General features: G+C 44.0%; 1 protein-coding gene and 1 pseudogene across 1 annotated transcript; one reads left to right on the top strand and one right to left on the bottom strand.

Annotated features, from left to right (window-relative positions):
* Positions 1-49,797: 49,797 nt before the first annotated feature.
* Positions 49,798-283,777, bottom strand: LAPTM4B (lysosomal protein transmembrane 4 beta). Its single transcript, XM_077493076.1, has 7 exons — positions 283,468-283,777; positions 155,605-155,716; positions 137,470-137,543; positions 133,755-133,877; positions 88,886-88,984; positions 79,361-79,456; positions 49,798-55,510 (listed from the first exon to the last, which is right to left on the bottom strand). The coding sequence occupies exons 1-7, from the start codon at positions 283,564-283,566 to the stop codon at positions 55,436-55,438; spliced, it is 678 nt and encodes a 225-aa protein (XP_077349202.1). The 5' UTR covers positions 283,567-283,777; the 3' UTR covers positions 49,798-55,435.
* Positions 149,621-149,712, top strand: LOC143999769 (U2 spliceosomal RNA; annotated as a pseudogene).
* Positions 283,778-288,358: the final 4,581 nt, after the last annotated feature.

The raw sequence follows: 288,358 nt of genomic DNA, 5'->3' as shown, positions 1-288,358 counted from the left end.
GATGCATGAGACTTGTAGGGTGGCTGCTACTGAGTGACCTACTTACAGATTAAGCGTGAGCAACATCCTTCCCTGTTCAAATATACGATTATTCCATACGCATTTTCAATTATTTATTCATTGGCACATGTTTTTTTCATGGTCATGGGCTTTTGACCTTATATGACTTTATTATTGGCCCTTGATACATAACATCTTGATCAGATCCTGGGCACTGCCTTCTATCACATACTTTATCAACTCTAGATGGACTTTGTGACAGACCCCCGTACTCAATAGTAGTATGCCCGTCGTATAGGCATCCCTTGCACATAGGGGGGGGGCCGGAGGAGCTGGACATGAGTTTCCAGAGCTCTCTAAGGTAAGTTGAGTTCCATAAGCCCAAACTAACTCCCGTCACAGACATTTTATACTCACATAAAATTGTCTATGGGTAAGTATATATCAATTTATTAAACTTTTACTATTATTTTATTACCTTTGAACTACTATTGACTATTATTACAACTAAATTAGGATTAATTTTGTGACCACTTGCAGTCCCCCACCCGATGCTTAGAACATTTTTTGCCTAGAGTGATATACAGTATGTTGTTGTTATACTATTTTGTGTTATATGTACACACAGAAAATATGTTTTGTAGAAATAATAGAGATTAATACCTAAAGGCGATGTAAAATCTGATATAACCAATTTGTATTGTATAATTATGATATCTTTTACCTCCCTTCCTTCTGATGAAGTAGACTTTTTGTCTAAGAAATACATTTAAAAATGGATACCTTATTGTTTGAAGTTTGAATACACCATTATTGAATGTTGTATATATTTGCAAACATTATTATACATATATTTGAAATTACCGTAATACTAGATATAACTTATATTAGGAGGTTGTTCAGATAATGTGATGTACATCATTCTTTCATAACTAATTTTAATTGATATTTTTAAATAAACTTTTTAGTTTTTTTAATCAAAACCAATTACCGTATTTATCATCATATAACATGTACAGGCGTACGACACGCACCTTCATTTTAGGAGGGAAGTTTCAGAAAAAAAACTTAAATTTTAAGTAAAGACCTTTGAAGCAAAATAAGGGTCAGTGCCCATCAATGCAGCCTCACTATTGCTCATCTGCAACCTTATCAATGCCTCACAATTGCCTATCAATGTAGCCTGATCAATGCCCATCTACAGTATCACAATTGCCCATCAATGCAGCTTGATCAATGCCCATATGCAGCCTCACGATTGCCATGAATGCAGCCTGATTGGTGCCCATCTGCAGCTTCACCTCAGATTACTGCTGCCTCGGAGGGGACAGGGAGGGGGGCGGGACGAGCGCTGTCAGATTACATACAGCAAGAATCTCCTATTTACTCGGCGGCCTCTTTAATACAAAGTTATATGATAGACAGAACAGTGGTCAGCCAGGAGATGGGACTTACTATTACAGAGGCCGCTGAGTAAACAGGAGATTCTCGCTGTATGTAATCTGATGGCTCTCGTCCCGCCCCCCTCCCCATTCCTTCCTAGGCAGCCCAATTGTAGTATCAACGTATAACACGCACAAACTATTTTCACCCGATTTTCAGGTAGTAGGGTGTAAAAAGTCCTATCGTTCCTTATAAATGATTTATAGTCTCCTTGGGATGTTGATACAATTAATATAGTGATTTGTTAATTCCATATACTATTACTTATATTTTAAAGGTTTTATGTTAACATTTCCTTAGCATGTTGATAAGGGAGAGAGGAAACAAATAAGCCATTCCGCTCTAAAGCCCAATCCAAGCAAGATAAGGGAGCCACGGCCAGTGTTTAACCCCTTCCTGACCCCCCTCAACCTTATTGTAAATGAACGTCCCCCTGTTCAGTTCCCCACAATGGGAGGATGATAATTTAAGTCAGAAGATATTCAACTCAAGAGAATCAGTGCAGATTGTCAAAAAACACATAGGGTGTCACAGACCCAAACCCTGCCTTCACAGTATAATTATGTTGAGATTGTCAATGCCACTCTTTGAATCACTAAGGAGGACCCACCTCTGTAATTAGATCCCAAGTGGATGCTTTGCTTCATGTAATAAGGCTGAAGATTTTAGAACAAGGTAAGTTTAAAAAAAAAAAAAAGAAGCAAAAAATACAGCAGGGGCTTCTAGGTGAAACTGTGGGGGTGGGGCGGCTAAATCCAGTGTTGAGATTTAAAGTAAAATGTCAATAACTTTGCCATCCTTATTACCAGAAGCATTGTTTTAATGTCAACATAAATGGGACAAATTACCGAAAAAAAATAAACACTTGAGATTCATGAGAAAAAAATCTGCATTCCCTTGTATTTTATACAATTAAATGGAGGCTTGTGGTCAGATTTCTGAGCTCTCTGTAGTACTGATTTTTCGAGAGGTGCATACTAATTTAGATGACTCGAAGTTTACATTGGGCACTGGAAACTTTTTCCAGCTCTAATGAAAGAATATGAGATACAGAGTAAAGAGAGCGCCCACTTTTTCCCACATTAGCTTGTTCTACTAACACTGCATTAAAACAAATATCAAAATGCATTTTTTAGAAATAATTATTGTTTTGAGATACTTGCATGGAAAGAGCCTGCAGGTTGACACAAAATCAAGGATATATAACTCTTCTCATGTTACTTAGATCCACCTCCTAGTTCCCTCAGGGCCATCCATATTTGATGTAAACTTTGGGTGAGGATGGTCATCGTATGTCCTCCCCACATCCACAAGCTAAGTATGGCACCCCATCCTCATCCAGTTCTAACACAGTTGGATTATGTAAGAAGTTCCTTCTTTAGTACTCATCTGTGTTCATATAGAGAGGGGCGCTGCCAGAATTTTTTTTTTGCGGGCAATTTATCAGGGAAATGGCTGGTGTTGGCGCTTCAATTATCCCGGCACCATGGTTGATATGGTGTCAGGATGATTGAAGTGCATTATTTCTATCATTACATTGTCACTTGCCACATCATCTGCCACACGTTGTGGATTGTCACTTGCCACGTCGCCTGCCACACCTTGCGGATTGTCACCTGTCACACCTTGCGGATTGTCACTTGCCATGTCACCTGCCACACCTTGCGGATTGTCACTTGCCATGTCACCTGTCACACCTTGCGGATTGTCACTTGCCACGTCACCTGCCACACCTTGCAGATTGTCACTTGCCAGGTCACCATGGGGAGGCAGTAAATGCCTGAAAACTGCCTCAGTGGTGTGAAAGGGGTCTGAGAGAAATAACAAGCCTCTGAGGTGAGTCAAGCAACAGCCATATGAAGCTACAAATCAGCACACATTTCATATTTTCACTTGAATGGTGCGTATACCCTTCTACATAGCAGCTCAGAGACAGAGTTCAGTCACAGTCCCACTTTTCCCCCACCAAGCCCTGACAGCACGACCGTTCTCCTCTCTCGTTCACAGACATGCACTCCTTCCAGCATGTGGGACGCGCAAACTCCATCCCAGGGCGTTCTTGCCCATGCCCCTCCCCTCACACACTGCTCAGAGGGCGAAGGGGACCCAGAATTACTCACTGCTTTGCACTGCATGGTGGGCTCATTAGTATTATGGGTCCAGCGTTACATGCTTCTATTGGAGTGTCACTTACCATCACGTCGGTTCTGAGTCTAATGTGACTGACTTAATATCGTCACTCGTTGCTAGACTGCAGGTGGCCCAGGCACTAGCAACGAGTGCAGGGTTGCCATGCCAGCTGCACAGTTTCACCCACCTCCAGGCTTTTCCTGGTCCCGGTGCCGCTTAATTAAACACTAGAGTCTCTCTCTCTCTGTGCTGCTGATCGGCTGATGAGAGTGAGAGAGAGACTCGGGCAGTGCAGCGCTGCAGCCTGCAAGTGACTGTGCCCGGGCGGCGTGACAATCATGTCATTGTGATATTTTTGGGGGGGGGGCAATTGCCCTGTTGCCCCCCCCCCCCCGATCCGCTCCTGCCAAGTGCTACATGCACTTTATCCACTGGCATATACATTTCTGGTAATACTTCTCCTTTAACACCTTACCATTCCTTTAACTGGGCCTTTATGCCGAGGGTGGGGGTGGGAAGGTCTGACTGGCTGTCACAGTAGTCTCTCCAGCTTTTGACCATTACTAGAGCTGGAAGCTGTCCATGACAGCTCAGTCAGTATGCTCTCAGAACAGAAGCCACAGCTCTCTATGGATACATATGTGCGGGATCTGGATGTTTACCACCTGTCAAACTTGTCAAACTCTACCACATCAATGGGTCTGTGCCACAACCCAAAGCAAAATACTGTAGTACTGTATAGTGCAGTCCGTGTAGTATATATAATACAGTTCAGAGTATATAGTGCAGTCCGTGTAGTATATATAATACAGTTCAGATTATATAGTGCAGTCCCTGCAGTATATATAATACAGTTCAGAGTATATAGTGCAGTCCGTGCAGTATATATAATACTGTTCAGTATATATAGTGCAGTCCGTGTAGTATATATAATACAGAGGAGAGTATATAGTGCCATCAGTGTAGTAAATATAATACATTGCAGAGTATATAGTGCAGTCAGTGTAGTATATATAATACAGTGGAGAATATCTAGTGCAGTCAGTGTAGTATATATAATACAGTTCAGAGTACATAGTGCAGTCTGTGTAGTATATATATAATACATACGGGTCCCCATACACTTTTTATGGCAATAACTTGCATAAAAGCCTTTAAAATTAGCACTCCTGATTTTTCATGTTCATGTCCCATAGACTTTATCCTCTTGCCTACCAGGCACTAACCTTCCTGCTCAAGCCATTTTTCAGCTTTCATCGCTGTCACACTTTGAATGACAATTGCACGGTCATGCTACACTGTACCCAAACATTTTTTTTATTATTTTCTTCACACAAATAGAGCTTTCTTTTGGTGGTATTTAATCACTGCTGTTTTATTTTATTTTTTACAAAAAAAAATAAAACATTTTGGCAAAAAAACATTTTTTAACTTTTTTCCTGTCAGTAAATTTTGTAACTAAGTCATTTTTGCCTTCACTGATGTGCGCTGATGAGATGGCACCGATGGGCACTGATAAGCTGAACTGGTGGGCATTGATGAGGTGGCACGTATGGGCACTGATAAGTTGGCACTGATGAGGAGGCACTAATATGCCACACTTATGGGCAGTGATAGGTGGCACTGATATGTGGCACCGATGAGCACTGGTGGGCACTGTTAAGTGGCACTGATGGGCACTAATAGACAGCACTGGTGGGCACTGATAGGTGGCAGTTGTGGCCACTGATAGGCGGCACTGGTGGGCACAGATAGGCGGAATGGATAAGCAAACAGATGGGCACTGATGGGCATTGATGGGTGGCACTGATAGGCGACACTGATTGGCATTGATGGACAGCAGTGATGGGCATTGATGGGCAGCACTGATAGGCGGCACTGATTGCCAGCACTGACTGGAATAGCTAATGGGCACTGATTTGTGGCACTTGTGGGCAGTGGTGGGCACTGATTTATGCCACTGGTGGGCACTGTATGCTGGCATTGGTGGGCACTGTATTGTTATACTTTATTTGTTTATTGTAATCAGGGCACTGATTACATCCCTAGATGTCCTCCTGTGAGGAGATGCCGCTGATCGACTCTCCTCTTCTCACACTCTGTCATGTTTACATGTGACCGGCTGTGATTGGACACAGCTGATCACATGGTTAAAGAGCCGCGGACTAGGCTCTTTACACAGACTGGCATCACGCAGTATCCTAGCAACACGGCACAGCCGCGATCAGTGTGCGAGAGCGCCTGTTCTGGGCCTCCATCATATGACGGTATCCCGGAACAAGAGCTGCACTGCCCCGCCGTCATTTGACAGTGGGCAGACGGCAAGCAGTTAGTTAGATTTGCTCAAACTTTTTGCCTGTTTGCATGTTCCGGTGGGAACCGAACTGGGGGTGTTCGGCTCATCCCTAGTCAAGACTCATCAGTTTTCCTTCACCATGGGGAAAAGGGACATTATTTTAAGTACAGTGAGGTGCAGATTTTGGACAGAAAGGACAACTCATTTACAGAAGACGTGAAAGAGACCATCTACGTCAAACTGGAATAATCATCATTGAACAGGGATGGGGGCCTTTAACATCATCTGTTTTCACATATAATGTCATTTTAACATCTTCATTGCGGAGTTAGTGTTTTGACATCATTTCACACCCATCCTTGTTCTGGGACAATAACATCTACACATTCCATGGTGATTGGATTAAGGTGTCAAAAAAAGGATATGTCACAAGAATACCTTGTGTGGTCAATGGTGGATTTTAAAGGCAACAATCATTTTATTTAAAAGATAATTTTTTTTTAACACATGTTAAAAACTAGTCTATTAAAAGACTTAAAAGATAGCCAGCAAAACAGGGAACATCCCCTGCATATTACTCTCTCATAGAAAAAACAGGACATAAATGACCATAAACATCAGATAGTATATTGTTAATCCAGATCATCCAAGTGGTCTTGTGTAGTTCTGAGCGGTCAATGTGTTTCGTTTAATTTGTAGCTTCTTTAGGACTGTGTATTTTGAGGGAACAACACTATTATCATCAAAAAAAATAAACAAAAATTAAGTATGTATTTTTCTTAGCATAATCATCTGTTGCTAAGTATAAGAAAACTGCACAGCTCACATTGATGGTGGTGGATGGTAAAATTCGAAAAAACAGTCTGGGAGGCGGACAAAGGGGACCTTGGTGTAACAAACCCAATGGGATTGTGTATTGGATGTGGCACTTTCTAGAAAGCTAGAAAGCCCCATCAGTGCCACCTATCAGTGCCCATTAGTGCAGCCAATCAGTGGCCATCAGTAAAACCTCATCATAGCCCATCAGTAAAGGAGAAAAATTACTTTTTTGCTAAATTGTATAACAAACTATGAAATTTCTTTTTTTTTTTTTTTTTTAAATGTTTGGTCTTTTTTTGTTTAGCAAAAAAAGAAAAACAGTGGTGATTAACCACTTGCCAACCACAGTTATACTCACGTCCCAGTGAGCTTTTCCGCCATACAGTTAGGACACACAGTGAGGGAACACAATTAACCCAATTAATATTCCCGATGTTAACCCCTTCCCTGCCAGTGTCAATAACAGTGCATATTTTTAGCATTGACTACTGTAGTAATGTCACTGGTTCCCCAAAAAGGTGTCAAAAATCTGTTAGGTGTCCGAACTGTCCACCGCAATGTCATGTGAAAAAAATATTTCATATTTTCAAAGTGATGCATGACCGCGCAAAGTGTGAAAGCGCTAAAAGCTGAAAATTGGCCTGGTCAGGAAGGAGTTAAAAGGGGTTAAAAGTACTCAGTATTGAAGTGGTTAGGTAACTTCAGTTAGAGGGGTTTTTAAACTAGGCGATGGGGAGAGGGTCAAGAGGTAGAGATAGTCAGCATAGAAAATATTCCAGAGGGTAGTATTGGGGGCATTAGTGGTAGGTTGACCAAAGCACATAAACCCAAGGTAAGTATAGTAGCAAGGTGCAATCTCGGAACACCCAATAAGAGGATAACATGCGACTGGTTGGGGCATGTTCACCAATGCCAGGAGCCTGGCAGACAAGATGGATGAACTAGAAATACTGTTGTATGAGGAGGATTTGGATTTTGTGGGAATTTCAGAGACCTGGTTCAACAGCTCTCATGAATGGCTAGCAACCATTTAAGAGTATACCCTTTGTCGCAAGGATAGAGAGAGTAAAAAGGGGGAGCGGTATGCCTATATGTCAAGAATAATGTACAAGTGAATGTGAGAGATGACATCACTAAGGGAGCTAGGGAGGAGGTGGAATCCTTATGGGTAGAGCTCCAAAGGGATGAAGCTAAGAGGAAAATAATACTGGGAGTATGTTATAGGCCCCCTAGCCTGAGGGAGGAAGGGGAGACAGATCTCCTATCACAATTTGGATTAGCAGCAAGGAAGTGTTATCATAATGGGGGATTTTAATTATCCAGACATAGACTGGGTGGATTAATCTAAGGCTTGCCAGTTCCTAAATGTCTTGCAGGACAATTTTATGGGTCAAATGGTAGACGCACCAACTAGAAATAAAGAGTTACTGGATCTACTGAGTACCAACAATTAAGGATGAGCCTTATGTCCGGTTCGAACATGAGTTCGACTCGAACATTGGGTGTTCGCCGTTCGTCGAAAAACTAACATTATAGAGCGTTCACACCAAGTTATAACGCCCCATAATGCACTGCGGGAGCACAGTGCATTGCTGTATGATGATTGGCCAAAGCATGCACTATGACCTGCATGATTTGGCCAATCCCAGTGCCCTCAGCTAAGAAAGCCATAATTTTCCTTTGGCCAATCATGGCTCAGGGGGACTAAGTCCACGGCCCACACTATATAAGGCTGCCTGCACGTCGGCCCCCGTGTAGTGTGTTGTTGGCATGGATGGAGAGAGAGTGTCATTTAGATTGAGCAGGCAGGTTATTCAGTTAGCTGCAGTGTATTTAATATATGTATACAGTTAGTCTTGTGTATATACTGTATATATATATATACAGTCAGTCTCGTGTATGAATATATATATATATATATATATATATATATATATATATATATACACTGCATCGAGTTTAGCTATATCTGACAGGCAGGTCATTCAGTTGGCTGCTGTCACGATCGACCTACTGTCCCGATCGTACATAGGAGACTCACCCGCAGGCGTCCTCAGACGCAGGTTGGCGCGAACGAACGCATGCGTGTGCGTGTAGATCCTAACAGGCGCACGCGGGTGCGCGTTGACACGAGCGAGCGCACACGGGCGCGCGACCAAGCGAACGGGCGTACGCGGGGACACGAACGGGAGCACGGTTACCCGCGGGGGCACGCAAACTCACCGTGTGACCGTTCTTGGCGCCCAATAGGTTATTTAAGGGATCAGCTCCTGTTCTCCCGTGCTGTCCTGTCTACAGCGTTCCCGTGACTTCTGCTTCTTGCTCCTGCCTGTTCCTGATACTGAACCCAGCCTGTTTGACCTTGTTGATTGCTGCCTGCCTCCGACCCTTTGCCTACCTGACTACGCTTCTGCCTTCTGCCTTGTACCTCTGCTGCCCGATAGATACCGACCCGGCTCGTTCCTGACCACGCCTGCTGCACCCACCTGAACGCCAGTACCAGCTGCTCCTGCTGTTCCTGCCTGCCTGCCAGTACCAGCTGCTCCTGCTGTTCCTGCCTGCCTGCCAGTACCAGCTGCTCCTGCTGTTCCTGCTTGTCTGCCAGTACCAGCTGCTCCTGTGGTGCCCGCTGTCTACCACCTCCCGTTCCAGTCTGACCTCCTGTGCCAGTCGGTGGTAGATCTCCGTTGCTGCAACCCGGCCTGGCTCTTGTGCCCTCCGAACTCTTGAATCCCTGTCTCCACCTCCAGGGGCTCTCGAGCCGGAGGCTTACGAGGCGCCGCTCCCTGCTTTCTGGGCTCTCCTACCAGGTAACGTGACAGTACAGGACAGCCATGTCTGAGCCCACACAGGGAGCCTCCCCAATGGACGAGCTCTGCCACCATCTAGCCGGTCTTACCCAGGCGGTGAAGAACTTGCAGGAAGGCTACGGTCGTCTGGAAGAACAGGTCCAGGCCCTATCTGCCTCATCATCTGCTGTTCCCGGACCCCCAGCTCCACCTTTAGTGGTGATGATGCCGCCCGAACCAAGGGTCCCCACTCCAGATCGTTTCTCCGGCAACCGAAACAAGTTCAGGGCCTTTCGCAACTCCTGCGAGCTCTTCTTCGCTTTACAGCCCCGGACTTTCTCCCTCGAGGCGACTAAAGTGGGGTTCGTCATTTCGCTACTGACAGACGAGCCCCAGGCCTGGGCGCATCGTCTTTTGGAACGGAAGGATCCCTCTCTGGACACTTTAAATACCTTCTTCCAAGCGATGTCTCGTCTGTATGAGGATCCCCAGCTGGCGGCCACCGCAGAAGCAGCCCTGCATGCGCTCCAACAGGGTCGCAGGCTGGTGGAGGATTACGTGTCTGAGTTCAGACGCTGGAGCTCCGACACAGACTGGAATAACTCGGCCCTCCGCTACCAGTTCCGGATGGGCCTCTCTGAATCGTTAAAAGACGAACTGGCTCACGTGGGTATCCCTGAAACCCTAGAAGCACTCATTGACCTCTCTGTCCAGATTGATAGGCGCCTAAGAGAACGTCGCCTGGAGCGCTCTTCTTCTACCTCTCGCCCTGTCTGGATGCTACCACGGGTTCCAAGTTCCAACTCTCTGGTTCCCTCCGCTCCTGTTCTACCCTCTCCAGATGCTCCAGAGCCCATGCAGCTGGGACTCCTTCGCCCATCTTTGACACCTGAGGAGCGCCAACTTCGAAGAGCCGGCAATCTGTGTCTCTACTGTGGAGAACCGGGACATTATGTTCGCACTTGCCCTGCCAAATTGCGTAAGTGCCTCCTCCTTCCTCCCGCTTCTTCTTCTGCCTTGCTTAGTAACACCTCTCATCTGGCTGTGCCTCTTCTCTTGCAGCTCTCAGGAAGGACTATCAAAACCAACGCGATTATTGACTCTGGGGCTTGCAGCGGCTTTATGGACTTGTCCTTTGCCTTAAGAAATAACATCCCGCTTCGGCCTAGGGTAAAAGGACTTTCAATTTATTTGGCCGACGGTTCCACCCTTAAGTCCGGACCAGTGACCCAGGAGACGTCTCCTCTTTTTGCCATCATCGCCGGAACCCACCAGGAGCTCCTGTGTCTGGACATCATTAAGTCTCCACTTTTTCCCGTTATTCTCGGCATGCCCTGGTTGAAGGCCCATAACCCCCTCATCAATTGGTCCACCGGGGGAATTGAGTTCCCGTCTGCCTACTGCAGTCAGCACTGTCTCCCAGTTGTTAACACGGACCTTTCTTCCCTGCTTTGCTTAGAAACGGACACCGAGATCCGACAGGCTGTGCCCAAGGTTTACCACAACTTCTTGGATGTGTTTAGCAAGAAGGGCGCCGAGACTTTACCCCCTCACAGGCCATATGACTGCCCTATCGAGTTGCTCCCGGGGGCAGAGATTCCCTTCGGAAGAATTTTCCCCTTATCCGAAACCGAACTGGGAACCCTGAAAACCTACCTGGACGAGAACTTGGAGAAGGGTTTTATTCGACCGTCCACCTCCCCGGCAGGTGCAGGGATTTTCTTAGTGGAGAAAAAAGACCATTCCCTGCGCCCATGTGTGGACTATCGGGCACTTAACAAGGTCACAATAAAGAACCGCTATCCCCTACCGTTAGTGCCCGAACTATTTCAGAGACTGGGGTCGGCCGAAGTATTCTCTAAACTAGACCTTCGGGGTGCCTACAACCTTGTCCGCATTCGCAAAGGCGATGAATGGAAGACCGCCTTCCGTACTCGTTTCGGGCACTTCGAATACTTAGTTATGCCCTTCGGACTATGTAATGCTCCTGCTACATTCCAACATTTCGTAAATGATATCTTCAGAGATTACCTTGATTTGTTTGTTATAGTGTATCTAGATGATATCTTAATCTTTTCTTCCTCCTTAGCCGAGCACCGGGAACATGTGAAGAATGTCCTAGGCCGACTCCGTCTCCATGGCCTGTACGCCAAGCCCGAGAAGTGTGTCTTCGAACAGCAAAGTATTCAATTCCTTGGTCTAATTATTTCAGTGAAAGGAATAGAGATGGACCCCCAGAAGATCTCAGCCATCCTAGACTGGCCCGCTCCCTCCGACAAGAAAGGGGTCCAACGATTCGTAGGATTTGCTAATTTCTACAGGAAATTCATCAAGGGATTTTCCTCCATCATCTCCCCCATCACCGAGCTGACCAAACAGGGTCAAAAGTTTCAATGGACCTCTAGGGCACAAGAGGCTTTCAAAACCCTAAAGGACTTGTTCGTATCGGCCTCAATCCTAAGACACCCTGACTCAACCCTGCCTTATATCCTGAAGGTGGATGCCTCGGAAGTTGCGGTCGGTGCGGTGCTCTCCCAGAGACAGGGGCCTAAGTCACTCTTGCATCCGGTCGCCTTCTTTTCCCGCAAGCTTTCGGAGGCTGAACGTAATTACGATGTCGGTGACCGAGAACTGCTGGCGATCAAGGCGGCACTCGAGGAGTGGCGCTACCTTCTCGAGGGCGCTTCCCACCCGATCCTGGTCTATACTGATCATAAAAATCTAGAATATCTTAAGTCGGCCAAGAGACTGAAGCCAAGACAGGCCAGGTGGGCACTCTTCTTCTCTAGATTCGTGTTTCACATTACGTATCGCCCGGGATCTAAGAATGTCAAATCCGATGCTCTCTCTCGCATGTACAGTGAACCAGTGGAGCTCTCTACTCCTGATACTATCCTCTCCTCAGGGAACTTTCTCCTGCTTCAGGAGGACCTACTCATCCAAATTAAGCAAGCTTCCAGCGATCCGGTCCTCCCACCTGACATTCCATTAACTTCTAGAGATGGTCTTCTTTGGCATCAGGACAAGATCTACGTTCCCCAAGAAGCACGTGTTGCAGTCCTCAGCTCCTGCCACGACCACCTGCTGGCCGGCCACTTTGGGGTGCTCAAGACCACGGACTTGCTTCAGCGCACCTTCTGGTGGCCACAGATGAAGAAGCACTGCAGGGAATATGTGGAGGCATGCTCCACATGTATTCGGAATAAAGGTAGCAAATCAAAAGCTTGGGGGCTGCTGAGACCACTGCCCGTTCCGGATAGACCTTGGAGGATGATATCCATGGACTTCATCGTGGAGTTGCCTCTTTCCGAGGATTTTTCCACAATCTTTGTGGTAGTAGACCGACTCACTAAAATGGCCCACTTTTTGCCTATGAAGGGGACCCCTTCGGCCGCAGAGACGGCTAAGACTTTTATTAGAGAAGTGGTGAGGCTTCATGGCATCCCTGCCAACATTACTTCAGATAGGGGGGTGCAGTTCACGTCCAGGTTTTGGAAAGCACTCTGTGGGGCCCTGAAAATTGAGCTTTGTCTTTCCTCTGCCTATCACCCTCAGACCAACGGCCAGACCGAGAGAACCAACCAAACACTGGAGCAATATCTGCGTTGCTTCTCTTCCTTCTCCCAGGATGACTGGGCATCGCTCTTACCACTAGCAGAATTTGCTTACAACAATTCTATCCATTCTGCCACCAGTCTCCATTTTTTGCAAATTTTGGCTTCCACCCGCTTTTTCTGTCCAGTAATCTTCCTGAATGTTCAGTACCGGCGGTACAGGAAGACCTCAATTTCTTCGAGACCAACAATAAACTCCTACAAGAGACTCTGGCTAAAACACAGGAACACAACAAGGAGGTCTTCGATAAGAAGAGAAGGGGGGAGCTCAACCTCAAGGTCGGGGACCAGGTCTGGTTGTCCACTCTAAACCTGAAATTGGCCTGCCCATCCAAGAAGCTGGGCCCGAAGTTTGTGGGCCCATTCCCTATTGTGAGGAAGCTGAATGACGTGGCTTTTGAATTGAAGCTCCCGGAGTCGTTTTGGATCCACCCAGTCTTTCACGCCTCATTGCTTAAACCCACTGTTCCGGACCCCTTTCCCAATCGGAATGCCAACCCCCCGGTACCTGTGATGATTGATGGAGAATTGGAATACGAGGTCGAGTCCATCCTGGACTGCAGGAGAAGACAGAATCGGACTCAGTTTCTGGTCAAATGGAAGGGGTATGGCCCCGAGGAAAACTCCTGGGAACCGGAATCCAACCTGCATGCGAAGAGGCTAATCCTTGCCTTCAAGAGGTCTCATCCAGATAAGATGGCACGGTTGGGCACCCGGAGGCTGCCCCTTGGGGGGGGCAATGTCACGATCGACCTACTGTCCCGATCGTACATAGGAGACTCACCCGCAGGCGTCCTCAGACGCAGGTTGGCGCGAACGAATGCACGCGTGTGCGTGTAGATCCTAACAGGCGCACGCGGGTGCGCGTTGACACAAGCGAGCGCACACGGGCGCGCGACCAAGTGAACGGGCGTACGCGGGGACGCGGGGTCACGAACGGGAGCACGGTTACCCGCGGGGGCACGCAAACTCACCGTGCAACCGTTCTTGGCGCCCAATAGGTTATTTAAGGGATCAGCTCCTGTTCTCCCGTGCTGTCCTGTCTACAGCGTTCCCGTGACTTCTGCTTCTTGCTCCTGCCTGTTCCTGATACTGAACCCAGCCTGTTTGACCTTGTTGATTGCTGCCTGCCTCCGACCCTTTGCCTACCTGACTACGCTTCTGCCTTCTGCCTTGTACCTCTGCTGCCCGATAGATACCGACCCGGCTCGTTCCTGACCACGCCTGCTGCACCCACCTGAACGCCAGTACCAGCTGCTCCTGCTGTTCCTGCCTGCCTGCCAGTACCAGCTGCTCCTGCTGTTCCTGCCTGCCTGCCAGTACCAGCTGCTCCTGCTGTTCCTGCTTGTCTGCCAGTACCAGCTGCTCCTGTGGTGCCCGCTGTCTACCACCTCCCATTCCAGTCTGACCTCCTGTGCCAGTCGGTGGTAGATCTCCGTTGCTGCAACCCGGCCTGGCTCTTGTGCCCTCCGAACTCTTGAATCCCTGTCTCCACCTCCAGGGGCTCTCGAGCCGGAGGCTTACGAGGTGCCGCTCCCTGCTTTCTGGGCTCTCCTACCAGGTAACGTGACAGCTGCAGTGTATTTAATATATGTATACAGTCAGTCTTGTGTATATATTGTAACCTGGGGGACAGGTAGCAGGTATAAAGCTCCCTGGGATGAGCAGTTTCTCAGGCACAGATACCAAATCCAGAGATGAAGTGACAAACAGTGCTGTGTTTATTTGTGTTATATACAAGTCCATATACAGGTGCTGTACAGTGTTCCAGAAAACAAAATAAAGGACAAAATAGCAAAACAGAAATCCTAGCCGTGTCCCGGCTCTAACTATACAATCTGCAGGCCCTCACTACCAGGCTGAACAAGCCTAGCGCTTGTCAGTCTCTACAAAAACTGTTTAACAGCTTTTACCAACCTTACTCTCTAAACAGGCCAACTGTGTGTATGTCCCAGGCAGAGAGCAAAGGCTGTCTGTCCAGGTGAGCTTAAATTAGCCTGGGGAAGAGGACCAAGACCCGAACTGGTTAATGGATCACAGATTTCTAAATGTGTACGAGAGGAGCCTGGGAGACGTATAAACCCCGAACAGGACTTTTCCTGGCTCTCTCTGGGATGCTCTGCTACAATATATATATATATGTAGGAAGGCCAGTATGGTGGCCTGAATTTATGGGAGGAGCCCGGAGGGTATTTAACCAGCCCGCTCGCCTGTGGTCTTTGTCGGTTTCCGGTGCGCGGCACGACGTCACTAGGGCGACTCTTCGAAACTCGTTAGCGTCCGTGAGTTACCGCTTCGTAGTTGTTCGAGGTCCTCGTTCCCGTTCGTAATTCACGTACTAACGCGTCGATTCGGCTGTCGCAGGTAGGGTTTTTCGGTTGACTTGTCATTTCATACATTATAAAGGTCTCGTCACTAAACCTCGGTATCATACTTACGAGTTATTCGTAAAGCCCTACACACAGCCGCAACGTCTGTCTACTACTCGTAACGTTATCATACTAAACTTTTCTTTCGTGTTGTGTTCCTCACACCGACGCAAAGACAGCTTCATTTAGGCGTGTCTCACTGTTTTTTGCTCCACAGACTAATCGATATTTTTCGTGGATTTGATGGACACCGGTCAGTGCCATGTCAAGGCCGAACCATGTCAACCATTTCAAACCATTTCAGATCATTTCAAATCATTTCACTCTCACCTACCGCGCTCCGATTCGAATCCAGTCGCATCCACGATGCACCGATTCGTCCCGGTGTGCCCCAGTTGCTTTTCGGCCTCATTTAAGTACATGCTCCAGAGTCCCATTTGTCGAGTCACCGACTCATGCCTCTGTCATGGTAAATCATTTCACTGTCACGTATCACGTTCCGATACAAATCCAGTCGCATCTACGATGCACCAATTCGTCCCGGCGTGCCCCAGGTATTTTTCGCCCTCATTTCAGTACATGCTCCAGAGTCCCGTTCGTTGTCAGTCGCAGGTTGCAGCGCACCGATTCGTGCCTCTGTCATGGGAAATCATTTCACTGTCATGTATCACGTTCCGATACGAATCCGGTCGCATCTACGATGCACCAATTCGTCCCGGCGTGCCCCAGGTATTTTTCGGCCTCATTTCAGTACATGCTCCAGAGTCCCGTTCGTTGTCAGTCGCAATCGCGGCACGACTGATTCGGGCCTCTGTCATGGCAAACTTTTGTCACTCATTTCACTGTCATTTACCGCGCTCCGATTCGAATCTAGTCGCATCCGTGATGCACCGATTTGTTTTGATGTGCCCCAGTTGGTTACGGCCTCATTTCTGTACATGCTCCAGAGTCCCGTTCGTTGTCAGTCGCAATCGCGGCACGACCGATTCGGGTCTCTGTCATGGCAAATTTTTGTCACTCATTTCACTGTCACTTACCGCGCTCCGATTCGAATCTAATCGCATCCGTGATGCACCGATTCGTTTCGATGTGCCCCAGTTGGTTACGGCCTCATTTCAGTACATGCTCCAGAGTCAGGATTCATTATCAGTTGCAGGTTTCGGTTCTCTGATTCATGACTCTGTCATGGGAAATCATTGTCACTGTCACGTATCACGCTCCGATACGAATCCAGTCGCATCGTGCACTAATTCGTCTCGGCGCGCCCCAGGTATTTCAGACACGTTTCAGTACATGCTTCAGAGTCAGAGCCACGGTGCATACACAGGCACAGACTTCTGGCAATCGTTGCAAGCACGCATTCAAGCATGGACGTCTTGCAGTCGTTACAAGTATGCATCCAAGCATAGACTTCTTGCAATCGTTGCAAGCACGCATCCAAGCACAGACTTCTTGCAAATCGTTGCAAGCATGCATTCAAGCATGGACGTCTTGCTGTCGTTGCAAGTACGCATTCAAGGGTAGACTTCTTGCAACAGTTGCAAGCACACATTGAAGCATGGACGCCTTGCAGTCGTTGCAAGTACGCATACAAGCGTAGACTTCTTGCAATCATTGCAAACACGCATCCAAGCGTAGACTTCTTGCAATCGTTGCAAGCACGCAGTCAAGCATGGACGTCATGCAGTCGGTGCAAGTACGCGTACAAGCGTAGACTTCTTGCAATCGTTGCAAACACGCATCCAAGCATAGACTTCTTGCAATTGTTGCGAACACGCATCCAAGCGTAGACTTCTTGCAGTCATTGCAAGCACGCATCCAAGCGTAGACTTCTTGCAAGCATTGCAAGCACGCATCCAAACATAGACTTCTTGCAATCGTTGCAAGCACGCATTCAAGTGTAGACTTCTTGCAATCGTTGCAAGCACGCATTCAAGCATGGACGTCTTACAGTCGTTGCAAGTACGCATCCAAACATAGACTTCTTGCAATCGTTGCACACACGCATCCAAGCGTAGACTTCTTGCAATCGTTGCAAGCACGAATCCAAGCATAGACTTCTTGCAATTGTTGCGAACACGCATCCAAGCGTAGACTTCTTGCAATCGTTGCAAGCACGCATTCAAGTGTAGACTTCTTGCAATCGTTGCAAGCACGCATTCAAGCATGGACGTCTTACAGTCGTTGCAAGTACGCATCCAAACATAGACTTCTTGCAATCGTTGCACACACGCATCCAAGCGTAGACTTCTTGCAATCGTTGCAAGCACGAATCCAAGCATAGACTTCTTGCAAATCGTTGCAAGTACGCATTAAGCATAGACTTCTTGCAATTGTTGCAAGCACGCAGCCAAACATAGACTTCTCGCAATCGTTGCAAGCACACATTCAGGCATAGACCTCTTGCAATCATTGCAAGCACGCATTCGAGCATAAGACCTCTTGCAATCATTGCAAGCAGGCAGTTCTCGCTGGCTCAATAGATTGCTTTAGGAAAAGCCTGGATACTTTCCTAAATGTACATTATATAACGGGGTACTTATATTTATAGGTAAAGTTGATCCAGGGAAAATCCGATTGCCTCTCGAGGGATCAGGAAGGAATTTTTCCCCTGCTGTAACAAATTGGGCTATGCTTTTTTGCCTTCCTCTGGATCAGCTGTGGGTGTAGAATTGGGTGTGTCGGGTTGTGTGATATTTTATTTGTTCGATTTATGGTTAAGACTGGATGGACTTCTGTCTTTTCCGACCTGGCTACCCATGTATCCTACCATAACTCCTTGCAATCGTTGCAGGCACGCATCCTGGCATAACTCCTTGCAATCGTTGCAGGCACGCATCCTGGCATAACTTCTTGCGATCGTTGCAGGCACGCATCCTAGCATAACCTCCTGCAATCATGGCAAGCACGCATCCTGGTGAAACTCCTTGCAATCGTTGCAGGCACGCATCCTAGCATAACATCTTGCGATCGTTGCAAGCACGCATCTTGGCATAACATCTTGCAATCGTTGCAAGCACGCATCTTGGCATAACATCTTGCAATCGTTGCAAGCACGCATCCAAACACACGTTCAAGCACAACTCCTGCAGTCTTTGCAAAGCACATGCGGTAACACGAATTTCTCAGAGTCACCACGAACACATCTCCAGTGACAAACTCCCGTGCAATTGTCGCAAGCACACGTTTAAACACAACTTTTGCAATCATGCCAAGGCTTGCGACTTAGCATAACCTCTGGCAATCATTCTTGTGCTTGCACATTCTCAGTGGCACACAAACTGGCTACACGTCGTTTTCAGCATCACTTAATTGGCCACTTCCTATCTCCTATCTGTCTGTCTCTCCCTTAGGACAGTTGAGTTCAACTTCCGTCCTGCACCAGGATCGGGTTGACACACGCAACTGGCTTCTTCCTGTAACACGCTCAGGCTATACCTAGCCAGCGTTCAGCATTTCTTATCCTTACAGGGCCCGGAGAGCCATCTGTCTTTACGGCCCATACAGTAAGATCCCCACTACGAGGCATCCAGAGGCATCAGCCCATAGCCAACGGCAAACGCTCGCCCATCACAACTGCCATCTTTAGGGACACAAAAATCCTCGCACATTCCCCAGTCTAGTCATCCAAGTGGCCATCTACCTGGCCCTTTATGGTTAGCACCGCCTAGCCAATTTATCGTTAGTAGTACTGGCAGCCGGGTTCGACACAGACACCACCTGACGAATGATCAAATCTGCAATACGGGCCATTCCCCAGGGTCAATCTTTAGGTCGTGCCTCCTGGTCTTCCTCTCACGGACGCAGGACCCCTCTCAGGTCCTTGGTTTAGATACTGTGGCATTAACAGACCTATCAATGTCGGAAGGTTCCTTTCTGCATGGATTGGTATAGCGATCTTTATACCATCTACGATGCCCCTGTCACCCCTGGTAGTGACAGATGCCGCAGCCTCCACAGGCTTCGCTGCAATTTTTGGCCACCACTGGCTTACAGGACCATGGCATCAGGGATACTCCTGAACCCCGGGTTTACCTGGACTTCCTCCCTCTTCAAGCTATACCCAGTCATGACAGCCTCTCGACTCTGGGGTCATGTCAGGACAGGACAGGTCGTGGCTTTCACCACCGGCAACTGGGCCGAGGTTCATCTTGTTGATAAAGCCAGGTCTGGACCGCTCTCGGTTGTGTCCTTCCTGCGCAGACTGCTCCAGTTATCTTGGCGGCACCAGTTAATGTCCATTGTATGTTCATTCCAGGCCTTCAGCAATCCCGCAGGCCAAGTTCTGCATAGTCGTCACTTGGCTCGCTACCAACACCATTTCATCCTCCACCTTGCAGTGTCTAAAAACCCAGCAATCTGGCTGCAGGATAGACGTCCATTTCTATAGAACAAGCAGTGCTTGGTCTCGAGTAACCATACTCGACTAACTACTGTCACTCCTACCGGAACGCGTAATTTATAGTCCCCTATTGCCTTTTCGTGCTAACACTTGTGTACCTGCCAGTTTCCCAAACACATGGGGTTCTTCTACGCAGCCTACACCTCGACCCCGGTCCATACCGTGGTCACTCTTTAGTATTTGAGCAACCTTGGCAGCATGTTGGTATGGGTCCCAAGTCACGTCATTGAGAGACTAAGCAGTTGGAACCCTGCCTACCTTCACCGTTACATCCCCAATCCTCGGGTGGAAGTGGCACTAGCATTCACCAAACTTGCTCAACTAATTAAGCTAAAACTAATAAAACTACACCCCTACCTGAATGTTTTTGCCCCCTTATTTTGGTATACCGACCATCAGACCAGGGCACACTTCAGGTCCATTTCATGTTGTTAATCTTATGGTAAGTCTATTTGTTCATATCCGTATCAGCCATAGGGCTTCGACCATAAGTAGGAAGGCCAGTATGGTGGCCTGAATTTATGGGAGGAGCCCGGAGGGTATTTAACCAGCCCGCTCGCCTGTGGTCTTTGTCGGATTCCGGTGCGCGGCACCCACCCTCCCATCCCCTTTTCAGGGCATTTCTCAAATTCATTTCTCTTCACAAAATATTAAATTCTAATCTAGGGTATGCCCCCTTATTTTGGTATACCGACCATCAGACCAGGGCACACTTCAGGTCCATTTCATGTTGTTAATCTTATGGTAAGTCTATTTGTTCATATCCGTATCAGCCATAGGGCTTCGACCATAAATATATATATATATATATATATATATATATATACACTGTATCCGGTGTAGCCAAGCCTATATCTGACTGCAGGCCATTCATGGTGTACTTTTTCTAACATACTTCAGGCAGTGTACACAGTACACAGTACCGTGCACCCATAGTACAGTTGCTACTACTTTTCTGGTGGTGTACACAATACAGTACATCCATAGTTGTTATTACACTTCTGTTGTTGTACACAGTACTGTGCACCCCTAGTGCAGTTGCTACTACTTTTCTGGTGGTGTACACAGTACACAATATATACAGTGTACCCATAGTTGCTATTAGACTTCTGGTGGTGTACACAATACCATGCACCCCTAGTGCAGTTGCTACTACTTTGCTGGTGGTGTACACAAACAATATATACAGTGCACTCATAGTTGTTATTACACTTCTGTTGGTGTACACAGTACCGTGCACCCATAGTGCAGTTGCTGCTACTTTTCTGGTGGTGTACACAGTACACAATACATACAGTGCACCCATAGTTGCTATTAGACTTCTGGTGATGTACACAATACCGTGCACCGCTAGTGCAGTTGCTACTACTTTTCTGGTGGTGTACACAATAAATATAGTGCACCTATAGTTGTTATTACACTTCTGTTAGTGTACACAGTACTGTGCACCCATAATGCAGTTGCTACTACTTTTCTGGTGGTGTACACAGTACATAATACATACAGTGCAGCCATAGTTGCTCTAATGCCGCGTACACACGATCAGACCGTCCGGCGGGACAAACCGCCGGACTTTGAAGCGGAGGTACGCCGGACTTTCCGAACGAGCGGAGGTCATTACAGCCAGAGACAGCGTCGAGTCAACATCTCAAGGAAGAAGAAGAGAAGGCGGCGAGGCAGCGACAGAAGACCAGGCCACCGCTAGTAAAAGATCTAAAGGAAGAAAGCGGAGGCCCGGCAAGAAGAACAGAAGAGGGAGACAAGACCCCCCAAGAGGTGGGCAAGACCCCCGAAGTCGGAAGAAGACCCCCAGGTTGTGACGAAGAAGAAAGCCGTGCTCCTCCACTAGTAAAAGAGCTAGCAAAAGAGCAGAAGATAGCGGAGGAGTCCGGCGAGAAGACCCCCAAGACGGAAGAAGACCCCCCAGAGCTGTGCAATAAATGATTTTGAAACCTTGTGTTGTGTTTTATTTACATTTTTTTCACAGGTGAATGCGTAGGGATACATTGTACCCCATACTCATTCACATAGGGTGGGGGGCCAGTATCTGGGGAGCCCCTTATTAAAGGGGGCTCCCGGATTATGATAAGCCCCCCGCCCGCAGACCCCGACAACCAACGACCAGGGTTGTCGGGAAGAGGCTCTTGTTCTCATCAACATGGGGACAGGGTGCTTTGGGATGGGGGGCCGCACGGCCCCCCTTCCCCAAAGCCCCCGCCCATGTTGAGGGCACGTGGCCTGGTACGACTCAGGAGGGGGGGCGCTCGCTCGTCCCCACCCCCTTTCCTGACTGGCCGGGCTGCATGCTCGGATAAGGGTCTTATATGGACCTGGGGGGACCCCCACGCCGTTTTTTCAGTTTAGGGCTTCCCCTTTAAGTCCACACCAGGTGACGGGGCCAGCGACGTGTCAATCTCGCCACCGAAGGTGGCGAAGTTGACCTCCTGTGCTAGTCCCGGCTACCTGGAGCCATGTTCAAAATGAACGGTCTTTTCTCCGTGTGCGGGAAAGTCCGTTAATTTTCAAAAGTCCGGCAGACTAGCACACACATGGCCGGATTTTTGAGTCAAAACTACTTTCTAAGTCGCCTGACTTTTTGGGGAAAAAAAGTCAGCCGGAGCCCACACACGGGCGGATTGTCCAGCGGACTTGGTCTCCAACCCCACTATACCTCCAGTCCTTTCAGAAACCTGCACTAAGAGGAATGAAGGTATAGAAATAGGTGTCCCAAGTACTTTCGGCCTATCTGCTAGTGGTACACCAACATCCAATTTTAGCAGACAAATTTTCCTACTCCAGTTGCTAAACTGTTGAAATAAATTTGGTCCCCGCCATCCACATGCTCAGCGTCTGAATGCTAGCTTGGCCAAATTGCTAGCACTGCAACTGCTGCCTTTTCAGCTGGTAGACTGCTGTACTTCAGAGGCAGGTTCCCAAATGCCATTTCTTTTCACGGAAGGCCATTCTGGCTCTCTACCAGCATGTGGAAGGCAATGTCTTGGCCTCGTTGGACAGGGCAGTCTGCAGTAAGGTGCATATTACCGCTGACTCATGCTCCAGCAGGCATGGACAGGGACATTACATTTCTTTCATGGCACACTGGGTAACTCTGCTGGCATCTTTCCCAGCTGCCAGCAGAGTTACCATGTGTGCTGTGAAAGAAATGTCAGTATTGTTGGAGCTTGTTCTGCCACCATGCCTCCAAAATGCTAGTAGTGGTGATTCTGCCACAGCTCTTTCCTCCACCCCCTCCTCTTCTTCTTCCTCTATGGCCTCTTCCTCTGCAGATTTGTCTTTTGAACCAGCGGTGCTCTGTAGGCGTTCAAGGGGCTACGCAAGCACTCAGGTAAAAAGATGCCATGCGGTGCTTGAGTTGGTCTGCTTAAGGGATAGGAGCCACACTGGGGCAGAGATTCTATCAGCTCTGCAGGGGCAGGCTCAGAGGTGGTTGACGCCATGCCAGCTTCAGCCAGGAATGATTGTATGTGGTAGAACGGGGAGATGCTGTGTTTACATCGGCACCCACCTGTTCTTCAGCTCCATGACATGATCGTGGGTATCCCAGCGCACATTGCGGGTCCTGCGAGGGCGGTCACGGAGCTTGCTGCCATTGTCACTGCTAGTTCTCCCCAGAGAGTCCCCCAGAAGTAAGGGGGGCTCTCTGGGGACCCTGATGTAAGGAAGCGTCTCTCTGGGGACCCTGATGTGAGGAGGGGCTCTCTGGGGACCCCGATAAAAAGGGGAGGCTCTCTGGGGAACCTGATGTAAGGGGGCTGTCTGTGGACCCTGATGTAAAGGAGGGACTCTCCAGGGACCCTGATCTAAGGAGGGGGCTCTCTGGGGACCCTGATGTAAAGGGGAGGCTCTCTGGGGACCCTGATATAAGGGGGGACTCTTTTGGGACCCTGTTGTAAGGAGGGCTCTCTGAGAACCCTGATGTAAGGGGAGGCTCTCTGGGGACACTGATGTAAGAGGGGACTCTCTGGGGACCCTGATGTAATGAGGGGGGGTTTGGGGATTCTAATGTAAGTAGGGAGGCTCTCTGAGGAACCTGATGTAATAAAGGGGCTCTGGGAACCCTGATGTAAGGGGGATCCGCACTCAGATATGTAATGATATTTATATATATATATAGATATATATACATAGATATAAATGATAAATACATAAATACACACACATGTATATTATATACATGTGTATGCCTTCCTTGCTATGGGCTCTAGTCCAAGATTTTTGTTAGACCTAGCAACGCCCCTGGTGGGGGCCCTTCATGGTTTCTTGCATCGGGGCCCTGAAGATTCTAGTTAGGCCTCTGGCCTATGACTATGATATTATTAGTTCCTTGTAGAGAAGAGATAGCAACAAAGTAGGATGATTCTTTGTTTTCAGTCCAGCATTCTGGGGTGATGACTTAAATCTGGGACAGAAAGAGAAATTCACTGAAAGTGTAATAATTCCGAAGTAAGGGCCAGCAGCCATTTTCTTCTTCAGGAAATTAAAACGTCATATCGGCACATGTTCAATGGATACATTTCAGAAAAAAAATTCTGGGTATAGCTAAAACTTGTCATCATCCTGCAAAAAATATACTGTGTGCAAATGCCAACATAAAAATGGACACGCTTTTGAATGTTAAAATATTAGAAATATTAAAATCCTAAGTGAAAGCAGACCATATTAATATATAATGTGTATTAGTGGTGCAGAAGTAACATAAAAGTGAGAAGGGGGAAGGTGGAGAAGGTAGGTGTTGTATCTGGTTCGTCTGCTAATGGCAATTTAAATATGTATAAGAGGTCACGTTTGTCTTTTAGAGCAAAGCGACCTAGTGTGCACAAAGCATTATCTAAACTGGACTGCACTGGTTCTTCCAAGAAAGATCTTTGCAAACGTTGACAGTTTGGATGACAGAACCTAATTTTCTGTACCAGATGATCTTACTGTTTTGTATGGAGGGGCTGTGTCATAAGCCTTGCAAGAGAACAACACATTCTGTCCAACTTACATATATCAGGTTATTATTGTTTTGTATTATGCAGCCATCTAGTGGTGATTTTGGGACACTACAACTTTACTATGTGGTTTGGTTTATCCCTCTGTCCTTCCCTCCTGTTTACTGCTAGTTAGTCCAGTCCTAGTCAGACCCTCCCTATTTCCTCCAGGTTCCTTCACAAATTGGCACCTTTGAAGGCAGAGTGGGGTATAAAAAGATGTCACAAACAGCATTCATGTTCCAAGATAGGAGGGGGAGAAGATACCTTGGTGACCCTTTGGTGGCAGGTATTTGAGCAACCTTGTAGGCAATATTCATCTTGGTTTATTCCTTGGTCATAGGGATATTTACATTGATGTGGCTATTTCTTGTGGATTCCAAAGGTGGCCTTCGGTGAATTGGAGTTTTACCATTTATACACCCCTTTTTTCCATCCCCTACCCTTGAGGGTTTCGTTCATTCACCTGAGATGGATTTATATACTGAGAGTCTGGTAATTATACTATATCTGGAATTTGTCACCAAACGTGCCAGCCTGTATTGTTTTTAATAGCTTTATTTGTATCCTAGTGACATTGATTATCCATTATCTTCCCCATAGATGGATCATTAACTGGCATCTATTCATATATACATCTCTTTATGGTACACCAATTGATCCAAATTGGTTCACCACTATGTCTCTGGAGCCTTTGTAATCCTTTTAGATTTACTCATTGAACATACAAGTAATTAATTGACCCAGGCTGGCTGTCCGATCTCGCCTAATCAAGGAATTACATTTTTTTATGTATTTTTACATTTTATATTGTTGCTGTATGTAAAACTGCAGTGTTTCCTAAAAAATCTTTTCTATTTTTTGATTCTTTAGTGATCATATGTACAGTGCCTGATAACAATTCTCCTGAAGAAGCCAATGGTTTGGCGAAACATGTAGAGATCGAATCAGTCTGCGCCTGTGGATGTATTGTATGATCATATCAGACATGTTCTCTATGTCTTCAAATGTTTTTAATATTTTTCAAATAAAATTGTATATTTTTTCCAGTTTTGTTGTACTTTTGCACCTTTAAAATCCCCATAACTCCTGATCTTTATGCTATGTACAGACATTGTTTACCCCGAAGACTGCACCATTCACCAAGACCATATGGTGGTTTGACGAGCATGCATACGAAGTCTCGCTCCTTCCCTGGGCACCGATGTCTCCGGACCTCAATATCATAGAGCCACTATGGTCAATGTTGGTTTGGGCTAGTTTTTAGCCTCTGGCATCTCTGCAAGAACTGGAATGGTTTGTGTATGAAGAGTGGTATCAGGTTCCATTATTCACCATCCAAGATTTATATTTGTTATTTCCCAGGAGAATTCAAGCTTGGATGTTTGAATTAAAAGGTACCAAATCATGACTCAAATGCTCAATAAACTTTAAATTCTAAATTGAAGGGGGCAGAGACAATTTCCCAAATTAGACTCCGCTAAGAAAGAAAGGACTATCTCAGTACCAATGGGACAATGTACAAATTATAAGTAAAAATTGTGTTTTATTATAGATCTAAAAAGAGACAAAACATCACTTTCTAATAATCAAGACAACACAGTATATAAAATCAAGAGGTGTCAATACAGTTGTGTAGATACTTAATGTACTCCGAAATTGCCAGTATAGTAGGTCCTCACGGGACATGTGGTCCTCTACATGTTTCACGGTCTATAACCACTTCATCAGGAGGATGATATCTACAATACAAATATCAAATTTTACAAAGCAATTAAAATTACAAAGAAGGAAAGTCATTTTATATACAGTATCTCACAAAAGTGAGCAAACCCCTCACATATTTGTAAATATTTTATTATATCTTTTCATGTGACAGCACTGAAGAAATTACACTTTGAGCCGAATTTGGACATTTTCACTTAGGAGTGTACTCACTTTTGTTACCAGCGGTTTAGACATTAATGGCTGTGTGTTGAGTTATTTTGAGGGGACAGAAAATTTATACTGTTATACAAGATGTACACTCAATACTTTACATTGTAGTGAAGTGTAATTTCTTCAGTGTTGTCACATGAAAAGGTATCCTAAAATATATACTACAATGTGAGGGATGTACTCACTTTTGTGAGATACTGTACATGTAGTCAACCACATACATATACATGTGGATGCGAAATACATTTAATAACATGGGGAGGGGAACAAGAGGATGGGTGCACCACTGCTTACTCGGGGTTCAATCGCAAATGCATTGCCAGAACACCACAGGGTAGGGGTAAAAGAATCTTGGGTTCAATGGTAGTCCAGTTATTACTATATAAAAACGATAAATCCACCTGAGATGGCGGAAGAAATAAAAATGTCCGAGGGGGAAAAAAAGGGAAAGTAATGCCGCGTACACACGTAGCAGACTATCCGGCGTAGTTAGTCTGGCGGACTTTCCGCGGAACTGTCAGCCGGACTTTCCGAATGAGCTATTTGCCCACACACGGCACTTTTTCAGCGGACTAATACGGCGTACTAAGTCCGCTAGACTATCCGCCGTACTTTTGAAATGAACAGACTTGCCCACACACGCGGAGGAAAGTCCGCTCATTTTGAGCGCATCTCCAGGTAGCCGGGGCCAGCGAAGGAGGTGTCGCTGGCCCCATCACCTGGTATGGAGTTAAAGGGGAATCCCTACGCCAAAAAATCGCCGTGGGGTCCCCCCAAGTCCATTTCAGACCCTTATCCGAGCACGCTACCCGGCCGGCCAGGAAAGGGGGTGAGGACGAGCGAGCGCCCCCCCTCAACATGGGGGTTGCCTTGGGGAAGGGGGGGCCGCGCGGCCCCCCCACCCCAAAGCACCTTGACCCCATGTTGATGAGGACAAGGGCCTCTTCCCGACAACCCTGGCCGTTGGTTGTCAGGTCTGCGGGCGGGGGGCTTATCGGAATCCGGGAGCCCCTTTAATAAGGGGGCCCCCGGATACCGGCCCCTCACCCTATGTGAATGAGTATGGGGTACAATGTACCCCTACCCATTCACCTGTGAAAAAAAGTAAAAAAAAAACACACAAGGGTTAAAATTGTTTATTGCACAGCTCCGTGGGTCTTCTTCCGTCTTCGGGGGTCTTCTCGCCGGACTCCTCCGCTATCTTCTTCTCTTTTGCTAGCTCTTTCACTAGCGGAGGAGCCTGGCTTTCTTCTTCGCCGCCGCCCTCTTCTGCCAACTTCAGGGGTCTTGTCCCCCTCTTCGGGTTCTTCTTGCCGGGCCACCGCTCCTTCTTCTAGCTCTTTTACAAGCGGTGGCCCGGTCTTCTGTCGCCGGTGTCGCCGCTGTTGCCGCTGTCTTCTGTTCTTCTGTTCTTCTCTTCTGGAGATGTTGCCTCGTCGCTGCCTCCGGTCACAATGGCAGGGACGCAGCGCGCGGCGACTTATATAGGGACATCACCCGATGATGTCCCCGCCCATTATGATGTCACAGTCCCAGAGGATGCTGGGACTGTGACATCATAATGGGCGGGGACATCATCCGGTGATGTCCCTATATAAGTCGCCGCGCGCCCCGTCCCTGCCATTGTGACCGGAGGCAGAGACGAGGCAACATCTCCAGAAGAGAAGAACAGAAGAAAAGAAGAACAGAAGACGGCGACAGCGGCGACAGTGGTGACAGAAGACTGGGCCACCGCTTGTAAAAGGACTTTTCCACCGGATTGTTTGATCGTGTGTACGAGGCATAAGAGAGCCAAACTTATACAATTGGTTCAAGATATGAGCAGGTCCCCTCAACAATCCAAGGAGGAGAACAAAAAAATATTTCACCATTAGGTAATGAGGTAGGAGGCTCTTCGAAAGACCAGTTTAGGGGTGGTTCTAACATGTTTTCCAAGAATGTGATGATTAGTGAGCAAATGCCATTGGTCAAAAGTATTTTCCGGAGTTGGTGATCATGAGCCAAATATTTGATAATGACCCTAACCGTATCAGTAGATTGTGGTTTAGATTGTGGTTTAGGGGGGTCATAGAGTAATGAGGTTTTCAAGCGAGACAAGACTCGATTGAAAGCCTTCCTGAGATTGGTCCGTGAATAGCCCCTAAGCCCTTGTACACACGGTCGGACATTCCGACAACAAAATCCGTCGGATTTTGTCCGAAACTTGTGTTGCATACACACGGTCAGAAAAAGTTGTCGGAAAATCCGATCGTACGTAGCCAATAGCTTTGGTCTAGGAATTTGATCTGAGCATGCGTGGCTCTTTGTCCGATCGGAATTCTCTACACACAATCGGACAAAGTGCGATCGGATCATGTCATCGGAAAGTTTAATAGCCCAGCTCTAAAACTTTGTCCGTCAGAAACAGCACAATGGAGACCACACACAGTCGGATTATCCGACAATACGGTCTGATCGGACATTTTCCATCGGAATGTCCGACCGTGTGTACAAGGGCTAAGTAAGAGGTAATCACGTAGCAAGTCAGTTTGCACAGTTTTTGCGTAAAAGCAGGTACTGTGCATATGGAATACAAGGGGCTTGGGGTGTGCACTGGAGGTGTGCAGCAAGATGTTACCAGCTGTAGGTTTACGGTACAGGTCTGTTCCCATAGTTCCATCCAGCTGTTTGATGATAGTTGAAGCTAATGTTGCACTTACCCCCGAAGGAGCTGCTGGTTATTTTTGGGCTTACCGTTACCTTCCGTTCTCCTTGTTGCATGTCTAGGGGATGTCCCGTGGTAGATGGCCCAGTAACTTGAGACTGACAATAGATCCACTTGAATGGATTTTATTTGCAAAACTCAGACAATTGAACAGTCTTTCAACTTGGGATCAGAGGGTTGGAAAGGAAATTCAGGTACTCTTATGCCGTGTACACACGATTGAATTGTCCGGCGGACTTGGTCCGGCAAACAATCTGGCAAACAATCTGCCGGACTTTATAACGAATGGACTTGGCCACACACGGACACTCCGAAAGTCCGGTGATTTCTAACGCGATGACGTACAGCACGTACGACGGGACTAGAAAGAGGAAGTTCAATAGCCAGTAGCAAATAGCTTCCTTCTCCTACTTGCTTCAGAGCATGCGTCATTCTTAGTCCGCCGGACTAGCACACTGATGAACAGATTGTCCGCTGAAAGCCAAGACTCTTTGCAGCTCCTTCTCCTCGTTTTTGTTCAGTAGATGTGAGAAACAATGAAAACTTCCCTTCACTGGAACTAGAAAACCAAGCCCAATCCCTGAAAAACAACCCCACACCATAATTCCCCTCCATCAAATGATTTGGACCAGTGCACAAAACAAGGTCCTGACCTCAACCCAATAGAACACCTTTGGAATGAATTAGAGTGGAGATTGCGAGCCAGGCCTTTCCGTACAACATTAGCGCCTGACCTCACAAAAGTGCTTCTGTAAGAATGGTCATACATTCCCATAGACACACTCCTAAACCTTGTGGACAGCCTTTCCAGAAGAGTTTAAGCTGTTATTACTGCAAAGGGAGGGCCAACTCAATATTGAACCCTACAGACTAAGCCCTTGTACACATGGTCGGACATTCCGACAACCAAATCCATAGGATTTTGTCAGACGGATTTTGTCCGAAACTGGTGTTGCGTACACACGGTCGGACAAAGTTGTTGGAAAATCTGATCGTTCAGAACGTGATGACGTTATTTCGTTACGACGGGACTACGTTCAGGCTAGTAGCCAATAGCTTTGGTCTAGGAATTTGATCTGAGCATGCGTTGCACTTTGTCCGATCGGAATTCTCTACAAACGATCAGACAAAGTCTGATTGGATCATGTTGTCGGAAAATTTTACAGCCCAGCTCTAAAACTTTGTCGGTCGGATATTCGGACGGAAACAGTCCGATGGAGCCCACACACAGTCGGATTACCCGACAACACGGTCCGATCGGACATTTTCCATCGGAATGTCCGACCGTGTGTACAAGGGCTAAGACTGGGATGTGTGTAAAGGCAGGCATCCCAATACTTTTGGAAATATAGTGTATAAGAATGTTTTACTTGAATGATTATTTGTTAGGGATTTGTGCACTATTGATATCGATTGATAGCGCTACAAGTTTTTCAGCTGAAAATAAAGAGCCATTTATCCAACCTATGTAAATTTTCCGCGACTACATGCTATGTGTTTGTGCATTAGTATTAGGTGATGTCAGTTAAAGTGGTTGTATACCCTTATACACCACTGTTCTCTACAGGTAGGCCTATAATAAGGCTTACCTGTAGGTACTGGAAATATCTCCTAAACCGTGCAGGTTTTACCATATACGCTTGCGCCGACGTCATTGGCGCATGCGCACAGAAGAAAGGGCATAACCGTGCCTTTTGTAAAGGGCCCGCACCCTGACCATTACATGTGCGGAGTGACGTCAGGTGACTCCGGACAGTCACAGAGCCGGAGTCCATAGCCCCAGAAGAAAGAGGCGTTAAGATGGACGTGGCCACCAGAGGGGACCTCTGGGACATCACGGCTTTATTTGCAGGTAAGGCCGCGTACACACGGGCGGACTGTTCGCCCAACTTTGTCCGCTGAACAGTGTTTGGGCGGACAGTCCGCTCGTGTGTGGGCTTTCAGCGGACAGTTTCAGCGGACAGTTGGACGGACAAGGTTTTTCGGAAATTCCGAAAAACTGTCCGCTGAAACCTTGTTTGAGCGAACAGTCCGCCCGTGTGTAGGCCTGTTCGTCAAACAAAGTTGCGCGCATGCTCAGAAAGGATTTTCACGCCGAAAGCTATAATGCAGTGTATAGGACGTCGTATTTTTCGTCCCGTCGTACGTGCCGTTCACGTCATCGCGCACGGTTTCAGCAAACTGTTCGTTCGTCGTGTGTGGGCATGTCCGTCCATGCTAAGTTTGAGCGGACTGTTTGCCGAAACTGTTGGACGGACAAAGTTGGGCGAACAGTCCGCGCGTGTGTACGCGGCCTAAGTGAAACATAATGGGTTAGTATGCGATGCATACTAGCCCAACATGCTTTTACTTTGCAGTGGAAAAAAGAAGACGTAAAACCCATTAGGCTTTACTTCCTCTTTAAATACCCACTGCTTTAAGAAGGAAATGTTGTAAAATTGTATCCCTATTTTTGTAATGATGCTGTGTACAATATCCATCCTCATTGCTTTAATAGGATTGTTTTAGATTAGCTTGTCCCACACTTTCTCAAGCCCTTGTGCCATCTACATCAGAGAATGGATATTAGTTGCAGATATAATTTCTACGTGAACCTGTGTACTTTCAGAAGTAGCCATTCAGTTTTATTACACTTCCCCTGTAAAGGTTTTAATGCACTCTATGACCTTTGTTTGGATTGTTTGTATCATTTACCTGTATCTGTTACACGCCTCTGACTGGCTGTGGCTGGAGATTGAGTTACATAAGACGCATGGTGCTATGTTTCATGGACCTCCACACTTTCACACTAAAACTAAACCTAAAACAGATGACACTGGCACATTGAAGTCGGATGAAGGATCCCTTAAATTTCATGTGTACATGGCATACCCATCCTTTATTTTCCTACCACAAGTTCTCTTATTGGGCCTCTGGTCCTAAAGCAATTGACATCATCATAAAGGCTCCAACACATTCCTATCATACTATGTCATATTACTTTTTACTTGTTTTCAAATCCTCTGCATGTGATTTTCAAATGCCAAATAACCTCTGCTTATCGTAGGATCATTACACACTCACCAGCCACTTTCTTAGGTACACCTGTTCAATTGCTTGGTAACACAAAGTGCTAATCAGCCAATCACATGGCAGCAACTTGATGCATTTAGGCATCTAAACCTGGTGAAGGTGACTTGCTGAAGTTCAAACCGAGAATCAGAATGGTGAAGAAAGGGGATTTAAGTGACTTTGAACGTGGCATGGTTGTTGGTGCCAAAGGGGCTGGTCACAGAGAATGGTCATAAAAAGAGAAAATATCCAGTGAGTGGAAGTTGTGTGGATGAAGATGCCTTATTGATGTCAGAAGTCAGAGGAGAATGGGCAGACTGGTTTGAGATGATAGAAAGGCAACAGTCACTCAAATAACCACTCGTTACAACCAAGGTATGCAGAAAACTTTAGGCCCCTTAGTACCAATTGAGCATCGTTTAAATGCCACGGTCTACCTGAGTATTGTTGACCATTGTTGTGGAAAATTTTATGAAGATGTATTTTAATGTATTGTTATAAGAGTCTCCCAGTGTTAGCACTCCCACGGGCCGCTGTAAAGAGCTGGCTGGGGCAGACTGACGCTGGTTGAGATCCGTTAGGTAGTGGAAAACTTCCTGGGATTGGAGAGAGGTGTTTGCAGAGTGGGGGCATGTTCGCCAGCAAAAGGGCCCCTTGTGCACTGCACAGACAATGGTCTGAGGGGATATGTTTGCTCTGCAAGGATCGGTTATGGGCCGATGTATGCTCATTGTCTGCTGTGTCTGATCAGCACATGTCGAGATTCGCAGCGTGCACCTGCGGCTAGTTTCTATCTACAAGGAAGGGTAGCATAATCCAGGTATGCATTGTTCTCTGGAACAATGCATAATAAGGATTTCTATCAGCGGAATTGTAGTCATCATTCATTGGTTATTGCATAAATTTATTTATTCCGTGTCATGTCTTTATTTGATCATGTCCTTATATGGTCATTCACATCCTGTGTTGTTCATTTCCTGTGAGGTCACAATCTGTGTAGGAGGCTATTGGCTGCTGGAGCCAATCCCTCCTCTTTGTCATTTCTTTTGTTGTCTGTGAATAAAAGAAATTAGGGACTGCTGAGAGGCAGCCACGCTGAGATGAGGACGTAAGACTGTGGTAATGTCTGTTTACTGGGGAATGGGGAACCAGGGGAGACATACAATCAAAAGGTACATTATATCATTAGATTGAATGGTGCTTAATAACCATTTCAGCCCCGGAAGAATTTACTCCCTTCCTGACCAGAGCACTTTTTGAGATTCGGCACTGCGTCACTTTAACTGACAATTGCTCGGTCGTGCGACAATGTACCCAAACAAAATTGATGTCCTTTTTTTCCCACAAATAGAGCTTTCTTTTGGGGGTATTTGATCACCTCTGTGGTTTTTATTTTTTGTGCTATAAACAAAAAAAGAGCGACAATTGTGAAATTTAAAAAAAAAAAATTTCCTCAGTTTAGGCCGATACGTATTCTTCTGCATATTTTTGGTAAAAAATTTTGCAATAAGCGATTATTGATTGGTTTGCGCAAAAGTTATAGCGTTTACACAATAGGGGATAGTTTTATGGCATTTTTATACAAAAGATTTTTAAATGGCGGTGATCAGCGATTTTTATTGTGACTTCCACATTATGGCGGACACATCGCCATTTTTGACACATTTTTGGGACCATTGTCATTTATACAGCAATCAGTGCTATACAAATGCCCTGATTCCTGTGTAAATGACACTGGCAGTGAAAGGGTTAAGAACTAGGTGGCAGTGTAGGGGTTGTGTTTCCTAGGGGCGTGTTGCTAACTGTGGGGGGCATGGCTATGTTTCACTGATCTCTGCTCCAATCACAGGGAGCAGAGATTAGTGTCAGTTGTTGCTAGGTAGAACGGGGAGATGTTGTTTACAACGGCATCTCCCCGTTCTTCCTCTCCGTCAGGCAATCGTGGGTATCCCTGTGGCGATCGAGTCTGCGGGACCCGCGACCAGGCTCACGGAGCTTACCGTGAGCATTCCTCCGCCGCCTCTAAGGGCAATGTACAGGTACGTGATTTTGCCTGTACGTGCCCTTCTGCCGACGTATATCAGCATGAGGCGGTCGGGAAGCGGTTAAGGCAAGAGTGTGGTGGAATATCCATGACACAATGTCCATCCCTTTATGACTACAGTGTGCTCATCTTCTGATGTCTACTTCCAGCAGGATAATATACCATGTCAAAAAGCTCAAATCATCTCACCACTGGTTTCTCGAACATAACAATGAGGTCACTGTACTCCAATTGTCTCCACAGTCACCAGATCTCATCCAAAAAGCACGTTTGGTATGTGGGCGAACAGGAGATTCACATCATTGATGTGCAGCCGACAAATCTGGAGCAACTGTGTGATGCTATCATGTCACCGTGGACCAAAATCTCTGAGGAATGTTTCCATCACCTTGTTGAATTACGGTAGTTCTGAAGGCAAAAAGGGATCCAACCTGGTACTAGATAGGTGTACCTAATAAAGTGGAAAGTGTGTGTATATCTAAGTTTACTGCAGCCTTTTTCACGCAGGGAGTCCAGGCACTCTGGGGAGCTTCCAGGTTTCTTCAGAGGTGCCTTGGCAATATGCCTACAAATCGCCCAAATATTATATACGAGCCAGTGGGTGGATCATGCCTGCCTTTGAGTTACACAAAGCTACAGGTTTTCATTGTACATCATTACAATCTTTTAGCTGTCGTACTTGTAACAACCAACTACATCATTGGTTGATGAGGAGGATTTTAGGCGCCTGCACAGCATCTTTGTTTGCCCCTCCCTTGGCCCTCTCCATCAGCACTGGGGTCATATTAGCTGATTAAGGGCTTTAACCACTTCCCGCCCAAGGTACGTCCAGGGACGTCCTTGACTTTCTGGGGGTATATCTGAATGATGCCTGAGGCCACAGACATCATTCAGTTATCTGCGTTTTCAGCCGGCGATTCCCTGCACCATAAGAACGATCATAGCGGCTGTTCCGCCGCTTGATCGTTCTTACGGGAGGCCTCCGGTGCTTCTACCGACTCACCGCTTCCATCGGTGAGTCGGTCGCAGGTTCCGCCAGCCCCCGGATAATACCATAGAGATTTACGGTGGACCAGATCGTCCCCAGAGTCTCTATGATCGTTTGGAGGCCGGGCGCGATGTTATGACGTCACGCCCGGCCTCTGCATTCAAAAAAACTGCACCAATTTGGCTAGGAAGCCAGGATCGTTTTTTTTTTTTTTTTATTATTATTTTAGGCTTCCCAGCCTAGAGGTGAGATATGGGGTCTTATTGACCCCATATCTCACTGTAAATAGGTCCGATCGTGCCATATTCCTATTACAAGGGATGTTTACATTCCATGTAATAGGAATAAAAGTAATCAATTTATTTATTTATTTTAAGTGTCAATTTAAAAAAATTAAAGGAAAATTAACAAACAAAAAACAAAACAATTAAAGCGCCCCTGTCCCCATGAGCTCGTACGCAGAAGCGAACACATACGCATGTCCCGCCCACATATGAAAACGGTGTGCAAACCACACATGTGACGTATCGCCGCGAACGTTAGAGCGAGAGCAATAATTCTAGCACTAGACCTCCTCTGTAACGCAAAACATATAACCAGTAAAAATTTTTAAAGCGTCGCCTATGGGGATTTTTAAATACCAACGTTTGGCGCCATTCCACAAGCGTGTGCAATTTTGAAGCGTGACATGTTGGGTATCTATTTACTCGGCGTATCTTCATCTATCACATTATGCAAAATTGGGCTAACTTTGCTGTTTGTTTTTTTTTTTTTTAAGCATGAAACTGTTTTTTTTTCTGAAAAAAACGCGTTAAAAAAATTGCTGCGCAAATACCGTGCGAGATAAAAAGTTGCAACAACGCCATTGTATTCTCTAGGGTCTTTGCTAAAAAAACATATATAATGTTTGGGGGTTCTATGTAACTTTCTAGCAAAAAAAATGATGAATTTTACATGTAGGAGAGAAATGTCAGAATTGGCCTGGATGGGAAGTGGTTAAACTGGGGGAGGAGAGAAACACTGGAATACTAGTCAGTATCAGTATGCAAAGGTGTATTTGCTTTGGAAGAATAAATCACCACTAACTTTGGGTGTCCTACGCATGTGAATGTTGCTACATTATGTTAAACTATTGTTTACATTTTTTGAATTTTAGAATAGGATGCCTCAAGATTGTGCATAATTTTGTGCAAAAGGTTGCCTTGATGAAAAAAAGGTTGAGAAACACTGGTTTACTGTACACATTAGTTGTTCAAAATTCCTACCATGGAAATAGTTTGGATATAGGTGTATGCTTGGCTCTTCCAAACACCAGGTGATTAGTAACCTTTTTTTAAATCATGCTCTAGTTTTTACTATGCCATGGGCAATGTCCTCTTATTCTGGGACACCATCCCTCAATGCTTTTTCTGCAAACTGCAATATTTAATTGATCTTGGTAAGTCAGGTGCCAGTATTATGTCTTTGCATGTCAATCTGTTTATTTAAAATTCCCACGAAAGTTATCTCAGTATACCAGAACTGGAATAAATTTTAACTGAGACAAACAGATACTTATTTACGAAAAGGTAAATTCACTTTGCACTGCAAGTGCACTTGGAAGTGCAGTCGCTCTAAATCTAAGGGGTAGATCTGAAATGTGTGGAAGCTCTGCTGATTTTCTCATCCAATCATGTGCAAGCTAAAATGCTGTTTTATATTTTCCTTGCGTGTCTCCCTCGGATCTACAGCGACTTTACTTCCAAGTGCACTTTCAAGTGTACTTGCAGTGCAAAGTGGATTTGCCTTTAGTAAATAAACCCCAATATATCATTACCAGCATAATCACTCATTTTCACATTATTATCTTGCACATCATAGCCATATCCATTTTCAAGGCACAAGAATATACAGAAGAACTTGATCACATCAAATCTTAAATAGAAGCAATCCAGGACATGAGAAAACATGCCAGATTTTACTGCATAAAGAAGGCTTCAAGTAAAAGAAGACATGAAAAGATATTCCTTCTGAGCATCAGCAATCCTAGGGAAAAAAAAATGAATCCACGGGTCTCAAGTTTTCCCAAATTTCTTTTGAATGTTTGGAAACGTGAACGTGAGTTTGTCTTTAATCATCATCCAGTTTAATTTATGTTCCATCGTTGAACTGTATTGTTTTTTATAACATTTTGCTATAGTTATTCTAGCTGCCAGAAGAAGGTTCAAGATTATTTGTGTAGAGAATCTTGAAAGAGCTGGAAACACTTGTATGTGTATGTAAATCATTTTAAAAATTCTGATCCAAAATGCTTTAACCTTGGGATATTGTCACCATACATGGTGCATATTTTGCAGCTGAGCACAACCCCTGAAATGCAATTGAGAGGCATGTGGGGTAAATTTGGCAATTCAACTTGGGGCCATATACCATCTCACGAAAAAATCAGAGACATACTGTATTTACAGAGGTCTAGGGCAAGTTATCTGCCATTCCCATCTGCCAAGACATTCCCATTGTAGCATATATTGACATTTGTGAGTTGGTGTGACTAATGCCATAACAATAACAGATAGCCAAGGTTTTACTGCCTTCTTGGAGCTACATATAGCTAATGTCTACAGTGGATGTGAGCTTGGTCCTCAGAAAAAGGCTATTTGCAAGTAACAAAATATTGCCAAAAAGGGTATTTTATATTCTTTCTAAAGAAAGTTAAAGTCAATATCTCGTCCCTCTTCTAAAAGGTCAACTATGTAAAGTAGACCTTTATTGGTTGCCAGTTTTCTCAGATTTGAATTTCTAACTATAATGATGTCATCATTATAACATTTGCCAATTGCTGTCATCGTTTTGCAAGTGCTAAAGATGCAATTCCCATTAGAGTGTATTCTGTATACAACAGCTAATGGATCCCATTACCAGATGCTGCATTGCTATGGATCCTGCAAACTTACAGCATAACTGACTGTTAAATGAATGAAGCATTCAGAACAACCTGAACCATAAATCAGCTTGTAAATTCATTCAAATGCTGTATGTGGGTGGAAGATAAAACCATCTTGGCTAAATAACAATTAGCACACAGTACACATAATATGAATACATCCATTGAGCCATGTTCTGAGTTCATTTTATTACCATTATGGAAACTATCTTCTTGGAAATAAAGATTTTCCCATCGTCTCTGTGCAGTGGAAGTTCACTATGATGCATTGCTGGACAACAGGCTTTCTGTGCTGAAGGTCTATATGCACTATGTTAATGCACATCCATCTATTGGTGTATTTGTAAGGAACTTCCCAGAGACATACTTACATGTGATGGGGCTTTATAACACATTTATTATTAGGCTTCTGGCTTGTCAACTTTAATCTTAAAGGCATTCACACGACTGTTACTTTTATAATTTCCCCAAACCTAAAAATACTTTATACATATTTTGAAACTGAATTTTAATCTACTTTTATTATATTTTCCTTACCCAATGGTATTTTTTATTTCTCTGTGCTTCTCTAAGCAATGCAGGCAGATTGTGGCAGGTGGGAGGGGCCAGCAGCATGCTGTACATAGCTTGCTGTAAACTTCACAGCATCCTGCCTCAGTACTCCTCTCTACAGTAGACAAGAAAAAAGAACCGCCGTTCCAGGTGTATGTTGAGAGCCTGAAATGGAGTATCTCATAGAGTGGCAGCCCCGGCCCGCCTCCGTTGGAAACTTGTAAGAAAAGGAAGAAACAGCTGTACATCCAGAGATCCCGATTGCCTTTTATTGTTCAAAGTGATAACACCAAAGACACCAACATGAGGTCACGTAGACGCATTTCACACATACATCCTGTGCTTAATCATGAACCCAAGATGTATGTGTGAAACATGTCTACGTCACCTCATGTTGGTGTCTTTGGTGTTATCACTGTCGGGTTCTCTGGATGTGCAGACATTTCTTTCTTCATCTTACTCCTCTCAACAGCCCTTGGCCCTAATACAAGCAGTGGGCTGGCATTTGGGAGGAGGTACACAAATATCAAAGTGCCTTAATGAGTGGATGTCTGTCCGGAGGAGTGAGAATTTCTAGGTAAACTGCATTTGCTTGCAGACCTCTCCAGATAATGCCGCGTACACACGACCGGACTTTCCGGCAGAAAAGGTCCGACAGAATCATTTCATCGGATATTCCGATCATGTGTGGGCTTCATCTGACTTTTTCTTTCGAAAATTCTGACAGACCTAGAAATAGAACATGGTTTAAATCTTTCCGATGGTATCAATTCCTAGCGGGAAAACCATTCTTCTGTATGCTATTCCGACGGACAAAAATGGTGCAAGGGCAGCTATTGGCTACTTGCTATTTAACTTCCTTTTTCTAGTCCCGTCGTAGATGTTGTACGTCACCACGTTCTAAATGATTGGACTTTGGTGTGATTGTGTGTCAAGTCCGTTTCAGTGGAACTCCGTCAGAAAAACCGTCAAAGTTTATTCTGATGGAAAAACCGATCGTGTGTACACGGCATAACACTTAGGTGTGATGCTAAGCCTGAAATCCACTAAATGAAACAAATTGGCCAGAGACAGTACGGCTGGACAGAAAGAGCTGGATAATGCAGGGTGCCCTCCAGAAAGGCAATGAGGTGGGTGTACCTGAATAGTGATATCAATCAGTTCAGGAGAGCAGCTTGTACAACTGTTCAAGACTGAAGGTAAGGCATGAGCTTAGCTTTAAATCCAGTTGTCTTCAGGCTGGTCACATGACAAGCAAGATCTTTATTCTTCTTCTTCGCTAATGAGCATTCCCAAATGCCGCAGAGAGAGTTCTGTGCAAAACTCAACTGTGAGCTCATGTAATGACACAAGGCCAGCCTGGGCTCACAGGAGGAAGATTGAATGAGGCTGGTGAGTATGCTGCATATTATATTTTAACAGAGGAAATTCCTTTTTTTTTTTTTAAATCTCTTCATTATTTTTCAATAAAATTATATATTACAACATATACTTTTCACTTCTATATTCCACTCTCGCATGAGCTTCTACATAGGAGGAAATACGTGTTTAAATATATTTAAAAAAGCTGAGATATAGAGATATATTAGAATATTAAAAGCGTTGAAACATCCTACATGGAGATGACTTTCAGGATTGTAGACTAGAGATTCACCCTCATCCTTCCTTTTTTCCTTTTCCTACACTTTATTTTCTCACTCTTTCATTCTTTTCTCTTCTTCTTTACCTTCCACTCTAGTCCTTTTTATGTGTCCCCACCCCACCTCTTTTTCTCCCCCTCCTCATTTATAGTAATTTCGTAACCCCAAAAAATTACTGAGGATGGTCGACATTGGATATGATTTTGATATTTCATATTTAAGTTAAATGTTTTATTATTTTACAGACCACCTTATAGATTCTAAGTATTATTGGTGCCTTAGCCCTTGTACACACGGTCGGACATTCCGATAGACAATGTCCAATAGGACCGTGTTGTCGGATAATCCGACAGTGTGTGGGCTCCATCGGACTGTTTCCGTCAGAGTATCCGACGGACCAAGTTTTCCAGCTGGGCTATAAAATTTTCCCACAACATGATCCAATCGGACTTTGTCCGATCATGTGTAGAGAATTCCGATCGGACAAAGTGCTGCGCATGCTCAGATCAAATTCCTAGACCAAAGCTATTGGCTACTAGCCTGAACATAGTCCCGTCCTAACGAAATAACGTCATCACGTTAGTACGATCGGATTTTCTGACAACTTTGTCCGACTGTGTGTATCTGTCAGACAAAATCCATCGGATGTTGTTGTCGGAATGTCTGACCGTGTGTACAAGGGCTAAGGCCTCATGGTCTGTTAAGCTATCTTTCTGGATGGTCCTCTTCTATTTTCCATCATTTTTCTACAAGTTTGGTCTTCCTGTTTGTATTCAGCCACACTGGACCTCCTGGATAGTTGATCACTGTTGTTAGGATCCCTTTTATTCCCCTTTTTGTGTGCCTATTATATTGTGTACACAGAGCTATAAAAGAATTGTTTAATGCTTCGCTTTGCATTGTTCCTCCTTTTTTCTCATTTGAACAAGAACATTTTAATAAAAACGATAGAAACAGAAAAGTTTAAACATCCTTCCTGGAGAACATATTACTCCAAGCTCCCTCCACTGTTGGACCTGTGAAAAAAAGCTTTGACATATTGTTCTGCAACTTTGTTGAAGGTGAAGATCTCAAAACAGGTCTTATCTGGCAGGGCTTGGATACGTTTTGGGGTAACTTGACCACTGCTGTGTCCTGTATCTCTGGAGGACACTGCTTCCTCCCATACTCAGAGCAAGGCAGATCTAAGCATTACTGTGAAGTTATTGATGACTAGATCTTAGAATGCTGAAAACAGACTCCATCATAACAATGTGAGCATACTCGGCCTACCAGAAGGGGCAGAGGGTTCCCATCATATCAACGTTGCGGAATCCCTCATTAGACAACTTCTGGATTTACAGCAAGTGTCTCCATCACCATGATGTGGTTTTCCCTTAGCTCCATTTAATATAAAATTAGTTTGAGATGTTTAAAGTTTTTCATTTTTTTCATGAGGGAGCTGGACACTGCCCTACGGGCATACACACCAAGTGTATCCATTTTATTGCACAAAAACTGCTATGTTCTGCTTGTCAGGTATTTTCTGATTATGAGGGGAAAGATGTGGCAATTGAAACCAATTCACAGTTACTGGCTTTGCTTTATGTGTATGCCCCCTTTCATAGTAACCTCCTCTAAACGATTCTACAAAAGTTGGCTGCTCTTATGCCTACTAAAATACTTATTAATGGGGACATTAATAATGCGTTAGACTTCTCCTTACCGACACTCCTAGACCTTAAGTCATGGGTGGGCTCCACTATGCTTATGGAACTTTAAAGGTGGAAGCACCCCACTGCAAGAAGATATTCTTATCTGTCTCATTTCATTCTCTCCTCCTCTAGAATAGATATAGCGTTTGCTAATTCAGCCCTACTTCCTGTGGTAATGGACACCACGTATCTCTCTGGGGGTATATCAGATCACACACCCCACCAAGTTATTCTGCAATTGATAAATACTAGGTGTCCCTGTCTTTGGCACCTAAATCCTGGCATGGTGGCAGAGCCAACTATTAAACCTGTGGTGTTAGCTCAGTTCGACATCTTTTGGTCTTTTAATAGGGACTCCTCTGCTCCCCAGGTTCTGTGGGATTCCTTTATGGAGGTTACAAGGGGAGAATATATTTCTGCCACTAAGGCAACACAATGGCTTTGTGGGAGAGATTCCCCCATCAGCACAGTCTGTGTTGATGGGGGTAATCTAGTGATTCCCTTTCCTGCGACCCATGGTTGTCTATGGCTGGCTTAAGAGAGATCTCTCAATACAGTACCAAAACCTAATGCAATGTATTAGAAAATAAACTGCTAAAGACCTTTATGAAAAGAGCGATAAGAATGGCAAGCTGTTGGCTCTGTTAACAGCTGATTGTAGAACTCACACCTCCCTTGTATTTACTCCTCTGATGGTACACTCCTGATCTCTAAAGAGGAGATTCCCCAGACATTGTTTGGTTTTACAGTAAATTGTATTCTCCTACATCCCCATTTGCTGATTGCCACCTTCATTCCTTCTTAGGCCACGTACACTCGACCGGAGTTTCCAGCAGAAATTTTTCTGATCATGTATGGGCTTCATCTGACTTTTTTTTCCCCAAAATTCTGATGGACCTAGAAATAGAACGTTTTAAATCTTTCCGACGGAATCAATTCCTATCGAGAAAACCGTTCATCTGTATGCTATTCCGACAGACCAAAAACGACGCAAGGACAGCTATTGGCTACTGGCTATTGAACTTCCTTTTTCTTGTCCCGCCGTACGTGTTGTACGTCACCGTGTTCAAAACGAAAGGACTTTGGTGCGATTGTGTGTAGGCAAGTCTGTTTCAGTGGACCTCCATCGGAAAGACCATCAGAGTTTATTTTGATGGAAAAACCGGCCGTGTGTATGTGGCATTAGACAACCTTCCTATACCCACTTTGCCTGATAGTGCTAGGAGTCTTTTGAGGATCGATTACATAGATTACAGTTGCTCAATCTGGAGAAGAGGTGGTTAGGAGAGGATATGATTACAATGTACAATTATATCAAATGTGACACCAGTAACTGTAATAAAAGGTCCATGTAGAGGCCATGGTTTGGCCCCTTTCACACATGCTGACTGCTCGTTTGATTAGTTCAGTCACGTTTTTTCAAATCAAAAACAGATGAAGTTTACATCAGTTTTTCACTTCTGGTAGCTACTAGCTAGAGTCCCAGGACCTGCATTTACTATATCTGTCTCCCACAGTACACAGAACATGGAAATGCAATTGATTTAGTAAATATAAACTGCTAAATACCGTATTTATCGACGTATAACACGCATCGGCGTATAACACGCACCCCAAGTTTAGGAGGGAATTTTAAGGAAAAAAACTTTTAGGAGGGAAGTTTAAGGAAAAAAAACCTTACATTTAAATGCCCATCAATGCAGCCTTATCATTGTCCATCTGCAGCCTTGTCAGTGTCATATGCAGCCTTGTCAGTGTCATATGCAGCCTTGTCCACCATTGCAGCCTTGTCAGTGTAATTTGCAGCTTTGTCATGCAGCCTTGTCATGCAGCCTTGTCCACCACTGCAGCCTTGTCCACCACTGCAGCCTTGTCCACCACTGCAGCCTTGTCATGCAGCCTTGTCCACCATTGCAGCTTTGTCAGTTTTATTTGCCTCTTTTTTTTTTTTTAATGCCGCCACCGAGATACAGAGCCGGATGTCCTGTGTATCTCAGCCGCACACAGTAGTTCTCGGCCGCCTTCGGCTCTTCTCGCCAGCTTTCGGCTGCCTTCAGCCGTTCTCGGCAGCTGTCGGCTGCGTTCGGCCGCTCTCGGCAGCTTTCGGCCAGAAGCTGCCAAAAACGGCTGAAGGCAGCTGGAAGCCACCGAGAAGAGCCGAGGGTGGCCGAAAGCTGCAGAGAATGGCTGAAGGTGGCCGAAAGCCACCGAGAATGGCAGAAAGCCGCTGAGAAGAGGCTCAGAACTGCAGGGGACCGGCATATAACACGCACCCGCGATTTCCCCCTGCTTTTAAGGAAAAAAAGTGCGTGTTATACGCCAATAAATATGGTACATTTTCTTGTCAGCAGTATATATCAGTGTCTGGTTAAAGCTTGTAGGAGGAGTTTTCATTCTGCTCTGATTGTCCTATCAGGCTGTAGGACGCCTGACCCTCAATCTGGACAATGCTGATTGGCTCTGTGCTGATGCACATGCACTCTCCCAAGGAAAAAAACCTCTCAAGCAATACACACCAAATTGTGCATGTGCAGCTTGTCCCCTAACCTCTATTCTAGCAGCAGATGGTTTGGGGACCGTGGAAGAAGGGGAGGAATAGAGAAGACGGGATCAAACAGTCTTTTAACACAATAGAGAATTAACCCTTTAGGTTCCACAGTGAGTATAACAAGCATGCTTTACTGCATATACAGACTGATTTTAATGTTGTGGGTTTAGTAACACTTTAACCACTTGAGCCCTGGAGCCATTTTTTCATGCAAAAACAGACCGTTTGTCCGTTTACATCTTTTTGTCCATTTACATCTGATTTTCATCCGATCTTTTCTTTTAACGGAAGAAAAAAAGGGATTTGATCCATGTTGTGAGCAAGCACGATGTACCCATGTACCCAAAAAATTATTACTGATAAATCACTTGGTGCCAAGACATAAAAGTGTATATAACAATATGTGACCAAAATCCAATAAATCCAAGTGAAAAGTGAGTGAAAATCCTTGATAAACAGACACCACCTGATGTGATCCACCACTACATGAATAACACGCTTACTAAAGGGCAAGCTTGGATAAGCCTGTATGATGAATTAACATCCAGACACCAAACCAGCAGCGTCACCTCTCTGTAGTCAGCACCAAGGGTAAGCCAGGAATTCGGCAGGTACACGGAGCACACACCAATCAAAGGCTCATAGGGATGGAAGAAGGCCAACCATAGTGTGAATCCACACTAAAATCTAGCAGAACCAATTGCCTTCAGAAGTCACCTAATTAGTAAATAGAGTCCACCTGTGTGTAATTTTATCTATAAAAAATATATAAATAAAATAAATACAGCTGTTCTGTGAAGCCCTCAGAGGTTTGTTAAAAAACTTTAGTGAACAAACAGCATCATGGAGGAACACACCAGACAGGTCAAGGATAAAGTTGTGGAGAAGTTTAAAGCTGGGTTATGGTATAAAAAAATATCCCAAGCTTTGAACATCTCACGGAGCACTATTCAATCCGTCATCCAAAAATGGAAAGAGTATGGCACAACTGCAAACCTACCAAGACATGGCCATCAACGTAAACTGACAGGCTGGGCAAGGAGAGCATTAATTAGAGATGCAGCCAAGAGGTCCATGGTAACTCTGGAGGAGCTACAGAGATCCACAACTCAGGTGGGAGAATCTGTCCACAGGACAATTATTAGTCGTTCACACCACAAATCTGGCCTTTATGGAAGAGTGGCAAGAAGAAAGCCATTGTTGAAAGGAAGCCATGTGGGGGACGCAGCAAACATGTGGATGAAGGTGCTCTGGTTAGATGGAATCAGAATTTAACTTTTTGGCCTAAAAGCAAAATGCTATGTGTGGCAGAAAACTAGCACTGCACATCACCCTGAACACACCATCCCCACCATGAAACATGGTGGTGGCAGCATCATGTTGTGGGGATGCTTTTCTTCAGCAGGAACAAGGAAGCTGGTCAGAGTTGATGAGAAGATGGATGCAGCCAAATAATGGACAATCTTAGAAGAAAACCTGTTAGAGTTTGTAAAAGATGTAAGACTGGGGCGGAGGGTCACCTTCCAGCAGGACAATCCCAAACACGCAGCCAGAGCTACAATGGAATGGTTTAGATCAAAGCATATTCATGTGTTAGAATGGCCCAGTCAAAGTTCAGACCTAAATTCAATTGAGAATCTGTGGCAAGACTGGAAAATTATTGTTCTGAGATTCTCTCCATCAAATCTCACAGAGCTTAAAGAGGAGTTCCCCTTAAAAAAATATTTAAAAGTCAGCAGCTACAAATACTGCAGCTGCTGACTTTTAATAATCGGACACTTACCTGTCCCAGGGTCCAGCGATGCAGGGGAACAAAGCCCCGCTTGTTCCCCCTCCGCTCGGTGGCGCCGGCATTCTAACTGTGGGCACCCGGCTGTGGCTTCACAGCCGGGCACCCACTGCGCATGTGCAAGCGGTGCCGCATGCTGTGATTGGCCATGCAGTCATCTGGGTCCTGTCACGTGTCCCAGGTGACTGACGGGGGGAGGGGGCAGAGCTGAGCCCTTCCTGCGCTGAGGGGAAGTGATGTCACCAGCCCAGGCACTGAAGGAGGCAGACTACGAGGGACTCCCTAGCAACAGGCATTTAGAGGTGAGTTTAAAAAAAAAATCGAAATGTTTTCTTTTTTCGGTTTTTAGGAATTTTAACTTTAAGCTATTTTTCAAGGAAGACTGGGCAAAAATGTCACTCTCTAGATGTGCAGAGCTGGTGGAGACATACCCAAAAAGACTTGTAGCTGTAATTGCTGGGAAAGGTGATTGTACAAAGTATTGACTCAGGGGGATCAATACAAATTCACGTCACTTTGCATTTTCCTTCCACTTCACAATTATCTGCCACTTTGTGTTGGTCTATCACATAAAATCCCAATAAAATACATTTATGTTTTTGGTTGTAACATGACAAAATGTGGAATATGTCAAGGGGTATGAATACTTTTTCAAGGCACTGTACACACATATGGTGAACTGGATGCACCTGTATCTTTTTTAACGTTATAAACTTTGTAACTACACTATCTCAGAAAAGTGAGTACAATCCTCAAATTTTTTAAAATATTTTCTTATATCTTTTCATGTGACAACACTGAAGAAATGACACTTTGCTACAATGTAAAGTAGTGAGTGTACAGCTTGTATAACTGTAAATTTGCTGTCCACTCAAAATATCTGAACACACAGCCAATAATGCCCAAACCGCTGGCAACAAAAGTAAGTACACCCCTAAATGAAAATGTCCAAATTGGGCCCATTTAGCCCTTTTCCCTCCCCGATGTCATGAGACTTGTTGGTGTTACAAGGTCTCAAGTGTGAATGGGGAGCATGTGTATTAAATTTGGTGTTTTCGCTCTCACTTTCTCATACTGGTCACTGGAAGTTCAAAATGGCACAACAACTCTCTGAGGATCTGAAAAAAAGAATTGTTGCTCTACATAAAGATGAAAAAAAGAGTGGGTTGCGCTAAAAAAATTAAATAAAATAAAGTACAATGAATGTGGTGTCACCAAAATTGAATAAGTGAAGTGTCACCGATTTTAGATAGTGAATTATGTATATCAATCCTATGCAGAAAAAATGTGCAAGAAATATGCAAAAAATTACAGTGAAAATAACAAAAACTAATCCTCAGTACTAATAAAAACACTGAGAATAATAGTTAACTGATCATGTGACCGCAAAAACGGTTATTAAACTGTGTAGGTATTATAAGAAATACACATAAAAAATTCATTTATATTAATAAATTAATAAAAAGAAACATGATTATAGACAGTAAGAAAAACCCTTTGATAGAGGTAATTTTAAAACGTCCATATAAAAGTCCTTAATTGAAGAAAAATGATAGTGACTCCGCAGTGATGAGGTGATGATAGACCATCCAAAATATTGTGAGTAGTGAGCACCTCCACCACAATTAACACTGCCGCTTACCAGAAGTGTATGGTTCTTTGTTATAGAGAACCATAAAACACGAATGACTGATTCCCCCAGTCCAGGGTATTCCCAGGTGGATACAGGAAAAAAGACACTTCTCTCAGCTTCCAAATAATTCCTCTCATCAACGACCATAAAGGAAATATAAGGCTCACAATAGTGTAAAACCCAAAACACTTTAATATAATAGATAAAAAAGCCAATTGCGCACTTACAAAATGTCAGTAAACAGATCGCATGTCAAATTCGAGCCGGCCGGTCTCGATATACAGCGCCCAATACTTCCGGGACATACACGTGAAAACGGTGACGTCAGGACGTCGCTCCTCCTCCCTACGCGTTTCGTCACTACAGGACGTGGTCACGGGGTCTGTTTACTGACATTTTGTAAGTTCATTGAGGGAACCATGAATGCCAACATATACTGTACCATACTGAAGCAGAGCATGATCCCCTCCCTTTGGGGACTGGGTTGCAGGGCAGTATTCCAACATGAAACACACCTCCAAGAAGACCACTGCCTTGCTAAAGATGCTAAGGGTAAAGGTGATGGACTGGCCAAGCATGTCTCCAGACCTAAGCCCTATTGAGCATCTGTATGGCATCCTCAAATGGAAGGTGGAGGAGCGCAAGGTCTTTAACATCAACCAGCTCCGTGATGTCCTCATGGAGGAGTGGAAGAGGACTCCAGTGGCAACCTATGAAGTGCTGGGGAACTCCATGCCCAAGAGGTAAAAGGCAGTGCTAGAAAATAATGGTGGTCACACAAAATATTGACACTTTGGGCCCAATTTGGACATTTTCACAGGGGTGTACTCAATTTTGTAAGATACTGTACAATAATAGAGTTGTTGTTAATGCTGCATACTGATACAATTACAGGGTAAGTGCAGTTTATGTTTTTTATTTTTTCCTTTTCTCTTGATGCATGTTGTTTTTATTTGTCTAATTATAATATACAGCATATAGGTGTGTATTTGTAAGCTCTATCTGTGTTGGATACCGGGTTGAGAGTATTTAACTTGATTTAAATGGTCTGAAAGAAAGCTATGTTTCAGGCGTCACTGGCTGAAATGCGTCTTTGTCATGACTGGATTTTAGGCGTTCGATAATAAATTTTCGATGAAGGATCAGCTACTGGGTGCCAGCAGAAGTTAAGCTATTGGGTGGAGGAGGTTTGGGCACTGTTCTGTGCTGTCTGATTTAATGTTAACACATGTAGAATATCATTCTTTACACTGCATAGATGTTATTGCATCAGTCAGGCAAAGTCAAGCACTTTCCAAGGTCACCCTAACTTCTGTCACCTGTAAATGTAAGCAGTTCAGATGCAAAAATAACTTATCAAGTTATACCGTGTGACTACAAATGCAAGAAGTGACAGCACTTATATGGATGCAACAAAGCATATCAAGACCCCGAATATTTCATAATGAGAAACCAGTGTCTACTTTATTAATATAGATTGTATGACAGATGCTTGATATTACAAGAAACCTCAGTCACAACAGAGAGCAACAATAGCAGGTACACAAGAAATGCTCAGGTGATGTCTTGTTTTCATTACTATTAAAAGTTAAGATTTTCGAGACAAAGGATTTTGACTATAGGGTGTAAAACCCTTCCTCCCTTTTCCCTGCCTTTTCCTGTTTTATTCATTTTTTTAAAATTTCTGTTATAAAATAATAGCTAGATCAAGCAAAAAAGTTATGTGTAACCAAGACTCCAGCCAATCATTCTTTGTGGAATAGTGAAAATATCAGGTTGGAAATATATGCTATGAAAAGTATTTTCTCCTATGATGAGACTGGTATCTGGTTATCTGCTCATGTTGACAACATAAGCAAGTTCAGGTGGTCTCTTGAAAGTGTGATCTAACAACAGTTGGACTATTCCTGGCTGTGGTAGAGCTAAGAGGGATCTGCCTCCACTTACAGGTCCACCACAGCCGGAGAGTCTAAAGTTACCAACCTTTGTAATATACTTTTCCATCAAGATCAATGATGCAACTATCAATCCCTCCCCTCACACCAGAGTACTAGGTGTAATCCTAGACTCTGACCTGTCCTTTCAGCCCCAAATCCAATCGCTATCAAAAGCTTGTAGACTTCACCTCTGTAACATCTCTAAAATGTTCCCCTTTTTTCCTAATGAAACCACCAAGCTATTAATTCACTTTCTTGTTATCTCTCACCTAAACTATTGCAACTCCCTTCTCGTAGGCCTACCTCTGCAAAGGCTATCCCCTCTTCAGTCCATCAGGAATACTGCTGCCAGACTCATTTACCTTACCAACTGCTCAGTCTCTGCCACATCTTTCTGCCAATCCTTCCACTGACTTCCAATTGCCAGTGAATTAAATTCTAAATATTAACAACAACATACACAGCCATTTAGAGAAAAAGGAAAGATGCCGATTCAGGTCAGTAATCAATCAACTTACAGCTTCACATGTGGGTGCAAGCCCCGGCTCGCCTCTGAAAACAGATGACACACAACAGATGACAGAGACAACAAGAGGTTGATGTGTTTCACACAAATAGGATGTGCTTATTCAACTTATTTAATAAGCAAATCATATTTGTGTGAAACGTATCAACCTTCTGTTTTCTCTGTCACCTGGTGTGTGCCATACAGTTACTTCAATAAATTGACAGACTCCAGCCTGATGTACAGCCATTCCTTTCTTACACAGCCATTCACCACTCTTCCCCAAGTTACATCACCAATCTTGTCTCTAAATATCACCCAAACCATCCTCTGCGGTCCACTCAAGACCTCCTGCTCTCAAGCCCCCTTGTCTCCTCGTCCCATGCTCATCTCCAGGACTTCTCCAGAGCCTCTGGAACTCCCTACCTCTGTCTGTCCAGCTACCTCCTACTTTGGCTGCCTATCGGCCATCCATGAAAACTCATCACTTCAGGGAAGTCTATCACACCTTCAACTAAATGAACTTTTGTCACTTCCATCAGCTCATTACCCACAGTTATAACCTTTTGTACCACTTGCTCCACCTTATTAGATTGCAAGCTCTTATGAACTGGGCCCTCTTAACCCTATTGTATTTTATTGTATTGTAATTGTACTGTCTCCATTGATATTGTAAAGCACAGCGCTAACTGTTGGCGCTATATAAATCCTGTATAATAATAACAATACTGTTGACCCATAGTGCCCAGCCTGGGGCCTTTTGGTACTTGTTTCTTAATTCCTGTGTTAAAGTCAGGCATTAATGCTAGTACCAGTATGATCTGGCTGCTGCTGGCTGTGCAGCTATTCTAGTAACACTATTTCTTCTGCTGTCCGCTCTATATGGTAATCTCCTCTCCCCAAAAATAACGATTTTCTGACTCTGATAAATTGGGACTTATATCTGCTCAGCTATCTTTGTTACTCCGGTGCCGCCCAGGGAGAATTTTTGCGTAGGCATTTCCATGCATCTGGGCCAGTGAGACCTGTCTCTATACCCCCCTTGCGTGTGTCCTGAAGAAGCAAACCAGCAAAATGCATAGACACACAGAGGCTTACGTATTTGTGATCAGTAAACGTCCTCTGGGTATTTGTGACTCTTCATTGGGGTCACTTTACAACACTGGCCGTGTTTTAGGTTAACTATAAATATATATGCTTTTTTTTAGCATTTAATATATTATGAACATTTGCATATGTGTTTTTTTTTTTATTTTCACATGTAAATAAAAAAATGTACTTTTTAAACTAATTTTGCTGGTCCAATCTGCCTTCAAAGTCCGACCTAGTGGTTTTCTCTTTCTTTTGTTTGGGATGGATATAGTAACCTCAAATATTCACTTCTAATTCAGTAACATACACAATTTCAATATTATAAATTCCATTAGAGTGCCTTTAAAGTGGCAAATAAAGTTTTGCTAGATCATGTCATGGTGGCTCCTTCTGCAGGTATAGCTATGTAAAACATTATAAATAAGTGCCTATACTGTTCAAAATTCAGTAATACACTGTCTCACCCTGCTCTGCACATGCTTAGTTGCTTTCTATTTTTTGGCACTGTGCCAAACATCAGAGCCACTAAAGGCTGATCTGCTGAGCCTAAAGATTTACTGCTCAGGGGCTCTCGGCTTCAGTACAATGGCAGCCTCCAGCAAGAAAAAACAGGAGCAATGCTGGAGGAAATTTACAAAACACGCTCATTTTGGTAGCATAATTATTATGTTCAATGTATGTTCCTTGCTAAAGAACATTATTTTTTATCAAGTTGTTGTAGGTAAAGTTCCACTTTAAGAAATCGTTTCTCTAAAGTGGAACATGGACAACTGGTGGGTCTCACCCTTACTGTAAGTAGTACAATATAGGGCTCAGAGTTTTTTGTGTAAACATGCTTTGTTGAAGAATAGACTATTTTGTTAGCTATCAGTGCACAGGTAGAATATATGTTTTCCAGTGGACGTTTTGGAGAAGGCGATGTCCAAACTGGATGCTGGCAGTGGAGCTAGGTGGGACACATAGTCATCTTTTATTGTACAAGTGGCACTCAGACACTTTGAAGGTTGTCATGGTGGTGTAAACTTTGGGAAACACTGCCTGAAAATAGTCTGGGGGTTTGGTCATCCACTGCAGAACCAGTGGCTGTAATATACTGAGAACCTTCTCAAAGGAGCTTGACTAAGGTGCCACCACAGATACTAGATTAGTGCAAATATGTGTAATAAAATTATATTTTTTCTAATTTATAATAAGTTATTGAATGTAAATAATATCTATAAATAAATCTGAAATACATTAGTGGCAGGCTTACATTATGACGTGACCTACTGCCCAAACAGAGTGCTTGAACAGTAACAGAAATGCACAATTCATTGCTAGTTTGATACTCTCAAAACATTCACATTTTGGGCATAAACAGCATTTTAAATAGCCACAACTGACTTTTTATAAAATAAATACATACAGTATAAACTTTTAAAACAGGACTCAGGACAGTATCAAAAAAGTAATCAAGATATGCATTAGGCTTAAACACTACATTTACATCTTTTGTAATGTTCAGAAAAAAAATATATATATAAAATTAAAAAGAAACACTCATTTTGGTTAAAGCCAAATTGAACCTTCAGTTTAAAATGGCTAAATACATTCAAACAGCCGTCTCCTACCAGCATGTGTATGGAATCAGTAGTCTCTCTGCAGAAATCTTGCTAAATCAGGCCTACAGCTCTGCAATCATCAAAGCTCAAGCTCCTTGCTGATTGAAGAGAGCTAGCTTTCACTAAGCAGGATGTCTCGGATGTCTGCAGAGAGACCGCTGCATCTACGCTGAGAACAATGATTTGGCAGGGGACAGGCTTTTCTAGTCAGGAGATAGCCATTTTCGAAGAAAATGAATTGTAAGACTTTGAACACCTTTTGCTTTAATGAACCTGGAATGTACTGATTTAAACTAAAAGTTTATTGGGGCTGTAAAACCCTAAATCAGTGATGGCAAACCTTGGCACCCCAGGAACTACATTTCCCATGATGCTCATGCACTCTGCAGTGTAGGTGAGCATCATGGGAATTAAAGTTCCAAAACATCTGGGGTGCCAAGGTTCACCATCACTGCCCTAGATGATACAAATACCATTGTTCTATTGGCTTCTTAAAATGAGAACAAATAGCATTATTTATAAAGACCATGGGTAATATTTAGGTTTTATCATGCATCAGTGGCCTTAGACTGGCATGAGCATGTGAATAATAAATTACACTTTAAATTTTAAACATTATTCATAACAAAAATATTGACAACACAAAAAAAGTCAGTGAGTAAAAGACACAACTAAGAGATGTCTATATATTTTAGCCAATATTGCATTTTCATTCGAAGGGTTAAGAGTTAGTAATGCTTAGCACTTGCATTCTGCCATTCAAAATGCCTAAATATATATCGACTCCAAATGCTTTGCCACACTGTATCAAAATAAAATTCTAATTTTAAGACAATTGAGTATTCATCAATCTGACTGAACGTAGTAAAGCAACAGCAAATTGCAAACTATATCATCTTTAGAATGGATAATGTCTTAACTCCTCAAAGTACACTAAAGTCAGCCTTTAATCCAAACAAAATACAGTAAATATATATATATACAAATGTATAATTCTTTACATATGCATTTCCCATTTACAGAGAGCGCTATATGATAACCTGCCTAAATTCACCTGCATTCATTCATGTTCCATAAAAAGTCATGAAGGTTTATACGAAATCATCAAAAAAAGGAACTTTTTATTTTTACTATTATATATTAAATTGGGTTCACCTTAATCTTTGGACATGCAAAGAGTTACTTAGTTTGGTCATGCAGTCTTAATTTCACTTTGTAATGAAATTACATAGCAAACGCCATATATTCTGTAAGCTGAAAAAAATAATATTATTTGGACCAGAGTGTATTAGGTTTACAAAGATCAAAGTGAAGTCATGCAGCTTAAATATTGGTTATGATTTTGATATACAATGTTCCATACCTAATCTACAATGTTCTACAGCTATACATTGTCTATATGTTGTTTATTAGAAGACTTTGTTAAAGTAATACACAAAAAGTACGGAAAGAGCAAAAGTAACGGAATGAAGACGCTATGGATAAGCAGTCCACGCAAATTTGCAAGTACTCTTAAAATCAGTATATACAATATCAACATGAATTCATTACATCGCTACTCTATTAAAAGCAATGGGACCGGGTAAGTGCGTTTTTTAGGATAAGGAAACAGTATGTATGTTGTACAGAACACTTTGCACAAAGATTTCAAAGATGTCACATTACAAAGCCAAAAGGGAAACACCATAGGGGATGCACTAAGGCCCTCTGTTCAGTCTTCCACAATAACTCGAAAATCCAAGTCATTGACATGACTAGGCTATTTTCTAGTTGTCAGTGGAACATAGTGCATCTAATTCATGGTATGCTTATTGACAAGATATTTGGTAGTGCTGCTGTTCAGTAGAATATAACCAGTGGATGAAATGTATTATTGCCCCAATGCCTCGGACATTTATAAAGCTGCTGATTCTTTCTGATGTTGGGTTTTCAGCTTTTCTTCAGGCTGACATGTAGGGTGGAGGAGGCTCCTTAGATGTTCCACTAGCACTGTCCTCATATTGAGGTAAAAGGACCTGCAAAGTAAAAAAAAAAGGAGAAAACAGGTACTTTAATGGTAAATATTGAAATATTCAACATGACTTTACTTTTAGTTTTCAGGGAATAAAATGTAAAATGTTCTAAGAATATACTATAATCTTTTGTACAGTTTTGCAGGCATGTTCTTCTCTTGAGAATGAGGCCTTCAAGAGCATTCGGTCTTCAATACAAAGTAATAGAGATAAGTGTAAAAAAAAGTCAGCATTTCACCAACTGAAATCCATGGATGGTCATACTCGTGCAAGTAACACCTTCCTAGTAACAAGTACACTTACGTGTTGTACATGCTAATTACTGCTTGCGTTTTTTCCAACATCTTAGATCATTTTTGTACACAGTTCAGGATTTTTTATTTTTCTACATCATGCGCATTCTATAGTGGAAGCACAGTCTTGGTCAGCATAAGCAGATCTCTCATGGCTGATCCCTTGGCAGCCTATCAATGATGAGTAACAAGCAAGCCAATAGTGTTTGAGGATCAGGTGTTCTTAGGTTTCAAGTGCTCAGACATTCTGCTATTATTTGAGTTAGCAATACACTCCATATAAAAATAATAACATAACATATTCTATTCTTACACAAGAAGCCATCTATACCATTTGATATAGTATTTATTACGATATTTCTTCTTTAACAGGGAAAGTCACCACAATTGTGAATGCTATTAGTGCTATTTAGTGCTAAGGAACTTAAGAAGTGAAGATTTGCTATGTTGTACCCTGAAAAAGTTACCCTTTGAAATTCCTCCAGAAAAATAACAGTGCATTTGCTCATGTGTGAGTGTACCTAGGAACTCCTGTACCTACAGCCCACATCTGCAGTGTGAGATATACAGCACTGATGCCTATGTTAGTGACAGGAAAATTGGAACGAGATTTGGTGATGTCAGCATTGTGCTGCTCACTGTTCCCGTTGTTGGATGCTCTGACATGAGGAAACAAAGCCCTACCAAGGGTTGTTGCTAGACCCTTGCACCCAGAGCATATGCTCCGGGTCTTCTACTGAGTGCCCAGGGTCTCATTTGGGTCTCATTTGAGATATGGAGATATACCTTCCATGCATTATAGGGTTTTTAAAACATACAGAGTTTTAAAACATTGTATAAGGCAGGGGTAGGCAACCTTTTTATAACAGTGTGCCGAAAAGTGTTTTCAAAGAAATTGAGCGTGCCAACCTCACACTCTCAATCACGAAAAGGATTTTTATAAAGTAAATGCTGTGAACTACTTTAGTAGTGAGAAATTAACATCCTGCACTCTCACGCCTCAGATCAGCCCCAATTCCTGCAACTCTACACCTCAGATCACTGTACCCCCTGCAAATCTGTTTCACCACTATACCCCTCTGTACATCTGCCCCACCACTGTAGCACATCTGCCCCATCACTGTACTACCCTGCACATCTGCCCCACCACTGTACTACCCGGCACATCTGCCCCACCACTGTAACACCCTGTACATCTGCCCCACCAATGTACCCCCTTTCTCATATGCCCCACCACTGTAACCCCCTGAACATCTGCCCCACCTCTGTACCCCCCTGCTCATCCGTCCTACCACTGTAATCCCCTGTACATCTGCCCCACCACTGTACCACCCTGTTCTTCTCTCCCACCACTGTAACCCCCTGCTCACCTGAACTTATCTGCTCATCTGCCCCACCACTGTAACGCCCTTTCTCATCTGCCCCAGCGCTGTACCTCCTGCACCTCTGTCCCACCACAGTACCCCCTGCTCTTCTGCCCCACCACTGTAACCCCGTGCTCATGTGTTCCGCTGATGTACCTCCTTTCTCCTCTGCACATCTACCCCACCTCTGTACCCCCCTGCTCCTCTGCCCCACTGCTGTAACCCCCTGCTCATCTTTACGACCACTGTAACCCTCTTCTCATCTGGCCCGACGCTGAACCCCCCTTATCTGTCCCACCACTGTAACCCCCTGCTCATCTGCCCCATCACTGTACCCCACTGTTTTTTGGTGCTACTGCTGAACCCCCTTCTCATCCCTCCCACCACTGTACCTCCTGCACATCTGCACCACCACTGTACCCCCATGCTCTTCTTTCCCACCACTGTAACCTCCCTGCTCATCTGCCCCATCAATGTACCCCTTTCTCTCATCTGCCCCACCACTGTACCTCCCTGCACATCTGCTCCACTGTCACATCCCCATGCTCTTCTGTCTCACTACTGAATCTCCTTCTCATCTGTCCTAACACTGAACCCATATGCTCATCTGCCCCACCACTGTAACCCGCTTTCTCATCTGCCCCACCAATGTACCTCCTGCACATCTGTCTCACCTCCATCCCCCCCTGCTCTTCTGCCCCACCTCTGTCTCCCCTGATCTTCTGCCACCACTGTAACTCCCTGCTCCTCTGTCCCACCAATACACCTCTTTGCACATCTGCCCCACAAATCTACCCCCCTGCTTTTCTGTCCCACCACTGAACCCTCTTCTCATTTGCCCCAACACTGAACCCCCCTGCTCATCTGCCCCAACACTGAACCCCCCTGCTCATCTGCTCCAACACCATCCCCTTCTCATCTCTTCCACCACTATACCTCCCTGCACATCTGCCGCACCACTGTACCCGCCTGCCCTTCTGTCCCACCTCTGAACCCCTCCTGCTCATTTTCTCCAATGCTGTACCCTTTTCTCATCTATGATATGCAGAGTGGTGAAAGGAAGCAGAGATGAGACACATCTACTTGTCCTGGCACACTTATCCAGCTGATCCAACTCCCGCATCCAGCCCACATGCTTTAATGTAATTTATGTGATGTATGTAATGTATGTGATGTCATGTACAAGCATCTGAAATGGATGCGCAATGATGAGCTCTGGTCAGGGGCATTTTCTGAAAGCAGTGGGCCTCTGTGCAGGATCATAAGTTGGGCCCCCGCAGCTGAGAAAAAGTGCGGCGCTCTGCGACACAGGAAAAGTTGGGTGTGATTTTAATTGCGCTGAATACTGGCTGTGGTTTAAAGGGACACAGAGTGCTGGGGTTCAGTAGTAAGTGACACAAAGGTTCAAGAATAATTTCAACAAAGTTCCCAGAAGCTCAACAGCAATTCCACAAACTGTCACCTGATTGTGGTTTTCTCAATCGCAGGAAAATCCCTTCTTTCTGAGATCTGTAGTGGCAACCAAGCGAGTCATCTTCCTCCAGATGGTGGATGGGGCTAGCAGGACTGTGATTGGCTTTAGCAGTGGCCAATGACAGTCATCCTCCTCCTAGAAACAGCCCCACCCAGCAGACATTCCCCCCAATCTCTTCCCCATCACAAAAGCTGACGATCGCAACTGCAGCAAAGTTAGAAAACCAAACAATGTTTTCCATCTTTTATAATGTGTGGGGGTGCAGTGCCTCCCCCTCAGTGCAGGTGTGGCGTGGGAAATTCTGAGATTGGAATGCATTAGTACCTCACTGACACTTCCCTGCACTGCTCTGCTGATAGGGAGAGAGTCCAGTGTCGGCAAAAGAGGCTTTGTGTGCCGGGGGTTCCTACCCCTTGTATAATGTATATACTTTCAATCTATCTATTCATTATTCTGTCATGATAATGTGACATTACAGTTTTTAGATCAACTCATTATTGTTCAGATCATAAGATGATATTAGTCTTATATTTGATCCAAAGTGGCGATCATAGTATCCTACCAGCCCTCGGTCTATTAGAACACAAGAAACGCCCTTGGCCTTGCCTGCACTGAGATGGAGACCTTCACATTGGGACACAGTGCAGAACAAGGCATGGGTAAAAGATCAGCTAAATGAAGTCCTGAGACAATACTGGGGACTATATTACTTAGCCCTCTACCCATTTTTTTTTGGATATAGCTTTGAGAGTTCAGTTCCTTTTTAAGGAAAGTAACGAGAGGTGGATTTACCTCTCAGGAGCTCAGGAGTCAGTCAATGCCAAAATGCCTAACTGGGACACAAAGGGAAGAAGCTTCCTGCTAACACTGGGGACCTGTCAGGAAGATCCTCCTCACGGACGTCCGAGCGGCGTAAGTCGCAGAAGATCTTTTGCGCAATTTCGGGAGCGTTACCGCGATCAGCGGTGCGCGCGTGCGCGCACACGCGGGTGCGCGCGCAGCCGTTTGACGCAAATTGGCGCCAATAGCGCTATTTAAACTGGATCCATGCTTCACTGCCTTGCTGCCTGATCAACAGCGTTCCCGTGCTTCCTGGTAACCTGCATCTGAACCTGAACCTGCATCCGTATCCTGATCCGTATTGAACCCGGCTTGTTCCCGACTCTGCTGTTTGCTGCCTGCCCCCCGACTTTGGCTTTGTACCCGACTACTCTTCTGGATTCCGTTTCTGTACCTGATCTGCCCGCCTGTGCCTGACCTGGACTGTTACACCATCCGTCAACTGTAAGTTGCTTGTTCACCGCTGTTGTACTACAGGACACCTCCCAGTCTTCCACCATACCCAGCTGCTACTCCCTCTGCGTTTGTAGCCTTCTACCTCTTGCTGCAGACTACTAGACTCTTCCCACTTCCGCAGTATTCTGTTTGCACCTGCATCCGCTGTCGGACTACAGTACCCCTCCGTTGTTCGCTGTTCCCTGCAATCACTTGCATCCCGTTACTGGACTACAGGAATCCTTCTGCTATCTGCTGAACCCTACCTCACCTTTGCCTGCATTCCGATACTGGACTACAATACACCTCCACCATCAACGGTCTGCTGCTGCTTACACCTACCATCCAGTCAGGCACTTGTGCCCCTCTGTGCTCCTGAGCCCCTGTCATCACTACCAGGGTCTCTTGAGTCAGAGGTCTACGAGTAGCCACTCCCTGCACTCCGGGCTCTGCCTTAAAGGTACGTGACAGGACCCTAGACCTAAGCCTACTGAGTCTTATGTTATTTCTGGTCCTGGTAATATAGAATCCATTTATGTTGGTTTTATTATGATGAAACAAATATTTATTTTCTATTTCACTGTTAGGACTACTAATGCTTGTTTGAAATGCGGACAAACCCATTCTAATGTGGAAAGTTCAAGGAAAGACACAGCTGCAGCGGCTACATTCAAAATCTTGTTACTATTGCTGAGATTTTCCAGAAATGTTTTCCCATTATCAGTTTAAATGAAGCCTCTGATGAGCAGGTTCATCTGCTACAAGCCAAGAATGCGTCGAGAAATAGATGTAGGACTTATATGGAGCATAAATCACTTCTATTACTCTGACTGTAGACTTGAATCACATTACTTTTTCCTGGGTCTCTGGAAGTGTGCTACAAAAATGTGCAAATAGGAAAACTTTATTAGCTGCTTAATTAAAAGTCTGTGTAAGAAAATTCTCCCGAGATGCTGAGTCATTAACACTAAAAGTTTAAATCTTTGAAATAACTGGAAAATGTAGTTTTAATTGTTAGCTAAGGAAAAATGTCTGAAGCCCCATACACACTATCACTTTTTCTGCTGAGTTTTTCCCTCAGATTTACCAAAACCATATAATATGAGGTCAAACCTTAGGAGTTCCAATGTGTATGCAATCAGACAGGCCCTTCTACTACATGGTTTTGGTAAATCTGAAGGAAAAACTAAGCAGAAAAACTTATAGTGTGTATGAGGCTTTAAGCCTCATACACACGTTTGGACTTTATACAAACTTTCCCGTTTCCCATTTTTGTACAAAGGGCGTCGGCCGAGAACTTGTATTGCATACACACGGTAGGACTTTTTCAGCCAACTTTCACCAAATCACGTGGTTTTCTGCTCTTTACCGCCACCTTTGGTCAACTTCTGTATTGTTGTCTGATTTATTGCATTGGTTCTGAGCATGCGTGTTTGTACTTTGTACAAAAGTCCTATGGTTTTCTGTACACACAATCAGACTTTTGTTGCCAGAAAGTTTGTCTGTTCGCACAGCCAACAAAAGTCAGATGAAAACTGAAAAAGTTTGTCTGATGGAGCGTACACACGGTCGGATGTTGCTCCAAAACAGCTAATTTTCATGTTTGTTGTCAAAAAGTCAGATCGTGTGTATGGGCCTTTAGAGTATAAGATCTTAGCATTCTGAAACTAAAAACAGATGGTATTAGCCCCTTAGTAGCGGGATAACATCATCCCTTCATACTAAACATGCAAAAAATAAAATGAGCTAGTTTTATTAGAAATATGAAACAAAGATAAAGGGCCAGCATGGTACCTTGTTACATACATCCCTTTATCACCCCTTAATACCATAGATTGTATTTTCAATATTGTACACACCAGATGTATTGAGTCAGTGCTAAAGTAGAATAAGGCAAGATAAGACAAACACCAAAAAACAATCTGTAAAACAACATAAAGTGCAGCACCTAGACATAAATAGGATATCAAAGTGATATAATGTAAAAAAAAATACAATTAGTGATTACGATATTGAAAAAAGTGAGTAACAAAAATATACAGTATATCTCAAATAGGTAAAAACAGTCCATGCAAAAAGTTAAATGAATCAATCCGTGAATAGTATCATCGTCTGAAATATCCACCACTTGTGAATGAGGACAATACCACACTTACTACATTTCCAGATGCTAATGCAGCCTACAGTGTATTTTCATCAAACATGCCCTCTCCTGTATGAACCTCCAACTCCACATTCATGGGTTATCTTGTTAACCCATGAATGTGGTAACAGTACACGTCCCTTAAGGATACTGAACCACATGCACCACCACTAAGTAGGAGAGAGCGCTCACCGCAAGGAGACAGACATCAAAAGGGTCATATACAGTGTGTTTTTTTTTTTTTTAAATATGGACAAGTCTTAAAAATAAAAACATGCATCCAGATGCTCAAGAAGTAAAAACAAATCACAGTTCACTTACAGAAATGGCCGCCAGAGCGCAGCTCTGCCCTGATGCGTTGTGTACAAATGTACATCTTAGGTGATGCTAGTATCCCATGTTTTCAATATATAACATAGGCTTTTACTGTTGCCTGTTGAAGGTATTGGGCTTGACGCGTTTCATGAGTACTTCTTCAGGAAATAGGGGTGTGTAATCTACAGTTATACAAATACTGTTAGCATATCACATATTATCATCAATAATTAGACCCTTGCTATTTATAGTGATGCATATTAGGCTGAGAAATTGTGGACCAGGTTATTATGACCTTGTATTTATTTTTATAGACCATACCTAAGCAGTGAGATACTCTAGGTCTTTTGCGGTTCCATCAGTCTCCTCAAACATAAAAGGCAATGAACTATATGGTTTTATCATTGGTTCGATTATTATCTGTTACTGAGTAAGTTTTAAGGGCTTGGTTACATTGGCAATGACTGTAGTTATTGATGGAAATCTGTGATATGCATAACAACATTTGCATAATTGTAGATAGGAGACACTCTGCATCTCCCGAAGAAGTACTCATGAAACATGTTGAGCTCAACCCCCTCACCAAGTAACAGTGAAAGCCTATGTTACATATTGTTGAAAACATGACCTATGGTGTTATTGAGGTGATGGAGGGATGTATGTAACAAGGTGCTCTTCTGGAACTACGTCAGCCCGTTATTTTTAGGGATATTTCAATATGTTTCTATCAAAACATGGATTTTTATTGAGATATATATATATATATATACTGTAGTTGACCTCTATTTAACACTTTAAAACTCATAAGTAGTCCAGTTATGGGATTTTCGCAACTTCCATTACAGATCGTTACCTGCATCTCTTTTGTCGATAATGTATGGACCCTCGAGCCTTGAAAGGTGAAAGGATCTCGTGAGTGTTAGAGGCATGGAATATGTTTAGTTCTGCTGTGGTACCTATGTTTCCTAAATTGTGCGAGGGGGTAAAAGCTAATCCCTCCCTCCAGAAAAACCTACGCTTAATTTATCCACTGCTATATGTTCTCCAACTTGGAGATTCTCATAACTGTAAAGTTGGGTCCGCAGTAAACAGAGGAGCCTTGGCATAGGCACTGTGGCTTCCACATACTGTATATTTGCAAATGTGTACAAAGAAGTCCTCAGTGTTTAACATGACGGCAGGCTATCTGGTAAACATGCTTGGAATTTGTCTGTTTATAAAAGCTAATTGGCTAGCTACACTAGAAGAGACAAGTCAAGAGATGGGGACATGGACATTTAATCAAAATAAGTCACACTTACAGGATCTTCAGCCAGCTGTCAGATGTGTCTCTTCATTCCTGACAATTTCCCACCCTCCCATCCCAACCTTTATGGCGATTGTAACAGTTTAATTAGCAGGACTTACAGTACCATGCCAGTATTGAATTGGCCATAATTTTTGCCCTCAGTAGGTTATCTAATCCAATATCTGTCTTGAATTGATGGTTAGAGTGAGGCGAGTCCTGCTGTCTGCGTCAATGAACACAGTGCCCCCCTGGGAATTGGCTTTCCATGGGGGCACTGGACAGAGAGGAGGGGCCAGGAGCGCCGACGTGGGACCTGAGAAGAGGGGGTTCAGGGTCACTCTGTGCATTTCCACTGCATACAGCAACTAAGTATTGATATGTTTGTTTATTTCTTTCCTTTATAATGACTTTAAATATAGATTTGAAGATTAGCCACTAGGTGGGACACTTTGTTAAACTGCACCTAGATCAGGCACACAGAGAGTGCATTGTCTTTTAAAGGCAACCAACTCAAAGACTTACATTGTCAGATGGAGCAGTAAAGCACATCAACTTTTCAGCATGTCGCTTTGCCCTGTGGCCACTAGGGGGCGTGCGCGCTGCCGGAGCCACGCCCGCACGACCACTGCTCGCCCCCGGGCCATTTCTAGTGCCCGGCGGGCGGAATGACCACCGGGCTCCTGTGATCGCTCGTGACACACCAAGAACCGGGATCTGTGTGTGTAAACACACAGATTCTGGTTCTCTGAGGGGAGAAGAGACTGATTGTCTGTTCATAGAAAGTATGAACAGCGATCTGTCATCTCCCCTAAATAGTCCCATCCCCCCTTCAGTTAGAACACAGAGAGAGAGAACACAGTTAACCCCTTTCCTTGCCAGTGACATTTTTACAGTAATCAATGCATTTTTATAGCACTGATCGTTGTATAAATGCCAATGGTACCAAAAATGTGTCAAAAGTGTCTGATGTGTCCGCCATAATGTCGCAGTCCTGATAAAAATCACAGATCCCCGCCATTACTAGTAAAAAAAAAATAATAATAAAAATGCTATAAAGCTATCCCCTATTTTGTAGACGCTATAACTTTTGCGCAAACCAATCAATATAAGCTTATTGAGATTTTTATTACCAAAAATATGTAGAAGAATACATATCGGCCTAAACTGAGAAAAAAAATTAGCTTTTTTTTTTAAAAAAAAAGAGGGACATTTATTATAGCAAAAAGTACAAAATGTTGTTTTTTTTCAAAATTGTCACTCTTTTTTGGTTTATAGCATAAAAAATAAAAACCGCAGAGGTGATCCAATACCACCATAAGAAATCTCTATTTGTGGTGAAAAAAGGACATCAATTTTGTTTGGGTGCAACGTCACACGACCACGCACTTGTCAGTTAAATGGCCTGGTCATTCAGCAGCCAAATCTTCCGGGGGTGAAGCGGTTAAGGAATTGTGTACAATTTTATCATGTATTTGTTTAAGGAACATATCAATATGACAGTGTGGATATCATTTTAGGACAGCGAGGTTGATCGCTGCCCTTTGGCGATAGGAAGGTATTAGTCGCTGCCTAGTATAGCTGGAAGAATGAAAATAAGGTCTTCCTAATGATGCTGTCTGCCGTCCTTGGTCAGTGTGGCGGGATCGGCAGCAGGAATGTCGGGCAGTAATTGAATCACAACTCTTGAAGCGCTGTGTGTTAATCAAGGGTGATATTTTCATAGGGAGCCAGGGCCACACAGGTCAGAGTGACTCACATGTCATGATTGCATTAGACTTCTCAACTAGTTACCAAACCTATTACTGTGCCTGACAGTCCCCTGATAATTAGACTCAGAAAGTTGGAAAGTTTACTTATTTATAGAAGTCATTTTCTGACAGAGCAAAAACTGCGCAGAGTGTCCTAATTGTTTTCAAACCTAACGTTTCATTAATTATTTAAGGAAGAACTCCACGTAACCTCAGTGTAATATCAGAAAACCGATCTTTTCTTGAGAAACTCTTCTTCCAAGCTCTCAATGGTTTCTCACGTTCCGAATATTAATGATGAGATGTAGATGTAAAATTGTGGGAGTTTGGTATGGCAAAATCTTTTTTATCGGCAAATCCCAGCGGAGTGCAGATCAGCTCTCACCCTTCCATGCACAAAGGTCTAATAATTCCAGAGTCCTCCTACCACAATAATAGTGTCATTGATCCTTCTCCTGAATAATGCATCTGTGCTCAGTGGAAAATACGCACCGTTTCATTTGCAGGTAAAGCATGACAAGTCAATTGATTAGATATGTTTGATTGGAGCTTTCTCACTGGAAACTTTCCTAGTGAGGTCATTTTCCTGTAAAATTAGACTTGTTTTATTCTACTCCATTTGTCAATTACAAGTACCCTCGGGGATGTAGCTTTAATCAGGCGGGCCCAAAAATGGAAACTTTCATTCCACAAGCCCCCTTTATTATTTATTACCATACTGCACACGTAAGAACCTTAAAAGATATTAAAGTGGTAATATTATTATTATTTCAGGTATTTATATAGCGCTATCAATTTACGCAGCGCTTTACATATACATTGTACATTCACATCAGTCCCTACCCTCAAGGAGCTTACAATCTAAGATTCCTAACTCACATTCATACATACTAAGGCCAATTTAGACATAAGCCAATTAATCTACCAGCACATGTCTTTGGAGTGTGGGAGGAAACTGGAATACCCAGAGGAAACCCACGCAGGCACAGGGAGAACATGCAAACTCCAGGCAGGTAGTGTTGTGGTTGGGATTCGAACCAGTTATCCTTTTTACATAGTTACATAGTTAATCAGGTTGAAAAAGACACAAGTCCATCCAGTTCAACCACAAAAAAATGAAATAAAAAAATAATATCATACAATAAAAAAAAATAATAATATATAATAATATCATACAATCCCATATACCCAATTCTATACCCACAGTTGATCCAGAGGACGGCAAAAAAAAACAGCAGAGCATGATCCAATTTGCTAAAGCAGGGGAAAAAATTCCTTCCTGATCCCCCGAGAGGCAATCGGATTTTCCCCGGATCAACTTTACCTGTAAATGTTAGTACCCAGTTATATTATGTACACTTAGGAAATAATCCAGGCCCTTCTTAAAGCAATCCACTGAGCTGGCCAGAACCACCTCTGCAGGGAGTCTATTCCACATTTTCACAGCTCTTACTGTGAAGAAACCTTTCCGTATTTGGAGAGGAAATCTCTTTTCCTCTAGACGTAAAGAGTGCCCCCTTGTCCTCTTTGTTGACTGTAAAGTGAATAACTCTACACCAAGTTCACTATATGGACCCCTTATATATTTGTACATGTTTATCATATGGGGATTAATCTCCTCTTATCAAGAGTGAATAAATTCAGTTCCTCTAATCTTTCCTCATAGCTGAGTTCCTCCATGCTTATCAGTTTGGTGGCCCTTCTCTGCACTTTCTCCAGTTCCCCGATATCCTTTTTGAGAACTGGTGCCCAAAACTGAACTGCATATTCCAGGTGAGGTCTTACTAATGATTTGAACAGGGGCAAAATTATATCCCTCTCTCTGGAGTCCGTACCTCTCTTAATACAGGAAAGGACTTTGCTGGATTTGGAAACCGCAGCTTGACATTGCATGCTATTATTGAGCTTATGATCTACCAAAACCCCCAGATCCTTCTCCACTATGGATCCCCCCAGTTGTACCCCCCCTAGTATGTATAATGCATGCATATTCTTAGCCCCCAAGTGCATAACTTTACATTTCTAAATATTAAACCTCATCGGCCACATAGTCGCCCAATTAGACAGAGCATTGAGGTCGGCTTGTAAATTGGAGACATCCTGTAAGGACGTTATTCCACTGCATAGCTTGGTGTCATTTGCAAAGATGGAAATGTTACTTTTGATCCCAGACCCAATATCATTTATAAAGATATTAAAAAGTAAGGGTCCCAGCACTGAACCTTGGGGTACACCACTGATAACCTTAGACCATTCACAGTAAGAATCATTAACCACTACTCTCTGAATTCTGTCTTTTAGCCAGTTTTCTATCCATTTACAAACTGATATTTCTAAACCTGTAGACTTTATCTTGCACATGAGCCGTGTGTGCGGAACTGTTTCAAACGCTTTTGCAAAATCCAAGTATACCACCTCCACCGCCACCCCTCTGTCCAAGGTCTTACTTACCACCTCATAAAAAGAAATCAGGTTTGTCTGACAACTTCCGTCTTTCATGAATCCATGCTGTCTGTTGCTTAACCACTTGCTTACTGGGCACTTAAACCCCCCTCCTGCCCAGACCAATTTTCAGCTTTCAGCGCTGATGCACTTTGAATGACAATTGCGCGGGCATACAACACTGTACCCAAATGAAATTTTTATCATTTTTTTCCCACAAATAGAGCTTTCTTTTGGTGGTATTTAATTACAGCTGGGAGTTTTATTTTTTGCTAAACAAACAAAAAACGATGCAAAAAAAAAAAAAGAAAAAAATTCTTAGTTTGTTATAAAATTTTGCAAACCAGTAATTTTTCTCCTTCATTGAAATGTGCTAATGAGGCGGCACTGGTGGGCACTGATAGGCTGCACTGGTGGGCACTGATAGGCTGCACTGGTGGGCACTGATAGGCACAGTTAAGACGGCACTAATAGGCACAGATAAGGTGGCACCGATAGGCACAGATAAGGCAGTACTGATGGGCACAGATAAGGCGGCACTGGTGGGCAAAGATGGGCACTGATGGGCAAAGATGGGCACTGATGGGTGGCACGGATGGGTGGCACTAATAGGTACCACTGATAGATGGGACTGATGGGCACTGAGAGGTGGCACTGATAGGTGGCTCTGATAGGTGGCACTGCTGGGCACTGATGGGTACCGGTAGATGACACTGATGGGCACGGATATGTGGCACTGGGGTGCAGCACTGTTGTTGAGGCAGATTTTGGGCACTGATAGGTGGCACTGTGGGCACTGATAGGTGGCACCATGGGCACTGATGGGAGGCACTTTTTTATTAGGTGGCACTGCCAGGGGGCAGGTGGGCACTGATAAGCTGGCTGTGGTCGGGACTGATGGTGATCGGGACTGATGTCCCGATCACGGCCGCCGGTGATCGGCTCTTTTTTTTTCTCCTCGCACTGTCAGCGCGAGGAGGAAAAATAGCCGATAACGGGCTCTGTTTTGTCACATGATCAGCTGTCATTGGCTGACAGCTGATCACGTGGTAAGGGGTCGGGATCGACCCCTTGCTCCGATCCGTGATCAGGCGAGTCTCATAGACTCGCTGATCACAGAGCGTGCCGCGCGCACCCCTCAAAGCAAAGCAAGTCCGCGCTGTAGCCGTCATTCGGCTATAGCGCGGATCTCTAGTGGTTAAAATATTTTTTTCCTGCAAGAACTCGCCTATGTGGTCTTTTATAATTCCCTTCAGTATCTTCACAACTATAGAAGTTAAACTAACAGGTCTATAGTTACTTGGTAAAGACTTTGTTCCCTTTTTAAATATAGGCACCACATTGGCCCTGCGCCAATCCAGTGGTACTATTCCTGTCATTAATGAGTCCCTAAATTCTTTTAGGATCCGTGGCTGGATGCCATCAGGTCCAGGTGCTTTATCCACCTTTATTCTGTCCAAATATTTCTGAACCATATCACTTTTGAGCCATTGTGGATTTGGGGCTGTGTCACTACCACCCCCATTAAGGACATGAGCTCCCCCATGCTCCTTTGTATACACAGAGCTGAAGAAAGTATTTAATAAGTTAGCCTTCTCTTTGTCCCCAATCACCCACTCTAGATTATTTTGTAAAGGGCCTACATTCTCAGACTTGACCTTTTTACTATTAATATATTTGAAGAATTTTTGGGGGTTTGTCCTACTATCTTTTGCAATCTGTCTTTCATTTTGAATTTTTGCATCCTTGATTTCCTTTCCTTTTACTGCTAGGCAAGAGTGCTACCCACAACACCACTGTATTAAACCCAAAACCCAAAAATCAAATATATTCCAGCTTACCAATCATTAAATGTGGTGGCTGTATTATTGTTTTTTTTAGACTTTTTTCCTTCTGTTTTCTCCTGGACATCTGGTCATATTATACAGACACCACCCTGGATGAAGGAGCACAGGGGGCAGATTTGGATAGCAGCATTGTCAGTCTGGGGGGGGGGGGGAGTGTTAGATGTATTAGCAGATCTAAATACACTAATAAATTGAAGCCAAACTCCAGCTCATACTTTATAAGCAGTTACAGCAAAAAGAAAATTCCCTTTTGGAATAAAGGTTTTACATAAATATATAAAAGCTGATCATTTTATGCACCACTATCATTGTTAAATGGTTTGTCTCATCCCTGTAACTGCTAGAGAGTGACTGACTGACTGATTTTGTTATTCAAACCTAAAATTATTTAATAATCCATCATTATATTTTGATTACTATATTTTCTTTTTTTATTGAAATAAATATCAGTATACAATCCAACAGTACAGGTTCCATCTGACATATTATCACATTCCACAAGTATGAATGAAAATGCGTATGCAGTACGATTACTATATTTTCACTCTTATTATACCTGCAAATTCTTTTTTTCATCTTGATTTTATGCTTATAATAACACAGTTCTAATTATAAACTGTCACTGTACTGTGTTCATTTATTACAATGAATTCTAAAAGAACATGTAGCGCTGGTTCCTGAAGAGCATGCACTATGTTTTTGAAAATTAATATACCTGAAACCACAGTTGGGTTTTTGGGTTAATTTTACCAAATTATGATTTCAGTATCAGTCCAGCTGGGTTGCACTTGGTTCTCCTTGGCCACAGGTGTAGCTGTCGCTGCCGGCAAGTGGTAGAATGCAGTTTAGCTGGGTGTATTGAGTGCCATGTTTTCTCGGAACCGGCCCAGTGGGAGTGTTCTTCTGCTGTGCATTTTGGGAGGTGGTATTTAAGGTGCTGACATCACGTGTTAGGGGGTTCCGTGCCAGAAGATTTTCTGTCTGTTTGGTTCTGGTCCTCCTGACCAGCCCCCATGGCCCTCCTGGCCTGGGGTGTGGTTCCATGCATTTCCAAGTCTCGGGGCTGGATAGCCTGAGGCAAAGCAACTGCAGGGACAGGCTTGAATGGATGTCGAGACCTGGTGATTCAAGGGTGGTCCGGTGCCGTCTCATCTAAGGAGAGGCCCAGCAACCGGAGAAGCATCCAGGGGAGGACTCTTCTGGAGAAGGCTGTGCACAGGGCTGGCTTCTCTGAAGGAGCCTGGAGGATCAGTTGAAGGACACTTCATGGATCCACACTCATTCGGTATCGCCGGACCGGCTGAGAGATACTGGTACCGTATGATAGCTCTATAAGTTTCTCTATGTCCCTCAGTTCCGCTCAAGTCTGTGGCAGAGACTTTTCCTGAAGTATTCTACGCTCAAGTCTGTGGCAGAGACTTTTCCTCAAGTATTCTACGCTCAAGTCTGTGGCAGAGACTTTACTTTACTTGACACCCTATAGGCTGCTAGGCCTAGTGAGAGGAGGTCTATCCAGGGGTTGTGAAAATTCAGCTGTAAAACAGTTATTCTCTGAATTCCTTCTATAAAGACTTTCCATTTTTGACAGTCCAAAGTACCTGAACTTCCTCCTAACCCTCTACCCTAAACTGAGAGATCTTGTTCCTATTCCAAATAAATAACCCAAAAGAAGATCCAGTGTCAGTTTATGCATTTCTTTGGGCAATCTACCACGTGAAACCCTAGATGGAGACAAGGTCAAGAAGGTAACGGTAAGCCCAATAAAACCAGCAGCTCCTTTGGGGGTCAGTGCTACAAAAATATACAGTAGCTGGTCTGTAGACAGTTTAAAAAACACAATTTAACTGAGTTATTGGTATTAATTAATTAATTACAATTAATTAAAAATCATTAAAGTATAGTTACATGAACTATTATAAATACTTGCTGCACAACAGGCTTTAGATCTGGAGAAGGATCAGCACTCTGAATCAATAGGACTTCGTTCATTGCTGTAATCTTCCTTTCCTGACCCACCTCACATCAGTACAGGACATTGTGTGCCAACGTGAGGATGGGCCAGGAAAGGAAAATTACGGCAAGTATTTAACCACTTCAGCCCCGGAAGATTTGGCTGCTGAATGACCGTACCATTTTTTGCGATTCAGAACTGTGTCGCTTTAACTGACAATTGCGTGGTCGTGCGACACTGCACCCAAACAAAATTGATGTGCTTTTTTTCCCCACAAAAAGAGCTTTCTTTTGGTGTTATTTGATCGCCTCTGCAGTTTTTATTTTTTGCGCACAATATTTTGTACTTTTTGCTATAATAAAAATCCACTTTTTCTCACTTTAGGCCAATATGTATTCTTCTACACATTTTTGGTGAAAAAATTGCAATAAGAGTATATTGATTGGTTTGCGCAAAAGTTATAGCGTCTACAAAATAGGGGATAGATTTATAGCATTTTTATTATGATTATTTTTTTTACTAGTAATGGTGGTGATCTGCGACATTATGGTGGACACATTGGGCACTTCTGACACATTTTTGGGACCACTGGCATTTATACAGCGATCAGTGCTTTAAAAATGCATTGATTACTGTAAAAATGTCACTGGCAGCGAAGGGGGTAACACTAGGGGACGCACAAGGGGTTAACTGTGTTCCCTGGGAGGTGATTCTAACTGAAGGGGGAGGGGAATGATTAGAGGAAGTGACGGATCGTGGTTCCTATCTAATAGGAACACATGATCTGTCACTCCTCTCCTCAAAGAACAGGGAAGTGTGTGTTTACACACATTCGTCCCTGTTCTGTCTCTCATGCTCGCGATCGATCGTGGCTGGCGGTCAGTGTGACCATTGGCCATGAGCATCGGCACCCCCGCTGTTCAGCGGGCGTGCGCCTACTATCCCGAGAGCCGATGTATAGCCACGACAGTTCACGGGATTGTGCCGACCTACCGCTGGAAAATGACGGCGGCTGGATGGCAAGCGGTTAACAACAATTGTCTGGTTTCCTGGCCCACCTCACGTCAGCACACAATGTCCTGTGCTGATGGGCCAGGAAAGGAAAATTACGGTAAGTATTTGATAACAATTTTCCATTTTCTGGAAGAGTAGAGCAGAATGATGATCTCATGCGTCAGTTTCCTCTTCTTATGTATTCCAATCCAAGGCTGTGGTTGGTTACTGATCCAGCAGTACTGCTTATAGTTGAAATACTTTTTCCTTGCAATGGGCCATCCCCCATACTGCAAAGGTTAACGACTTGGTTTGCATACAAGATGCTTTGTTGTCAAGCGGTCGCAGCTATCTGACTTTAATCCTGTATTTTCTGAGGTTGCCAGGGGCCCACTCACAAGACAGGAACCCGAAGTGCTGGTTAACGGGAGTGGGCATAAGGTAAGTATAATACCATATTCATCATTCCTTAGGAAAAAAATGTGCAGTTATGTTTTTTATATTTTCAGGAATATAGCTTTAATGGCAGTAAAAAAAAAAAGTGATGTCACTATACTAGCTGTGCTGTCTGGCGAAAATGCTTAGATCACAGTATTGGCTATCTAGAATTACAAATCTGTCAATTTCTCTTTTAAAACTGTGGAGGGTTCCAGCCAATAATTGTACTGTAGAGAGGCTTTGTTTCTATAAAAGAATATGAACAGTATCTATTATGTGCACTAAGCGTTATCTTGTACAATCTTGCTTTGTAATCATAACAGGATGTATATTTTGTAATTACATTCAAACCTTTCATTCTGACCTTATAGCTTGACTGTGCAAAATTCTAATGGAAAAGAGTGCTTATGATTTAAAATATGGACTGCTTTGCTCTGCTTCCCGCAATAGAAAGAATAAAACTGAAAATAACAGTGGAAGAGACATTAGACCATGAAGTGCGTAGTGTAGAAAATTTAAATAGTGCTATATGTATATAATTAGATATATTATATTATATTGTATTATATTAATATATATATCTATATATATATATATATATATATATATATATATATATATATATATATATATATATATATATAAATATATATTATATTGTATTATATTAATATATATATTAATATACCCATGTGTTCGGGGTTCCAGAGTTGTTCGAGAGACCCGTGTGGTCTGGTCTGGTTCCAGGACCGGGGTAGCCCCATGAGGGTTCGACACCCCGCAACAGTAAAGTTTTGAGAAAGCTTGCAGAAAGAAAAGGAGAAGAGTTTCCTTGTGTCTTTTAATTCTTCAGTGTTTCTGCAATCCACAAAAACTTTGGGGTAGTTAGACAGGTGGTTCTACAGAGAAATGCACGCCAAGTTCTTCAGGCTTTTTGCCCAACGTGTTTATTTGTTAAAAGACTTGCAGTTGCAGCGGCTCTGACCACTAGGTGGCGTGAGTCGGTGGAAATTAGTGGTAGTGCGCAGAGACTTTTGTTTTCACCAGTGTTTAGAGTGTGTTAGGATAGATATTTCACATGCTATTGAAGGAGGAAATTCCATTGTGAAAATACCGGAATTTTGTTCTTCAAAATTTAGGATGTATAGTGTACAGTATTGCCTTTTTGTATTATGTTTCTTTTTCAGGATGCATCGAGATCAGCTATCAAGGTCATCGGAGGATTCTGGGTGGGCTTAGATAGTTAGTTGGGTGGTATGCATACAGCATTGATGTGACATTGTGATAAGTGTTGATGTTTAAACATGTTTCCCTTTCTTTCCCTTCCCCAGCACCAAAAACAAGAACTCAGACACTGTATCGTTTTTTTTGTTATTGTATAGGATTTTTGCCTTGGCTGTTACCTGGACGATGGGGACATTTGTCTAAATGGCTGGGGGGGGGGGGGGGGGATGTGTAGCGGATGACATTTGGGATCAAATGTCACAAGCCTGTAAATATAGTTTTTGGCTTCAGAACAGTAAAGGTTCTGAGGGTTAATTGTGTAGGTAGGCCTTAGCACCAGTCTGGCCAGGCTGTGTTTGGAAGTTCTGCCTGGTCATGTAGACGGTGAGGTGCACATGACAGGCTAGAACTAAGTCTGGTTGGGTGTTTGGGTATCGGCCTTCTCGGAGCCAATCAGTGGGAGTGCCGGGGGCCCGCTGAGGAGTCTGGGAAGGGGTACTTAAACGTGTATGAGTCACGTGTTCGGGGTTCCGGAGTTGTTCGAGAGACCCGTGTGGTCTGGTCTGGTTCCAGGACCGGGGTAGCCCAGTGAGGGGTCCCGGTCACGTGGTGTTCGACACCCTGCAACATGTTCCTGTCAGTGGCCCCTGATAGACCCGCCTGGTCTGGGGTAGGGATCCGCCCGTTCCCGAGTCTCGGAACCTGTTGGTCCGAGGCGCAGTAACCGAGGGAGGATTCATGGTGTCTGGGTGTGCTTTCGGGTTGAAGGGACACCACAGCTCGTGGAAGTGACCAGAGGACTCTTCGGAGGAGGGCTGGCAAGTGGCATCCTAAGAAGTGCCTGGTTACTGAGTTGACAAGGACATTGACGAATTCACACTTTTCCAGTACCATAAAGGAGACGGGAAACGTTCCAGGTACGGAGGAAATAGGTTCCTGGTTGCCCATAGTTATTTGTTCAAGTTTGAGTCAACGTACTGACTGCCATGATCTCTGGCTAGAGATCTGTTCAGCCTTGAAGTACCCAGCGGCGAGTGGCTACTCTCTGGGTGGAAATAGAGACTTTGCTAGACCTGCAGTTCAAGGTGCCTAAGTTCTTCACCCGTGCCCTCTGTTCCCTAAGAGACTGTGTTAATTGAAAGTTCTACTGCAGAATAAAACCTTTTTAAAAGGACTTCATCTGTGTCAGTGTGCAAGTCGTTGGGTATCAACCCTGGGAACCCCTAGAAGTGGAAAAGCAGGCCAAGAGAAGGTAACCGGTAAGCCCATTAAAGAGGGAGTCTGCCGGGAGTCCGCGTTTTTTTTTTTTTTTAAAGCCAGCAGCTACAAATACTGCAGCTGCTGACTTTTAAAATAGTGACACTTACCTGTCCAGCGTGCCCGCGATGTCGGAACCCGAAGCCGATCTCTTGATCATCTCTCGGGTGCTGCCGCCGCCATCTTGGGTATGGGAATCAGGAAGTGGAGCCTTTCGGCTTCATTTCCCGGTTCCCTATTGCGCATGCGCGAGTCGCGCTGCGCAATAAGGATGGACCCGCTGCCTCTGGGATCTGTGTGTTTCCCAGCAGGCAGCGGGGGACTTTCAGAAAGGGGCGTAATCTACGCCCCTTTCCGCAGAGAGCTATCCCGGAAGTGGGTGCAGATACCTGTACTGTACAGGTACCTGCACCCTCCTCCCCCCTGAAAGGTGCCAATTGTGGCGCCGGAGGGGGGGAGGATTACAATGAGCGGAAGGTCCACTTTAGGGTGGACCTCCGCTTTAAGTCAAGGACGCCCTGCAACAGGTTATATAGATAGAGATATAGATATATAGAGATACATATTACATATATATATATATATATATATATATATATATATATATATATATATATATATATATATATCTCCCAGACTTCTCTTGTTAGCTTCATGTTGGCCCATTGCTCAAAATCCACTGTCAGGGTCAATGACATGCCAGGAGTAGTATAATCATTTAAGTACCAGGATTTATTTAAACATCTAAAGCCAGTGACAGTTTCCTCAATGAACAGTGATATTTAACACCTGTATACCACTACAGTACCATAAAATAAACAGCGGTTAAATGAAATCTAGTCTGCATAATTAACTTTGTATGCAGTTGAAGCAACCTTGTCAGGTTTAAAAAAAAAATGCAAATTCAATTCTGAATCAGGAGCTATCTCCAGTTCCGGGTTTCTTCTACATTGACCATGTCAGGCCCCTAAAGAATTCCCAGTGGCAGACCCCTGTAATAGAGGAAATATTATACTCTCCTCTCTGGGAGCCTGTATGTTTTATCCAGCACTGAAACCTCTGTAAGTCTCTACATCTACAGCATTCCACATGTTGGAGGTGTTGGATTCCTGTGTCCCCCAACAATGTGCCATGTTTCAATCCTCAGATCCCCAACATCACTACAGGACACAACAATGACATAAGGATTTGGAGGATGGAACCACCAACTTCCGCTGTAAACACTTCTCTATTACAGGGATCTTAACTTTCGAATGCTTTTATACCTGGAAGGATCACTTTAACCGCTTCAGCCACGGAAGATTTTACCCTCTTCCTGACCAGAATACTTTTTACAATTTGGCACTGCGTCGCTTTAACTGACAATTTCGCGGTCATGCAATGCTGTACCCAAACAAAATTTGCATCCTTTTTTCCCACAAATAAAGTTTTATTTTGGTGGCATTTGATCACCTCTGCGGTTTTTATTTTTTGTACTATAGACAAAAAAAGAGCGACAATTTTGAAAAAAAATCACAATATTTTTTACTTTTTGCTATAATAAATACCCCCAAAAATGTTTTTTTTTTTTTATTTCTTCATCAGTTTAGGCCAATATATATTTTTCTACATATTTTTGATTTAAAAAACAAATCACAATAAGGGTATATTGATTGGTTTGCGCAAAAGTTATAGCGTCTACAAACTATGGGAAAGATTTATGGCATTTTTTTTTTTTTACTAGTAATGGCGGTGATCTGCAATTTTTAGTGGTACTGCGACATTGTGGAGGACAGATCGGGCACTTTTGACACATTTTTGGGACTACTGACATTTATACAGTGATCAGAGCTAAAAATAGCCACTGATTACTGTATAAATGTCACTGGCAGGGAAGGAGTTAACACTAGGGGGGAGAACAAGGGGTTAACTGTGTTCCCTAGTTAGTGTTTCTAACTGTATGGGGATAGGACTGACTGGGGGAGGAGACAAATCACTGTTCCTACTTACTAGGAACAAACGATATGTCTCCTCTCCCCTGACAGAACAGGGATTCTGTCAGCATGCGCCCCCTGGTGGCTCTTAAAGGGTACAACGTACCCAATGCAAGGTTTTGCCCAGCAGAGCCATTCTGCCATTGTATATCGGTGTGAGCCGGTCAGCAAGTGGTTAAAAGAGACCCTACCACCAACTAAAAAAAATGCAGGTAAAAACTCAGATAAATCAAGTATTTAAATTGCTTACTTCCAGCATTTTACATTTCCATAAATTATTTTAAAGGCTTGTATATATACAATGGCAAGGCGGCTCTCCTGTGCAAAATCACAAACCTGTACGTAATTATGCATTTCCGGGTCTGGGGCGCATGAGCTGCCGGTGACCCGCTCCTGCTGTAATTGGACACAGCAGGAGCCAATCAATGGGTCTGACAGACCGATGTCCGCCGGGATCTGCTGATCATTCCAGAGAGAGACAGAACGGCGGTCTACCAATGTAAACAGGCAGATCAAGGCAGAAGGGGAAGTAGAGCTCCTGTGTTTTTGCTAAGCAGGAACACGGATCTCTGCATTCTCATAGTAAAAGCACACCCCCCACAGTTAATACTCACTCCCAAAAAACACATTTAACCATTTGCCCCTAATGTTAACCCCTTCCCTGCCAGTGTCATTAGTACAGCGACAGTGAATATTTTTAGTACTGATCACGGTATTGGTGTCACTGGTCCCCGAAAAAGTGTCAGTTAGTATCCAATATGTCCACCTCAATGTTGCATTTCCATTCCATTCCATTTATAAGTCGCTGATTGCCGCCATTACTAGTAAGAAAAAAAATGACTCTGTAAATCTATCCCATAGTTTGTAGACGCTATAACTTTTTGCGCAAACCAATCAATAAACGCTTATTGGGATTTTTTTTACCAAAAATATGTAGCAGAGTACATATTGGCCTAATTGATAAAGAAATTACATTTTTTTTATATTTTTTTATTAGATGTTTTATAGTACAAAGTAAAAAATATTGTTTTCTTTTTCAAAATTGGCTTTTATTTTGTTTATAGTGCAAAAAAAAAAAAATGAAAAGATCAAATACCACCAAAAGAAAGCTCTATTTGTGGAGAAAGAAGGACAGAAATGTTATTTGGGTATAGCTTCAGACAACCAAGCAATTGTCAGTTAAAGTAACAGTGCCGTATCGCAAAAAATGGCCTGATCATGAAGGGGGGTAGACCTTCCAGAGCTCAAGTAGTTAATATAATTATAATTAATAATAATAAATTGAGTGGCTGACAACTACTACTACTACTGTCTACTTAGCAGATTCCCAGATAGCAGGCAATTGTGCTTTAAGTTTGAAAATGACTTGCTAAGCTAACGCTAGACTTGCCAGGCTTCACACGTTTGTGGCACAATTGCAGCAAGTCCGCATTGCATGACTCCAGATCAACTTTCTTTGCAAATATTCTGCAAGTCTACTGCAAGCTCTGGTTCAGTTATGTTGTGCAATAGTCATCCCACCACAGGGGTCACTGTGGCTGAATGTTAATGCTGTAGACTTGCAGAGCTCTTTCTGTAAACTCACCACTGCAACTTTGCACCTTGCTAGAGACTTGCCACGCAAATGTGCTACACATTGGAAGTTGTGCTTCAAGTGCTCTGCAAGTGTACAACTTGCCCGTGAAAATGTGCAGCAAGTTAACAGACTTACAATTCAACACTGCCACAAACTTATGTCAAGGTATCCTTGTTATCTGGGATTGTTCTCTAGCATTCATATTCTTTCCCCTTTCATTTGCAAAAACATTGTTAAAAGTAACAAACTCACTGTTGTGTCATTGGTGGTTACATAGACCAACACATCTGATGAATTACGGCTGTTGATATATCGATAACAGTTCCACACGCAGCTGATTAGGTAAGCCTGGAAAAAAACACAAAGAATTCATTGAATTAAAATTGACACCACCTATAAATACTGATCATCTTAATATGATTAAATAACAGTTTCCAGAGCCACCATATGGTCTATATATAAGTGCATTTTTCTGTGTAAACTGCATTCTGGATATGCCATAAGTACATACCCATAGACTTTACAGACAATGCGTCTTTCCTGGCTGCCCTTACTGCCTCTGAAATCTTGTGAGAGTTCAAACAAACAATATAACTAGTTGAGAAAGACAGAGGTTGCTGACATCACATGGCCAGCATACAGGTAATCGGGGTAACAGTTCAACATTGTTCACATGCCACAGCGAAATAAGGTGTTTGGGGTCAGACTCAACACCATACATTAACATAGACAATCTTCTTACACATTTTTATTACTTACAATTACAATTATAATTACAATAACAACTTTTCATGAAAGAGCAGTTTAACCATTTGTCTTCAGGAGCAATTTTTTATTTCTTCGCACGCATTAAAATCAGCATTTTTTGCTAGAGATTACTTTAAACCTTCAAAAAATGTTATATATATTTTTTTGCAAAGATCCTGGAGAATAAAATGGTGGCAGTTGCAATGTTTAATGTAGCACAATGTTTGTGCAGCTATTTATCAAGTGCTTATTATTAACATAAAATGCACTAAAATGAGTTTTAGCACAAACAAATTATACCCAATTTTCGAATAAAATATAAGAGAGGTGGTTGCATTGAATACCGTATATACTCGAGTATAGGCCGACCCGAATATAAGCCGAGGCCCCCAATTTACCCCCAAAAAAACTGGCAAACTTAAAACTTATTGACTCGTGTATAAGCCGAGGGTGAGACATGCCTGTCCATCCCTGTGTGTGTGTCCGTCCATCCCTGTGTGTCCGTCCATCCCTGTGTGTCCGTCCATCCCTGTGTGTGTGTGTGTCCATCCATCCATCCATCCCTGTGTGTGTGTGTGTCCATCCATCCATCCATCCCTGTGTGTGTGTGTGTCCATCCATCCATCCATCCCTGTGTGTGTGTGTCTCCATCCATCCATCCCTGTGTGTGTGTGTCTCCATCCATCCATCCCTGTGTGTGTGTGTCTCCATCCATCCATCCCTGTGTGTGTGTGTATCCATCCATCCCTGTGTGTGTGTGTCTCCATCCATCCATCCCTGTGTGTGTGTGTCCATGTGTGTGTGTGTGTGTGTGTGTGTGTGTGTGTGTCCAGCCTACCTGTGTCCCGAGCCTGTGTCCCGAGCCTCCGTCCCGTGCCTTGCCTCCTTGCCTCCGTCCCGTGCCTTGCCTCCTTGCCTCCGTCCCGTGCCGTGCCTTGCCTCCTTGCCTCCGTCCCGTGTCGTGCCTTGCCTCCGTCCCGTCCCGTGCCGTGCCTTGCCTTGCCTCCGTCCCGTGCCTTGCCAGGATCGCCGCTCTTCGTCGGCGCCTCGGCGGCCATTCTAAAATTCAAAAGCCGCGCCTCCGCCTTCGCCTGTGATAGGCGGAACACTGAATTTCCCAGCAGCCTGTGTTCCGCCTATCACGGACATCGTCTCATCCTCGTCCGTAGTACGAGGATGAGCGGATGTCCGTGATAGGCGGAACACTGACTGCTGGGAAATTGAGTGTTCCGCCTATCACAGGCGGAGGCGCGGCTTTCGAATTGTAGTATGTCCGCCGTCTGTCTGCTCGATACGCTGATCGAGCAGTCAGACGGCGATGACTCGAGTATAAGCCGAGGGGGGCACTTTCAGCCTCAAAAAAGAGGCTGAAAATCTCGGCTTATACTCGAGTATATACGGTAAATCAATACCAAACATGTAAAGCCTTAAAATTGCATGCGCTCATAAAACCCCCCAAAAAAACATTGGTACACAAAATTCTCCATAATCGATGCTTTAAAAGACTTTATTAGGTTAGACTTAACCATGAATGTTGGTCCTAGAATTGTTGCGCTCACTCCATTGGTCATGGAGATACTGTGCAGGTGTGGCGCAATTTATGTTTGCATGCATACATTTGCATATCCTACGCTGTGAATTTGCATTGAGGTGTGTAAGGGGGTGCTTAGTTTTGTATATTAATTTTATCACAATTTTTTTTTACACTTTTTTTTTCATTATTCAACTTTATTGCTATCACAAGCCACCCCTGTGATAGCATTGGGCAGGTGTGACATGTCCTCCTTCTGGAGATATCAGATGTCTATTAGATCCTCAATGTCTCCCTTGCCCTCCATTGCAGCTAATCAAGCCCACATTGTGTTTAGTAGCTACAGTGGCCAGGGAATAACAAGTGTGAGTCTGGAAATGATGTAATACATATTACTTCCAGGTGTATTAGTCACGGTAGGGGGACAGATGTTCCCTGTTCTCCTCCTGCTCTCAAAGCTTTGACAGTGTACTGGAGTCCTAGGCTCTCCACAGGAGTGGGAGAACTTGGAAACCACTGTGGGTGCCACTGGCCTGGAGTGGGGGGGGGGGGGGGGAGGTGGATGAAGCTTTGAAGCACCAGGAAAGTGATTGGATGGCTCTAGAGCTACCCGGATCACTGTTACCTGAAAGCCAATACCAATTTTATGTCAAGGGACTGAAGTGCTTTTTTTTACTTTTACTATTTTTCCAAATTTTTTTTAGACTTTTGATGTTCCTTCACTTTCACCTCCAGTGACAGCGGTCACCAGGACAAATTACAAAGAGGGCATCTTGGGCTGTAATAAAAAACCTGGCAGAGGCTTTACTCTATCCAAAACTAAGAAAAACTTCTGTCTTCAGATACTCTTTAATTAAACTTTATCATTACAATTTATTATGGCCAGTGCAATCCTTAAAATATGGCAAAAACTATAAAAAAAAAAAAATATATATATATATAAATAATCTGCATTCTTTTCTATGTTTATTTACAAATGTAGACTGATTGCACTGAATATGCATAAAGCTAGTGAAGAATAAGCAATGTTAAGGCTTGTGGCGTAAGGACCACATGTAAGTGATTATTTGGAGTAGAGAAGTACAGATGTTAAATTTAGATGGATTTATAATAATCTGGGCCAAATTCCTGGACTCATGCATTGTGAAATTACTTTTGTGAAAACATTTTTAGGTACATGAACAGTATTAACTCTATGTACATTTTACTGATATAATACTGTAGTTGACATGCATACTTTCATCATTTTCTCACTTTGCCCTCAAATTGACTTGCCAAGCCACTTTTTTTTTTGCCTGTGATATATCAACTTTGCAAACGCAGGTATCTTCCATATTTGTTCTCTTAGTTTGGATACATTTGCTCGTCTCTAACTGTAACAGAGCACAAGCACACTTGACAGTTACTTTGTTTTGTATATGAACATTAATTACATGCCAAAGATTTCCATAGCACTATGGATTATCTAAAGGGAGTTTAGCCGTAGATGCCTGATTTCAGGTTTGCTTTGTCTGCCTGAAACTCAGATGAAGCCACCAGATAAGGTATGAGTCGCTGCTTTGTTTCACTTGTACATGTCAGCTTGAGCTAAAGAGTTTTGTAAACAATTGGCTTATTATAGCAGATGGTACATTTATATCATTTCATGACATCATTTGCTGCCCTGTAATCACAGCCTATAGTAGAGTAAAGCTTCACATTTCCGTGTCAGCGGTTCCTGTTTGTGCTGACTCAATGCCGCATGGTACTGTACAGGTTAACACATGACCTTTGCAGTGTGAGACCTGACATTTCCTGTGAATGAACTTCATATCCCGCAATCCCTGCTCTAGTGATAATTTGGTGAAACTACTATTGGTTATTACTGTATTTCTGAAATGGCATATTCTAGTTTACCTGCATGTTGGGGCTGCTTGGTTAAGTTCTTAGATAGACCCCTTTCTTCTTCCTCATGCTTCCTCAGTTAGTTACCAGCCTTCATAGTGGTAAAAGGCTTAGAAGATCATTGTCTCTTTACACTTTAATTTGACAAATGAACATCCCGTGTATTGCATTTTAACAAGCAGAACTACATTGGATTAAGCTGCCATGTCTTACTGGAGAGTTGAGCTGTCTGTGGACAGTACAGTAAAACCTTGGTTTGAGAGTAACTTGATTTGAGAGCGTTTTGCTAGACAAGCAACATCTTTAAATAAATTTTGGCTTGATATTCAAGCGATGTCTTGATATACAAGTATCATCACATCACAACTGAGTATAAAAGAGAAGAGAGGCACCTCTGAGTGTAGCAATATGGTTACATTTAATTAAGGTACAACATTTAGCTACACATGGTTAATGATTAAAAGAGGCACATCTAAGTATGCAGGCATCCGGGCAAAGCTGTCCACACAGACTGTCCTCACTGCCATCGACATTGTCCCTTCCACACTGCACTCCACAATCCCTCTACTGCAGGGTAGTCCTCCCGGTCACGATTCCAGACTGACAGTGGTGAGAGCTGGAGGTGTGGGGGGTGGTCTATGTGGGCAGATTTACCCCGAATGCCTCTATACTTAGATGTGCCTCTTTTAATGATCAACCATGTTGCTAAATGTTGTACCTTCATTAAATGTAACTATATTTCTATACTTAGAGGTGCCACTCTTCTCTTTTATACTCTGTAGCTCCTGCTGGATTTTTTCTTCTAATCCCCTTGTGGAGGCTTCCATTTGTGGATGGACATTTTATGGTTATATAATCACATTGCTATAATCTTTTTATATTGACTTTAAACTGAAGGACTTATGAATAAATGGTTGTGGAATGAATCATTTGAGTTTTCATTATTTCTTATGGGGAAATTCACTTTAATATACAAGTGCTTTGGATTACGAGCATGTTTCTGGGACGAATTATGCTCGCAGTCCAAGGTTTTACTGTATATCAATGCATAAAGCAGTGCATGAAACAGAACAAATTAGGTCTCACACAGATACAAGCAGGCAGAGCATTCATAGACATGCATTTGTAATGCAACACAGAAGGGATGACGAGGTATGCATTGGATGCTGTGTGACCAGGAACAGGTCTGTCCCATTGGTCTGTCCCAAGTTGTCTTGTCCCATTGGCGCATAGAGACAAGGATGCTAAAACAATACAGGGATCAATCAGCCATGACACTAAAAACTGCAGTCACAATATATAAACCAATTACAAGATAAGGCATACATATGGCGGAGTAACTATAGTTACATAAATAGCTAGTTAAAACAATGAAAACCTTTGAATGAGTACAATACCTTTAAAATGCTGAATTTACAAATTTTATTTATAATAATAGGTAAAATAAAAAACAGAAAATTGAACCACTATATAGTCCCTAAAATGAGTGCTTTATATAGTGTTTATTTATTTATTTTTTGATAGACCTGCTGTAAATATTCTCTTTAAAACAGACCTTTATGAAGTTAACGTATTTGCTTATATTACTCCTTCATGATCAATAAGAATTCTTTATTGTGCCATCTAACCAGCAACGCTATTGTCTTTATTTCTCTCCTCTCCTCTGTGAGTGCTTTTGTAGAGCATTCTCTACAATAAGTATGGCAGTAAAATGCCCCTGCAATGTATCTTTTACACAACTGTTACATTTAAAAAAAAAAAAAAATTTTTAATGAAAATTTATTTAAAAGTGGCTATAAATGAATTTTTTTTTCTAAAATAAAAAGGAAGTTATACTTTTCTGCTCTGCACAATGGTATTGCACAGAGCATTCGACCGGTACTCTCTGCTCCTCCTCTTCTGTGAGTGCCCCCCATAGCAAGTCTGCTGATATGGGGCCACACAAGTGGGCAGGCTCCCGAGCTGGGCTGTGTGCATCTATAGACTGCCATTTCCTGCTACTGCCTTTGTGTTCTGTGAGGGGATGAGCAACACAACTACTGGGACATTTATTACTTTAATGGATTGAATGCAATAAAGTAAAAAATATTTTGACTTTAGAACCATTTTAATGTATATCCATTTAGCTATAAAAGCATCATGAATGTACACTCAGAGTTGAATAAAGACGACCCTGTAGAAAATGGGAAAACAATACATTTGGATTCCACTGCATAGATTTTATTACTTCATGTACACTGTGAACCTTTCTTTGAATTGCAGAATTATCATGGGAATTGCTTTTCCAAAGATACATGATATAATAACTATTAGAGCAATAATGCAGTGAGATGAGTGTGAGTCTCATAGTGACAAAGCCAAGCCGAAAACTCTGCCATGACTATGTTTATTCAAGTGTTTAAGTTTCCTGAACAGATGTATAACTTCAGGGCTGCTTCCAAACTTTCTTATAAAATCAGAAAACATTGAAATGTACTGTATTTGGGAACAGCGATTGTACAAATAGGTGAACATGTTTTCCTCACTCTAGCTATTGCAGCATTATCATGGGAATGATCATGCTGCCATTGCTTTTCAGTCTATGGGCCAGTTTTTAAAATAATGCCCCACAATCATTTATTGGGGTCCCCAGAAGACAATGATATTCAGCTGATACTTGGGGCCTCAGTATTAAAGCAATTATAGGTTAAAACTATGTAAAAAAGTGCACCTTGCAATAGAACTGGGTTACACTCACCCGTCCCGCCACCCCTTCCATTGAGTTTCACTCTCTCTGGAGAATAATGGCCTCTTCACATCCAATACACGTCCAGGTATGTCAGATGCCTGGTTCTGCTCTGTGCTCTGTGGTTCCTTCTGCTGCCCCCTGTGTCACTACAGGAGGAAGGAACCATAGCGTATGGCAGTGGAAGCAAGCATCTGACATCCCCATTTCAAATGTGAATTTTTTGTTGTTGTTGTGGGTAAGTGGCAACAACACCGTTCATAAATAAATGGGGTTTTGATTGCAGTATATTTTTCTGTAAGTTTTACGAATGGATATAATTTCTTAAATATTGGTACCAAAATAACTATGTCCAATTCACAGCAAGCCAGGTGGGGAGACACCTGACCAGAAACACTCACATGATATAACAGAAATGTGTAGCAGAGCAGGTCTCGAGTGTGCCGACAGCATCTGCCTTGAGGGCAGAATGTGGACTGGCTGGTCTATGCCCAAATGGGAAGACTTCCAGGAAGGATGGTGCCTATCCCTATGTCCCTATGATTTCCATACTCCTCTGAAATCTCTCCCTACTGCTGTTCACTGTCCCTGACAGACAAATGACCTGTTCCTACACTACCAACATGTTAAAGCTCACCAAGCCTGGGGGCCAGGGTCTTAAATAGACTCTGTGTTACCCAAGATGGCCATTAGAGTCACATGGGGTGGCAGCTTCCAACTGGATAGTTTGACCCTGGGAACCATAGAGGCACCATATTCCTCTTGACTTCCTCTCCCTCTTGGACTCTGCTACAGTTGAGTTCCACCTGCCATGGAGACAATAGACTGCATCTGCCTACACACTGATGAGACTGAATTTTCAAAGCATACCAGGGTTCTTGAATACAAAGACCTACTTGTTTGCTTACTAGCAGCCTGAGTAACACTGACGATCTCTGTGTAGCATCGGCTCCTGAAGAGAACGCGCTGTGTGTTTTGTCATTTAACTTTACCCTTGAACCGCAGTTTGGTTTTGGGTTAAATTATCCTAAATTTAGACCTCAGCACCAGTCTAGCTGGACTGCCTGGTGTTCTGCCTGGCCATAGGTGGCGCTGTCATCATGGCAGGGTGCAAAACGCAGTCTAGTTGGGTGCATTAATGTTACTCTCTCTCAAAACCAGCCCAGTGAGAGTGTCATTCTTGCTGTGCCTTCTGGGAGAGGGTACTTAAGATGTGGATGTCACGTGTTTCGGGGTTTCTGGTCCAGAAGTGCTTTCTGACTGTTTGTTCCTGGTCCTCCTGACCAGCTGCCAGGACTGCCATGGCCTGGGGTGCGGATCCACCCGACTTCAAACCTTGGAGCTGGCTAGCCCGAGGTAAAGAAACTGTGAAGGTTTCAAGGGGAGGACTCTTTGGGAGAAGGCTACGCAAGGGTTGGCTTCTCAACAAGAGCCTGGACCAGTTGGAAGACCTCAAGTGAATCCAATCTCGTGTGGTATCGCTGGACCAGCTGCAAGATACTGGTACCATACGAGGGATCTACAAGTTGTCTACAACCTTTCCGTTTTTTACTAAAGTGTTCTACACCAAGTCTGTTGCAGAGACTTGTATCTGATTTAAACACCTTGTTGGCTGCTAGACCTGGTGAGAGAAGGACTCTCCAACACGAGTGAGGATCCAGTTGTGAATGGCCGTGCTCTGGATTTCCTGATAGGAGAGGTGTGTTTTTTTCCATACTGGATTAACACTCAGAGTAGCTGGACTTTTTCCCTAACTAAACCCTCTAACCCCATGTTGAGAGACTATGTTCGTTAATTATCTTTTGCAAATAAAAATCCCTTTGAGTGGATCTGGTGTCAGTCTCTGCAGTTCTTGGGCCATCTACCTCAGGAAACCCCTAGACACGCATGAGGTGAAGAAGGTAACGGTAAGCCCAATTAATTTGCTCCTTCAGGGGTCAGTGCTACATCTGCAAGCAGTAAGAAAAATAAGGTGTGTCCCTCATCTAAAACTGCCCAACCATGGACCAAAATTAGGCCAATTCAGCAGGGACCAGCCGAATTTCCATCCATGTATGGCCACTCTGGTTGAACAGAAGTTGATCTTCCAATCAACTTCTTTTCAACAGCCCTGTTCAGCGATGTAGGCTATCGACTGTAGTGCTGATCAGTGTATTCTGACTGCAGGGAAGTCTCCCCTCTGTTATGATACAAAGACACAGTTGGGAGGTCTCCACCATCCACATCAAATGTGTGTGTGGGGTAATCGGGTCAGTTTTTTCATCTAACTTGCTGGCTGAAGGAAAATAATTGACTAACGTATGAGCAGTTTAATGCTGGCCATACATTATACAAATTTCTTCTATAGATTTCCTTTAGATTTCCCAAAACCATATAATATGAGGTCAAATCTAAACACTTTCAATTTGTGTGCAATCAGACAGGCCCTTGTACCACACAGTTGAAGGTAAATCTAAAGGAAATTGAATAAGAAAATTGTATGGTGGATGGCCAGCTTAAGACTTGTAGCATGTGTAATCTGATCTCCCTCCTATTCAGTCCTATTTTATAGAACAACTTTTATCTGGATCCTGCAGGAAGCTCGTAATCGAAAGCTTTGGACCTGCTGTATTCATATATACTTGAACATATGTATTAAATATTGGAAAACAAAGAAATATACAAAACTTCTTGCAATGGCAGGTGGTATAAACAGAAAAATTACTTTTAATTTATTCCTTTAACTTTCCTACAGCATTTCGCCCCTTCAGTAGAACAGAATTTTACATTATAGATGTTCTTTATACTGATAGATGGTCTTGTCTCGATAAAATGTAAAAAAATGCCTCCACCATTAGAAGAACCTTATTTTCTCATCTAGAAGACGAAGCATGGCCATCACAGCACTTACCTTAAAAGCCAGGATGACACTTATGAAGAATAGAATGATCACAACAAGACATGTGGGATTCACGGACAGAATCTCTTCCTTGTATGGGAAACTGGACGGCTGCAAGAGAGATAGATTGTTGTTATAATGGATTCTATTAGAAAACACAGGATAATAAATTACTGGTGTCATTTCTGCTGGATGGAAAGAGTCTCCAGCTGTGATCCCACTCTGGGCATATGTAACGATGTGAAGGGCTATTACTGCCTGGCGTTATGTCAGGAAAACAAACACAATTAGGTGACATGACAGATTTAATCTCTTATTCTTATTATTCCTTCTACTCTTATTAGAAATAAAAGCTTTCAGAGTACATTGGGACAGCTTTATGGAGATATGTGGATCTCAAAGAAATGTTGTAACACCCGTGGACTTAATTAAGCAGCATGAGGAACATTACTTACTCTGAGTTTCTGAACTTTGTGTGTCTAGGGGAGACTTTTTTTTAAAGTTTTTTAAATAGAGTAGGTAATGATTAGCAACACTGCCAAGGTTTTACCATTGTGTGTGTCCCTAATGGGCAGATTCACTCTCTCTATTTGCCCGGATGAGCATTGTCACCAGGTATGAAAGTAGAGGACGATCCAGAATTTTGAGCTCACAGCAGAACAAAAATAAATGAAAAGTCTTCCAATGAGGACACTTTGTGGTAAAATCAAGAGTAAAGTTTCCCCACTATTCATGTCTACGGAACATGATGTGAAGTAAAATCTCTCCAATGGAAAAGAGATGGCTGAAAAAAACCTGATGGATGTGTATCTTAACCTACTCTATCCAAAACTAAACAAAAATCTTGGGCTTTAGTTTAGAGTCCCTCAAACTTCCAGGATCTGGCAGTCCAGGAAGAATGGAGATGATAGTACCAGCAGGCTGGCCCATGGGTGCCTGTGCTGCCATCTCTTGCTAGCTTTGGGTTGAGGGACTCGCAGGTGTAAAACCAGAAGTGGTCTTTTTCCTGGCTGAACAGCTCTTAGCTGATTGTGGGGAACAAAGAGCCTCTTTCATATTCAGCTAGAATAGTGACAATTAGACATGTGCATTCGTCTTCGTCCGAATTTCGTGTATTTTCTTTATCGTTTTAACAAACGATAATGAACCTGCAGAATCCAAAAACCAAAAGATCCAACATAAACAAATGCTTTATTTTCGTTTTCGTTGTGGCAGCAGTTCGATATAGATAGGATATTCGACATGATGCTGACAATAGCAATCTGTGTCCATCGAACCTGTGGTTGAATGTGCCTAACCTTAGCTATATTAGTCCAAGATTATTCTACATAGAGAGAAAAGATTTGACATTATAGAGACAATAGCAAAAAAAAGTTTGAATGTGCCTAACCTAACTCTACTAGTCCAAGATTATTCGACATAGAGAGAAAAGATTCAACATGAAGATTCGACGAAGCAGTCACCGCAAGTGGACATTTATGGTCAAATGCTCTGCCCATAGGCTATAGAAGAATTCTAATGTTGGTTGACTAGTGATACTAATTAATAAATATAATTCCTACTAGTGTCATACAACATTAGAATTCTACTATAGCTTGAACATTCAATCGGAAATGTACAATTGCAGCGTCGTACAGTTTAGCTGCTCCGTCACATCTTCTTAGAACATTCGACAGACACCATAAGCCTTCGATGATAGATTCAACCTTAATTATTTCAGATTTTTGGACAAATGCATTTTTTAATGAAACAAAATAAAGAAAAACAAATTCCGGAAGTAACAAAATAAATGTATTTTTCGGACGAAAACTAAATTTCGAAACAAAATATTTCAGTGTCCACATGTCTAGTGACAATAGAAAACTTTGATCTGAGGAGAGAAGTTTTGGAAAATTTAAATGAGGACTAATGATAGTCCAAAGCCCCCAAAATGGGTTCTTCCACCAACACCATATAAAAGTCTCGTTAACAGTTATTAACTGCTACCGAATACCTTTTTACTCTTGGGGTCCCTAAAAGTAAACCATTAATAAAAGAAATCTGAGGTTGCCCATTGCTGACCTCCGTCTGAAAAAGTTAGTTGATTTGCTGCACTGCTGACCTTATTTTTATACTTTTTGAGTCTATGGTGTGGAACAAACATGTTGTTTGGGAAAGTCAGAGTGGAGTCATAACTGATATACATATTGACATATTGACCTGTTCTCAGTGAGGCATTCAAGTCATTTAATCAACATAAATATACAAGGAGAAAAGAACCAGAATTATATAGAATAGGTTTGAATTTTTTTTTGAAATGTGATAAGGAGACAATGCATTTATGGAGTATCAAGGGGCTCTCTTCATCAAAACATTGAAAATGCTGGATGGGGCTGTTGCAAAATGGAGCAAACTTAGTGGGTGTTTTAGACTGTTCTCAGATAAAGCATCCCTTGGAAAAATTCATCCATACCATCCAGATCATGCTGCATCCAGCATTTCCAGGGAAGTGGGCCTCATGGAACCTCCATAACGAGCTGATTTCTTTCTGAACAGTGTTTCTTTTTTATATAAAATGTATACTGGACACAAGCAATCATTCTGTTGCTCCCTCCTTGTATCATTATGCTGATGAAATTACCGTAAAGCCGCGTACACGCGGGCGGACTGTCTGGCCAACTTAGTCCGTCAGACAATCCGACGGACAGTCCGTCATACTTTCGAATGAACGGACTTGACCACACACACCACTTTTTGAGCGGACTAATACGGCGTACTAAGTCCGCCATACTATCCGCCCTACTTTTGAAAAGAACGGACTCGTCCACACACGCGGAGAAAAGTCCGCTCATTTCGAGCGGGTATCCAGGTAGGCGGGGCCCACGAAGGAGACGTCGCTGGCCCCGCCGCCTGGTATGGACTTAAAGGGGAACCCCAACGCCGAAAAAAATCGGCGTGGGGGTCCCCCCCAAGTCCACAACAGACCCTTGTCCGAGCACGCTACCCGGCCGGCCAGGAAAGGGGGGCGAGCGAGCGCCCCCCCCCCTCCTAAACCGTACCAGGCCGCGTGCCCTCAACATGGGGGGGTGCCTTGGGGAAGGGGGGGCCGCGCGGCCCCCCCACCCCAAAGCACCTTGTCCCCATGTTGATGAGGACAAGGGCCTCTTCCCGACAACCCTGGCCGTTGGTTGTCGGGGTCTGCGGGCGGGGGGCTTATCGGAATCCGGGAGCCCCCTTTAATAAGGGGGCCCCCGGATACCGGCCCCCCACCCTATGTGAATGAGTATGGGGTACAATGTACCCCTACCCATTCACCTGTAAAATAAAAGTACCAAAAAAAACACAACACACGAGATAAAATACTTTATTGCACAGCTCCGGGGGTCTTCCGTCTTCGGGGGTCTTCTCGCCGGACTCCTCCGCTATCTTCTTGTAGCTCTTTTGCTAGCGGAGGAGTCCGGCTTTCTTCCTCGCCGCCGGCCTCTTCTCCCGACTTCGGGGGTCTTGTCCCCCTCTTCGGTTCTTCTGCCGGGCCACCGCGCCTTCTTATAGCTCTTTTACAGGCGGTGGCCCGGTCTTCTGTCGCTGCCGTCGCCGCCGCCGCCTTCCGTTCTTCTTCTTCTTCTTCTTCTTCTTCTTCTTCTCCAGGAGATGTTGCCTCGACGATCTCTCCGGCTGGAATGCCAGGGACGCACTGCGCGGCCACTTATATAGGGACAAGGGGCGGTGTCACATGGCTTTATGTCACATGGGTTGGTCACATGGGTTGATGTCACATGGGGACTATGACATCGTAAGGGAGCGGGGTCACCATGTGACACCAACCCATGTGACATAAAGCCATGTGACACCGCCCCTTATCCCTATATAAGTGGCCGCGCAGTGCATCCCTGGCATTCCGGCCGGAGAGATCGTCGAGGCAACATCTCCTGGAGAAGAAGAAGAAGAAGAAGAAGAACGGAAGGCGGCGGCGACAGAAGACCGGGCCACCGCCTGTAAAAGAGCTACCCCCCCATGTTGAGGGCACGCGGCCTGGTACGGTTTAGGAGGGGGGGCGCTCGCTCGCCCCCCTTTCCTGGCCGGCCGGGTAGCGTGCTCGGACAAGGGTCTGTTGTGGACTTGGGGGGACCCCCACGCCGATTTTTTTCGGCGTTGGGGTTCCCCTTTAAGTCCATACCAGGCGGCGGGGCCAGCGACGTCTCCTTCGCGGGCCCCGCCTACCTGGATACCCGCTCGAAATGAGCGGACTTTTCTCCGGGCGGGAAAAGTCCGCTCATTTCAAAAGTACGGCGGACTGGCATACACACGGGCGGATTGTCCGCCGAAATGCGAGTCCGACGGACAGTATTACGGAAATTCCGAAATACTTAGTCCGCCAGACTGCACGCTGAAAAAGTCCGCTGAAGCCCACACACGAGCGGACTGTCCGCTGAAATGTGTTTAGACGGACTAAGTTGGCCAGACAGTCCGCCCGTGTGTACGCGGCTTAATTCTTACCAAGTCTCTCGCTTTTAGCTGGGTTCCTCTAGTTTTCTGCACAGAGCCAGCCTTGTTCAATGTTTTTTATTATGGAGAAACACATGAAATAACTCTCAGAACCTCTGCTAATAAGTACTATATCTACTGATATAAGTAAACAGAATAATGTAAATGAGCCCCCTTACATTGACGGTCAGAGGGAGAAGGGCCCTTTGCACTGGTGGCCAGTGGATAATATCTCTGTTCTAATGGTGGTCTGTGGAAGAATGGCCCATTACATTGGTGGTCAGTGGAAAAATGTTTCCCACATTGGTGGTGAGCAGGAAAAATGCTCCTTACATCAGTGGAAGAACTCCTAGCATCTTGTGAAACAATCCTAGCATTTTATGGAACCCTGGTTGAGGAAGGCTGAGCTCAACTAAGAGAAGATGAGGTCAATCTGGAAGCCAATCTAGTTTCACCACATTGCGCATAGAGCTGGTTGATAGTGTAGGAGGGCTGGAGGTTGATCTGAGCAGTGTGTTACTGATATTTCACTATCCAATAACCAGGCTGGGGCAGTCTTTGACCAACCTACTTTGCTTTAAGTGTAGTAGAGGAAAGTGAGGTCAGAACCTGGCTATGCTGCCTGAGAGGGATCTATAGATTAGAACATTGGCTAAAATTAATTACAACTTTGATAGGTAAGATAGTTCATGCTTACACCTCCACAATCAATGAATTACAATCAGATGGGTACATGTGCACTTACCTAATCCAATAGTGCAAATGACACATGGCTATTTTAGCATCTCACCAGATAGATACAATATCCATGTGCTACAAAACACTTTTTCTAGAAATTGATTTGTTAAGCGGTATTAAAAATCAAAACCAAAATGTAATATTTTGCAGCTTACCGATCATTAGATGTGTTCGCTGAATTTGTTTTATTTTTTTAGGCTTTTCCCCTCTGTTTTCACCTGGTGATCTGGCCAGTAAGAGGTTAGAATTAAGCTTTAGCGCTAGAACCCTATGTATGTGCATCTAAGTGCGTACAAATAAGTTTCTTAAGATTATTAGAAAAACTATACGTGTTTAGCAATTATATATCCAATGTCGGTGTTGGTTTGCTCATTTCTTATTACTTGTGTGTGTGTTTAACAGAAAATGTATTACTTATAAATCCAGTGTAGATACTGGTATTTCTTATTACATGCTATATATCAGTGTGGGTGCTGGTTTGCCGTATATATAACTGTGTGATGCTGTCTATATGTTTTCTGATGAAATACACACAGGTACCTGATAAACAAAGATAAACAACAAAAGATTATTTTACAATTATGCACAAAAATGCTGATTAATAATCTTAAACAAGTGTCATGCAACTACTAGTGCAAAAAATGGTAGTGCAAAATAATCGTGCAAAATGCAAGAAAAAAGTCCTTCAATATGCAAAGAAATTTTCAAAATCGCATCCTTAGGTTGCTAGAAAATCGCATGCTGCTGTATCTCTAGAGCGGATAGTGGAGTAAGGTGACTAGTGCAGGAAGACTAAGGACATTCCTCCCCGGTGCGCCACTCAGTGTTGTAAAGATGTATTTGCGCTCACCAGATAAAACACCCTCAGAAGGGTTAGCCGAGCCTTCACAGTATAAGCCACTTTGCTGCTTTTTGGACTCTGCTACTGATGTACTGAGGGAATGTTCGCCCTTCACTTCCAAATGTGTTCCATAATTAGATGCATGAAGGAGGAGAAAAATAACATAAGGGATGTGCCAGTAGATATAGCGAGGAATTGATACAAAAACACGGAATTCCTTAGTAGAAATGGCACGAGTCCTCTGCGCATGTGCAGTATAATACGGAACTCAAGCGTAGTTATAGTTAAGCTAGGGAACCTCACTTAAAATAGCGCATATGATCTGCGCTTGCGCAGCATATGAGGCAATGCTGCATGTAACGAATACAACACAGCTGAACATAAGCCAGGGCATTCCCACATCTAAAATGGCGCGGACTATTCGCGCAAGCGCAGTGGAGCACTGCACCCTATATAAACGTCAAGGTGCACCAATATGGCCGCTCCAGATGACGTCGCTCTGACGAAACGCATAGGGCGTGGCCAAAGACGTGCACCTTTACACTGTCAGCAGCAGCAGCGGCTGGCGGAGCTGTTGTACACGCGATCGAATTTTAACTGCATTGTGAGTAATTTTCTTTTATACGAAATAAAAAGGTTATAAAATGGTTTTGCACTATGGATATACTTTTTTCTCCTCCTTCATGCATCTAATTATGGAACACATTTGGAAGTGAAGGGCGAACATTCCCCCAGTACATCAGTAGCAGAGTCCAAAAAGCAGCACAGTGGCTTATACTGTGAAGGATCGGCTAACCCTTCTGAGGGTGTTTTATCTGGTGAGCGCAAATACATCTTTACAACACTGAGTGGCGCACCGGGGAGGAATGTCCTTAGTCTTCCTGCACTAGTCACCTTACTCCACTATCCGCTCTAGAGATACAGCAGCATGCAATTTTCTAGCAACCTAAGGATGCGATTTTGAAAATTTCTTTGCATATTGAAGGACTTTTTTCTTGCTTTTTGCACGATTATTTTGCACTACCATTTTTTGCACTAGTAGTTGCATGACACTTGTTTAAGATTATTAATCAGCATTTTTGTGCACAATTGTAAAATAATCTTTTGTTGTTTATCTTTGTTTATCGGGTACCTGTGTGTATTTCATCAGAAAACATATAGACAGCATCACACAGTTATATATACGGCAAACCAGCACCCACACTGATATATAGCATGTAATAAGAAATACCAGTATCTACACTGGATTTATAAGTAATACATTTTCTGTTAAACAAGCACACAAGTAATAAGAAATAAGCAAACCAACACCGACATTGGATATATAATTGCTAAACACGTATAGTTTTTCTAATAATCTTAAGACACTTATTTGTACGCACTTAGATGCACATACATAGGGTTCTAGCGCCAAAGCTTAATTCTAACCTCCTACTTTTTGCCCCCTCCTTTATGTAAAGGAGGAGGATCTAGGCATAGGCAGCTTTAACCCTTTGAGATTTTGTTCAGGTTTTTTTCTTTTTTCTGTTTGTAATAGTTACAGAATTAGTCCGTAGCGCAATCTTATAGATTTATTTACGATCTGGCCAGTAACACAACCCAATTCTGGATGAAGGAGCACATTGGGGCACCTTTGGACAGCAGCATTGTCAGTCTGGGGGGAGGGGAGTATTAGATGAACTAAAGTGATATTAAGCCTTTGTTTTTTCTTAAACTAAAATAACAAGTTTTATACTTATCTGCTCTGTGCAATAGTTTTGCACAGAGCAGCCCTGAGCCTTCTTTTCTGGGGTCCCCCCTGCCGCCACTCCAGGCCCCTCCTCTTCAGCAAGTGTCCCCAAGGAAAGTGGCTTTTCCTTGCAGGTCTGCCCTGACCTCTAGTCAAACCTTTCTTTGTAATGGATGCCAAAGAGACTGAGACAGACAATATCTGGAACACAGAAGACATATTTCTTTGCAATAGAAGCAGACTGGGAGGTTCGCTCCCAGGCACCCAGTCTGTGTCTATTGTGACTGTGATTCTGTGACCCCCCCCCCCCCCTCGTCACAGCATTTGGTTGATAGCCTCAGGAGCCAATGGCTGTGATGAGAGCTGGTGCGTTGAGGTAAATGCATTAAAGTAAAAAATTAAATACGCTGACAAATGGTAGCCAAACTCCAGCTAATAATTTATACACAGCTACAGCAAACAGTTTTTTTCTTCTGGGATAAAGACTTTATAAAAATAAATAAAGTCTGATCTTTGTAAGCACCCCTGCTAGTGTTACGTGGTTTATTTCATCTCTGTAACTGATACATTCTTCTGGAGAGCATGTTCTTTTGAAAAGCAAGAGACTTACTGGCTGGACAGGGGCGGACTGACAACTCATGGGGCCCCCGGGCAATAGGAGATTATGGGGCCCCGTGCAATAGAAGATTATGGGGCCACACAGTATACACACACACACACACACATACAGTATACACACACAGACACATACTGTCCCTGGTTTTATTGAGGCTCTCAACCCTGATGGGGCCCCCTAGTGGCATGGGGCCCTCGGGCAGTGCCCGAGTGCTCCAATGGTCAGTCTGCCCCTGTGGCTGGATCACTAGGTGAAAATAAAGTAAAGAAAGCCTAAACCAGAAAATGAATGTGGCCATCACATCTATGAATTGGTAAGCTGCAATATAATAAATGCTTGCTTTTGGGTTTAATACTGCTTTAATTTGTAATGAAAATCCCAGTGCAGAATACAGTGTTGTGATAACTAATTCATTGTGTACCGCACTCCCACAGGAAATGATGTCATCCCACTGGCCTATGTTCAAGGCAAACCAAGCCAAACAGACACTGAATGAAATGTCTCATACAAATACACATCTCAGTTTTCAAACAGACATGCTCTATGATATCATTCAGCAATTAAAGTCTACAATTGCTTAAATGGCAAAATACATGCCAAGTACAGAAATTATAACAATATAACTGACAACAGTAAAACACAAAACTGCTTATTATCTCGATTTATAATTTTTCTTGCTACATGACTGCATGGCTGCTGGCTTTGTGTCAACTTTCTGATATTGGATCATGAAAAAATTACTTTAAAGGGAAACAGTAAATAGATATTTTGAGTTATTATAAGATTTAGCAGGAAGAAATATTTTACAATTTACATGTTACATATGGCAATTATATCTTTATACATACTTGTTGCTTGCCTCTCAAGCGCTTATCTGAATATCAGATAGTAGAATCTGCTAATTTGCTAAACATCTGCTTACTGCTTATACACAGTACATATACACAGAGAATGCATTGTTTATAAGCAGATCCAACTTACCTATAGACTTGCCCTGAGATAAATGAATCAGTAAATCAAAAACACTGCTTAAGCTACTGAGCTCCGTTGACAATGGGTTACAGTATATCTTAACAGACGGTAATGAGAAACACAAAATAAGCATGAAATGAGCCAACAGCTTCAGTCATTGACTGCCTGTGAAGATCTAAAACAGGGGTAGGTAACCTGGGGCCCTCGGCTGTTGCAGAACCACAAGTCCCATCATGCCTCTGGGAGTAATTGTAACTGCCAGTCTTGCAATGCCTCATGGGAAATGTAGTTCCACAAAAGCTGGAGGGCCCCGGGTTTCATACACCTGATCTAAAATATTAATCTTTACTTATAACAGTTTGATAACAATTAGGGTTTGATTTACTAAAACTAGAGAGAAAATCTGGTGCAGCTGTGCATAGTAGCCAATCGGCTTCTAACTTGTTCAATTACGTTTTGGCAATAAAACCTGTAAGCTGGTTTCTATGCAGAGCTGTACTACATTTAGCACACTCCAGTTTTAGTAAATCAACCCCTTAATGTTCTTAAAAGAGCATACATTCTACATGAACAATTATGCCACCAAAATTAGTGTGTATGTATATTGTTTGTATCATTGTTCCTGTTTCTTCTTGCTGGAGGCCCCAATTTTATTGAAGCCCAGAGCATAGTTACATGGTAGGTAAGGTTGAATAAAGACAATAGTCAATCCAGTTCAATCTGTGTAGGTGTGGATGTGTCAGTGTCTATAATTATTTCCCATATCTCTGTATGTTGTGTTCTTTAAGATGCACATCCAGGAGTCTTTTTAAAATATCCATATTCCTCGCTGCCAACACCAATTGTGGAAGAGAGTTCCACTCCCTTATTGGAAACTCACCCCCTTGGTCTCAAAAACTATATGTCACTCTCTGTAAATAAAATATGTACAGTACTTTCCAGCCTTGATTGTATTTTCTTGGCTTAGTTAGACAGAAAGACTGACAGAAGCTTCAAGACTTCATTTTCTGACTAACGTGCCACTATTTTTATTTATCTGACAAAAAAAGAGAAAATATTTTTAAAACAATTGGGCTGACTTACTAAAGGTTTGCAATGTACTATATGTTCAAAGAAAAAAACTCTGCTGGTAAACAACAAGCAAAAAGAAGCTGCAACTCAAAAGTGAAATAAATACACACCAAACAGATAATAAATAAAAAAGGAGCTGCGCTAATATTGAGTGAAATATGGAAATAAATGTGATCCGATAAGCAGATAATGATATTGATTGGATAGACACATAAACAAAACAAAACCTGCAAAATGGACTAATAAGTGTCCAAAAAATTAATGAAATTGAATAAAATCCAAGCAAACAAGAGCGCCTAACTGCGTCAGAGGCAGTGTGGTCCCGTCTATGCACAAAAGCCTACTGAGCTTTTAAATATACAACTATGTGTCAAAAAAAATATATATAGAACTGGAGGGGACTCTAATTGTGCCTCCGAAAAAATAGACAATTTTATTTACTATAAAAACAGTTGAAAAAAGTACATTACAGTTTATATACCCCAATGAGTTGAAAATTTAACTGTATTTGTTTGTGCAATGCTTTACAAATATTTTCATTTTATTGATAAATATTTATGATAACATGCTATTAATATATACTTATGTAAAGACTCATGCATTAATGTCTATATACATTGTGCATTCGATTTGTATTGATTTTTATCTATGTAATTATATAATCTATACAGTACTAATTGATGTTTCATCTATAGAATTCACACAACGCCATGTTGTGCTACCTTCAAGGCCCTGACGAAGCGACACTGTCCACGAAACGTGCAGGCCACATTTCTATTAATTGTTGGGTATCTACACACCCTGAATTCAAACCTAATCGTATAAACTGTAATGTGCTTTTTTCAACTGTTTTTATAGTAAATAAAATTGTGTATTTTTTCATAAGTTTATTATTGTATGTCATTTGTTTATACTCCTCAGAGGCACAATTAGAGTCCCATCCAGTTCTATATATTTTTTTGACACATAGTTGCATATCTTCCTGGGATGGTGCCTGTGTAGAAGTATTAGTATTCCATGCTCACCCCACCCCTACATATCGGCTTTTAAATAGAAAAACCTCAAGTGTCTCCAGGTGTGCAGCATCAATGTAAATCACGCCATCACTTCCGTCTGTAAGACTGCATCTGTAATATATCCCTGGAGTGTCCACATGCAATTCAATCAAAGTTGGGCAGATGACAGCTTGAATTGCATCTGGACACTCCAGGGATATATTACAGATGCTCCCTCTTGTGGAGATCAATGAGATTGCGATATATATTTGTGCCTGAACTGTCCACTATACCCCGTGTCTACATCCTGGTATGCAGAATGATAAAGCTTCAGCAGTTGTTTATACACTTCTGGGTTCACCCGGAAGTGATGACGTGATTTACATCAATGATGCACACTTGGAGACACTTGAGGTTTTGCTATTTAAAAGCTCAGTGGGCTTTTATGCATAGATGGGACCACATTGCCTCTGACTCAGCCAGCCGTGACCGGCAAAACCGGTTATGCTCTCTTGTTTCCTTGTCCACCTTGGCCCTGTGACTGGAGGATATGAACACTTGCTTATACCTGATGGGCCTCATTGGAACTCGGCTATGGTACTGGAACTAAAGATTTGTTTTTCCATCACCACCTGATAAATATCCATTTACTCTTTTTCTACTTTGGACTATATGCTTTGATCCAAGTATGGTCCCCGATGGACCAGGACTGTCAACCTGCATGCACACTCTGGATATCAAATTATGGTTTCTAACAGTGAGGGGGAGGTTACAGGACATTGTTTTGCATTCAAATCTCTGGCGTTTCATGCCACATACATACTATGACTATAACTTTCAATTCCATATACCTCCTCTAGACCACTGTTAACCCAGGGTTTCGTCCGTCCCTTCCCCTTTTCATATCTCAGCAATTCCCCCCCTTCTGGATACATCAAGGTATTAACAATACTCACCACAATATGTAAGCGTGCCTCCTTCCCAGGATCCAGGTCTGATCTTCCTAGGATCCATTTCCCATTGGGAGCTAACTTGGCTCCACATCCTATTCACAGGCATGCAATTTCTATGTTTAAGTTAAGTAATTATTGCTACTCAGGATTAAAGATATTGTACTTTCACATTCCTCGCTATATATATATATATATATATATATATATATATATATATATATATATATATTCTGTAACTGGATAGGGTCATTTAGTTTTTATCACAATATGATTGACACGTTGTTAATGATTCCATTTTTATCATTGGTTATTCCATTTATGTGTTTTTTATATAATACTTTTTGACTTTTTACACCCACACAGTGGGCTGTGTATTTCCTTTTCCTTTTTCCCTACTCCCTTTATGTCATTGAAGTTGGTTGAGCCCAAACAGGGCTTTTATTATGAGTTTTTAATTTACAGTGCTTCTCCTCTCCCCTAGATGCAAATGAACAGTTAACCCTTGCAGTGTGGGAGCATCCCCATCAGAAGAGATAATATTTAAGTTTTCTGGAGTTGGGCTTTAAAACGTTTTTATTATCATAAACATAAATGATGGTGCTAATCAGTAACAAAATAGTTTGAGGCACTTATTAGTTTTATAGAGGCATCCTATCTAGGTTTGACATCTATATTTATTGATAGAGATAGATTCACCCTTGTAGATTCTGGTATTCAAAATTATATACACAGTGTCCCTTGTGGAGAAAAGTGGTACTGTCACTGTGGTCAAAAATTTATATTTCTTTAATACGGACCTACTTTTTTTAAGTATTCATTGTTGCTTATTTGGAAGACCTTTGTAGCTCTCACCTAATGCAAAGAAATAGGTCTTCTGTGCTCCACACATTGCCTGTCTCAGTCTCTTTGGCATCCATTACAATGAAAGGTTTGACTAGAGGTCAGGGCAGATCTGCAAGGGAAACTGAAATAAAAAAAAAATACAGAAGGTGCATTTGTGACTCCCTGATCCAGGCTCTTCAGTGCTTTCTAAAGCTGGCCATAGATAGTGCGATTTTCTTTCCTGTAACCATGGCTTGCAGGAAAGAAAATCACTTGATTTCCCCATCAACACAGTCAGCGATGGGGAAATGCCTGATGAGGAGCTATTGTGTTCTCCCAGGGGTAGCGGCGCAAGGAGCAGTCCATTCTGGGAGAACACAGTAATTATTGATGTTGGCTACAGCATGCAATATCTGACAGGCTGATTGTACCCAAGTTGATTGATCAATCAACTTGGGTACAATCAGCCTGCCCATACATACTTCTAATCTCGGCCGGTACTTGTGGTCTATGGCAAAAGACTGCTGACCAGGAATTCTGACTTTAATCTGCATGCTTGTTCCAGGTCAGTGACACAGAAAGTACTGAATCCAGAGACAGCCTGGCAACTAGTATTTTTAGAACAATTGTAGGCTTTGTATTTTTCTCAGTACAAAAGATTTTGTGTATGTATAGGCAAAAAATATTTTTTTATTTTGGATTATTATTTCTTTTCTATGTGTGTCCAATTGGTGAGATTTCCCTTAACTTCCTGCCCCAGAGACACAACAGGAAGGAAGAGGAAATCTCTACAAAGTGAGGAGAATTTCATTCTTAGACACTAGAACATGTCTCCCCATTTTAAGACTTCCCCACTCAGCGATGACTCAAGCCAACATCAAAAAATTAAAAATCAAAAAAAAATTGGCGACATACTTCTTAAAGCGGAGGTCCACCCTAAAGTAGACCTTCCGCTCATTGGAACCCTCCCCCCCCTCCGGCGCCACAATTGGCACCTTTCAGGGGGGAGGGGGGTGCAGGTACCTGTACAGTACAGGTATCTGCACCCACTTCCGGGATGGCTCTCTGCGGAAAGGGGCGTAGATTACGCCCCTTTCCGAAAGTCCCCCCGCTGCCTGCTGGGAAACACACAGATCCCAGAGGCAGCGGGGACCATCCTTATTGCGCAGCGCGACTCGTGCATGCGCAGTAGGGAACCGGGAAATGAAGCCGAAAGGCTCCACTTCCTGATTCCCATACCCAAGATGGCGGCGGCAGCACCCGAGAGACGATCGAGAGATCGGCTTCGGGTGCCGACATCGCGGGCGCGCTGGACAGGTAAGTGTCACTATTTTAAAAGTCAGCAGCTGCAGTATTTGTAGCTGCTGGCTTTAAAAAAAAAAAAAAAAAACGCGGAGTCCCGGCTGACTCCCGCTTTAAGGTCCTTTAATGCCTGAAAATTGTGGCGCTAAATGATAACCCACACATTCTATAAATGTGATACAAACCAAATAACAACTTCTCTAGATATAAAAAGTATGGCCTCACTATGGTAGTTCAACATGCAAAATCAGTAGTAAAAGAGTCTTAAAAACTTGTCAGTTTCTTTTTTGCCACCTGTTTCAGGGACATTTTCCTTCACTTTCTGTCCTATAGCCACATCAGGAAGTGAGAGGAAAGCCCCCCAAAATAAGAAAATCACCAGGGTCAGCAGACTTATAGTCCCCATTGGAAGATTTTGTGTCTTTTCCTGTTCTGGTGGCAACCCAAAATCTGGGTCTCTTACTTTCACTCTCTGAGAAAACATTAAATAGTACAAATAAAGAGGGTGAATCTCCCTAACGGGGGCGCAGACAGCAGTAAAAACCTGATGGGTCCACTAATCCCTCTCCACTTTATTCAAAAAGAAACAAAAAACTGTCTTTAGTTATACTTTTGTAGAACACTGGAGGTTAGGCAGGGTTGCTCCTCACAAATTTACTTGCCAGGAATAGTTATCCTGGTTGATAGAGATCTATTGCTGTCTCCCCAAGTTTGGCCTTGTAGCACTTTTCTCTTCTACCACTAGGTGGCCGGGCACTTAGTGGCCCTAGATATGAGAACGCAAGGTCAGTTTATGGGTATATGGGGTATCTCAGCCAATGAGCAGGGGTTCTCTTAAGTCCCCACGGACATTGATACCTGCAATCGTTTCATGGAGAGGAAGAATGGGGAAATGCTGATGTAAATCAGCATTTCCCTGTTCTGCCTACTGACACTGGCACTGATCACAGTTCCCTGTAATCGGGAGCGGTGATCAGTATCATGCCACACACAGCCCCTCCCCCCACAGTTAGAATCACTCCCTAGGACACACTTAACCCATCCAGCACCACCTGGTTAACCCCTTCACTGCTAGTCACATTTACACAGTAATCAGTGCATTTTGTTATTTCCCTGATCGCTGTATAAATGTTAATTGTCCCAAAATCACGCCAAAAGTGTCCGATCTGTCTGTCATAATGATGCAGTCACGATAAAAATCACTGATTGCCGCCATTACTAGTAAAAAAATAAAAATAGTAATAAAAATGACATAAAACTATCCCCTATTTTGTAGAGGCTATAACTTTTGCGCAAACCAATCAATAAACGCTGTTTTTCGCTGATGCGTTTTTTTTTAACGAAAATATGTAGAAGAATATGTATCGGCCTAAACTGAGGAAAAAAAATAATATATTTTTTGGGGATATTTATTATAGCAAAAAGTAAAAAATAATGTGTTTATTCCCACGCATACCACAGACGTCTCAGTAACCTTACTCATATAAGGTGTTACCAAGAAGGCCACAGAATAGCTGAAGCCATGCTAGTGATTTAATGGAGAAGGTATTTCTCAAAAAAAATTCCACGAATTAAAGTTGATGGGCCAAGCTGAAACCCACAAACTCAAAGAAATTGGCAACCAGAGAACTACATGTCTACAACAGAATGAGAAGGAACATCAGAAAAACAAACAAAAAGAAGGACAGTGCTGGGCAGGATAATACCAGCCTGTGGGCAGGGCCGACTCGCCCCGGAACGTGGGGATACCTTTTCACATGGAGCACACTCATGAATGCTCATAACCAGGCAGGGGCTGCATTTATGTGACTATCAAACATTATGGCACTTAGCTGGCTTAGAGATGAGCCATACATGGTGTGCAGTAGAACATGTACAGAGTCCCTTTGTAAAGTGCTTTGCATGTCACTGCACACATTTCTCTTGCTGTATACTCCACTACTCCACTAGTTCAGCGTACCTTTGCCACCTCACTGCCAGTGACAGAATGGTGTCCTGCTGTGCACTAGCACTTACCTTATGCGTGCACTTGTTAACTCCTTCTTTCCCGTACCATGGGGCCAGGCACAGAAGGTCTCCATATCATGGGATCGGTCCCGGTTAGTTTGGGAAACTTACCACTAGGGGAGAGCCAGATCAACGACCCCTCCACTACCGGAGGACTTGCCTCTTACACCAGGCTTCACGACTGGCTGCAATGTACCTTGCGCTACTTCTAGTTACCCATAGCAACTGCTTTCTGCCTCTGACTAGTCCTTGCAGGGTTAACCTTCCATAGTGACTTACTTCATTCCCAACATGTGCTTTACTAACCCTGTTCACTCATACACCAGAAATCATCATGCTCCCCTTAGAATGACTTTAGGCAAGGGTTTAAATAGTTGATGCAACTTTACTTGAACATTTGTAAGAAAGTCCAACAGGTACATTTCCAGTGCAACATGTTCCTTTCTAACTGAACTAGACTGCCCAAGCGTACCTCAACAAGGTGTTAGTCCATTGCTGGAATTCCCCCAGAGCTTGGCAATTCTCCAGACTCCCGGTGTCCTCTGATGGGCTTCTGGGCGCAGCAGTCTCCCTTAATGTTGCATAGGGATCGTGTCATCTCCTAGAGTGGGTCGACTGACCGACGTAACTCCCGGAACCTGCACCCCCCCCCCCTATATTTATGTCACAGGTGAGAAAGGCAGGGCCCAAAAAGCCTGGAAACAGAGGTGCAAAATGTTAACCCCTTCCACAGCCTGGACCAGCCAATTACCTAACTAACATACTGTAGGCAACCTGCCTACAAGCCCATCTGTGAAACTTATGTGTGGACAAACACCACCACAGTAAAAAGGTATTTTACAATGGTAGTGGTTCTTTTTAATAACTTATGCTGTGTACACATGATCGGAATTTTGTTTAGAAAAAGGTCTGATGTTTTTCCCGACGGAATTCAGATGGATTTGCGCTCAAGCTGTCTTGCCTACACACGGCCACACCAAATTCCGACCGCCAAGAACGTGGTGACATACAACACGTACAACGGGACTAGAAAAATTAAGATTAATAGCCAATAGCTTCCATCTCCTAGTTGAATCTGAGCATGTGTGAGTTTTTGCGCATCGGAATTGCATACACACGATCATAATTTCCAAAAAAAACAACACAGAGCTGGCAAGTGTTTTTTAATGCACTGCAAATGCATAAAAAAATGTGCCGTTCACACAGCTTAATGTATTATGTGCATTAATAGGTGCTCAAATTTCTTTGCATTTCTAAATGAGCCCTAAGGAAGGGTTACAAGTTATAAACCCTGATAGTTTTTTTTGCCCATTGCTGAAATTTATCTTCACTTCTTGTCCTATAGTCAAAACAGGAAGTAGGAGGAAACTGAGGGAAAATGAGGGACTCCTGGGCTGTCACCGGAACTGGCGTCCCCTAGGAAGATTTTCCCTCTATTCCTGTTTTGGGTATAAGTCAAAATTTGCGATTTAATTCACTTTAACTCTCAGTGGTAAAGGTAAACATGACATATAGAGAGGGTGAATATCCTTAACAGGAAGCACAGACAGCAAAAAAAAAAACCTGACAAGCGTTCTAATCCCTCTCTACTCTATCCAAAACTAAAAAATAAAGTTTTGCCTTCAGTTATAAGATTATATGATTTAGCATTTGATGCTGCATGCACTCCAAGACTGTAATGTTATAGGATGGTGGCTGTATTCTGTAGAAGCTCTATACAGGTAATCAGACTATACTGCAGCCACCAGAAAAGAAGATATGAGGAGTTTGTCATTTATTGAGGTTCATCATTACCTTCTGATTCCTTTTACACATTCCATCTACTTTTATCTTTGGGTAATGCTCTCTGCTAGCACAAGAACACTGGAACAATTATGCCCCATACAGATGTGCTAGGTTTGATTAGTAATTAATGCCAAGCAGATAATGCAGAAGGAAAGTAGGAACTTCCGTCCTGGAAGTCTTCTAACTGCCCATTCACTCCGATGCGTTACAATAACACACAGGAAAATGCATGTCTTATTACAAAGTACTATAACACACATTAACAAATGAATTTGAAGTGCCAACCCAATGCACTACGACATTAGTGGGCAACTCACCCACTTTACAATGCTCCACAATACACATGTAAGTGCAGTGCAGCGTGGGGCACTGTTGTACTTGTTTTGAAATAGCACAGTTCACCACAAACCCAGCGGGAAGGCTGCCTGACTGGGTGTACTCATGGTTTCAAGTTCTGTGAAAAGTCAGCTCAGCACCTATGCATGATGTTTACCAGGGGTCAAGTCCTGGGGGAAAAAGTGTGGGAACTCCCACCCAAGATCCACTCCCCCCACCAAAATAAAATAAAAAATGATATGCTCATATGCACAAACGTTTCAAAAGTGGTATTTTTCATCCAATTTTCGTATTGTGTGTATGAAGCTTAACTGTTAGTACATAAAAAAAAAACAATTCTCAATAAACATAAATACGGTAATTCTCTGAATAATCAGCATTCATTCAATTGTGCTTCCATGCAAATGTGAACATCATGTTCTGATCTTTATTGGGGAATGTTATTTTGTATATAGAGTGTTTATGTGGTCAGTTTACACTTTTCATTGAACAGAGTTTGGATAACACAGGGTTAAACAGGAAGGTGATAAATGAACTGCACATTATCTGGACAGAATGCTTGGGGAGATACTGATGTGTTCCTGCTTAGGAGATGTATGTTAGCTTGGGGGGCTGCAAACTCTGCAGGGCTCCAACACACACTCGCTGCTATTCCAACCCTTCACATATTTCCACATAAACTTCCCTCCTGGCATTAAACTTTGCCAGGTATTGTGCTCAGCTTACCACCCCAAACTGATGTTCCTCCCTCAGCTCACCTCTCTCCCTGCATGTCCTGTAAACAGAATAGCTGTGCTCCTCCTCTGGGTTCTCTCATCATATGGCACTGAAGATAGAAGAGGGGGAGATTCAGCGGGACACACAGAGCAAGTATGCAGGACAAGGGGGGGGGGAGGATGAGGAGACAGAAAAGCAGGAGGGGCCAGCGGGGAGGAGTGCATCACGAGAGGTCTGACTAAATACAATCTCTTAGCAGCAGGGACCTGATCTACCCGTCAGCTAGCTGTGATTGACAGGTAGATCGAAGAGGAAGCTGTCATGGGGCCCCCTACTGGCAATGCCTGAATGGTCAGGTGTGCGGCACTTACTATTGCGAGCTGTGTCGGCGGCTGCTGGTGTAGCACCTGCCACACAGCTCGCATACTTCAAAGTCTTGCAGGACATGGCTGCTAATGGGAACTGAGTTCCTGTTGTGGAAAAAGTACAGGAACTCCGTTCCCGTGAGTTCCCGCAGGACTTGAGCCCTGCATCTACCCCAATGTAATATTGGCTGTGCATGGATGAGTATGGCTGGGTATTGGCAGAGGAAGTATTGGCAGGGTAAGTATTGGCAGGGTATTGCAGAATATTGGCAGGGTATTGCAGATTATTACTGGGTATGGCAGATTATTGGCAGGGTATGTATTGCAGAGTATTGGCAGGGTATTGCAGAGTATTGGCAGGGTATGTATTTCAGAGTATTGGCAGGGTATGTATTGCAGAGTATTGGCAGGGTATGTATTGCAGAGTATTGGCAGGGAATGTATTGCAGAGTATTGGCAGGGTATGTATTACAGAGTATTGGCAGGGTATTGCATTGCAGAGTATTGGCAGGGTATTGCAAAGTATTGGCAGGGTATTGCAGAATTTTGGCAGGGCATGCATTGCAGAGTATTGGCAGGGTATTGCAGAGTATTGCAGAGTATTGGCAGGGTATTGCAGAGTATTGGCAGGGTATGTATTGGCAGAGTATTGCAGAGTATTGGCAGGGTATTGCAGAGTATTGATAGGGTATTGCAGAGTATTGGCAGGGTATTGCAGAGTATTGGCAGGGTATGTATTGGCAGAGTATTGCAGAGTATTGATAGGGTATTCCAGAGTATTGGCAGGGTATGTATTGGCAGAGCATTGGCAGGGTATTGCAGAGTATTGCAGAGTATTGGCAGGGTATGTATTGGCAGGGTATGTATTGGCAGAGTATTGGCAGGGTATTGCAGAGTATTGGCAGGGAATGTATTGGCAGAGTATTGCAGAGTATTGGCAGAGTATTGCAGAGTATTGGCAGGGTATTACAGAGTATTGGCAGAGTATTGGCACAGTATTGCAGAGTATTGATAGGGTATTGCAGAGTATTGGCAGGGTATTGCAGAGTATTGGCAGGGAATGTATTGCAGAGTATTGGCAGAGTATTGTAGAGTATTGTAGAGTATTGGCAGGGTATTGCAGAGTATTGGCAGGGTATTGCAGAGTATTGGCAGGGTATGTATTGCAGAGTATTGGCAGAGTATTGGCAGGGTATTGCAGAGTATTGGCAGGGTATGTATTGGCAGAGTATTGCAGAGTATTGGCAGGGTATTGCAGAGTATTGGCAGAGTATTGCAGAGTATTGGCAGAGTATTGCAGAGTATTGGCACAGTATTGGCACAGTATTGCAGAGTATTGATAGGGTATTGCAGAGTATTGGCAGGGTATTGCAGAGTATTGGCAGGGTATGCATTGCAGAGTATTGCAGAGTATTGATAGGGTATTGCAGAGTATTGGCAGGGTATTGCAGAGTATTGATAGGGTATTGCAGAGTATTGGCAGGGTATTGCAGAGTGCAACTTACACACTAGTGACTAACCTGGTATCCTCTTCCCTTCTGTTCTCGGGGGAGAAGTAAACTGGAAGCAGTGCAACGGCTGTGGCCCCAGGAGGCCAGGACTGTCTGGCACTGGGTAGAGGGGAGGGAGTGGACAGTCCGGATCCAAGCAGGCGCGCAGCGTGTGTCACACTGCCCACTGACTCATGCTAGTACGTGCCCACGTGTACGGCCGACGCCATGTGACCGGTTGCTAGACGCGGAGCGGCCCCTACCTAGCAACCAGTCACTCGGGCGGCCGAGGAGCGGCGGCAGACTACGCGCTGCATAGCCTCAGCCCTCAGGCGGCTAATGGGAACGGCGTTCCCGCTGTGGAAATAGTACGGGAACGCCGTTCCCATGCATTCCCGCAGGACTCGAGCCCTGATGTTTACACATATATTTATATATTTCTTTTTATGAGGGCTCTTTGTGTCAGCTGATGTGAACTTGTTACAACCACACATACTTCACAATACACATATCTTTATAGTCACATCCTTGCTGCGCATAGTCTTCATCTCTATCTTCATCATTTATGTACACATTTTACATTTGGTATTATTGCCTTATAAACATTGAGATTTAATTGTCATCACTACATATTTGTAGTCCAGACATTTAGCTAGCGACATCTGATTCATGCGTATTGATGTAATTGTTTAGGATAACATTTATTCCTCTCTATATATCTGCTTATCAACTTTTTACACAGACTATTTTGTGCTTAACAATTTCCAGGCAGTTTTTTCACACAGTTTTAGAGGTTTCATCGAATGGGGATCTATTTGCCACCTTGATTTTGTTATATTAATTGTCATCCAACGATATGGAGTTTGTTTGTTGTAGGTGTTTTGTGGATATATTTTTTTATTTTTATTTTTTTATTATTATTTTTTTTTGTGGCTTTTTAATGATAGCGCTTTGATCCCTTATGTGTAAACATGTCTCTATGGGTACCACACACTTTCGATGTTTATTGTTTAGTTTTCCGATGTTACAGATGCTACATGTTTATTAATTTTTTACGTAAATACTGCACTATGGGAGGAATATCTCTTTATGAGGATACATCCGGGCAAATCCTGCATATTCCCTTACCAAGTATATGACCGGTGTGGAGTGTCTCTGGGGCATATCAACAGCTGAAGGAGGCAGATAAGGTGTCACTGCTGTGAGAACGGACCAGCTCTCAGGAACCCTATAGCTGTCATATACTCCTATTACCCCTGTAGGGGTACGGGGAGTCGGTGAGTGGGGACCCTGGAGGGGAAGCACAAGAGTCACCTGTATTTTTTGAGCACAAAAAGTTACCAATTATCGCAATTTTTGCTGTGAATTATTGTCTGGGACACACCTTGGAATTTTTGATTATTTTTGAGTTTCACTATATCTATATATATTATATATATATATATATATATATATATATATATATATATATATATATATATACACACACACACAAACACATTTTTATGAACTTGATTATTTATATATAATCTTTGGACTTTAATCACATATTTTTGGACTTTCGGATATGTTTTGGTCTCGTATGGCCCATTAATTATTTATTTATGAATTTATTGATTAATTGAGGGGTCATTTATTTATTTATTTATTTATTTACTTGCTTAATATGTTTTTTAGTCTGGTTCACATAGTATTTTTGGTTTGGTTCACATAGTATTCTGATAATATGTGTGCACTATAGGAATACTTGGGCACTTTTGGTAGTGTGATTATTTACATTTTCCATCTTTGAAGGAAGCGCCACACAACCCACACGTTTTATTTATTCTGGATACATTCAGGCTTACAATGGTACAGTAATCAAAGTCAAGACAGTATCCACTAATCCTAAGGTTATCTGTAGTGCAATATGTTTAACTTCAAGAAATAACTAATCTAACAGAAGAGAATCTCTTTGAGTAGCCCATCTGTCTCTCCATTAGAAGTTAGTCTATGAAGAATTATATGGCTACATCTATAGATAATAACCATGGCGTAAACCTGATCTCCCCCATCCAGGAGAAAGGAGGGGCAAATCCACTTCCCCTGCTGGAGTGTGCATCACGCCAGCTTTATGGAACAAAATTTCTCCTACATCACACTGCGCAACACCTGTCAGCTTAAATACGATGTAGTACGTGCAATGGAGCACCAACAAAAGAAAAGCGAACAGTTGAAGAGAATGGAAAGAAGAAGTGGAAAAACAGGTAAAGAAAAGAGGAAAAGAAGTGCACCCTCTACTGCCAGTACACAGATTTCGCTCTCTCTCAAGAAGAATCCGAAGATATTTTATCCAGGGATCTTTTTCGAAGAAGGCCAATCTGTCATGTAGAATCGCCGATCATGATTCATGTCAACTTGGCATTCAAGAGATCTAACGCATTATGTGTATTTGTATGTGTATTTTTCTTAAAGAACTTATTTTAAAAAATACTGCATTATGTCCACTAGATGGAGCTGATGATCATAGGAAATAATCATATTACAAACAATGTGGTATATACAGTATGCCTAAGTTATCGGCACAGTGAATGTTTCATACATAGAACCCTAAGTGTATATGGGCAGCTCAGTGTATTTAGGTTTTGTGCTGCCCTAGGCCTGACTAAACTCATGTACCCCCTAATTTAAATATGGCCCACCCCTTCCTGTCAAGGCCACACCCCCTGCTGTTTGAGACCCTGACATTTTTGAGTGGGGACACTCTGAGGGCCTGGTGTGGGGGGGGGGGGGGCAATGGATTTCTTTAATTTGCATAGATTTCCTCTCACTTCCTGTTTGGCTATGGGGCAGGAAGTGAAGGACTATCTCTGCAATGGGATAGGGATAGTAAAAAATAAACTGACAGGGGCTATAACCCCCTCGCTTACTCTATCCAAAATGCCTATAGTTCTACTTTAAGCACACATTTATAGATATAACCATGCCAATGGTGTAGCAGAAAACATATAGCACAGTGAGGAAGGTTTGTGGTCCAGGATGATGAGACAGTCAAAATTAAAAGCGCCCCCCCACCGTTGCGGAATGCTGGCCGCCCGCATACTGGAGGAAGTGCGGTCGCTTTATAGGGGGCGCTAGACTAATTTGCCTCTCAGCCCAGTCCGCCCCATAAGACTGGTGCTATGCTAACAGTGTAGCGCAAGCCGGCGGGGACTCTTTCTGTGCTGCCCTCCTGCAAAGTGCTGCCCTAGGCCTGGGCACTAACATTAACTGGGCACTACAGCCTGAAAAATCCCTAGCTTTCACTGTGTGCTTGACTACAAATCAGAGAACCTACACTGTGTGAAATGTTTTTATTAAGTCTATAGTGTTTCCTCTGTGACTCTGCAGGCTAAGCAGTAATATTCCCCCTACAATTATGTTATTAGAGCACGGAATGGTGCCAGCACTTGTGTAGAGGGACAGCCAAGACTATCCAGTTGCTTCACCGGCATAAACCGTCTATTAAAACCATTACTTCATAGTGCCCAACAAAGTGCAAGCTGCAGATGCTCTTTCTAAGATTTTGGAGGGCAATTCATTAGCTAAGTGGGAACGGGATTAGAGAGGGACAGCTGGTGGGACAAACAAAATCAGGTTCATCTAGAATTTCTAAACTTCACTGAAGCACATAAAAAACACCCAGTTCAATGTCTGCAAGAGGAAAAAACTGGCAATGTTTTTTTATAGTGTAAAGGGGCCCAAAAAAATATTTTATTCTGCCAAGTACAGTATGTCTGAGACACACCCTGGAGCTCCCTGTATAGTCATATGACCCAATTATGTCACTGCACTATAAATTGTAGCAAAAATGGGACACTCGAGTCAAAAATAAAAAAAAAGTACTAAGCCTATGTTTATTTTTATTTTTTTTAATCAGCAATAGGCTTGGTAGTTACATTTAAAGTAGTTGTAAACCCTCCTTCCTGACTTTTAACTATAGGTAAGCCTAGAAAAACCTATAGGTAGTGGAAATATTTCCTAAACGTGCGCCATTTACGAGATATTTTACTTGTAGTGCGCCGATGATGTAATCTACGCATGCGCTGTGAAGAAACGGACCTTCGTCCCATTTTTCCCCCAGCGTGTGCCATTACTGACGGCTCCCGCGTGAGGGAATGTAATCACGCGGCCCTGACCAGTCACAGAGTTGGAGTCCCCATCCCCCAGAAGGAAGACGAGCGAAGATGGATGCAGCCTGCACAAGGCATAGCGATGGATTTGTTTGCAGGTAACTCTCACATAATGGGCTAGTATGTGATGCATACTAGCCGATTATGCTTTTAATTTACAGGCTTTGCAGGGAGCAAAAGAGGAAGTAAAACCCATCAGGGTTTACTTCATCTTTAATGGGATGCCCCCTGTGCTGGCTCTCTTCTGCCCCCTATACCCCCCCAGCGCTAATGTTTTGGTGCTACAGGCCTAAAACAGCCGCTGGATCTCTCATAGGCACTCATCAATATGCCCGCCCTTTATGCCCTGCCCCCCTCCATTTATAGAAGCTGTACTATTGCTTCCATCAATGAAAAATGCTCTATAAATGGAGAAAGTGGATCTTTCAACCATACGCCCGTCCTCCATTCATATGATCAATGATGAAAGCTTTAATACAGCTTCTATGAATGGGTGGGGGGGCAGAAGGGCGACTATTTAAGAATGCCTATGATAGGCCCTGAGGCTGCATTAAGCCCCACATCACCAGAAGAGAACCCTCAAAGGACAGAAGATTCAAAACAACATTCATATACAAAGGATGCCCATGGGACTTTAGGAGAGCTACACCAAAAAACAAAACTACTACAGTATTTAAAAGTCAACATTTTTCTTGACGCGTTTTGTGAAGCAACGTTCACTTCTTCAGGAGATAATAATATTTATAAGGATATCTAGAGGGAAACCATGTCATTAATATAATATAGTCAACAGCATGCACCCAAAGAAGGATATATGCAAGGATATATCTCCTGAAGAATTGAACGTTGTCCAGAGCTAGGATATTACCTGTTAATCCTTATATGTACATATATTGCTACATCAGATTTTCTGTATGCAAAGTGTACACCAATTATTTCTGGATATACTTTAAAAAAAAAAAATTATATTAAATGTGAATAAAAAATTGGACTTTTTAATACTGTAGTAGTAGAGACGGTGTAAAAAAAATATATTTTTAGATAAAAATATGTGCAAATGTAAACACATACAAACATCCCACACACATATGTAAACAGTTATTGCACCACACATGTGAGTTATCTTTGCAAACATCAGAGCAAGAGCAATAATTCTAGTGCCAGACCTTCTCTGTAACTCTAAGGCCGCGTACACACGTGGCGGACTGTCTGGCCAACTTAGTCCGTCAGACAATCCGACGGACAGTCCGTCATACTTTCGAATGAATGGACTTGCCCACACACGGCACTTTTTGAGCGGATTAATACTAAGTCCGCCATACTATCCGCCCTACTTTTGAAATGAACGGACTCGCCCACACACGCGGAGGAAAGTCCGCTCATTTCGAGCGCGTCTCCAGGTAGGCGGGGCCCGCGACAGAGACGTCGCTGGCCCCGCCGCCTGGTATGGACTTAAAGGGGAACCCCAACGCCGAAAAAAAAATCGGCGTGGGGGTCCCCCCAAAGTCCACAACAGACCCTTGTCCGAGCACGCTACCTGGCCGGCCAGGAAAGGGGGGCGAGCGAGCGCCCCCCCTCCTGAGCCGTACCAGGCCGCGTGCCCTCAACATGGGGGGGTGCCTTGGGGAAGGGGGGGCCGAGGACCCCCGAAGTCGGGAGAAGAGGCCGGGGGCGAGGAAGAAAGCCGGACTCCTCCGCTAGCAAAAGAGCTACAAGAAGATAGCGGAGGAGTCCGGCGAGAAGACCCCCGAAGACGGAAGACCCCCGGAGCTGTGCAATAAAATATTTTATCTCGTGTGTTGTGTTTTTTTTTGGTACTTTTATTTTACAGGTGAATGGGTAGGGGTACATTGTACCCCATACTCATTCACATAGGGTGGGGGGCCGGTATCCCGGGGCCCCCTTATTAAAGGGGGCTCCTGGATTCCGATAAGCCCCCCGCCCGCAGACCCCGACAAGGAGATGTTGCCTCGACGATCTCTCCGGCCACAATGCCAGAGCCGCGCTGCGCGGCCACTTATATAGGGACAATGGGGCGGTGTCACATGGCTTTATGTCACATGGGTTGGTCACATGGTGACCCCGCCCCCTTACGATGTCATAGTCCCCATGTGACATCAACCCATGTGACCAACCCATGTGACATAAAGCCATGTGACACCGCCCCATTGTCCCTATATAAGTGGCAGCGGAGCGCGTCCCTGGCATTGTGGCCGGAGAGAGCGTCGAGGCAACATCTCCTGGAGAAGAAGAAGAGGAAGAAGAAGAAGAACGGAAGGCGGCGGCGACAGCGGCGACAGAAGACCAGGCCACCGCCTGCAAAAGAGCTATATGAAGGCGCGGTGGCCCGGCAGAAGAACCGAAGAGGGGGACAAGACCCCCGAAGTCGGGAGAAGAGGCCGGCGGCGAGGAAGAAAGCTGGACTCCTCCGCTAGCAAAAGAGCTACAAGAAGATAGCGGAGGAGTCCGGCGAGAAGACCCCCGAAGACGGAAGACCCCCGGAGCTGTGCAATAAAATATTTTATCTCGTGTGTTGTGTTTTTTTTTGGTACTTTTATTTTACAGGTGAATGGGTAGGGGTACATTGTACCCCATACTCATTCACATAGGGTGGGGGGCCGGTATCCGGGGGCCCCCTTATTAAAGGGGGCTCCCGGATTCCGATAAGTCCCCCGCCCGCAGACCCCGACAACCAATGGCCAGGGTTGTCGGGAAGAGGCCCTTGTCCTCATCAACATGGGGACAAGGTGCTTTGGGGTGGGGGGGCCGCGCGGCCCCCCCTTCCCCAAGGCACCCCCCCATGTTGAGGGCACGCGGCCTGGTACGGCTCAGGAGGGGGGGCACTCGCTCGCCCCCCTTTCCTGGCCGGCCAGGTAGCGTGCTCGGACAAGGGTCTGTTGTGGACTTGGGGGGAACCCCACGCCGATTTTTTTCGGCGTTGGGGTTCCCCTTTAAGTCCATACCAGGCGGCGGGGTCAGCGACGTCTCCGTCGCGGGCCTCGCCTACCTGGATACCCGCTCGAAATGAGCAGACTTTTCTCCGGGCGGGAAAAGTCCGCTCATTTCAAAAGTACGGCGGACTGGCATACACACGGGCGGATTGTCCGCCGAAATGCGAGTCCAGCGGACAGTCTTTCCAACATTCCGAAAGACTTAGTCCGCCAGACTGTCCGCTGAAAAAGTCCGCTGAAGCCCACACACAAGCGGACTGTCCGCTGAAATGTGTTTCAGCGGACTAAGTTGGACAGACAGTCCGCCCGTGTGTACACGGCCTAAGCTGGTAACCTGTAAAAATTTTTTAAATGTTACCAAAGGAGAATTTTAAGTACCGTAGTTTGGCATCCTTCCATGGCCATATGTAATTTTAAAACGTGACATTTTAGGTATCTATTTACTCAGCATAGCATCGTCTTTTACATTTTATCAAAAAATGTTGTATTATATTCTGTTTGTGTGCAATAAAGTTCATTGAAATTGATCTTTCAAAAAAAATTGGGCTTAAAAAACCCCTGCGCAAATACCGCGTGACATAAAAAATTGCAAAACCTTTTTATTCTCTAGAGCAGGGGTAGAGTATCTATGTCATCTCCCCCACTGTAATATCCACATCTCCCCCCCACTGTAATATCCACATCTCCCCCACTGTAATATTCACATCTCCCCCACTGTTATAGCCACATCTCCCCACATCCTCCCCACTGTAATATCCACATCTCCCCCAGTGTAATATCCATATCTACCCCCACTGTGATATCCACATCTCCCCCACTGTAATATCCACCTCTCCCCCCACTGTAATATTCACATCTCCCCCACTGTAATATTCACATCTCCCCCACTGTTATAGCCACATCTCCCCACATCCTCCCCACTGTAATAGCCACATCTCCCCCACTGTAATATTCACATCTCCCCCACTGTAATATTCACATCTCCCCCACTCTAATATTCACATCTCCCTCACTGTAATATTCACATCTCCCCCACTCTAATATTCACATCTCCCTCACTGTAATAGCCACATCTCCCCACAACTCCCCCACTGTAATATCCACATCTTCCCCATTGTAATATCCACATCTCCTCCCCACTGTAATATCCACATCTCCCCCCACTGTGATATCCACATCTCCCCCACTGTAATATCCACCTCTCCCCCCACTGTAATATCCACATCTCCCCAAGTGTAATATCCACATCTCCCCCAGTGTAATATCCACATCTCCCCCCACTGTGATATCCACATCTCCCCCCCACTGTAATATCCACATCTCCCCCCACTGTAATATCCACATCTCCCCCCACTGTGATATCCACATCTCCCCCACTGTAATATCCATCTCTCCCCCCACTGTAATATTCACATTTCCCCACTGTAATATTCACATCTGCCCCCACTGTAATATCCACATCTCCCCCACTGTATTATCCACATCTCCCCCACTGTATTATCCACATCTCCCCTACGATTGACTGCTTGCTTACCACTAAACAAGCAGGCAGATCCACGAGCAGTTGAGGCGGGTGATGATGACGTCAGCGTGATGCTCTCCGAGGCTAGTCTGAAGCCGCTGCCTTTCCTATGGGCTCAATCCGTGGATCGGCACACCACGCGATCTGCGGATTGAGAGGCGAGAGCCAGATGCGGCCATCAAAAGAGCCACATCTGGCTTGAGAGTCATAGGTTCCCAACTCCTGCTCTAGAGCTTCTGCTAAGAGATTATATATATATATATATATATATATATATATATATATATATATATATATATATATATATGCGCACAGACACTGGAGATCAAAATTAGAGAACCACCCACAATTTCCTAAATTTCAAGGTCACTGCTTAGTCCTATTTAAAATGACCTAAACAGGAGTGAAAGAGCATTTTTTTTATGCATATTTCATGAGTTACAGATATTTGAAGCACAGAATAAAAAACTTCAATGAGATTTAAAAAAGAACATTGATCAAATTTAGAGAACACTTTTAACATCCCAGTTATTGGTGTTAAATTGGCACCTTGTGCTAATTTCTTTAATTATCTGACAAACCCTATTTAACTGGCAAAACGTTTCCCTGACTTTGCAAGATGGTGAGCCGTTCTAAAGTGACTGAGACCCTCCGGTAACAGGTTGTCCAGATGAAGGCCAAAGGGATGACCCTTCAGCCATAGCAAGAGAAGTTTATTGTTCCAAGCCTGTGATTTCTAAAATATTGCATCTTTACAATGTCACAAACTCATTCAAGTCCCCCAAGGTGGCTGGTCATCCATGAAAGACAAATGCAAGAGAGGACAGGACAATGCAAGGATCTCAATCGCAATTGGTTCAACATTGCAGCTGCAATTGCTCACTAGTAGGGATGAGCCGAACACCCCCCGGTTCGGTTCACGGCAGAACATGCAAACAGGCAAAAAATTTGTTTGAACACCGTTAAAGTCTATGGGACTCAAATGTGAAAAATCAAAAAAGTGCTAATTGTAAAGGCTAATATGCAAGTTATTGTCATAAAAAGTGTTTGGGGACCCGGGTCCTGCCCCAGTAGACGTGTATCAATGCAAATTTTTTTTTTAAAACGGATGGTTTTCAGGAGCAGTGATTTTAATAATGCTTAAAGTGAAACCATAAAAGAGAAATATTCCTTTAAATATCATGCCTGGGGGGGTGACTATAGTATGCCTGTAAAGTGTCACATTTTTCCCATGTTTAAAACAGTCCCTGTACAAAATTAAATTTCTAAAGGAATAAAATCATTTAAAACTGCTTGCAGCTGTAATGTAATGTTGGGTCCCAGCAATATAGATGAAAATCATTCAGAAAAATGGCATGGGTCCACCCCCCAGTCCATTACTAGGCCCTTTGGCTCTGGTATGGATATTAAGGGGAACCCCGCACCCAAATAAAAAAAAAAGGCGTAGGGCCCCCGGCGCCCTATATACTCTGAACAACAGTATACAGGCAGTCCCCGGGTTACAAACAAGATAGGAACTGTAGGTTTGTTCTTAAGTTGAATCTGTTTGTAATTTGGAACACGTACATTTTTTAAGTGTAGCTCCAGCCAAAAAAAACAATTTTTAAGCTTTTTGGATAACATAGGGAAGGGTTATCACCCCTGTAACATTTGTTTTGCTGTCTGTGCCCCTGTTCACAAGATTTCACCTCACTTTGTGTCCCAATGACAATTGGATTTTGAAAATTTGGGGTTATTAGGGAAACTAGGATTGGTGATAAAGCATCAGTGGAGACACCTTTTTCCCAAATTAACTCTTACAGGAGAAAATTTTCCCTTCCTTCCTAGGGGTAGATTTCCTCTCACTTTCTGTTGTCTCCCTCCGTTTGTAATTAGGAGTTGTTTAAAAGTCGGATGTTTGAAAATAGGGGACAGTCTGTATATACTATACGGCCTGCCCTATACACTCTGTGGAAAATTGGGCCTTAGGTGTTGGTGGTATCAGAACACTGTAAGCCCTAACAGTTACTCTTGGTGGGCGCTGGAGCGAGATGGATCAAGAAGGGTTGGAGGCCATTAATGATCCCTCTCCTTGATACCACGAATCCTAGGGTCCTTTTGCAGGCTTTGTAGGATCAGGGAGGCCATGCAGAGGCATTTGATCCTCTGGGTCACTAAGAATCACATGATCCTCAACCACCTCCTCCCAGCCACGTACAACTCCATGGGGTTCTGGGGACTGAATCCATTGACGGCTGCTGCTGCTGCTGAGTGTTATCCTCCACCTCCATGCTGACACAATCCCCCTCCTCCTCCTCCTCTTCATCTTCCTGTGTGATCAGTGGGCCCGCAGGAATACTATCTGGATAAAGGGAGCCTTGAGAGGTAAGGAAGTCCTCCTCTTCCTCCCGCTGTTCTGCCTCAAGTGCCCTGTCCATTATTCCACAAAGCTTGTGCTCCAACAGGAAGAAAGGAGGGACAGTATCACTGATGCATGCACTATCACTGCTCACCATACTCAAATTCTTCTCAAATGGTGACAGGAAAGTGCATGCATCCTTGATCATTAGCTGCTGGCGTGGTGAAAAATAGCCAAGCTCACCAACCCTGTCCTGCTGCCATACTCACACAGGTACTTATTGATGGCCTTCTGCTGCATGTGCAGCCACTGCAGCATTGCCAACGTTGAGTTCCACCTGGTGGGCATGTCACAAATGAGGTGGTTCTTGGGCAGGTTGCATTCTGTTTGAATGTCAGTCAGCCAAGCACTGGCATTATATGACCTGCGGAATTGACCACCGACTTTCTTGGCCTGCCTCAGGAGATCCTGTACGCCTGGGTACCTGCTCAAGAACCGCTGCACCACCAAATTCAGGACGTGAGCCAAACAGGGACAATGGGTAAAGTGTCCCTGACGGAGGGCGGAGAGGAGGTTGGTGCCATTGTCGCATACACCCATTCCTGGCTGAATCTGGCATGGCGTCAACCACCTCTGAGCCTGCCCCTGCAGAGCTGCCATAATCTCTGCCCCAATGTGGCTCCTGTCCCCTTAGCAGACCAACTCAAGCATGGCATCTTTTTGCCTGAATGTAGCCCATTGAATGCCTATGGAGCTTTGCTGGAAGAGGCCATAGAGGAAGAAGAAGAGGAGGGGTGGAGGAAAGAGCTGTGGCAGAATCACCACTACTAGCATTTTGGAGGCATGGTGGCGGAACAAGCTCCAACAATACTGAACCCTGTCCTGCATCCTTCCCAGCTGCCAGCCGTAACCCAGTGCACCGTGAAAGAAAGGTAACGTCCCTGTCCATGCCTGCTGGACCATGAGTCAGCGGTAATATGCAGCTTACTGCTGACCGCCCTGTCCAATGAGGCCAAGACATTGCCTTCCACATGCTGGTAGAGAGCCGGAATAGCTTTCCGTGAAAAGAAATGGCATTTGGGAACCTGTCACTGAGGTAGTGCACATTCCACAAATTAACGGAGGGGGGCAGAATCTACCAGTTGAAAAGGCAGCAGTTGCAGTGCTAGCAATCTGGCCAAGCTAGCATTCAGACGCTGAGCATGTGGATGGCTGGGAACGAATTTCTTTTGTTTAACTGGAGTAGGGAAATTTGTCTGCTAAAATTGGATGTTGGTGTACCGCTAGCAGATTGGCCGCAAGTACTTGGGACACCTATTTCTATACCTTCATTCCCCTCAGTGCAGGTTTCTGAGAGGACTGGAATTATAGTGGAGTTGGAGATCCCAGCTGATAAGAAGCTAGGAGAGGATCACCTTGTTCTTTGATGTGGGTCTTTTAAGTGCTGTTGCCAATGGACTGCATGGGAGGTCGTCATATGTCCAGTCAAGCATGTGGTGCCCAAGCGGCTGCTGTTTTGGCCACGCTTGATACGCTTCAGACATATGTTGCAAACAGCAATGGTTCAATCTGCTGCACACACGTCAAAAAAGCCCCACACCAAAGAACTTTTTAAAATATGCGGGGAGCCAGCAGCGCTCTGCATCTGCTTAGCTCTGCAGTGTGATGCAATAGGGTGGCTGCCCTTAAGCTGCCCCCTGGAGGGCATCCTGGCTTGTTGGAGATGTGCCTCCTCCTCCTCCTCTTCTATTAGGCACCCAAGTAGAGTCAGTGACCTCATCATCCCCTCCCTCCTTGTCACTGGAGCAAACTTGGCAGTATGCTGCAGTTGGGGGGAAACATGACTGCCAGTTTCTTTACCTTCTTGGGCACCCCTTCTCTCTAGGCTCATGTTACTCCCTTCCTCAACCCAGGTACCATTATTGGAGACTTCAAATCACTGCGCATTCTACTGCAGCATGTACCCAACACTGTGGTTGAATATTTCAGGGGACTCCTCCGTGCATGATGGTGGGGCTAGGGAAGGAGTGACTGTTGACATGGAGCCGATGGAATAGGCCACTTTGGCAGCTGCATTGGAAGGCAAACTACTCTGAGCCTGGGTGACAGAGGATGAGGAGGATGAGGACGGCTTTTTTATCCATTCCACCAACTCTTCTGTATGTTGTGGCTCAATAACACAGCCTGATGCATAAAAAAGAACAAGCGCGCCCCACGGCCACGTGCTGAGGATGCACCATGTCCATGACCAGCACTGTGGACTGTAGACACCGAGCCTGCTTGCCCTCTTTTAGTGGCTTGTGAGCGTCTGCCTCTCCTTGCTGGCCTTCCTGACATGCTGTAAATTTTGTTAAGCAAAACCACACTACACTGTACTGTACTAGTAGCAACTGCACTATGGGTGCACGGTACTGTGTATACCAACATAAGTGTAAACTATGGGTGCACTGTATGTATTGTGTACACCATCAGAAAAGTAGTTGCAACTGCACTAGGGGTGAACTATAGTGTACATCACCAGAAGTCTAATAGCAACTATGGGTGCACTGTATGTATTGTGTATGGTGTACATCACCAGAAAAGTAGTAGCAACTGCACTAGGGGGTGAACAGTATTGTGTCCACCACCAGAAGTCTAATAGCAACTATGGGTGCACTGTATGTATTGTGTACACCACCAGAAAAGTAGTAGCAACTGCACTAGGGGTGCATGGTATTGTTTACACCACCAGAAATCTAATAGCAACTATGGGTGAACTGTATGTATTGTGTACTGTGTACACCACCAGAAAAGTAGTAGCAACTGTACTATGGGTGCACGGTACTGTGTACACCAACAGAAGTGTAATAACAACTATGGGTGTACTGTATTGTGTACACCACCAGAAAAGTAGTAGCAACTGCACTATGGGTGCACGGTACTGTGTACAACGCCTGAAGTATATTAGAAAAAGTACACCAGGAATGGCCTGCAGTCAGATATAGGCTTGGCTACACTGGATGCAGTGTGTGTGTATATATATATATATATATATATATATATATATATATATATGAAACTGACTGTATATACTGTATATATATAAATATAAATATATATATATATATATATATATATATATATATATATATATATATATATATATATATATATATATTTTATATATATACAGTATACAGTATATACAGTCAGTTTCATATATATACATATATATATATATATATATATATTAAATACACTGCAGCTAACTGAATAACCTGCCAGCCTGCTCAATCTAAATTACACTCATTCTCCATCTACGCCAACAACACATTGACGTGCAGGCAGCCTTATATAGTGTGGGGCGTGGACATAGTCCCTTGAGCCATGATTGGCCAAAGGCACCCTGCCTTTGGCCAATTATGGCTCTCTTACCTGAGGGCACTGGGATTGGCCAAAGCATACAGGTCATGGTGCATACTTTGGCCAATCATCATACAGCAATGCACTGCACTCCCACAGTGCATTATGGGGCATTATGCGGCACTCTAATTTAGCACCAACGCCCCATAATGTTTGGTTTTCAATGAGCAGGCAAACAGCCAATGTTCGAGTCGATCTCATGTTCGACCCGAACATAAAGCTCATTCCTACTCTCTAGTTCATCGCTGAACAGAGTAAGGATCTGTCTCATCATACAGTGTCTCACCGTTGAAAAGAATTTGGACTGAAAGCCCACCCTGCAGTAACCAATCCTTTCATTAGCAGAAAGAATAAAAAGGCTAGACTAACCTTTGCTGAGGAACAAGTTGTGTGGACAGAGGAGCACTGGTCAAAAGTTTTCATTAGTGATGAAAGCAAATTTAATTTATTTGGGTCCAATGGGAAACATTATGTTCATTGTCAAACTGGGGAAAAACTGAACCCAAAGTGTGTAAAGAAGTTAGTGAAAGGTGGAGGGGGAAGCTGCATGGTTTGGAGGATGTTTTCAGCAGCAGGAGTTGGGCCTCTTACCCAGCTATATGGCTATATGAGTGAATGCAAATGTTTATCAGAACTTTCTTTGACAACATGCGGTTCCTTCCCTGCGTTCATCACCCAATCAGCCAGCAATTTTCATGCACGACAATGCCCCCTATCACACAGCAAAATGGGTAAAGCAGTTCCATGATGCTGAAAACAATAGAAAACCTCTGGCAAATCCCTGGCAAAAAAGTTATGGCCAAGAAACCCACTACAGTCACCGAACTATGGAAGAGAATGTAAGAAGAGTGGAACAAAATCACACTAGAGGTCATTCAAAGCAAAGGCCTGTACTCTCCCTACTTATTGTTGATTGATGTAACCTTCAGAAATTTTAGTTGTAATCTTTCAGTTTTTTGTTGAAGTGCTCTCTTTTTTGTTGAAGTGCCTTGGTTATTTTGAAAAACACTGTTCTATTAGCATGGTATCGCCACAACAAAAATGTAATCAAATGTTGAGCAATCTGAATGTCTACGATTGTCCCTATCCCTGCACATTGCACACTCTCATTGGTCCCTACCCTCAAGGAGCCCACAATCCAAGGTGCTCATTCATATACTAGGGCCAATTTTGGACAGAAGCCAATTAACCTACCTGCATGTCTTTGGATTTTAGAATCCTTTGTTGATTTTAAGCCTCATGCACACGAGACGCAGTTAAACGCGCGTTCAGATGCAGTTGGACAGTTTTTTCAACTGCACCTGAACTCATTCAATGTTATCCTATGTGTCCATGCACACAGTCTCGTTTTTTTCCGTTTATATGCAGTTGCGTTTAATCTCGTTTTTCCAGAAGCAAAAAAATGCGTTCAGAAACAAAAATTTCTGCGTTTCAGACGCAAAACGCGGCAAAACGCGGTAAAACGCGGCAAAACGCCGCTACCGCGTTTAGCCGCGTTTGCGTTTATATGCGTTTTTAAAGGTGACCTTTTTTTTTACATTAAAAATCTCAAAAATGATTGCAAATGATGAAAAACCATTAGAAAAATATTTTAAACAATTGCAATTGCAAGTGGACAATCCACAACTTGTGGCAAGTGACGTGGCAAGTGGACAATCCACAATTTGTGGCAAGTGACATGGCAGGTGGCAAGTGATGTGGCAAGTGGACAATCCACAACTTGTGGCAAGTGACGTGGCAGGTGAAGTGGCAAGTGACGTGGAAAGTGGACACTAGACAACTTGTGGCAGGTGACGTGGCAAGTGACCTGGCAGGTGACGCGGCAAGTGACTTGGCAGGTGACGTGGCAAGTGGAAAATCAACAACTTGTGGCAGATGACTGGCATGTGACGTGGCAAGTGGACAATAGACAACTTGTGGCAGGTGACGTGGCAAGTGACCTGGCAGGTGACGCGGCAAGTGACTTGGCAGGTGACGTGGCAAGTGGAAAATCAACAACTTGTGGCAGGTGACGTGGCAAGTGACGTGGCAAGTGGACAATCCACTTGTGGCAGGGGACGTGGCAAGTGACGTGGCAAGTGGACAATCCACTTGTGGAAGGTGATGTGGCAAGTGACGTGGCGAGTGGACAATCCACAACTTGTGTCAGGTGACGTGGCAAGTGGACAATCCACAACTTGTGGCAGGTGATGGGGCAAGTGATGTGGCAAGTGGACAATCCACTTGTGGCAGGGGATGTGGCAAGTGACGTGGCGAGTGGACAATCCACAACTTGTGTCAGGTGACGTGGCAAGTGGACAATCCACAACTTGTGGCAGGTGATGTGGCAAGTGATGTGGCAAGTGGACAATCCACTTGTGGCAGGTGACGTGGCAGGGGACGTGGCAAGGGACGTGGCAAGTGGACAATCCACAACTTGTGGCAGGTGATGTGGCTGGTGACGTGGCAAGTGGACAATCCACATCTTGTGGCAGGTGACGTGGCAGGTGACGTGGAAAGTGGTGTGGCAAGTGGACAATCCACAACTTGTGGCAGGTGATGTGGCTGGTGACGTGGTAAGTGGACAATCCACAACTTGTGGCAGATGGCATGGCAGGTGATGTGGAAAGTGGACAATCCACATCTTGTGGCAAGTGACGTGGCAGGTGATGTGGCAAGTGACGTGGCAAGTGGACAATCCACAACTTGTGGCAGGTGATGTGGCAAGTGATGTGGCAGGTGATGTGACAAGTGGACAATCCACATCTTGTGGCAAGTGACGTGGCAGCTGACGTGGCAAGTGACGTGGCAGGTGACATGGCAAGTGGACAATCCACATCTCGTGGCAAGTGACGTGGCAGGTGATGTGGCAAGTGACGTGGCAAGTGGACAATCCACAACTTGTGGCAGGTGATGTGGCAAGTGATGTGGCAGGTGATGTGACAAGTGGACAATCCACATCTTGTGGCAAGTGACGTGGCAGCTGACGTGGCAAGTGACGTGGCAGGTGACGTGGCAAGTGACATGGCAAGTGGACAATCCACATCTCGTGGCAAGTGACGTGGCAGGTGATGTGGCAAGTGACGTGGCAAGTGGACAATCCACAACTTGTGGCAGGTGACGTGGCAGGTGATGTGGCAAGTGACGTGGCGGCTGACGTGGCAAGTGGACAATCCAAAACTTGTGGCAGGTGACGTGGCAAGTGACGTGGCAAGTGATGTGGCAAGTGGACAATCCACAGCATGTGGCAAGTGACGTGGCAAGTGGACAATCCACAACTTGTGGCAGGTGACGTGGCAGGTGACGTGGCAAGTGAACAATCCACAACTTGTGGCAGGTGACGTGGCAAGTGACGTGGCAGGTGAAGTGGCAAGTGACGCGGCAAGTAGACAATCCACAACTTGTGGCAGGTGATGTGGCAAGTGACGTGGCAGGTGATGTGGCAAGTCACGTGGCAAGTGGACAATCCACAACTTGTGGCAGGTGATGTGGCTGGTGACGTGTCAAGTGGACAATCCACAGCTTGTGGCAGGTGGCATGGCAGATGACGTGGAAAGTGGACAATCCACATCTCGTGGCAAGTGACGTGGCAGCTGACGTGGCAAGTGGACAATCCAAAACTTGTGGCAGGTGACGTGGCAAGTGATGTGGCAGGTGACGTGGCAAGTGATGTGGCAAGTGGACAATCCACAGCTTGTGGCAAGTGACGTGGCAAGTGGACAATCCACAACTTGTGGCAGGTGACGTGGCAAGTGAACAATCCACAACTTGTGGCAGGTGACGTGGCAAGTGACGTGGCAGGTGATGTGGCAAGTGACGCGGCAAGTAGACAATCCACAACTTGTGGCAGGTGATGTGGCTGGTGACGTGGAAAGTGGACAATCCACAGCTTGTGGCAGGTGGCATGGCAGATGACGTGGAAAGTGGACAATCCACATCTCGTGGCAAGTGACGTGGCAGGTGATGTGGCAAGTGACGTGGCAAGTGGACAATCCACAATTTGTGGCAGGTGACGTGGCAGGTGATGTGGCAAGTGGACAATCCCCAACTTGTGGCAAGTGACGTGGCAAGTGGACAATCCACAACTTGTGGCAGGTGCCGTGGCAAGTGACACGGCAAATGCAAGTGTACAACTGCTCTCTATGCTGCTGCTGCTCACTCTGATCAAAATAGCAGAAATAGTTAAAAAAAATGCTTTGAGAGCTTGGGGAGGGTCTACATGATGTTATCTTTATAAACGCGTCTAAACGCAAACGCGTCTAAACGCGACATGCAAACGCGGCAAAACGCGTGTTTCTAAACGCGCGTTTCAGTTTTTTTTTAACAGAGGTTTCATCTGCGTCTCGTGTGCATGAGGCCTTAGAATCAGTCAAATGACTCCTGCTGAAACAGAGGAACTATGTTCTGGCATTCTCTTATTAGCCACATATGTCCATAAGTTCCTTCACCGTGTGACTAATACCTAGATACTTGTTCCATGTTGGTACCAAAGGGTGGAACAATTCAAGGATATGTTTTTGATGTACCTGTAGCATTTTGAATGATTTAAAGTTTTATACAGCCAACATAGGTCTGCTTTATTCCTCCCTTTACTAAACTTCAGCAACAAATCCTTAAACTTTTTCATTTGCTTGCAAATTTTGAACCATGTATGGCCACTTAGTTGGTCATAATCGAAAAACAGAGACATTTTATATATAGCCAAAACATTTTTTTTTTATATTTTGAAACTGACAGCATGCAGCATTATTAATTATACTAGTCAGTTTGCTGTAATTTTTATTGTATAGGTGCACTATCCTGACTACCAAAGTAGGAGAGCACTAAATTGGCCTGCAATGTAATGTGGCACTAGACCACCAATGTAAGGGGACACTTCACCACAGAACAGCAATGTAAGGGGGTGATTCTCCAATGATCACATCATGTAAGGGTGCATTTCTTCACTGACTCCCACTGTAAGGGTGAACTTCTCCATTTACTACCATCATAATGGGGCAATTCTCCACTGATCACCAATATAAGGGTATACTTCTCCACTGACCACCAGTGTAAAGGTACACTTCCCCATGGACTACAAGTGTATAGGTGTACTCACACCAATGTTATAAGGTGAGTCTCCACTGACAGCTGATGAAAGAGTACACCTCTTCACTGACCACCAATGTAATGGCGCACCACTCTACTCGTTACCAATGTAATGGGGCAATTCTCAACTCGTCACCATTGTAATGGGGCAATTCTCAACTCATCAACATTGTAATGGGACAATTCTCTACTGGTCATCAATGCAAGGGGATCATTTTCTATTGACTACCAATGCAAGGGCAATGTCACTTCACTGCCCAATCTAAGAAGACATTTCCCCACTGACAATTAATGTAAGGAACACTTCTCTCAGGACTACCAATGTAAGTGAGCATTATACTGGCCACCATTGTTAGAGGAGACATTCTCCACTGTCTGCAAATGTAATGGTAAGATTTTCCAATTACCACTAATGTAAGGGTACACTTCTCCACTTATCACTAATGTGAGGATACACTTCTTCTCTTACCACCAAAACAAAGGGGAACTTCTCTAAGTAAACACCAATGCAATGGGGTGACTTTCTACTGACCATCAATATAAGGGAATGCTCCTCTACTGACAATCAATATAAGGGGCAATTTTCCACCACCAATGTAACGGAGCAACTCTTCACTAACCACCAATAAATTGGGGTATTTCTTTCCGACCCCTGAAGTAAAGGGCACTTCTTCAATGACTGCCAATGTAGGGAAACACCATTGACATACCTGTAAATTAAATTATCAACATTCTCATTCTAGAGGAGGAGATTGGTATCAGGTGCAAAACCGTGCACAAAAATGTTGCACGTTTACAGATGCACCCATTGAAGTCTATGGGTGCAAAAAAAATGCTTGAATACACTCAAAAGGAAAGCTTATGTACTTTTTTTGAGCCCTACGTATAGAGCATAGGTGGTAAAACGTAAAACGACCGAGTATAATTTGCTGCAGTGAATTTGATTCATGGTCTCAATAAATCTCATCTGATATACCGGGCCAAGAATTGTATTTCATTCATGACAACAAGCACATAGGAACATAGACATTACCTACATTTTAGATGGTTTGAGTACAAAGTATATATTTGTACCTAAGCTCAAAACAAGCTTATTGATTATAAACATTGTTCTTAAGTAAATAGAATTGTTGCAATTTATATATTTTCAGAGATTCTTATCACATGTTCTTATTTATCCAGAATATCTACCTAAGCTCCTGAGGAAGCAAATTTTTGTGAAACATGTTGAGCTGTAGCAGACTATTCTGACCAAAGCCAATATCCCCTGGACTACACTACTTTTCAAGCAAATGTTTGCTGGTGTTGCATTTTTGCCACGGGATTGGTCTGGGTCATTCGGGTATACTATAAGATTTAATCTGATCATCTATTCTTATTCACGCCCCTCCTCCTCTTTGGATCTGATGTATTCTATGTACACAGACAGGAGGAGGAGCCGGGGTGGAGGAGGCGGCGTGAATAAAAATAGATGATACACACACTATAGATGACACGGGGGGGGGGGGGGGGGGGGTTATACATATTAATAATAAAAAATAAATTTTTTTTGCTTCAAAGTTCTTTATTCAAAATATAAGGTTTTTTTCCAGAAACTTTCCTCTTAACATTAAGGTGTGTGTTACATGCCGATAAATATAGGTACTTATTTTAATCAACTGGTGCTGACAAAGTCCATGTGTTCCACATACTTTTTCTCTATGAACCAATAGTCAGACTATGAATTTACAAGGAACGAAGGATGGTGGCAAAGCAAAAAGGCATGGTAATCTAAAGCCCAAGGTAAGAATCCTGTCTCAAGGACACATCCATAAGGCAACCTTTGTCAATTCAGTTAACCTATATTTGGGCAAACTAAGTCCATTGGTGTAGAAAAATAAGAGGAACCTTAATAAAAAGACGCTGATCATAAACTACCTTGAAATAAGGTTTGGATTACACACACGCATGGCTGTCAAACTGGGAGCAGCGGCTGTTTCTGTGCAGCCGCTGCTTCCCAAAGGACATGAATGGGCTGCCTGCATGTAGATGCATAGAACACCTGTGCATTCCATGCGGGCAAACATGTATGCTTAAATCGGTAGTAAACCACACCAAAAAAAAAAAAAGGCCCTCAGGCGGTTTAAGTGCATCGCATACTAGCACATTATGACAGACTTACCTGAAAACTAAGCCCTCCACTGCCACACTGTCACGGGTCCTGACACTTCTATCTTCACTCGGCCTTTGTTCGAACTATTTGACCTTATGAATGGCCCAGCCACGATGACATCACTCCTGAGCATGCGTGAGGGAGTCACAGCCGTGGCACAGAGTTGAACAGAATGAAAGGCACAATCCATTCAGAGCTCAGTGCGCATGTGCCGGTGACATCACTAGATGCTGCTAAAGTAAATATCTCCTAAATGGTACACGTTTAGGAGATATTTACTGTACCTATAGGTGAGCCTTATTATAGGCTTACCTATAGGAAAAAAAAATCAACATTGTGACTTTACTACCACTTTAACCACTTGACATCCGCGCTATGGCCGAATGACTGCCACAGCGCGGATGTGAATTCATTTGACGGCCTCCCCTGGGCACGCTCCCTGTAGGGTGCGGGCGCAGAGCACACTGTGATCTCTTAGTCACTGATACGGTGGCCCCTTACCATGTGATCAGCTGTCAGCCAATGACAGCTGATCACACCATCAAAACAAAGTTTGGTGATCGCTTTATTTTTCTCCTCCCACTGACAGCGGAGGAGAAAAAAAAGCCGATCACTGGCTCATCTTAAATGGACATTGGTCCCAAAAGGGAAGAGGCAATTATGCCTCATTTATGCCATCTGAAAGTGCCCACAAGTGCCACCTATCGATTCCCACACGTGCCACCTATCAATGCCCACCAGTGGTGCCAATCAGTGCCACCTAGAAGTGCTGCCTATCAGTGTAACCGACCAGTGCCCATCACTGCCACCCATCAGTGCCCATAACTGCCACCTATCGTGCCCATCAGTGCCGCCTCATCAGCGTACATTAATGATGGACAAAAATTACCCATTTAAATTTTTTATAGCAAAATAAAAAAAATATTTTTATCTTTTATTTTTTTTTTAATTCGGTCTTTTTACATTTTTTTTGCAAAAAATAAAAATCGCACAGGCGATCAAATACCACCAAAAGAAAGCTCTATTTTGGGGAAATAAATAATAAAAAATTAATTTGGGTGCAGTGTTGTATGACCGCACAATTGTGCTTCAAAGTGCGTCAGCGCTGAAAGCTGAAAATTGGTCTGGATAAGATAGGGGTTTAATTGCCCAGTAAGCAAGTGGTTAAGTATGCCCGTGTGAACGAGGCCTTATGCCCTGTACACACGATCTTTTTTTCGAAGGATGTTGTCTCCAACTTGTCTTGCATACACACAGTCACACAAATGTTGGCCAACAATTACGAACGTAGTGACGTATAAGACGTATGTGATATCTTCATTATGAACGCTAGTTATATCTTCGGCTCGTACTTGATTCCGAGCATGCGTGGACTGTTGTCCGACGGACTTGTGTACACACGATCAGAAAGTCTGACAACAAACAATTGTTGGCGGAAAATTTGGGAACCTGCTAGCAAACATTTGTTGGTGGAAAGTCAGACAACAAATGTTCGATGGAGCATACACACACGGTCGGACTTTCCGCCAACAAGCTCACATACTACATTTGTTGCCGGAAAATCTGATCCTGTGTATGGGGCATTAAGCCACATACACACTATCAGATTTTCTGCTGATTTTTGTCTTCAGTTTTACCAAAACCATGTAGTGCAAGGGCCTGCCTGATTGCATACAAATTGAAACTCCTAAGGTTTGACCTCATATTATATGGTTTTGGTAAATCTGAAGGAAAAAATCAGCAGAAAATCTGATAGTGTGTATGGGGCTTTATACTGCATTCACATTCTTGTATGTTGCAATTTTTAGGTGTTTGGTTACAACGTAGGTCAGTTGGTGGCGCAACACAACAAACAGAGCTTAACGGCATCTATGTAAAGGAGTTTTGTATCAGAGTGGGCTTGTGATAAGACTGGATGGGTAGCATCTAGACCACAGGAAATTCCACTATTGGCAGTTGGCACCAAGACCCATTGGAACATTTCTCCTCACCCCCCTGTACAATATTTGCTCACTCACTAGTACCCCACAGATCACCCCTACAGTATGTAATAATATATGGAGCTATGATCAAAGTTTTTTTTTTTTTTGCTTACCAGCTGCTGCAGATAGTCCTGAATTGTGTTGGGATAGACAAGCACACTGACAGCAACCAGGGAGTTCAGAGCAAAATCAAAAATCTGGTAGCAAAAAAATGGGATAATCCAAGCAGCATGTTGCTAAGGAGAGAGAAACAAAAGAAAGTTAGAAAGGTACAAAAAGTGTAAAAAATGAACTATTCTGCATCTGATGGCAGTTTGTATTATCAAGTGCAAAACTGCAGATGACTAAGCAATATTGGAAATCAAATATACTTTAACATAAATAAAGCTAAACTCCAGGCAAGCATGTAAATACAAAAATTGAATATATACGGTATGGGAGCCGTTTTACCTGCCACCGCCATTTTTATTTTATTATTATTTATTCCTAATGCCGCGTACACACGAGCGGACTTTTCAACGTCCAAAGTCCGACGGACTGAGTCCGTCAGACTATTCGATCGTGTGTGGGCTGCAACGGACTTTTGACTCGCCAAAGTCCGAAGGACTTTAGAATATGGAACATGCTTCAAATTTTTCCGACGGAACTCCGCCGGACCCGGGTCCCTTCGAAAACTCCGCTCGTGTGTGTGCTATTCCGACGGTCTAAAACCGACGCTAGGGCAGCTATTGGCTACTGGCTATGAACTTCCGTATTCGAATCCAGTCGTACGTCATCACGTTCGAATCCGTCGGAGTTTAGTGTGATTGTGTGTGGCCAAGTCCGCTCCGCCAAAAAGTCCATCAGAACTCCGTCGGAACTCCGGCAGAACTCCGACGGAACTCCTTCGGAAGTCTGTCAGACATAAGTCCTCTCGTGTGTATGGGGCTTTAGAGTTACACAGCACAGCTGGGTGCATGGCACCACTTTCTTTTTTACAGGATTAGACTGTAAGCCAAATTCAGTGGTGTCCACACTTCACCCCAACCTGCTAACTGGACAGTGAAAAAACAGCAAGACTGATGAAGTCACCTCTCTGTTCACTTTGCTTTTTCCCCCTATTAAAAAGTACCTTGTCAGCACATGTATATCTGCCTGGAATTCAGATTTACCTTTATCCAGCATAAAAGAAACCAATACTGAGAAAACAAGTATGCTGCTCTACTTTGAAAATGTTTCATTTTATGTTATAATCCATAGATCTTGATAAAAAAAAAAAAAAAAATATGATTTCTTCATCAATTTAAGCCAATAGGTATTCTTCTATATATTTTTGGTAAAAAAAAATCCCAATAAGTGTATATTGATTGATTTGCGCAAAATGAGTTAAAAATTGAGTCAACATTTAAAAATGCATGGGGGTCCCCTCCCAAGATCAGTCTGGTATGGATTTTGAAGAGAAACCCCACGCCAAAAAAAAAACAAAAAAAACAAATAAAATGGTGTGGAGTCCCCCCCCCCCCCTAAAATCCATACCATTAATAAAGGACTTGTCAAAAACAGTCTCTTGTTTTTTTTTGCAACACTACAATGCTTTTTGTTGGGGCTGAATGGGTAATGCTCTTTCACAAAGGGGGGGTTGCCAGGGGGGCTTCCGGATTCCAATAAGCCCCCTACCTGCAGACCCCCACAAACACCGGTTGTCGGGAAGAGGCCCTTGTCCCTATCAACATGGGGACAAGGTGCTTTGGGGTGGGGCCCCTCTGCCCCAAAACACCAACCCCCTATGTTGAGGGCTTGTGGCCTGGTATGGTCCATGAGAAGGGGGCGCTTGCTCGTCTGCCCCCTTTCTTGACCTGCAGGGCTGTATGCTCTGATAAGGGGTCTGGTATAATCTTTCGGGGGCACCCCACTCCATTTTTTTTTTTTTATTATGGCGTGGGGTTTCCTTTCAAGATCCATACCAGACTCAAAGACCTGGTATGGATTTAGGGGGGGGGGACGCCATGCCTTTCTTGTTTAACTTTTGGGCTGGGGTTCCCCTTCAAAATCCTCAGAGCACAAGTCGCATGCCACAAGTCAGATCATGATGATCCAACTTGGATGCGACTTCCATTCAAATCAATGGGCTGAAAGTCGGATGAGTTAAGACAGCTCTCATAGGGAACCATTGATTTTGACATGTCATGTGACTTGTGCTCTGTAGTAATTGGATTCGGGAGTGGAAATAGAAGAGGCAGAGAAACGCTGCCAAACGCACATTGACGGCAATGCATAAAGCTTCTAAAAGCGCATTTTTAGAGAAAAATTTTCCTTGCATCAGTACTGGCTTTGCAGCTTATTTTTTTGTGCCCTGTGTGCATGAGGCCTAATGGCGGTGATCAGAGACTTATAACAGGACTGAGATATTCCGGTGGACAATTTGGACACTAACTGACACGTTTGACACTTTTAGGGGACCAGTGACATTATTACAGTGATCAGTGCTAAAAATATGCACTGTCACTGTACTAATGACACTAGCTGGGAAGGGGTTAACATCAGGGGCAATCAAAGGGTTAAAAGTGTACCTAGCCAGTGCTTGTGTAAGGGTGGTGCTTTTACTAAAGGAAAGCAAAGATCCGTGTCCCTGCTTTGCTGCTTTGGAGGAACACAGGATCAATGCCTTCCCTACTGGCAGAACGCAGATCTGCCTTGTTTACATAGGCAGATCGCTGTTCTGCCTATGTACCAAACAATTGCCGGGTGCTGGCGGACATCGAGTCTGTGGTACCCACCGTTTAGGTCCCGCTGCGTGTGATCACGTCGGTGGTGGCAAAAAAAAAAGCAGCAGTGTAAAAAAAAAAAAAAAATTGAAAAAAAAGTTTAACATGTGCTTCGGTCATGCATGCACAGAAACAGTGATTGTCCCACACATGTGAGATATCTGGCGGTAAAACTCCGCTAAAAATAGCGTTGTTTTACCGCCCACGCTATTAGCGGTGTGGTGTGAAAGGGGTCTAAAGGCTTTTAAAGAAACGCCTATGGATAGTAAAATTTATGTCATTTGTCGCCGTTGCACGGGAGCGCACAAGTTTAAAGCGTGACATATTTGGTCTCTATTTACTTGGTATAACATCATCTTTCATGTTTTACATAAACATTGGGTTATGCATTGTGTTTTTTTTTTGCGTTAAAATTCAAAGTATTCAATATTTTTTCCGAAAAATTGTGTTTGAAAAAACGCTGCACAAATACCATGTGTCATAAAAAATTGCAAATCCCACCACTTTATTCTCTAGGGCCTCTGCTTTAAAATAAATAAATAAATATATATATATATAATGTTTGTGGGTTCTAAGTCATTTCTAATAAATAAAAAAATTGATTGTTACATGGTTTTCAAATGGTTACGGAAGATAGCTAGGAAGGAAGATAATATTTGGTGCAGCTAACAGGAAGTGATAAGGAGATTGCATTTCTGGCAAGATCAACAGGTATTTTCTATATTTGCTGAGAACTTTTATATTAAAAAAAAAACAAAAAACAAAAACAAATGCAGCCATTGCACCAGTACTGTACAGTGCAATATGCAGTGAAAAGAAAAAGTTTACACATCCCTGCAAAAATTGTAGGTTTTTGAGATGTAAAAAAATCAGTCAAAGATATATTTCGGTATTTTTTCCATAAACACAAAAGATTCATATTAAAAGCCAAATCAAAATTGTTTCCGAAATATTTAACTCATTATATGTAAATATCAAGCTGAATTGTAATAATATGGATTAAACTCAAAACTTAAAATAAGCCATTAGTTTATAACACATTTTGCATTCCCTCAAACTAGTATGAAAAATTTGCAATGTTTACCTTGTAGGCACCGTATGTCGCCATTGCACAGATTAAAATCATTAGGAGTGATACTGAAGTAGCAATGCACATGTCTAAATAAAAAAAGGAAAAAACACAAAGTTAGGCAGATGACAACAAGGACCCAGTGCGGATAAAAAAAAAACAACTGCCTAGATGACTTTATTTGTATGAAAATCAAGTTTTCTGGCATTATAAAAAATAGGCATTGGGTAAGTCATGCCATACCTTGTCCCTCTGCATATCTCTTCTACTAGGAGATGATAGGAAAAAAGATTTTATCATACAAAATTTATATAGTGCCAACAGTTTACGCAGTGCTTTACAATGTAAAGCAGGGGTAGGCAACTTTAAAGAGATAGAGATCTACTTGAACAATATGAGAAAAGTCAATGATCACGGGGTACACCTCCTCTTACCTGATTTAAGCCTCAAATTGCTGTACTACCTTGTCACAATCGAGTGTGTGGCACCCTCCTAGGTAGGTGGTAGAAGACTAGTTCTTGATCTTTCTGCTTACAGGTAGATGATCGGGTAAAACTTAGAGTGCTCTCTGCCTACCAGGGAGCAGGATCTATTGGTTAGGTCTGCTCATTGTGCTCAAGTGCAGCTCTGCTTGTTCTGACTGTCCCTCACTGGTCCAATAGGGAGGCATATTGGAGAGTGGGAGGGGACCTGACAAGTGAGTGCACAGGCTTTGTTACAGTCCTGGCAATACTGTAAAGCTAGAGTAAATGTGCTCAGAATTAGTTGAGCCGGGGAACAGAGTCCAGGATGGAGGGGACAGCTGCCAACTCCTCCGCGGAGGTGGTCGTGCAGACCTGAGTGGTCGACACAGGGGCCTAGAGAGAGAAAAGCTGAACCCAGAGGTCCTGCAGAGCTGACTGCAATGGAGACACCAGGAAGGATCTGATTCTGCCTACTGTGTGTAGAGATCTGTGTTTTTGGGGCCTGTCGAGTGAGGGCCGCCCCCTTCAGCTAGAAGAGTCAGTGCACAGTAGTGATGGCCGAACGGTTCGCCCGGCGGTCGTTTCGCGGCGAATTTCCGACTTTCGCCGTCCGCGGGTTCGAACGCCTTTTTCCGTCGTTCGCCCCGGCGGACTTACGTGTTTAATGTATACAAGAACTTTAACCTTTCGTGACACGTTTATCATGTGTTACAGGACAACCAATTGAGACATGACAGCTCATGGACACTTGGACATTCCCCCTAACCTATAAATACACCCGATCCGGTGGCCATTTTACATTCTTTCTTCTGTCACTGTAGGGAAAGGATCCTGTGTGGAGTAGGGACAGAGAAAACGCTAGCTATTTGGTACACAAAAGTTCTTTTCAGGACTGGTATAGGTGTTAGGTCAGCAGCCTGAGTTTCTTTTGTCAGTTTAGATAAAGGGACAGAGCGCTGTATGCTGCTATTTTAGGGACAGCTCAGCCAGATTAGTCTTTCTTCATCATCATCATCATCATCATCATTAGCTGTTACTATCAGGTCCACAAAAGAGCTGTTCCAGCTAATCGTTCCAGCCTACTCTTTTTTGCCAATTTGTATAGGGACAGGCAGGAAGCAGTGTGTCAGGCAGTGAGGATAATTTTAAAGACTTGCTGTTACTATTAGTTCCACAAAGGTTCTTTTCAGGACTGGTATCAGTGGTACGGTAATAGGCTTGTACACGTATAATATTCTTTCTTCCAAATATAGAAAGAATATTATACTTGACTGCTGCCCTTCTGCTGCAGTCTGCTAATCATTCACAACTCACTTGTTCCACAAAGCTCTTTATCAGGACTGGTAACTTGGTCTGTCTAGGGTGCTACGGTACATAGGCTTGGGTGCGGTACAGTCTGCTGTTCTGTAAGGACCGCTATCGGTCCACAATACATAGGGTTGCCGTGCACTACTGCTGACCGCTGCCCTATACTGCAGCAGTCCTTCATTGGTATAGGGACTGACGTACAGTCTGCTAATCACTAACACACAACCTGCTTGGTCCACAAAAGTTCTTATAAGGACTGGTAACTTGGTATAGGGTGCTACGGTACATAGGCCTGAGTGCGTTACAGTCTGCTGTTCTGTAAGGACCGCTATCGGTCCACAATACATAGGGTTGCCGTGCACTACTGCTGACCGCTGCCCTATACTGCAGCAGTCCTTCAGCGGTATAGGGACTGACGCACAGTCTGCTAAACACTAACACACAACCTGCTTGGTCCACAAAAGTTTTTATAAGGACTGGTAACTTGGTATAGGGTGCTACGGTACATAGGCCTGAGTGCAGTACAGTCTGCTGTTCTGTAAGGACCGCTATCGGTCCACAATACATAGGGTTGCCGTGCACTACTGCTGACCGCTGCCCTATACTGCAGCAGTCCTTCATTGGTATAGGGACTGACGTACAGTCTGCTAATCACTAACACACAACCTGCTTGGTCCACAAAAGTTCTTATAAGGACTGGTAACTTGGTATAGGGTGCTACGGTACATAGGCCTGAGTGCGTTACAGTCTGCTGTTCTGTAAGGACCGCTATCGGTCCACAATACATAGGGTTGCCGTGCACTACTGCTGACCGCTGCCCTATACTGCAGCAGTCCTTCATTGGTATAGGGACTGACGTACAGTCTGCTAATCACTAACACACAACCTGCTTGTTCCACAAAAGTTCTTATAAGGACTGGTAACTTGGTATAGGGTGCTACGGTACATAGGCCTGAGTGCGTTACAGTCTGCTGTTCTGTAAGGACCGCTATCGGTCCACAATACATAGGGTTGCCGTGCACTACTGCTGACCGCTGCCCTATACTGCAGCAGTCCTTCATTGGTATAGGGACTGACGTACAGTCTGCTAATCACTAACACACAACCTGCTTGGTCCACAAAAGTTCTTATAAGGACTGGTAACTTGGTATAGGGTGCTACGGTACATAGGCCTGAGTGCGTTACAGTCTGCTGTTCTGTAAGGACCGCTATCGGTCCACAATACATAGGGTTGCCGTGCACTACTGCTGACCGCTGCCCTATACTGCAGCAGTCCTTCAGCGGTATAGGGACTGACGCACAGTCTGCTAAACACTAACACACAACCTGCTTGGTCCACAAAAGTTTTTATAAGGACTGGTAACTTGGTATAGGGTGCTACGGTACATAGGCCTGAGTGCGTTACAGTCTGCTGTTCTGTAAGGACCGCTATCGGTCCACAATACATAGGGTTGCCGTGCACTACTGCTGACCGCTGCCCTATACTGCAGCAGTCCTTCATTGGTATAGGGACTGACGTACAGTCTGCTAATCACTAACACACAACCTGCTTGGTCCACAAAAGTTCTTATAAGGACTGGTAACTTGGTATAGGGTGCTACGGTACATAGGCCTGAGTGCAGTACAGTCTGCTGTTCTGTAAGGACCGCTATCGGTCCACAATACATAGGGTTGCCGTGCACTACTGCTGACCGCTGCCCTATACTGCAGCAGTCCTTCAGCGGTATAGGGACTGACGCACAGTCTGCTAAACACTAACACACAACCTGCTTGGTCCACAAAAGTTTTTATAAGGACTGGTAACTTGGTATAGGGTGCTACGGTACATAGGCCTGAGTGCAGTACAGTCTGCTGTTCTGTAAGGACCGCTATCGGTCCACAATACATAGGGTTGCCGTGCACTACTGCTGACCGCTGCCCTATACTGCAGCAGTCCTTCATTGGTATAGGGACTGACGTACAGTCTGCTAATCACTAACACACAACCTGCTTGTTCCACAAAAGTTCTTATAAGGACTGGTAACTTGGTATAGGGTGCTACGGTACATAGGCTTGAGTGCGGTACAGTCTGCTGTTCTGTAAGGACCGCTATCGGTCCACAATAGATAGGGTTGACGTGCACCACTGCTGACCGCTGCCCTATACTGCAGCAGTCCTTCAGCGGTATAGGGACTGACGCACAGTCTGCTAAACACTAACACACAACCTGCTTGGTCCACAAAAGTTTTTATAAGGACTGGTAACTTGGTATAGGGTGCTACGGTACATAGGCCTGAGTGCGTTACAGTCTGCTGTTCTGTAAGGACCGCTATCGGTCCACAATACATAGGGTTGCCGTGCACTACTGCTGACCGCTGCCCTATACTGCAGCAGTCCTTCATTGGTATAGGGACTGACGTACAGTCTGCTAATCACTAACACACAACCTGCTTGGTCCACAAAAGTTCTTATAAGGACTGGTAACTTGGTATAGGGTGCTACGGTACATAGGCCTGAGTGCGTTACAGTCTGCTGTTCTGTAAGGACCGCTATCGGTCCACAATACATAGGGTTGCCGTGCACTACTGCTGACCGCTGCCCTATACTGCAGCAGTCCTTCAGCGGTATAGGGACTGACGCACAGTCTGCTAAACACTAACACACAACCTGCTTGGTCCACAAAAGTTCTTATAAGGACTGGTAACTTGGTATAGGGTGCTACGGTACATAGGCTTGAGTGCGGTACAGTCTGCTGTTCTGTAAGGACCGCTATCGGTCCACAATAGATAGGGTTGACGTGCACCACTGCTGACCGCTGCCCTATACTGCAGCAGTCCTTCAGCGGTATAGGGACTGACGTACAGTCTGCTAAACACTAATACACAACCTGCTTGGTCCACAAAAGTTCTTATAAGGACTGGTAACTTGGTATAGGGTGCTACGGTACATAGGCTTGAGTGCGGTACAGTCTGCTGTTCTGTAAGGACCGCTATAGGTCCACAATAGATAGGGTTGACGTGCACCACTGCTGACCGCTCACCTATACTGCAGCAGTCCTTCAGCGGTATAGGGACTAAGAGTTTTGTCACAGGGTCATTTAAAAAATGACATGCAGAGGAAGAGGCAGGCCCTTCCGCAGGGGTGGTAGGGGTAGGGCAGGAGCAACAGGCTTGAGCCAAAGTGGGAAGTTGCAGAAGGTGCGTTCAATTACTTTAAAGGATGCACCAGACTTGGTTGAGTGGCTCGCTCAGCCTTACTCTTCTGCACCCTCCTCATCCTCTCGATCTGCACCCTCTTCTTCACTCTCTGCTATGTGCACCCCCAAAGACACTACCACCAACAACACGACCACCACCACCACCACCACATACCTTCCGCTTGAGTCACTGGAATTATTTTCCGATCCATATCAAGAGGACATTTCTGATGCGCAGCCACTCTTGGTATTGGATCAGGAAGAGGAGGTAGCAACAAGCGCTACTCAGCAGTCTGACGCCAGTACCCAGATCAGCCCAAGGAGGAGGTTGGTCCCCGGTGTTGCTGCCTACTCTACTTATAGCGGTGGGGAAGGTGACGTTGATGATGACGTGTCTAGTGATGTCACGTGGGTGCCCACAAGAGAGGAAGAGGAGGGGAGTTCAGAGGGAGATATGGACCAGCAGATAGGGAGGAGAAGCAGCAATGACTTACATTGCACAGCAGGGACAAAGCAGACTGCAAATGTATCAGGAGCGAGTCATCGACCATGTACGGTCACATCTGGCGCTCCCAGGACACCGGCACATGGCTCCGCAGTGTGGGCTTTTTTTAACGTGTCCGCTGCTGACAATAGCGTTGCCATCTGCAATCTTTGCAGTCAACGCGTTAGTCGCGGTAAGCCCAATACTCACCTAGGGACGACCGCCTTAAGAAGGCACATGAGCAGCCATCACCGAGCCCAGTGGGAGCAACGGAACACACAAAGCCACACTGCAGGCTCTCACCGTCCAGCCTCGTCTTCTACTTCTCCTTCTCCTCTCTCCTCACAATTGTCCTCCACTCCACCTTCCATCACGCCAAGCTCACATTTTTCTGCAAAAAGGCAGGCTTCCGTGGGCCTAATGTTTGAGCGTAAAAAAATGATGACGCCGGATAACCCTCTTGCCCAACGGTTGGCGGCTGGCTTGTCAGAACTCATAGCCCGCCAACTACTGCCATATAAACTGGTGGACTCGGAGGCCTTTCGCAAATTTGTGGCCATTGGAACACCACAATGGAAGGTCCCAGGAAGGAAGTATTTCTCAGAGAAGGGCATCCCAGAGCTATATGGCCATGTTCAGCGGCAAGTGAATGTATCTCTGGCACACAGTGTCGGTGCCAAGATACATCTGACCACAGACACGTGGTCTAGCAAACACGGGCAGGGAAGGTATATCAGTTTTACTGCCCACTGGGTGAACCTTCTGACGGCCGTCAAGCATGTAACCCGTGGCACCCGTGTAGATTTGGTTTTACCGCCACGGATTGCATGCAGGCCTGACTCTTCTTCTCCTCCTCCTACTCCATCCTCCTCCCTCTCCTCCTCAGCTGCCTCCTCCTTTTCCGCTGCTAGCGTCTCTTCCACTGCACCGCCCAAGCTCCCCAGAACCTATTCCACATGCCAGGTGAGACGTTGCCATGCCGTGCTGCGTCTGTTGTGCCTGGAAGCAAAGAGCCACACTGGCCCGGCACTCCTTTCAGCTTTGCGTTCACAGGCAGATGAGTGGCTAACACCGCTCAATTTGACAGTTGGTAAAGTGGTGTGTGACAACGGTGCCAATCTGCTTAGCGCATTGAAACAGGGCAAAATCACGCACGTGCCGTGCATGGCACACGTCTTAAACTTGGTCGTGCAGCGATTCCTTGTCAAATACCCTGGGGTCCAGGACATCTTGCGGCAGGCAAGGAAAATCTCGGCCCATTTCAGAAGATCTTACACGGCCATGGCTCGCCTTGCTGACATTCAGCGGCGACACCATCTGCCGGTCAGACGTCTTATTTGCGATTGCCCGACGCGATGGAACTCAACCTTCTATATGCTTGATAGGCTGCTCCAGCAGAAACGTGCAGTTAACGTCTACCTGTATGAACTCTGCGAAAGAAACGGTTCTGGGGAGCTGGGTTTTTTTTCACCGCGCCAGTGGCTGCTCATGCGCGACACATGCAGACTTCTGCGGCCATTTGAGGAGATCACCAAACTGGTCAGTCGCAGCCATGGCGCCATCAGTGACATGGTACCTTATGCCTTCTTTCTGGAGCGTGCATTGCGTCGTGTCATTGATCAGGCTGTGGAGGAGCAGGAGCGGGAAGATGAGGAAGTCGCAATGCTGGATGAATTCCCAGGGGGGGCTACTCTATCTGAGACAAGTCAACAACAGGAGTCTGATGAGGAGTCAGAGGAGGATGGTGCCGGGGCGGATGAGCAGGAGCAAGAAGAGCATGCTTTAAACCTTTCTGGGATCCCTGTTGTGCGAGGATGGGGAGAGGAGAATGAAGAGGACGACATTATCCTGGATGATGAGCAGGAGCCAGGCCACCACACCGCTTCCACTTTAGTGCAAATGGGGGCCTTCATGCTCCAGTGTTTTAATAGGGACCCCCGTATAAAAAGCATGAGGGTCAAGGACCAGTACTGGGTGGCAACGTACTTAGACCCCCGGTACAAACACAAAATGGCGGAAATGTTACCGCCGTCGCAGAGGGCTGTCAGAATGCAGCACTTCCAGGCCTTGCTTCGAGAAATGCTGCATTCTGCTTTTGCGTGCGCTGGCAGAGGAGCAATTCCCACTCCCAGAGAAGGATTTGCGGGTACCAATCCAACAGCGCCTGCAAGAAGAGGCCGGTTTGAAGATGTGTTGGTGACTTCGGATATGAGGTCATTCTTTCAGCCGACCCATCGACAGGTGTCATCCGGATCCAGCATCAGGGAACGCCTAGACCGTCAGGTGTCCGACTACATTGGGTTAACGGCCGATGTGGACGCTCTGAGGAGTGATGAACCCCTAGACTACTGGGTGGGCAGGCTTGACCTCTGGCCAGAGCTTGCCCAATTTGCAATCGAACTGTTGGCTTGCCCCTCATCCAGTGTCCTGTCCGAAAGGACGTTCAGCGCAGCAGGGGGGATTGTGACCGATAAGCGTACTCGCCTAGCTCACCACAGTGTTAACTACCTCACATTTCTAAAAATGAATGAGGCATGGATCTCGGAGGAATTCAACACATGTGATCAGTAGACCATGTATATGTCTATAAACAATTTTTGGAATCAAGCACACAGACCTTCTTAATTCATTTGGCTCACTTCCCTGACCCAAAAAAGCACACCGTACTATATGCCCCTACCCTCCTCTTTGAAGAGGTTGAGCGGTGTCATATTTCTACTGGGGCTGCTTATTATGAGGGGTTCCCACCATCCCTGTGCTGTGCTGACTTCCTCCTGGGTGTTCTTATTATGAGGGGCTCCCACCATCCCTGTGCTGTGCTGACTTCCTCCTGGGGGTTCTTATTATGAGGGGATCACACCATCCCTGTGCTGTGCTGACTTCCTCCTGGGGCTGCTTACGGTGCTGCTGTCAGCGCTGTATGTCACGGAGCTGCTGTCAGCGCTGTATGTCACGGAGCTGCTGTCAGCGCTGTATGTCACGGAGCTGCTGTCAGCGCTGTATGTCACGGAGCTGCTGTCAGCGCTGTATGTCACGGAGCTGCTGTCAGCGCTGTATGTCACGGAGCTGCTGTCAGCGCTGTATGTCACGGAGCTGCTGTCAGCGCTGTATGTCACGGAGCTGCTGTCAGCGCTGTATGTCACGGAGCTGCTGTCAGCGCTGTATGTCACGGTGCTGCTGTCAGCGCTGTATGTCACGGAGCTGCTGTCAGCGCTGTATGTCACGGAGCTGCTGTCAGTGCTGTATGTCACGGAGCTGCTGTCAGCGCTGTATGTCACGGAGCTGCTGTCAGCGCTGTATGTCACGGAGCTGCTGTCAGCGCTGTATGTCACGGTGCTGCTGTCAGCGCTGTATGTCACGGAGCTGCTGTCAGCGCTGTATGTCACGGAGCTGCTGTCAGCGCTGTATGTCACGGAGCTGCTGTCAGCGCTGTATGTCACGGAGCTGCTGTCAGCGCTGTATGTCACGGAGCTGCTGTCAGCGCTGTATGTCACGGAGCTGCTGTCAGCGCTGTATGTCACGGAGCTGCTGTCAGCGCTGTATGTCACGGAGCTGCTGTCAGCGCTGTATGTCACGGAGCTGCTGTCAGCGCTGTATGTCACGGAGCTGCTGTCAGCGCTGTATGTCACGGAGCTGCTGTCAGCGCTGTATGTCACGGAGCTGCTGTCAGCGCTGTATGTCACGGTGCTGCTGTCAGCGCTGTATGTCACGGAGCTGCTGTCAGCGCTGTATGTCACGGAGCTGCTGTCAGTGCTGTATGTCACGGAGCTGCTGTCAGCGCTGTATGTCACGGAGCTGCTGTCAGCGCTGTATGTCACGGAGCTGCTGTCAGCGCTGTATGTCACGGTGCTGCTGTCAGCGCTGTATGTCACGGAGCTGCTGTCAGCGCTGTATGTCACGGAGCTGCTGTCAGCGCTGTATGTCACGGAGCTGCTGTCAGCGCTGTATGTCACGGAGCTGCTGTCAGCGCTGTATGTCACGGAGCTGCTGTCAGCGCTGTATGTCACGGTGCTGATGTCAGTGCTCTGTATTACGGTGCTGCTGTCAGTGCTCTGTATCTCCTGCACCCTCTTGTTTGCCTACCCTGGTCCCTGACCTTCCCTCTCCTCCATTGCCTTCATTAGCTCCATAGTCCTGAATTGTCAGAACAATTTCCCAAATAAAAAAAAAATGCTTGTAGTTATCGATCCCAAATTCACCTCATACATGTATTATGCTATTGTCCAGGTGGTGGGACTACGTGCTACCCCCTAATAATTACCCCGTGGCCGCAAATTCGACCTAAAGGTTTGCGAAATTCGCCTCCCATTGAAGTCAATGGAGCCCGCGGCGAACGGTCGTTTTCGCGAACGTTTGTGTCCGTTCGCGTTTCGCGTTCGCGAAACGTCCCGTCGGAAGTTCGTCCATCACTAGTGCACAGGTGTCAGTAAAGGGGATGCTAGTGAGTGTCACGAAGATAATGTACAGTAGTGCATCAAGTTTGCTTCTAGTGAGAGAAAGAAGACTTAATCCCTCCATACATGTAGCTGTATTGTTAAAGTAGTGTGACTACTTCCACAAGTAATCCGTGAGGTCAAGTGAGAGTTGTCCTTATCCATTGTGAATAGTTCCAGCTGGAATATCCCACTAATTCCTTCTCCCATCCAAGTTCCAAAATACAAAAACACAAATACTCTGGACTGATCATTGAGTAAGGAGCAAGCAGGAGAAGGGTGGGACAAGTGGGGACCCTCAGCAAGCAATCGGGAAACCCTAACAACCAAGTGGGAACCCTCAGCAACCTAGTGGGAACTATTAGCACTCAGCTGCTGGTATCCAGAGAGAGGCCTAAAAAGTCAATACTCAGCAAGCCCTACGGGGATAGTGCTACACATCTACTGTACGACAATCATGGGTTTAAATCAAGTGTAATGAGGCAATATATCACCAGCACTACAGAAGAGGCATCGGCCTATGTGGCTCTTGCTCCCTACTACAGCTCCAACTTTACAAGTAGTCTCTCTGCATATTCCATAGGATAGTTAATTTGCCATTATACTTTAAAGATTTCACATGCTAGCACATAGTTATAGCTAGAAGAGATGATGTGCATATATGAATTGCTATGATCTTCCTCCTGCATCACCATGCAGACTGTTGCTACTTCTCTGCTTAACTTCCGCAGACTATTGCTTCCAGGCATTCCTCATCCATCACCGTGTAAGGAGTGATGTTCGCAGAACTTCTCCTACACAAAGCTTATCCCGAAGTAAAGTAATGCCACATCTTCTTCTGTAAGCAAGAAGGACCCACTCTGAATAAATCCTTAAGCTGGCTCTGATAGCTCACTGCTACTAGGCCAGAGGCCTGCAGCACCTCTCTCTGGAGGCCTAGTAGTTTAAAAGTACATGTTGGATGGTGGACTACTGTTCCCAGCTAGCCCATATTGCAAATTCTCTGCCCTCAGGCCACATAGATTTGACACATATCCCCACAGTCTGTCTTCTGATCCAGGACTCCCCATCAATGACCATGTAATGATGAAGACTTTGCTGATGACCGTGCAAAAGCAAAGTTCCCTCACAGACTTCCTGGCACAGCCAACACTCCACTGTGGTACACTCACCGACCTTTCTCTGCCCTGAGTCCTTGATGGAGAACTCGACCGGACCATACGTTTTAACAGCTTCATCTGCCCCTCTAGTATTGCTGTCTAGTATTCCATCCTCCACTTCACTCAGCCAACAACTCCCCCAGTTACCTCAGCTTATATAGGAGGCCTGCCCTCTGCCAATTCCAGTTGGGGATTGGTCAGGGCTCCCACATGAGCTGCTTGCCACTCCAGTTCCAAGCCCAGCCCACTATTCCAGAACATTCTCCCTGGAAGCAGGGGAGGCGCCTCAGAACAAGAGCACAGGTGGTCACACCCACTGTTACACTAACCACTCCCAGCTCCAGATCTAAACAGACAGGCCAAGCTTGCAGCATAGGCCTGCCTAAATTTACCTGTGCTGACAGTCTAACTAGCAAAAAATCTATTACTAGCACCTACCTATTGGTAGGGGGTGCTACAATTCTCTTAGATTTGTCCATAACTGTATTTTAACTGCCTCTGGCATAATTGCCAAAAAGCATGTTTGTATTGCCTATATAACTTCCCATAGTCCCTTGCACAGAAGATATCAGGCAGAGAGTGTTAGCACTCTAGACCAGTCTATCTCTCAACCTTTTTAGCCAACAGGAACCACCCAAATAAATTTCAGGTCACAGGAAATCCTTACTAAATTCAATTCATTGGGGGAGTATGGGGAAAAGGCCCCTTACATCAGTGGTCATTGCAAAAAAGTGGTCATTGCAACAAAACTCTTGCAGTTTTGGTGAGAATTACATCCTTACAGACCACTAAAAAGATCATTGGTGTAATGCTGTTGGTTTTGCCTTGTAGCATTGGCCCTTGCAGGCACCATAGCTCAAAGAAACCCCTAGCAACCTCTTAAGGAGGGTCACACAACCCTGGTTGATAATGGCTGACCTAGGACTGAGCAGGCTTGATTATATTGCACAGGATTTCCACATGTGCTGGGAGTAGAAGCAGTGATGTTAAAGTGTTACTAAACGCAGGACCCTGCATTCAGTATATCTGGTCTCCCACAGTACACAGAACATTGAAATGCAATTATTTTAATAAATATAAACTGCTAAATACCTTTTCTTATCAGCAGTATATAGCAGTCTTGTGGCTTCTCTCCGTGTCTTGCTGCTTCTGGGCCTTTTGGCTAAGATCAAGTGTAGCATCTGTTCTTATCAGTTACCAATTGGTGGCACTGTGCTACTGTCCCTGACCTATGGTGGTAGGTTAGGGGTGGCGGTGGCTATGCAAATCCACTTGGTGTAATGGTAACCTGGAAGGTTGATATCGGTGGGAACTGAACCCAGACTGCTCAACGTTAACTGAGGGCTGGCACTAGGCTCCCCCCCCGAGAAAGCTGGAAGGGTTATCTCCTTATGGGGATGGAAGGGCACTGGGTCTGGCCGAAGGCCAGGTCCTGAAAGAAGTCTGTGGTGTATGAGCCCTTGGAGTGGCAGTCCAGGGGTGCCGTAATTACTCACTGTGAATAGGGGTGTCACTTAGTTTTATCGGCACCTTGGCCACCGCACCACACACACTTTTTTTGACACCTGCCTGTTAGGCTGGGCATTTTGGCTAGGACCAGAAGGTCAGCCATTGTACTGCACAATGGCACCTGCAATTTCTCCACTTCCCTTTCCCCAAATTTATGTTGCTTGTCACTTTATGTTTTTCTTTTGGTTGTTGGGTTTATACACATTTCACATTTGATTAGTAGGGTGTAGAGCCCCTAGAGAATGGGGTCTGTCTGGTTTTGGCCAGATGAACCATATGAAAGTACCTAGTCCCCTTCTGGAGCCTAATGCCCTGGGGGATCAGGGCAAAGGACCTTTCTCTTTGGAGGAGGACCATATGTACACCCTGTGCACTTTTTATGTCTCACTTTTTGGTGTGAGCTTTTTTTTTTTGCACCGGATGGAGTTTTTGTGGTCATTGCTGGACAGAGATGGGGTTCAGGTAAGTATTAGGGGGGCTGAGGGGGGCTGCTGCACACAGAAGGTTTTATTATCTTAATGCATAGAATGCATTAAGATAAAAAAAAAATCTTCTGCCTTTACAACCCCTTTAAGGTGGGTGACTATAGGGCAGATATCATAGATATTAGGTCTTAATTAAAGCCTGCCATACACTGCTTACATTTCTACTAATTCATGCTGTATTGGCTGCAATCTGAGGCATGGTTGGCGCTGTTAGCTTGACAAACCTCAATTGAAAAATTGGAAATGTTCCTTGGAAAACTGTAGGGCCAAACAGTGACTGTATCCAATACAACACTGCTGGGTATACAGTAAGTGGCAGGGGAGATTTCTTCATCCATGCAGTTTAGAGTAGATGGAGGACTCAATTAGATTTCTCTTGCTCAGTCCTCCGGCTATACAAGAGAAATCTATGCGTGTTTAGAGTGACACCAATGAACAGATTAGGGGAAGAAGGTGTCACAATAAACTACAAACCTTTGCTGTGTAACAAATCAGTAATAAGCCTCATACACATGATAGGACTTTGTACAAACTTTCCCTTGGATTTTTGTACAAAGGGCGTCGGCCCTGAACTTGTATTGCATACACACAGCAGGACTTTTTCAGCCAACTTTCACCAAATCACGTGGTTTTTCTGCTCTTTACCGCCACCTTTGGTCAACTTCTGTATTGTTGTCTGATCTTTTGCATTGGTTCTGAGCATGCCTGTTTGTACTTTGTACAAAAGTCCTATGGTTTTCTGTACACACGATCAGACTTTGCTCCATCGGACTTTTGTTGCCAGAAAGTTTGTCCGTTCGCACAGCCAACAAAAGTCCGATGAAAACCAAAAAAGTTTGTCCGATGGAGCGTACACACGATCGGATGTTGCTCCAAAACAGCTAATTTGCATGTTTGTTGTCAAAAAGTCTGATTGTGTGTATGGGACTTTAGATTGACAATTTTATTGTCTTTCTCTTAACTGACTTGAGTAACTAATGAGTGTCATGAGATGTTTTATATGTAAGATTCGGGCCCTTGGTTACAACAAAACAATGAGAAAACTAAATGAAATAGTTTCCTATGGTAATCAAATATCTGTAGCTGCCATTCTTTACCCTCTGGTTACAAAACAATAACTGACAGAAGATTTTGTTGATGTGGACAATTTCAAAGGGGGCGACCCATCATATTTACACAAAACTGCCAGCAGGTGTGTATGATAGTATGCGTCAAATATTTCAGACAATATATTGTATGCAAATGTTGGGGATGTTGTAATATTTTCCTTTTTTTTTGTACGGACAGTCATACAGCTGTATTTATTTGAGGCTTGATTGACACTTTCTCTTGTGAAAATGCCTATAATTGTGTGTGCTTTTATTGTGTGTTGTGGCATGTAGTTTACCAATTTTAGCATGAATGTTTTTTCAGCTTTTGCCAGCATTTGCTATGTATGCTCTTGGAAAAATTAAATACAAATTTTTTGGTCAAATGGTATACAATAAAACACACTATATGTTTGCTTTTGTGCATTACCAGGGACAGATTCACTTTAGAGTAAAAATACCCCAGCCATGTAGTCAATTACAAGTAAAACCCCCATCACCAAGGTGTCTACTTAATAAGCATGGGCAATGTTAGAAAAGATTTCTGCACTGAGGCTGTAAGCACCACAGAAAGTCACTGCCAACCTAAAGAGTAGGTATTGGGTGGGAGTTAATGCAGCTTAGGGTGGTGTGACAGACCCAACCAGAACTGAAGCTTTTGGAGGGGACCACAGAGTGGCCTCTTGCCTACTGACTAAGGACCTTGGCTTTTTAGGGGGCTCTATTCCACTAATCCACCATCTAAAATTCAAAATACTAACCACAACATACAAGGCCTTCCACAACACCGCCCCCTGTACATCACTAACTTCATCTGCAGATATCGCCCAAATCTTCTTATGCGTTCCTCCCAAGACCTCCTGCTCTTTAGCTCCCTTGTCACCTCCTCCCAGGACTTCTCCAGAGCCTCTCCCATCCTCTGGAACTCCCTGACCCAGTATGTCTGGTCAGCCTCTACCCTGTCCGTCTGTAGGCGATCCTTGAAAACTCATTTATTCAGGGAAGCTTATCCTATACCCACCTAAGAACTATACCCAAGCCACTTCCATCAGGGCCATCCCCCTACATGAGCAGGGCCCTCCTGTCCCTTCTGTATTTTATTTGTACTGTCTCCCTACATTGTAAATCGTAGAGCAAACTGTTGGCGTTATATAAATCCTGTATAATAATAATACAAAAATAAGGTGTGCCTGGAGGACCTCTGGAGTAATTTTACTTCAGATTCAAGTCCGTGTCTGCTCGAAACACACAGACTGATCACTGAAGGACCCGGATACAGATTTTGGGCCTCTATGACCAAATCAGCATTGACTGCTTCAACCCCTCTCCTAGACACAGAGCAGATTTTAAAATAATCAGCTCAAAACAACATGATGCTGGGGTCTCCTGCTATAATCTGTTTACTGAGGTGTCTTTCTCCATTGGTATCATTTCCCCATTGTGTGCCTCCTAGGTGTGAATTTCCCATTGTTATTTGAGTCACTTATTGTTTGTTTGTCTGCTCATCTCTTGGAGATTTAATTATTATTGTGTCCACTTTATCTTCTTATGCCTTGTACACACGATCAAACTATCTGGCAGAAAAGTCCGGCGGACTCGAGTCCGCCGGACAATCCGCCCGTGTGCGGGCTCCGGCGTACTTTTTTTACTGAAAACGTTTGGCGGACTTAGAAAGTAGTTTTGACTCAAAAATTGTCCGCCGGACTGCAATACGGCCATGTGTGTGCTAGTCCGCCGTACTTTTGAAATGAACGGACTTTCCCCGCACGAAGAAAAGTCTGTTCATTTTGAGTGCGGCTCCAGGTAGCCGGGACTAGTGAAGGAAGTCAATGTCACCACCTTCGGCGGCGAGATTGACACATCGCTGGCCCCGTCACCTGGTATGGACTTAAAGAGGAAGCCCTACACTGAAGAAACGGCGTGGGGGTCCCCCCCTAGGTCCATATCAGACCCTTATCCGAGCACGCTACCCAGCCGGTCAGGAAAGGGGGTGGGGACGAGCGAGCGCCCCACTCCTGAGCCATACCAGGCCGTGTGCCCTCAACATGGGGGGTGCTTTGGGGAAGGGGGGGCCGCATGCCCCCCCACCCCAAAGCACCTTGTCCCCATGTTGATGAGGACAAGGGCCTCTTTCTGACAACCCTGGCCGTTGGTTGTCGGGGTCTGCGGGCGGGGGGCTTATCGGAATCCGGGAGCCCCCTTTAATAAGGGTGCCCCCGGATACCGGCCCCCCACCCTATGTGAATGAGTATGGGGTACAATGTACCCCTACCCATTCACCTGTGAAAAAAATTTAAATAAAACACAACACACAGGGGTTAAAAATAATTTATTGCATAGCTCCGGGGGTCTTCTTCCGTCTTGGGGGGTCTTCTCGCCGGACTCCTCCGCTATCTTCTGTTAGCTCTTTTACTAGCGGAGGAGCCCGGCTTTCTTCTTCGTTGCTGCCCGGGGGTCTTCTTCCGACTTCTGGGGTCTTATCCCCCTCTTCGGGGGTCTTGTCCCCCTCTTCGGTTCTTCTTTCCAGGCCTCCGCTCCTTCTTCCAGCTCTTTTACTGGCGGTGGCCCGGTCTTCTGGTACGGCTCAGGAGGGGGGCCGCTCACTCGTCCCCACCCCCTTTCCTGACCGGCCAGGTAGCGTGCTCGGATAAGGGTCTGATATGGACCTAGGGGGGACCCCCACGCCGTTTTTTTCGGCGTAGGGCTTCCCCTTTAAATCCATACCAGGTGACGGGGCTAGCGACGTGTCAATCTCGCCACCGAAGGCGGCGACATTGACTTCCTTTGGTAGTTCTGGCTACCTGGAGCCGCGCTCAAAATGAACGGACTTTTCTCCGTGTGTGGGCAAGTCCGTTCATTTCAAAAGCATGGCGGATAGTCCGGTAGACTAAGTCCGCTGGACCTAGTCCGCCGGAAAAGTCCCGTGTGTGGGCAGGTCCGCTCGTTCGGACAGTCCGGCGGACTTTACAGTGGTTTGTCTGCCAGGCTAAGTCCGTCGGATAGTCTGATCGTGTGTACGCGGCATTACTGAACCATTATGGCATGTTTATGCATTTATGTTAGCTGTTCATTAGATGTACTGATATTGCTGTTTACTATAATTTGATCAAACTCTTACCTGATCTTGCATGGTATATATTCTGGGTGAATTTATAATAAAGTCAGTTCCAGTTTGCACCTAAGCTAGTGTCGTCTAGTTCTTGGGTGCTCAGCTATAATACCTGGTTCCTAGTTCAAGATGAAGGAATTGGAATACTGACAGAAGCAACTAAGAGTGCCAAGCAGTCTGTCACAGGTGGGATGGAGACTTTTTACATCAAAGTGAACCTATCCTTTAAAGCCTATTGCCTGCCCACTTTTTGTCATAAGATGTGGAAGGGCTAGACTCTCTGTCAATGTTTTATTTGTCCCCATTTGGGAGTCATCTCCTGATTTTCTGTCTATTTGGTTGGTGTCAAACAGAACAAGAAGCATGGTAAAATCTCCAAACGTCCTGTCTAGTTAACCGGTATCAGAGTAGGAAATGATGGGAAGATCTCAAATGGCAACACTGGCAGCTAATGTGTTTTTTTTGTTTTTTTTTCATAAAAATCATTGATTTCATTTTTGGTGCATTGTCAAGAAATCCAACCAATTAACTTGGTTTTGAAATTGGTGATGGAGGAAAAATGCAACACACTGAACTTACTACTGGCCTCGATTCAACACCCACAACAGCCACGCACATTTTGGGGTCCACTGGTAAAACATTTGTTGCATGAATATCAGAAGCATTTGTGCAAGCTAAATGAAATGTCACCGTAATGTTTAAAAGAGATTAATACTTGCATCATTAGCTCCATCTAGTGACCAATATGTGGTAATGTTTTCTGAAAGACCCCAATAAGAAAACTATACTGCATTCTGCCCACTAGATGGAGCTGTTGACACCAAAATTATTCTTTTGAAAAAATTGTAAAAAAAAAAAGAAAAAAAAGTGATATTTAGGTGTCAAAGTACAGAAGTGGCAAGCTGTTATTGTTAAAATAATCTTTATATACTTACTGGCCTCATCCATATAATAAAATTCATTTCTCAAATCATTGCTTGAAAGGTGATAGAGGTCTGGATCAGCGAGGGCACTCAGCAGTATAAGAAGGACCAATGAATTTATTATCTGTAAAAAAAATAAAAAAATAAAAAGAATAACGTGAATATCAAGCTGTTTTCTATGGAGATTGACTTCAACATACACATTAGGTTTAACAGGCTATAATAGTGTTTCTAAAGGAAAGACCAGTTAATGGTCTTTCAGACTTGGGCGGAGGGGGGGGGGGGGGGCAGACTATGGCCAGTGGGAGCAAACAATCATCATTGGTGTCAGTAGGAGCAATAGTGTTTCATTGTTGGTGTCACTGGTAGGAATAGTACCCTATCATTGGTGTCAGCAGGAACAGTGTCCCATTATTGTTGTCAGTGAGAGGAATAGTACCCCATCATTAGTGTCAGTGGGAGGAATAGTGCCCTATCATTGATGTCAGTGGGTGGAACAATGCCCCATCGTTGGTGTCAGTGGGATGCATAGTGCCCCATGATTTGTGTCATTGGGAGGAATATTGCCCTAAGAGCCAGCTCAGGGCAAGAAACAAGCCACACGTGGCTCAAGGGCCACAGTTTGGGGACCACTGTTATAAAAATGTTTTCTGTGAAGGTGATGTTCTTGACACTTGGTGTCAATATGAGGAATGGTGCCTCATCATTGGTGTCTGTGGAATAGAGTGCAATCATTGGCTTCAGTGGGAAGTAAAGTGTCATATTATTGGTGTCAGTGGGAGCAATTGTGCGAAATCATTGGCGTCGGTGGACGAAACATAGCCTCATTTGTGTCAGTGGGAAGAGGGAAAAATGCCCAGCATTGGTGTTGATGAGAAATGGTGCCCCATCATTGGTTTCAGCCATCATTGGTGTCAGTGGGAGGAACAATGACCCAGCACTGATGTCAGTGGGAGAAATTGTGTCCCATCATTGGTGTCAGTGGGAGGAATAGTTCCCCATCATTGATGTCAGTGGGCACAAGAATGCCCCATCATTGGTGTCAGTGGGCACAAGAATGCCCCATCATTGATGTCAGTGGGCACAAGAATGCCCCATCATTGGTGTCAGTGGGATGCATAGTGCCCCATGGTTGGTGCCATTGGGAGGAATAAGCAATAAGCCACACATGGCTCAAGGGCCACAGTTTGGGGACCACTGTTATAAAAATGATTTCTGAAAGGTGATGTTCTTGACACTTGTAATTTATTGCAAAAAGTAAAATTTTGATGACATCAGAAACATACATAATCCAAACCAGAAAAATCAAACCTCCTCTCTCTCTTTAGTGGTACTCCTATAATCACACTAAGCATCAACTATAATACATTACAAGTGAGTTGTAGTTGTAGATACACTTTACATCATCTGGAGAACTGGACCAAGAACCCACCAATGCTATGTTTATGCATACAGAAGAGCCCTTAGAAAGTACATAATGAGCTTACATATACATGCACTGAACAAACACAGTAATAGAGCACCAGCTTTGAATCCAGAGGCACCTTTCAGTGAACCTGTACTTTGTTCATGCACTCACCTTCTTTTTGCTCCCCAACTGTTCTAATGGTTTGAAAAACAAAGTGACGTACCTGATGCTTTTGGGTATGAGGATGTATGTTACTCCCTTCTCTTCCTCCTGCAATAAAGCTCTGGTGCTTAGCTACTGTCCACACATGCACTCAGCTCTGTCGCATGGGGCAGGTAGAGGCCTCGTGTTATGTGATCTGAAAGTCTTGACCTCCTTAACTTAACTACTTTGTATTTAGGGACCCCATATTCCACACAACTCCACATTAGTGTAACTACAGATCATGGGGCCCCATAGCAAATTTTGATGAAGGCCCCTGGCAACTTTCCTACTGCCATTGCTTTTAACATAACGTAGGTTTAAATCGAGGACATTTTGCGGGAGTGCTGTCAGCATAGTCAGTACACTATTTGGGACCAGAGTTGTGGATAGAAATTGTTAGGGGATGGGTAGGGTATTAACTGTTAACATTATTTTCCAGCTAAAAGCTCTGACCCCAGTAGCTTCCAAGGCTTTTTCAGCATCTCAAAACTCAGGCCTTAGTGTAAATTCATCCCACCCCTTCCACCATCATAGCAATCAAGTGCTTAAATATGTGGGGTAGTAGTCAGGAAAACGAGTTGTAGTAGCAATAATGACAACTTTTACAACATTTTCATATGACAAAATTGTTAGCGTGGAAGTTGTTGCCTCCCTGGATATGTGACATATATCCCAAGAGGCTTCAGGAGCAGAAACATGTCATTCTCACCTAGAATGGTGGAGTAGAGGAAGAGGACACACTGGATCGTAAAGAAAGTGATTAGAACTACTCTGAAGTTGATGGATTTGTGTTATCCTCAAAGATTGTGTATGTTTAAATTGCATTAACAGCTCCCAATAGGGCCACCTTCAACCCCCAGGCCCAATAGAAGCCACAGGGACTCTGATGGCTACTGTCAGGACGCTGTAGCTCCAGGTTCCTTGCACAGTGTCAGTGGGATGCCAGCTGCCGGGATGGTATCTCTGTTCCCACACCCAGCACTAGTAAGAAGAACAGAACTGTCAGACAGAGTCCATCCTCATAGCCAGGGCCGCTGATAGAAATCATGGGGCCCCGTACAGCCTACTTGATGGGGCCCCCTTCAGCTCCACCCTGGCCCCGCCCCTGGTCCCTCCTTCAGCCCCACCCCTGGCCCCACCCATTGCCCCTCCCCAGACCCCGCCTTGAAACAAAGTGTAGGTTTGTCTACAAGTAATATTTGTTTTTCTCCAGCCAGTTATAGGTTTGATTATCCAAAAGAAATACTGTTTTCAGATGAGAACAGACCTCGTTAATATCTATATGTAATACAAACCATTAATGAATAAATAAAATGGTATTTTGAAATTGAATTAGGGATATTAAACAAATGACAAAGGTTGAAAAAAACAACAAGCCAGGTCTCGTTAAAGATAGTTTACTGTAGATAGTTTTCAGGTGTATTGGCAGGGCAGAGGCGGCTCTAGGCTTTGTGGGGCCCTAGGCAAAACTTAGGCATGAGGCCCCACTCACACCCACAATGGGAAAAATAATTCAAGTGATAAATAACTGTATAAGGAGGGTAATTGGACACAGTAAAGGGGGGAGCAGGACACAGCACAGGGGAAGGGTAAGCAGGCACAGTACAGGGGGCAGGAGTGTACAGCACAGGGAGGGAGGGCAAGTGGGCACAGTACAGGGGGCAAGAGGGTATAGTAAAGGGAGGGTAAGTGGGCACAGTACAGTGGAAGGTAAGTGGGCATAGTACAGGGGGAAGGAGGGTACAGTACAGGGGGAGCAGGAAGGCACAGAACAGGGGGGGGGGAGTGGACAGAGTACGGGGGCAGGAGGGAACAGTACAGGGGGAGCAGGAGGGCACGGCACAGGGGGAGGGTAAGTGGGCACAGTACAGGGGGCAGGAGGGTATAGTAAAGGAGGGAGCAGGAGGGCACAGCACAGGGGGAGAGTAAGTGGGCACAGTACAGTGGAAGGTAAGTGGACATAGTACAGGGGGCAGGAGGGTACAGTACAGGGGGAGCAGGAAGGCACAGAACAGGGGAGGTAAGTGGGAACAGTACAGGGGGCAGGAGGGTACAGAACAGGGGGAGCAGGAAGGTACAGCACAGGAGGGAGGGTAAGTGGGCACAGTACAGGGGGTAGTAGGGCACAGCACAAGGGGAGGGTAAGTGGGCACAGTACAGGGGCAGGATGGGGCAGTACAGGGGGAGCAGGAAGGCGCAGCACAGAGGGGAGGGTAAGTGGGCACAGTGCAGGGGGCAGGAGGGCACAGCATAGGGGGAGGGTAAGTGGGCACAGTACAGGGGGTAGGAGGGTACAGTACAGGGGGAGGGTAAGTGGACAATACAGGGGGCAGGAGGGTACAGTACCAGGGGAGCAGGAGGGCACAGAAGATGGGGAGGATAAGTGGGCACAGTACAGAGGTCAGGAGGGCACAGCACAGGGGGAGGGTAAGTGGGCACAGTACAGGGGGCAGGAGGGCACAGCACAGGGGGAGGGTAAGTGGGCACAGTACAGGGGGGAGGAGGGCACAGCACAGGAGGAGGGTAAGTGGGCACAGTACAGGGGGCAGGAGGGTACAGTACAGGGGGAGGGGGAGTGGGCACAGCACAGGAGGGAGGGTAAGTGGTCACAGTACAGGGGGGAGGAGGGCACAGCACAGGGGGAGGGTAAGTGGGCACAGGACCGAGCAGCAGGAGGGTACAGTACATGGGAGGGTAAGTGGGCACAGGACAAAAGAGTAAGTTAAAGGAGGGAGCTGGAGGGCACAGCACAGAGGGAGGATAAGTGGTACAGGGGGAGTGGAAGGAAAGAAAGATACCCATTACATCAGAGTACCCCCCCTAGAGACCCCCCTTATAGCAGCACCCCTTGCCCTCTTTAAGATCCACATCATTTGTATTGCCTTACTGGCATGAATAAGGTACCGTGAGAGCTGAAGATGGGGGGGCGGAGCTGAGAGGTGGAGCGGGGAGAGAGGCACCGAGCGGAGGAACAGACTGGCCTAGCTAAGAATCCTCCTTGAGTGGAGCGCAGTGCCGGAAGTTCGGGACTTGGTCCGACACTGGCTCCATCCCCTGATGGGTCAGCGGGGCAGACAGGAGAAGTGGGCGGAAGGAGGAGGAGCAGCAGCATTAGCAGCTCTCTCTCCTTTCCTGCTTGTGAGGGGAGGATGGAAGTGTCAGCGCTGGCTCTGAGCAGCTGTCCCTGGCTGTGATCCGGAGCTATCAGTGAGCTCCGATCAATCAGTAAACAACCCGCTATCTCTCCATGTAGCAGTGAGCAGAGTCAGCACTGTGTTGATGGCGGGGGGTGCGGACGGTGATCGGTGGAGGACAATATTTTTTTTTTCATAAAAAATTGACTTTGCAGTTCAGGTTGCCCGGGCCCCCCCTGCTGGTCAGGCCCGGTACAGCAGGGCCAGTTGTACTGGCCTATCAGCGGCCCTGCTCATAGCACACACATTAATGAAGTGTAGAGAACTGATTATACATGGATACAATGGCTCTGTTTCCAGCAATTAGTACTGAGTGGTGCAGACAGGGGAAACTGTACAACACACAGTGGTAACCTTTGCAGCTCTCCATGCATAGATCTGTATTATCAGCTCTGGCCCGCTGAGCCAGCACATCTGCCTGGATTGAGGGGATCATATCCCAGCACAGCATCACTGTGGTCCAGACTACCACCAAAAGCAGCAGTGGCCAGTAGAGCAGCCTGGGACTGGTGAATAGAGAATACCCCAACTCTATCTTAGTCATACTGAAGCTGTGCCAGGGAGCAAGAATCCTCTTTCCTATGCTGCATTTGTGAAATCCAGAAACGTTGTCCAGAAACACTTTTTGCGATACGGCACTGCGTTACTTTAATTGACAATTGTCGTGTGACGTTCTACCCAAACAAAATTGATGTCCTTATTTTCCCACAAATAGAGCTTTCTTTTGGTGGTATTTAAACACCCCTGCGGTTTTTATTTTTTGTGCTATAAACAAAAAAAAAAGCTGAAATTGTGAAAAAAACTACATTTTGTACTTTTTGCTATACTAAATATCCCAATTCTATTTTTTTTAAAGCAATTTTTTTTCTCAGTTTAGGCTGATATGTATTCTTCTACAAAGGGGCTGAGGAAGACCCTATCACATTCCTGCACAGGATTGTCCAAGGGACTGGGGAAGACCCTATCATATTCCTGCACAGGATTGTCCAAGAGGCTGAGGAAGACCCTATCATATTCCTGCACAGGATTGTCAAAGGGGCTGAGGAAGACCCTATCATATTCCTGCACAGGATTGTCAAAGGGGCTGAGGAGGACCCTATCATATTCCTGCACATGATTGTCCAAGGGGCTGAGGAAGACCCTATCATATTCCTGCACAGGATTGTCCAAGGAGCTGAGGAAGACCCTATCATATTCCTGCACAGGATTGTCAAAGGGGCTGAGGAAGACCCTATCATATTCCTGCACAGGATTGTCCAAGGGGCTGAGGAAGACCCTATCATATTCCTGCACAGGATTGTCCAAGGGGCTGAGGAAGACCCTATCATATTCCTGCACAGGATTGTCCAAGGGGCTGAGGAAGACCCTATCATATTCCTGCACAGGATTGTCAAAGGGGCTGAGGAGGACTCTATCATATTCCTAAACAGGATTGTCCAAGGGGCTGAGGAAGACCCTATCATATTCCTGCACAGGATTGTCAAAGGGGCTGAGGAGGACCCTATCATATTTCTAAACAGGATTGTCCAAGGGGCTGAGGAAGACCCTATCATATTCCTGCACAGGATTGTCAAAGGGGCTGAGGAAGACCATATCATATTGTCAAAGAGCAGCATTTAAAAGAAGTAGACATGAAGTTTAACCAAATTTTCTGAAGTCTACCAAATGTAAACCCACCACCATCAAATGGATGTTTTAGTATGATGGCCTAACATGGTCCAAGAAAACTTTCCTTGCAAATATTTTCAAAATGCATATAGCACTAATGACATTTTACAACTCTGCACCATCACGACAATTCCTTCATATAGACAGCATATACCCCAAAGATGCCATATATCTTCATTTCTGCCAATGCATCACATACAAAATACTAAGCTTGGGCAGACATCCAAAAGAATACATGTAACCAACCCTTGAAAGGTCACCTTTCCAATCCCTGTTATTAATCCTCTTTCAGATTATAAAACAAGATAAACATCTTCTTGGTTTGGACATTTCTGAGAATTAAGCTATAAATACATTCAGGGTTGAATTTTAAAGAAGGCATTGTAAATTTAATAGGGACAGTAATCAGACTGACTCACCTAATTTATAGAATGCTGGAGCCACCTCAAGAAAGTGATTGTTCTTAGCAATAACAAAGTGCAGATACATTTTACATTCAAAGAAATAGGTTCTTTATTGAGACTTATTGCGCTCTTGGAAATAAAATGAATGTTGCACAATATAACAAACAGGATGTGACTTATATCAGCGTAAATGAAGACTGTGGTACTGGAGAGTACAACATTCAGATAATATTTATGTACAAAAGCAACAGACCAAATTCGAAAATCAGGGCATATGTGTTGCATACAGAGCAAGTCGTTTTTGGAATTTATATATTACAAAATATATCCTCGCTAGGTCCCCAAAAAAATATATAAAATAAACAAATTAAATAAAAAATAGAAAATAAATTATAAAATAAAGCAGCTACTGTGCAATTGTGATACCAATAACAGAAAAGCAGCACTAAATGTCAAAAAACAAACAAACAGAAAATCATAAACAAACATCCACAAGGCCTCATGCTTCACAGGACGTTTTTGCAGCTACTTTTAAGGGTGTTTGGCTTTCTTTTTTTACTGCCTCTATACTCTCATCCATGTTAACCTATGTGTCCATGCACACATAAACTTTTAGAGGAGTTTGGAGGCATAAGTGTTTAGAGGCAGTAAAAAAAAAGGCTGCATGTGCATCCTGAAGCAGAGGCTGTAAAAACACCTAAACACGGCTAAAAACTTGTTACAGCGTTTAGGCGCGTTTGGCGTTTACAGCCATTTTTACATCACAAAATAGCAAGGGGAGTGCTTTTATGGTTAAAAACGCTTAAAAATTATAAAGCCCAAAAATGCATATAAACACTCATAAACGTTATTCAAAAAGCGTGGCTAACAGTGCGTATTTAGCGCTGCTTTTTTATGACAGCAGCGCTGGTCGTTTTTTTAAACGTCCTGTGTGCATGAAGCCTAACAGTCCATATCTGAGCTACGCTTTCAGGTATTCGCACAAAAATGAAGAATACACTTCCATAGGGAAGTACATTTAAAACATTTATTTCAATCCAGTCCCCCAAAAAGTCACTTCTGACGAAACATGTAGAGTGTGGCCTATATGTGATTTCATCACGCACAAAGTGCCGGTCGGAGCCAGTGTTTTCTGTTAGCTATCAGTCTGCTATTATTGTTCGGAGCGCAAATTCCATACCGCAAAGCTATATGATGTATTTGCAATATACTATTGAAAAACCTCTGGATTTAAGTAAAAGGATGTTTCAAAGGTACTTCTCTGTGGAAGTGTATTCTTCTCTGGTGCTAATACTGGAAAGCGGAGGTACGGTGTTTGGTCCTTTGGTGGGAGCCATTGGAGTATTATACAACCAAAGCGCGTTTGACCATTTATAATTTTATGATCCATCTAGTATTATACATCCAAAGCGCGTTTGACCATTTATAATTTTATGGTCCATCTTATCTGGTAAGTGGCTTCTGATAATGGTGTCACATGGTGGTGGAATCCTTTTCAGGTCTGATGTTTGCACATTTAGCCAACAGATGAACTGTGGCCTTCTAATCACAAAAGTGTTTATTTGCACATTCATGTGTGGCTAAGCTTTTTGGAATAGAGGATTTGCTCACATATGGACTGTTATGGATGCTTGTTTATGATTTTATGTTTGTTTTGTTTTGTTTTTTTAAATGTAGCGCTGCTTTTCTGTTATTTTAGCATTTGGAACTGTAGAGACAAAAATTGACACGGTTGAGAGTGGTGGGGTATCAGTGAGGAAGAGATTCCTGGACAGTTTACCACAAAGTGCCGATATGGGTGGGCAATGTTTTGGTGAAGGGAGAACCACCCGAGGGGCCCTTGTACAATCCCTCCAAACCAGGGGTCTCCAAACTTTCTAGTTATGGGCCAGTTTATTGTCCTACAAATTTTAGAGGGGTCAGACTGTGGCCAGTGGGAGAAAAAAAAGTCCTGGTGTCAGTGGGAGTGTCCCCTCATTGGTATTAGTGGATGGAACAGTGACCCATTGTTGGTATCAGTGGGAGGAATAAAGCCCCATCATTGGTGTCAATGGAAGAAATAGTGCCCACCATTGGTGTCAGTGGAAGAAATAGTGCGCCACCATTGGTGTAAGTGGGAGAAATAGTGCCCCACCATTGGTGTCAGTGGGACGCATAGTACCCCATCATTGGTGTTAGTGGGAAAAACTATGCCCCACTGTTGCTGATAGTGGAGGGAATAATGCCCAAAGGGCCGGATAAAAGCAAGCACATTCGGCGCTCCAAACCATACAGTACAGGCAGTTGCACATACATTTGAAACAAGAAGGGAACAGCGCCAACTGTAAACTAATACAATGGTTATGTGCCAGTGCTGCTCCTGAAATTAGTGAGTAACTAATAAAATGTGAAAAAACATCAAAAGGGCACTAACTCTTCAAGCAAGTGAAAATACATACTTGCCAAGATGAATGAATAAATAAATTAATAGATCAATGAATAATAATAATAAGTACTCAAAATTAAGAATGTGAATTTTATATATAATTATATATTAAAATGTGCACAATATAAACTAAAACCAATAAAATATATACTTTTTTAAAGAATAATCATAAAAAAAAAAAAAAAAAGTTCATAATTTCTGTATTTCATCAATCCAAAATATATTCTGTGAGTAAAAAGTGCTTCAGTATTCCAAATAGACAGTGCTCCACCCCAAAGTGAGATATAAATTGCGCTCGCCAGATGAATTCGGCCAGCAAGTGACCAAGCATGGATAATAAAGATGCAAATTCCTTCAATTTATGGGTAAATCTCTACCATATTAAACATCCATCTCTTCTCCTCATTGGATACTCAGATGGATACAGCCAACCAATAACCTAAAGCGTGTGTATATGGGTTAAGCTCTTCAATCAATGGATACGACCTCCACAATAATAAGCTTCTGTCTCCTTTCCCCATTAAAGGCTATGTGTACAATCTAGTAAATGTTCGGCCCATTAGCAGCTCTGTTGTCTGTGGAACCAATCCTGTACCGCTGTCTGACAAGCGGCATACGGTGTGCGTCTCAGCACGCCGCACCATGCTAGTCAGACAGCAGTACGGGATTGAGTATGTCGAAGCTAGATGTATCAAGATAGTACAGAGAGATAACTCATCTCCTAGTGCTTGAAAGGTTCTTGGCCTATTGTTGGACAATACATGCTGTAAGTATATGATCCGCCTAGAGGCCCAGAGGTTTGGATTTGGCAAGGGAGAAAAGTTCAGATAAGTGTTTTTTTAACCAGAGAGGTACTGTATATGGGAATTAATTGTGGGAATGTTCAATTTGGTCATGCAGAGGCAAGCTAAAAGAGAAGTATGTTTTTTTTTGTTTTTTTTTTTAAAGATTCATACTTGCCTAGGTGGATGTAGCATCAGATCCCCGATGCCTCTAACACTGAAAACAGAGCGACCGAACACCGCTGATCGCTCAGTTCTCACAGCTCTCTGCTCTGCCCCCCACCCTCACTGCCTTGCTGAGAGGCTGAGTTGGGTGCCAGTCTAGGCACGGGGGTGGATCCTGACTTCATTGTCGTGATCTTGCCTGAACCGGCTCTGTGACATCAGCCGACAGCAGGCTTCAGCTCGCCGTCTGCTGAAAATGGGTCACAAGAGTGCAGAATGAACTGCACTCCTGTGATCCACAGGAAAAGTACAGCCAAACGAGCTATGACCGTACTTCTTCTTTAAAGAGAATTTTTCATATAGCAGCTGGAATTGGAGGAGTGGGCATACTAAGTACGGTATATTGGGTAAACTAAATTGATCTTTGTGTATCTGATCTGTGATCTTTAAATGTTGACAATTTGTGCATGACCATAGAGTGCACATTTCCTTTTTCTCCATAGGAAAAAGCACCTCATATGTTGTCAGATAAAATTGGAAAAAAAAAAACTGTATTTGGACCCAGAAATACAACACTTTGGTAAGGGATGGGCAGATCTGCCATAGTTTGCCACCACCATCTTCTGCTGGTTGGGTTATATATTAAAGAGGAGATTGAACACCTTTTTTTCCCTCTCTTTAGCACTAGCACAGCTGCGTAAACTGTACATATGGTGTGTATGTCTCAGAAAATGACATATTATTTTAAAATGTTTTCTTCATTAGGTATAAATGCCTGACTCTTAAAACCATGCTCTTTGTCAGCAGAACTGGAGTCAAGAAAAATTTGAACAGCATTAACTTTGGTTAATTAAGCCAAAAATGTGTTTACATGCAGAACAGATAAAGCTGGTCTGCTCTGAATCTAAAGAAAAGCTGAATTGCCACCTTTCCAATGACTCGGTGGCATTAATCAATGTCCCTGCACTTGTAAACAAATCGCTCATCACAAAGCAGAAACACAGCTGTACAGGTATTATTGCTATTGGTTAAAGAACAAGTTTAAGTTGTTTACGTTTATTCTGACATTCTAGCACACTCTGTCCCATTGTAAGTTCCCCTATATAAAAGATGATGACCAGAAAGTAGCACATCTGATCAATCAATGAATAAGCATGAATGATCATGATGATCACTGAAAGTAGATCAGCCTGGAACCTTTGCCATCTGCTGGTCTTTACTCAGTACTACAGCTCAGCTCACCGCTTCGATGTCAGACTTTAAAGAAAGACTACAACCTCAAGCTCATGCCTGACCAACAGCCAGAGGTTTTCCTGGGACAGTTGATATAGGATACCTCCACTTAAAGGTTGCTCAGGTGTGACTTGCAGGATTGCAGCAGTGTGGTGGGTGTTGAAAGAAGACATGTGGAGGACACAGAAAACTTGTGGAAGAAAGTGCTCTGGTCAGATGAGACCACAATTTAACTTTTTGGCCTAAAAGCAAAACACTATGTGTGGCAGAAAACTAACACTGCACATCACTCTAAACACATCATCCCCACTGTGAAACATGGTGGTGGCAGCATCATGTTGAGGATTCTTTTCTTCAGCAGGGACAGGGAAGCTGATCAGAGTTGATGGGAAAATGAATGGAGCCAAATACAGGGCAATCTTAATGCCCACACACACGATCAGACTTTTTGACAACAAACATGCAAATTAGCTGTTTTGGAGCAGCATCCGACCGTGTGTACGCTCCATCGGACAAACTTTTTTGGTTTTCATCTGACTTTTGTTGGCTACAAAAGTACGATGGAGCAAAGTCTGATCGTGTGTACAAACACACATGCTCAGAACCAATGCAAAAGATCAGACAACAATACAAAATTTGACCAAAGGTGGCGGTAAAGAGCAGAAAAACCACATGATTTGGTGAAAGTTGGCTGAAAAAGTCCTGCCGAGTGTATGCAATACAAGTTCTCGACCGACGCCCTTTGTATAAAAGTCCACAGGAAAGTTTGTACAATGTCCGATCGTGTGTATGAGGCTTTGGAATAAAACCTGTTAGAGTCTGCAAAAAACTAGAGACTGGGGTGGAGATTCACCTTCCAGCAGGACAACGACCCTAAACATACAGCCAGTTCTACAATGGAATGGTTTAGATCAAAGCATATGTGTTAGAATGGCCCAGTCAAAGTCCAGACCTAAATTCAATTGAGAATCTGTGGCAAGACTTTAAAATTGCTTTTCACAGATGCTCTCTATCCAATCTGACAGAGCTTGAGCTATTTTGCAAAGAAGAATGGGCAGACATGTCACTCTCTAGATGTGCAAAGCTGGTAGAGACATCCCCAAAAAGACTTGCAGCTGTAATTGCAGTATAAGGTGGCTCTACAAAGTATTGACTTAGGGGGGCGCTATACAAATGCACACCACACTTTTCACATATTTATTTGTAAAAAATGTTGAAAACCATTTATCATTTTTCTTCCACTTCACAATTATGTGCCACTTTATGTTAGTCTATCACATAAAATCCAAATAAAATACATTTATGTTTTTGGTTGTAACATGACAAAATGTGGAAAATTTCAAGGGGTGTGAATATTGTTTCAAGGCACTGTACTTAACAGCGCTGTGCAATAATATTGCACAGAGCAGCCCCTTTACCTCCTCTTCTGGAGTCCCCAACCGCCACTGTCCAATCCTCTTTCCTCCAGATGACCCCTTACCAAACTGTGTGCTATGGGGGCACCCGTGTGGGTGCACTCCCTAGTCAGGCTGTGTGCGTCCATGCCCACTCTTCACAGGATTTGACTGACAACAGAAGGAGCCTATTGCTTCCGCTGCTCTCAAAGTCTCCAGTGAGATCAGGAAGAGGGAGAAGGAGTGCCGCAGCTGGGACCGTGCTGGAATGTAAAAGAGATCAGGTAAGTGATGTTTGGGGGAGGGGCAAGAACAGGTATTGGAAGGTGTTTTTAGCTTATTGCAGAGAATGCATTACGGTAAAAGATTTTTGCTTTTAGAACCACTTCAGGGTTGTGTAATAAAACACTCCAGCACACTGATAACACATACCTCAGACCCTTTGGGTTGAGTTTAGGGATGAGCTTCGTGTTCGAGTCGAACGTACGTTCGACTCGAACATTGGCTGTTGGTCCGTTCGGCGAAATCCGAACTCTTGGTCCGTTCGCGTCAAAATTCGTGTGGATCGCGCACGGCCCACAATGCACTGCGATGGCGCAGTGCATTGCTGGCTCATGATTGGCCAAGCATGCACTGTGACCCCGCATGCTTGGCCAATCGCAGCGCCAGCAGCGAGGAGAGCCATGATTGGCCACAGGCATCCTGCCTGTGGCCAATCATAGCTCAGGCTGTGTAGTGCACGCCCCACACTATATAAGGCCGCCTTTGAGGCGGCCTCGTGTAGTGTGTTAGCATCTGAAGCAGTGGGTGTTCTGTGTACCTTCAACACAGTACACACCGATCGCTTTTGGCTGATTTCCTATCTTGCTGTTGTGTAGTGGTTATTGTCTGTGCCCTGACCGCAGTATACACCACTATATTCACCTCACCTATATAGCTAGTGGTCCATCTTTAATAATAGAGCTTGCAGTCAGTAGTGTTAGGAGATAGTGCGTGCTGTCTGCGTGCTCTGTACCCAGTACATACCGCTATAATCCACCTACATAGCTGTTCTCTATTTGAGCCCAATTGCCATCTGCAGGAGTTATTGGAAGTTGTGTGTGCCTCCAGCACAGCACAGTATACATCTGTATATACCCCTTTATCTCTGCTGTTTTCTGGTTATTGTCTGCGTGCCCTGACCGCAGTATACACCGCGATATTCACGTCACCTATATAGCTAGTGATCTATCTTTAATAATAGAGCTTGCAGTCAGTAGTGTTAGGAGATAGTGCGTGCTGTCTGCGTGCTCTGTACCCAGTACATACCGCTATAATCCACCTACATAGCTGTTCTCTATTTGAGCCCAATTGGGGTTATTTCCTGCAAATTCCTGCAATAAAACAGGGCTAATTCCTGCAATAAAACTAGAGTATATGGCAGAGGTTGCAGTGTGGTGGCACCAGCACCAGTGCCTAAGGCCCAATTTTTCTGCCCCTGTTTAACAGGGGCGTTTAAGTACAATTTTTGATGCAATGCTTTGCAGCAGGGCTAATTCCAGCAAAAAAACTAGAGTATATGGAAGAGGTTGCAGTGTGGTGGCACCAGCAGCAGTGCCTAAGGCCAAATTTTTCTGCCCCTGTTTAACAGGGACATGTAATTACAATTCTTGATATAATATTTCACAGGAGGGCCCCTTCCTGTGCACACCCAGAGTAACGGTGAGGACTTATAGTGTTGTGGCACCAACACCACAACCACCAAAGGTCAGTTTTTCTACCACTGTTCAACAATGGCATGTAATTACAATTCTTGATATAATCGTTCACAGCAGGGCGCTCCAGCGCCCACCAAGAGTCACTTTGAGGGCTTACAATGTTGTGGCAAAACCAACACCTTGTTCCGCCATTTCTGAAGAGCATATAGGGCAGGCCCCTACTTTCAAACATCCAACTTACAAACATCTCCTACTTGCAAACGCAAGGAGACAGCAGCAAGTGAGATGAAAAAAGATGGACGACAAAACAAATTATACAGGGGTGATAACCCTTCCCTATGTTTTCCAAAAAGCTTAAAAATAGTTTTTTTGACTGGAGCTACACTTTAAAAATGTACCAGTTGAAAATTACAAACAGATTCAACTTAACACAACAAACCTACACAGTCCCTGTCTTGTTTGCACCGCCTGTATACTGCTGTTCTGAGTATATAGGGCCTGGGGGCCACACGCATTTCCTTTTTTTAATATGTGTACGGGGTTCCCCTTAATATGCGTACAAGACTCAAATAGGCCGGTAATGGGCAGGGAGGGCTACCCATGCCATTTTTCTCAATGATTTTCAACCATATTGCAGGAACCAGATATAACATTAAAACCGCAAGCAGTTTTAAATGGTGTTATTTCCGTTTAATGTCATTTTGTGCAGGGACTGTTCTAAACACGGGAAACACGTGGCACTTCACAGGCATACTACAGACACCCCCCAGGCACCATATTTAAAGGAATATTTCACTTTTTTTTCACTTTAACCGTCATTAAAATCAGTGCTCCCGCCAAAACGGCCATTTTTAAAACTTTTTTTTGCATTGACCCATGTCCCCTGAGGCAGGAGTCAGGTCCCCAAACCCTTTTTAGGACAATATCTTGCATATTAGCCGTTAAAATTAGCACTTTCCATTTCGAACGTTCGAGTCCCATAGACTTCAATGGGGTTCTAACGTTCGTAACGAACGTGGGGTCCGTTCGAAAGTTCTGGTGCGAACCGAACCGGGGGGTGTTCGGCTCATCCCTAGTTGAGTTGATTCTTTCCAACACCCTCTCCAGGGTCAAGGAAAAATTCTTGCTTTAGTAGCTGAAAGCTCTCATCTTTTCATTGCAACTAATAAAGTGATTGTTAAGCCACTCTTATCTGTATACACCATCAGCACTGTCCCCTATTGTAATACCCCCCTCTGTGTGTGATTTATACAAATAAATGCTGCAAATACCTAATTTCACTGCAGAGATTGCGATCACATGACTGGCCAGTTTTCTCCTTTCCTCCTATAAAAGATGCAATGGGCGGGGCTGAGATTCCTTTGCTGATGCCATTCTGGAGTGGAGGAGGAGAGGGCTGGCTGGTCATGTGATTGCAATCCCAACTCTTAAATTAGGTATTTACAGCATTTATATTTACAAATCATTCACAGAGGGGGACACTGCAATAGGAGGCAGTGCTGATGGTGTTTACAGGTTAGTGTTATGAGAGCAGCAAGAGAGGGGAGGGGCGTCTCACACACACACAGAGAGTTGGGGGGAGGAGGACACAGGAGCAGAGAGGAGAGCAGATAGCAGGCTGCTGATGGCACGTACATTGACCATGGTATCAAGGCTCAGCAGCCATGATACACCATGAACAGTTTACAGAGGGGTGGGGAGAAACTGGCAGGATCAGCCAGGTTTTTTTTAGGTGTTACAGGGGTCCAAATGACACAGGACAAGCACTGTGTCATATAACATGCTTTAAAGGAGCAGGATCCATTTTATTTTATTTTTTGTGTTAACAAACGCTTCGAGGAATAATAAGTTATTTCTGAGGGCCAGTGATTGCAAATGTCAAATTGGACATTCTCTGCCAGTAATCTGAATTCTGCACTAAACCAAAAACCAGGTAAAGTGGTATTAAACCCAAAACCAAAAATGTAACATTTTGCAGCTTACCAATCATTAGAAGTGGTGGCTGCACTTGTTTTCTTTCTTTTTTAGGCTTGTTTTACATATTTTCCCTGGTCATCTGGCCAGTAACAAACCTCCTGCATTATAGTGCCTGCACTCTGGTTGAAGGAGCACAGAGAGCAAATTTGTACAGCAGCATTGTCATTCTGCTGAAGCGAAACTCCAGCAAATACTTTATAATGAGTTAAAGCAAATAGTTTTTATTTCTTTTGGGATAAAGGTTTTACATAAATAATTAAGCACCCCTGTCAGTGTTAAATGGTTTGTCTAATCACTGTAACTGCAAGACAGCTTTTTTAAAAAAAAATAACAGACTTACTGGCTGGATCACCAGATGAAACTAGAAGAAAGAAAGCCTAAAAGAGAAAATGAATACAGCCATCACATCTAAGCCCCTGTACACACGGTCGGAGATTTCCACAACCAAATCCGTCGGATTTTGCCCGTCCGATTATGTCTGTCGGATCTTGTCAGAAACTGTTGCATACACACGGTCGGGCCAAGTTGGCGAAAAATCCGATCTTTCAGAACGTGATGACGTAATTTCGTTACAATGGGACTACATTCAGGCTAGTAGCCAATAGCTTTGATGTAGGAATTTGATCTGAGCATGCGTGGCACTTGGTCCGATGAAAATGCTCTACACATGATCGGATTAGGTCCGTCCGGCCCAGTTGGTCGGGAAATATTTCCAACATGTTGGAAAATTGGGTCGGACGGAGATTCGGATGGAATCAGTCCGATGCATACCACACACAGTCGGATTATCTGATGACACGGTCCGATAAGACTCATTCCGACAGATTCTCCGACCGTGTGTACAAGGGCTAAGAATTGGTAAACTGCAACATAATAAATATTTGCTTTTGAGTTTAAAGGATAAGTTTACCTTTCATAAAATGTTACACCCATATTCCGGATGTAACATGTAACATGTTATGAATGCACCGCCCCCCGCACCTCCCCAATCCCTACTGTGACAGCTAGCGACGGGATATACTCCACCCGCTAGCTGCCACCCGGCTGTTTCGCTCATTCACAGCTCTCTGTGATTGGAAAACTATGAGGTCCAGCAGCCTTTGTGGCTGTTGGCTTGTAGTTTTCATTAAACTACCATGGCACTGGTAGGAGGCCTGCATGGCATCAACGATTTGCAGATTAATGGTGCAGTGCTTTACCAGTTCCAGAAACAAAAAATAGTAAACGCACATTGTTTTACCTGCAGAAAAATTTGCATTTATTATTTTTTCGGAAAAGGTGTCCTTTAACCACTTAAGGACTGCCTCACACCAATGGACGTTGGCAGAATGGCACGGCTGGGCACAAGCACGTACCTGTACGTTGCTTTTTAAGTGCCCAGCCGTGGGTCGGGAGCGCACTGGCCTGGACCTGAGCTCCGTGACCGTGCCCGCGGAACCAGCAGACACGATCGCCGCTGGTGTCCCGCGATCGGGTCACAGAGCAGAAGAACAAGGAGAGGTCTGTGTAAACAAACCTGTCCCTGTGCTTCCCTGTGTGGCTGTCACCGATCGTCTCGTCCCTTTTATAGGGTAGGACGATCAGTGACATCACATGCCAGGCCACGCCCCCTACAATAAAAAAACACATAACGTCATACATAACACCTACACTGCCCCCTAGTGGTTAACTCCTTCACTGCCAGTGTCATTTACACAGGAATCAGTGCATTTAAATAGCACTGATTGCTGTATAAATGACAATGGTTTCAAAAATGTGTCAAAAATGTCCAATGTGTCCACCATAATGTCGCAGTCACAATAAAAATCGCTGATCGCCGCCATTACTAGTAAAAAAAATATATTAATAAAAATGCTATAAAACTATCCCCTATTTTGTAAACGCTATAACTTTTGCGCAAACCAATCAATAATTGCTAATTGGAATTTTTTTTTACCAAAAATATGTAGAAGAATACGTAACGGCCTAAACTGACGGAAAAAAAAAATTTGTAGATTTTTTGGGGATATTTATTAATGTAAAAAGTAAAAAAAATTGCATTTTTTCAAAATTGTCACTCTATTTTTGTTTATAGCACAAAAAATAAAAAGCGCAGAGGTGATCAAATACCATCAAAAGAAAGCTCTATTTGTGGGAAAAAAAAGACGCCAATTTTGTTTGGGAGCCACGTTGCACGACCGCGCAATTGTCAGGTAAAATGACGCAGTGCCGAATCACAAAAAAGGGCTTGGTCCTTTGGCTGCAAATTGGTCCAGGGCTTAAGTGGTTAATACCACTATAAATAATAACTGTGCAGTTACTCTTTCAGTGTTCAGTCAGCAGGCTGGTGTTGGGAAGGTGACAAAGAAGCAAAACATTACCAGCTGCTTATTTAGAATTTTTTTTGGCGGGGGCATAAAACCACAATTTTGGGATGTTGTTTTTGTGAGAATGTTTTTTCAAGTATCACTGTGCAAATAGAGAACCCTGGAACACAACAGAAAGGCTCCCTAGAAGCCCATCAGATGTGTACACAAAGGCTTTTAGCCTCAACGTGATAACTTTCACAAGTTGGATCTAATCATTATGCACAGTGCCTGGGGCATGTTCAGCTCAGAGATTCAAGGTGAACAAAGGATGTCCATAAAAAAAGAAAGAGGCTTTAATTTGTTAAACCTTTCTGATACACTTGCCACCGCAAGGTAAGGTGTAAATAATTCATTTTGGAAATGGTGTATCTGTACAGCCTTTATAAAGCTGACATCGAATATCGAGCGTCTTAAAGGGAAACCTCTAGAGGCTGCCAATGCTGACCTCTCCTAAAAACACCAGTCCTCTGGCTGTAATACTCATCCAAATCCTGATTACCTTTTAAGTCACTGACTTGTAACCAGTATGCACTTTTTAAATTGGTTGTAAACCCTCAAGGTTTCATCCATCCTATGCATGAAAGTGAAAAACCTTGTGCAGTGCAGGAGCCCCCCAGAGCCCCCCTTTCACTTACCTGAACCCGGTCTTTCCAACGATGGAGCCGAGCACACCAGATCCAGCCGGTGTCTCGGGTCCTGATTGGATAGATTGATAGCAGCGCAGCCATTGGCTCCCGCTGCTGTCAATCAAATCTAATGACGTGGGAGCCGGGGGCGGGGACAAGGCCTGCTGCCTGTCATTAGACGCAGGAGCAGGACATGTGAGCGTGCCTGCACGAGTGCCCTGAGAGAGAGCAGCTCTCCAATGGGGCACTCGAGAAGAGGAGGAGCCAGGAGCGCCGCTGAGGGACCCCAGAAGAGTAGGATTAGAGCCACTCTGTGCAAAACCAACTGCACAGAGGAGGTAAGTATGACATGTTTGTTTTTCTCTTTTTTATTTTTTTTAAACAAACCTTTACATATCCTCTAAGTTCTGACTTAAAATGTAAGTTCACCTTTACAGAAAAATCTGCAAGGTGAACTCACACAGGTCCACCTTCTCGCCCCCCGGTCCTACTGACTTGGACACCACAAAATCCTCTATGCAGCTATGCGTCTTCTCCATAGCTGACAGGATGGGCTATGCGGCTTCTGATTGGTCGGCACCGCCCATGTGACAGCGCTGACCAATTAGAATGCTCCAAAACATCCCTCCCGAGGAGGGAGACCTGTGTAAGTTCACTTTACAGAGTTTTCTGTAAAGGTGGACTTACTCTTTAAAGTGGACCTTCAGTCATTTTTTCAACTTTCCATCTATTAAATATTCTGCCCTTGTTGTTTTAACTTTGGATAGTAAAACATTTATTTCTGCCAGTAAATACCTGTGGTGTGTTTTTTTTCTAGATGCACAATAAGTAGAAAGATGTATTGTATGGTCAAGTCGCTAGAAGAAAGCCATTACTACGCAAATGCCACAAAGTATCCCGCTTACAATACTCCAAACAGCACAGAGACAAGCCTCAAACCTTCTGGCACAAAGTCATTTGGAGTGATGAGACCAAAATTGTGCTATTTGGCTACAACCATAAACGCTACATTTGGAGAGGAGTCAACAAGGCCTATGATGAAAGGTGGATCACTGATGTTTTGGGGATGTGTACTACAGAAATTTGGTCAAAATTGTTGGCAAGATGAATGTTATCAAAAATTACTGGAGGAACATTTGCATTCATCAGCCAGGACCCTGCACATGGGACATACTTGGACATTCCAACAGGACAATGATCCAAAACACAAGGCCAAGTTGACCTGTCATTGGCTACAGCAGAATAAAGTGAAGGTTCTGGAGTGGCCATCTCAGTCTCCTGACCTCAATATCATTGAGCCACTCTGGGGAGATCTCAAACGTGCTGTTCATGCAAGACAGCCCAAGAATTTACAGGAACTGGAGGCCTTTTGCCAAGAAGAATGGGCAGCTTTACCATCTAATAAGATAAAGAGCCTCATCCACAAATACCACAAATAAAGTTGGAAAATTTGGTCCGACGGATATTCCTACGGAAACAGTCCGATGCAGACCACACACAGTCGGAATAAAACGCTCCGATCGGACACATTCCGTCGGAATCTCTGATCGTGTGTACAAGGGCTTAAGGTGAAAAAACACGAATGTTTACAACCCCTTTAAGAACTGGGGTATGTAAACTTTTGATCAGGGCAATTTGGATCGTTTCTGTTGTGATTATGATTTAAAAAGAGTAAACACAGTTGATTGATAATAAATGGCTTCATCCAAACACTAACCATAAGGAAAAGAAATATTTTTGTGTTATCATTCATATTCTCTGAAAAATGGCCAAGAAATCATAAATTCTGCCAGGATATGTAAACGTATGAGCACAACTGTACATTCTTATGGGAAGAAAAGGGTCTATTTAAGTGTCACTATTGCAGTATCAGTGTTTTAGTAACATTGTGAAATAAGACCAGTGTGGGCAGTCTAATGCTGTTATTGTCCAATTCTTTTGAGGACCTAATATAGGGCATATAAGTCACTGTCAATACAAAAAGTAGATTTCAACCACAGGACTAAAACAATACAGTATTCCAATATCAGAAAGCACCTGACCCCTTACAACATATAGACTTATTACAGCAATACAAATGCTGGAAACCGCTCCTAGACTCCTGACCCCAGTGGTCCACACACGCCTTCATTGTCACAGAGGTCCTATTGAATTTTAATGACCATAAAGTGTCTCTCTTTGCCAGACGAAATTATTGGGGCTGGTTTAATAGCTCCAGTCTCATTCACATTCAGGAAAATTTATGGTCCTCTACTCTCTATTATGAATTCTGCTTTCAGGAATTTGCAGTAAGCGAGATTTACAGTTCTCCCACTTTCTTAATGAATGCTGCGCATTAAATCGTGTTAGGCTACACTAATGGAGCTGCACTGACGGCCAATATCTACTTACAGCTAATGAAAAACTGTCTTGAGGTTCGTGTAGAACAAGGACAGCACAAAATGATATCTGCGGTGTATTTATTGCTGTTTCTCCTTTTTATAGGAAATTACCTACAAGGTACAGGATTTTATAAATAGTCATATTTGAAATTAGACAGTGAGACTCACTGACTATAACATACAGACTAAAAACCTTGCAAAGGTTTTATCACCCAAAACTGATATTTCAGCAATGGCTGAATTCTAGTGGCCTGAATCACTTGTGTTTGCCTCCAGTAGTGATAAAGCAGTGGAATGTGGTTTTGAAAAATGTATCTGTGGGCACTCTATGACATCCAAAGGCTCTCACTGGCAAACCAATTTAGAAAGCCAATTGTCCAAGCTGATTGCTTTTGTTTTCCTGAGCTTGTGCTTTGAACCAGGCTGAATGAAAATCAATAGATTCCTTCCTCTACACTAAACAGCATGGATGGAGGACTCTGAGTTGCAGGCTATTGTAGTCAAGTATTCATCTGATTGGGTGTAGTGACTGTTTGCCTGACAATTTTCCACATGGTTTCTTTAACTTTTGAATTGTGTTTTGTTGCCCTAGGTGGAGTTAACAGGGCTCAAATTCCATTGGATTCAGCAGGAGCTGACTAAAATTCAAGCTGTGTGTGGCCAGCATAAGGGTATGGCCTTGGCCAATTTGCATAGCTCACAACTGTCCCTGATTTTGAGGGACTGTCACTAATTTGGAACAAGATCCCTCTGTTCCTCTTTCCTCCTCATTTGCCCCTCATTTTAGTCTAGTCTATATAGTTATATATAACATGCACTATTTTCTTTAAAAAAGTGTTTCACGGTGCTAAATCTGTCATCCAATTTCTAAATTGCTGCATTTGTAAAACTTAAAAGCCAATATGAAGGAAAAGCAGTGGTAAAAAAAAGCACTTGTAGGTTTAACTAATCTGTTCATTAGTTTTTTTGGTATAATTCTCTTGGCATGGTAAGGGGGTGTGTCCTATGCCTATACCATTTTGCCAATATGCATCCCTCAATCTCATCTCAAAAAGTTGGGAGGTATGCATTTTGTGCTGCCTACATGCCCTAGAAAAGTTTGAGGACATCAACCTGGGTTGAGTGCCTGGATCAAATAGCCAGCTGAATAGAATTATAAAAATTGTAAAACCTTTGGCAGGTAAGCCTATTTCCATATCCAATGTGTGAGAATTTTATGTTTGCCTGGTATTCAGCTTAAAAATATTTGTGTGGCCCATATAATTCACTTTCTATCGTGTTCCTAAAGTTTAAAAACTAGAATATTTGGAAGCTGGGAAACCTTTGGTGCTCCTTGCAGCATTAGTAGAAGTAGGCAGCTTACTCAAGGGAAACATGACGGATCAGATCCATGTAAGCCCTTGTACACACGGTCGGAAATTCCAACCACAAAATCCGTCAGATTTTTTACGGATTTTGTCCGAAACTGGTGTTGCATACACACGGTCGGACAAAGTTGTCAGGAAAAGCCGATCGTTCGTAACGTGATGATGTTATTTAGTTACGACGGGACTACGTTCAGGCTAGTAGCCAATAGCTTTGGTCTAGGAATTTGATCTGAGCATGCGTGGCACTTTATCCGATCAGAATTCTCTACAAAAGATCGGACAAAGTACGATCGGATCATGTCGGAAAATGTTATATCCAGCTCTCAAACTTTGTTGGTCGGACATTCTGACGGAAAAAGTCAGATGGAGCCCACACACGGTCGGATTATCCGACAACGCGGTCCGATCGGACATTTTCCGTCGGAATTTCCGACCGCGTGTACAAGGGCTAAGGGTCTCCTCTCCATTATTTGCTAAGAGGACCAGACACATCACTTGCTTCTGCTAGAGCACAGTACTTCAAAGACATAAATATCATGCCAGCCGTTTACAGTCTGGGTTCGTACAGGGGTTTCTGAGTATAAAGCTACCTACAGTATGTATTTGTATTTCTTAACAGATTAAACATAGTTAAAGTGAACCTTCACCCTGCCCACACTTTCCATTATTGCACTCTTTCCCCCTCCTTTTACACAATCTCATATCTATAATTAATTTTCACACATCCCAGGAGGCCTCGGGGTACTCTATAGTGCATGCAATGCTCTCATCAGGGGGTAGGTGTCTCTTCCTCTATTTTGCAGCTGACCCCCTGTTGATGCTCTGTGATATATGCCCTGCAGAGTACCACAAGGTCTCCTGGGATGTGTAATGTCAGTGTCCTTGGAAGCTGTGAGTGACTGCATCAGGAGGCAGTTGCAAGAACCCAGAGGAGTCAGCCAGCCCCCTGATGACATAAGTAAAGAAGATGGCTGCACGCGACCCAGCATGCAGAAGTGAATCACGGATCGCAACACTGGATTTGTGGGACACGTGAGTATGTATTTTGAGAATAACCCAGTGAACATGGTAAGAGGGGATAAAAAACTCTGCACATTAGAACGCAGCTGCACATTAGAACTTAAATTAAATTACAGAAGAACCTGATTAAAAAAGAAATTAAAGCAGTAGGTGTAGATCAGGAGATGCAGATCAGTGCAGGGCACCATGCTTTTGGTCATTGTCTATTTTTCAGCTGTTTTGGGCACAGGTCCATACAATCATTCAGAAGTTCACTTAGTGCTCAGTACCAAAAACTCTTTTTTTTCTTATACATCACTATACTGTCTCTATCAAAGCTAACAAAAATGTGGTTGTGAGACATTTAGTTAATGCAGGGAGTTTGTACATCCTGTGAAAGTATGCTTCTTCCCCATCCATAAAGCAGTGGATCTGCTGTGCTGAGAAAATTTGTATGAAGGACCTGTTTAAAATGAACTGATGACAAGTTCTGGTCTACCTGGTATTATGGGAATAAATATTCCTTCATGGAATAGTTAAACAGATTATGGCTGGCTGAACCCCTAATCCATTTGTCTCTTAAAATGCTCTTCCCTGGCCCATTCCATCTCAAATATTATTTTCCTTAGCCATATGCCTTCCTCTTATTCCCTGTTCTGACTACCTTCAAGTATGGATCCCACAGCCCTCTACTGTCTAATGCACCCACCTACCATCTCTTTCTTCCTCTGGCTGCCTTACCACCTATCCTAACATACCTTTTTCTCCCTTTTGTTTGTTCTCCCTACTTGTTGTTAGTCCTTCTTCCTGTTTTGTTCCCAGACCCCTATCCCTATTGTTTGAGTCCCCACTCTGGCCTTATGACCTTGTACGATGAGAAGATGGTGACAGTTTCCTCCACTTCTATTACCTTGATATTCCACTCTTGACATAAGTTCCTATTCAGCCTTTTGGTTGCCTAAAGTTTTTTTTCAACATGAGGTACTACTACAGTGTTTGATGGTAGTATTCTACACGTTAATTATACTTTGTTATGTTCTATTATAATTTCTTGCTTTACATGTATGGTGGTACCCTCCTGCTTACTACAGACATGATCATTGTGATTTCCATCATCCTTACCTCCTACTGTGGAACTGTCTGTAATAATACTACCACAGTATGTCCAGTCGGCTCCTATCCTGTCTGCCTATAGGTGATCCTTGAACACCCATTTATTCACAGAAGCGTACCCAACCACCACCTAAAAACTGTACTTGAGTCACCTCCAACTGATCATCCCCTGCAGCTATTACCTTTTTTACCACCTCCCCCTCTCTTTAGAATATAAGCTTTATGAGCAGGGCCCTCCTATTCTTTCTGTATCGGACTGTGTTCTAATTCAACTGTCCCCCTTTATATTTTAAAGCTCTGTGCAAACTGTTGGCGCTACATAAATCTGTATAATCATAATAATATTGTTGAAAAATAGCTTTTTCTGCATGCCTCTCTTTCCTCCCGAGATTCTAAATTATTCCCAGTATAGGAAAATTTGCAATTCTCTCCATGTCACCATGATGTGACTTTTCAAGCCTTACATGACCCTGACTGCTACCAGGCTTCTCACTTTCTGTAAGCAGATTTTTGGCCTTCCTTACATTCGTTAGTGAGCCCTATGGGTCCATTTTGTTTAGACTTTTGGAGGGCCCTTCAACAATATCACTTTTGCACTCTTTATTGCCTCCACGTAACTTTAGTCACCGTCTCACCACATTTGAAGAATATTGTTGTGACCAAGGGGTCTTACCCCGTGTACTCTAAAAAGCCTATGCACTATTGATCACCCCCTCCTGGAGGACTACCGACTACCAGTGGCCCCCCTCTCCGGGACTGTGACATCGTAAGGGGCGGGGTCACCATGTGACATCAACCCATGTGACCAACCCATGTGACATCAACCCATGTGACACCGCCCCATTGTCCCTATATAAGTGGCAGCGCAGCGCGTTCCTGGCATTCCGGCCGGAGAGATCGTCGAGTCAACATCTCCTGGAGAAGAAGAAAAAAGAAGAAGAAGAACGGGCGGCGGTGGCGGCGACAGAAGACCAGGCCACCGACTGTAAAAGAGCTATAAGAAGGCGCGGTGGCCCGGCAGAAGAACCGAAGAGGGGAACAAGACCCTCGAAGTCGGAAGAAGAGGCCGGCGGCGAGGAAGAAAGCCGGGCTCCTCCGCTAGCAAAAGAGCTACAAGAAGATAGCGGAGGAGTCCGCCGAGAAGACCCCCGAAGACGGAAGACCCCCAGAGCTGTGCAATAAAATATTTTAACCCTGTGTTGTGTTTTTTTTTTACTTTTTTTCACAGGTGAATGGGTAGGGGTACATTGTACCCCATACTCATTCACATAGGGTGGGGGGCCGGTATCCGGGGCCCCCTTATTAAAGGGGGCTCCCGGATTCCGATAAGCCCCCCGCCCGCAGACCCCGACAACCAACGGCCAGGGTTGTCGGGAAGAGGCCCTTGTCCTCATCAACATGGGGACAAGGTGCTTTGGGGTGGGGGGGGCGGGCGGCCTGGTATGTTGAGGGCACGCGGCCTGGTACGGCTCAGGAGGGGGGGCCACCCGCTCGTCCCCACCCCCTTTCCTGGCCGGCCGGGTAGCGTGCTCAGATAAGGGTCTGGTGTGGATCTGGGGGGGGCCCCCACGCCGTTTTTTCGGCGTAGGGGGTTCCCCTTGGAATCCATACCAGACCTAAGGGCCTGGTATGCTCTCAGAGGGGGGAACCCACGCCAATTTTTTTTTTCAGATTACATAAGGGGCGTGGTTTATGAGAAGTGAGAGGGGCCAAAATGATGGGCGGGGTCATGATGGGCGGGGTCTAGCGCCCCCCCATCCAAAAACTTCACCAGCCGCCACTGCCGACTACCCTGTAAAACAAAGTGTAAAACTGATCTTGACTGTACATTTAATCAGGACCAACAGAACACTATTATCAGGTTCACCCTTAAATCCTCAAACAGCACGAGGATCCAGAAAACCAATTTTAAAATTCTGATGCATGGGTATCATACGCTGCCTCTTTTACATCAATTTTATTTCAAACACTATTGATCGTTGCTGGAGATGCCAGGAGGAACAGGGAACAATGATGCACATCTTTTGGTCCTGCCCCAAAGTTGATCACTATCGAAGAGCGGTCCGGAGGATTGTCCAAAATTTACAGATCATGAGGTTTCGGGAGACTCTTTTTTCTCCTCCTTGTTTCAAACAACCCAGCTAAAATGCAAAAACGGTCTATAGTTTGTCACCTCCTTGAAGCCGCCAAGCCGTGCATTCCTCTTACTTGGAAATGCCTACAGCCACTGACCATTTGTCTCTGGCTTAACAGGGTGGAAGAAATAAACAAGATGGAGGATCTAGTGCTCATAGCACAGCATAAACATGAATGGTACTCCAAAACTTGGACGCTGTGTGTGGGACATGTTTGTCTACTTTGAAGAGGGGAGAGCCCTTTTTGATGTATAGACTGCTGCTTAAAGGTGTTCTCTGGCACGCACCCCCCCCCCCCCCATGTAAACAAGGCAGATCTCAGTTCTGACGAGGGGGTGGAGGGGATGCATTCTGTGTTCCTGCAAAGAATCAGTTTCTTCCCTTAGTGAAAGCAGCACATACAGTACATTAAAAACACTGGCTAGGCACACAGTTAACCCTTTGATCACCCTAGATGTTTAACACCTTTCCGGCCAGTGTCATTAGTACAGTGTCAGTGACAGTGAGTGTCAAAAGTGTCAGTTAGCGTCCAATTATCCACCGCAATTTTGCTAATCGCCGACATTACTACTATAAAAAAAAGTCCATAAATACATCCCATAGTTTGTAGATGCAATAACAATCATGTAAATCAATCAATTTACGCTTATTGGGATTTTTTTTTAACCAAAAATATATGTTTTATATGATATGTTTTATATAGCAGAAAGTAAAAAATATTGTTATGTTTTTTCAAAATTGTCAGTCTTTTTTATTTTGTTTATAGCACAAAAAAATAATAAATGCAGCAGTGATCAAATGGCACCAAAAGAAAGCCATATTTGTGAGGAAAAAAATTACATAAATGTTATTATGGTACAGTGATGATGACCGTGCAATTAACGCAGTGCCGTATCACAAAAAAATGGCCTGGTCAGGAAAGGGGGGGAAAATCTTCTGGAAGTCTAGTGGGTAAATAAAGAATTTGAAAAATATTATTTGTGAAAACGTCTACACAAAGCATGTATGACATAAAAAAGTGGAGCGTCCCTTAACCACTTCAGGACCGCCGTATTGCCAATGTACGTCAGCACAATGGCACAGGCAGGCAGAATCACGTACATCTACGTGATTGCCTTCCAGCGGGTGGGGGGTCCGATCGGACCCCCTCCCGCTGGTTACGGCGGTCCGATTCGGTCCAGGAGCGCTCCGTGATGAGGGGATGGCCGTTGGTTTTCGGCCACCCCCTCTGGATCGCTCCTGGCCAATGAGAAGCTTCCTCCCCTGTGTATTGTTTACACAGGAAGGAGGAAGTGATGTCATTCTCCTCGGGGCGGTCTTTTTGACCGGACTACGAGGAGAAGAGTAAAAGTAAGTGTGCACCAACACTACACTGACATGTAGGTACACACAGGCACACAAACCCCCCCCGATCCCCCCCCCGCCCCCCCTCCCCCCCCAGTCACAGTGTCACTGATTGCATTGATCATTTCTTTACTGATCAATGCATTCAGTGTCAGTTGTGACAGTAAAAACTGTCAGGACAGTTAGTGTTAGGTCCAGGGTAGCCCCCTATCACCCCCCAATAAAGATTTAACCCCCTGATTGCCCCTAGAGTTAACCCTTTCACCCCCTTTTGCCAGTGTCACTAAGCGATCATTTTTCTGATCGCTGCATGTGTCGCTAGGTAGCTAGTTATTTTTTTAGGTTCACCGCCAGGTTTTTATATCGCTAGGTACCCCGATATACTACCCAATAATGGGTTTAACCCCCTGATTGCCGCTAGTTAACCCTTTCACCCCCTTTTGCCAGTGTCACTAAGCGATCGTTTTTCTGATCGCTGCATTAGTGTCGCTACAGTCGCTAGGTAGCTAGTTATTTTTTTAGGTTCACCGCCAGGTTTTTATAGCACTAGGTACCCCGATATACTACCCAATAATGGTTTTAACCCCCTGATTTCCGCTAGTTAACCCTTTCACCCCCTTTTGCCAGTGTCACTAAGCGATAATTTTTCTGAACGCTGCATCAGTGTCGCTAGTGTCGCTAGGTAGCTAGTTATTTTTTTAGGTTCACCGCCAGGTTTTTAGAGCGCTAGGTACCCCGATATACTACCCAATAATGGTTTTAACCCCCTGATTGCTGCTAGTTAACCCTTTCACCCCCTTTCACCAGCGATCACAGTATAAGTGTCACTGGTGACGCTGGTTAGCCAGTTAGTTATTTAGGTTCCCCGTCAGGTTTTTATATAGCGCCAGGGACCCCCATATACTACCTAATAAAAATTTGAACCCCCTGATTGCTCCTAGTTAACCCTTTCACCACTGATCACCGTATAAGTGTTACGGGTGACTCTGGTTAGTTTGTTTTTTATAGCATCAGGGCACCCACCATTTATTACCCAATAAAGGTTTAACCCCCTGATCACCCGGCGGGTGATATCAATTAGGTTTTAGGGTCAGGGTCTGCGTCGCCCCAGGCAGCGCTAGGTTAGTGCCAGTACCGCTAACACCCACACGCAAAGCATACACCTCCCGTAGTGGTATAGAATCTGAACAGATCAATATCTGATCTGATCAGATCTATACTAGCGTCCCCAGCAGTTTAGGGTTCCAAAAAAACGCATTGTTAGCGGGATCAGCCCAAATACCTGCTGGCACCTGCGTTTTGCCCCTCTGCCCAGCCCACCCAAGTGCAGTATCGATCGATCACTGTCACTTACAAAACACTAAACACATAACTGCAGCGATCGCAGAGTCAGGCCTGATCCCTGCCATCGCTAACAGGTTTTTTGGTAGCATTTTATATTCAAATCCGGAAGGCAGTGCTTGGTTTTCGGGGTCCCGTACGTGGCTAGGCTCCCAAAAAGTCCCCCACATGTGGTATCCCCGTACTCGGGAGAAGCAGCAGAATTTATTTTGGGGTGTAATTTGACTTCTGCCCATAGCATGTGTGAGCAATATATCATTTAGTGACAACTTTGTGCAAAAAAAAAAAAAGTTTGTAATATTCCCGCAACTTTTGGCAAAATATAAAATATTCCATGGACTCAACATGCCTCTCAGTAAATAGCTTGGGGTGTCTACTTTCCAAAATGGGGTCATTTGGGGGGGTTTTGTGCTATTTTGGCATTTTATGGACTTCGAAACTGTGATAGGTAGTGAGGAGTTAAATCAAAAATTTGCACCCTTAGAAATCCTGACGGTGGTGATTGGTTTTCGGGGTGCCGTGCGCGACTAGACTCCCAAAAAGTCCCACACATGTGGTATCCCCGTACTCAGGAGAAGCAGCAGAATGTATTTTGGGGTGTCATTTCACATATGCCCATAGCATGTGTGAGCAATATATCATTTAGTGACAACTTGGTGCAAAAAAAAAAAAGTTTGTAATATTCCCGCAACTTGTGGCAAAATATAAAATATTCCATGGACTCAACATGCCTCTCAGTAAATAGCTTGGGGTGTCTACTTTCCAAAATGGGGTCATTTTGGGGGGTTTTGTGCTATTTTGGCATTTTATGGCCTTCGAAACTGTGATAGGTAGTGAGGAGTTAAATCAAAAATTTGCACCCTTAGAAATCTTGAAGGTGGTGATTGGTTTTCGGGGTGCCGTGCGCGACTAGACTCCCAAAAAGTCCCACACATGTGGTATCCCCATACTCGGGAGAAGTAGCGGAATATATTTTGGGGTGCAATTCCACATATAACCATGGCATGTGTGAGCAATATATCATTTAGTGACAACTTTTTGTAAAAAAAATTTTTTTTTTTTTTTTTTGTCATTATTCAATCCCTTAGGACAAAAAAAATAAATATTCAATGGGCTCAACATACCCATCAGCAATTTCCTTGGGGTGTCTACTTTCCAAAATGGGGTCATTTGGGGGGGATTTGTACTGCCCTGCCATTTTAGCACCTCAAGAAATGAGATCGGCAGTCATAAATTAAAAGCTGTGTAAATTCCAGAAAATGTACTCTAGTTTGTAGACGCTATAACTTTTGCGCAAACCAAAAAATATACGCTTATTGACATTTTTTTTACTAAAGACATGTGGCTGAATAAATTTTGCCCTCAATGTATGACTAAAATTTAGTTTATTCGATTTTTCTTATAACAAAAAGAAGAAAATATCTTTTTTTTTCGAAATTTTCGCTCTTTTTCCATTTATATCGCAAAAAAAAAAAATCGCAGAGGCAATCAAATACCATCAAAAGAAAGCTCTATTTGTGGGAAGAAAAGGACGCAAATTTCGTTTGGGTGCAATATTGCATGACCGCGCAATTACCAGTTAAAGCAGCGCAGTGCGAAATTGCAAAAAGACCTCTGGTCCTTAAGGTATTTATTGGTCCGGAGCTGAAGTGGTTAAAAATCATTGCACACAAAATTCTTGAACAGCAGCAGTGTACTTTTCTGAATAAGCCCGATAGTAAAATCCAGGTTGCCCCTAGCAACTATGCTAACATTTTATTTATACACACATAAGATCCTGTTCTATTTACACCTGCGTCCTCCCATTTTGCGTACATGGCTACAAGTCCTAAGTTGATAAATGCAAAATAAATTTTACAGTCCCAAAAATGCAACAATTTCATAGGAAAAGTCACACAAGCCCAAGGCCGGGGACTCCACTCCAGTGTTGAACAAGCAGTAGGAGGCAAAGAACAAACACTGCAAAATATTTTTAAAAATACAATTTCTCTTGTGAATATGGATAAAAAAATAAAAAAAATATGACTTTGCTATTTTATGGAATGTGACATTGTCACGATGATAAGGACACAGGAAAATATTCAGTACGATTCTCTTTTTTAATAAATGACACAGATAAAGCACAAAATGCAGAAAAGACAAAGAGATCCCTTAGGGGGCTTTGCTGTGCCTGTGCTTTGATGTAAGGATACATGAAAAGGTGGAAGAGGCATCCAGAGGACAAAGCAAGCCCCGCAGCTGACACAGCACTCCATTAGGCACTGTATGAACAGTAATGCACACACTGAATCACAAGTGATTAACCCGCGTCAGAAAACAGAATGATAATGATCCCGTCTACACAAAGCAGTACAAAATCAATGCAGAACCTAACATACTTCTGATGCCTTGGATAGATAATAGAGAATCTTATCATAAATTAACCTCTGTGGAGAGCAATTCCAGGAACAAAAATTTGAACTGCTTACAAAGTTCAGGAAACTGCAATTGTACTAAAGTTAGAAAATTCAACTTAATAATATTAATATCCCCTTTACTCATACATCCAATGATTATTCAATTTTTTTTATTTGTATTATGTATTTTGTAATCTTTATATAAATAGGCATGTGCATACTAGTAACTATCTTTATATGCATGTATACACACTTCACATATGTGCATGCGACTGCATATGGGTGCATGGATGAGTGTAAATTTGGTGACATATAATACTTCAGAGAGGCACTGCACTGACTGCCCACTATGGTATAACCTCAGAGAAACTCGTTCTCGTTTTCTATCTGAGGAATATGGTACATTAAGTGTCATAGACTTGGAGTTCCCTCTCCCTCTCTCTACTTCTTTATCTAAAGTCTGAAGAGTGGAGTGTAATATCTTCTCCGTGTGTTATTTATGTGCCTTTATGAGTGATTAGGGAGTGGTGAATGAAGCAGCAGACCTGTCTGCCTTGTCCTCTACAACAAGTCTCCAACAATATGGTGGACGGTGTCCACAACGGCTGACATTGATCCCGTGTGACAGCTGACGCATAGGAAGTGACGTCTGCAGCGCATTTCCATCATCTAATGCCGCGTACACGCAACCGGACTTTTCGACGGACTAAGTCTGACGGTCTTCCCGACGGACTTTCTGAACGGTATTGGCCACACACGACCGGACTAAGTCCATTCAAAAGTCCGTTTCTTTTGAGCGTGATGATATAAACGGGACTAAACAAGGAAGTTCAATAGTCAGTTGCCAATAGCTGCCCTTGCGTCGTATTTGGTCCGTCGGCCTAGCACACAGACGAACGGTTTTTCGATTTTTAGTACATCGGACTTGAGTCCGTCGGATAGATTTGAAACATGTTTTATTTCTAGGTCCGTCTGACTTTTGGGAAAAAAAAGTCTGCTGGAGCCCACACACGATCGAATTGTCCGACGGATTTTGGTCCGCTGGACCAAGTCTGCCAGAAAATCCGATCATGTGTACACGGCCTAAGAGAACAAGGAAGTAAACAATACGCAGTGCTTTCCACCTGCTGTTTTAGGTACCGTAATGCTTCTGGAAGTGAAGCAGATGCCAAAGCGAGCAACTATGCAATCTGGATGAGGACCGGAATGTGGGTGAATGATAGGATCTGGACCCCGAGGTAACTGATCTGGTGTGTTCTTATAAGTGCATGAGTATGCATATGCATATGTGTACATGTGTGTATATATGTATATGGCTCATTTTGGAGCTTCTAGCTAAGGCTCGCCTTTCATTGGACCGCCCAAGAATGTGGGTGGGGCACCTGAGCTGTTTAGGGATGTGCCTTGTAGATGAACACATTTATATAAATAGCTATAAGAGATAACACTGTCAGGCTCTGAGGAAGGTAATCCTTTGAAACACGCCAGCCAGCAACAGTTCGCATGTCCTCTCTTTAGGATCTGGAGACTGCTCTCAGTAGACAGATTGTCACAGGCCAAAGATTGTTAGAGTGTGATTTTCTTTCCACTCTTAAGGGCCGGTTCACACTGCAGGCGAGGCGAGGCGACTCCGACTTGCCTCGCCGCGACCTGCAGCGGCCTCGGCGGCGACTTGCAAATGACTTCTGTATAGAAGTCAATGCAAGTCGCCCCGAGGTCGCCCAAAAGTAGTACAGGAACCTTTTTTCTGAGTCGGAGCGACTCGAGTCTCTCCTCTCAGAACGGTTCCATTGTACAGAACGGGGGCGACTTGCAGGAGCGAGGCGAGGCGAGTCGTGTCGCCTCGCATCGCCCGCTGTGTGAACCGGCTCTAAGAGTAGTTTTTAATAAATTTTCTTGTAAATAAATGTATCAAAGGATAATACACAAGTGTTAAACAGGCAGTTGCTCCTGGACGCACTGGTTGTGTTTTTTTGTTTTTTTTCTGCCTCTAAACGCCCCTGCTTTTAAACTCCTCTAAACACCTATGCGTGCATGGACACATAGGGGTTGATTTACTAAAGGCAAATAGACTGGCATTTTTTTTTTTTTTTTTTACTAATAATGGCGGTTATCAGTGACTTATAGCGGGACTGTGATATTGCGGCGGACAAATCAGACACCTAACTGACACTTTTGACACTTTTTGGGGACCAGTGACACTAACACAGTGATCATTGCTAAAAAAAGAAATCCAATGTCACTGTACTAATGACACTGGCTGGAAAGGGGTTAACATCAGGGGCCATTATGGGGTTGATTTACTAAAGGCAAATACACTGTGCACTTTGCAAAGTGCAGTGGTACTCTGCAAGAGCTGTTGCTCCAGAGCTTAGTAAATGAGCAGAAGCTCTGCTGACTTCCATCATCCAATCACGTGCAAGCAAAAATTCCGTTTTTTTTTCCTTGCACGTGATTGGATACTCTTTGCAAAGTGAGCTTTACCTAATTTAGGGCTGGTTCACACCTATGCATTTTTTAGTGCACACACTATAGTCCATTTAACATGGTTTCCTATGAGTCACGTTCACATCTGTGCATTTTATGGAAAGGACCAGCGACTTTTTTCTGGTTTTTGGTTACCTAGACTTCAACGGATCAAAAACATTTATTGAAAAATGCAAAACGCACCTGGAATATGCAAACTGCAACCTGCATAGGAGTGAACCAGGCCTTACTAAGCTCTGGAGCAACTGCACTTGCAGAAGGCAACAGTCTATTTGCCTTTAGTAAATCAATCCCATAATGGCCCCTGATGTTAACCCCTTCCCAGACAGTGTCATTAGTACAGTGACAGTGGATTTTTTGCCACTGATCACTGTATTAGTGTCACTGGTCCCCAAAAAAGTGTCAGTAATGCCGCATACACACGAATGGACTTTCTGGCAGACTAGGTCCGAAGGGATTAGTAGGTCGGACAATGCAATCGTGCTGGCTAGACCGATCGTTTTTCAAAAAAAAATCTGCCGGACCTAGAAATAGAACATGTTTCGAATCTATCCGACGGACTCAATTCCGACAGACTAAAATCAGGAAAACTGTTTGTCTGTGTGCTAGTCCGATGGACCAAATACGACGCAAGGGAAGATATTGGCTACTGAGCTTCCTTTTTTAGTCCCGTCCTACAAATGGACTTAGTCCGTTCATATGTGGCCAAGTCTGTTCTTTCAGAAAGTCCATCGAAACTCTGCCGAAAGTCCGTCGGGGGGAGACCGTCAGAAAATCCGGTCATATGTTTGCGACATTAGGTGTCCGATTTGTCCACTGATCACCGGCATTAATAGTAAAAAAAAATAGTTTGTAGACGCGATAACTTTTGCGCAAACCGATCAATATGTGCTTATTGGGAATTTTTTTACCAATATTATGTAGCATATTGGCCTAAATTGATTAACAAATTAGATTTTTTTTATTTTATTGGATGTGTTTTATAGCAGAAAAAAAAATATATTTTATATTTTTTTATATTTAGTATTTTTTGTTTATAGCGCAAAAAAAAAAAAGAGGCGATCAAATACCACCAAAAGCAAGCTCTATTTGTGGGGGGGGAAGGCAAACATTTTATTTGGGTACAGCGTCTCACAACCGGACAATTATCAGCTTAAATAATGCAGTGCCGTAACAAAAAAAAAGGACTGGTCACGAAGGGGAGGGGGGTAAATCTTCCAGGGGTCAAGTGGTTAATATTTCTATCTGCTCAGTGCTCGGCCGCATCATCCATTCAGTGTTCTGTGAATGGGAAAACGACAAGGTCTGACAGCCTTTGCGGCTGTTGGCTTGTAATTCTCAATGAACTACCACGGTGCTTTTGAACGCTGTAGTAGTTCCTTCATGCTTCCTGTCAAAGTGGAGCTGCCTGGCTGTATCGGAGGTACGGCCAGAGAGATACACAGGCAGTCTGCAGGACCGTAGCATCCCACTTACGATCTACTGATCATGGGTGCAATGCTTTACAGGTCCATTACAACAAATTAAAAATAAATGCATATTTTTTACATGCAAAAAAATGTGCATTCAAGGTGGACTTATCTTTTAAAATGTTGGGCTACATTTAATAAACATGCTGAAACCACAGCGCCCCTCACCTTTCTGGCTATTCCCCAATGTGGAGCAACAATAGTTTAAAGGGTGAATAGAGGTTAGCAGGATTTGGAGCACTAAAATAAGATTTAATTTATTGAAACAATTCTGCTTGGTTAAAAGCGTTACCTATTTTGCGAGATGTTATTATGATTAAGAAAACTCTTACTTAATATGTCATTGTGTGCAGGTGGACATGGAAGCAGATGGCACACAATCCTCAGGCAGTCTGAATTTAAGGCCAGCGTCCACAATTCAGCATCCCTCCTCCAGATGTGATGATGTTACACTCGATTGGACTTTCCGCCAACAAAACCGTGGAATTTTTTTCCGAAGGGCATTGGCTCAAACTTGTCTTGCATAACATGGCCACACAAATGTTGGCCAACAATTACGAACGTAGTGATGTACTACGTGGTTTTTCAGCTCTTTTTAGTGCCACCCTTTGGGCTCCCTCTGCTAATTTTGTGCTAGTAGAAGTTTGGTGAGTGTTGATTCGTGCTTTTCTTTTTGCGTTTTTCATTTAGCGCTTTTCGGTTCATTTCTGAATGCCCGTTCGTCAACCAGACATGTTGCGAAATCGGAGCAGATAACGTGTTATTTATTATTGGCCTTGGAGTTATTGCTTTGACATTATTTTTTTTGGCTGAATAATGATTTGATTTGGTACATTTTCTATATTTTTGGATGCACAGAATGCACTTATTGGTTACGTTCTATTGGTAGATAGCATGTCTAATTTTTTTTTTTCAATGCACAATAAAAAAATGTGTAGAATAATACTTGGCTATGTGTTTTACTTCAAATGACCGTTTGGGAGTAGTCAGTTACATTTTAAAAAATACAATGCAAAATTGACAAGGGACACCAACATAGTTGTATCTTTGATCTTATAAGCTACGGGATAATGATGTTGTGGTAACTTGCACAAATAAAAAAATAAAAAAAGCATAATAATATTATTCTTGATATCACTAGAAAAAAAAAGCCTTTGAAAATTTGTTTGCAATATCTCCATCAGTATCACCAGCAAAGCAGCTTCATTATTATCCCATTAAAGAAGAAGAGAATGTGCGCTGCATTTGGAGATTTCATAATTTGCCATATCACAAATGTTAATTCTCCATTACAAATGCTAGTTTGCAAGACCGACCGCTTCTGCTTCCAAGCATGCGTGTTTGTACTTTGGACTTTTGTCCGACGGACTTGTGTACACACAATCGGAAAATCCGACATTACACATTTGTTGGCAGAAAATTTGAAAACATGTTAGCCAACATTTGTTGGCGGAAAGTCCGACAACAATTGTCCCATGGAGCATACACATGGTCGGATTTTTCCGCCAACAGCCTGACATCCAACATTTCCCATCGGAAAGTCCAGTCGTGTGTACGGGGCTTAAGGGTTAGCCAAGCCCCATAAGAGCATCCTCAATGCCAGACTCTCAATCCTCATCTGTTTACCCCATTGACTCAACCTAGTTGAGTTGCTGAAGCTTTCATCTATAGTTGGGCCTCCATGCTTGTAATTACTTTGTCCCAATGTGTATATGCCTTGCAGGCATACTTTTTATGCTTGGGCACTACTCAGGGGCGGGCTGGGCCGGGGGGCAGGGTGGAAATTTCCCCCCAGGCGGTCACCTACATTATGTTTAAAACGGCCGCTGTGACGGGCAGCCGGGACCCGGTTCAATAATCCCCTTCTCTCTGTGGTCACGTCGCACCGTTCTGATCACTCCCGGCAGCGGCTGTCACTCACAGCCGAGCAGAGTGAAGCCGCCTCCCCCTCCTCCATGCACAGCACTGTGTAGACATGAAGGAGGAGGGGGAGGCGGCTTCACTCTGCTTGGCTGTGAGTGACAGCCGCTGCCGGGACTGATCAGAACGGCGTGACGTTAGTCACGCGACCACAGAGAAGGGGATTATTGCTCCGGGTCCCGGATCACTGAGCCGACAGATGTCACTCCACTCGGGTGCTGCTCGCACCTCCCCCCTGCAATGCCACTGCCTTGGGCTCGAGGTATATTATGGGTCCTTAGGGGGGTTCTTTACTGTGGGGGGTCCTGCACTGTAGAGGGGGTCCTGCACTGTAGAGGGTGTCTGCACTGTAGAGGGGGTCTGCACTGTAGAGGGGGTCTGCACTGTAGGGGGGGTCCTGCACTGTAGGGGGGGGTCCTGCACTGTAGAGGGGGTCTGCACTGTAGGGGGGGTCCTGCACTGTAGGGGGGGTCCTGCACTGTAGAGGGGGTCTGCACTGTAGGGGGGGTCTGCACTGTAGGGGGGGGTCCTGCACTGTAGGGGGGTCTGCACTGTAGAAGGGATCCTGCACTGTAGAGGGGGTCCTGCACTGTAGAGGGGGTCCTGCACTGTAGAAGGGGTCCTGCACTGTAGGGGGGTCCTGCACTGTAGTGGGTCCTGCACTGTAGAAGGGGTCCTGCACTGTAGGGGCGTCTGCACTGTAGAAGGGGTCCTGCACTGTAGGAGGGGTCCTGCACTGAAGGGGCCCTGCACTGTAGAGGGGGTCCTGCACTGTAGAGGGGGTCCTGCACTGTAGAGGGGGTCCTGCACTGTAGGGGGGTCTGCACTGTAGGGGGGTCTGCACTGTAGAAGGGGTCCTGCACTGTAGAGGGGTCCTGCACTGTAGGGGGGTCCTGCACTGTAGAAGGGGTCCTGCACTGTAGGGGGGTCCTGCACTGTAGGGGGGTCCTGCACTGTAGAAGGGGTCCTGCACTGTAGGGGCGTCTGCACTGTAGAAGGGGTCCTGCACTGTAGGGGGGGTCCTGCACTGTAGGGGGGTCTGCACTGTAGGGGGAGGGGTCTGTACTGTAGGGGAAGATTTGGCACTGTAGGGGGTCTGTACTGTAGGGGAGTCTGTACTGTATGGGGGTCTGCGCTGTAGGGTGGAGGGGTCTGTACTGTAGGAGGGTCTGCACTGTAGATGGGGGTCTGTATGGTAGGGAGGGGGGTCTGCACTGTAGGGGGTCTGTGTAACATGCAGGGGGTCCAGAGCTGTGAGGGGCTGTGTAATGTAAAGGGGTGCGGAGGTGCAGGGTGCTGTGTAATGTAAAGGGGTCCAGAGGTACAAGGGCTGTGTAATGTAAAGGGGTCCAGAGGTTCAGGGTGCTGTGTAATGTAAAGGGGTCCAGAGGTACAAGGGCTGTGTAATGTAAAGGGGTCAGGAGGTAAGGGGTCCAGAGGTACAAGAGCTGTGTAATGTAAAGGGGTCCAGAGGTGCAGGCTGCTGTGTAATGTAAAGGGGTCCAGAGGTGCAGGCTGCTGTGTAATGTAAAGGGGTCCTTAGGTGCAAGGTCCTGTGTAATGTAAAGGGGTCCAGAGGTGCAGGGTCCTGTGTAATGTAAAGGGGTCCTTAGGTGCAAGGTTCTGTGTAATGTAAAGGGGTCCAGAGGTGCAGGCTGCTGTGTAATGTAAAGAGGTCCTTAGGTGCAAGGTCCTGTGTAATGTAAAGGGGTCCAGAGGTGCAGGGTGCTGTGTAATGTAAAGGGGTCCAGAGATGCAGGGTGCAGTATAATTTAAAGGGGTCCAGAGGTGCAGTTGTGGAGAGGGGGGGGGTACACAGTAGTGACAAAAAGATATTGAAGGATGCAGAGGTATGCAGGGGACACAGTGGGTGTTTTTACATTTTATGGTGGGGGGGTGCCAGATATAGGATCCGCCCCGGGTGCCAAATGCTCTAGGTACGCCCCTGGTGTGAGCACAGCAGACTACAACTCCCACCTCCCAGGAGTCTCAGAGGCAGGCCAGGTGTGTGGCACGTCAAGGGACGTGCCACGTCGCACGTGACCTGCTGGGCTTATGGGGAGCAGTGGCTAGCTGCAGTCTGCAGAGAAGATGAGACCTGCTTCAGGATCATCACCCCCCCCCCCCCGAAGAGTGGCAAGGACCTAGCTCAGTGTCTCCAGTCCTCACTGAATCAATGCTCCCCAGCCTGAAGTAAGGCATCTGTGATAACCTTCACAAAATGGAATAGAATGGGAAAATCCGCTTCAGTCGTAAATTTAATTAATAATGCATAGTCATCAAGACAATTTAAAATTTTGGCAGTGGCAGCGTGTGTTTTTTTTTTTCTAGCACCTCTCCCCACCAGCGGACTTAACACCCTCCCCCCACCAGTGGACTTAACACCCTCCCCCCCACCAGCGGACTTAACACCCTCCCCCCCACCAGCGGACTTAACACCCTCCCCCCCACCAGCGGACTTAACACCCTCCCCCCCACCAGTGGACTTAACACCCTCCCCCCCACCAGCAGGCTTAACATCCCTCCCCCCCACCAGAGGACTTGACACCCTCCCCCCACCAGCAGACTTATCTAACACCCTCCCCCCCAACCAGCGGACTTATCTAACACCCTCCCCCCCCAACCAGCGGACTTATCTAACACCCTCCCCCCCAACCAGCTGACTTATCTAACACCCTCCCCCCCAACCAGCTGACTTATCTAACACCCTCCCCCCCACCAGCAGACTTATCTAACACCCTCCCCCCCACCAGTGGACTTATCTAACACCCTCCCCCCCAACCAGCGGACTTATCTAACACCCTCCCCCCACCAGCGGACTTATCTAACACCCTCCCCCCCAACCAGCGGACTTATCTAACACCCTCCCCCCCACCAGCGGACTAATCTAATACCCCCCCCACCAGCAGACTTATCTAACACCCTCCCCCCCCACCAGTGGACTTATCTAACACCCTCCCCCCAACCACCGGACTTATCTAACACCCTCCCCCCCAACCAGCTGACTTATCTAACACCCTCCCCCCCACTAGCGGACTTATCTAATACCCCCCCACCAGCAGACTTATCTAACACCCTCCCCCCCACCAGTGGACTTATCTAACACCCTCCCCCCCAACCAGCGGACTTATCTAACACCCTCCCCCCACCAGCGGACTTATCTAACACCCTCCCCCCCAACCAGCTGACTTATCTAACACCCTCCCCCCACCAGCGGACTTATCTAACACCCTCCCCCCCAACCAGCGGACTTATCTAACACCCTCCCCCCCAACCAGCTGACTTATCTAACACCCTCCCCCCTCACCAGCGGACTTATCTAATACCACTCACCAGCAGACTTATCTAACACCCTCCCCCCCAACCAGCGGACTTATCTAACACCCTCCCCCCCAACCAGCGAACTTATCTAACACCCTCCTCCCACCAGCGGACTTATCTAACACCCTCCCCCCACCAGTGGACTTATCTAACATGCTCCCCCCACCCACCAGTGGACTTATCTAACAGTGTCCCCCCACCCACCAGCGGACTTATCTAACACCTTCCCCCCACCAGTGGACTTATCTAACATGCTCCCCCCACCCACCAGCGGACTTATCTAACACCCTCCCCCCACCAGCGGACTTATCTAACACCCCCCCAACCAGTGGACTCACCTAGCTGATTAAGTGGTTCAATGGGCCACTTGACTGGACTTGCCCCCCAGGCCTAAGGCTGCCAGCCCTCCCCTGGCACTACTGATTTAAGCTGGCTATACACTTTAAGAACTTCGATCAGTGGGTGGCCCAGTTTGCCTCCTCCTGCCCGTTATCCTTCAAATGAAAACTCAAAGGAGCTGGGAAGAAACTTGTTGAACAGCATCTGCATCCAATCAGATGTCAAAATACAGCACCCGTTAGCGGAAGATTCATCCATCAGCCCCTGTATAGCGAGGATAGAGGAGAGTGTTAAAACCCAGGCTGAATGAGAAAAATCTAAATGTGTATGGCTATGTCTGCAAGGAGGAGAGGGGATGAGCATGCCAGCCGGAGAATGTTGGGACACAATCATTGTGATCTGCAAAAGACAAGGATAAGGAAAAGGGGACACAGTAACAACTGGGACAGCAGCAGCAGCTAAACTGGAGAGGTATGCTCATACCCCAGATCATACACCAACTAAAGGGGGGCAGCAGTCTCAAGCCAAAATGTCAGTGGATAGGAAGAGCCAAGGACACTTAAATGTACCTGTAACCACCTTAGGCGCAAAGAAGACAACTAATAAAAGTATGGGAGTCCTTGGAAAAGAGCCCGAAATTGCTTTTGTACAGGTACCCCCAGCAGAGGGAGAGCCGACTTTAAAGGACATTTTGCTGGCAGTCAACACATGTAAACACTCGCTGGGGGAATTATGTGACCAAATGAGAGGCATTAAAGAGGAATTGTCTCTGGTGCGACATGCGCTCCAAAAAACGTTTGAAAGAATAACAGCAGCGGAGGGGAGAATAAGTCAGATAGAGGATGATTTACACCCAATGAAGCAAGAGGTTAAGGTTTTGAAAGATTGAATGGGCAAGTTCATGGAAAAAATGGATGAAATGGAAAATAGACTCCGCAGGGACAATGTGAGGGTGGTGGGATTACCTGAAAAAGTGAGGGGCCTAACCCGATTATATTTTTAGAAGAGTGGTTTATTGACGTATTTGGAAGAGAGACTTTTTCACAACAGTTTTCCATATAAAGAGTCCAGTTTAGGCCCCCACCCCAAGGAGGATATCCTAGATCAATGTTATTGAAATTTTTAAATTACAGGGATAAAGAAACACTCTTGCGTAGCGCCAGAGAGATGGGGAATATTTCTTATAATGGAATTAGGATCTCGATGTACCCCAACTTCTCACCCGACCTGCAGAAGCGCAGGGCTGAATTTATGGAAATCAAACGCAGACTTCAAAAATGTAATGTTACATATGCTCTGCTTTACCCAGATTGGCTACGAGTGGTAGAGCTGGAAGGGACTCAGTTCTTTGACTCCCCTGTGAGCGCAATAGCATGGTTGGGGGACAAAAAGGACAAAAAGGATCAGCTGTTAATAAAATGAGGGGACAATTGGATTTAAGATGGGACACACCAGGACTCACTGGAAAAAACAATATGTATTTTGATTGGAGGGTAGTGGGAAACACACAGTATATAAGAAGATCAGTGAATGTGTGGGGAAAAGATAAAAAAGAGGGAGTGGTGGCAAAGAGGGAGATAAGAGTGGGTGAAGAGAGTGTGGAGAGGTATGTACTGGTCACAAAAAAAGCACTTAGTGTTAACCTAGAAAGGTATAGGGAGGGAGGGGGGAGGGAGGATCTAGGATTTTTGAGATGGGGGGAGGAACACAGAAGAAGGGTGACATATAGGATGCAGAAAAGTCAGAATAAAGATGTAATTCACATGATAGTAGGGGGGAAATATGGGGAAAAGATGCAATTATTGATCAAACATGCACTTTAAATACATGTAGGAGAAAAACTCACATTTTTAACACAGAAGGGAAAACAAGAACAGTTGTGCACTATGTTATATAGGGAGACAAATATATTCAGGATGATTTTTGATTAAAGGGGGTTCTTTTTTCCTTTTTTTTCTTCCTTTTTTTTATTTCTTCTCCTTTTTTATATAGGGGTTTAGTTGTTTCTCTCAGGATTCTTTTTGCCCTTTCTTGTTTTTTGCATTCCTTTATGCTATTTAGAGTATTGAATATGGGTGCTTGGTATATGGGGGATGGGGGAAGCATGTCAGATTGTAAGGGGTATAGTATATCAACCTAGGGGGGTGTCGGATCACGCTCTGATGACGGTTTCGGTAAACTTGAAAGGGAAAAGATCTCTTAGGGTTTGGAAGAGGAATCCGTTGTGATTTGAGACAATGGGGAACCCAGATGAGGTGCTACTTAAGATAAAAGAGTTCATAGAGTTTAATGAAGATACAGTGACAAGGGGAATGATGTGGGATACCTTAGGGGTATATTTGTTCAACAAGTGGCAAAAATTTAAAAAACCTCAAGGGAATGGGAGAAATAGGATTAGGAAGGAGTTAGTGAAAGCAGAAAGGGAATATGTGGAAGACCCATCCCCAGAGAAACAAATCGCATGGCTGAATAAGCAACAAGAATATAAAGTTGTAGTGATCAGGAAATCAGAGAATAAGAGATTGTTTCAGAAGGAAGTTGCATATGGGGAGGGGGGAAAAGTTGGAAGGATGCTGGCTGATTTGGTGAGAACTAACCCCTCCCCCTCCTCAGTCCCCGCGATTAGGACAGTGAAAGGAGAAATTTCATCACATGTGTCAGAGATCACAGATACATTTAGAGGATATTATGATAGCCTGTATAGGTCGCAGGGGACCATGGGAGGGGAGGAATTGGATAGATTCTTTAGAAACATTGAGATACCTGTCCTTACAGAGGAGGATAAAGAGGGAATAGAGGCCCCGATAACTTTGGAGGAAATACAGCTAGCAGTAGCAGAGATGGCCAACCAGAAATCCCCAGGACCAGATGGTCTCCCAGTAGAAACCTATAAATATTATGGGAAAGTACTGCTCCCGGAGCTTCTTAGACCCCATTCACACCTGAGCGTTTTGTAGCCCTACGCCTGAAGCTACAAAACGCTGGAGGGGAAAAAATACATTATTCTCAATGGAGATGGTTCACATCTCCACTCCAAGTCGCCTGAAGCCCTACGCCTGAAGCTCAAACAAGTTCCGGATCCTTTTTTGTCGCGCGAATCGGGCTGATTTGGGCGTTTTCATTCCCATAGAAACTAATGGAAACGCTCGATTCGAGCGTTTAGCGCGACAACGAGCGTTTCTATGGGCGTTTTGACGCTGTATCTGCTCAATGCTTAACATTGGTGACCTTTTGCCCTGCACAAATTCGCGACAAAACGTGGCAAAAAACGCAGCGAATCGCGGTAAATAACGCCGCAATCGCGGTAAAAACCGCCGCGAATAGCGGTAAAAAACGCCGCAAAAAACGCTTGAAAAAGCTACGCTCAGGTGTGAATGCAAATTGGGCGAAGGAGGAGGGCAAGCTGCCCACATCAATGACAGAGGCAACGATAATAGTTCTGCATAAAGAGGGGAAAGACCCGTTGGAAACTAAGTCTTATAGACCTATTTCCCTACTTTGTTCGGATACAAGAGCAGTTATGTCCCTAGATGTGGTTAAAGCTTTGATAGCTTAGAGTGGGGGTATATCTGGTGAGCATTGGGAGAATTTGGATTTGGTCCCTCGTTTATTAGCTGGATTAAAATACTGTATAATTGTCCTAGTGCAAAAATTTGAGTTAATAATAATTACTTAGGTAGGATCCAACTAGATTGGGGGACAATACAGGGTGTCCATTGTCACCCCTGCTCTTTGCACTTGCAATGGAGCCATTGGCCATTGCAATAAGATCAAATAAAACTATACAAGGGTTCCAGAGACTGACTGGTGAGGATAGAATTGCATTATATGCGGATGATGTTCTCCTATTCTTGTGAGATACAGAGCAATTCCTTAGGTAGGCGATGAACATTTTTATAGAATTTAGAATACTCTCAGGACTGGCTATAAACTGGGAGAAATCAGCACTTATGCCAGTGGACCCCATTGGGAATCAAATGTTATCAGAGATTCCCCAGTTGGAAACAGTTGAGATAAGAAAATACCTAGGTATATACATAACAAGAGACCCAAATAATTACAGAAATAACAACATAGCTCCCCTTTTAGCTAAATTCAAAAGTAAAATTGAAATATGGAGGTGTCTCCCATTATTGGTTGCAGGGAAATTAAAGTGTTGTGGATGCCACAATTACTATATTTGTTGCATAACTCTCCGATATAGATACACAAGAAATGGTTTAAAAATAATTGATATCTTGTTTAGAGAACTTATATGGAAAGGAGGCCCAGGATAGGTTTACAAACCTTACAGTTACCAACAAGGGAGGGAGGGGGGGGGGGGGTCTTGCGGTGCCGCACCATGGAGTTATTTCCTAGCAGCCCAAATGCAGCATTTAGGAGTGAGTAGAGACCCAGGAGGAGGTACAAATGGGACAGTAGTGGAGGTATTGGAGGCAAATTCTTTCATTAATAAAAGATTAGCCTTAAAGATTTGGAAAGCAGTAAAGGCGCTATGGGGACTAGGTGGTGCGACAAAACATACCCCCTTTGGAATAACAGGAACCTGCGAGAGCTGGAGATGATAGGGAAGATAAAAGAATGGGAAATAAAAGGGATAGAAAGGTTGGCCCAGCTGTATGAGCGAAGTATGTTAAAAACATTTACAACACTGAGAGAGGAATATGACATACCCAAACATTAATTTTATAAATATTTACAAATAAGACACGCTTTAAATATCCAGTTTGAGAAGCAAGGTCTGGTTTGGAGTAACTCCCCTATTTACCAAAGAATAGGTAGTCTGGGTAGGGCTGGGGGATTCATAGCAGAAATGTATCCACATATATGTGAAGGAAGTATTGAGGGCCCAGAATGGCTTAAAAGTAGGGGAAAATGGGAGGAGGACCTAGGAACAATTTCAGATGAGCAGTGGAAAAGGATATTGAAGAGAGGACACTTGGTATCAGTTTCACCCGCACAGAAGGTCTCATATTTGATGTTGATACATAGGACATATTATACACCTAAAAGACTGTTCGAGTTCGGATGGAGAGTAGATGTCAAGTGCCCTAGATGAGAATACCGGGGATCTGGTACATATGATATGGAAGTGCCAAAAACTGTTCCGATACTGGTCAGAGATCCTAGATACCATAAATATGACATTTGGCACAAGGCTGGAAATGAACCCTAGACTATGTATTTTAGGTCTGGGGGAGGGAATAGGTGGAGCGACTAGCATAACTAAAGTAGTCATGAGGTGTCTTTTCAAGGCAAGAAAATTAATAGTGCAGAGATGGCAAGCAGAGATACCCCCCTCAGTAGGAGACTTGGCTAGGATTATGACAGAAACAGTGTGGAAGGAAAATGTAGTTTATACAAGGAAAGGAAATCTTAAGGAATTTGAAAAAATGCGGAAACCCTGGTTGTAGAGGATGGGATACCCCATGTAAAGTATGAAAGGAAAGAGAGAGACATGGGGAGTAATAAGGAAGGACCTATAGAAATAAATTAGTAAAAAAAAAAAAAGTGAATGTGATGTAAAACATATACTAGGATAAAGAAAGGGGGGGAGGGATAAAGAAGAAAATAACTAAGGAGATAACAGAAAACTGCGAGAAAATGTATTTATTTTATTGATTTTGTGATATATATTTATAAGAATGTATTTTGTATAATTATGAAGAAAATAAATAAAGATTATATACATTGAAAAAAAAAATGTGTATGGCCAGCTTTAGCCAGACCACAGCCAATCAGCTCCCAGAAAACTATCATCAACTCTTCAAATATAAAGGCAAAGATCTTACAGGAAGTGACCATGATCGGTGTCAGGGAAGGGTTCTCCTTAAAGTGTATTTTCCCTTTTACAGCCAAACACTAGAAGGAAAAGCTGCCTGCAGGATCCAACAGCATTTCAGATCGCTTTTCTTCTAGTTTTGTTTAAAGGAATAGATTGTTGATCAGGTGCAATATGCTTTATTTGTTACATAATAATTGTTGATTAGGGATGAGCTTCGTGTTCGAGTCGAACACATGTTCGACTGGAACATTGGCTGTTCGCCCGTTCTGCGAATTCCGAATGTTATGGGCCGTTCGCGCCAAATTCGTGTGGCGCTCATGGCCCACAATGCACTGCGATGGCGCAGTGCATTGCTGGCTCATGATTGGCCAAGCATGCACTGTGACCCCGCATGCTTGGCCAATCACAGCGCCGGCAGCGAGGAGAGCCATGATTGGCCACAGGCAGGATGCCTGTGGCCAATCATAGCTCAGGCTGTGTAGTACACGCCCCACACTATATAAGGCCGCCAGCGCGGCGGCCTTGTGTGGTGTGTTGGCGTCTGAAGCAGTTAGTGGGTGTTCTGTGTACCTTCAACACAGTATACACCGATCGTTATCGGCCGATTTTTCGTTCTTGCTCTTCTGTAGTGGTTGTTGTCTGCGTGCCCTGACCGCAGTATACACCGCTATATTCACCTATATAGCTAGCGATATATCTATCTTTTATAATAGAGCTTGCAGTCAGTGTTAGGAGCTTGTGCGTGCTGTCTGCGTGCTCTGAGCCCAGTACACACCGCTATATCCACCTATATAGCAAACTATCTTGCTTGTTTTAAATAGAGCTTGCAGTCAGCGGTAGGAGCTTGTGCGTGCTGTCTGCGTGCTCTGAACCCAGTACACACCGCTATATCCACCTATATAGCAAACTATCTTGCTCGTTTTAAATAGAGCTTGCAGTCAGCGGTAGGAGCTTGTGCGTGCTGTCTGCGTGCTCTGAACCCAGTACACACCGCTATATCCACCTATATAGCAAACTATCTTGCTCGTTTTAAATAGAGCTTGCAGTCAGCGGTAGGAGCTTGTGCGTGCTGTCTGCGTGCTCTGAACCCAGTATACACCGCTATATCCACCTATATAGCAAACTATCTTGCTCGTTTTAAATAGAGCTTGCAGTCAGCGGTAGGAGCTTGTGCGTGCTGTCTGCGTGCTCTGAACCCAGTACACACCGCTATATCCACCTATATAGCAAACTATCTTGCTCGTTTTAAATAGAGCTTGTAGTCAGCGGTAGGAGCTTGTGCGTGCTGTCTGCGTGCTCTGAACCCAGTACACACTGCTATATCCACCTATATAGCAAACTATCTTGCTCGTTTTAAATAGAGCTTGCAGTCAGCGGTAGGAGCTTGTGCGTGCTGTCTGTGTGCTCTGAACCCAGTACACACCGCTATATCCACCTATATAGCAAACTATCTTGCTAGTTTTAAATAGAGCTTGCAGTCAGCAGTAGGAGCTTGTGCGTGCTGTCTGCGTGCTCTGAACCCAGTACACACCGCTATATCCACCTATATAGCAAACTATCTTGCTCGTTTTAAATAGAGCTTGCAGTCAGCGGTAGAAGCTTGTGCGTGCTGTCTGCGTGCTCTGAACCCAGTATACACCGCTATATCCACCTACATAGCTCTTCTCTATTTGAGCCATCTGCCATCTGCAGGAGTTATTGGAAGTTGTGTGTGCCTCCAGCACAATATACACTACCCAATTACTGTTTTTCCCAACTCCCTTCAGGCCATTACCATGTCTGGAAGGCCAGCAAGGAGAGGCAGACAGGCGCGAGCCGATAAAAGAGGGCAAGCAGGCTCTGTGTCTAGAGACAACAGTGCTGGTCGTGGACGCAGTGCATCGTCATCATCAGCACGTGGCCATGGGACACGCTTGTCCTTCTTTTTGGCAGCTGGACATGTTGAGCCGCAACATGCCAACGACTTGGTAGAGTGGATGACCAAGCCCTCTTCATCCTCCTCATCCTCTCTCACCCAGTCTCAGGGTACTAGCAAAGCAGCTGCCAACGCATAGCCTTCCCTCCTCTCAATGTCATCATCAGTGACTCCTTCCCTAGACCCACCACGTCCTCCTGAGGAGTCTCCTGAACTCTTTGAGCACAGTGTTGGGTACATGCTCCAGGAGGAGGCCCAGTGTTTTGTAGGCTCTGATGATGATACTCAGCTAGAGGAAGGCAGTAGTGTGAATGCAGAGAGAGGGGATGCTCAAGAAGGACAGCAATCTGGCAGTCATGTTCCACAAGCTGCAGCATACTGCCAGGTTTGCTCCAGCGATGAAGAGGGAGGGGATGATGAGGGCACTGACTCCACGTGGGTGCCTGGTAGGAGAGAGGAGGAGGAGGAGGCACATGTCCAACGAGGCAGGATGCCCTCCGGGGGCCAGCTTAGGGGCAGCACACCGACTGAATCACACCGCAGAGCTCCGCCTGTGCAGGGCGCTGCCTCTGCGCGTTATTCTAAAAGTTCTTTGGTGTGGGCCTTTTTTGAGACGAGTGCATCAGATCGCACCACTGCTATTTGCAACATATGTCTCAAGCGTATCTTGCGTGGCCAAAACATCAGCCGCTTGGGCACCACATGCTTGACCAGACATATGTTGACCTGCCATGCAGCTCGTTGGCAAGCGTACCTCAAAGACCCACACCAAAGAACAAAGCGAACCTCTCCTTGCTCCTCATCAGCTGGCATCTTCAACCCAACTAGACCTTCAGTCCTCTCTGAAACCTGCTCTGAGAGGAATGAAGGTGTAGAATTAGGTGTGTCACAGCCAAGTGCTTCCGGGCACTCTGCTAGCAGTACACCCACGTCCGATTATAGCAGGCAAATGTCCCTGCCCCAGCTGCTGGACCGGCGAAAGAAGTTCACTCCCAGCCATCCACATGCCCAGCGGTTGAATGCTAGCTTGGCTAAATTGCTAGCACTTCAACTGCTGCCTTTTCAGTTGGTAGACTCGGCCCCTTCCGTGAGTTTGTACAATGTACGGTTCCTCAGTGGCAGGTCCCCAAACGCCACTTTTTCTCACAGAAGGCGATTCCGGCTCTCTACCGGCATGTGGAAGGCAATGTCCTTGCCTCGCTGGACAGGGCGGTCAGCGGTAAGGTGCATATTACCGCTGACTCATGGTCCAGCAGGCATGGACAGTGACGTTACCTGTCTTTCACGGCCCATTGGGTCACTCTTCTGGCAGCTGGGAAGGATGCAGGACAAGGTGCAGTAGTGTTGGAGGTTGTTCCGCCACCACGCCTCCAAAATGCTACTATTGGTTGTGACACACCTCTCTCCTCCACTCCCTCCTCTTCTTCTTCCTCCATGGCCTCTTCCAGTGCTCTGTCCTCAGAACCAGCGGTGTTCTGTAGGCGTTCCAGGGGCTACGCAAGTACGCAGGCAAAACGATGCCATGCCATGCTTGCGCTGGTTTGTTTGGGGGACAGGAGCCACACTGGGGCGGATGTTTTGTCAGCTCTGCAGGGGCAGGACGAGAGGTGGTTGACGCCATGCCAGCTTAAGCCAGGAATGGTGGTTTGCGACAATGGCACCAACCTCCTCTCCGCCCTCCGACAGGGACAACTGACCCATGTGCCCTGTGTAGCTCACGTCCTTAACCTGGTGGTGCAGCGGTTCTTGGGCAGGTACCCGGGCTTACAGGATGTCCTGAAGCAGGCCAGGAAAGTCTGTGTGCATTTCCGCTGATCATTTAATGCCTGTGCTCGGCTGGCTGAGCTCCAAAAGGAGTTAAACCTGCCCTAGAACCGCCTTATATGTGACATGCCTACCAGGTGGAACTCAACGTTGGCCATGCTGCAGCGGCTGCACACGCAGCAGAGGGCCATCAATGAGTACCTGTGTGACTACGGGACCAGGACAGGGTCAGGGGAGCTCGGTTTTTTCTCACCACGCCAGTGGGGCATGATCAGGGATGCATGCACTGTCCTGTCACCATTTGAGGAGGCCACAAGGATGGTGAGCAGTGACAGTGCATGCATCAGTGACACTGTACCTCTTGTCCACCTCTTGGAGCATACGCTGCGTGGAATAATGGACAGGGCACTTGAGGCAGAACAGAGGCAGAAAGAGGAGGACTTCCTTGCCTCTCAAGGCCCCCTTTATCCAGACAGTGTTCCTGCTGTGCCACCCATCACACAGGAAGAGGATGAGGAGGAGGAAGAGGAGGAGGAGGATGATTGTGTCAGCATGGAGGTGGAGGCTGGCACTCAGCATCAGCAGCAGTCTTGTAGGGATGATTTACAGTCCCAAGAAACCCGTGGACTTGTACGTGGCTGGGAGGAGGTAGCTGCGGGTCATGTTGTCCTTAGTGACCCAGAGGACTCTGGACCGAATGCCTCAGCTAACCTACGCTGCATGGCCTCCCTGATCCTGCAAAGCCTGCGGAAGGATCCTTGTATTCTTCGGATCAAAGAGAGGGACCATTACTGGCTGGCCACTCTCCTTGATCCACGGTACAAGGGTAAGGTTGCCGACCTTATCTTGCCATCGCAGAGGGAGCAGAGGATGAGACATCTCCGGGAGGCCTTGCAGAAAGGTCTGTGCAACGCGTTCCCAGAGACTGGGAGGTTACAAACTCCTGGTCCTGGACAACGTCTTGCTAAGGCATCAGCCAGAAGCAGCGGTGAAGAAGGTGGCCGTCTGACTGATGCTTTCAGACAATTTTTTAGTCCGCAGCCCCAAGGTATGATCGGTTCCAGCAACCATCGCCAGCGTCTGATTTACATGGTGCAGGAATACCTAGGGGCAAGGTCAGACTTGAACACCTTTCCCACCGAAAATCCTCTGGCTTACTGGGTCTTGAGGATGGATCACTGGCCAGAGCTTACACAGTATGCAATTGAGCTACTGGCCTGTCCTGCATCCAGCGTTCTTTCGGAACGCACCTTCAGTGCTGCTGGTGGCTTTGTTACCGATCACAGGGTGCGCCTGTCCACCGAATCAGTTGATTGACTGACCTTCATCAAGATGAATCAGTCTTGGATCACCCACAGCTACCAAGTACCTGAAGCTGATGTAACCGAATAATTTTTTTTGAAATATCACATCCCTTCAAGGCTGCCTATGTTGATGCTGAGTGACTGTCCTGTTATGTTGATTGTCTATCCTCTTCCTCCTCCGATAATATGTTGGAAGAACATTTCTGGATCTGGGTGATGCCAGCAGCCCAATTTTTCTGCCCCTGTTTAACAGGGGCGTTTAATTACAATTTTTTATGCAATGCTTTGCAGCAGGGCTAATTCCTGCACTAAAACTAGAGTATATGGGAGAGGTTGCAGTGTGGTGGCAGCAGCACCAGTGCCTTAGGCCCAATTTTTCTGCCCCTGTTTAACAGGGGCGTTTAATTACAATTTTTGATGCAATGCTTTGCAGCAGGGCTAATTCCTGCACTAAAACTAGAGTATGTGGGAGAGGTTGCAGTGTCGTGGCACCAGCACCAGTGCCTAAGGCCCAATTTTTCTGCCCCTGTTTAACAGGGACATGTAATTACAATTCTTGATATAATATTTCACAGGAGGGCCCGTTCCTGTGCCCACCCAGAGTAACTGTGAGGACTTATAGTGTTGTGGCACCAGCACCACAACCACCAGAGGTCAATTTTTCTACCACTGTTCAACAATGGCATGTAATTACAATTCTTGATATAATCGTTCACAGCAGGGCGCTCCAGCGCCCACCAAGAGTCACTTTGAGGGCTTACAATGTTGTGGCAAAACCAACACCTTGTTCCGCCATTTCTGCAGAGCATATAGGGCAGGCCCCTACTTTCAAACATCTAACTTACAAACATCTCCTACTTGCAAATGGAAGGAGACAATAGCAAGTGAGATGAAAAAAGATGAACGACAAAACAAATTATACAGGGGTGATAACCCTTCCCTATGTTTTCCAAAAAGCTTAAAAATAGTTTTTTTGACTGGAGCTACACTTTAAAAATGTACCAGTTGAAAATTACAAACAGATTCAACTTAACACAACAAACCTACACAGTCTCTGTCTTGTTTGCACAGCCTGTATACTGCTGTTCTGAGTATATAGGGCCTGGGGGCCACACGCATTTCCTTTTTTTAATATGGGTACGGGGTTCCCCTTAATATGCGTACAAGACCCAAAGGGGCTGGTAATGGGCAGGGAGGGCTACCCATGCCATTTTTCTCAATGATTTTCAACCATATTGCAGGAACCAGATATAACATTAACACCGCAAGCAATTTTAAATTATGTTATTTCCGTTAAATGTCATTTTGTGCAGGGACTGTTCTAAACACGGGAAACACGTGGCACTTCACAGGCATACTACAGACACCTCCCGGGCACGATATTTAAAGGAATATTTCACTTTTTTTTTTTTCACTTTAATCGTCATTAAAATCAGTGCTCCCGCCAAAACTGCCATTTTTAAAAACATTTTAGGCATTGACCCATGTCCCCTGGTGCAGGAGCCAGGTCCCCAAACCCTTTTTAGGACAGCATCTTGCATATTAGTCGTTAAAATTAGCACTTTTAATTTCGAACGTTCGAGTCCCATAGACTTCAACGGGGTTCTAAAGTTCGTACGAATTTGGGGTCCGTTCGAAAGTTCTGGTGCGAACCGAACCGGGGGGTGTTCGGCTCATCCCTATTGTTGATAAACATAATTAATTTAATTAATGCAATGTCACGAGTACTGATTGATAGTCTTATGCACCCTAACCTCTATAAGTAGCAACAATAATCTCCTTATTGCAGTGAGCTTGAATTACTCATGTGTTAGAGAAGGGATCCTGAAAGGTCAACTCGAGAATTGCATCACTTCACGTCAAGTGTTTAAGTGCTGCTAGCAGAAAATGTAACAGGGAAATATTACATTCCTCAATGAAACCTTAAGCAAGTAAATAGAAAAAAAAATTAGGAGCTTCAATTTGTTCAATATACTGTATATACTTAAAAAAACTGTTGCTAAATGTATTTTTAAAGAAGATCTTCAGTTCCCCCCCCCCCCCAAAAAAAAATTAGTCAAATACTGTAGGTGTTAACTTTTAATAAAGGGACGCTTATCTGTCCAGGGATCCAGCATTGTCCTCATCCAAGCCGGTTCTTTGCTGGTCTTCAGGTACCCAGTCCCCCCCTCCAAAAAAAATAAAAGTATCCAAAAGTGAGAGGGAGAGAAAAGTGGGGGAAAAGTGCAACTTCCCCTTTTGGGTAAAGTCCGGCTTTAAGTTGTGTGCAATTACCTATAATGTGTATTATTCAAGAGGAACAAGTTGTCTTCCAGTTATATTTTGCCTTTGTCTAGTTGCAAAATCTTCAGCAGCCTATAGATTAGTACAATTTTTGGTTTAATCAGTGAGGTGAAAGAAAAAAAACAGACCAGATTCCCCCATCCACACATTCGATGTGGATGGGGGACTCTTTCTCACTGAACTATTGTATTCTGAAAGCAGGGGAGACTTCCTTGCCATTAGAATAGAAAGATTAGCATTGCAGGCTATAGCCTGCAAAGATAATTGAGAGGGGAAAATCCAACAGGGTGGTTGAACGGAAGTTGATCAGTAGATCGACCTCTGTACAACCTCGTAGCTCATATATGGATCAAAATGTGTCTGATCCTTACTGAACTGGCCACATTTTGATCTATGTATGGCAGCTTTAGTCTCTCTCTGCACCTCCCTCCTAATCCTAGAATAATATCTCTAGGAAATCCCAACTCTGCCTCACCTTCTGTTTTCTATCCTAATCATCCCACTCAGGTCTAATATATAGATATGGCAGGTAAGAGAGGCTGGAGATAAGATTTGTGTCAATCACCCCAGCTCTGGCCCTTAATTCCATTTTCAACCACCAGTTCATGGTCTCCTGTTCTTGGCTCAAATTGGAACTCCTAATTTAATATATAGAAGGATGCAATATCTAATCTAATAGGGAAGGATGTGATAGCTGGAGGAAAACTGCCCCAACAATATGGGTATGGGATTGTCTTCTACATTCAGCACCAGTGTGAACAGAGCTTAAACAGACAGAAAGAGGTAATGGTAACTGTAAGCACAAAAAAGCAAGTGCATACAATACTTGGGATATTTAGGCAATTAGTCCATAGCATTAAATATGGCAGTTCCATGCTTGAGCAAGTTTCTGACGTTTCAGGGGTTAAACAGGTAAGTATCCTGGTTGGTCAAAAACGCGGCTGCTACCCTCAGAGATCTGTAGTAGGCAAGAGAAGGTAGAAAAAAAGGAAGCGCTTTCCTTTTTCTACCTTCTAGAGCTTAAACGGAAACTTTACTGTAAGTGACCACCAATTTCAGGGTATTGTCATATTGTTTAAATTAATTTTTTTGATATAAGTTTAATAGTTTTACTATTCCTGTCCATCAGTATTTTGATCATCGCTCTTCATAAGTGATCAGTGAATCTGTCTGAGTTCAATTTGCCAAGGGTTCAGCAAATCCTGTTTAAAACTCAGAACCTGAACTTGCGTTGACTCCCATTGAAGTTAAATGGGGGTGAATACTCCAAGTAAATTCTATCCATTGCTAGGGCTAATAGGCAACTATTACTACTGTAAAAAAAAAAAAGCCATAGGGTGGTTGACACTGCCATGGGGGACATAAAAAATTGCAAACATAAAAAAAAATACTGTACAGCCAGGAAAAGGAATTTTCATGCGTTTTTGACGGCAAATTAAAAAAAATCCACTGAATAGCATTTTTTGTCACATAATTTTTACAGCAAAGCATGTTTTTTTCCATTAAATGGTAATAGGAATCTGTGTTTGCTATAGCTGGCCTTGTTCTTGCGGATGTGAAACAGTTATGTTGTCGGCCAATTTATGGCAAATTTTCATTAAGAATAGGGAAAATACAGATGATAAAAAAGCAGTGCAAATCTGGCCATACATGGACCGAAATTCTTCATGCCAAATTTTGATCCATGTATGGGCACTGTGGTAGTGCAGATGTCAATCTACCGATTGGCTTCTGTAAAACTGCTCTGTCAGATTTTCCCCTCTTGATCAATGCCACAGGCTATAGACTGCAGCGCTCATCAGTGTATTCTAAAGGTAGGGAAATCTTCCCACTGTCAGGATACCATAGCTCAGCAAGAAGGATTCCCACATCCACCCCAAATGTGTGGATGGGGGATTTAGGTCAGTCAGGTCAAACTGACCACCTATGGACTATGGGCTACTTAAAATTGGCCATCATAAGGACATTTATCATGAGGGAGAATTGTCCAAAATGTAACAAAGAAAAAGTGAGTATAGGCAGATGTATTGCTACAAGAATTAAAGCCTAAGTTAAAGTGATATTGTCATGAATCTGTAGTAAAACTTTCATGTTCTTTCTGTCTGCTTATCTCTGGTCTGTGTATCTGCCTTAGGGCCCGCACTCACACCTGCATGGTTAAGTAATCTTCCCTCAGCATGGCTCAACCCTGGCTTCTACAGGATATACTATTTAATACCTCTGCCCAGTCTGATGATCCTGTGCTGGATGTCCAGCTTATCTTTAAGAGTCTGGGGGCCTCTCCTCAGGCTCCTGCTGGTCTTCTTCTCATGCTTTTGCCCATTCCTGAGCATGGAATTAGCGGGAAGAACCATCCCTGCTGATCTGGATGGCGTCATCTCCTTGTGTAACCAAATCAATATTCGCTTTCAGAAGCGGACCCTGGGAAAAAAGATGCCAGAACTCCCCGGTCCTTAGGCAGCCTGAGCTCCCCTCTCTTCGACCCAAGTAGCATTTCATGGCAGCTGAGGACCCTATGCAGCTGGGCCGTACCAGGCTATCTTCAGAGGAACATTCTAGGTGCAGAATTCTGTGCCTATGCCTCTATTGTGGGGCCAAAGGTAATTTTCGTGACACTTGCTCTCTTCATCTGGAAAAACGCTTGGATCCAATACATCTGGAAGGTGGAGTATTGGACCCAGAAATATCACCTTTACCTTCTCGTCTTCTTCTTTCTGTGTTCCTTCATGTTGGTGCTTCCTCTCATTCGGTGTCAGCATATGTGGATTCTAGGGAACTGCATCTTCCATGAGACTTACCCTTTTTCCCCTCACCACACCATTGGTGTTCTCAGCGATTGATGGCACTGTTCTCCCAGGGGGCCCTATCCACTTCCAGACTCTCCCTGTTAAGATGTCGGTAGGGACACTCCACCAGGAGTGAATATCCTTCCGTATCTTACCTAAAGCCTCAATTCCTATCGTTTTGGGTCTTCTTTGGTTAGGATTCCATTTTCCACACATTGACTGGTCTGTTGGGCAGATCCTGGTTTGGGGTTCCTCCTGTTCTTCATCCTGCCTACTCAGGGTTGCCCCAAAAGATAAACTTCCTGTTGACACCATCTCAGTATCTTCTCCTCTTCCCGCTGCATATAGCGATTTCCAGGATGTGTCCTGCAATAGTCAGGCTGATGCACTCTCTAGGTCATTTGACACTCTGGATGAGGAGCCCACCTGAAAACCTGGACTGATCATTCACTCCAGTCTGCATAACCATTTACCTTTGCCTGTCCCAAAACTCCCTTGGATGCAAAGCCAGGCTAACTCATCCGCAAGTTCCACAGCCACTACGCCTTGTGATGCGATTCAGTCGGCCTCTGCACCAGTTATGCCAGTCCAGCCCATGCCCATTGAGCCTCCTGCTTTTTTTTATTCAGGACCTTCTATAACCTGGCCTCACCCTACTATTACTACATCCATTCAAACCTATCTAAGAGGTTCAATCCATCCTTTGGATAGACTGCCTCATTTGGACAGGTGGGGTGTTCAACCTTTTGTTCAGGGCTCTCTGCATTCTTCTTGTGTTTCAGCTATCCGGCTTGGCTCCTGTGACACGTCACCTGCTAACCAACCTGACCTCACGGGTTCCACTGACCTCTGCCCAGTCTGGTGATCCTGTGCTGGATGTCCAGCTAATTTTTAAGGGTTTTGGGGCCCCTCTTCAGGTCTTCTTCTCATGCCCCTGCCCATTTCTAAGAAGCCGTTAGTCCTCAATAAGTCCTCTTGTGCTCTCCCTACCTTGGTTCTGGTCTCTGAGGATAATCTAAAGTACAAGGTTAGTCAAGTTCTGGATTGCCAGCTCTGTAAAGGCATTCTTCAGTACCTCGTGCATTGGAAAGGGTTTGGTCCTGAGGAGAGCTCTTGGATCACTGCATCTGAAATCTTTGCACCTTGTCTTCTGATGAAGTTACATTTGAAGTTCCCATCCAAGCCTAGTCCCAAGTGGGGGAGGGAGAGGCCTCATGGGGGGGGGGGGGTACTGTCATGAATCTGTGGTAATACTTTCATGCCCTGCCTGTCTGCTTACCTCTGGTCTGTGTATCTGCCTTAGGGCCTGCACTCTCGCACCTGCACGGTTAAGTAATCTTCCCTCAGCATGGCTCCACCCTAGCCTGTACAGGATACAATATTTAACACTGTTCTGTCCAAGCCTGCTTTGCTGATCAATATTGTTTGTTTGGCTTCCTGTGTGTGTGCGTCTTGCCGTGTGCTCTTTAACTGATTCTGTCCTTGGCTTGTTCTTGACTATCCTTGTCTGCTTCATACCCTGACCTTTGGCGTGTTCTTTGACTACCCCGTCTGCTCGTTGTCCCGACCTTTTGGCTTATCTCCTGACTATTCTTTCTTGTCCCAGTCTGCTGCTTCCTCTCTATCCTTCAGTAGCCTACCATGAGCGTGAGCTGGGAAACCCTGGGGGCTGCGACCTGGAGCCAGTTGCAGCAAAGTCCATCCCCACCACTAGGGGCTCTGATGAACACCTGCATGCCCTTAGACTCCGTGCCCTGGGGAATCTCATGCTCTAGCTCTCAGTGTGATCTGTGTTGGTGCTCCAGGGGACCTGCTTTCCTTAACCACCCAGGGCCCCATCCGCAGGAGTCAGCCATAAGGTCCACTACCTTAGTGGTGCACTCCTGACCCCAATGGCGTGCATATGTCACCTGATCTTAGGTAACCTTCGGTAACCTGAAAGATATTAAAAAACGTCATACCTGCTCTGTGCAGTGGTTTTGCACAGAGCAGCCCAGATCCTCCTCCTTGTCTGTGCTCCTGGCCCCTCTCTCCTACCCAAGCCACTGCTCTGTAGGTCCATTCAGACACAGAGCTACCACTCGGTCCCGAGGTTGAGGCTGAGGGGAATTGCTGCACACTGCAGTTTTTTTTTATCTTAATGAATACAATGCATTAAGATTAAAAAAAACCTTCTGAATTTAGAACAACCTTGATAAAAAAAAAAATAGAAAAAAAGAAAGAATAAGCACCGGGGACACTGTTAAACTTCGCTGCTGTAACCTTGGGTCATAGAAACCTCCTTCATTGCCCCCCAACACCACTGCCACTGTACTCTTCCATTGTGGGGGGGGGGGGGATAGAACTAAAGGGTGGTCACAGCTTCTCATTAAAGCGGGACTGTACTGCGGAAAAAAATATTAAAAGCCAGCAGCTACAAATACTACAGCTGCTGACTTTTAATAAATGGACACTTACCTGTCCCGGGGTCCAGCGATGCCGGCAGCCGAGGCCGATCGATCGCTCGGCTCTCGGCTGCTGCCGCCACCATTCTAGGTCAGGGAATCAGGAAGTGAAGCGACCTGCCAGTGGTCCCTGTCCTCTGATTCTCCAGCGGTGATCCCTGTCCTCTGATTCTCCAGCAGTAATCCCTGTCCTCTGATGTAAAGAGGAACTCTGGGAACTCAAAACTCTTAAGCCACTTTGAGTATCTTGGCGTGCGGTGGATGTATCTGCACGCATGTTGGAAGTAGTGGGGGGGGGAGGGCCCAGGTAAACTTTTGCATCGGGGCCCACAAGCTTCAAGCTACGCCTCTGATGTGATCTCTCCGTATGTAGTTTGTCAGCTTTCTCTATAGCAGCTTCTCACAATGTGCATTAGAAGCTGCAGCAAGTCAGATGGAGTCCACCTTATTTCCTTACTGGGAATGTCTGACATCATCTAGCACTTCCCTTCCCAGCCTGACTGTCCCTGGCCTTCCCTTTCACCTACTGGACTTTAAGTGATATTAAAGGCTGATTTTTTTTTTTTAAACAACAAGCATGTCATGCTTACCTGCTCTGTGCAGTGGTTTTGCACAGAGCAGCCCGGGTCCTCCTGTTCTCTGGTCCTGTTCTCTGGTCCCCCTGCCGGCGCTTCTGGCTCCTCCCTCCTGTCAAGTGCCCCCACACCTAGCAGGCTCGCTCCCAAGCCACTGCTCTGTCTGTCCATTCAGACAAAGACCATAAAATGCATGAAAGTAAAAAAAACTTAAACCTTTACAACCACGTTGATTTCTTTCAATTATGGAGGCTCAGTGTCACATGTGTAAGCAAAATTCAGTCTGCCAAGGAAGGCCTACTCCATATAGACTATCATCCACTCATCAAGGCATTTCCATAATTCCCACAGAGGGCCAGCCCACTGCTTGCATAAGGGAGGAAGGCTCTTGAAAGGAGTGCTCAGGCAGGGTGTTTTATTTTTCAGGAAGCTTTGTACAGCACCCTGCTGGCCCCTCCAACTAGGCATGACCTGCCTGGATTACATAGAGACCACAGAGACCCGGCATTGACATCGCTGACTCTAAAATAAGGTATGTTGTTAGCACGTTGATTCTGGGAGAGGGAAGTAGCAAGAAAAGGCAAACAAAAAATATAAGTTAATTGAACTTCAGCTTCAGCTTTTTTTCAGGCTATAGACTTCCAACGAGAGAGAGGACCCATGAAGCACTTTAACTGTGCAGCAACGCTAAGTAGGAACCAGATCCCTGCAAATGTAATTACCAGAAACAAGGGTATAAAAGCATCAACACTTATTGACAAGATTGTGCATACACTCAGCTACTACAAACTACACTTAACAAATTCACATGTATCTAAAAGCGTACCAGAATGTAACTTCCCTTTAAAGAAACATGAAGGCTGCCATTGGTGAATTCTCCGTATGAAAATGCTAGTTGCTCGGTTGTCATGTTGACCCTCTTGCTTCAATACTTTGAGACACTGACCCCGAAATAATTATGGCGATATGGACTTCCAAATTCACTCTGACTTTTATCATCTTCAGAAGCATTACTGCATGTTCTTGCTGACAATGACATAGGAACTGGCTGCTGCACATTCTTAAAATATACTATCCACTGCTGCTACATGGTTCCTACAGAGACTGGACTTCTCCTCTAGCCCACTGGCAATGCTGTATCCGCTCCTCCCACAGTGGTGAAGAAGAAAAATCATAACAAAGACAAGTCTAAAGTCCTTGACACACGGTCAGACTTTCCGACGGAAAATGTGCAATCGGATCTTAGTGACGGAAAATCCGATCGTGTGTGGGCTCCATCAGACTTTTTCAGTTGGAATTTCCGACACACAAAGTTTGAGAGCAGGATCTAAAATTTTCCAACAACAAAATCCAATCGTTTAAATTCACATTGTGTGTAGACAATTCCGACGGACAAAGTGCCACACATGCTCAGAATAAATTACGAGATGAAAGCTATTGGCTACTGCCCTCTTTATAGTCCCGTCGTACGTGCTCAATGTCACCGCGTTCTGAACGATCGGATTTTCCGACAACTTCATGTGACCGTGTGTACGCTAGACAAGCTTGGGCCAAAATCCATTGGAAATAATCTGGCGGATTTTGTTGTCGGAATGTCCAACCGTGTTTACAGGGCATTAGGCTGCATGGTCTAAGATGGCTCTGGGTCCTGCCTTGCCTCGAACTGCAAAGCTATGGCCAAACTGGCACAATTCGCCCACACTCCAGCTATAGAGGGAGTGGGCAAAACTACAAGTACAATTTTAAATAATGTGCACCCTCAGATCACTTTGAACACATGAATGGGGATCCCTGAGCTTGCTCACTTTACTTGTTCCAAGACTGTGAATCCAAGATTGGGAGCTAAGGGGCAAAAGGGAACTAGCATTTTCATAAGAGGAGCAAAAATGGCAATATACTTCCAATACTTCCTTAAGAAAAATTTTACTTTAAAGACTAAAGCAAGAGAAGAATGTTCATGTTACGTACAGTATAACTCTACGTAGGACAGCGCTATTCGAAATAATGATGTCTTTGAAAAGAAATAACACTACCCAGAGACATGCCAGTAACTTATTGAATATCCTGACACATTTTATGTGCTTTTATGACCTAGAAAATTTCAAATATTATTTCTTAAGGGCAGGATGTTCAATTTACAAGCTGGAGAAGTATTCACCTTTGAAACCGTTGCGGCCCTAAAAAGATTTAATGTCTGTTTTCACGGGGCGAGAGAATGAAGCAATTGTGCAAAGCAGCAGTTTTATAAAAAGCCAAGGAAGGAAACAGAATAATATTTTTGTACAAGTGAGGACGCAGATCAAAAAGAGATTGATTCTTTTAGCAGCTGCACCACAGGAGCGGCGTGCAATTCCAATGACTACCTAGCAAGCAAAAGTTTTGAACATTAAAGGCATGACTTAGGAAATTGTTTGAGTATGAATAAATGTACAGGGCAAAGAAAGGAAAGGTTTGACGTTTGAACAGCGTACAGTGTTGAAGTGCTAAAAGGCAAGGCACGATTTTTAACAAATAAAAAGGGTAAAAAGTTAGAAAAATATAGGGGGGTACAAGGGAGGGTCATGTCATCATCCATTTGGCGTGATCCTGGTAATGTGCTTCCAAAGTCTTGCAAGACAGATTTAAAACACTCATTGTTCTCAAAAAAAGTGTTTAAACTTTCCTCTTCACTTTTTTTTTCTTGGGCATGAGAAAAAGGGCCCTGATGTAATAAGCAGACCTTGCCTTTTAGGTGCCATTTACAGGAAACCGGCCACAAGAGAAGTATAGCAGATGGAGGTAGGAGGCACTGGATCCAAATTTAGACTCAGGATATAAACTATATTGAAGTGCACAAGGGCTCTGGTTGGCAGCTCATGGACATGAATGAACCTCTAGGGTGGGATGCTTTGGGTGACATCCAAGAGGTACAGAAAAAGTAGGAGTCCCAAGCCAAATGTTGACATATTAAGTTTTTTTTTGTTTTTGTTTTTTTTATCTTAAAACATCAAAAGAAATAGCCAAGATGTAGCACCCTGATGTTTAGGCAGAGTTATTAGTAAATTAACCTGCCATGTATAGTCCCATTGGCCAGTTGATAGGGGAGCAATTAATTCCACCCTAATTCTGGATTTGCTGCACTTCTCTCTTCTGTCGCTAGATGGCTGGGTATCTGGTGGCATTAGATAAGACAAGGGCATTGCAAGGACAGAGTAGTTATAGATGGGGTATCTCAGTCAATGGGCTGGGATCTTCTTTGGTCCCTTGGCCTGCTGAGAGAGCCTATTGTTTTGGGTGAGGTCAGGTTAATGGGGTTCTGTGCCACCTGGACGGCTGTCTGGGTGGATGTGTATTGTGCTGCGCCGGGCTGCTAGGTCAGAGCCTTAGGCCTATCCCGGGGGCATCTGGCTTCTAGGCTGTGTGAGGGTCTATCCAGAACCAAGAGAGCAGCATAGGGTTGGGATTGCAGCTTGCAGTCCAACCAGAAGTGATGGTTCTGCCGGCCAGAGAGTCTGTCATGGTCAGAGGTGGAGGGGAAGCTGTCGCCACCAAGGGACCATCCACCTTCTTACCAGGGACCACTGTGAGTAGCTGAAGCAAGTACAAGAGCAGTATTCTCGCCAACCGGGGAAGGTGAAGAATTGGGAAACTTCAGCAGATGTCAAGCCAGGGACCCAGCCAGTGGAGGTGACGCTTGCAGAGCAGCCTTGTGTGCCAAGCCAGGGACCAAGCAGGCCAGCTTGAGGAGTAGCTTGGATGCCAAGCTAGGGACTCAGCAGGGAAGCAGGGGTGACGCTTGAGGAAGATACTGAGAGAAAAAGTTGGAAGAGCTCAGGAGATCCAGTGGCAGTGGATCAGCAAGTCTAGTGAGAAAGACTGGGAGCTCAGTTGAGTGAAGATCTACAATAGGAGATTGTAGAGGAAGTGAAAGAGATCATTGTGACCTTTGTTAGAAACTGTTCAAGATCGTTGCCATAGGAGCCAGCGTTTCTGCACATGCAGATGTGGTGCCCGGCTGGGTGCCTATCCCTGCATGGCTGTCTACCTATAGAAGTCTCGGAGTCTGCCAATTAACATTGCAACTACTAAAGGGTGTCCTGGTCCTAACCCTCTCTCCCACAGTTCTGTTTAAGAGACAATGAATCTCTTGGCATTCAAGAAGTGTCTGGCGCCCATGAATCTTCCTTGTATTACACCCACCATGCCTTGTAACCCACTCTACATAGAAGGATGTCAGCTGTCCCTAACTCTGGAGGTTCCCATTAGACCAAAGGGGACCGAAACTTGGCTAAAAACATATTATGAGGGGCCTTTATCTTGGCTTGAAATTGCTGACTGGAATCTACATAATCCAATTAGAGAATGATTGGGTTAAAATTTAGGTTTAAAGTGGTTCCAAAGCCAGCAAATGTTTTACCTTAATGCATTCCCTGCATTAAGGTAAAAAATGCCCCAGTATTTGTATCGCTCCCACCCCACCCCTTATACTTACCTAAGTTCTTGATCCAGTTCTGATCCAGTTATCAATTCAGTGCTGTAACCGCTCTCTTATTTCTCCCTTTCTAGGACAGAGAGACATTGGCTCCTGCTGCTGCTAATCAAAGCCTGTGAGCAGAGAACAGGGGGCGGGGGCGAGCCATGCTGTATGAGTCTATGGACACACGCATCCCAGCTCGAGAGGGAGTCTGCACATTCACCCCAATAGGAAGTGGTGGACAAAGAAGAGGAGGAGCCAATAGCGCCTGAGGGGGACCATCGGAAAGGAAGTTCAGGGTTTCTCTGTGCAATACTATTGCACAGAGAAGATAAGTATTACCGTATATACTCGAGTATAGGCCGACCCGAATATAAGCCGAGGCCCCCAATTTACCCCCAAAAAACTGGAAAACTTATTGACTCGTGTATAAGCCGAGGGTGAGACATGGCTGTCCATCCCTGTGTGTCCGTCCATCCCTGTGTGTGTGTCCGTCCATCCCTGTGTGTGTGTCCGTCCATCCATCCATCCCTGTGTGTGTGTCCATCCATCCATCCATCCATCCCTGTGTGTGTGTCCATCCATCCATCCATCCCTGTGTGTGTGTCCATCCATCCATCCATCCCTGTGTGTGTGTCCATCCATCCATCCATCCCTGTGTGTGTGTGTCCGTGCAGCCTTGTGTGTGTGTCCAGCCTACCTGTGTCCCGAGCCTGTGTCCCGAGCCTCCGTCCCGAGCCTCCGTCCCGAGCCTCCGTCCCGAGCTGCCGTCCCGAGCCGCCGTCCCGAGCCGCCGTCCCGAGCCGCCGTCCCGAGCCTCCTCCGTCCTTCCAGGATCGCCGCTCTTCTCGGCGGCCATTCTAAAATTCAAAAGCCGCGCCTCCGCCTTCGCCTGTGATAGGCGGAACACTGAATTTCCCAGCAGCCTGTGTTCCGCCTATCACGGACATCGTCTCATCCTCGTCCGTAGTACGAGGATGAGCGGATGTCCGTGATAGGCGGAACACTGACTGCTGGGAAATTCAGTGTTCCGCCTATCACAGGCGAAGGCGGAGGCGGAGGCGCGGCTTTTGAATTTTAGAATGTCCGCTGTCTGTCTGCTCGATACGCTGATCGAGCAGTCAGACAGCGGTGACTCGAGTATAAGCCGAGGGGGCACTTTCAGCCTCAAAAAAGAGGCTGAAAATCTCGGCTTATACTCGAGTATATACGGTACATGTTTGTTTTTTAAAGGGAAAAAAAACTTTTTCTTAGCCTTTACAATTACTTTAAGAGCAGGCTCCAGCAGCTGACTACAAAGCAAGAAATAAGAGGCTGCCATTGCTAAACTCCTTCTGAAAATGCTAGTTTTCTGGCTGTTTTGCCAATGTCCCAGTTTCAATGGTCTGCAGCAGGTATGCAGAAGTTATTCACTTGTTACATGCTTGCTGCAGCTCATTGACTTAGGCTGGGTTCACACTGATGTGGTGTAACACATCGCATGTCATTTGTAGATGAATCGCACCGGATTCCTGTATAAATGACATGCGAATTCAGTGTGGTGCGAATTAAGCCATACTTTAAATATGGCTCAATTTGCACTGGACCAGCACCAGAATGGTGCAGGGCATTCCTGTTCAATTCACATGCAATTCATTGTAGTGCAATTTGAGCCCTTTCATTTTGACATTGAAAAAGACCAGAAAAGCATCTCCCATTGACTTCAGTGGGGTTCAGGTGCTATGCCCAGGGTTTGCTGATTTTTTTATATGTTCGCTGACTGTCCAGCAAACAGAACTTTGTTTAATTCACTCATCACTAATTAACCTGATGAGAAGTCAGCTAGCATTTTCAATTTTAAAATGATTTAATTCAAATTTACCACTGGAATTTTATGGAATGTTACAATCCTCTTAGATGTTTCAATGTTTTTTTTTTCAATTTACCTTCTTCATTTACACATATTTTTTCTATTACAAATTATAAAAACAAAAAAAAGCAATAAACACTCAATACACAAAAAAAAGAAGAAGGAGGGAAAACACATGAGTCCATGAAATGACCGGAGGCAAACATCCAACACAACTGAGCGTGTTTTCCCTAGTGTCGGGTAGATACTATGCATATGTGAGTGGAATGTTTATTTATGTTACCTAAAGCCTGTTGTAATTTTTTAGGTTGGGTTCACACTTATGTGAATTGGATGTGAGTTTCCCCACATCCAATTCGCTTGACAGGAGGTTGTGACCGACTCTCAATGGAGCCGGTTCACACATCTCCAGAGCGGCTGTCGAGCGGATTGCACAGGAGTCCTGTGCATCTTTGCTTCTGTTTCAGGTCTGAATTCAGGCAAAAATTTGGGCCTTATTTGTTCCCGAAACAGAGAACAGGGACACACTGGACCCCCTGCTGCGAGCCGCATCCATCTACAATGTGAACCCGGCCTAACACCATGGAAAGCTCCTTCCTTCTTTTTATCTCCCGCATTGGATGTCATGATATATGAGACAAAATTCTGACTGGTACGTTATTAAGAGAGGAGCGCGTTCAGAGGCCACTTGGAGAGATTGAACGTGTATGCTGGTCTATGATTTGACTAGCTGATCAATCTGGTGAGTCTGATCTAGTGAGAGTGGTGAAGGGTTCACTTTTTGGTGGAGCACTTGGATTTTTCAATGTGAAGAGGATTCTTTTTATTTTTTTATTATATTTTTTATTTTTGAAATTGCAATTCGGTGGCCACTGTCTTCATAGTTAAACATTTTTTTGTAACTTTGTTGGCTATCACTTTGACACTAATAGGATGTTATTAGGTTAAATACATTTCTTTGCACATAATAGCACTTTATAAGCACTTTAATTAATGTAATATTTTTTTTTACAATATTGTATTTGTTTGCACATATTTATGCATTTGCACTTTCCTTAATAATTGCACATTGTGTATGTGATATGATTAGAAAATATTGTGGATAGGAGGTGCAATATGCTTAGATGTTTGAATAATTACTTGATTACACATATTCATATAATTGCACTTTAGAGGTTTTATGTTAATGTGTGGACCAGCGCTATTCACTCTATATTTGACAATTGTTTTTATTGATATATCAATAATTGGAGCAGCAGCAGTCTAGTATAATACTTTAAACACACCCTTCTGTGGCACTGTTACTTTGGTATATTATTGCACAGAGTCCTGGCCTCAACCCGATAGAATACCTTTAGGATGAATCAGAGCGGAGACTGTGAGCCAGGTCTTCTCATTCACATCAGTGCCTGACCTCATAAATGCGCTTCTTGGAGAATGGTCAAACGTTCCCATAGACCAGTGATGGCGAACCTTGGCACCCCAGATGTTTTGGAACTACATTTCCCATGATGCTCATGCACTCTGCAGTGTAGTTGAGCATCATGGGAAATGTAGTTCCAGAACATCTGGGGTGCCAAGGTTCGCCATCACTGCCATAGACACACTCCTAAACCTTGTGGACAGTCTTCCCAGATGAGTTGAAGCTGTTATAGATGCAAAGGGTGAGCCAACTCAATATTGAGCCCTATAGATTAAGACTGGGATGTCATTAAAGTTCATATGTGTGTGTATAGGTATTATAGTGTATTACATTTTTTGGGGGTTTAATACCAGTTTAAGGAGGTACACTTTTGCAATACAATTTAAAAAATAACAGCTAGTCTGTTTCTCATTCTTAAACAATTCTGAGCTTGAGGTTGACTCAGGTAGCTGTCAGGTTTAACAAGGACACTAGGTCTAAATGAGATTAATTGTATTAAATAGTTACCCCTGGCAGATGTATTCAGACCTGCTTAACAAAGTAAACCTTTTAGTAACTTTAAATGTCTGCATAATTAAATCTCATGTTACAACATACTTCAAAAAAGAAAAAGTGGAGAGACCCTCAGATGAGGGGACCACAAGGAAAAGAGCGGCTACAAAGGCTGCAAAAGGTAATTCTGGAGTCAAGTGGTAAAAATAACAAAATAACAAAAGGTCCGGACACAAGATTATCCATGCACTCAGAGATCACCTGTGGAAATAGTCGCATGCTGGATGGTGCCAAAAATGCACCAATAGATGGACCTATTGAGGTGATCCATGAATGTATGGCTCCCCGGGGTAAATTGAAAACTGGATGTAATAGGCCTGCTGGATACTAGAAATCTGGTGCTGAGATTCCTGATGTACGATCACACTTGGTAAATCAAAGCATGATGACTATATATTCAAACACTTCATGGTTATATATATATGCAAATCAAATAGCAGTGCCTTGTTATTTGTTTTGTCAGGTTTTTGTATTTGTTTGTATGTCCATTGTCAGGTATCACATTGCTACCCAGTAGCGTGGGATTTAACAGGTCATAACCAGTGCAGATAATAATTGTATTCTAGGCAAATGTGCCATGTTTTTATGGAAAATTTAAAAATAAAGTTTTGTATTGTATTTTTACCACTTGACTCTATAATTGCCTTTTGCAGCCTTGGTAGCCGCTGTTCTCCTTGTGGTCTCCTTATCTGAGGTCTCTCCACTTTTTCTTTTTTGATTTATACATTTGGCTACGGCAGCACCACCCTCCATTGGTGAATGGCATTGGGTCGGTATTCATCCAAATTTATAACAGAGGTGTGATTAGTGGACTCGTCATTTTTCTGTTTTGTGTACAACATACTTCAGCAGTATATTCTTTTAGAAAAGCTCTAACTTTTATCATTAAAAAGCCTCCTCAACACCTCTCAAACTCCTCTGGAAAGCTACCAAGCGCAGATTACTTTATTGAGGGGCGGCAATGATAGCCGGACATGTGAATGAGCCCTTAGCCCTTGTACACACGGTCGGACATTTCGACAACCAAATCTGCCGGATTTTGTCTGACGTATTTTGTCAGAGACTGTTGCATACACACAGTCGGTCAAAGTTGTCAGAAAATCTGATCGTACGTAACGCGATGACGTTATTTTGTTAGGACGGGACTACATTCAGGCTAGTAGCCAATAGCTTTGGTCTAGGAATTTGATCTGAGCATGCGTGGCACTTTGTCCGATCGGAATTCTCTACACATGATCGGTCAAAGTCCGATCAGAGCATGTTGTCAGAAAATTTTATAGACAAGTTGGAAAATTGGTCCGTCGGATACTCCGATGGAAACAGTCCGATGGAGCCCACACACTGTCGGATTATCCAACAACACGGCCCTATCGGACATTGTCCATCGGAATATCCGACTGTGTGTACAAGGGCTTAGAGGATCAAAGATGTTGCTGATTCATCTCTGTGAATGCAGATTGTTATGGTAAACATTTACACCATTACAGTATAATCTATGAGCGGTTAAACACAGATTGTGTCTTGAGGTTTGTAAAGAAGGTAAAATGGCCATGTGTAATATGACATAACCCATAATAACTTCAAAAGTTGTGATTTTCTTTCACTTTTACTCTTGTGATAGTACACAGGACAAATAGAAAGGGTGAACCTCCTACAGACAGCAAATAAAACCTGGAAGGGGCTATAATCCCTCTCCACGCTATCAAAAAAAACAAAAAAAACATTTGTCTTTAAGGTTTGCCAAATTTTAATATGCAAACTGCAGTGGATCGTTTTTCAGAGTGTAATAGAGCTGGCTGGAAGAATCAGCTGCCGCCTTTTTTTTTTATCTGGAGGGGTTTTTCTATTAAAATACTGAACCTTAAAGCAGAGCTCCACCCAAAAGGGGAAGCTCCGCTTGTTTGGACCCTCCCCCCCACCTCCACCTCCACTGCCACATTTGGCACTTTTTGGGGAGGAGCTGGTACCTGGTTTGGAAAGGTACCCGCTCCCAATTCAGGGTAAGATCGCCGATCGGTGATATACAAATTTTTTGTCTCCTTCTCCTCCCCCCCCGCTGCCTTCTGGGACACAGACACAGGTCCCAGAAGATGGTTGAACCATTCAGATAGAGCAGAACGACTCACGCATGCGCAATAGAAAACCGGTTGTGAAGCGTGAAGGCTTTCCCTTACTTACAATGCCAACGCCTGCACCCGAAGCTGATTGACAAATCCCTGGACAGGTAAATGCCCTTATATTAAAAGTCAGCAGCAGTATTTATGTCACAGACTGGAGCTCCTCTTTAACTGCATGCCAGACGTTTGGCTCACAGTCTTGCTGCACTCTAATCGACCCTAATGGGCGCATTTGGCAAGTGGTGCCGCCTGTCAAACTCTACAAGCCAAGTTAAAATTGCAGCAGCTGCGAATCAAGCAATGTGGCTGCAGCATTTATACAACACCTGCAATAGTAGAATTTAGTTATGCAATAAAAGGCCGGTAAAACCATGTGAATGGACCCTTATTAATGCTTTAATAAATAATGTGTCTGCTGCAGTAAAACACATCACTGCTTGGAAGTCTTATTGCTGTGTATCACACAATCTACATGCGGCCAGGAAAGTTCAAGCAGCCAAAATACAATTCTGATCCCTAAAACAATCATTAAGTTAATTGCCTCCAGCCTGCTTATTTTTCTCCTGGATGTCACTGAATCAATTGAAGTATTAACAAATTATACAGACAACTATTCCTGGAAATGAGTGCTTTGCGCTGTAAGAAGAGAGCGGCGAGTCAAGGCAGAAAGAAGTAATAATGTAGGAAATACGGTAAATTATTCTGAACGGTGACACAGGAGAAACCTGGACTATCAGCAAATTGGTAAAGTGGAATTTAAATCTTATTAAGTGGAAGGAAACTAGCAAGAATGATCTCATTAATTGAAATTGCCTATCACACGGTGAGAAACTATGTGCTATCTGCTGCAGTATTGCATGTCTGCAGATGAAGCAGAGAAAAGTTCCTGTAGGCAAATAAAACTCTAATTAAGAAAGCAAGAAATTGGTTTCAGACAAAGAGCCATTACAATCACTGGTATAACCAATTAACACTTGCTTACTTTTATTATGCCCTCTCATGCGCTGAGTTGTTGAGTCTGCGTCCACCACCCACTCACAATATCACTCCAACTAATGGCATGGTTCACACCATTTCAGGACAGGGAAAGCACTGCATTAGGGGAACTGAGGTTTTATTTTGGTCCAAACTTGCCTGCTTGTCTGCAGAGTTTACAACAGGTCGAGACAGGGAAAGCATTGCATCATGGGAGCTGAGACTCCCTTGCCTAATCCAAGGATCACATGCTGGTACTTCCACCCATTTATTCCTCATCTTATTCTCATCCTGACAGGGGTGGATGGTGTTCCTGGTTGTTGTGTAACATTCTAATGCAACAGACTGGGTTGCCAAGTCTAGTGGTAACAAACAAATAACCCCTACCCCTACCCTATAACTGGCCTTCACAGCAAGGAGCACATGGAAGGGCAATGCATGCAAAACAAAACCAAAGAAAATTCCCAGCTCAACTCACCAACCAGTCTGCTACCGAATGACTGGTTGGTGAGTTGAGCTGGGAATTTCTTTGGTTTTGTTTTGCATGACTTTCCAAGTCTAGTGGTAGGCCGGCCTTCTTCCTTTTGTACAGTGCAGGAGAAATGGTTCTTGATGCTCCACGTATGACAGCTGAATGTGTGGAGCAAGAAATTCCCAAACTCCGGTCGGTCACTGGAAGTTCTCTGGTGGTGGCAGAAAATGATGGTGAAGCTCTCCACAACTGAAAATTTGTGACACTGAACTGGTTTAAAAAATGATACCCAAGTATGTATTCCTAACTCAAAAATTCCCTTCTATTACTCTCAGCCTCCTCCAAATCTCCAAACTCCTTTTTTTTTAACTGCGGCCATTTGATTTCCTGCTAGAGGGTGGCTATGGGAGTTATTTACGAAAGGTAAATCCACTTTGCACTACAAGTGCACTGAAAGTGCACTTGGAAATGCAGTCATTGTAGATCTGAGGGGAAGCTCTACTGATTTCAGTATCATCCAATCATGTGCAAACTAAAATGCTGTTTTTTATTTTCCTTGCATGTCCCCCTTAGATCTACAGCGACTAAACTTCCAAGTGTACTTGAAGTGGCAAAGTGGATTTGCCTTTCGAAAATAACCCCCACTGTTCCTTCTTCACAGTCCCACTGTATGTAGGAATGTATGCTACAGAGATGGCATATGACTATGGGATTTGCAGTGTCTATAGAGCAATGCACATGATTGTAACTAGCATGCATTCAAAACCAAATATTCTTATGCGCTTAGTGCAATAAGTAGATGCTGCACTCAGCAGTTTGTCGGACAGGGAGTTGTACACATGGGCCGAAAGTCAGCCAGCCTGCCAAACTGATAGTTTTAAGACAATTTTGGCCTGTATAAGGATTACTTTGGCATATCAATGAAACAGGACACTATGCAGTTACATTTTGGGCACCAGTTCACGAAAAGGATATTGGGGGAACTAGAGAACATGCAGAGAAGGGCAACCAAACTCATAAGAGGCATGGAGGAGATCAACAATGAGAAAAGATTAGAGTAACTGAGGAACTGAATGTATTCTCTCTTGAGAAGAGGAGATTGTGGGGAGGTGTATGATCAACATGTACAAATACATAAGTGGTCTATATAGTGAACTTGGAGGTGAGTTTACTTTAAGGTCATCACAGAGGACAAGGGGGCACTGTTACGTCTGGAGGTTTAATTTAATCTCCAAATATGGAAAGGCTTTTTCACAGTAAGAGATGTGAAAATCTGGAATAGATTCCCTCATAAGCTGGTTCGGTCTAGCTCAGTAGATTGTTGTAAAAAAATGCCTGGATTCTTTCCTAGATACATTTAAAATAGCTGGATACTAATATTTATAGGTAAAGTTGATCCAGGAAATATTCAATTGCCTCTCAGGGGATCAGGAAGGATGTTTCCCCTTGCTATAGCAAATTCGTTCATGCTTTATTAGGGGAGTTTTGCCTTCCTCTGGATCAACTGTGAGTATAGGATTGTGTAAATAGGATTGTATCAACATTTGTTTCCCCTTATATTGGTTGAACTGGATGGACTTGTTTCTTTTTCAAACAGACTAACTATGTAACAGATGAGTAGCAACAGAAACACGGATATCCAATCTTCTGAATAAAATGGAATGCAATGTCAGATAAAAGTACAGTATAGTCTGCACTCATCTAAATAGCATATTTTAAAAGTTGTCAAAGGTGTCATGTTCTATCACAGTCAGAGTGGGAAGATCAGTGGAAAAACTTCTATTGTACATATATCATAAAAGCCTCTTAAATTTAAGTTGATAGCTGAATTCGGTGAAATGTTATCCAATGTAGGTAATGGCAACCATGAAACAAAAGTAGGGGTGTAATCTTAGATTTTCAATATGACTGACTGAGGTTAAGAGGTCTAAAAAGTACTTCAACAGTGATAAATCATGTATATTTTGCTTCACTATTTCTGTAGTTATCATTTTCCTATACTTCCCTGCTTGTGAATATGAATTAAATGGATATTCCAGTTAAAAATGCAAACCCTAAGCCTTGAGATGACTACAGGGGACACCACCTACATAGATTGAACTTCTGTATTTTAGCCATGCCATGCACTGCTATAGCGTACTATTCCTCTCCACTCCTCTTTCTTAATAGTGGGGTGATCTGAGAACTCCTGCTGTAGATGTGGGAGAGATATTACTGAACATACCCTTGAAGATTCTTGGTTGTCTAACAGGAAGAATTTTATATACAGTATAAAATAGCAATTGTTTAGCTGCAGTCTCTGTGGTTTTCACATACTATTAGGATCATGAAAGTTCGTGGAAAAACTGGGCATGCTACACTCAACTTTCCCAATCCTAACCACTCATTTGTATCACACTAATATCACAGTTTATTGAGAGTTATGCCGCGTACACACGATCAAACAAGCGGGTGGAAAAGTCCGGCAAACTGAAGTCCGCCGGACAATCCCCCCGTGTGTAGCCTCCGGCATACTTGTTTGACCCGAAAGTACGGCGGACTTAGAAAGTAGTTTTGCACTCCAATCTTCCCGCCGGACTCGCATTTCGGCGGCGACGGAAGACCGGGCCACCGCCTGTAAAAGAGCTAGAAGAAGGCGCGGTGGCCCGGCAGAAGAACCAAAGAGGGGGACAAGACCCCCGAAGTCGGAAGAAGAGGCCGGGGGCGAGGAAGAAAGCCGGGCTCCTCCGCTAGCAAAAGAGCTACAAGAAGATAGCGGAGGAGTCCGGCGAGAAGACCCCCGAAGACGGAAGACCCCCGGAGCTGTGCAATAAACTATTTTATCTTGTGTGTTGTGTTTTTTTTTGTACTTTATTTTACAGGTGAATGGGTCTGGGTATATTGTACCCCATACTCATTCACATAGGGTGGGGGGCCGGTATCCGGGGGCCCCCTTATTAAAGGGGGCTCCCGGATTCCGATAAGCCCCCCGCCCGCAGACCCCGACAACCAACGGCCAGGGTTGTCGGGAAGAGGCCCTTGTCCTCATCAACATGGGGACAAGGTGCTTTGGGGTGGGGGGCACGCTCAGGAGGGGGGGCGCTCGCTCGTCCCACCCCTTACCTGGCCGGCCAGGTAGCGTGCTCGGACAAGGGTCTGATGTGGACCTGGGGGGACCCCCACGCCGATTTTTTTCGGCGTTGGGGTTCCCCTTTAAGTCCATACCAGGCGGCGGGGCCAGCGACGTATCCTTGGAGACACGCTTGAAATGAGCGGACTTTCCTCCGCGTGTGTGGGCGAGTCCGTTCATTTCAAAAGTAGGGCGGATAGTACGGCGGACTTAGTACGCCGTATTAGTCCGCTGAAAAAGTGCCGTGTGTGGGCAAGTAGCCCGTTCGGAAAGTCCGGGAAGTCCGCCAGACTAAGTCCGTCGCACAGAAGGCTACGTGTGTACGAGGCTTAAAGCATTGAAGCCGTACACTACATTATGGTAGATGAGTTTTTCTCCTGCTTCAGACCTAACTAGTAATGAAGCAGAAGAGAGTCCAAATATCAGGACAAAGGTAATATTTCACCATAATTATCTTTCACGAGTTTTCTTTTTTACAAACATCTTTATTTAGTTGTTTTGCCATTTATAGAATTAAAAAATTCTGTAACAAGTATCGTAGTTATGTCTATGAGTATAGTAAAAATTGGTAATTCATGCAGATGACACCAAGCTATGCAGTGGAATAACGTCCTTACAGGATGTCTCCAACTTACAAGCCAACCTCAATGCACTATTTAATTGGGAAACTGTGTGGCAAATGAGGTTTAAGGTTGAAAATGTAAAGTTGTGCACTTGGGGGCAAACATGTCATACTTACCTCCACTGTGCAGTTTTGTTTTGCACAGAGTGGCCCCGATCTACCTCTTCGGGGGTCCTCTGGCAGCACTGGTAGCTCCTCCCCGCATCGGGTGTTCACTTTGGAGAAGCACTCTCCTTGGTGGACACCTGTGCGGACTCGCTCCCTAGTTCTAGCTCCCTTTGGCATGTATTCACACAGAAAGCATAATTGGATTTGACTGACAGCAGCGGGAGCCAATGGTTGCGCTGCTATCAATCTATCCAATCAGGACACGAGACACCAGCTAGAGCTGATGTACTTGTTCCTGGCCGGAGAAAGACAGCATTCAGGTAAGTAAAACAGCACTAGAGAAGGTTTTTCACCTTAATGCATAGAATGCAATAAGGTAAAAAACAATGAGGATTTGAAACCCTTTTAATAGCATCAATGCCAAGCTGCAGTTTCCAAAGCGACCAAAGTCCTTTCTTGTATTAAGAAAGGTATGGACTCCAGAGAGAAGATATCATTTTTCCCCTGTACAAATCATTAGTAAGACCTCATCTGGAATATGCAGTTCAGTTTTAGGCACCAGTTCCCAAAAAGGATATCGGGGAACTGGAGAAAGTGCAGAGAAGGGCAACCAAACTGATAAGAGGCATGGAGGAGCTCAGCTATGAGTAAAGATTAGAGGAACTGAATGTATTCTCTCTTGAGAAGAAATTAAGGGGGAATATAATTAACATGTATAAATACATAAGTGGTCCATATAGTGAACTTGGTGTTGAGTTATTGACTTTAGGGTCATCACAGAGGACAAGGGGACACTCTTTACATCTGAAGAAATGGACCAAGCGTGCCATTTCTTCAGCAGATGTGCCGTTACCGGTGGCTCCCGAGCACAAGTGCGAGAGTGACGTCATAGCGGCTCTGGCCAATCACAGTAAGAGTTCCTTGCATTCATTAAGATTTGTCTTGGAGATACCAGTGGTTCAAATAAGAGCTGGGTATAGATATGGTACCTTTTGGAGGGTGTGAATGATTATTGATAAGTATAAAAGTGTTTAATGTGTCGGTATCTATTCTATATCTCTCTATGTCCGGGATCTTAGGTAGTGTTTAGGTAGGTTAAATGAAACAGAATTTGTACCAATTTGGAGATCTTTTTGACATGTCACAGAGTTAATAATTCACTAGGAAAATTCATTTTGGTTGTGAAAAGCTGAAAAGAAGTTTGGATCTCCTATATAGGAACACAGGTGAGAGATATGGAAATCAATGTCATATTTTCTCTTATATAGAAGCCCCAAAGGGAAAAGATCGCACTACTATTTTGTTCAAAGTGTTAATATCTTTATAGTATATTGATGAAGTCTGTAATAACCTTGGCAGGTGGTAAGGAAGAAAGGAGCAGCTCTCAAAGTGTATCCATGGTTGCACATTTACATTCCTTTGGTGGAGAGGAAAAGCACGAATATTCTTTGGTGTTATGATTTATTCATTTTGGATTAATTCTGCAAATATACATTAATCTTTGCATGGTTTATGTGGATATATTATTATGGGGATGTGAGAGCACGGTTACTAATTTATTCTATTCTGTCTTTTTTAAGACTGTATTAGTCTTATAACGAGCAGCTCTCAACACAATGTATACATTAATTTAGTTTAAAATATTTCTGATTTATTAGCTTAATATATTCCCTTAGTTGTCACTTAACATTTCTTCACATGAAGTATTTATTGTCCTATTTGCACAGGTGTGGGATACCACATACCAATTATCTGTATCCATGGTGTGTCAGGCTTCCCTTGATAGATGACTTTTGGTATGAAACACATTAGTGTTGAGCCAATTGGTGACATCATCACACTGGCTCAAAAGACTGGCGGTATTGTATGGGGGTATTGTATGGCGGTATTGTAGTGAGCTGTCCTTTATCTTTTCCACATTTGTGAGTATATATGTGTCATTTGATAAATATTGAGGCAAGAAATACTACACTATGTGGTTTCCGTTGTTCCTCTCTGCATTTGAAATCTTTTGTGGTTGTGATAAATATTGATGTACACAGAGGAGAGAGCCATCTATCCCGCCCAAGGCCAGCATCAGGAGGTCGGGCATTGTTTGTGGCCATTACCATCTTAAGGGAGGGAGTCAATCATCCAGCCCAGTTGAAATCTCTGTAGGACCTCCTTTGCAATGAGGTCTTACTTTCTAGTAAGGAGAAACAGGTGAGGGTACGAGCACTGGAAGTGGGGAAAAGTATGTGTAGCACCCTCCTAGGTAGGTTGCTAGGATGTATATAGTTAGAATAGTGTGGTCTCTGGCTTAACAAGAGACTGGGGGTAAAATATAGCAGCTTTCCTGCCTAATAGGAAGGCTACATTGGTTCAGCTAGGGAGTCCTGTTTGTTTCACAAGTACTGCTGCATCTGTATTGACTCATCTGTATCCAAGCAGTTTTGGGCATTTCTGGATTGGATGGACAGGAGTGACTCATGCAGATCAGTAGCATGAATATGAATGCAATCCCAGCAAATTACAGGAATGGGGGCCCTATGCACACTGGGAAGGATATTTTTGCCTAGAGCAGAGAGTACAGCTGGGGGGGGGGGGGGGGGGGACGTTGCCCTCCTCAGCACCAGCTGCCATGAGTGTTGAGCTGCACGATTCTGGCCAAAATGAGAATCACAATTTTTTTGCTTAGAATAAAAAGATCACGATTCTCTCACGATTCTCGCGACATAAAATCTTTCACATTATACAAAAAAATGGGATAACTTTACTGGTTAGTTTTTTTTTTTTTTTTATATTCATTAAAGTAATTAAAAAAAAAATGCATTTGAAAGACCGCTGCCCAAATACAGTGTGACATAAAATATTGCAACAACCACCATTTTATTGTCGGGTGTCTACTAATTATATATATATATATATATATATATATATATATATATATATATACACATACTGTATATATATGATTTTAACTTGAAACCAACAAATGTCAGAAAAAGGTTTAGTGTTAAAGTGGTTAAACTTTTTTCACTTACACACAAAGTCTATTCCATTGACAAATTGTTACACTGTTTATACGTAAGTTCCACTGATAAAGAATGTTGTGATTCTTGACAGACTGCCCAGTTTTTCTCTTCCTTTCTTTTGAGGGCTGTGGCTTCAGAAGATCAGAGAGAATTCTTTGCATAGAAAGAATTGTGAAACACTTTAGTCAAGATCGTGATAACGATTCTTGGCGATTAATTGTGCAGCTCTAGCTGGTAGGTTAATTGTCTAAATTAGCCCAAGTATGTGTATGTATGCATGTGATGTAAGGACTCAGATTGTAAGCTCCCTGAGGCAGGGACTGATGTAAATGTACATGATGTAATGTAAAATTGTCAACACTATATAAATACCTGTAATAAAATAAATATGTACGCACATACATATATACAAAGTCATGAAGAAGAGAAATAAGCACCATTGTTTAATAAATAAAAAGAGAGTGAAAGTCCACTTTAAACAGTAAAATAAATCTTAAACCCTTAAGCTTGGTATACACACAGGTTTCGTTTTTTCATTCAACCACCAGGTTGAAATAAAAAAAATCAAAGATCCCGTGTTAATCCAACTCTCTCTCACTGAGACTTTGTATTCTGACAGCGAGGACTCCCCTCAGAATATACTGATTAGTACTTGCAGAAATCGGATAATTACCCAGATCAACATTCTACAATAATATTTCCTAGTGATATTAGTATCCATTTATATTTTGATCTCTTAGAAACACATCCAGATATGAGATATTTTCAGCTGAACATATGGAAACAAATCTGGAAATAAATGATCGAAGGAGGTGGCCGGGGTAAGTTGGTTTTGTAGCAAATAAAGGCCAGCCTCTTTATCATTTTTCCTGCCACACAAATCACCTTCGCTTCTTTGCACTTTATTATATACTTTTCAGATCACAGATCAAGCCATCCTTTTTTTTTAGCAAGTGCTGGATAGCTCATTGAGGCCATGTGATCTAGTACGACATTATGTGTAATGTGATCTAGTTTATGACAGTCATGAATACATGTAAAACTCTTTAGTTAGATACAGCTGGATTGGATGTGGACTGGTCTCTTGACCAGTATCAGATTGCTGAGTAATGTGAACTCTGTAAGAGACATGCTGTTGTGCTATAGTTGCATTAATGTCAACAACTTTTCAGTATTCTGGCATTTTATTTCATCCTTTACTGACTAAAACCTAGTGCCGCGTACACACGAGCGGAATGTCCGACAAGAGATTGAAGCTATTGGCTATTGAACTTCTTTTTTCTAGTCTCGTCGTACGTGTTGTACAGCACCACGTTCTTGACGATCGGACTTTGGTGTGATCGTGTGTAAGCAAGACAGTTTCAGCGGAACTCAGTCGGAAAAACCTTCAGAGTTTATTCCGACTGGAAAACCGGGCGTGTGTATGCGGCATTAGTGCTAAGGTTTAAAGTGAGCCCAAAATCTTCCATTAAAGGGATTGTAAAGCAAAATTTTTTATTTTTTTAAAATAACAAACATGTTATACTTACCTCCACTGTGCAGCTCGTTTTGCACAGAGTGGCCCCAAACCTGCTCTTCTGGGGTCCCTCGGCGGCTGTCTCTGCTTCCTCCCGCAGGTGCTTCTCACGTTCATGCGAGCTCCCTCGCATTGGTGAGAAGCACCTGCGGGCGCGCTCCCGTGATACAGCCGGCGGCTATAGCAGCTCGCTGTATCACAAGGCCCCGCCCCCCCGGCGCGCTGCGTCATTGGATGTGATTGACATCCACTCCAGCCAATCAGCGGCCAGGCTGAGCCGCGAAGAGGACGGCGGGGGCGAGCGCGGGATTTTCGAGGGGTCAGGTAAGTAAAACGGGGGGACTGGGGGCGCAGCAGTGTCAGATGTTTTTTCACCTTAATGCATAGAATGCATTAAGGTGAAAAAACATTTACCTTTACAACCCCTTTAATTTACTAAAGATACTAGTGAGTTTATAACATGAAATAACTTGTTTAGTATTGGTAAAGAAACTTATTGAAGAAATATATTTTATTGTTACGTTGTTGTCTTTGTCTAGGTGGAACATAAAAAGCAGTTATGCTTACATTACTCCTCACTTCCCAGGCATCTACTGTAGTTCTCTTCGATGCTCTGGGACTGCAAGGGTAATTTTTTTCTCTAGCGTTCACCTACTGTAAGCACCATCCATATTTAAAATTACCAAATGCTCCAGAAAATAATGATAGTGCACTTTCTGAAGGTTGGACCTCTACTTTGAAAACTTTTGGAGCACTTGGTGCTTCTGTAATGATTTCACTTATTCTAAGTGAAACATGGACAAGAAGAGTGCAGGTCCCCTGATCCTTACATTCAACTGAACAATGAATAATAGGCCTGGCCCTTTGGGTTCTCACTTTCCTACACATCCCATCACCCCCCCCCCCCCTTCACTTTTTTATTTGCCCTTTTTCTACACCTTTCTCTCTTTTGTTCTCTTCTGTTCATCACATGTTGACTCTAGATTCTTTCCTGTTTCCTGTTATTCCCAACTTATATTAAATAAAGAGACACATGGAGCCCATGAGAAAACTTCATAGTTTTCTCACGCTGGCCTGGAAAGCCTTGCTAGAGTTCTTTGTGACCATTTATCACCTCTATAACCCATATAATGGCTTGTTACATTTGTGCTCTCCTTTAAAGCATAGTTTCCTTTATACTCTGTAAATAAACTTATGTTATGATCCTTCTGGGCCTCTCTCCTGTCTTAAACAATTTATAGAAAAATAATAAAATAACCACAAACCATAACTATATTCTGATAGTATAAAAATATATCTCTTACACAGTCATGGATTTAAAAATGCCCATACTTCCAAAATTACTGATCTTTATAACTAAACCTTCTGTACGCTAACTTCAAATACAAATCAGTAAATCCATAGTTAAATAAGAGACCCAAATTTAATAAAAAATTCTACAGACTGCAAAAATCTGGCAGCCTTGGTATCCCTAATTATTGGCTCATTATCTAGCAGCAAGGTTAGCTCAAATGACACAGTGGCGCACTTTGAAGCCTATATACAAAAAACTGCATTTAGTGCTGAACAAATTAAATTAAATTGTTCAAAACATGATCAACAAAACAGCAGCACTTACAGATATTTGAATACTCAATACCAAAATAACATATGCAAAAAAACGTGCTGTGCGGGTTAAAATAAAACACAAAGTATCAGTATAAAGCAATAATCAAAAAATCACAAAGTAATCACTTAAGAAAGTCCACTTTGATGAAATACACGTTTGCCAATGTAGTCCCACCCACATAGGAGCCACTAGAATCCTCTCTTATTTCCACTCTTCAGCCTGACACACATTATTTTCCACAGCCAGGCACACACTTAGGCTCGTTTCGTGAATAATCAGTCTAGGGTTTTCAGTTGTTTTTGATGTTTTATTGAGAAATTGGATATGGAAGGGAATGTGGTGGGATACTCCAGATTCAACTAATTTCATGAAGGACAACTTCTTTAACTTGACTGTGGAATTCCTACTCAATGCAACATGCACTCTTGAGCAAGTCCTCTGTGGTCTCAGGTTGGATGCCTGGAAGTTGAACATCTGACCCAAGTGTTCTGAAGAACAGACTGAGGGGAGCCGTGCCAAAGAGGGCCTGTTTGAAACTCATGTAAGTACAGACTAAAAATCTTGGGGTCTGGTTCTTTAGGCTACCACTCCGTGCTAGGAGAGTGAGCTACTGGGTACAGCAGAAAGGGAATACTGGCTAGTGTCCTGAAGTGCAACCGTCCATACTTCTCACAGAGGACTTGCTCAAGAGTGCATGTTGCATTGAGTAGGAATTCCACAGTGTCATTTGAGCTAACCTTGCTGCTAGATAATGAGCCAATAATTAGGGATACCAAGGCTGCCAGATTTTTGCAGTCTGTAGAATTTTTTATTAAATTTGGGTCTCTTATTTAACTATGGATTTACTGATTTGTATTTGAAGTTAGCGTACAGAAGGTTTAGTTATAAAGATCAGTAATTTTGGAAGTATGGGCATTTTTAAATCCATGACTGTGTAAGAGATATATTTTTATACTATCAGAATATAGTTATGGTTTGTGGTTATTTTATTATTTTTCTATAAATTGTTTAAGACAGGAGAGAGGCCCAGAAGGATCATAACATAAGTTTATTTACAGAGTATAAAGGAAACTATGCTTTAAAGGAGAGCACAAATGTAACAAGCCATTATATGGGTTATAGAGGTGATAAATGGTCACAAAGAACTCTAGCAAGGCTTTCCAGGCCAGCGTGAGAAAACTATGAAGTTTTCTCATGGGCTCCATGTGTCTCTTTATTTAATATAAGTTGGGAATAACAGGAAACAGGAAAGAATCTAGAGTCAACATGTGATGAACAGAAGAGAACAAAAGAGAGAAAGGTGTAGAAAAAGGGCAAATAAAAAAGTGAAGGGGGGGGGGGGGGGGTGATGGGATGTGTAGGAAAGTGAGAACCCAAAGGGCCAGGCCTATTATTCATTGTTCAGTTGAATGTAAGGATCAGGGGACCTGCGTTCTTCTTGTCCATGTTTCACTTAGAATAAGTGAAATCATTACAGAAGCACCAAGTGCTCCAAAAGTTTTCAAAGTAGAGGTCCAACCTTCAGAAAGTGCACTATCATTATTTTCTGGAGCATTTGGTAATTTTAAATATGGATGGTGCTTACAGTAGGTGAACGCTAGAGAAAAAAATTACCCTTGCAGTCCCAGAGCATCGAAGAGAACTACAGTAGATGCCTGGGAAGTGAGGAGTAATGTAAGCATAACTGCTTTTTATGTTCCACCTAGACAAAGACAACAACGTAACAATAAAATATATTTCTTCAATAAGTTTCTTTACCAATACTAAACAAGTTATTTCATGTTATAAACTCACTAGTATCTTTAGTAAATTAAAGGGGTTGTAAAGGTAAATGTTTTTTCACCTTAATGCATTCTATGCATTAAGGTGAAAAAACATCTGACACTGCTGCGCCCCCAGTCCCCCCGTTTTACTTACCTGACCCCTCGAAAATCCCGCGCTCGCCCCCGCCGTCCTCTTCGCGGCTCAGCCTGGCCGCTGATTGGCTGGAGTGAATGGATGGAAAGCAGCGCAGCCATTGGCTCGCGCTGCTGTCAATCACATCCAATGACGCAGTGCGCCGGGGGGCGGGGCCTTGTGATACAGCGAGCGGCTATAGCCGCCGGCTGTATCACGGGAGCGCACCCGCAGGTGCTTCTCACCAATGCGAGGGAGCACGCATGAACGTGAGAAGCACCTGCGGGAGGAAGCAGAGACAGCCGCCGAGGGACCCCAGAAGAGCAGGTTCGGGGCCACTCTGTGCAAAACGAGCTGCACAGTGGAGGTAAGTATAACATGTTTGTTATTTTAAAAAAATAAAAAATTTTGCTTTACAATCCCTTTAATGGAAGATTATGGGCTCACTTTAAACCTTAGCACTAATGCCACATACACACGCCCGGTTTTCCAGTCGGAATAAACTCTGAAGGTTTTTCCGACTGAGTTCCGCTGAAACTGTCTTGCTTACACACGATCACACCAAAGTACGATCGTCAAGAACGTGGTGCTGTACAACACGTACGACGAGACTAGAAAAAGGAAGTTCAATAGCCAATAGCTTCAATCTCTTGTCGGACATTCCGCTCGTGTGTACGCGGCACTAGGTTTTAGTCAGTAAAGGATGAAATAAAATGCTAGAATACTGAAAAGTTGTTGACATTAATGCAACTATAGCACAACAGCACGTCTCTTACAGAGTTCACATTACTCAGCAATCTGATACTGGTCAAGAGACCAGTCCACATCCAATCCAGCTGTATCTAACTAAAGAGTTTTACATGTATTCATGACTGTCATAAACTAGATCACATTACACATAATGTCGTACTAGATCACATGGCCTCAATGAGCTATCCAGCACTTGCTAAAAAAAAAGGATGGCCTGATCTGTGATCTGAAAAGTATATAATAAAGTGCATAGAAGCGAAGGTGATTTGTGTGGCAGGAAAAATGATAAAGAGGCTGGCCTTTATTTGCTACAAAACCAACTTTCCCCGGCCACCTCCTTAGATCTTTTATTTCCAGATTTGTTTCCATATGTTCAGCTGAAAATATCTCATATCTGGATGTGTTTCTAAGAGATCAAAATATAAATGGATACTAATATCAGTAGGAAATATTATTGTAGAATGTTGATCTGGGTAATTATCCGATTTCTGCAAGTACTAATCAGTATATTCTGAGGGGAGTCCTCGCTGTCAGAATGCAATGTCTCAGTGAGAGAGAGTTGGATTAACACGGGATCTTTGAGTTTTTTTAATTCAACCTGGTGGTTGAACGAAAAAACAAAACCTGTGTGTATACCAAGCTCAAGGGTTTAAGATTTATTTTACTGTTTAAAGTGGACTTTCACTCTCTTTTTATTTATTAAACAATGGTGCTTATTCCTCTTCTTCATGACTTTGTATATATGTATGTGCGTATATATTTATTTTATTACAGGTATTTATATAGTAATGACAATTTTACATTACATCATGTACATTTACATCAGTCCCTGCCTCAGGGAGCTTACAATCTGAGTCCTTACATCACATGCATACATACACATACTTGGGCTAATTTAGACAATTAACCTACCAGCTAGAGCTGCACAATTAATCGTCAAGAATCATTATCATAATCTTGACTAAAGTGTTTCACAATTCTTTCTATGCAAAGAATTCTCTCTGCTCTTCTGAAGCCACAGCCCTCAAAAGAAAGGAAGAGAAAAACTGGGCAGTCTGTCAAGAATCACAACATTCTTTATCAGTGGAACTTAAGTATAAACAGTGTAACAATTTGTCAATGGAATAGACTTTGTGTGTAAGGCCGTGTACACACGGGCGGATTGTCTGCCCAACTAAGTTCGTCAGACAATCCGACAGACAGTCCATCCAACATTTGAATGAACGGACTTGACCACACACTATGAACAGACAGTCCGCTGAAAGCTTGCGCGATGACGTGTACAGCACGTACGACGGGACTAGAAATACGACATCCAATACACTGCAATGCAACCTTCGGCCGTGTAAATCCTTTCTGAGCATGCGCCATACTTAGTCCGTCCAACTTGCCTACACACGAGCGGACTGTCCGCTGAAACCAAGTTTGGACGGACAAAACCAAGTTTGGACGGACAAAATTACGGAAATTCCGAAAGACTTAGTCCGTCAGACTGTCCGCTGAAAAAGTCCGCTGAAGCCCACACACGAGCGGATTGTCCGCTGAAACACGGTTCAGCGGACTAAGTTGGGCAGACAATCCGCCCGTGTGTACGCGGCCTTAGTGAAAAAAGTTTAAGCACTTAAACACTAAACCTTTTTCTGACATTTGTTGGTTTCAAGTTAAAATCATATATATATATATATATATATATATATATATATATATATATATATTAGTAGACACCCGAGAATAAAATGGTGGTTGTTGCAATATTTTATGTCACACTGTATTTGCGCAGCGGTCTTTCAAATGCATTTTTTTTTTAATTACTTTAATGAATAAAAAAATAAAAAAAATAACCAGTAAAGTTATCCCATTTTTTTGTATAATGTGAAACATTTTATGTCGCGAGAATCATGAGAGAATAGTGATCTTTTTATTCTAAGCAAAAAAATTGTGATTCTCATTTTGGCCAGAATTGTGCAGCTCTACTACCAGCGTGTCTTTGGAGTGTTGGAAAGGAGTGGAACACCCAGAGAAAATCCATACAGGCACAGGAACAACATGCAATCTCCATGCAGATAGTGTCCTTTCTGGGGAACTAACCAACAATAAAGTGGGCCTTGAGAGGAAAGGAAGTCCTTCTCTTCCTCCTGCTGCTCTGCCTCTGGTGCCCTGTCCATAATGCTACACAGAGTCTGCTCCAGCAGGAACACAACAGGGATTGTGTCACTGATGCATGCACTGTCACGGCTCACCATCCTTGTGGTCTCCTCAAATGGTGACAATACAGTGCATGCATCCTTAATGATCAGCCACTGGCATGGGGAAAAAAAGCAGAGGCGGCCTGAGCCAGCTTTAGCACATCTTGCAACCCTAGGGAATGTATTTAGGAAATGCTGCCCCACCAAATTGAGTACATGTGCCAGGCATGGCACATGTGTCAACTTACCCTGTCTACTGGTGGACAGGAGGTATATGTATTGTCCCTGCCCATGCTTGCTGGACCACGTGTCAGCAGTAAGGTGAATTTTAAGGCTGTCTGCCTTGCCCAATGCTGCCAGAACATTCCCTTCCACGTGATGGTAGAGAGATGGAATGGCTTTTATGTGAAAAGTAGTAGCAACTGGGAACCTACCATTGTGGTACAGCACATTGTGCAAATTCACAGAAGGGGACAGAATCCACCAGGCTGAAAGGCAGAAGTTGGAGAGTCAACAGCTTTGGCAAGCTTGCATTTAGATGCTGGGCATGTGGGTGTCAGGGACTGTATTTTTTTTCTGCTGCAGCAGATGGGGCAGAGATATTTGCTGGCTACAGTCTACAGCTGGTGGTGTGCTGCTAGGACCTGGGACACCCTGTGCTATACCATCATCCCTGTCAGTGGAGGCTGCTGAGAGGTAATGACTCGGTATAGCAGGGGCAGACTGAAGTGGGGGAATATGAATGCCAATTTATCTGCCTGTGTTCACACCTCTCTCTAGGCTCATGTTCCTGTCATCCTCAACCTGAAAACCAACATCTGAATCCAGTAGGGGCTGGGTATCATCAAGGAGCATGTGGTGGATGCTGTGGTCAAATAACTCAGCTGACTCCTTCATGGCTGATGTTGGGGCTATGGCAGTATTAGATGTGGACAAGGAGGCAAGTTTATCCACTCTGGCAACTGCAGGGGACTGCACACTTGTCTCTGCTTGCATGGCAGAGGATGAGGAAGGTTTAGTAAGCCATTCCACCACCTCCTCTGCATGCTGTGGCTGGATAGCACCAGCAAACTCTCTAAACAGAGGAAATTATACCCTAACTGAGGACTGACCACCACACTCACCTTTGCCTGTGGACACATTTGTTCCTGGCCCCCTTACAGTGCCAAGAGAATGTCTGCCTCACCTTGTTTTCCTCCCAGACATTATTGGGGGGGGGGGGGGGCAGTGCTTTAAAGCAAATGTAAAGAAGTGGCAATCTGTACGTAGATGCACTTTAATCAATGTAAAGTGGTGTTTGGTGCACTTTAATTTGAGTACTCACGGATACACTATAATATACTGCAATATAATGCACCAAACGTATAGTGACGCACAGAACTATATGGCATTAAACTTGCAGTAACGCACACAGAAGTAAATGGTGTTAAACTTGCAGTAACGCACAAAACTATATGGCGTTAAACTGGCAGTAATGCACACAGAACTATAGGGAGTTAAACTGGCAGTAAAACACAAAGAACTATATGGTGTTAAACTGGCAGTAATTCACTAAACTATATGGTGTTAAACTGGCAGTAACGCACACAAAACTATAGGGCGTTAAACTGGCAGTAAGACACACAAAACTATATGGTGTTAAACTGGCAGTAACGCACACAGAAGTAAATAGCGTTAAACTGGCAGTAACACACAAAGCTATATGGCGTTAAACTGGCAGTAACACACAAAACGATATGGTGTTAAACTGGCAGTAACGCACAAAAAAACTATATGGCGTTAAACTGGCAGTAACACGCACAAAAGTATATGGCATTAAACTGGCAGTGACGCACACAGAAGTAAATGGCATTAAACTGGCAGTAACAAAATCAAATAGACAGTGTTCAACAGTCACTACACTAACGCTATCTGAACTGTCCCTACTCTAGCTATACACTAATGTGAAGATTACTGACACAGTCTCACTACACTACAATGAAACTATATGAGCTGTCCCTACTCTAGCTGCACACTATGCAAAGCTGAATGATGGTTCCCCTCACTAAACTTACACTCTCCCTAGACTGACAATAAAATCATATTCTACACTGACAATTGAAGCAAAATAGCACATTATAGCACAAAATCTAATAGCACTGAACAGAGCCCTGTTCTATCTCTCTCCACGCCAAAATCACACTGAAAATGACTACCACTGAAAGAATACTTTTATACTGTGGGGCGGGAATGAGCCATGATTGGCTAAAGTCATGATGACAGTGCGCAATCATGACTCTGACAGTGATCTGAGCCCTGATTGGCTGAAGCTTTCACTGCTTCAGCCAATCTTGGCTTGCAATGCACCGTGGTTGGTTCAGGGGCCGAACAAATGCTCGAAAGACCCATTTGTTTGGCTGTTCACCGAACATCCGCACAACGAAAGTTCGGCCCGAACTTATGCTCCGGCCGAACCGTTCACCCATCCCTACTGGGGGGGGGGGGGGGGGGTTTAGACTCCCAGGGGTTGCTTGAGCAAGTTGCTATGGCTATGAATATGACACTGAGCATGTGCACTCAACTTCTTTGGTCGACCATGGCGAGCCTGTTCCGAGTGAAACTTGTCCTGTTAAACCACTGTATAGTCTAGGCCACTGTGTTGTAGCTCAGTTTCAGGGTCTTGGCAATCTTCTTATAGCCTAGGTCATCTTTATATAGAGCAACAATTCTTTTTTTCAGATCCTCACAGATGTTTTTTCCATAAGGTGCCAAGTTGAACTTCCAGTGACCAGTATGAGAGAGTGAGAACAATAACAATAAATTTAACACACCTGCTTCCCATTCACACCTGAGACCTTGTAACACTAATGAGTCACATGACACCGGGGAGGGAAAATGGCTGATTGGGCCCAATTTGGACATTTTCACTTAGGGGTGTACTCACTTTTGTTGCCAGTAGTTTAGACATTAATGGATGCGTGTTACTTTGAGGGGACAGCAAAGTTACACTGTTATACAAGCTGTACACTCACTACTTTACATTGTAGCAAAGTGTCATTTCTTCAGTGTTGTCACTTGAAAAGATATAATAAAATATTTACAAAAATATGAGGGGTGTACTCACTTTTGTGAGATACTGTAGATGGCTGCTGCACTGATTCCAGCTGCAGCTGTCCTTCCGTTGCCTCTAACAGAGCAATCAATCACTACTGATCTCTCAGCTCTTGGTCTCCAGTTTGCAGATAGCCGATGACTGTCAGTCACTGGGTCTCTGCTCTGCCCCCCCCCCAGTGCTCACTGGATTGCTGGGCAGTGGAGGGGTGGGAGCAGCTGGCTCAGACTCTCAGCAGCTCGCTGAGAGGCTGATCCAGCTGCCGGTCCAGGCTTCTGGGCAGATCCTGACCATATGGTTAGGATCTTTTCAGAGCCTAGACAGGCTCTGTGACATCAGCCAACAGCAGGCTTTAGCCCGCTGTTGGCTGAAAACGAGCTGTACTTCTCCTATGGATCACAGGAGTGAAATTAATTCTGCATTCCTGTGAGCCATAGGAGAAGTATAGCCAAAAAAGCATTGGCTATACTTCTCATTTAACCACTTCAGGCCCGCTTAAGGATTTGTCCCCTTAATGACCAGGCCATTTTTTGCGATACGGCACTGCGTCGCTTTAACTGACAATTGCACGGTTGAGCAATGATGTACCTAAACAAAATTGATGTCCTTTTTTACCCACAAATAGAGCTTTCTTTTGGTAGTATTTGATCACCTCTGTGATTTTTATTTTTTGCGCTATAAACAAAAAAAGACCAACAATTAAAAAAAAAAAGAAAAACATACTTTCTGCTATAATACATATCAAAAAAAAACAAAAAACTAATTTATTCAGAACTGCGATTTTTAGCAGGACTGCGACATTGTGGTAGACAAATCTGACCCCAATTGACACTTTTTGGGGACCAGTGACATTATAACATTAATCAGTGCTATAAGGAAGGGGTTAACACTAGGGGGCGATCAAGGGGTTAAGTGTGTTCCCTGGATGTGTTCTAACTGTAGGGGGGGTGGGCTTACTGGAACATGACAGAGATCACTGTTCCCAATCACTGGGAACAGTAGATCTCTGTCATTTCATCTGGCAGAATGGGAAATTGCCTTGTTTACATAGGCAGTTCTCCATTCTACCTCTCCTCACCACGATCTCGGGTCACCAGCAGCGCACACATGCCTGCTATCCTCCTTGCACAGGCCGACATCGGTTCGAGCAGGATAGCAGACTTGCCGCAGTATATCTTCGTGAGCTGGTCGGCAAGTGGTTAAAGTATTTTTTTGTAAATGCAAGCAGTAAGTATCTGATTTTGAACTGGTATCAGCCTCTCACACTCCCTGTACAGTATGACTGAAGTGTTAGAAGAAGAAACAGGACAAGGACCCAATCAGTTTATCTGCTGACAAGAAACATTCTGATAGGTGGAGAAATAAAAGTCAAAAAGAGATGGACTCATAATTGTGCAGCTTCTCCGGGGCTCAGAGAAAGTGGGCTGAATAATGCTGGCCATCAGACTAAGGAAATCCAGTGGCAGAGAAAAAATGCTGTGGAGGAAATCTCCGGATTGAAGGTGAATATTGCTGCAAAAGCTGGTTTTGTTTCCGTTTCATCATTTGTAACTTGCAAATTTTGGCTTGAGTTATGCTTTAAAGTATAGATAAACCCTCACTTTGTAAAACAACCCATTCACTTTAAAATAGAAATGAAAGACAAAACATTTGTGTATGCATGCATATAAACAACATTAGAAATACTTTTTTTTGCCCTGACATACCTTCTGTCTAGACCTCCCTTGACCCCTTTATAGCATTTCCCAGCATTCTATTCTTCTATTTTCTTTTTCCTCTAGTGAAAAACTTCATACAGGGGCAGCTGCTGGGAGCCAAGTTAAAGCGGACCTCCACCCTAAAGTGGAACTTCCGCTCATCAGATTACTCCCCCCCTTCGGTGCCACAATTGGCACCTTTCAGGGGGGAGGGGGGTGCAGATACCTGTATAATCCAGGTATCTGCACCCACTTCCGGGAATAGCTAGCCGCAGATGCCCGCCCACCCCCCTGTTGTGATCTTGGAAACACACAATTCCCAGAACACAACGGGGACCAGTAAAGACATGCAGCGCGACTCGTGCATGCGCAGTGGGGAACTGGGCAGTGAAGCCGCAATGCTTCACTTCCTGATTCCCTGACCGAGGATGGCGGCGGGGGAAGCTGAGAGATGAGTGTTTGCTCGTCATCTGCTGCCGACATTACGGGCACCCTGGACAGGTAAGTGTCCATTTATTAAAAGTTAGCAGCTGCAGTATTTGTAGCTGCTGACTTTTAATAATTTTTTTTAAGGTGGAGCTCCGCTTTAAATGTTCATGTAGGCACAGCTCCAGAACTACATCTGCCAAGAGCCCTAGTGTGCAAGTGGGCTGTTGGAAATCATGGCAATGGCATTGTTTTGCTAGAAAAGAATGTATGCACGAAAAGAGACCAAGAGGGGTAAGAATTGGAGTCTGAAGCCCAGTAGACAGGGCAACCAACACTGATTGGGATTTCAGTACAACAAAGGCATTCTGTTGTCAGGTGAAACAGGAGGTTGGGAGCACATTGGATTTCTCGCAGATTAACAGGTATTTTTCTATAGTTGTGGTGTCTTTAACCACTTCAGCCCCGGAAGGATTTACCCCCTTCCTGACCAGAGCGTTTTTTGCGATTCAGCACTGCGTCGCTTTAACTGACAATTGCGCAGTAGCGCGACGTGGCTCCTAAACAAAGTTGGCGTCCTTTTTTTCCCACAAATAGAGCTTTCTTTTGGTGGTATTTGATCACCTCTGTGGCTTTTATTTTTTGCGCTATAAACAAAAAAAGAGCAACAATTTTGAAAAAAACATATTATTTTTTACTTTTTGCTATGATAAATATCCCCCCTAAAAATATATAAAAAAATTTTTTTTCCCTCAGATTAGACCGATACGTATTCTTCTACTTTTTTGTGGTAAAAAAAATCGCAATAAGCGTTTATTGATTGGTTTGCGTAAAATTTATAGCATCTACAAAATAGGGGATAGTTTTATGCCATTTTTATTAATAATTAATTTTTTTACTAGTAATGACGGTGATCAGTGATTTTTATCATGACTGCGACATTTTGGCGGATCCATCGGAAAATTTTGACACATTTTTGGGACCATTGTCATTAATACAGCGATCAATGCTATAAAATTGCATTGATTACTGTATTCATGTCACTGGCAGCGAAGGGGTTAACCACTAGGTGGCAGTGTAGGGGTTAAGTGTTCCTAGGGCGTGTTTCTTACTGTATGGGGGCGTGGCTGTGTGTGACATCACACTGATCGCTGCTCCTGATGACAGGGAGCAGACGATCAGTGTCCTGTCATTAGGCAGAACGGGGAGATGATGTTTACATCGACATCTCCCAATTATTGAGCTCTGTGACACCATTGCGGGTCTCCCCACGGCTATCGAGTCCATGGGACCCGCCACCACGGTCACGGAGCTCTCAGCAGGCGCACGCGCGCACAGCGGGAAATTCAAAGTGACGTACGGGTATGTTACTTTGCCCAGCCGTGCCATTCTGCCGACGTATTTATACAGAAGCTGGTCGGGAACCAGTTAAAAGATAAAACATAAGGAAATGATAAGACAGGATGTAATGGAGATATGTACATGGTGAACATTTTTTATGTATTATAAATTATTATTTTATGTATTATATATTATTTATTTTTTATTCTGTCCTAACATACACTTTAACCCCTTGCTGACTGCTTCATGCACATATACTGCGGCAGAAGAGCACATACGGGCAGAATCACATACCGGTACGTTGCTCTTTAAGAAGTGGTTTGCGCATGCCGCCGGAAGCTCCGTGAGTGTGATCAGGATACCGGCGATCATCTCATGGAGAGGAAGAACGGGGAGATGCTAATGTAAACAAGCATTTCCCCATTCTGCCTACTGACACTGACACTGATCACAGCTCCCTGTAATCGGGAGCCGTGATCAGTGTCATGTCACACACAGCCCCTCCCCCCCACAGTTAGAATCACTCCCTAGGACACACTTAATTCCTAAAGTGCCACCTAGTGGTTAACCCCTTCACTGCCAGTCACATTTACACAGTAATCAGTGCATTTTTAATTGCACTGATCGCTGTATAAATGTGAATGGTCCCAAAATCTCACCAAAAGTGTCCAATCTGTCCAATCTGTCCGCCATAATGTTGCAGTCATGATAAAAATCGATGATCGCCGCCATTACTTTAAGAAATATATATATATTAATAACAATGTAAAAAAGTAACAGTACAGCGCATAGATAAATAATATAAGTGAATAATAAAGTGACACTCTATTAGTGCATCTAAAAACAAAAGTTCATAGATACAAAAAAACAAGTAGAGTTGTCAAGGAAAAGATCCGCTTGTGCAGTGTGCCTTCAATTGACAAAACAAGTGATGATGTGATTCCTTCACCAATAAGCAAGATGGACTCTCACCTCAAAATATGGACCCCTGATTTAACAGACAGGTCAGAAAACGCATGTTCCCATCATGGGTTAATCACAGCATTCAGTAGATATAGCGGTAGTGCTCAAAGATTGAATCCTTTTCAGTATCCTCAAGTTAATATGATTCCATATAAAAACATAAAGAACAAAATCTAGTGCTCTCCGTTTAAACGAATTTATTTTAAAACAGAAATGAAAGAGATACACTCACATTCTGGTGCACTGATCTCCAGTGCTGAGTGCTGGGCATGAAAACAAATATAGCACAGCGTCCATGCATGGATCAGTATAGCAGCTTGCGGATGACGTCACGGCTTAGGTCACGTGGTCCGTACGCGTTGCGTCCCCGAAAGTAGGCGGGACTTCATCAGCGGCGACGGCGTGACGTCGGACAGCCGCTTTTAAGCTGGTATACTGATAATGAGCCAATGAGAGAGAAGATAGTGCGCAAGGCAGTTTCACAGAGACAACACACATCAAGCGTGACTCCGGAAGTCAAATTAACACTTAATCAATTACCGGAAAGAGAGGAAACATTATAAAAACTAATAAAACTAAAAACATAGAGGGGTGCATATGAATTGAACCACATCAGTAGCAACATACATACGTTACACAACCCATTGCCATCAAATGGAGCATATTAGATAACAAGAAAAATTCCTAATAACCATAAAAAAGCAGTATTATAGCGCCGATGTGGGGAATATATTAATAACAATGCCATAAAACAATCCCCTATTTTGTAGACACTATAACTTTTGTGCACACCAATCAATAATTATACTTATACTTATTGCGATTTTTTTTACCAAAAATATGTAGAAGAATACGTATCGGCCTAATCTTAGGAAAAAAAAAAAATTTTATATATTTTTTGGGGATATTTATTATAGCAAAAAGTAAAAAATAATGTGTTTTTTTTTCAAAATTGACGCTCTTTTTTTGTTTATAGCGCAAAAAAATAAAACCGCAGAGGTGATCAAGAAAGCTCTATTTGTGGGAAAAAAAAGGACAACAAATTTCTGTTTGGGAGCCACGTCGTACGACCGCGCAATTGTCAGTTAAAGCGACGCAGTGCTCTAGTCTTTGGCCAGCCAAATGGTCCGAGGCTTAAGTGGTTAAAAGAAATAATAGAATTGTAAATGTTGTGCTTTGTTGTTGCCTTCACTTAGCCTTCCTTCCAGATACCAGGCCGCAGGTGCCTTATGGTAAATACTTGTTCTTGTCTTATAGTGTAAAAACGTGAACTCAAACTACTTTTTCTGCAGTACGCAATAAATAATAAAATAATAATATGAAATTCTTCTTTATCTCAGCGGCAGCTTTTCTTGGCTGCAGTCTAGTACAGGTTGCCGGTGCTATTACTATGGAACATGTCCTGGAAATTGTAGCAGCCGGAGGGGAATGCATGTCACTACCTAGTAACTATGTTTTCTCCTCTGTTTCCTGCCTGGGTTGGCTGACTGAGACACGCCAGTGATGTCATTACCCTGTTTTTCCCTTGTTTTTGTCCTTTAGTCAGCAACCAGTCAAGCTGCAGACTCCAGTACAAAGTCAGCAGTTGCTTAGAGACTACGGCAGCCAGCAGCTTGTATTTCTGTTTACACCATTCTTCTCGACTGGATTATTTGTCATCTGTCAGCAGCAGATGAACCAACCACTAAGCAGCACAATTGGGTAAAGCAGAATGCAGCAAAGAGGTGGCTCTCGATTAACACCATTCTTAAATCAAAGATTGCTATATTTTATAAAAAGGTACAACAAAGAAACAGAGAAATTACACACTTATTCTCTATGATTAAAAATATTCTGCTGATACTATAAAGCACAGGGACTTTGTGGTGCTTGCACATATCTGCAGAAACTTTTAATATCTTACTTTTAGAGTCAAATCCCAGGCCATTCTGAAAAGCCATAGCTTTAAAGTGGTTGTAAACCCTTACAAACCACTTTGACCTACAGGTAAGCCTAGATTAAGGCTTACCTGTAGGTCCAAGCAATATCTCCTAAACCTATATGGTTTAGGAGATATTTGCCCGAAAACGGGCACCGCTGTCTGCGGCGCATGCGCCGTAGACAACGGCGCGCAGGCGCATTGAGCGCGGCATTCTCAGCGACGGAGCTGCCGCGCGTGTCGGCTCCCGTGCGCATGCGCGCGAGTGACGTCATCGCGGCTTCGCCAAATGACAGCGGCGGAGCTGTGAGACCCCACCAACAAGATGGATGCGGCGGACTACAGGGGACAGCGGCGACTTCGGTGGCTCCTGTGTCAGGTAAGTGACACATAATGGGCTACTATGCGATGCATAGTAGTCCATTATGCTTTGCCTTTGCAGGGAATGAAAGAGGAAGTCAACTCATCAGGGTTTACTTCCTCTTTAATGCTTATGGACAGTGTCAAAGCTTGCCATTACCTCCCACCCACCGCACATTCCTACAGGCTCATCACCACAGTAGACATGTGCGATTAGTTTCGTACGAATCTCAAATTACGGAGGATCCGAAATACGAATTGGCATGCGTCTGAATTTTGTACGAAATACGAACTTTTGTTTACAAATTTTCGGATCAGCCGTCGTCGCGTCGACGACTCATTATGCTTATTATGAGGGGCTCCCGCCATCCCTGTGCTATGCTGACTCTTCCTCCTGGGGCTGTACCTAAATTCCTGTGCTGTGCTGTGCTGATATACTGAGCACAGCAGGGGTACAGCCCCAGAAGGAAGTCAGCACAGCACAGGGATGGTGGGAGCCCCTCATCTAACGTAAATTTGTGTTTCGGATAGGAAATTGTGTAACGAAATTTCGTATTTCAGATAAAGACCAAACTTCCATCAGCATCAACTTTCATATTGAGGTAAATTTTTGCCTTTAAATTCATCGTAAAGAACGTCCGTACAAGTTAACAAACCTAACGACAATTTGTATTTCGTACGAATTGAAATTGAATTTTGGACACGAAATACGAAGTACGAATTAATTCTAATATGAATCGGAACGGAACTAAACAAATTTATTGACTGCGCCCATTTCTACACCACAGTGGACTCCCTTACTAGCAGGGTCTCTTTTTTAAGTATAAAGTATGAACATGACATGACTGAAGGCTGTGTCTGAGCTCAAGTGTGTTCAGATCCTGGTCCAAACCCATCTGAGCAAGTACATCAGGAAGCCTTCACTGTATTGACCAATCATAAGGGGCTGAGGCATTCCCTGCCTGACAGGTGCATGTATAAAAGCCCCTTGCTGTGGCACGGCTTCTTGGCAGGCTTGCTCAGATGAGTTTGGATTAGGATCCAAAAACGCCTGAGCTAATCCCTACTGAAGACTCAAATAGAAGATAAAGCATTCTGGAGAAACTCTATCCATGTGAGATTAGGTGGACATATTCACCTTCACACCACGGATCACTGAATAGCGTCCAAAATCTTTATTGAAGAACGATCACATCACAAGGGACATCAGGTGAAGGGGGTCCTGCGTAGCTCGGAAATGTTGCACTATGTCTCTTATGATGTGATAGTTCTTCAATAAAGATTTTGGACGCTATTCGATAATCCGTGGTGTGCTGGCAAATATGTGCACTTAAAGGGGTTGTAAAGGTAAATGTTTTTTCACCTTAATGCATTCTATGCATTAAGGTGAAAAAAAATCTCATAGTGCCTGCGCCCCCAGTCCCCCCATTTTACTTACCTCATCCCTCGAATATCCCGCGCTCCCCCCCGCTGTCCTCTTCACCTCTCAGCCTGGCCGCTTATTGGCTGGAGTGGATGGATGGAAAGCAGCGCAGCCATTGGCTCGCGCTGCTGTCAATCACATCCACTGACGCGGAGCGCCGGGGGCGGGGCCGTGTGATACAGCGAACGGCTATAGCCGCCGGCTGTATCACGTGAGAAGTACCTGTGGGAGGAAGCCAAGACAGCCGCCGAGGGACCCCAGAAGAGCAGGTTCGGGGCCACTCTGTGAAAAACGAGCTGCACAGTGGAGGTAAGTATAACATGTTTGTTATTTTAAAAAAAAAAATTTTTTTTACTTTACAATCCCTTTAATCTGTGATGTCTTAGTTTCCAGCTGGTTGTTGCCTCAGCACTCAACATTTCTAATCCCTATGCAGGAAAGTATGCAATGGAAATATTGACAATACTCTATCCATGTGGTCATCATCAGCTTGATGGTACTTAGTAAATAAATGTAGGTATGTGGAGGCACTTCTATGTACCTGCACTTTATACTTCCAGATTTGTTTTTTTAATTTCAGAGCACCTGACCTTTGTTATTGTGGAGATCAGTTCTCCATCTAAACCATGCTGTATTTAAAGTATACACCAGGGGTAGGGAACCTTACCCTAACAATCACAGGCATGACTCCTAGAGGCAGAGGCATGATGGAATTTGTAGTTTCAAAACAGCTGGAGAGCCGAGGTTCCCTACCCCTGGTATACACTAACATACTTGTTTGGGGACATATAGGGATTTCAATTTCTAGCAGCTTTGGATGCCTATATTTTTGTTTCATTGAGGTAATAAATAACATTGACATATTTTGTGTTGTTTCATAATGCAACTTTTTCTCATTAGCTTTATTTACCTCAAAATATAATACAATTATGAATACAAGGTTACCACATAAGGTCCATCTTGACATCAAACTCAAACACCATGTTCCACCTTCAGTTTAGGAGATTTTTTCTTTTTGATGGGGGAATCCCTCCCACTTAGCCATTGTGTTCTCCCAGCGGGGGGGTGGGGGGGGGGTCCCCTGCTGGGAGCACATAGTGATTATTGCTAGCGGCTATAAACAGCCACTAGTGATAATCACATGTAAAATCCACCAGGCTGCTTATACACAAGTTGGTCATTTTCAGCCTCACCATACATGGTTCGAATCTCAGCTGGTATAGCAGTGTAAGAAAATTCAAACTGTCTATGGCTGGCCTTAGTATTTCTTATTTTGGTTCATCTGTACTCATAGAGTTTAAAATGTATTTAAAAAGCCCAAACTGTATTTTTGGATAGAGTAGGAAATGATTAAGACACCTGTCAGTTTTCTTCTGGGTCCAATTTGGGAATTAAATTTTTTCCAAGTGGTCACATGACCACAAGGTTCTATTGAGTGTGTCTGTCTGTTTGGTTAGCATGAATTCTTTATGATCAACAAAGCCTTAGCCCACGTACACACGGTCGGAGATTTTGCCAACCAAATCCGTCGGATTTTGCCTGTCGGATTTAGTCCGATGGATTGTGTCCGAAACTGTTGCATACACACGGTCGGGCCAAGTTGGCGAAAAATCCGATCTTTCAGAACGTGATGATGTAATTTCGTTATGATGGGACTACATTCAGGCTAGTAGCCAATAGCTTTGATGTAGGAATTTGATCTGAGCATGCGTGGCACTTGGTCCGATCAAAATGCTCTACACATGATCGGATTAGGTCCGTCTGGCCCAGATGGTCGGGAAATATTTCCAACATGTTGGAAAATTGGGTCGGACGGAGATTCGGACGGAATCAGTCCGATGCATACCACACACAGTCGGATTATCTGACGACACGGTCCGATAAGACTCATTCCGACAGATTCTCCGACCGTGTGTACAAGGGCTTAGAGCTATGGGTGCCAGTGCGATGATGTCACTGCATTAAAGATTCATTGTATTAGCTTGCATCTGTGTCAGCCCTCGAGATGGACACACTTGACTGAGCTTTGTGGTCATGTGACCGCTTGGAAAAAATTAATCAAATGGTATTTGCATTGAGATTAATTAGAAAATATATGCAAGAAATATAAGATCAGTGGGAGGCGCCATTAAAAATGTGGGTGACTGCAATGCCCTTCCTTCTACTTGTACATCCTGTCCCAAAGTCACAGCAAAATGTAATGTGAGATCTCTCCAAAGCGAGAGGATATCTCCTCTTAGACAGCTGTCACGAGAATAAGTTTCCCCATTAGGATATTTCCCCTCATTTCTTGTTTCTAGGACAAATAAATGTTGGATTTCCCATTTTGAAGACGAGGGTCACCAGGACCAATAGGGATTTGGTTCTCCCCAGCAGAGTCAGAGACAGCGATAGAAAATTAAGAAGGCTTCTAAAACTTTAACATTGTATCCAAAACTGAAATAAAGTGTTGACTATACACTTCAAAGAAGTCCAACTACAACATTCTATGTTACATAAAGTGTCCAGGACTTACAATGATAAGCACAGCAAAGCAGATAAAGATTAGACTTGGCAAATAACAACCCTTGTGATGTAAACCAGGAGGCATGCAGTTAGAGCAGCAGCTTAGCTTAAAGATATGTGAGGGAGTATAAAGTAGAGAGCACAGTAATGTATAGCTTATTTAGAGAGATATAACAGAATAACACTAAGACTAGTCATATACGTGGTAGGCAACCATGATTAACACCCTCTATCATCTTAGTTGATGCTGTGCTAAACTGGCCATACTCTAGAGTGAACAGTTGTTATATGAATATTCTTACCAGTGCACTGATGACTTGTAAATGTAATTTAAAAAGTACTTGTCCTGGGACCAATCCTGTTTAATTTGTTCATAAACAACATGGAGGATGGGGTAAACAGTTCAATCTCTGTATGTGCAGCCGACACTAAGCTAAACAGGGCAATAACTTCTCTGCAGGATGTGGAAACCTTGCAAGAAGATCTGAACAAATTAATGGGGTGGACAACTACATGGCAAATTATGTTTAACCTCCCTGGCGGTAATCCCGAGTCTGGCTCGGGTTGGGATTTTAGTATCATAAGCGGTAACCCCAAGCCAGACTCGGGATCGCATCGCTGGATACAGGGAGGACACAGGGAGAAGTTACTTACCTTGTCCCCTGGATCCAGCGATGTCCTCCACGCAGTGTGATCGAGCTGTCCTCCGCTCGATTCTCACAGTGCTCGATTGCCGCCGAGCTCCGTTCCCTGCTACGTTACGACGCATGGGAGCAGAGATCGTGCCAAATTCAAAAAAGTAAAAACACACAAAACACACACAGTACTGTAATCTTACAGATTACAGTACTGTATAAAAAAATTACACACCCCCTTTGTCCCTAGTGGTCTGTGCAGTGCCCTGCGTGCACTTTTATTTATAAATACTGTTTTTTCTGGCTGGAATTTGGAGATTGTCCATATCAACCAAAAAGTGTCCCTTTATGTCAAAAGTGATTTTAGACCAACTAGAAAACAGAGATAATAAATGATAATCACTTGCAGAATTGAGCGATTGCGATTTGTGGGGAAATTCGTCATCAAACAATAAATCTAATGACAGCGACAATTCTGCAAATGAGCAAATTTCAGTGTTTTTGGATTTGATTACATTATTGAATAATTTTTATTATTATTTATTATATTATAAACTTTATCATACCTGGGATGTCTGCTAGACTCTGGTTTGAACAGATTTAAGAGAGTTATTCCTAGAGCCGCGTACACACGGGCGGACTGTCTGGCCAACTTAGTCCGTCGAAACACATTTCAGTGGACAGTCCGCTCGTGTGTGGGCTTCAGCGGACTTTTTCAGCGTGCAGTCTGGCGGACTAAGTATTTCGGAATTTCCGTAATATTGTCCGTCGTACTTTGGTTTCAGCGGACAATCCGCTCGTGAGTAGGCTAGTTCGACGGACTAAGTATGGCGCATGCTCAGAAAGGATTTACACGGCGAAAGGTTGCATTGCTGTGTATTGGACTTCCTATTTCTAGTCCCGTCGTACGTGCTGTACACGTCATCGCGCAAACTTTCGACGGACTGTTTGTGCATCCGTGTGTGGTCAAGTCCGTTCATTCGAAAGTAGGACGGACTGTCCGTCGGATTGTCTGACGGACTAAGTTGGCCATACAGTCCGCCCGTGTGTACGCGGCTTAAGAATTACAGGACTACAATATAAAAACGCCAAATTTCCATGCAAAATAATTGTACCACTTTCAGCACCTAAAACCAGAACTAATCATACCGCCAGGGAGGTTAATGAAGAAAAATGTAAAATAATGCATTTGGGTGGCAAAAATATGAATGCAATCTACTCACTAGGTGGATAACCTCTGGGGGAATTTATAATAGAAAAGGACCTGGGGGTCCTAGTAGATGATAGGCTCAGCAATGGCATGCAATGCCAAGCTGCTGCTAACAAAGCAAACACAATATTGGCATGCATTAAAAAGGGGATTAATTCCAAAGATAAAACGATAATTCACCCACTCTACAAGACTCTGGTCTGGCCACACCTGGAGTATGCTGTCCAGTTCTGGACACCAGTCTTCAGGAAGGATATACTGGAAATGGAGCGAGTACAAAGAAGGGCAACAAACTAATAAAGGGTCTTCTCTCTGGAGAAGAGACGCTTGAGAGGGGATATGATTTCAATTTACAAATACCATACTGGTGACCCCACAATAGGGATAAAACTTTTTTGAGGAAGGGAGTTTAATAAGACACGCGGCCATTCACTAAAATTAGAAGAAAAGAGGTTTAACTTTAAACTGCGTAGAGGGTTCTTTACTATAAAAGTGGCAAGGATGTGGAATTCCCTTCTACAGGCAGTGGTTTCAGTGGGGGGGCATTGATAGTTTCAAAAAACTATTAGATAAGCACCTGAACGATCGCAACATACAGAGATAAACAATGTAATACTGACATATAATCACACACATAGGTTGGACTTGATGGACTAGTCGATGTAACTTACATATTTAATATAAAAAGTTGTAGCGGGCGCTCTGGAACACTAAAACAAAATTGATTGGTGATTAAACTACACAATAAACATTTATAAATATAAAGTGCAATGTGCCATATATGAATAAACACAAGTGATAGAAAAATGTGATACTGAATACATACCAGAATAAACGTGCAGGGTAATAAAATGTCCCAATTTAACCACAAAGGGATATCCAAGAATGGGCTACTGTGTTCAGATTCTTCCAAAAAGAAAGCGGAAATTCCTTCATCAACTTGGTAAAAATACACCCAACATGCTCTTATGTAGGATCTGCTTACCAGAAAACATTGACTCCTTTAATTAAAAAGCAAGTCAGAATGATCTTTTGCAAGATAATGTTTGCTGCAATGATGAAGACTTATGGATATGTGAAAAGATAATAATGAACCAAATTGTGTAATCCTGTTTTAAAATATAGATTCAAAAAAATACATGTGGCTATAAAATTTTCCGACAACATGATCCGATCGGACTTTGCCCGATCATTTGTAGAGAATTCCGATCGGACAAAGTGCCACGCATGCTCAGGTCAAATTCCTAAACCAAAGCTATTGGCTACTAGCCTGAACGTAGTCCCGTCGTAATGAAATAACGTCATCACATTACGAACAATCGGATTTTCCGACAACTTTGTCCGACCGTGTGTATGCAACACCAGTTTCGGACAAAATCCGTCGGACAAAATCTGACGGATTTTGTTGTCGGAATGTCCGACCGTGTGTACAAGGGCTAATAAGTGATGTTCAATTGTGCTGTTTACATAGACTTTCTTTAAGTTTGTATTTAATATTACACATGTGCAAGGGGTTAGTTTAGAGAGTGCATGTGATATTTGCAATATTTTGGCTACTTGATGCAGCCTTTGTAACACATACACGCAGGTGATTTTTCACGTTTTTTGATACGGTTGTAGCGCAGCTTATTTATTTTTTCTATCTGTGTATTTTGCCTACATACTTTGTTGTCCCTCTTTCTCTTCTCAGATAACTGGGAGCAATGCACTCATTTGTTTCTTTGGCAATAGTGCAATAGACATGCCCTCGGGTGCTCCAATTGTGCCTGCACATTGACAGCTTTAGGGGGGAAGCTATTGTATACAGTGCTTTGAAAAAGTATTCATACCCCTTGAAATTTTCCACATTTTGTCACGTTACAACCGAAAACATAAATGTATTTTATAGGGATTTTATGTGACAGACCAGTGCAAAGTGGCACATAATTGTGAAGTGTAAAGGAAATGATAAATGGTTTTCAAATTTGTTTAGAAATAAATATCTGAAAAGTGTAGCATGCATTTTATATTCAGCCCCCTTTACTCTGATACCCCTAATTAAAATCGAGTGGAAACAATTGCCTTTAGAAGTCACCTAATTAGTAAATAGAGTCCAAATGTCTGTAATTTAGTGAAAATACAGATGTTCTGTAAAGCCGTCAGAGGTTTGTTAGAGAACCTTAGTGAACAAACAGCCTCATGAAGGCCAAGGAATACACCAAACAGGTCAGGGATAAAGTTTTGGAGAAGTTTAAAGCAGGGTTAAGTTATAACAAAAATATCCCAGGCTTTGAACATCTCACAGAGCTCTGTTCAATCCATCATCTGAAAATGGAAAGAGTATGGTACAACTGCGAAACTACCAAGACATGGCTGTCCACCTAAACTGACAGGCCAGGCAAGAAGAGCATTAATCAGAGAAGCAGCCAAGAGGCCAATGGTAACTCTGGAGGAGCTGCCGAGATCCACAACTCAGGTGGGAGAATCTGTCCACAGGACAACTATTAGTTACGCACTCCACAAATCTGGCCTTTATGGAAGAGTGGAAAGAAGAAAGCCATAAGAAGTCCTGTTTGCAGTTTGTAAGTCACCATGTGGGGGACACAGCAAACATGTGGAAGAGGGCGCTCTGGTCAGATGAGACCAAAAATGAATTTTTTGGCCTAAAAGCAAAACGCTATGTGTGATGGAAAACTAACACTGCACATCACCCTGAACACACCATTTTTATCGTGAAACATGGTGGTGGCAGCATCCTGTTGGGGATGCTTTTCTTTAGCAAGGACAGGGAATTTGGTCAGAGTTGATGGGAAGATGGATGGAGCTGAATACAGGGCAATCTTAGAAGAAAAGCTGTTAGAGTCTGCAAAAGACTTGAGACCGGGGCAGAGGTTTACCTTCCAGCCAGGGAACGACCCTAAATATACAGCCAGAGTTACAATGAATTTGTTTAACTCAAAGAATATTCATGTGTTAGAATGGCCAAGTCCAAGTCCAGACCTAAATCTAATTGAGAATCTGTGGCAAGACTTGAAAATTGCTGTTCACAGATGCTCTCCATCCAATCTGACAGCACCTGATTTATTTTGCAAAGAACAATGAGCAAAAATATCACTCTATAGATGTGAAAAGCTGGTAGAGACACCCCCAAAAAGACTTGCAACTGTAATTGCAGCGAAAGGTCGATCTACAAAGTATTGACTCAGGGGGGTGGAATACAAATGTACGCCACACTTTTTAGATATTTATTTGTAAAAAAAAAATTAAAAACCATTTATCATTTTCCTTCCACTTCACAGTTATGTGCCACTTTGTGTTGGTCTATCACATAAAATCCCAATAAAATACATTTACATTTTTAGTTGTAACATGACAAATGTGGAAATTTTCAAGGGGTATGAATACTTTTTCAAGGCACTGCAATTACCTTATAAAACACAGAGACTTTTTATATGAACAGAAAAAAGTGTCTGTGTAGCAATGTCACCTCTAAGGATTGGCGGCTTTCCCAAGCTGAAAAAAAAGGAAGCATAAACTAAATTACATTTAAAATAACTAAAAATAAATCACCATCCATGAAAGGGCATATCATGATTAAAGTGGCTGTAAACCTCAGACATGAAATATGTAAAGCACATCCATCCATAGTGTGTACTTATTAAAAGCACTAAGCGTCATCTCTGTCTGCTGCCTCGTTCCTCTACTATCAGCATGAGAGACTTCTGACACGTTTTCCTAACACCAAGAGAAAAATGGTGACAGGGGAGGGATCCCCAGCTGATTGACAGCTGCAGCTCTGTTCCTGTGTGATGTGTGTCCCTTCCCTCCAATCAGCTCTCAGATCTCCTCACTGAGCTCTGCAGAGTGTGACTTCAGCTTTCCGCCCCCTTTTTTCTGAACTCTCAGACCAACTTATAAATTCAGCATTTTGAAAGGATGTAGAGAAGAGAAGACTGCAGATAAATGGGTACGACTTATGTAGGAGGATTTGTTTCATCAATGTGTATCACCTGAGGATAGTCCATTCACTGGGTATAGGTGAGGGTTTACAACCACTTTAAAGAAATAGGGTTTGCTCACTTAATCCAGGCTCCCTATGCAGATAAAATCTCCCCCACCACTTGTTTGTATGACACCTGCTGAATGACACTACTAGTAGTTACCAAAAGGGACAGTTCCTATGTTCAATGCAAAGCATCCCTTGTGCTGCTGGTTGCTTTTTTATTTGAAATCCAAAGTCCCCCCCCCCCCCCCAAAATCCCTCCGGCTTTAATGTTATGATGCTGTGTGGGTTAATACAAGCCCTGTGCCTGTCACAAGCACTTGTCAAGAGTGCTATGTCCACCATTTTCACCCTCCCCTCTATTCATATTAGCTATGTACCATGGTTTCCATCAATGAAAAGTGATCTATGAATGGATGGGGTGGACCATTCAGTCATTCTTCTGCCTGTCCTTTGAATGCTGTCTTTGCCCCAGCCAGGGAGATTCACTCTCTACTTTCCCTTTTAATCATTATCATTAAGTGTGAAAGGGAAAGACAATTCCACATGTTGAGTCGTCACCAGAACGGGATACACAGGAAAATCTTCCAATAGGCATAAAAGTTCCAACCAGGGATTCCTTCACTTTGGAAGGATTTCCTCTCACTTCCTGTTTCAGCTATGGGAAATCTCCCCACTGGAACATAGATGGCAAAAAAACCTGACAAAGTTGCTTTCACACTAACAGGAAGTCCAAAAGTCAAGTGCCGCCATTCACACAATCGCCTGGGCTAAGGTGCAGGGTGGTATTGTCCTACCCTACCAAGCCACTACTCATAATATATGTAGGGGTGATAGTCCAGAGTGGAGATACCTCACCATTTAGACATTAATGAAATCAGGACCAGCAGTCATTGACCTAGGCTAGATATTATATAACTACCCCATTTACAGCATTTGGCAGAGAAACTCTTCCAGAACCAACTTATTTTGCTCCTCCCAGCTTTCATGTAGATGAATGATTAGGGCTGCAAAGAAAGCTGATACTGGAAGATGTGAAAAGGTGACGATAAATCATGTCCTTTACTAACTTTATCCTTTCACCATGCCCACCTATCAATATAGCACCATGGTACATTTGATATGGTATATTTTCCTTAGTCCTAGGAAATCTGTTCATACAGTGAAAGGGGTTAGAAGATTGGGAAAACATTTCCTGGTCTTATGAATCTCAATGTATGCCACTTTTCATTTCTGGGCCAACTTTATAATAGAATTTTGATTTTATAAACATTTCATTCATTCTGGCCAGCTGCACACTGAACATCATAAGGAAATATTTATAGATGTTCAAATTCTTAATGAATTAATGTAATTTCTTCATTTATACTTCATATAAACTCCACAGAGAACATTTAATAATTTGGCTCAGTCAACTCTTCCAAATGTAACCTGATGTCTCTCCTCCAGTCCTACAGATGCACAGACAGTCAATTCATGGGGTTGTTTCAAGCTGAAATGGTTGTTTCCAACAATGATTGGCAGTAATCGGCACTACATGGAAGCCATAGAATGGAAAGCGTATTGTGTTTTTAATTGTTTTCCCTACCCAGGTTGTGGTCAATTTTTGTTATTATTGCTGGTGGTATGTGAAACAGGTAATTTTATTGACAGGCAGATGTTTAGAGCCGCGTGCACCAAAAAAAAAAGCACAAATACCAATTCATAAAAACCTACATTGCCTCAAGCTGTTTTTTTCTTGTTTTCTAAAGTTTAAGTAGATCCAATCAATAAATTTTCATATAAGCTTTAACAAGGCCTCCCTAAATGACCAGGACCATCTTTGTGCAGACATCATCCAATGTCAAGAGTACTTTCTAGCCCTAGTTCCTGCACAGTAAGTAGCCTTTCTATTGGCTGTGTGTACCAGTTTCACACACCTAAGCCCTCTTGTTCCACCTTCTAAGCTGGCAATACACTATGCATATTTTGTCCAGTTCCTGATGAACTGATAGAAATGTACTCCATGGGTGGATATGTGGCCCCCATAGTACAAAACAATCTACAACTGAAAAAGCCTGACAGAACATTTTTGGGCGAAAAGCAGCTGCATCAAATCAAATGCAGTCACTGTTCAGGTATTCTGACAGCCGCTGCAGCCGAATCTCAGCATAAAATAGCTGCAGTGAGAGATTTGTCAATCCACACTTTATATTGTGGATGGAGAAATCTGTTAGATTTAGCTGCAGGCTGAAGGAAAACAATCTAACTATGTATGGCCAGCTTTAGTATATGACTTGCCAGAGAGCTCTACTCATATAACAGCAACAGTTAGTGATCATTGGGGGGAAGGGAAGACTGCAAAAAATTCACTTTGGCACATACTTCTTCAATTATTTATATGTCAGGGCTGGGCTCCTGCTATTTACAAGCAGCTCTTCTCTTTCAGTGCACGGAAGCTGCTCAGCTGTTAATTACCAGCCACTTGTTATTTCCACAATGATTCACCTGGTTACTATTACCTACCTCATTAGTCCAGCCTAAGGCCAGCCCCTTTTGGCTCATTTCCTCCTTGGCCGTGTGTGGGCTATGATCTCCAGTGTGTTCCTGTGCATAACTTTGCCTGGCTGACTTCTCTTCCAAAACCTGTCCCTGTTTTTGCTCCTGCTATGCTGACTACTGGCTTCCTGACCCCAGCTCATTTGATTACCTGCTCTGGCATCCAAACCCTGGCTTCTGTTTTTGACTACATTCCTGAACTGTGTTATCTTTTGCTATTTCATTAACCTCCCTGGCGGTATGATTAGTTCTGGTTTTAGGTGCTGAAAGCGGTACAATTATTTTGCATGGAAATTTGGCGTTTTATATTTTAGTCCTGTAATTCTTAGGAATAACTCTCTTAAATCTGTTCAAACCAGAGTCTAGTAGACATCCTGGGTATGATAAAGTTTATAATATAATAAATAATAATAAAAATTATTCAATAATGTAATCAAATCCTAAAACACTGAAAAGGGGACACTTTTTGGTTGCTATGGACAATCTCCAAATTCCAGGCAGAAAAAAATCTGTATTTATAATATAAAAGTGCATGCAGGGCACTGCACAGACCACAAGGGACAAAGGGGTGGGTCATTTTCTTATACAGTACTGTAATCTGTAAGATTACAGTACTGTGTGTGTTTTGTGTGGTTTTACTTTTTTTAATTTGGCGCCGTAACGTCTCAGGGAACTGAGCTCGGCGGCATTCGGGCACTGTGTGAATCGAGCGGAGGACAGCTCGATCACACAGCGCGGAGGTCATCACTGCATCCAGGGGACAAGGTAAGTAACTTCTCCCTGTGTCCTCCCTGTATCCAGCGATGCGATCCCCAGTCTGGCTCGGGGTTACCGCTCGTGGAACTAAAATCCCAACCCGAGCCAGACTCTGGATCACCACTAGGGAGGTTAAAGGTGTGATTTTTTATTTTTATTTTTTAAATTGAAAAAAACAATTTTATTGGAAAGTATATGCATGGTACATAAATCAATGTAAGACAACATGGCCAGAGCAGTAGTACCTACATAAACACATTGAAATATCTGTGTGACGTAAGGCGAAATACCCACCAGTGGCGGAACCAGTACATAATTAAGAAAAGGAGAGAGGGAAAAAAAAGAAGGGGGGAGGGATAAGCATATCAAGTACACTTTCACCATCCACCAACCATCTGCCCCAGACCTTCTCATACTTAAGCGGGCACCCTCTATGTACAGCGATCAATTTCTTATATGTAAGAGTATCATTAATATTTTTTTTCCAGCACTGAATTGTAGGGGGCAGGGCCTGCATCCAATTATGGGCCACGACTCTTCTCGCCAAGAATAGCGTCTCATGTAAAAAGGTACGGAGGGGTTTCTCAGCGTCTCAGTCTTGCAGTAGATGGAGCAGGCACATCTTTGGGTCTAGAGTAGCAGGAGAGCCCGTCTGGTCATGCAGGAAGCGTATCACCTGTATCCAGTATGCTTGAATAGTTAGACAGGACCATATGAGGTGATAGAAGGAGCCTGGGGTGTCAGGGTCAGATAAGTCTTATGTATAATATACAACTGCGTAGGAGAAACTCTTTTCACGTCCTCCAAAATTTCAACCCAATCCTCATCCTCAATTACTCCAACATGGATGGCGGAGAATAGGGTGGAAATTAGTTTGGCTGGTTCAGTACCTGTTACTGTGTCTATAATAGAGGAGACTACCAGTGATGGGTTGAGACCAGTAAACTGGGTTTGTATAGCTGTGCGGAGTTGTAAATACCTAAAGAGTAGGTAATTGGGGAGGGAAAATTCGTCCTTTAGTGTTTGGAATGTTTTAAGTCCCTTAGTGGTCATGATCTGGTGTATGTACAAGATCCCATGGCGTATCCATGCCACCGGGTCTGGAATGGACAATTCAGGTAGGCGTATGTTGAAACAGAGAGGGTGTGAGAGTGGACCTGTGGGGTCCTGAGTTTTTGTAGTACCGTTTGCCAAACCCTCTGGTGGTGTGTCAGCATATCTGCTTTGTGTTGGGAGGAACGTCTTGTCAATGGGGTTCTGAGGACTGACTGAAGTGGGGTATGGGCTGGGTCGTCAGGGTGCTCACAGAGTAGTAACGGGTATCTTGGCAGTTCGTTTTTGTCAAAATGATAGAAATGTGACAATTGGAAGTTAAGATAATAGTTCTGAAAATCTGGAAGAGCAGCTCCTCACATTGTCACTGGGTTCTTCAGGATTCTCGAAGACAATTTGTGGCTGCTGTGACCCCATATAAACAAATTCAGAATAGATTCAATTATTTTGAGGGGAGCATGCCAAACTAAATATATCTTTGGGAGGAGTATCATTTTGACTAAACTAATGCGTCCCATAACACCCAGAGGTAGTCTGGCCCAAGTCTTGATTTTGATCAGGGTATATAGAGTTTCGTAAAGGTGTGATTTTAACTGCATGTTCTATCTCCGTCTGGTTTTTGAATCCTGACATTAAAGGATATCTAAAATTTTAATTTTAACCTTTTTGTTTTGTATAAAGTATCAAATGTTTTAAACTCCAGTCAAGTTTTTTTTCATTTGCTGTCAGTTTCCTGCTGGGGAGATTTTCTTTCACTTCCTGTCTGGTAGAGCATGACAATGTAACTTGTACCAGGAAGTGAAATGAAATTTTTCCAACATACAGAAAACCAGTCAAGTGTGGAAGATTTTCTCTACTCCTGTTTTAGGGACAGCTCAATATTTTGGATTCTCCCTCACTGTAATGCTGGTTGTAATGGTCATCAGGATGACTAAAGGAAGTGAATCTCCCCAGCAGGATGACAAACAGCAATAGAATTCTCATAAGGGCTCTAACCCCTCCCCTAAAGCTAAACCCCAGACTGATATGAAAGATCAATATGGTTTTGTAATTATTAAATGGGAACTTCAGTCTGTTTCTCAAGTGTCTCTACCTCCCCTGGCACCCCATGTGCAGATGTACCAACAGGCCCAGCCTTTGGGCCCTAGAAGAGCCTGTCTGAACATATGTCTAGGCAGCACAAATAATATAAAAAATGTAAAATAAAAGCTAAAAGGGGGAGGAGGCAGGGCAGCATAACATGACCTTTAGGCCGCGTACACACGGGCGGATTGTCTGTCCAACTTAGTCCGCTGAACCGTGTTTCAGCGGACAATCCGCTCGTGTGTGGGCTTCAGCGGACTTTTTCAGCGGACTGTCTGACGAACAAAGTCTTACGGAATTTCCGAAATTTTGTCCGTTCAAACTTGGTTTTGTCCGTCCAAACTTGGTTTCAGCGGACAGTCCGCTCGTGTGTAGGCAAGTTGGACGAACTAAGTATGGCGCATGCTCAGAAAGGATTTACACGGCCGAAGGTTGCATTGCAGTGTATAGGACGTAGTTTTTCTAGTCCCGTCGTACGTGCTGTACACGTCATCGCGCAAGCTTTCAGCGGACTGTCTGCTCATCGTGTGTGGTCAAGTCAGTTCATGCAAATTTTGAACGGACTGTCTGTCGGATTGTCTGACGAACTTAGTTGGGCAGTCAATCCGCCCGTGTGTACGCGGCCTAAGGGTGAAGATCCACTTTAATACATCATTAAATGTATTTTTAAAAGCAAGCAGTATAAGGCCCTTAATATGACCCAATATCAGCCTTCTGCAGTCTGTCTACAGCAGAACTTAGAGTACAAGCGGAAGAAGCAGTATAAAGGAGCCAACCAGTTTGTGTACTAACAAGCAGCATGCTGATAGAAAGAGGAAGCTGAGTGACAGAGAGATGACCTCCTCTTTTCACTGTCCAATCACAGGCTGGGGTGCAAGACAACCCAGGCTTAGAGAAAGTGCGTAAATAATGTTGACCATCAGACTGTGGACAAAACAAAGTACTGCAGGAAATATTTCTAGACTGAACCATAATATTTCAGTAAAAGCTGGTTATTGTTATTTTAAATGTAATAAACTATTCTTTAAAATCTTGTTATTTTTGAAGTTCTGCTTAGTATTGTGCAGTATGTAAAGTCGGCCATACATGGATCGAAATTCGGCAGGATCAGTAGGGACCGGCCAAACTGCAATCCTTGCAAGTGTAGTGCCCCAGTAAGCTACTACTGTTAAATTTTGTTTTTGTCCTCCCTGTAGCCAGGGAGAGCAACAATCAATTAGTAGTATCTGTCCTGGGTTCTGCTGTTGCAGGCTCAGCTACTTTTCCCTGCATCACACTGAGTTATGGGCAACACAGACCCTGTTCTGCATATCAATGCCTCTTCAGCCAATCCCTGGTCAGGTAAGTGAGTGACCAGCAGGGGTCTGAAATGGGTATAAACAGGCTGGGACCCTGCACAGAAGTCTTTTGTTCCTTGGGGTGTAAGACCTAGCCTGAGAGACTACCTGCAGCTGCAAGAATCATTTTTAGGGTCCGAGCTTCTGCTTTGGCTTGGGGACCTCTGGCCAAGCCTCCTGAAAGCTCATGATGCAGAACACAGGCATTTAAAGTTCAGAAACCGATTTACACTGCATGCGCCAACACAGTATTCAGTTATATTATGTACAGTTAGGAAATAATCCAGGCTTTTCTTCAAGCAATCTACTGAGCTAGCCAGAACCACCTCTGGAGGGAGTCTATTCCACATTTTTACAGCTCTTACTGTGAAGAAACCTTTCCGTATTTGGAGATGAAATCTTTTTTCCTCTAAGCGTAAAGAGTGCCCCCATGTCCTCTGTGATGACCTTAAAGTGAATAACTCAACACCAAGTTCACTATATGGACCCATTATATATTTGAACATGTTGATCAAATCCCCCTTAATCTCCTCTTATCAAGAGTGATTAAATTCAGTTCCTCTAATCTTTTCTCATAGCTGAGCTCCTCCATGCCTCTTATCAGTTTTGTTGCCCTTCTCTGCACTTTCTCCAGTTCCCTAGTATCCTTTTTGAGAACTGGTGCCCAGAACTGAACTGCATATTCCAGATGAGGTCTTACTAATGATTTGAACAGGGGCAAAATTATATCTCTCTCAGGAGTCATACCTCTCATAATACAAGAAAGGACTTTGCTCGCTTTGGAAACCGCAGCTTGGCATTGCATGCTATTATTGACAATTTGTGCTACAGCGCAGCTAAACCGGGGTAGTATGAAAGGGGCCTTAGTGTCCTCTAATACAGTTTGTTTAAGTACAGTATATTGTAGTATGCCAAGGCTCACCCTCACCCTATCCCAGTTCTCTAATAAAATAAAAACCACAAAAAAAGACACGTGCAGCCTGTTCTCTGACTTGAGCAGCTGTGAACTACTGTGTGCCTGGCTGCTGTGTACCTATCAGGGAATAGAACCTGGAACTAAACAGCCAGACCAGTCCTGGGTCTGCGCTAAATATGGGCAAGCTGGTTGTACAGAAGTCTACCCCCGGCAGCACTGATCAGTATATTCTGATAGCGGGGACGTCTCCCAGCTGTCAGCATACTGCTCAGTGGGGAGGTGTCCTCCATCCACATTTAGTTTGTGGATAGGAGAAATTGAGTCATTTTTTCCATTCAACCTGTTATTTGAACAAAATAAAAAAATGACTCATCTATGGGCTGCTTCAGAACTGCATTGTTTGTATGCTTCAAATGCAATAACCTTCCCTTGTACCTGTCGCTGCCTGCTATGCAGAGACTGAGCATTGTTCTACAGTATATCGGGGTAAAGCCAAGCAAGCTGTTTATTTCTACTGATGTCATCTGGAGTTGAAGGGTGAAACATCCACATTGGATTTACCCCTCCCATGGCAGCTAAGACCTTTTGGCAAGTGTATGTAAACAATGCACATCTGTCATTGTCTGCCTCTAGCACTCCAACATGCCTATCAGAGTACACAAGTAGCAGACACTCAAGCTGTTGCTAGGAGGGGGGATGCCAAGAATCCATACATATTAAAATAGATCAGATCTCTTGCTTTTGTCTTTCTTTTGTATTTAAAATGGACGTTTGCCAAGAAAAATAAAAATAAAAAATTTCTACTGATAATGAGCAACTACATTATTGTGAAAGGGGGTTTTCTACTCAGTGATCATATTGTTAGGTAAACCTGCTTGTCGGTTCAAAAAGAAAAGAAAAGAATCACAAGGCTACAATACTTTATACAGTGGGGAAAATAATTATTTGATCCCCTGCAGATTTTGTAAGTTTGCCCACTTACAAAGAAACAAAGGGGGTTATTTACTAAAGGAAAATCCACTTTACACTACAAGTGCACTTGTGAGTAAAGTCGCTGTAGATCCGAGGGGGAAATGCAATGAAAATAAAAAACAGTATTTTAGCTTGCACATGATTGGATGATAAAATCAGCAGCACTTCTACTCATTTTAGATCTACCCCTTAGATTTATAGCGACTGCACTTTCAAGTGCACTTGCAGTGCAAAGTGGATTTGCCTTTGTAAATAACCCCCAAAGGGTTTATACATTTTTATCATAGATGTTAAATGATAGAGACAGAATATCAACCACAAATCTAGAAAAAAACACAATACAAATGTTATGAATTGAGTTGGAGTTCACTGAGTAAAATAAGCATTTGATCCCCAAGCAAAACACGATTTAGTACTTGGTGGAGAAATCCTTGTTGGCAAGCACAGAGGTAAGACATTTCTTGTAGTTGGTTGCCAGGCTTGCACACATCTGAGGAGGGATTTTCATCCACACTTCTTTACAGATCTCTAAATCCATAATGTTTCTTGGCAACTCGAAGTTTCAGCTCCCTCCATGCATTTTCTAAAGGATTAAGGCCTGGAGACTGGCTAGGCCACTCCATGACCTTAATGTGCTTCTTCTTGAACCACTCCTATGTTGCCTTGGCAGAATGTTTTGGGTCATTGTCATGCTGAAAGATCTATCCATGACCCATCCCCAGTGTGAGAGAAGAAGGTTCTCTTCCAAGATTTTACAATACATGACCTCATCTATTGGCCCCTCAATGCGACAAAGTCTGTCTGTACCTTTAGCAGAGAAACAGCCCCAAAGCATAATGTTTCCACCTCCATGCTTGACTGTAGGGATGGTGTTCTTAGGGTCATAGTCAGCTTTTTTCTTCCTCCAAACACGGCGAGTCCCCCTCCTCAAGAAGGTACCACCATGCCAATGAACATCTAAATTATTCAGAGAAGGATTTGGAGAAAGTGATGTGGTCAGATGAGACCAAAATGGAGCTTGCCATTAACTTGACTCACCGTGTTTGGAGGAAGAAAAATGCTGACTATGACCCTAAAAACACAATCCCTACAGTCAAGCAGGAAGGTGGAAACTATGCTTTGGGGCTGTTTCTCTGCTAAAGGCCCAGACCGACTTTGCTGCATTCAGGAGTCACGGGACAGAGCCATGTATTGTAAAATCTTGGATGAGAACCTACTTCCCTCATCCAGAACACTGAAGATGGGTCATAGATGGCTCTAGCCAATCTCCAGACCTTAATCCTATAGAAAATTTATGGAGGGAGCTGAAATTTCGAGTTGCCAAGAGACAGCCAAAAAACCTTAAGGATATAGAGAAGATCTGTAAAGAAGAGCAGACCAGACTGCCTCCTGAGATGTGTGCAAACCTGGTAACCAACTACAAGAAATGCCTTACCTTTGTGCTTGCCAACAAGAGTTTCTCCACCAAGTACTAAGTCATGTTTTGCTTGGGAATCAAATACTTATTTTATTTACTGAACTGCAATTCAATTTATAACATTTGTATCATGTGTTATTTTTGGATTTTTGGTTGATATTCTGTCTCTATCATTTAAAATACACTTGTGATAAAAATGATAGACCCTTCATTTCTTTCTAAGTGGCAAACTACAAAAATCTGCAAGGGATCAAATTAATTATCCTTCTGACCTATATAAAGCAGGAATATATGGTGAATAGGTTTATTTTTTTAGAACAGTGAAGATGTATGATTTGTGTGATTTGAAGGCTAAATTAAACATGGCTTACAGGTACGACAATAAAGTAAATGAACATTTTACAAATTCATACAAGTTTTTTTTATATTATTGGGGCATCTTGACTGTATAAGTTATTTTCCAGAAAAGGTGAACTTAGCCTTTAACCACTAGAGATCCGTGCTATAGCCAAATGACGGCTACAGCGTGGACCTCCTTTGCCGGGACCACGCCTATTGACATCGTCCCGTGCACGAGCGGCCTGCGCGCCCCCTGAGGAGCGCGCGCGGCGCGCTCTGTGATCGGCGAGTCTATGAGACTCGCCTGATCACGGATCCGAGCAAGGGGTCGATCCCGACCCCTTACCACGTGATCGGCTGTCAGCCAATGACAGCTGATCATGTGATACAACGGAGCCGGTAATCGGCTATTTTTCCTCCTTGCGCTGACAGCGCGAGGAGAAAAAAAAGAGCCAATCACAGGCGGCCATGATCGGGACATCAGTCCCGATCACGGCCAGCTTACCAGTGCCCACCTGCCCCCTGCCAGTGTCACCTCAGGAATAAATAAGTGCCCCCCGTCAGTGCCACCCATCAGTGCCCATAGTGCCACCCAGCAGTGCCCACAGTGCCAAACATCAGCGCCCACAGTGCCCCACATCAGTGCCCACAATCTGCCTCAACAACGGTGCTGCACCCCAGTGCCACATATCCGTGCCCATCAGTGTCATCTACCAGTGCCCATCAGTGCCCATCAGTGCCACCTATCAGTGCCACCTATCAGAGCCACCTATCAGTGCCCATCAGTCCCATCTATCAGTGGTACCTATCAGTGCCCCTTAGTGCCACCCATCCGTGCCACCCATCCGTGCCACCCATCCGTGCCATCTTATCTGTGCCCATCTTTGCCCATCAGTGTCGCCTTATTTGTGCCCATCAGTACTGCCTTATCTGTGCCTATCGGTGCCACCTTATCTGTACCTATTAGTGCCGCCTTAACTATGCCTATCAGTGCCCACCAGTGCAGCCTATCAGTGCCCACCAGTGCAGCCTATCAGTGCCGCCTCATCAGCGCACTTCAATGAAGGAGAAAAATGACCTGTTTGCAAAATTTTATAACAAACTATTAAACATATGCATTTTTTTTGTTTGTTTAGCAAAAAATAAAACTCCCAGCTGTAATTAAATACCACCAAAAGAAAGTTCTATTTGTGGGAAAAAAATGATAAAAATGTCATTTGGGTACAGTGTTGTATGGGCGTGCAATTGTCATTCAAAGTGCATCAGCGCTGAAAGCTGAAAATTGGTCTGGGCAGGAGGGGGGTTTAAGTGCCCAGTAAGCAAGTGGTTAAGCAACATCAGAATCATTGTTGGCACCAAATGTGGTGGTTGTAAAAAACGCTGACTGCTTAGGGTTTGCATTTGTAACAATCTCTGGAGATTATAAACAATGGCATAAAAAATGGAGAGCAGCAGTTCTGCACAAGAATAAAACACCTTGAACTGCTTGCATAAAGGAATGTGACCTAAATTAGTATTTAGTTGAAAGAGAAAGTGTAGGAAATTCGATAAATTCAATGACTGAAATATTACAGTGCCTTGAAAAAGTATTCATATCCCTTGAAATTTTCCACATTTTGCCCCATGTTACAACCAAAAACGTAAATGTATTTTATTGGGATTTTATGTGATAGATCAACACAAAGTGGCACATAATTGTGAAGTGAAAGGAAATGATAAATGGTTTTCAATTTTTTTTACAAATATGTGAAAAGTGTGGCATTCATTTGTATTCAGCCCCCTTTACTCTGATACCCCTAAATAAAATCTAGTGGAACCAATTGCCTTCAGAAGTCACCTAATTAGTAAATAGAGTCCACCTGTGTGTAATTTAATCTCAGTATAAATACAGCTGTTCTGTGGACCCCTCAGAGGTTTGTTAGAGAACTTTAGTGAATAAACAGCATCATGAAGGCCAAGGAACACACCAGACAGGTCAGGGATAAAGTTGTGGGGAAGTTGTGGAGCAGGGTTAGGTTATAAAAAAATATCCCAAGCTTTGAACATCTCACGGTGCACTGTTCAATCTATCATCCAAAAATGGAAAGAGTATGGCACAACTGCAAACCCACCAAGACAGGGCCATCCACCTAAACTGACAGGCCAGGAAAGGAGAGACTTAATCAGAGAAGCAGCCAAGAGGTCCATGGTAACTTTGGAGGAGCTGCAGAGATCCACAGCTCAGGTGAGAGATTATGTCCACAGGACAACTATTGAACTTTTTTGGCCTAAAAGCAAAATGCTATGTGTGGCTGAAAACAAACACAGCACATCACCCTGAACACACCATTCCCACTGTGAAACATGGTGGTGGCAGCATCATGTTGTGGGGATGCTTTTCTTCAGCAGGGACAGGGAAGCTGGTCAGAGTTGATGGGAAGATGGATGGAGCCAAATACAGGGCAATCTTAGAAGAAAACCTGTTAGAGTCTGCAAAAGACTTGAGACTGGGGCGGAGGTTCACCTCTCAGCAGGACAACGACCCTAAACATACATTAGTTACATAGTATGTGAGGTTGAAAAAAGACACAAGTCCATCAAGTTCAACCTATGTGTGTGATTATAAGTCAGTATTGCATTGTATTGCATTGTATGTTGTGGTCATGCATGTGCTTATCTAATAGTTTTTTTAAACTATCAATGTTCCCCGCTGAGCTACAATGGAATGGTTTCGATTAAAGCATACTCATGTGTTAGAATGGCCCAGTCAAAGTCCAGACCTAAATCCAATTGAGAATCTGTGTCAAGACGCCCTCCATCCAAACTAACAGAGCTTCAGCTATTTTGTAAAAAAAAAAAAAAAAAAAATTGTCAAAAATCTCACTCTCCTAGATGTGCAAAGCTGGTAGAGACATCCCCAAAAAGACTTACAGCTGTAATTTGCAGCAGAGAAAGGTGGTTTTACAAGATATTGATTTAGGGGGGCTGAATACAAATGTACACCACACTTTTCAGATATTCACATACTTTTCAGATATTTATTTGTAAAACAAAATTTAAATCATTTATCATTTTCCTTCCACTTTGTGTTGGTCTATCATATAAAATCCCAATAATATACATTTATATTTTTGGTTGTAACATGACAAAATGTGGAAAATTTTAAGGGGTATGAATAATTTTTCAAGGCGCTGTACATGGGGACTGTCTTACCTGCTAACAAAAAGGTATTACTACTCAATCATTATTCTAATCCAGAAATCTATATCGATTAGTCATACCATTATGAAACTGACAAGTAAAATGAATAATAATTAATTATTTCGAGACAAGGGCACTTGAAAGTGGGTGGGATATATTAGGCATCAAGTGAACATGTTGTCCCTGAACTTGATGTGTTGAAAGTAGAAAAAATGGGCAAGCGTAAGGATTGCCCAATCCTTGTAATGGCCAGACTATTGTTTCAGAGCAACTCCAAAACTACAACTCTTGTGGGATGTTCCAGGTCTGTAGTGGCTAGGACCTACCAATAGTGGTCCAAGGAAGGAAAACTGGAGAACCAGCAATGCACGTGGGGAGCCAAGGCTGGCCTGTGTAGTTTGATCCAATAGAAGAGCTAATGTCGCTCAATTTGCTGAAAGAGTTAATGCTTGTTCTGATAGAAAATGCATTGCAATTTGTTGTGTATGGGGCTGCTTAGTCAGGGGCAGGGTGGTTAAAAGATATTTAAACAATTTTTTTTTTTAATTTTAATAAATTTATTTTACTAAAATGCTTTTGGATTAAATACGTATATAAAGATAGTTTTCTATTTAAGATACATTAATAATTTAGCTTATTCAGCATGAAATGGAGCTTAGTAATGTAGCATGAGGCTGTATATTCTGCAATATTTACAGTTTTGGTAAACTCATCCAATGAATCCAAGCTGGGATAACATGCGCTGCATTGATGCAATTACACAATTTCACAGTAACCATGAGATAAAACAAAGTTCAGGAATATTGCTTTATCCCATTGTTTTGCAAAGCTATGTACAGAGATGACAGTTGCACTTTAAAAATTATGATTTAAATCGAGTGGATTTACATCAAGCCTTTTTACTAGTGATTTAATCATGATTTAAAGTTGATTTCAATTGAGTTGATTTAAACCAAATCCACCCTGGTCAGAGGGCTCATGCTGACCCGTGTCAACAGCTAAAAGCATATACAATGGGCACATGAGCATCATAACTGGACCACAGAGCAATGGAAGAAGGCAGCCTAGTAGGATAATCATGCTTTATTTTACATTATGTGGATGGCTGGGTGCGTGTTATATGGTGGATGAGATGGCACCAGGATGCACTATGAGAAGCCCAGTCCATGGAGGCCCCATCTCACAACTTACAGGACTTAAAGGATCTGCTACTGACGGCTTGGTGCCAGATACCACAGCATACCTTCAGAGGCATGGGCGTAGCATAAGGGGTTGCAAGGGTCACAATCGCAACCCTGCCCCTAGCTCCAGGGGGCCCCTGCAGCCTCCCGATTATCATATCCTGCACAAAATCCATCTTTGCTCTGCCCTAGGGCCCCACAGCCACTCCCCAGTACTGGGTTTCTACTTTGCCTTCCACAGTTCACAGCCCTCTGTTCCCATTGGCTGGGGAGAAGCTGTGAGCTATTTCCTGAATAGAGAGGAGCACGAGATGAGAACAGCCCAGGATGGGGAAGTGTCTGTGCTGTGTGCTGGCAACATGGTATGGTAACCGAGCTCAGTGAGGCAAGAGGAGGAGAGTGCTCTCCTGTATCCACGATGGGACCGATGTCACTGGTGAGGTATGACACTGCTCAGTGTCTCCTAGTCACCAGCTGGGATTCTCTGCCCCCTCCCCCCACCTGGAGATGTCTACTTACCCCACTTCCCTGACAACCGGGGGAAAGACACACACCTCCGGGAGGTGACCTTCCCTCAGCACTGACAGAAAAACCTTCAGAAGTTGCTAAAACGAATCCCTTAACACCTCCCAGTAGGGCCTCTGAAGGGCTGCAAGCTCCAGATTTTGTGTCACATGGCTTTGCCCTCCCAGATATAAGTTGCCCCCCCAAGCCCCCTGACCACCCCTCCACCCTGCATGCTATGCCTGGCTGCTGAGCTCCTTTCCCATTATAGCACTCTATACTGTTCCTTCTCCGCAGGGCTGAAATCACATTCCTTTACAACACAGCCAGGTAGCCATGATCTGCATATGGTGTATCTTCTTAATGCAACTACACTGCCATTCCAACCAGAGAATTTTACAGGTCAGAAGGGCAACATAAGCCAGATACACCCTATAAAGACTGGCAGACTGTGTGTAAAGGAATGTGATTTCAGCCCTGTGTATTGTGGGGGGAGGGGGGGGGCTTTATACAGTGCTGGGATGGGAAAGGAGCTCTGCCAAGTGACCTGCTAGGGGTCCCTGTCCTCTGATTCTCCAGCGGTAATCCCTGTCTTCTGATGTAAAGAGGAACTCTGGGGACTCAAAATTCTTAAGCCACTTTCAGTATCTTGACATGCGGTGGATGGTGGATGTATTTGCACACACGTTGGAAGTAGTGGGGGGGGGGGGGGGCAGGCCAACTTTTGCATCGGAGCCCACAAGCTTCAAGCTACGACTCTAGTGGAGTCCATGCCTTGATGGGTCAGGGAGGTTGTGGCAGCAAAAGGGGGACCTATTCAATATTAGGTGGATAGTTATGTTATGGTAGGTGTTAAGGAGGGACTTTGACCAAGCAATCCAGCTTGGTCAAGGTCTCTCCTTTACTGTGAATATAAAAGACGGACTGAGGTAGTACTTATAAGCACATTTACAGCTAACCTCAACCTTTCAAACTTCACTCTCTCAATCAACATTGACTATTTTTAAACTTTATGTTGTTAATATATAGGAATGTATACCATATTTGCTTGTTTTAAAATTTTCTTTTACATTTAATTCAGTTATTTCCTGGTATCCTAGGCAAATTTTGTTATACATCCCAGGAGTCTTCAGTAGGGAGGAATGGCTTTCTCATCTAAGCACACCCACTCTTTCTTGCATGCCTGAGCTAAGGGCACATGGATTCCAGGAAGTAAATGCTATATTAATCACCTGCCCTTACTCAAGATGGTTGCAGCTAGAAATGTTAGGGGGTCTTTTTAAAATTTATATCTCAACTAAATAAACCATGGAGTTTGCTTTGAATATTAAAAATGAATTAAATAACATTTTTGGTTCGTGGTGCTCAGATGAAGTATAGTTCCACTTTAGTGGTAAGGTCCATATAGTCAGGGTGCTGCTTTACCTGCCTAAAATGCTGTATGAAAGAACCTTTGCTGGGAAAAATAGATAAGATACTTGTCTTTTCCCAACTTCTGTAGTGCAAGGGTTGACGTCATCCCTCTACTGACAAGATGCTGAGTAGCCCAGAAGAGGATCTTCTTCTCACAGGATATGGGCGACTCAACATTCTCTGAGATCTGACCAAAAGGAGGATGACTCACCCTTGCATGGACATCATGGGAGGAAGTCAGGAAGAGGTAAGCATATTATCTATCTTTCACCCCACCAGTATTTTTATACAGTATTTTATAGAGATGAAATGGGGCAACTTGAATAAGCGGCCTTGCCACTGAGTTAGGGTTTTCCTAGTTAATACATGAATGTTAAATAGGATATGTAAATATGCTTTAAACAATGTTGTCATAGGCATATTTCTTGTTTCTTTACATACCACATAAAGCATTGTAGATAATTAGTTGTGGTTATTAACATAATACTGAAGCTTAAAGTGATACTAAAGGTTCGTTTTTTATTTGTTCAAAATAAAAAACATGACATACCTCCACTGTGCAGCTTGTTTTGCACAAAGTGGCCCTGAACATCTTCTTCTGGGGTCCCTCGGCCGCTCTCACGGCTTCTCCCCGCATCAGATAACCCCCTAGGAGTAGCGCTCTCCTGAGGGGATTACCTTGCGGACACGCTCCTGAGTCCAGCATTTGCGTCCATAGACACGAATGCCAGACTCGGCCCTGCCCCCAGCGCCCGCGTCATTGGATATGATTGACAGCAGCGGGAGCCAATGGCTGCTCTGCTATCAATCCATCCAATCAGGACCAGAGACAGTGGCTTTTGCTGATGTGCTTGTCTCTGGGACAAGATAGAGGGGGCCAGGGAAGTAAAACGGGGGCTTGGGGGGGCTGCAGCATTACAGGAGGTTTTTCACCTCAATGCATAGAATGCATTGAGGTGAAAAACTTTGAAGGTTTACAACCCTTTTAAAGCTGAACCCCAAGAAACTTAAACATTTCCCCCTGCAGTAGGGCTGATAGACTGATAGTTTAGGTCTAGAGGGCATGGTAAAGTAGAATTACTTCCATGATTCCTGTCTCCTCCTCATGGCTAGACTGGTCAATGCAGCATCTTCTTCCCCATGTTCCACCATCTAAGGTCCTGATGTCATCCAGAACAATGACAGCACACCACTGGAGCATGGGGGAGCACCGTCTGCCAGGGGAGCAGAGGATGGGGTAAGTAAAAGTGCTTTTTCTTCCCCTGGACTGCAACCCCACTGCAGGGGTGTATTTTCAGGTTTCCTAGAGTTCAGGTTTAAATTAGATGGCAGGGCTACATATCCTATATATCAAAATGGCACCGCCTACATTGTAGTACCTGTTTGGATATAAATGCTGGAGTATTTTCCTGACATTCATTAGAGTGGCTTAGGTAAAGTGGCTTGGGTAAGCTACCAAAACCTTCAAAATTAAAGAACAAGTTCAATTGAATGTGACTACTACTATTAGATATACCAGGGTCTCCAAACTTTTTAAACAAAGGGCCAGTTTACTGTCCTTCAGACGTTGGGGGAGCCAGACTGTGGCCAGTGAAAGTGGAAAATGCCCTGGCATCAATGGGAGTAAAAATGCCCCATCATTGGCGTCAGTGGGGGGAGTAGTTCCTTAATGTTGGTGTCATTGGCAGAAATTAGACCTAACTAGAGTGTCAGTGGGAGGAATAGTGCCCATCATTGGTATCAGTTGGAGGAATAGTGATTTATTTGTAGTGTCATTGGCAGGAATTAGACCTCACTGTTGGCGTCAGTGGGAGGAATAGTGCCCCATCACAGGTGTCATTGGGAGGAATAGTGCCCCATTGCTGGTGTCAGTGGAAGGAATATTGTCCCATCATTGGTGTAAATGGGAGGAATATTACCCCATTGTTGGTATCAGTGGGATAAATAGTGCCCCAATGTTGGTGCCAGTGGGAGGAATAGTGCCCCATTGTTGATGTCAGTGGGAGGAATAGTGCCCCATCATTGGTGTCAGCGGGAAGAATAGTGCCCCATCATTGGTGTCAATCAGAAGAATACTGCCCCAAGGGCTGGATAAAGGCAAGCAAAGGTCCACATCCGGCCCCCATGTTGCAGTTTGGAGACCACTGAACACCTGAATAATTGAGAACCTTCACAGACAACCTAAGGCCGCGTACACACGCGCGGACTGTTCGCCCAACCTTGTCCGCTGAACAGTGTTTGGGCGGACAGTCCGCTCGTGTGTGGGGCTTCAGCGGACAGTTTCAGCGGACAGTTGGCCGAACAAGGTCTTACGGAAATTCCGAAAAACTGTCCGCTGAAACAAGGTTTCAGCGGACTGTTCGCTCGTGTGTAGGCTTGTTCGGCCAACTAAGTCTCGCGCATGCTCAGAAAGGATTTCCACGTCGGAAGGTTGCATTGCAGTGTATAGGATGTCGTATTTTTCATCCCGTCGTACGTGCCGTTCACGTCATCGCGCACGGTTTCAGCAAACTGTTCGTCCGTCGTGTGTGGCCATGTCCGTCCATGCTAAGTTTGAGCGGACTGTTCGCTCAAACTGTTGGACGGACAAAGTTGGGCCAACAGTCCGCGCGTGTGTACGCGGCCTTAGAGTCTTTGTTGTGATCTTTGAGGATGAATTACTTCACCCAGCATGTAGCTAGAGAGGTTAGGAATCGCTGGTTTTAAAACTCTTCTATTGCTTCATTTTAGGATGCCAATTCATCTATGCATGTCTGTATATCTTCTCAATAAATCTTATGGTCAAACAATACAAAGAAGTGAATGGAGCAGTTTCATTCTACTGGTTGTTAAAATATGTAAAAGTCTGGGTACAGGTGAATCTTGAAGATAAATTATAGGACCGCAGAATCTCTGTGATGGGGTGAGGGGTTACATAGTTAGGTTGAAAAAACACATAAGTCTGTCTGATTCAACCAATAGAAATAAATAAATCAACTCCATATATGGAACTCTATGCCCACTAGTGATCCAAAGAAAGGCAAAAAAAAACCCTATGAAGCATGGCCAAATATGCTCCAGCAGGGAAAAAAAATTCTTGTCTTATCCCCTGAATGCAATTCCCTGGATCAACAATCTCCAGTCCTATTACCTATCCAGTTATATTTTGAGTGTTTAGGTAAACGATAGCTCTTGCCTTCTAAACTTGATCTAGAAAAGTTTCAGCTCTTTACATGCTTCAATCTTCTTCATTCTAAGCAGGGGGCTTTCACATAGAGATCTACGGAGGTCACAAGTCATTCCGGCCAGCCGCGGACTGGCATTTAAAAGATAGAAGAGTGCCAAGACACAAAATTTGCACTTGAAGATCCCCCATTCGGGGGCACAGAACGTAAAGAAAATCATATTATTTATCTCCCCCAGATTCAGGGATATTGCGATTCCTGAAGTGTGCTTTATGTCATACATTAAACTGTTAATGGAAGAAGAGATCAATATTAACTTTTGTGCAAAGAAATGCAATATTTTAGAGAAGAAATTAATAACATCCACCATACACACTGGCAAACTAATCCACCATGACCTTAGTTTTGAAAGAGCGTAGCACCAACCCTTACTGTATTAAGTTATTAGGAAGACTTAATATTAAAACCCTAAGAAGCCCATCAGGAATATTCAATTAATACATGGTACAATCCAGCTTAAAAATAGAAGAGAGGAACGCGACAAAACACAGCCAACCGAATACAACATCTAAAAAAAATTAAAATAAAATAGAAAAATATGGACAATTAAAAGAAGGTAATATGGCCACATAACGGAGTACAATTTTATCTCCCCTATGAATAAAATATTGCAGACTTTTTTTTTTCATCAGAGCTGAAATAAGCGACAAACTATAATGCTAAAATGGATTTTCAGAAGCTAGATGCCTAAGTATTACATGTCGTCATGGTGCAAGCTTGTCCAAAATAGCGATGCAGAAAAGAGGTGAATGGTAAAGGATGCTTACCAGGTACCACACGCCAAGGATTATTGTCCCAGTGCGGACATGACAACACAGGCAACAGCTGTTAGAGTAGAATCGAGCCCATGGTGAATACATCTTCATGTCTTGGTAATGATTAGAAATAAACTCTCTCCTTGGAATGGTGGCCTTTAATGCAGCAGATAAGACTTTAGCTGTTCTTACAGCAATGGAGTTTGCTTCAGTGCATGGAAAATATGAGCAGAGCTTCAGCACCACCACAGCAAAGGACAACACAGGCAGGCAGCATCACTGCTCACAACTGCAGATTCTCCTATACAGCACTAAAGACAACCACTGAGCACATAAGAATAGATTAGCTGGAGATAACCAGGATCTACCAAAAAGCTGAGCACCAATACCCTCTAGTGGGAAGGAGGATGCGTTACAATCTACCAAGCTTGTTTCTTTTTATAGTATCTATTTTACGTTCAGTATTATGTGAAAGCGTTATGCTTTAGGGTTCTTGTGGAAAGATCCGTACAGTATATAGTACCTTTTTTTTTTTTTTTTTTTACAGATTTGAATGCAGCAGTAGTGTATATTATAAGCAGATGTGTTGTGCTCAGTAATCTTGCACTGCATTCATCTGCAGAAAACCACAATAGAAAATTCTATGTTCGCAGTCAGTATTGCTGCGTCATTTATGCAAAGAGATACATGTACGTGTGCTTCTTTATGTGTCTTTTGGTGCATTTTTGTAGTGCATTTTGTTTCATGCTTAATGCATTTTGTTGTTTTTTTGTCGGAGGAGACTTATAGGGTAGGGGGCAGGCAGTACCAGGACAGGGTTGGATCCAGAATTATGCCCCCCTAATCCACTATTAATAAATGTCGTAGAATGGGTGTACCATTCTGCTTCCTTTTTTGCCCCTTTGCTTCACTGAGCCCAGGGCAACTGTCCCTCCTGCCCACCCCTTGTCCTGGAAGCAGGCGGGTGGCACATCCTCCATGTTTCCCTCCTCATTGGGTGCCAAATGTGGGTCACATGAGAGGCCTACCCCGAGGGTGGGTTCTTCTGGGCTCCCTATCTACTTTACTTGAACAGATGACTGAACACTAGTTCACTTTCTTGATGTTAATTTACACCACCATGATCACTGTTTCATTTAGAAGGGACACACAGAGCAAATGTCCTTTGCACCCGTCCAAGGTTTCACTGCTATCTCACTCCAAGTAACGGTATGTAGTACCACCATGTACCTAGCTCAGACTCCATGTGTTCAGTTCATTAACTCTTCCTTACCTGTGTACAGAATGGAGACCTCTGCAGTGCTGATCTGGTCCTGTTGCTATGGGAGACGGACCTGGTCACAGAGAGAGTTTCGACAACAACTCCTCCTGCAAGAAGCTATCCCACCTGGTACATGTACTGTACACACTTATGACAAGTTGCTAGAGAGACCTTTGCTACCCTTGGCAACCACCTGTGTCTTCACACTCTATTAACTCTTATACTGATGCCTTCATATACCAATGTGCGTGGCTAACCCAAGCTGTATATTATGTGTGCCAGTTATTTGTATTACACCCCATGAGTAACTTCAAACTAGGCAAGGACAAAGTTCCAGAAGTTTTCCTTAAAGTGGTGGCACAGGCTGAAGGTTTTTTGTTAACTTCATGCATTCAATGCATGAAGGTAAAAACCTTCTGTGTGCTGCTTCCACAGTGAACCAAGGATACATGTATGTGCGTGAGGCACTCAGACTGTATGGTAATGAAGTCCTGTGCCTACCACTGTGCAGTGGCAGCTGGTGAAGTTTTAGGATGAGGGGCCCCTCCCACTTATCACAAGCCACACCCCTTATCGAATCAACATCATATACCAGGCTGCACATTATACACTGGGCTCTGCACATCATAAACCAGGCTGCACATTATACACAGGGCTCTACTAAAGCAGATGAATCATGCCTATCTTGTGTATAACCACATCAGGCACCTTTTCTGCAACCTGTAAATCACACATATCTGCATTCTGCAACCTGTAAATCACACATATCTGCATTCTGTAACCTGTAAATTGCACATATCTGCATTCTGTAAATCGCACATAACTGCATTCTGCAAATTGTAAATTGCACATAACTGCATACAGCAGCCTGTAAATCGCACATATATGCATTCTGTAAATTGCATTCTGTAAATCGCACAGATGTGCATTCTGTAAATCTCACATATCTGCATTCTGCATTCTGTAAATCGCACATATCTGCATTCTGTAAAACGCATTCTGTAAATCGCACATATCTGCATTCTGTAAATCTCACATATCTGCATTCTGCATTCTGTAAATCGCACATATCTGCATTCTGTAAATCGCACATATCTACAACCTGTAAATCTCACATATCTGCATTCTGTAAATCGCACATATCTGAATTCTGTAAATCGCACATATCTACAACCTGTAAATTGCACATATCTGCATTCTGTAAATTGCACATATCTACAACCTGTAAATCGCACATATCTGCATTCTGCAAATCGCACATATCTACAACCTGTAAATTGCACGTATCTACAACCTGTAAATCTTGTTGGGGGGGTATGCTGCCGACCACCGATAATAACCATTTAAAAAAAAAATGGATATTATCGGTGGTCGTCAGCATTAAACCCCCCCCCCCCCCCCACTAAACAAGATTTAAAAAAAAGGGTTTATTATCGGTGGTCGGCAGCATACCCCCCTAGACAAGATTTTTTTTAAAAAAGGGTTATTATTAATAACCCTTTTTTTTAAAGCTTCTTTGGGGGGGGGGGTATGCTGCCGACCACCGATAATAACACTTTTCTTTAAATCTTGTTTAGCAAGGGGGTGGTGGGGGGGTTGGGGTATGCTGCCGAGTGCCCACCACCAATAGTAACCCTGTGGATGTGGAGGGGGTACCGGCGGCGGTGCTGAATAAATAATGAATATTGAAGTTGTAAGCAGCCATGCGGCAGCCTTACCTGATCCCCTCAGTCGGGACAGAGAACAGAGCAGTGCCGTGCCAACGTCACTTCCTTGAGTGACGTCGGAAGCACTGCCCACCGCTCACTCAAAGTGCAAATCTATGCACTCACTCGGCCAGTCCATCGCGCCGGAAGCTGTGGCACGATCAGCTGCGCCACAGAGCGCTTTTTTTGGGCCAAATTAAGTGCCTCATCTGCAATATTGTGATTGCATAGACGTGGTGCTTCCCGTATTGCACTGCGCCTGGCGCTCGGCGCCAGGATACCAGTGCATATAGGGGGGGACATTTTTAAAATAAAAGTGTTTTTTTTTTGGACTACATGGGGGTGCTGGCCAGGAAGGGAGCTCATCTATGCTCCAGGCAATGGTAGAGTGATAGGTGTCCCGGGAGATGCACATCAAGTCAAGACCTGTATATGATAGTGAATGGCAGTCACAACCTGGACCTCAGCCAGGCCATGTCCCCCCATCGCCCCGTAGCCTGGTGGGGGTCCAAGCTGAGACTACCATTCACTATCATACACAGGTCTTGACTTCATGTGTGGCTCCCGGAACACCTAGTCGCTCCCCCCACAGTCCCCCTAATACTCATCTAAGCTCCCTCTTCATCCAGCTATGTGCACAAGAGCCTCAGCTGTCCTGGGACCCCCCTCCCCATTGGCAGAGACAGCAGCGGGAGCCATTGGTGGGAGCCAACCAAAAACGTAAAAATATATTTTATTGGAATTTTATGTGATAGACCAATACAAAGTGGCACATAATTGTGAAGGGGAAGGAAAATGATAAATGGTTTTCAACATTTATTACAAATAAAATATGTGAAAAGTGTGGCGTGTATTTGTATTTAGCCCTCAATACTTTATAGAACCACCTTTCGCTGCAATTACAGCTGCAAGTCTTTTTGGGTATGTCTCTACCAGCTTTGCACATAGAACTAAAGAGTTCAATTTTTTTGCCCATTCTTCTTTAAAAAATAGCTCAAGCTCTGTCAGATTGGATGGAGAGCGTCTGTGAACAGCAATTTTCAGGTCTTGTTACAGATTCTCAATTGGATTTAGGTCCGGTCTTTGACTGGGCCATTTTAACACATGAATATACTTTGATCTAAACCATTCCATTGTAGCTCTGGCTTTATGTTTAGGGTCGTTGTCCTGCTGGAAGATGAACCTCCTTCCCAGTCTCAAGTCTTTTGCAGACTCTAACAGGCTTTCTTCTGAGATTGCCCTTTATTTGGCTCCATCCACCTTTCCATCAACTCTGACCAGCTTCCCTGTCCCTGCTGAAGAAAAGCATCCCCACAACATGATGCTGCCACCACCATGTTTCGCAGTGGAGATGGTAAGTTCAGGGTGATGTGCTGTGTTAGTTTTCCGCTACACATAGCGTTTTGCTTTTTAAAAGTAAAATTTTGGTCTCATCTAATAAGAGCACCTTCTTCCACATGTTTGCTGTGTTCCCCACGAGGCTTCTCACAAATCGCAAACAGGACTTCTTATGGCTTTCTTTCAACAATGGCTTTCTTCTTGCCACTCTTCCATAACCTGTCATCTGCTGGCTCAGCGGGGATCGACAGAGCGATCCCCGCTGAGTAAGCGGATGTCCAAGAGGCAGATCATCATGTTCTGTCCCGTGTGAAAGAGCCCTAAGTGTTCTGTTAAAGCAATCTGTAAAATGAATGCTAGATTACTAGATCCCAATCAAAAAGCCAGTGTGAACTGAAAGTATTTTAGTCATGGGTTGAGCCAGGTAGACCGAATCACCCCTTGGTCTCTTATATGTTTTGGATACTACTACTGTGAGACCATTATCTATGTATTCTATTATAGAAAAAGTCTAGAATGAATGGTGGGAGCCCCTCATAATGGATACAGCAGGTGTGCAGACTCAGGAACTCAGTTCAGGGATGATTGGAGCCCCTCC

This window comes from Lithobates pipiens, unplaced genomic scaffold, assembly GCF_037356315.1.
Source record: "Lithobates pipiens isolate NorthernLeopardFrog02 unplaced genomic scaffold, aLitPip1_a1.2 Scaffold_19, whole genome shotgun sequence".
Taxonomy (NCBI): domain Eukaryota; kingdom Metazoa; phylum Chordata; class Amphibia; order Anura; family Ranidae; genus Lithobates; species Lithobates pipiens.
The sequence above is the reverse complement of the archived record's forward strand: the minus strand, read 5'-3'. Positions and strand labels throughout refer to the sequence as shown.

Coding starts and splice junctions, on each gene's coding strand:
- LAPTM4B (XM_077493076.1), bottom strand. CDS start 283,566: ATGAAGATGTATTCACCATGGGCTCGATTCTACTCTAACAGCTGTTGC. Junction 88,985..133,754: donor AGGACTATCTGCAGCAGCTG/GTAAGCAAAAAA, acceptor TCTCTCTTGCAG/CCGTCCAGTTTCCCATACAA. Junction 55,511..79,360: donor TAACCACCAATGACACAACA/GTGAGTTTGTTA, acceptor TTTACTTTGCAG/GTCCTTTTACCTCAATATGA.